Below are 238,853 nucleotides of genomic sequence, written 5' to 3'. Positions count from 1 at the left end.
CTGCTTGTGTCTGTATATGTGTGGATGGATATGTGTGTGTGTGCGAGTGTATTCCCGCGTGGAATGTTTCCCTCTATTATACTGATATCATTAATTTGAACCCAACAATTACGCTTGTATACATTTAAGTATTTATGTTTCTGTATTGTGTACATTTATGTATTGACAATATCCATGCAATTCATGTTCTTTGGATGAATAAATAAATAAATAAAAATGAATATCATGTATTGTAAATTTGTAAAGGACTACAATATTTGTAGTGGAAAGATTTAGAAGCTGGTGCCATTACTGACTGGATATGGAACTTTTCTTTTTGTCTTGTACCACGTTCATGGATATTGAAGTTTTTATTTATAACAGTAATGGGAATTCCTGGATGGAGCTATACTTTCATTTTTATTTAAGCCGTTTAAAGTCTTCCTCACTTATTAACAAGCTTCGAGTATACATAGCTACAGAAGAGCAGGCGGTTTGAAGGCTTTAGAAACAGGGGCTTTCTATAATATTTCTTGAGCATGTTGACTGCTTTTGCAGTTTTTTTTTTTTTAATTTTTTTTTTCTTCCGCACAGTTGAGATGATGACTGTGCTAGTTAACATGTTTGGACAGCACAAAAATTTGTTTTATCAGAAAAAACTGTAAGCTGTAAGGTATTTTATTCAGTGTTGCATTTGTTTTGCATGAATGTGTATGTCATTTGAAACAATTTTGTTTCAGTGTTTGTCAAGAAATTATTCCCTTCAAACCAGCTACTTAGTTTGAGCTGCTTATAATTGCTTCAGCATGTTTTCTGTAAGAGAACAATGTTCTTCCTGCAGTGGTAATGCGGATTCCCATCAGCTCACCAAAGTTAAGCATTGTCAGGATTGGCTAGCACTTGGGTGAGGATCATCCAGGTCTGTTTCTGCTGTTGGCAAGCAGAGTGCACTTAGCCCTTGTTAGGACAACTGAGGAGCTATTTGATTGAAACATAGCAGCCCCAGTCGCAAAGACTAACAACGACTGGGACTGCTGATCACATGTCCCGCCATATCTGTGTACGGTGATGCCTGTTGGCTGAGGATGACACGGCAGATGGTCGGTATTGCTGGGCCTTCCGAGGCCTTATTGGATGGCGTTTTTTAGTTTCCTTTAAGGATTCTGATGTGTGTAAATGAGGTATTTTTGTGTGACTCAGTATTTAACTCTTGTTCGTTTATACCAGGTGTCCCTCCTAAGAATCATCAGGCATTTTTTCTCTGATGTTTTGGCAGATATTTGCAATTTTATTGCTGAAACATGTAGCTGGAGATAGTGCAAACAAAATACTGCTCATCACATCTTTTGTGCAACTCCCAGCACTGACAGAAAGCGGCAGTTATTTTCCTGTTGCAAACAGAATGATTTTTAAAGTGGAATTTTATGAGCCCATGTGATAAAGCAGTGCTAAATTAGTCTAGTGCAATAGTCATTTTATCGATATGTATTAACAGGGACAGTAAAACGTGACAGTTCTGCAAAAGAAACTGAGTATGACCATTGCATGGCAGTAGCAGTCATCACAGGCCAGGGTGGTGCTGAAGCTGCTGAAGTACTGGTTATTCTTTGTGTTTTATTGTCACTTTTAATACATGTCAATAAAACAATTTCACTTTGAAATGTGTGAGTGATAGGAAACAAACTGACACTAGGCATCGCATGAAAGATGTGATGAGTAGTATTTGTTTGGGCTGAATCCAGTTACACATTTCTAAAACAAAATTGTCAAATATCTGCCAAAACATCAGAGAAAATATGCTTGACGACTCTCAGGAAAGACGACCTGCACAGGAGAAAAAAAAATCATTTGTCCATGAGTAAGTTTTTGTGGAAATCCTTCTTCTTCTTCTTCTAGATTTCCATATGTGAGAAACATCACTTAGTATTTTCTTTTGGCTCATGTGTTATTTATGTTTTCCATTTGAACATGTATGACTTGAACAACTTTAATGCAGTGCCTCTAATGCTACATGGAACTTCTCAAACATTATTTACTGTATGGGCAAATATGTCAGTTGCTTTACCTAAGTCTAAAAATGACAGTGGCATCATCTTTTTGTCCAATTTTCCTAGAGCATTGTGCAGAAAATCATAGATAATACTAGCTGTTGATTTATTTTTCCCAAAGTCATACTGGGTATCAGTAAAGATTTTGTTTTTGTCCAAAAAGTTACTGAACTGTTACATATTAAATTTATCTATAACTTTGCCAAAGCATGGTAATGGTCTATTTGCTTCATATCCCGTATTACCAATAGAGATCACTCTGACAATTTTTAGTCAATCAGGAAATTGCATACCCGGAAAAGATGAATTTACAATATCGGAAAGAGCTTCTAAAACGTTTGTAATGCATTGTTTTATAATCATATTGAAGTATCACCATTTCCTAAAGAAGCTTTCTTGAAAATTTCGTGCAACACGGGTGATTTCATCTGAAGTTGTTCGACATTTATAGATTGAGCAGGGACAAGAATTTCCTATGTTTTACTGTTTGTTAGGATTGCCTCTTTTCATCACTGTCTTAGAATATTTGAAAATATTTGGGGATTAGTAACACTAATGTTTTCGTGGTTCAGTGTAATATTTCAATTTTTAAGGGACACTTGCTGTTTTTGTTTATCTTTCCAAATTGCTTGGCTTTTATGTGGTGACTCTGATTCAAACTTATCATTGGCCATTCTTACTGCTTGGTGTACAATTGTTGTATATACATAAATCTTTGCTTGTAAACATATTTACCTTTGGGGACCCAGTCTACTCCTTACAAGACAAAGTGGCATGATTTTCACTGTACACACATTTAAGAGGAACATGATTTAATTAATTAAGGCAAATGTTGGGATGGTTCCTCTGAAAAGGACTCACTCATTTTCCTTCACAATCCTTGGGCTAATTAAGTTTGTACTCTGTCTCTAACAAACTTCTCAACAATTGAAGGCTGAATCCCAATTTTCCCTTTCCACAAATTCACAGCTTTTTTCTCTTTGGCAGTGTAACTTGCTAAGTGCCTCTCATTTTGGCCCTTGGAAAAAGTATTCTCTCCAAAGGTGCTGTACAGGTACCTTTATAAATTATGTCCTGGCAGAGCCAAACAACAAACTTTTATCTTATTGGTATACTGGTTTATGCTGTGAAGTGGTCATGACCTCTGATTGCATGGTCTATAAAATTTCAATTCAGAAACTAAAATGATATGACCTTGTTTCAGTCCTCCAAAAGGAAAGGATTCTTATTATCATCACAGAATACTGCCAATCAAACTGGTAGACTGCACAAAAAATGAAACTTAATCCAGAACAGGTTAACATAAAATACAGAGTCCTTACTAAGCTAAGTATTCTTTTGTAATCCACAGAACAGACTTTCCAGTGGCTTTAAATGGACTTTCCAGAAGCTGTAATTTTTGCTGGTGATTCAAGCATGTCGATCAAGAGCCCAAACTCGACTGCAGCAGACAAATCTGGTTCACATCAAACAGTTCAAATCTCACAAGAGTTCATACAGTGCAATTTCAAACAAATAGACATGACATATTTGTATTAGAAATAGACCTTAATGGTCTTGCATGTAAAGAAACACTATGTTGATGTGTTTAGAACCCATATACCAACCAGGGCAAGCAGGAACACTGAATGTGTACAAAGAAGGGCAGCACAAATGGTCACATCTTATCAGTCATAGCAGAGTACCATGGGAATACTGAAAAACTTCCTGACAGATGCTTGAAGATAGACATAAATTATATTGCAAAAACATACTTACAAATTTTTAAGCATCAATACTAAATAAGGTCTATAAGCATATACCGGGTAATAAAAAAGTCAGTATAAATTTGAAAACTGAATAAATCACGGAATAATGTAGATAGAGAGGTACAAATTGACACACATGCTTGGAATGACATGGGGTTTTATTAGAACCAAAAAAATACAAAAGTTCAAAAATTGTCCGACAGATGGGGCTTCATCTGATCAGAATAGCAATAATTAGCATAACAAAGTAAGACAAAGCAAAGATGATGTTCTTTACAGGAAATGCTCAATATGTTCACCATCATTCCTCAACAATAGCTGTAGTCCAGGAATAATGTTGTGAACAGCACTGTAAAGCATGTCCAGAGTTATGGTGAGGCACTGGCGTCGGATGTTGTCTTTCAGCATACCTAGAGATGTCGGTCGATCCTGATACACTTGTGACTTCAGGTAACCCCAAAGCCAATAATCGCATGGACTGAGGTCTGGGGACCTGGGTGGCCAAGCATGACGAAAGTGGTGGCTGAACACACGATCATCACCAAAAGACGCGCACAAGAGATCTCTCACACGTCTAGCAATATGGGGTGGAGCGCCATCCTGCATAAACATCATACATTCCAGCAGGTGTTTATCCACCAGGCTGGGGATGATGCGAGTCTGTAACATATCAGCCTACCTCTCACCCATCACGGTAGCTGTTACAAAACCAGAGTCACACATTTCCTCGAAGAAAAAAGGCCTGATAACAGTAGATGTGGTAAATCCAACCCATACCGTGACTTTCTCGTCATGCAATGGAATTTCCACGACAGTTCTAGGATTTTCGGTAGCCCAAATTCTGCAGTTGTCGGCATTGACAGACCCTCAGAGTGTGAAATGAGCTTCGTTGGTCCACCATCTCAACCAATCATCATCTCCCGCCATCTTTTGAAACGCCCACACCGCAAATGCCCTCCACTTCACTAAATCGCCAGGTAACAGTTCATGATGCTGATGGATTTTATATGGATAGCATCAGAGGGTACGTCTAAGTGCCACCAAAAGAGTAGTGTTATGCCTTGTACTCGGTCGGCCACTATGGGGTCTATTGTTTAAACAACCCGTGGCTTCGAAATTCGAAATCATTCTCACCACAGCTGCATTTGTCAATGGATCTTTACCCATTCTAATCCCCTTCCTATGGCGATAGGATCATAAAGCTGAACTAGCACATTCCTCATTCTGATAATACAGCTTCACTAAAAGCGCCTTTCAGGTAACGTCAACATGCTGCAACTGCTGGCGCATCTGATTCTCCCTCTCATTACAGCTCCTTTTATACACAATTTTCATGCGCAGTCACTGACATTTTGCTGTCCAGTGCCATCTGTCGGACATTTTGTGAACTTTTTTTTTTCTAATAAAACCCCATATTAAGTTTTCAAATTTATACTGAATTTTTTATCACCCGTGTGTGTGTGTGTGTGTGTGTGTGTGTGTGTGTGTGTGTGTGTGTGTGTGTGTGGATATAAAATTCATTGAAGCTCAGCTGGATAACATGTTAAAATTATGTAAACATGTATACAAACTAATTAAGAGACTGAGTTGTCATTAATGGAGTTCAAATTATTGAGAGATTTGTGTATTAGGAAACCTCTGATGCAATCACAAATTCTCACCCCCTGTTTATTATTTTGAATTTATCATTTTATTGTACATCTGAAAATGACACACAGTGGCTGAAACTGATAATTGTGAACTAAGTACCAAAAAATTGTGATTGTGCTGATGATTTCCTAGCAAACACTCTCTGTTGTCTTATGAGATTAACTTGTGGGACAATGCAGCTAAGATGAATACAAGTATACTGGGTAAAGTAGAGAAGTGCACATCTTACAAAGGTCTCTTCAAAGATCTGAGAACTCTTACATATTCCTCTCAATACATTTATCTAGATGGCATTGTTGCTTAATAATAAGAATCGGTTTCAATTGAGGGGCATTTTTTGAAAAGTGGATAAATGCTCAGTTGTTCAAAATTTAGATTTTTGTAGTTCCGAATCAAGCTTGTTACCATGCATGACCTATTGAAATGGTTTTGTCAGAACCAAATATTTGCTGTTGTTATAGTGTATTGAAACCTATGAGTTCTTGCAAAACCTGATATTTGCACTCAGCCAGTTAAAGCAAAAGTTGATAAATGGAAACTGCACTTTGCTCCTGAGAAACCTGAAGGAAGAACAACAATTTGGTATGTCATTGTCGATGATAATGCGAGAGAGTTTTCAAAAAAAAAAAGTACTGTAAGCAAGCACTTGTCACCAGAACCAACAATAGAAATAAATTAGTGGTTTATATTACAATATTAATTCCTGATTATTGCTCACTCTGAATCTGCTTTGTCATGGAGAATGAACATCAAGAAAGAAGCAAAAAGGAAGAATACTGCTTGAATAAAATGTAGCATAAAGAAGAGAGGTGGCCAGACAGTATCTGTCTGTGCCTCAACATTTAAAGCAACATCAGGCATGTCCAGAGACAGTCTCTCAAAAGGAATAAGATCTGGAGAAGAAGACTCAATTAATAACAAACCACAGGAATGGATAAAGACTACTGGAAAAAGCAAGGTACTCTTTCATGAATTGAATACTGTATAGTGCTGGAACTACATGGTATTGTCAAGATACTAAATAAAGATTGGGAAGCAAAGGAGCTCAGTCCAGGGCACTAAAAGCCCTATGATCTAAGGCACCTTTCAAAATAACTGCTCTGTGAGTGATGGCTTATGAAAAGTGTAAAAAGAAGATATTGTTGTCAGTACTGGACACTTATAACTGAAGTCCTGCAGAGGCTGAGGTACAGAAATTCAGAAAGGGGGGAGATGCGTCTATAATTAAAGACCATTTGCTTGTGTTCACTTTTATAAATGGATGCTACTTCCACATACTTTGGTCTGTCAGGTAATACACCTAATGTAGGGGGTGTAGGAAATGCTGTTAAGGTCCCTGACCAAATGATCTACACCTCCACATGGTAGAGAGGTGGCAAGGTCGTATTGTGTAATGGATGATGTAGACAGAGACCCAAGCAATGACCAGAATAAGTCTTCACCACCCCAGCATTTGCTAGGCAAGGCACCCTCTCGTCTTGGAAATGAGAAACCATTTCCAAAGGTGGAAGAGCCGGGGCATGCTCTTGTCCTGGAAATGAGAAACCATTTCCAAAGGTCAAAGACAAAGAGCCAACTGAAAGGCAATGTCATATGATGTGTAAGGGAAATGGAAACCACCACATTAGAGAGCCACAGATATCCCAAGCATCAGCTGTGAACCATGCCAGTATCTTTGTAAAATTTCCAGGAGATAAGATAGTTCCCCAATCAGATCTCCAAAAGAGGATTGCATAAGATAAGACAAGGTGAAGAAAAACAGCCCCAATTTTAAAATGACCTCTTGGAATATAAGAATACTGCTGAAGTGCAAACAAATTAGAATACCTAAACTTTCAATGGAATGGCTAGGAATCGGTGTACATTGTATAAAAGAGATGAAGTGGCCCCAATTAGAAGACATCTGGTCTGGAGAATAAAGGGTCATTCACAGCAGAACTGATCAAGACAGACCAGGAGTGGGAGGAGTTGTGGTAATTTTAAGAAAAAACACTAGATCATGCATCAAGGGATACATACAATACAGCTTTAGGATAACACTAATCAGACTTGAAACTAAAAAAAAGGACCCTGTGATAATACAAGTTTACATGCCAACATCCAAAGCAGAGGACACGGTATTTGATGAAATGTATGAAGAAATAAATAATGTGATAAGATATGTTAAAGGAGAAGAAAACCAGATTGACATGGGGGATCAGAATGCCAGTGTGGATAAGGAACCGGAAGAGGGAATGTGGGCAAGGAGCCCAGCAAATTGGGTTCTGTTCTGGGCACCAATTAGTTGTCGCAGATAAACTTTTCCAACATCACAAGTGAAGAAGATACACCTGGAAGGCATGAGAAGACTTAAGGGGACAACAGGTCAATTACATTTTCGTGAAATCACATTTTAGAAACTAAGTAAAAGACTGCTGGAGCTATCCATCTGCAGACATGGACAGTGACTAAAACCTGGTCCTGATGAAAAGTTCATTCATATTTAAATGTCTGAAGAAAAATACAATAAAACAGAAATGGGAAATAGAAAAACTGAAAACTGAGGGACTGGCAAAGCATTAAACACAGGAAACAGAGACATAGCAAAAAATTTTCAACATGGTGGAGTAAAAGAAGGCTGGGAACAAATTAAATCTGGTAGGTATTAAGCACCAGAAAAGATAATTGAGGAAACAAAATCCAAAAACAAGAGGAAATGGATTACAGCAGACGTTATTCAGCTCATCGAAAACAGAAGATTACGCAAAAATACAGCTGATTAACAAGGCTATGTATTAGTGCAAATGTGATTTAAAAAATTGTTTTTTAGTTTGTATAAATGTATTAGCATCCTTCTCTCATGTGGCATACATCTATAACTTTGTTTACTGTCTTTATGTCTGCAGGATGGTGTATTAATTGACGCATATTATTATTACTTGTTTCAGACCTCGTGATCTAGCTATAAAGCCTATGCCTGGAAATCATAGGATTACAGGATATTTTCACAATTTGACAACAGAAATTTTTGGTCTAGCTTTAATCTTATCCCCACTTCTACACAATGTGAGGAGTCTTCAGGAAAGATACATGATTTGGATCCTACGTTAAACTGTGGGACCCCTTTCCACTGGGCCACAAACAATGACAATTAAAGTTATTACTATTAATATTATTATTATTATCATTTAGTGCATGTTATTATTTTTACTTAAAATTTTTGTTTTCTCTGTGTTTTTAGGGTATCTGCAATGTCCAGTTATATTAGGGCCATGTGTTGACAAATTGCCTGTTGGTTTCTGTCTCAGATTCTTCGGCTTTCATCTGTTTCATAATTTTTCTGATATTTCACCAGCACGAGTGGCTGACATTGTCATAGCTTCATCCTTCATTATCAAAGCAGATGGTGGACATGGAAGTTCTTGCTGTAGCGAACTATTACACGTGCTTATTTAGGGATGCTGTAGATATACACAGACATGACAAAACGAGGTACATATAACCTGCAGCCATGATATCGACTCTAGTCCACCACCAGCAAAACTTTGACAATGCCAGCCACCCATGCTGACAAAATGTCAGAAAAATATCAAACAAACATCAGCTGAAGAACCCTCTAGTTGTATTGCTTATCTATTATCAATATTATTGCTTAAAATGTTGTTTTTTTCTGTATCAGTGGTAAATTTGTAAGCAATTTTGTTTGTTCTGTATAAAACCTGCAACATGACATGTCTAATATCATTATAAAAATGACCCACGGACAAAAATAAAGCAATATATATCAAACCACAAAAAAAAGAATACTAGAGATATTCAGACAAAGTCCTCCCTCAGAAGTAGAAGTCTCACACACTCAAACATCAACTAACTCATGCATGGCTATTGGGTGCTAAGATGTCGAGACAGTAGCTCCATGTGTGAGAGTTATTATGTGAATGTATAAAATTTCTACGGCTGAGGAAGAACTTTGTCCAGTGCCCAGAGACAGTAGCCATGCCCGTGTTACTTGATGTGTGAATGTCTTAGTTCTACTTCTGAGGAAGGACTTTGTCAATGAACTTAAATATTTCTAGTATTCTTTTTTTTATGTCTATCTATAAGCTAACATCTCCTCTATGTGGTGAGTAGCAGTCTATCCTTTCCACATTGATGTTATTCCATCTTGGAATGCTGTCACTTTAATTATCAAATCAAAATTTACAATTTTCCACTAGCTGTTCATTGTTGCTTAGTCATGTTGTGGACTTTGCTAGTCCCCAATGATCTTTCATTACTTTCCTTCTTTCTTGAGTTGAGCAGGAAGTCTCTAAGGAGTGTGATAATATTCTTAGTCAAATTCTTGGATAGTGTCCCCTCCAGGTCTTCCCAAAATACATCTACTTTCTTTGTGCCTATTCTGTTAGCCTCAATTGAGGGGTTCTCTGCATTGATCCTAGTGTATATTTCATTTGCTCCTTTAAAGGTGAGTGTGGAAAGCCTACTGTTCTTGGAGCTGAAGTCAGTGGTGGTTCCTATGGTTCAAATGGCTCTGAGCACTATGGGACTTAACATCTTAGGTCATAAGTCCCCTAGAACTTAGAACTACTTAAACCTAACGAACCTAAGGACATCACACACACCCATGCCCGAGGCAGGATTCGAACCTGCGACCGTAGCAGTCCCGCGGTTCCGGACTGCAGCGCCAGAACCGCATGGCCATCGCGGCCGGCGGTGGTTCCTATGATTTATTCTCTAGAAAATGTGTGCTGAGGCACATTCTCAATTACTCTGTTGCCTGGCTTCACTTTCAGGATGTGATGTACTTCTGATTTGAAAGCTGGTTCATCTGCCTATCAATTATGCCAAGAAAACCTGAGAGATCACATATTGTAAAGCTGTAACAATGTTTTTAATTTTTGTTGGGTTATGTGTGTCCTACATCATTCATAATGTGCTTCACGTATGACTTGGCCAAGATCTGATTACGTTCTTATATACTACTGTACCTTCTTTCTCATTAAAGCTGAGATTCAGATGATCACAGCTGTCTGAGTTAGTCTTGACTGTTGTGCAAACATCTTGCAGGTGTTTCAGTTCCCCATTTTTAAGGAATGGTGGCAAACTACGATACTATCTGACTTTCCAGTCGCTTGCATTTTGGGTAGAGCTCTCCAGAAACCACTGCTCAGTTCTGTCTTTGACAACTGTGGACTGGTTACTGCCAGTGGTAGTACTGCCTATGAGCAAATTTGCCATCAAGTGAACAATCTCTGTTGGGGGTCAACACACAGACATCAATAGGATTATAACTGAAATAGTTACTCCAAGAGGTGCCTTACGTCATTCCTGGAAAACTGAATTTTTTGTTCATAATTTAAATCAAACAATGGAAAGTCCAAGATGGAATAACAATAACATGGAAAGGAGAGACTGCTACTCACAATGTAGAGTAAATGTTGGTTCATAGATAGGCATAAAAAAAGAATACTAAAAATATTTAAATTCCTGGAAAAAGTTCTTCATCAGAAGTAGAACTAAGACAGTCACACATCATGTAACACAAACATGGATATTGTCTCTAAGTATTGGACAAAGTTCTTCCTCAGCGGTAGAGATCTCAAACATTCACATAATAACTCTTACATGTGGGGCCACTGTCCCCACACCTTAGCATCCAGAGACAGTGGTGGTGATGATGATGATGTTGTTTGGTTTGTGGGTCACTCAACAGCGCAGTCATCAGTGCCCGTACAAAGTCCCAATTTTTTCACAGTCCAATTTTGTACACACTCCAATCTATTCACTGTCATGAATGATGATGAAGATGATGATGATGGAATGATGAGGACAACACAAACACCCAGCCCCAGGCAGAGAAAATCCCTGACCCAGCCGGGAATCGAGGAATCGAACCTGGGACCCAGGGATTCAGAGACAGCAATGCTAGCCACTAGCACACGAGCTGTTGTCCCATGCATGTGTGAGTTGATGGGTGAATGTGTGAGGCTTCTACTTCTGAGGAAGGACTTTGTCTGAAAGCTTAAATATCTCTAGTATTCTTTTTTGTTTTTTTGTAGTTTAGTTTATAATGGTTTATTTTTGTCCATAGGTCATTTTTATAATGATGTAAGACATGTCATGTTGCAGGTTTTATAGAGAATAAACAAACTTGCTTGAAAATTTATCATTGATAGAGAAAAAACAGCATTTTAAGTAATAATATTGATAACAGATAAGCAATATAATTTGAGGGTTCTTTGGCCAATGTTTGTCTGATAATTTTTCTGACATTTCATCAGCATGAGTGGCTGGTTTTGTCAAAGCTTCACCCTACATTGATGGTGGTGGACTGGAGTCGAGCTCACGGCTGCAGATTATACGTACCTGGTGTGCCAATATCCAAGGGCTTTTTCGTGGTTGGTACCGCTGCAGTTCTCCCCTTGCTACTTGCAACGGTTATTCTCTGCAGCATGAGAATCCATGATCTATTCCTCTTGAGGCTTTCATCTTTCTTGTTACAGATGTTGTCATGTTTGCAAATTTCTATAGCTTCCCTGAATAAGAAAGTGTAATAGTTCTCCTCTACAGTGAGAACTTCCATGTCAGCAGCTGTGAGCTCGACTCCAGTCCACCACCAGCAACGGAGGGTGAAGTTTTGACAATGCCAGCCACTCGTGCTGGTGAAACACCAGAAAAATTATGAAGCAGATGGAAGCTGAACAACCTGAGACAGAAGCCAACAGGTAAGTTGTCAACACAGGGCCACGAAAGCCTTAACAATTTTGTAATATAACCAGATATTGAAGATACACTAAAAACACAGAAAAAACAAAAATTTTAAGTAATGGTAATGACGGGCAATAAATAATAATAATAATAATAATAACTTTGATCTTCATAGTATGTGGCTGAGGGGAAAGAGTTCTACAGTTTAACATAGAATCAAAATGTTCCTGATAACTTCTCACATGCTCTAGAAAGGAGACAAGATTAAAGCCAGACTAAAACTTTCTGTTATCCAATTTTGACAGGACCCTGCAACCCTATGGTTTCCATGCATGTGCTTCATTGCTAGACCACTAGGCCTGAAACAAGCACTAATAACCTGTATCAATTAATACACCATTCTACAGATCTAAAGACAGTAAAAAAAGTAATATATGTGTGCCATATGAGAGAAAGGTTGCTAATACATTTATACAAAGTGAAGAACGATGTTTTTAAAATCACATTTGCACTATTATATAGCATCAGATGCACTGTTCTCCACTTCAGCTGTATGTTTTCTATTTCAACATTTTGCTTGGGTTTCCTTTCTTCCCTCTTCAGAAAGTTGGTTTCCACATGAAGAAGGAATGTTTTACTCCATTCCCAATTTTAAATGTACCTTTTTTCTATGAGTTTGCCTGCAAGTATTGCTTCAGCTTATACCAACACTTATAAATGAGATGTTCCTTCAGTTTTCTTTGGAAGGCGATCAGTACCTCTGTGCTCTTTGTGTTAAGTGGCAGTCTGTTTTTCTAGGGTCTGCTTTACTAGTGTCCTCATCTCATCATTCTTAGCCTTTTGCTACAGATAAGGTAATTTTCTATAGTTCTTGTTTTGTGGTCATGAAAATATATGTTTAGAGATTTTTACTCATCTGATGAGATCGTAAAGAATTCTGTAATACTGGTTGTAGTGCCCCTTTAATCCTTTGTTAGAGCTAACCCTCTCCATTAATAAGGCTCTATTTCCCTCCCACCTCACTTTGACCACTTGTCAGCCACCCTTTCTCACATGTGCCACTGTAACTGTTCCTGTCCCATTGTAAAGGAAAACTGGATTTATGATGTTTTAAGAATATTTTAAGGAAATTTCTCATTTACTGGGTGACCTTGATAAATTTGTTTCCATTGTTCATCCTGTGAATTCTCTTTGAATAGTATAAGTGAATCAACATTTATGATTCAGTGAAACTATTGTCCCACATCTTAATTAAACCTGGCTGACAGGGATGCTTCAGTGATGTCATTTGACCATCATTATGAGATAAACAGTTTACTATAGGTCTTACATATGTTACATGAAAGATGTATTTTGTGCTTAAAAATAAATTATGAATTGGTGTTGCACAATGTGCCAAGTAAATGTAGCCTAGATATTTCAGCGACAGTGGTCCTGGACAGAGATATCCCTACCCGTGGCCTACATACAGGGTATTTGGAAATTCCCATTACAAACTTATAAGACCATAGAGGTGCGTGAATATATAATATTTTGAATAGGAACCCATGTCCAGAAATGTCATCTGATGACATTACAGACCGTCAAAGGTATAGGCACCGCATCTATAAATGTATGTAAATACAGGATGATTCTGTGATGATGTTATAACTTTCTAGGATGATGCAGAAGTATAAATGTATCAATTTGAGGTAGGGGTCCCTGTACAAGAAGCAAATGAGTCAAAAATTATAAGCGAAAACTGTTCTGATACCTCTGACAATGGAATACATGTACTGGTGCTGTTGTTGCTAACTTTGTAGGGTAGGCAGCTTTTAAAGGAAGTAATATGGACTGAAGCAAGATAAAAGTCCAGTAAACTAGTAAACATTTGCTCTAAAATGCATACCCGAGGAGCTATGAGCACTTTTTCATCTTTGTTAGAGTGAAACACACCTCCTCTAAGGAACAAGTGCTCATAGCTCTTAAGATATGCATTTTAGAGCCCATGTTTAATAGACATTTTTTCTTGTTTTGGTCCTTCTACCATCTCTGAAAGTTGCCTACCCTAAAATCTTAAGTAGCAACAGTACCAGTACATGTATTCCACTGTCAAAGGTATCAGAATTGTTTCTGCTTATAACTTTTGACTCATCTGTTTCCACTACTGAGGCCCTTACCTCAGATTGATACATTCACCCTTCTCCATCATTCTAGAAAGTCTGTAATATCACCTTGCAAACACCCAGTATGTACATACATTTACAGGCGACAGTGTCTGTAACTTTGATTGTCTGTAGCATTGTAGGATGACATTTCCAAACATTCAAAATATTCTGTACTCACTCTCCTCTACAAGTCTTAGAAGTCTGTAATGGGAATTTCTGAATGCCCTGTAGATAACTATAGTTTCATAATAAATACTGAGTAGTTGAGAAGGTAGAAATAGATGATATACAGCATAAATGACAAAGTATAAACTTTCTTCAAAGTAGCAACTCCCTTGTTAAGTTACTATGTAAAGTCTAGTTCAAGTAAACACAGAATATAGCATTTTAACACTTTATTAGTGTTCATCTTGACTCTTTCCCATTCCCTAAAGTTTGCTCCTTACCCCAGACATCTACAGAAACACAGTGAATGTACAAATGGGAGGATGCATGTGCAGTAATCACCAAATGAAATGAACAGACTATTCATTGATAAATCAAGACACAAAACAACATATAAAAATGAATTTTGACAAAAGAAAAAAAGCAAAGTTATTTTATTAATGGCTGTTGAGTGGAAAATTTCTTGCTGTAGTCTTGTTGATGACCTCTATATTAAATTATATACTATTGTAGCAGATTTATGTTTCTATACTCATAAATGGAAATTACAGCTTTTATGCTAATATCACTAAATTAACAGCTGTAAATTCTAGTATTATTTGCACAAACCAGACTAATTCTGTGGCACATAAATAACAAATGTTGTTATTCTTTTGTGTGAGACAAACCCATTTTAAAGTGCCTTTAATGCCCTGAAATAGATGGTGATCTTTATGAATTAAAAGTATCTTTAAAACTGACTGTATAGCCAAGTTTTAATTTGGGACGTTAAGTGGTTTTTATGTTTTACGACTAAGTAAGTAAATATGAACGGATCACAATGTTTAGAGGTTTTTTTCTCTCTGAATCGCTTTTTTTTTTTTTCCTCGGCCGAGTCTTTTAAAGGCTGTGTGTTACAACAAATTTTCCTGTGGAGAGTGTCGATGCGTTCAGCTTACGCGGTGTTTTTGTGGTTAGCAGTGTGGAGAACGCCCATCTTTGATGAAATATCATATTCCGGCGCTGGTATTGGTTGTTTTACGCTTGACGGCAATGATGGTGCGACTTTTATTTTTTATCGCCACTTAAAACGCTGTGCTCGAGAGCCCTGCGCTCAGTGCGAGTGTAGCTGTGAGTGAGGTGCATCATAATTATACCGTATAATTTTCAGAACAACAACTTAATCATTCAAGAGCATAGGCTTTCAACAACGAATTTCTAAATACTAACATTGTTCATAGTGACAGCTATTGAAGTGAATCACTCTGTTTCGCGTTCCGTCTTTCATCTGTTCGACGTTGAGCCTAGACGTAACTTCCGGCGCTGAAAGTGACGCATTTCTTACGTCAGTTGTAGTACTGCCTGTCCACCCCATGTGTATGAAACTTTAAGATGCTGATCAAGGAATAGTAAGTATTATGTAACAGAAACTATGTATTTTGATACTTTTGCGTGTTTGTAAATCCTTTACATAGTATTATGAACATAGTGCTTATTGCAAATAGCACGTAATGTATGTACTGTCATGAGAAAGCAGACATCTCAGACGCTCTGCGAGACTTGCTGAATCTTATTTGCATCTGGCTTTACTAGAAGCAATAATTTTCCAAAATGTCTCCTTATCAAGAAAGTATAAAATACAGTGTTTGTACCACATTAAGTTCGTATCATGTTCATAGTTCCAGCGCGAGAGTAAATACCCCGGCATTTATAGGTTAAGAAGTAATGTCAGTATCATTAAAATTTAAAGTGTAACTGTTTATTTCTTTTGTGAATAGTGTTCTTTGTTCATTGAAATAAAAGACTAAACATTTATCATTTACTTCCGTAATGTGGTGCAGCAACCGAACGGTTTATTGCATTTCTTTCACAAAGTAGCAGACCAATGTTTCTATGCGAGTGTAGATTGCGGAGTTCACTTTCAGTATTCCGTGTGAACCAAGTGAAATTACTATTCAACAGCAATGTTTTGTGTCAGTAGTTTTAGTTAATTCAATGGCAAGTGTTGTCTAGACCAGAAAGGTATTTTGTACAGATTTGCGTGGGTTCGATTCGACGAACTATTTACTCATTATCTTCGTTTTGTAAGGTGACCTATATGTCCAGTGACGTTCCTCTTCGATATGTTCAATAATTCGAAAATTTTATTTTCCTTGAGTCAGGCAATAACTCTTTTCTTGTGCTGTGATTTAATAGAACTGGCACCGAACTGATATTTCGTTCTTGTTTTATTTTTGCAGCCGTGTCACACTCCCTCTTACTGTTGAGGAGGTAAGTACATAAACATTCTTTCTGCTCTCTGTTTTGTGAATTACCCGTTTGTATCCCTTGTCTTATTTGTGTATGTAATTTTTGCAGTATCAAGTTGCGCAACTATATTCGGTAGCAGAGGCAAGTAAAAATGAAACAGGTGGTGGTGAAGGAATTGAGGTGCTAAAGAATGAACCATTTGATGACCATCCGCTACTAGGAGGAAAATATAGCAAAGGACAATACACCTACAAGATATACCACTTAGCAAGGTAAGAGAATTTGAACTCATTATTGTCAACTCCTCGAAAAGAAGTCATTGTCTGAGAATGCTGGTCATCCATTTCTCCCTCTGTGTAACTCATAAAAAAAGTAAACATGCGTAAATAAATAAAAATAACTCGTGAGTTTCAAGTTTTGATCTCGTTTTCAAACTAGACGTTATAAATTGTCTTCCGTTTTTGGCTGGTTTTATCAGGGGAAATATTGTGCTAGTATAAAATTTGAAGGGAGCCTTATAAAACAGTGGGTCATTGCAATGACTGGTGTAGGGTAAAGCTCTTGGATTTTCATTGTTTCTTTCTGATTCATCCAGAGCTCTAGTTCATCATAGAGAGTTTGTTAAATATACAGAATTTCTGTCATGTGGTTTAGGTTTCTTTGTTCCCTCTTTGGTAAGTGAGCTCTGGGTTTTGCTAAATATCATTTAGTTAAGTTGTGAAAAAAAAGTGAGGAAGTTTTCTGACTTGGCAGTGGCTTCTAACAATGTCTACTATTAAACATCTGTTCACAATAACTATGCTTCAATTATTATTATTGCACAACATGTAAAAGTATGTTAAATAAGGGTGTGGTAGTTACTTGTCTAGCATCCTGTGTTCTACATCTGCTTCTGGTTGGCACTTTAAGTGTATTTGTGTTGTCATTTTATTGGAATGAATAGGATTCGATCATTTAAAAATAAATCTTTATTTCAGTTTTCTGCCATTTCTTAACAAGTGTCGCATTATAATTGTGTGTGGCTGAAGACTTTATTATTGCCTCTGTACGTCCATCTTTTCAGAGATGTTTGCAGGACTTGGCAACTCAGTACAGAATGTCAAATCAAACCCCTTTCAGCTGTCTAATTTCTGAACTGTTATTTTACTGGACTACCAGTTTAGGTGATATATTATGCCATCCTGAAGCCCCTGACCGATGTGTAAGAAAATTCTGACTTCAGTTCCGGTCGAAATAGGGGCCAGCATTCAAAGACTGATGTCTGTAGATTTCTGCTTGATACAATGATCACTTCAAACATCATCTGCTCACTGTCAGCAGATGATGTTTGAAGTGATTGCTGTATCGAGCAGAAATCTACAGACACCAATCTTTGAATGCTGGTCCCTATTTCAACCAGAACTGAAGTCAGAATCTTCTTACATGTCATCATGGGGCCTGAAGTTGGCGTAATGTATCGCCAAACTGGTCGCCTAATAAATTGACAGTAAGGAACGTAGATGGCTAAAAGGGGTTTGATTTGACATACTGTACTTTATAATTGCTACTATAATTTCGCCAGAACTATTTTCTCATAATTTTTTTGGGTTGGGGCTTTATTTATTGTTTCTGTAATACAAAATTATATTTCTTAAGGAAGGAATAAATTTATTAGTAAAAGAATGCAATAAAAGGAAAATATGTTGATTGTTCAGAACATTTCAGGAAATGACCTTAGCACAGTGGAAGGTACTTGAATAGTGATCATAGTGCCTGAGCAAAAATTAATACATGTAATCTGGATTTTACTGGTACTGCAACACCTACATAATTCATTTTATTATTAGATTCATAGCTTTGCCTTAGAGTATTACCTCCACAGAGGTAGTATGTAATTACAATTTTAGCATAAAACTGTGGCAACCCATATCAGTCTACTACACTACACACATATGACTTATCAGATTATAGTGGTTTACTGTTACATTTCTTGAGCATACCAGTGCTGTGGCAGTGTTGTTAAGTTATGTAATTCAGTGCAAAACAGTGAGACAGCCACAAAGAATAATGGGGGGGATGAGCTGAGTTGTTGTTGTCTTTTATATTACCTTCTAGTTGGCAACATGATAGACTGAAATTACCGCATATAAAATTTTGCTATTACAGAAATACAGCTGTAGAAATATTGATGTAGGTTCCTGATGGTGTCTTATTTGGTTAATTTAGTTGTCTTCAAATGAGGCGTAATTTTTGATTGCATGTTATTGTAATTTATCACCACATTGTTTTGTTTATTTACCTGCCTATTACACTCACTATTATGAGAGATTTTGCATTGGTAAATAGTATTACTGTTGAGAAAATTGCCATAATTTTAGAACCAAGGCATTGGGTACTTCTGTCCTCCATATATGGACGTATATGGGAGAACATTTGTGCGTCTCTAAAAGTTTGGACCTGTAAATGTTGACACAAACTTTGTATTATATTCACTTGAAGAACAGTTATTGCCATAAACAAATTCTCCCACTTTCAGTGATGTAGTTTGTAACAAAATAAATGCTATTTCCTTTAAATTGTAAACTTGGGCTACTAATCAGCAAAGGGTTGGTCATGATGTTTGTTTAGTTCATAGAATTGTACTTAACTCCTCCATTATTATAAACGCAAACTGTTAAATCTTTATTTTGAAGGATCACACAATGGCATGTGTGTTACTGTGCTATCTTGACAATCTGAATGTCTAGTTTGCTGAGGTTGTATGTATTTTTTTGTACTTGAGGGAAAAATTAAAATCAGTTACTATATTTATTCTGTGGAACCTTTTAACAATCATCCATTAGAGTGGTATATCATGATGAATGGGAATTGGACTATTATACTGATTTTTCTGCGAGCCATATCAAACATTTATTAGATATGTTCATATCTAAAACTCATTAACAGAATTTTCATTTTTTTCAGAGTAGGTGTACTGTCTTTTTCACTTCATATTACAAAATACTGAGAATTTTCTGAGATCCATGTATCTTTCTTGAAATACTGAACAAACTTTTTTCCAAATTATAATTGTGGGGTCCTGTGGGGGTAGCTTGGCTCAGCCTAATACCCAGTAAATATAGGGTATCCTAAGTGCAGGGGAAGACTTAATTACAATGTCTTTTAAACAACAGACAAGAGCAAATTTTTTAATAATGGTTTACTGATTCCAATCTTTTAAGCTGTCTAACAATGAATCTGATTATCTGTAAACGGGTTATTACTGAGCAATCCATCTTTTGTCCCATTTTGTTCCTGCAGTTGATAATTTCACCCTTATTTTGTCATTCTCATGGCTTTTGTTTACGTCAAAACTGCTTTTCCGTTTGCTTGATTTCTTATTTTTTATGGATTCAGATGTTAACTCTCATATGCAGGAGGAAGATGTGTTACATTGTTACAGATATCTCATTCTTCAGTTGCATGCTGAATTTAATATTCATTCTAAATGTGAACAGTTATTGCTAAATTTTTTGGGAGAGTGGTAATTAGTCAGTCAAAATATGTCAGAAGTATTAAAAATCGCCTGATTTCCAAGTGTGTGTTGATGTAGACAGTGTCAAGAAATCAACCAAGAACACCTTGTTAAGTGATGAAAAGTTCTGCAATGAAACTGGTAGTAATAGTGGACTGGAAGCAGTGTGGTTAGATTTCTTCTTTACTGATAAGAAACTAAAAGTAACTTGAACTCAGTGGAGGGAGACAGAAAGTGCACAAATAAAGTGTAGGTGCAAAATAGTAGTAGATAGGAATTAGTTCACTTGGAGATTATTTTTTCTTCTTGTCAGTACCTAATATAGGTTTCAACATTCAAATAGTTGTGCCTATTTGAGATCAAAATATTGTATGTAGTTTCTGTTGTGGGTACATTCCTACAACACCACCACCACCACCACCACCACCACCACCACCACCACCACCACCACCACCTGTACTCTTAGAAAGTGCCGTACAATAGATTTACCACTATATTACGACCTCTCGGTTATGGTGGCATTGCAGCATAGATCCAACTGTGAATTAAATGTGAGAGAAGGGAAAGTTATAGTAGAAAGCTATAACATTTTGCAAGAGAATTGCTGGCTGGTACTTAACTTCTGGAGCTGAAATACACTCTGGCTATTAAAATATCAATATAATGAAGTTGCCTTGCAACAAACAACAAATTGGCAGAAAATAGAATACTGGTTTGGGTATGTGAAGTGTAATAGAACTCACATTCAAATAATCATTGTTCGCGAGAAGATGGTGTTATGGCTTCTGTAATAAGGTGAAACATTTACCGACTTGGTCACATTTGGCAGCTGCAGAACTATGGCCTATGGAGACTGGTTTGTCATACTGCTGCTCTTGTGTTTGTCAGGGTGTGACAATTATCTTGCAAATCTGAAATGGTTGGGTTCAGGAAGGCCATCCACAGTGTGTGACATGCAGTATCTCAATAACTCCTTTACAGCTAGGGCCTAAGAGGACAGATATATTGTTTACATGGCTCTGCAGGATTGTACAGCCACACCACATGCCTGGAATTAGGAAATGGTCTTGTTTACAGCAAAAAAAGGATCCATATAAACAGTGTGAAGACGTCTGGAATGCCATGGTCTCAGTGTGATGGCCATTATTGTGACTTTGCTTGGTGTGGTAGCAGTCAACTGTGGTGCATCCAGCAACACACTGAGCCCAAGTGCAGCAACATGTCATCTTTTCAAACAGGGCCCATTTGTGCTTACAGCATCATGATGGATGTATCCACCTGTGGAGGCTTTTAGGAGAATAGACATTGCCAGATGAGATTGGTCATCATAAAGTGTGATGGTATGGGGGGCATTGAGTATGCAACATGATCAGCTCTGATTCATATAACCAGTAATTCAGACTGCAGGCATTAAATTTCAGTCATCTTAAGGGCACTGGCTGTAAAATATCATCCAACAAGATAATGTAAGACCACATGTTACCAGTGCAGGTTTGACATGCTGTGATACAGAAGCTGTGAGAATATTGTCCTGGCCAGCACTTTCTGCAGAGGCCTATTGAAAACATTTCATCATGGATTGCTGAGATTCTGGCATGTCACTACTTACTGGCCACAAGGGTTTTACTCTGGCATATAGATCAAGCAGCTTAGAATGGCACACCCATATCAGTCCTCCAAGCTCAGTTCAACTGGATACCTAGCTTGGTTAGAACCATTGTTGCACATTGTCGCCCCCCAGATTGCCAACAAATTTAGTTACATATTTGTCATACTGTGTTGCACAGGGGTTGGACAAATTATGGAAACACTACAAGAAATTAGTGCTTGAACATAAATGCAGATACCAGCCAAACTTGCAAGTTATATTGTTACATGCCTTACATCCGAGCTAAGTGAGTTTAAATGTAGGCAAATTGTTGGTGCTCGAATCGTGGGTGCTTCCATAACCAATAACCCACAAAGTCGCAGCAATGATAAGTGTGTGTGTGTGTGTGTGTGTGTGTGGGATAGTGACTAAAATAAGAGTAATGCAGCTGCAAAAATCACTGCAGAACTGAATGTTGCACTCACAAGCCATTTCATCAGCAAAATAATAGGAAGGGAGCTGTGTAAGCTTATAAAATTGCAGAGTTAGCTGATATTCCAAAACCACACATCATTTATGCAAATACCTCTAACTGGAAAACATGGTGCCGAAAGCAAAAAACCTGGACTGTAGAGCTGTGGTTGCATGAGTGTGGTTTCACACAGTGTCCCTTTTCTGTGAGAGTTTTCACCTGGCGCACACTGTCCAAAGGCTGTGCTTGCTGCCAAGAGTGAAACATGGTGGGGGTTCAGTGCTGATTTGGGCAGAGTGGTCATTTTAAGACAATAGCGGCGCATTTCACACAGCTTTAATCGTTTAGGACTCATTCTTTGAGCACGACTGTGAGTTGTCACATCCTCCCTAGCCACCACATTCACCAGATCTATTTTTCGCGGACAGTTCATAGAGAGATGTCATCTATGAACCAGCATTGTCCTGTTCAAAACTGGCACTGTGATACCACTGCAAAAGAGGTACAGAGGATGTAGGATATCCATGATGTACTATTGTGTTGTCAGATTTCAATCACCACCAGATTTGACCTGAAGTCATACCTGATGGTTCCCCACATTATGATACCAGTAGTAACACCTCTGTCTCTCCAAAACTGTTGAGGAATAAGAATGGGACGTCTCTCCAGGCCGCCATCATACTTCCTAATTGTGGTCATTTGTGCTAGCGCAAAACTGCAATTCACCGTGGGATACAATGTGACACCTTTCCTCAGCAGTTCATGTATCCAATCACTGCACCACTCCCAATGCAGCTATTCGTATTGCGATGTTGACCTATGCACGGGACTATATTCTGGTAGTCCAGTGCTGCTAGTCATCAACACAAAATGTTCTCACATGGAAGGTGCAGATATGAAGGGGTTACAATGTGCTTGGAGCACAGTATGGCAATCTTCCAAAATGATGGTCAAATGTGGTTGATCAGAACTTTGATGACATTCCCAGGCAGTTCAGTGGAGGGGCACTATCATATCAGACTGACCCACACATCTGGATATTACCCGATTCGACTAGCCAGCAAAATACAGGTACTCCATGATGTATCTTTCAAATTGTCCTGTGCTGATAATGTTGTCACGCAAGTGCACACGCCATCCCCATATCCTCCAATGGTCACCCAATGTGTGACACTGTCCACACTCCTTATATAACCTGTCAGACCTGATAATGTCAAACTTGAAAGAAATGGCGCATTCTGATGGCCTTGTATCTGTCAGAGAATTGCAGCTGCAGTCATGTACATAACCGTTGATGGTGTATGTGTGCATGAAGTTACATTGACATCAGATCCTGTCTTTTTCATGCTTCACTTCTTTCGTCAGGCAGTGTATTTTGGGACTAATCACTGGCTTTCTCCTATCAGCAACACAGAATATAAATGTGTGACAATTGTGAATTCCTTCTCCATTATTTGTGAAGCATCTTCGTTGACTTCCAGTAAGTACTTCTATGTGAGATACTCAGAATTCTTGGTTCGGGAGATGTAGTGATCACAGGGTCAATTATGTCTGCCCAGGCTTCGGCTTTTTCTATTGGTAGGCATTGCAGTGGCTGTAATTGTGTGTTAGTGGCATGAAATGTGGAAAACATGTTCAAGTATAAAGTGATTACACCATAGAATATGAAAAATATGCGTAACAATTTCCTCCATGACGATTACCTAGATACTGATAGTATCACATTTTTTGACGTCTTTCATGTAACGTCTACCATTGTCGACAGCAGAGCGAGTCGACGAATCTCGCTCGCACGGCATAAACGTAACTGGGACAAATCGCGCAACTGTTCTTCGGACGATGTATATTTTCTATTCATGCTGTTGCTGACAATGCCGTATTAGACTCAGTAGGACGAGTATTTAAATGGCAACTTATTCTTTACATGAATTAACCTTCCTTTTAGCGAATCTGGTGCATCTACAACTAGGTTTTGAAACGCTTTTTATAACCACTGAAAATTGTGTGCCAGTCTGGGGATGTCTAGAGCTTTACCCGTGAGGACGCGTCATGGACGACGGAGTGTTACGGTGGCTTGAAGTGTGTCGATCCGCTCAGGTGGTAGAGCGTTGCTAGCGAAAGGTGCAGTAAGAGTTCTTGTTGTCGGTCTTTTGGTCCGTTTTGATTTGTGACGAGTGCAACGTGGGACAGTGCTGCTGCAGTGGAAAGATGTTGGTCGGAATGGAAGAGTATGAAAAATCTGCTTTCAACAGTTATCAGAAGCCATATGAGAAGATTAATTCTGTTTTGTTAAGAAAGATAAGTTCCCAACTTTGCTAGTGTGTAACTCTGTGTATACAGGAAAAAGCGGTAGCCGGATGTATAGATTGCGAAAATGTTTTGTATAAAGGATAGGAAGCAAAAAGATAATTTCCTTGCGACGTGTTACGGACCTGCCGGACAAAGCATCAGTCGCATGTTGGAAAATGTATGAATGAAAATTTCAATGAGTGTTTTGCAGATGTGGAACCTAAGCAGGTTAGACGGTTTTCAGCCGCTGGGAAATCAGCTGTTGACTGTAAACGGGAATATTTGTCACGGATGTCATTCCAATAATCGGCAAGATTGCTGAATTATAACTACGGGTAAAATTACTTTTTTGTTAAAAAGTTGTCCCAACGCCTCTTCAAATACCTGGTGGATTTTAAGTCGAAACATACATGTTGTTATTGTCGTGGTTCCCTCCCCCTCTCCCTTTCCATCGTCTTCCGCTTTGTGTTACACAGGGCATACAGTAAAAAACTGGATGCCGTATTTGAGGGGGTGGAGGTTCGCAATTATACACCCTTCATCTATGTCTATTCTCCTCAAGCCACTATACGGTGTGTAGCGGAGGGTACTGAGAGTACCAATGCCACCCCCGCTCTTCCACTTGTCTCGGATTGTGCACGGGAAGAACGATGCTCGTTACCTTCCATGTGGGCTGAATGTGTCTAATCTTTGCCTTGAAGCCCCTTTCGTGAGATATGCTGGGATTGGACAAAAATGAGAGAACACCGCTAGAAATATATGCTTCAACATAAATCCAGATGCAAGCCAAGCCTGCAGGTGGCTGTGCTATTTGGCGACGAACAGCACCTGTGCAATGCCCTCAATATGCTGAAAGTGTCAGTCGAGTTCAGTAGTGTGTTATGCGTAGTTGTGAGTGCATAATATCGGAGGTAAGTGAATTTGAACGTGGGGTGTGTTGTTGCTGCACGTATGATGGGTGCTTCCGTAACGAAGCTAGCCAAAGTGTTTGTTGTTTCTGGAGGCACCGTATCAAAGATTTGTACCGCATACAAGGAAAGTAGAAAATCATCCGCTGGTCACAAAACGGACGAAAGTGCGCGTGTTGAGTGTTCATGACGGACGGTCATTGAAGAGAGTTGTGACGAAAAATAAGAGGGCACCAGTTGCAAAAGTCACTGCAGAACATAATATTGCACTCGCGAATCTTGTCAGCACCAAAACAACACGAGCGGAACCCCATAAGGTTAGAATTCAGGGCTAGCTTGAATTCCAAAAACTCGTAATTGACGCTGATTCCCGTGACAGTAAAAGTGGTACCGAAGCCATAAAACCTGGTATATGGTGCAATGGAAGAATGTCAATGAGTCTTGTTTCACACTGTTTCAACAACAAGAGTGAAACTTTGCGGAGGTTCGGTGATTATTTGGGCAGCCATGTCGTGGCATTGCATGGTTCCCATAGTTACTCTGTAATGCATTACTGCCGAGGATTATGTGACCATTTTGCCTGATCAGGTCCATTCCATAGTACATTGTTCTTTCCCCATGTCGATTCCGTGTTCCACTATGTCATGTCCCCAGTTGACATAGCTCGCATCGTCCAGGACTGGTTTTGTGAGCATGAAGATGAATGGTTGCATCTCCTCGGGGCACCACGGACGTCATATCTCAGTATTATTGAGCGTTTTTGGTCTACTTTGGAGAGGGGGATGTTTGATCGCTATCAGTTGAACTAGCCACGATTCTGCGAGAATAATGGTATATGGAAACCAAACGGGACTCGTCTTTATCGATTCCGAGAAGACTGGAAGCTGTTTTGAATGCCAACGGTTTTCCTTTACCGTATTAGGCACGATAGTGTGTTGCGTTTTTAGTGTTTTCATATATTTGTTCACCCATGTATGTAGGAGGAAACAGTATATTATTTGACTCTTCTAGGAAATTTAACAGTAAGCACACAGTGATGCACGACGCCGGCCTCTTGACCCGTCAGCCACTGGGGTTAAATGAACATCTCCACGGTAATGCGCCTCTCTTTTTTGAATCTTTCGTATTTCGTTTGTCAGTGCTTTGAGGTACGGGTCCCAAACTGATGAGCAGTATTAAAGTCTCCGGCGAATGAGGATTTTGTAACCCAATAAGCTTCGTGGGTGGGCTACGCCTTCTAAGGATTCTTACAGTGAACGTGTCTGGCGTATGCCTATGCTATGCTATGATTTGTTTTGTGTGATCGTTCCACTCTGTGTGCCTACTCAGATATTTAATGGATGCGTCTGATTTCAGTTCGGCTATGGTGTACTTGTACGATAGCTGCTCTTGCCGCGTATTTATGCACAATATGTTGAATTTATGTTAAGGGTCAGCTGCCAGTCCTTGCACCAAGCGTCGATACTCTGCAGACCTTCCTGTACTTCGCAGCAATTTTCTAATGTTGCGACTTCCCTGTATACACTATTATCAGCGGAGAGCCTCATAGAGATTGAGACGGTACCTCTAGCTGAAAAGGACCACCTTCCCGCCATTTTTATTTTTGAATTGAAAAAAAAAAGCAGTTGATCATAGCGCCTGACGTGTTCAAAGTATATTCTAGAGATGGGCAAACTCGTTCATCCTTGGGAACTAATTCACCGGTGATCGCTCTTTTTTGGGAACTAATCATTTTTATTCGTTCACCACTCAGATGTGCATGGTATATGGTTCTTATGACAAATTGAAAATTAGTAGCATAGGTGACTGAAGATGGAAGGTGCCAAGAGGGGCATTTGCCTCACCTCTGGAGTACAGAGTTTTTATTCATTACAGAATTCTCACACACTTGTAGAAGTAATTTTCGTGATTCTGCAAAACCTCTCGTTTAGCCAACTGTCGCGTTATGTGGCTGATCGCAGTGAAATAATATAAGGTGGCACGAAAAAGCGGCCGCGAGTACCGACTGCTCGCCAATTACGCACGATTTGTTGACCGGTACGAGCAGAATAGATAAACATGTACTAACTAGGCAGTAAAGAAATAACAAATAAGCTAATACAACCAACTACTTCGAAACAATAGATGTCGATTGGTGGGCGACAGTGAGCAGTCTAATACTCGGGGCAGATTTTTCGTGCGCCACCCTGTACCACTGAAATAATATTGTAGAACTTATCGTATTCTCTTTACAAAATGTCAGCAGACACTCGATTACGGAGGGCGGACTTCATTCGGTTGTAAGTCGTTCTGCCTTCTATGACAATGAACATGCCCTTTTACCTTGAATAAAAAAAAGACGGAAAAGGCCAATTGTGTGTACCGTGCCGACTTCCTCTGCATGTGTAATAACAAAAATCTTGCCTTTCTATAAGTATGTCTTCTGCTGTTTATCGAAAAAGTGAAGAAAGCTGATATGCCCTTTTGTTACCTGAAAAGATGTATGTTTTACATACCAAGTAATTCTTATGCAATTTATGTAACTAAAAAAAAGAAATACATGCCGGCCGCGGTGGTCTAGCGGTTCAGGCGCTCAGTCCGGAACCGCACGACTGCTACGGTTGCAGGGTCGAATCCTGCCTCGGGCATGGATGTGTGTGATGTCCTTAGGTTAGTTAGGTTTAAGTAGTTCTAAGTTCTAGGGGACTGATGACCACAGATGTTAAGTCCCATAGTGCTCAGAGCCATTTGCACCATTTTTAAAAAATACATTTTAATTGCCGGTCGTGGACGATGAATAGAATACGAAAAGAACCAGAAGTCCAGATTTCAAAAAAGGTTTGAAGCAGATCTAGAATGGGCGTGCGCAGCGAACGAAACGACCAACTCGATACTGAACTAAGTAGGAGCAGTAAGCAGTGGAACTGCGACGAGTGGCCACGCGGAGTCCGGCAGACCGAGGCTGGAACGAGACTGCCCGACGTGCCGTTGCGGGAACGAGATTCCTAGAATCCGTTCCTCGCCCCCTTCCATTCATCTTGATGAACCGTTCCTTTGGACCCGTTCGTTCACGAACGACCCATCTGTAGTATATTACTGTAAACTACATTTGGTGTTTTGTTTCGGGTGCAAAGTCGAGTAAGTTTAACACGCTAAGTGAAGTTGTCCGTGCGAGAAACCATATCTTTTTGAAAAATGAAATGATCGTATGGCATATATTGGCCGGGATAGCCCCTTCGGTGTTGTCACTCAACAATAGTGGAATGTTTGCACTTGCTTAATTGATAGTAAACTTATCGGAAATTGGAGCATCTTAAAGCTGAATGGCAAAGTAGTTGAAATGCGCGGAACTTATCCGATTAATATTTCTGCTTCTGGGATGTTTAGAAGTTAAATTTTTCTTCCCCTGGGATATTCTGTATAGACTGATTCGTTTGTTGGACAACGTCATTTTTCGTTGCTACAATTGTTGGCTCACACAGCCATTCTTCACTTAACATAATTTCTCTCTCTAAGAGGACAGACTTAATCCATTAGTTGTTCCTCTATGCCGGCCGGAGTGGCCGAGCGTTTTTAGGCGCTATAGTCTGGAACCGCGCGACCGCTACGGTCGCAGGTTCGAATCCTGCCTCGGGCATGGATGTTGGTGATGTCCTTAGGTTTGTTAGGTTTAAGTAGTTCTAAGTTCTAGGGGACTGATGACCTCAGAAGTTAAGTCCCATAGTGCTCAGAGCCATTTGAACCATTTTTTTGTTCCTATATGTTTACTGCATTGCGCAACTCATAGGTTAAGACTTTTCTGCGCGAGTGCGAAACAATGCAATATGTGCCGTTTCCAAATTGTTTTTTAGAACTTTTTGGAATAGTCTAGAGCATTCTATAACATCCATAAAAGATCGAGAACGTTATAGAACAACTTCGAATTTTTTTTCGTGAAGAATACATTGATTCGAGAGACAGATGTCCTGCTTCCTTTTCAGACACTTAAGTCTCCACGAGCACAGAAGCTACCATCTGACAACCATTATAGTGCACCCGGGAACCAAGTGTGTGTGTGTGTGTGTGTGTGTGTGTGTGTGTGTGTGTTTTAGGAGATAGAGAGAGAGAGAGAGAGAGAGAGAGAGAATTTATTCTTTGAGTGTCATCGCCCCCTGACAACTGGAAAAAGAGCAACTGGCGTTGTCAGATTTTGCGGACAAATTACGAAACTTGTCTGTGGGTCTGTTCTGCAAGTGAACAGCTGTGCGGTGAGGTGAGGGATGCGCAGTCGCTGCCAAATCCGGACGCTTCACGATTCAGCCGCTTTCTGGACTGCGCGCAGTAAAGACTGCCGGCAGTAAACTAGGGCCATCGGTTCACGTAAAGCGCCGGTCGGTCCTCTCAGGCTCCCCCTTAAATCTCTTCTCGCCAGGCTCTATTGATCCGTGTGTAAAAGGAGTGTTCTTTTATAGAAATCCGTAGCTTTGCTGGCCACTCATGTTGACTAGTTGGCCGTTTCCGGTTAAGACTGCACGTTTTGCGTACAGAAAGGTACGCGGCCCACTTTTTTAAAGACCTAAAGTGCACGGGTTAGACGTCTTGGCGAATATAAAAAATAGCTGCTGTTCCTCTGTAAGTGCCCGATGTAATTACACCCCAAATAAACGATTTTATGTTGCTGACTGTTTCTCTCTGTGGTAGTCGTCGTATCTTGAAAATCAGTTGTACCTCAGTTGTTACTGTGACGATAAGTTCACTACAGTTTTACTAAAAACCAACTAACATCTTGTAACAAAGGAATTAAAATTAAAAAAAGGATTGATCGAATGTTTTGGGAGGATTAGAGACGATATAGATCATGATGCTTTTTAAGAAACAGTCCCGTCCATCGCCCCCCAATAACGTTGTTGATGTGACTATAAATTCGTTCTAGAGCTGGGAAACTCTCACATGGTGATATGCCAGTAAAGGTCTCTGATTTTCAGCATAAATCAGTGTAATCTAATGGGCATAATTAGACGATTATGGTATGATGGATCGTCGGTCGTAACCGTAAACCATCCGAGAGTATGAAGAGTGATTCAAGATAGTAAGAGGACTTATATCGTGCCGAGGGAAAGACTGATACCAAACTGAAATTTATTGGGCGTATTCCAATGAAATGTAATTCTTCCACAATGGTCACACACAAAAACTCGCTAGCTTTAATAAAGGTCGTCCGCGTGGACTAGAAGCGACTTCGGAAAACGTAGTAGGTTCAGAAAATTGAAGTGCTGTGGGTTGTGACGGATGTGCTTAGTCAGCGCGAGGGAGCCGCAGAATGAAGTATCCAATGGGAAACGATACAAGAAAGGCATTGCGCTGAGGGAAGAATCTTACTGTCGATTGCCCCCCAAGATTGCGTTCCAGTACGAATCAGCTAACGCATTACTTGCCCAACATTTCATCTCACACAACTAGGACTACTTTAAAAATCAGACAAGCTCATGCTTTTCCAGGGATGCAACAAAAAATTGTCTCCCGTCGTAATCTCCTGCGAACGGGGAGTAAAGATGCGGAAATTCTTCTAATGCCCTGTACACCATACGCCACGCACTGTACGATGGCTTGCGTATTGCGAATACAGGTGTAGACGTTGTGTGTTAACCACTGTTACACGTCGTTGTTACACGTCGTTAGATCACAGAAAACGTCGTTGTATCGGTGGGACTTATTAATCATCATAGGCGATAATGACTGAGGGAATGCTAAATTGTTCGGCGAGATGTATGTGCGCGCATTGAAACGAAGCAACCCGTAGAGTTTATCGTAATATGCATCCTACTTCGTTATAGGGCAAATTAGATTTACGTACTACGTTACTGCTTTCCTTGCGCTGTTGCATAGGTAAGAAGAGATGCTGAAAAAGAAACCATGCTGATTTCGGCGCTCCACTATAGTAAGACTCACTGCAGAAAATTCCGAGTGAGTTCGACTCAGTAGCTCCACTTTAGTTATCCGATTTACCCATCTGCAGCGTCTTCTGTAACACCAAAGCTTCTGTTCTCATTTTGTCCGAAGAGCTTATCGTCCACGTTTCATTTATGTTTAAGGCTAAACTCCACACAAACAAGTTCAGAAAAGACTTCCCAACTGCACAGCGAAATTTGTTGAGAAAACCAATGTTGGTGGATAGATAATCATTCCCTAGAAGTAGTCACCGACGTCGTGAGAACCCATAGCTGTATTCTCTCATTATTCGTCAGCTGTACTCGTGCGCTTGTAACTCACTTCGCCGGCACGCTCTGCAGAAATTTGCGGCGACGTCAGTCGTAGAACGTTGCTGAGGCGAGCAAATTGCGCAGCACGCGAAGCGTCTGAGCTGCGACTCGCAGCAAGCAGCGCTGGTTGCAACTAGGCGACTTGTTATTTCTCTGGCCTTGTCAAATTTGACGTTGTATTCCACGCTGTCTCTTCTGTCACTGGCCACTGGTTACTGGTGACGCTGTTGTGAATGACTGGAAATACTTCTGCCTCACTGTTACTAATCCTCACGACCCCATAAAAAGCTGTGCATCTGAAAGGCTTCCGAACAACATCCCTCGCCTTCTGCATAGCAGTGAAGAGGCTACAGTGTTACCCTGGCACGCCTCTAGCGTTAAACGTATGTTTAATTCTGGATCGTTCCTGACGGCTTAATGTCCCACTCGCATCCAGGTAATTACTAAGGGAGCAAAACCAGACGAGGGCATCAGGGGAATTTGTAGCTAAAGATGATCAGTATCAGGCTGACCGTACCGAAACTGTCAACTTTTTCGAAGATTAGTAACTTAAGCAATACAACGCGTGCTAAGTGTTAGCAAAGTGGAAAGGTCATTGTGACTGGCTGTTTGTCAACGTCTTTTGAGCTGTGCACGGCGGCGCCCAACATAGCCCCCATCCATTGGAGTGGTCTCGAAGCGATTTGTTGCCAAATAAACTGGAATTCAGTTTCTCATTAAGGCTGTCATTTGTCGTTGCTAACAAGGCAAACGAATTAGATCCTTGTACGTCTCTTATTCACGCTGGCTGTGGCAAGTGTGTTTCAGCCTTGATATAAGGCATGCATGTTCGCAGAAATGTTGGAGTGGCCATTCATGATGGCCAACTGATGTCACCATCGAAAGGTAGTAATGTTCTGCTGGAGACTTGTGACCTGCGTATATTCGTCTTTAGAGACCTGATTATGACTTTGGTCAAAGATATTGTCTGTCTATGCCTCATTTGAAGAACAGTTCAACGATATCAACTTCTGTGAGACAGCTTACGTTTCCTGAAGGGAGAACACGTCTGTGGGGAAAGCAATGCAAGTTTCGGCCAGTGTGGTATTATTAGAACATATCATGCTTACATATAGATCTGCCTCGAATCTTGATTTTGGCTTACCTTTGTACCATACGTTCGCTTAGTGATTCAGCAAGACCACGCCAAAATCAATATTTTATTTTCTCGCATTTTTACCGTTATATTGTTAATGTAGTAAGAACAGCATTGCTAGTACCATTTTTCTACTGATCTGTTAGAATTCTTAGCACCCAGTGTGCACAAATTTTGTGTCAATACAGACGTCCTGTCACAGTTTCGTAAACAATAATCTACACTTACCGGCTCTGATATATTTGTCACGTGCGGTGGTTCTGTATAATAGGGATACCATTTTTTCCGGTGTTTCATACTAAAGGAACGTCTTCTGAACCTGTCATTGTCAATGGTATCAGTTTGTCCATTCCCAATAATTAACTCGTAATAGTGACACGATACACCACAATAGTCTGATGAATGTGAAATTGTACCATTTTCTAAATTTAAACATTTTCACAGCAAGTGTACGGTGGTTGCCCTGTGGTTTGAGTGGGGGAAAGAGGCAGTTGCTGTCTCGTATCATTTTGCGCTCCTTTCTTTCCTTCATTCTCGCAATTCCTGAATGGCGCGCTGGAAGAAAGTGTCTGCAGGGTTTAATGTAAGGCGTAATAATTGGGCATTTCTGCGACTCTTTTCGCGCCGACGAAACAAACCAGTGCCGAAACACGCAGGCTATAGTTGATTTTCACATATTTCGTTGGTACAACTCTGTAAGCGTCACATATTCACCGTCGCCGTTCGGGTGGCGGTCTGCTTCGTGAATGAATTAAACTTCAGATTTTTTTTCTAGTACTAGATTAAATCGCTCCAAACGGTTAACTGTAGATAAGTAATGTGTAATTGATTCAAGTGACTGATCAAAGTATGTAGCCAAGAAAGTGTATTTCTGCCTACTTATGGATTTGTTTGTATTACGAAAAATGTCCAGTTATCGCAGCAGATGCCTACTATCTGCATGTGTTCCTGCACTTAGCATTGTCTGATGCGATATTTTTGTATAGTTGCCCCGAGCGAGATGAGTCGATTCGTTATCGAGAGGACTGTGGTTCAAACACCCGTCCGGCCATTGAGATTTATACTTGCCTTGGTTTCCCAAAATCGCTTAAGGCAAATGTTGAGACACTTCCTTTAACCGGTTTCTTTCCCTAACCTCAACTTGTGCTTCCTGTGTAATGGAACTCCTTTCATTCTTGCTTTTTTTTCCGAAAGCTTTCACAACTCGCGTTTCGAGGACTTTATGCATCGCAGGCATAATTTTTACAAGTAACGGTAAACACGTGAATACGCACGCAATTGTCTTCACGTTATGGAACAGTATATTAATGACCACTATGAAGCAGTGTAGTGTGTACATGCAGATGTTTTTTACTTTCTATCTGGCTCTCGAAGATTAAGATGATAGTTCTAAACTGACACCACAGTGAAGGGTATATAAGAACTACATATTTGGCAATCACTGCAGTACGCGTCTGCGCACCAAATGTTGGTACATGTCGGGGTAATCGGTTGTTCCAGTGACTTAAAACCGTCGGTCATCAAGCCATTGTTTCAGGTGCAACAAGAAGTAATAGACGCAGGGAGGATAGTCTAAAACCGCCAACGGAAGTGTTTAATATCATTTGTGGTAGCGTTATGTGGACTCGGATTGTGGAGGACTATACCGGTCGACAATTTTTCACGGCACCGACTTTGGATGACACGTCTTAACTCCAACACGAAGAAATTTACAAGTAAATCGCAAATTATGGGTGAGCAGAACGCAGTGTTTGGTCTACTTGTTACACAATTACGATGCCTGCCACTGCACTATTCGTCACGCACATTCGTACGACTGATCCTAAAAGTCACAATGCGGTTGTCTAGCCATTCCGTCGTTCATTACTTTGGGCCGAACTCCCGAAGAATTTGAGCAGCTGTATGTCTTTTTACACATATAAAACGAATTGAAGCATGCAGTATGCAATTAGCGGTAGCGACGATTTTGCGAATCCATTGTTTTTTCACAGGCAATCCAAACAGTGATTTGCGTAGCTCTGTTTACGACAGTTGGCGCTCCATTCGTACATCCTTGTTCTGAGCTGCAAACTCTCGAATATAATCAAACGGCCCTTACTTTCGAATACGTTTCATATTTACAAGGGTCATTGCGAAACTAGCTACTCCTGTGTTTTTTTTTGTTTTGACTTTGTGTCGTTATCGGACTATGTTCGTGTAGTACTAATTTTTGAATCTTCTGCGGATGACCTATTGATTTCATTGTGCTCCGACATAATTTTATGATAGTGGAAGGGGGACGTACAAACATGGCGTCATACGTCAAGGTTCTTACAAAACGGAAATGAGTCATCGAAGTTCTCACCGCTGAACAAATACCGCCAGTTAAAATCTGTCGTCGCTTACTAAAGGTTAATTGACAGCACCGGCGGCGTCAATGTGATCTATTGGTTACTGCGTTCCAGTATTGGTGGGAAGGATACGCACAGGAAAGCGAGGCACCTGTCCATCATACTCAGTTGTCATCCTTCATAATGAAGCCCACCTAGATCAAGTAATGCATGAAGACCGGCGGGTTACGACCAAGGAAATGTTTGCCCAGGTGAATGTCTGCTGTGATGCTATAGGCAAGGTGTTAAGCAACCACTTTCATCACAAAGTTTGTGCGATATGGGTCGCGCTAGTGTTTACACGAGATCAAAAAATCCGTCGAATGGTAATTTGTCACGACCTGCTAGACGAATATGAGACTGAATGTGACAGTTTTCTGAACACAGTCGTCGTCGAGGAGACATGGTGTCACCACGGCGACCCAGAATCAAAGTGTTTCCGTGGACTGGCGACATGTAAATTCTCCAAAATAAAAGTTCAGAACACATTCATCCCAGGCAGTGATGTTTATAAGTAAGGCAAGGTGTGCTGCTTTTGCGTGTCTTGGAGGCTAAAGCAACTGAATATTCACAACACTACCAAACGACAGTGATAGGGCTGAAAGGCCGAATTTCCAGGGTCAGCCCTGGAACGCTAGGCCCCACAACAGTTTTGCGACTGTGGACCACATTGCCAAGCTTGGTTGAACTGTGCTCCATACTCACTGTACAGTCGTGATTTAGCACCATAGACTTACATCCCTTGGGCCTATGAAAGATGGACAACGTGGCCAATATTTTCCAGCCTTGCACGTTGTCGTCAAAGCTTTAAGACTGGCTAGCATCAATTGGGTCAGCTTTTTACGATCGTTGCATGCAGCCTGTGGTTCTTTGTCGGCAAAGGTGAATAACGAGTGGTGGTGACTATGTGGAAAAATAGCAGTGTCTAGCTGAAACCTTGTATTAAATCGCGTTGCTGTTCCGAATCTGGTTGTTTCCATGTAAATAAATGTTGAGAATGGCCATTGTATTAAACGGTTACTGAACACATCAGTACTTCCGAACTGCGAAACTTTTAAACTGATCGTGACGTTGGATATAGTCTGCGCCCGCGCGTTGTTCGTTTCGACGTGGCCCAAAGGTATACAGAGTACACGCCGGCAACTGGCGGAGCGGTAGCGGTTATCAGCGAGCTGGGGTGAAGTGTGGGCGACAATGGGACAGCGGTGAGGGGTGGGGTACAGCTGCTGGCCCGCATTGTGCCCGGGGCTGCAGTCATTCAGCGGCGCGCTTCCACTGACGTCACCTGTCCGTACAGCTCAGTTCAGATTGTACCGGGCGAGGTTACACCGGAGAGTTCGTCGTACGGCCTTCCTGCTTTCCATTCACTTCTCGTTGCTTTACTTGGCGCCCTAATAGATATAGAGCTTGGTTGCCAGCGTAGAGATAGAATGTTCGTTACAAATTCCATAAATCATTCGAATGATTCTTTCATCGAAATGATGTGGGTCATGCAAGTTAACAGCGTATGCATATATGATAGGTGTTAACATTAATGAACTTGTTATTTTTAGTCCTAGTCATGCAACTACAGTTTATTTACTTATTGGCTACCAGTTTTTAAACAGAAATTCATCATTGAATAGGAGGAGTTGTGAAGGAGAAATGATTTTAATCGGATTTAAAACTTGCTTCGCGACATGTCGGACATTTTATGTTATTTGGCACATGATCAAAATTTTTTGTTGTTGCATATTGAACTCCTTTCTGAGCTAGTGGTAGCTTAACAATGGGTAATAAAGGTTAATTTTTCCCCTTTCGTGTTGTAGGTATGGACGTCACTGCTCTCAAATTGTGATGGATTATTAATGACGGATTTAATTAGCGAATACGTGTGTTATGATGGCGCTGTTGACACTCATAGTTTCTTGAAAAGGTACCGACATGTCCTCCATGGGTGAACACCACATATTATTCTTCCTTCGCACTTTTGTGCAATCAATACTTCATTTGTAAGTGCTGAGTTACTCCATCAAATTATTCAGCAAGATATTACTCAGAGGAAATATGCAAAATATGTCGAGAGGTTGATATGTTTGTTTTCAAGATTAGCTGTTATATGAAGAGGAAAAGTAGCTGAACTTGTTTGAAAAGCATCTTCCAGTTAAAGTTTTCATCAATAAGTACATCCAAAAATTTGGAGCATTCTACCCTATTACTGACTCCTGCCCATGTGCTGCATCAGTTGTTGGTGTGACCCTATTTGTTTTAGAGTATTGAATATAGTGTGTTATCTCAAAATTTATGGAGAATTTTATTTCAGATAACCACTTAGTAATTCTTTGAAAAATGTGAGCAACAGTGTCTCGTTTTGCTTTCTTTCTAGTGAGATTTATTAAAACACTAGTATCATCTGCAAAAAGTACCAATTCTGCATGTTGAGTGTGTGGTGGAAGGTCTTTTATATATAATACGAATGGACCTAAAATTCAATCCTGTGGGACTTCCTTTGTGATTTTTTTTTTTTTCTCCAGTCACTAAAATTTTCCACCTTTCATACCATCTGAATTATTTAGTACAATTTTTTGCCTTCTGTTTAAGTACGATTCAAACCAGTTCTGCGTAAAGCCGTCAGTTCCATAAAACTTCAGTTTTTCTAAGATAGTAACGTGTTCTACACAGTCAAACTCCCTGGAAAGATCACAGAATGTGGTGGTGGTAGACATTAGATGCACAACAGTAATTCTTTAGCGCTTATTCTATAATTTTTTGACATGAGTTTGCAGATACGTGTGCGGTGTTACATCTCACCTGCCGACATCTTACGCTAACAACTGAAACCCAGCACAGTTGATGCCATACATGTGGTCTTGGAAGCGTCTGACTCGATTGCACTTGCGGGTGCGAATAGGGAGTCCACTTGAACTTCAATTACTCAGAGCTAATCAAGGAGCTGTAGATGAACAGGAAGGGCATTACCACCATCATAATAGCGGGAAGGGCCCAGATTATACTCCTTAATTTCGATAAACTCTGCATTTAAGATTTACGAGGACTGTCCGAAAAGCAAGTATAGTTCTGTTCTACCGCCACCGCAGCGCTAGTGTGATTTACACTAGTGCACATTCGCACTTGTCTCTCTGGTTCATTGTCTTTCCACTTAGGCCTTTGCAGCCGGATTGTGTTTTCATTTGCTAGTGACGGTTCAAAATGTTTCAGGCAACCTGTGAGCCCACAAACTGTGAAGTGCGTTCTGTAATATTGTATTTGAACGCAAAAAATACTAAGCCAGCTGAAGTTCGTCAACTTGTAAGAGATTCATGAAGAAAATGTAATGACTGATGGAATAGTGAGGAAGTGGGTGAAACAATTCAGTGGGGGACGAACCAGTGTTCATGACGAAGCACGGAGTGGGTGACCTTTTGTTGTCCGTGATGGTTTGGTTGAGAAAGTGAACGAGAAAATTCGAGAAAACAGACTGTTCACATACGAAAACTTTGTGATGAGAGTTTCCACAGACTTCAAAAGCTGTTTGACCTGAGATCGTGACAAATGGTTAAATTTTCGCAAATTGTGTTTTCGTTGGATTCCGAAAAGTTTACGGATATCCACAGAACGAAGAGACTTCCCAGTACTTTGACGGTTATTATTCGGTACTGTAATGAGGGAGATGAATTCTTAAACAGTATTGTGATGAAACTTGGGTTTGTCATGTCACTCAAGAATCAAAACAGTCGATGGATTCGAGGCATTCAAGTTACCACAAAAAAGACAAATTCAAAACAACGTTGTCAGCACAAAAAATCATGTGCAGTGTTCTGGGACAGACAGAGAATTCAGCTTGTTGAGTTCCTTGCCAGAGGTCAAACCATGTGTAAGGTACGATACTGTGAAACACTGAGAGAATTTCGACGCGCAATTCAAAACAAAAGGCATGGAACACTTAGTGAAGGCATCGTGTTGCATCATGAGAACGCATGTCCCCATTCTGGTGGTGAACCGAGCGAGATGGCTCAGTGGTTAGCACACTGGGCTCGCACTCGGGACGACGACGGTTCAAACCCGCGTCCGGCCATCCTGTTTTAGGTGTTCCGTGATTTCCTTAAGTCGCTTCAGGCAAATGCCGGGATGGTTCCTTTGAAAGGGCACGGTCGATTTACTTCCCCACCCTTCTATAATCCGATGGCATCGATGACCTCGCTGGTTGATCCCTACCCCAAGTCAACCGACCAGCGGGTGCCACTTGAACATCCAGTAATTCGATTGGGAACAGTTCGATCACCCACCTTCTGACTGCCGCTTGTTTGTGAATTTGAAGCGTGATTTTCTAGGAAGGCGCTTCGACAGCGATGACGACGCAAAAAAAAAATAAGTTCAGCAGCGGTTGTCTTCACCGGCAGCATCTTTCCATGAATAGGACATAGAAAAGTTGTTTCCCGACTATGACAAATGCTTGAACAATGGTGGCAGCTTTGTAGAAAATAGTTAAGAATGCTGTTTCTTCTAAAAATAAATTTTTGTTTGAAAAAATTCTTCAGAGTTTGTTTTCCAAGACGATACTTACTTTCCGGACATGCCACGTACAAAGCAACAGAAAACGGGAGGAGAGAGTGTAACTAGTGTTCAATATTATGTTCACATGTTATCAAGCATCAAATGAAATGTTACAAAATTGTAATCAATGAAGTCACTATGGGTTGAGACGAGCGAGAGGGAAAAATGCTAGCAGCGAGGAACAACAGTGGATCAGGACGGCGCGTTGCGCAGCCTATAGTGCGTAGCATCCCGTCGTGTTGTACCGACGGCGGCTGGTGGTTGTCCGTAAAGTACTGTTGTAAACGTGGACGCTACAAATTGACTAGTCGAGGACACCGACAAAAGCGATGCTGAATGACCCTGCTGCCTGTTGGATCCTTTTTAAAAACTAGGTCCCAGCAATAAAACGGCAGATTATCAGCAGAGGCACAATTGCCCATTGTCATACTGAACGTCTCGTTCTGCAAAAAGGAACGCCATCTTACCAGCGAGTTGTAAGGGACCTGTTAGCTTGCCCTTAACAGGCTGGTACTAACCGCTAACTAACTTCCAGGAATGTCGCTCTAAGCGCCGCGCGTCCCTTTTCAAACGGAGGAGCTTAGAAACGACCACCGCCATCTTGGTGACCACTAATAATATTTATAGCTTGAATGATGTTCCATTAAAATTAACCTGATCCAGAACTCCTGTACATAGGCAATACTGTTAAATAAGTTCCACGTTAGTTTATTTGCTGATACGCTCAGAAAACCTGGAGGTAAATTTTTTAATATATTGTTCGGATCCGAATTAACACAAAATTTTAAGCTTTGGCACGCTCATCTTGCCGTTTCCTAAAATAAAGCGCACATCCCCAGCGTAAATTTGGTTCTGCCCTCTCATTGCAGTGTAAAATACACCCATTTAAAATACGACATTGATTCGTACTTTGTCAACCTCTCGCTGAAGGACGAAACCATGCGTCTGGGGACAGTGTCCTGAGTCTAAGACGGGTCAGGGTTACTTCGTCCCACCGGAGTGACCCGTGTGAAGTACGCCTTGGTTGGATAATCTGCTTCACCGACCACAGTTCGTCGCTTGGGGCATATAGATACTTACCTCAGAATGACTTAGCTGTAAACGAAGGCAACCAGTCTTATCATCGTACACGGAAAAAAGAGCGGTAAGGAGATAAAAGTTGTGCACTCAGCAGATATATTGTAACAATCATAGCTCAACTAGTTAGTGATTTAATAATTTCAACATCGGAATATTTTTAAACAGAAGCTCAAGCTGGCTCCTTCGATAATAAACTGGCTGACAGGAAAACAGCGAAGGACCCGAAAGACATGGTCGGATGTCAATGTAACACCATACATTTTTGTCATCGACGGGTTGCCATTCTTTGTGATGGATAGAACCACCACCAGACTGCATCAGTATTTTTAATGTTTAGTATTGTTAGCAGGCCTGGTAGGGTGTGTGAAGAGCGTCAGATGTTCAGTGGTCGGTGTGAATAACACGGAGATGCCGCAAGAGACAGTTATCAGCACCTGCAAACTTTGAAAGGGATCTCATTGGGGGTCCCTATTTGTCCGGCTTGTAGAGGCGTGCAATATATGGATTAATCGGGCATTCGGATGTGACAGAGGTCCGATGTTTGACTGCCTGGGAACGTGGGGAAGATCACCTCGTCAAGGTTCAAGTCGACCGCGTATGACCACAAGAAGATATGATCGGCGTATTGTGTACCAGGCACATAGTAACATTTGCGTCGGCCATCCAAGAACAATTAATGACTCCCTGCAACATTGTGTGTCTACCTACAGCATTTTGTGCGAAAGCAGCTGGAATAGGGAATTAACGCTTGGTGTAAGGAGCGTGAACATTGGACGATTGAACAACGGAAGAACGTTGTGTGAATTGAAGAATCATGGTACACAATGTAATGATCCGATGACATTGGTGGGTATGGCGAATGCCCGGTGAACGTCATCTGCCAGCGTGTGTAGTGCCAACAGTAAAATTCGGAGGCGGTGGTGTTACGGTGTTGTCGTGTTTTTCATGGAGGTGGCTTGCACCCCTTGTTTTGCGTGGCACCGTGTTACAGCACGGGCCTACATTGATGTTTTAAACACGTTCTTGCTTCCTACTGTTGAAGAGCGATTCGGGGATGGCGATTGCATCTTTCACACGATCGAGCACCTGTTCATAATGCACGGCCTGTGGCGAAGTGGTTACACGACAATAACATCCATGTAATGGACTAGCCTGCACAGTCGTGACCTGAATCCTATAGAACATCTTTGGGATGTTTGGGAACGCCGACTTGGTGCCAGGCCTCACCGACTGATATCGATACCTCTCCTCAGTGGAGCACTCCGTGAAGAATGGGATGCCATTCCCAAAGAAACCTTCCAGCACCTGATTGAACGTATGTTTGCGAGAGTGGAAGCTGTCATCAAGGCGGACCTTATTGAATTCCAGCATTACCTATGGAGAACGCCACGAACTTGTCATTTTCAGGCAGGTGTCCGGATACTTTTGATCACATAATGTTTTTTTAAGACTTGTTTGATTTTCTTTTTAATGTATTGAGTATATATTATGTAGTCTTATTAAAATCCCCTGATATTAATGTACTTCTCTTCAAACCTTACAGATTAATTTACGCAAATAACTAGAAGTGTGATTCTTTGTGCGGATTTGTATTGTTAAGATGCGAAGATGAAGTTGTGTTAAGACTCGTAGCATTGATGAAACAAAATCGAAGGGATTTAGAGAAGAGCCCGTCGGTAGATTTCCAAAAAATTGTCGGTATTTAGAATTCTTTAAACAACTATTTTTATCTTTCGTTAATAACAAAACAACTTCTGAACAGAAAAAGATACTCAACCGTTAATTGTGTTAACCTGTGCACGTACGGTCATTTTTCGTATACGCTTTCCTTCTTTTTCGTCGTACGTAGAAAGATGCTTTATTACATGTAATATCATTCTAATGCCGTTGAATTGCTAATTTTTCTCCCATAACTTTGCTGAGCGAAGCCGTCAAGTTTCAATAGAACCCAAGGAATAACCTCAATTGCGAGCGTATTACGTTGGGTTGTTAATCTCGTATAATTCGCTGTCATTTAGGGGCTGTGACGCAGTTTTTAAATACTGTTGACACATCGTACCCTAGGCTAGTTGGTCTCCGCTTTTCAGGGTACTGTTCGAGGAACGAACTTAATTTGTTCTCTAGTGATATTTGTTAATGAGGAAGCTGCTGTGTCGCAATGAGTCTGAAATGCCTTTTAAATTATGTACGGATCATGGGAAGGGATCAGTAGCTTTGTTGGTACTGCCCTTCAGATTTGTGACCTGCTCTTTAAGCGTTCCGGGTACGTAACGTAGCTGCGTAACGGCATAGAGGCGCGTACTGCGTCTGGTAAAGTGGTATCTACAGGGATCTGATCGACTTCCTGAAACCACCTATACTGTGGTGTAGGTTGGGGTCCCAGGTATCATACTCTGCAGCCATTTACCCTGGGGTACCCTAATTAGCGAGTTATAGAGAAAGGAGCGTTTCATAATTTATTACGCTTTAAAAATAAGATTGTTTACAAAACGGCTGTCGCCTAGCCGTTAAGTTTCCAGAATGAGATTTTCACTCTGCAGCGGAGTGTGCGCTGATATGGAAACATCCCCCAGGCTGTGGCTAAGCCATGTCTCCGCAATATCCTTTCTTTCAGGAGTGCTAGTTCTGCAAGGTTCGCAGGAGAGCTTCTGTAAAGTTTGGAAGGTAGGAGACGAGATACTGGCAGAAGTAAAGCTGTGAGTACCGGGCGTGAGTCGTGCTTCGGTAGCTCAGATGGTAGAGCACTTGCCCGCGAAAGGCAAAGGTCCCGAGTTCGAGTCCCGGTCGGGCACACAGTTTTAATCTGCCAGGAAGTTTCAGCCGTTAAGTTATTTGAGTTGTGCGGTGAAGGTTGTGGATTCGAATCCCGACTTGAGGTCTACTCTTTTAGATCCTTATCGAAATGGCTGTGATGATTGTTGTCATTCAGTTAACAGATTTAAGTTTTATTATTTCATTTCTTGTCCTTTGCCTCGTCGTTTTGTTCAGCATATTAACTTTATTTACCTTCATTGTTTGCTTCGTTTTTTTTCTTTCTTCATTGGGAATCTTCGTCGGTGTGATTTCAGCTATTTCTATTTAACCATCGTAATATTCAGAAGTTTAAAAATAACGGCATATCGATTAAAAACAAAAGACGAAACAATCCGTTTATATTGACTGTGCAGCGATGTGAAAAATTTTTCGTTACGACATGTACATATTTTTAGATGGTGGTCGTCATACAAACATTTAAAACATAAATTGTCGTACCATGGACCAAATAATACAGACTTTAAAGAAATATGGGTTAGTAAATAAACCAAAATTTATCCAAAATGGGTAATATAAATAATGAAGTCAATAAATAACATGGCCAAAAATATGAAATGGTGGAAATGAAGAAATTAAATCGACGTAAATACATAAAAGTAATTAAAACCAAACGGCAAAATTTTTAAATGAAAAAGAAAAATCGAAGGAACAAGAAAAGAGAGCAAATATGAAAGTTAATACTATGTTTAAATTGACGCAACAAATAATTAGAAAAGAAATCTGTACTGAAAGCAACTGAATAAAACAATTATCGCAGTCGTTTCGATAAGAATATAAAAAAAAGCTGATTGGAGATAACAGAATTCGAACCCACAACCTTCAGCAAACAAGCCGAATAACTGTTAGGCTACGGCGTCGTTTTATAATTGATGGTATTTTTAAGGCTATTGTGAATCATAAGAACTTCTGAAATTTCTTTTTGTCGATTACTCATAAAAATGGGCCACCAGGGTGTGCAGGATGTAAAACCTGGAATTCTGACCTAGGCCACCGTGGTTTCAGAAAGTCGAACTAGGAACCTCTCCATGTGAAAGGCACTTAACTGCGTTTGTCCATGTTGTATATCAAGCAAAAGAATTTTAGCGGACAAAAAACGCGCCCTCTTTGTAGCGAGCGTTGTAACTTTTTGTTATTTGAAGTATAATTGAGAACTGCCCATTTTGGAAATTGTCATTGTAGATACTCACGAGCGGAGACCATGACGTTCGAATCACAGATGTACTTCAAACATAGTACAATTTTAGTAGTCCATTAGGGCAACGTAAAGTGCAATAATAAGGCATACTATGTAGACGATTTCGAGAAAATCACAAGAGATGATTTACGCGTCACTGACGTACCAGTGCGTTGCTTTCCTGAGCAAGAGGCGGCGGCGATCACGAATTTAGCTGTGAAGCTCCGTTCTAGTTGGATTGCTGTATCGAGTCCCCCTTACGTTTTTTGATTTCATACATGTTACATTTGAAACGTAGTATGATGAAAAGACACCTGTATTTGCATGAAATTTTATTGAATTTTCCTTGTTATTTGGCTGTTTGGTAATTTTTATTATAACTATAAATATTATATATATATATATATATAACCATCGACATGTAAACGATCAAACGCATAAAGTTGTCGTGAAAATTTATATCTGCCCTGATTTCCGAATTCCTTTTACCTTCAATCGGGTAAAGTAGCGAGAATTGCTTTGCATCTAGATGCTTTGGTGTGCAGACGTAGGTTTCAAGGACGATGGACAGGCTCGGAAATCCCAAGTCAAACATCGATAAATAAACGTGTCAGTAACTTCATTCAGTAATATAATGCGTTAAAGTACGACAGAATGAGGGTAATGTGCGATTAATCGTCGATGTGTTTTCGATATAAGTTGCAGGATGATGATTTTCATACAGACACAAAAATATAAAACATCTACTACATCAAAAGAATGCAATTTTTCCCACATGCAGAACAAATCTTGAGAGTTAAAGAAGAATAAAGGTCGTTGATACTCTTGAAAAATTTCTTTCTTCCAACAATTTGGATGCAAGCCATGCGTAAAGGAACATTTTCGTAAACATCGGTGCCGAAAATTAACGATGTACGGTTGAATGTGTTTTAATAGCATCTTCACGAGAAGCAGTTTCTCGTTCGTTGTCAATTTCGAAGGGCGCTTGATGAAGTTTTTAATTTGGTTATAGAAATTACAGTCGCCTATTATTTGCCGTAATAATAAAAAAGTAGTAAACTGCCAAATACCTTTGGAAATTCAATAAAAGCTCATGCAAATACATGTCTTTACATCATATTACTTTTGAAATATAATATGTATGAAATGACTAGTACTGAAAAAATGTAAATTAAAAAAAAGTGCGGGTCCCGATCCATAGATTACAGAGCTGGAACGCCAACCACATGACGGCCGACATATCGTACTCGGGTCGCTGCGCAGCGGTACATCATTTATACGTAAAATTTCGCTTGCGATTTTCTCGAAATTGCCTAGGCCTTGCCGGGGTAAACTGATAACATTCTTCTTGGGTCTGCAGCAGAATCATGAGATCTTGACACGATGTTTCCACGGTCCACCTGGCTGCTATCTTCAGGTGAGTAAGGTGTTGCACAAACTCGCCCGAACTATTGTCAGTACGCCTTACTACTTGCACATTATGTTGTCCTTATGGATTATTAAAAGTGCGAAGTAAATCCGTGATCCGAACGTCGTGGCCTCCTGTTGTCAGTTATAATACGAACCAATCTGTGGCACGGAAGAATGCGAACGGCTGCTATTGGGGCGACTAAGTTAGGGTTACGCGCTAAGCTTACGTAAGAGCCTCTCGTAACGACCGTGCCATCGACTCGCTTCTCTATTGTCGCACGAAAAACAGTACAGCGGCTAAGTACTGCGACAGACTTCAATTACGTCTTCAGCTCACGTTTTCCAAAATTTTTACCGGTTAGCTCTAGATTATCCCCATACAAGAAGAGCAGTTAATTTCACGAATTAGTTGGGAAAACAGCTCAGATAAGTTTTCTTCAATCCCGTCAACGTCGCATTTGACTGCGTGTTCTAAAGTGATAAAATTTGCTGAAGATGTCATTAGTTGCTCCCTAGGCTTCTGTATACTTGATACATCCTGATCTTATCAGACTTGAACGCTCTTGATCTTCTGACTCGAGGTTACCTGGTAGTTGTTTACTTTAACTTGCTGATTAGATTACCTGCTGGGCTGCTTTAAGTTCCACTATTGAAGGCTGATAGAACGATCATAGGAAACCAAATCGTGCTAATTATTTTTGCGTTATGGTCTCTTGGGTGGGCAACACGACATAAGAACTACAATACAGTAAACTGTCAATCAAGTTAGTAAATACAGAACTCACTGTTTAACATAATATTAATTTAAAGGAACAAGCCGTCTAATAAATACTATCGGCTGTGGCTGTATTCACTACTGCCTAAAAAAAGTTAAGGTTGTAAGGGAGTTGTAAATAAGTTGATTCATTACAAATATTGCAACTGTATGGCTGCACAGCTGTGTTTTGACCATATGCACAGTGAAGTTCGTGCTTTAGAAAATGATTGCTCTCACAGCAGTATTATTATGTGTTCCTTTTGTTCGATACGTGGATGACGTAAGGTTGAGACTGGTGCTTTGGTCATAGTGAATTTTCCGGAGTCTGTGTTTTTGCGCCACGTAACTGTGACTGTAATAGCGCTGGTTGTACCAGGAAGCGTGGATCGAGCTGACATGTCTATTTTCGTCAATGTTTCGATGTATGTGAATGCAAAAAATTATCATATTAGTTTGTACTTCACAAGAGTTTAAAATCCAATTCACTATCATGCATTTGGACGTTTTATTACATCACTTCAAAGTAGCGGTAGAAGTTGATTTTTCCCGACATCTTGCTTCCATTATAAAGCTCACTGTTAGAATTGATGCCTTTACCTTTGCTAAACCCAAACTGATCGAAATCCAGCATCATTTTTCTTTTCGATTCCTGTGTATTATTTTTGCCTGTAGCTTAGATACGTAAAATGTTAAACTGATTTTACGATAATTCTTGCACTCAGCTGCCCTTGTTTTCTTTGGGATATCCGAATTCTTTTTTTGAAAGTTTGTTGATATGCCCATAGGTTCTACAAATCAGTTTGAATAGTGGTTTGGTTGCAACTTACCCCAGTGATTTTAGAATTTCCGAGGGAATACGCGGCAAATATTCAGGAGTGGCCGGCTTCTTGTTTCCCTTAGGCTTTGCAAATATAGTCGTTCAGTATTTTCTGTCAGCTCTGTTTAATATCATATTTGCTCCTTCAACAAGTCATCTCTATCCAGTCTGAGAGGACGCCTTTCTCTAATTTCTCCTATGTTGGTAGACGTTGTGCCTAAACTTTCCGTTTCGAATGCTGCTGCTTTGAAACGCTTCTTTTCACACAGTATTGTATTAAGTTACACAGTGGAACATTAATACAACGCACGTGGCTGAAATCTAAGCGTTCGTAGGCTGCAGCGTTATACGTACTGTAAAAATTGTTCGTCAGTCCGACCTAGTAGGGACCTTGTTGCCGTTGAAATACTTTGCAAGAAGCTCCTTTAGTATATTTTCTGTTCGTTTTGTGGATAGTTCTGAGATTTCTCTTGGCTTATGTAACGCTTCGGTTCATATCTCTTTATATCGGGTATATATATGAAGTGGGCGTTTCCAGTGGACTTTTGTTAGATGGTCGAAAAGGTCACGTTCAACGCTTATGAAATTAGAAAGGTGTATTTATTTTTATTCATGAGGAGCCATCCATATACCGAACTTCTGAGAGCGTTTCGGGCAGGGTATTTGACCTGTTTGTTTCCGCTTCCGTTAAAATATGCTTTCATCTTCAGGAATAACTTTGTGGACTCACCCTGCTTTTCAGGCATAATGGCTTTCACAGACCAATTACGCTACTGAGCGTCGTGGTGAAGTTCTGAGATGTTGGGCTTTTAACGCGGAGAATGGGATCGATATCTGTAGGCTGACTCTTATTTGTTTTTGCGTTATTTCACAAATATAGGATCGTAGCCTTCCTGAGCTGTTATACGATGCCCCACGGGCTGGAACAATCCCGGTCTTTCATACTGCGTACAGGAGATATTGATAATTTTGCCGATCTAGCTCATGATCTGTTGCGTACTGCTCTAAAGTTCTTCCTCTTACACCTGTCGACGGTGAGCTAACCCATTAATAAAAGTAACATATTGGTGTTATTACGGTTGGGCATGACCAAAAAGACTACAAACGATGAGAGACTCAGGCTTGATAATGACTCATAGGCGTCTTCGTAAGTCTTCGTCCTCTTGGTAATGTCTTGTTGGATAAACTGAGCCAAGTCCTGATTTATGCGCATTACCCTGCGTGATGTTGCGGCATAGACTACTTATAGAGGTGCAATGCACGCACACATTCGCAGGTACCTTCTATTGGAGCTGGGTGAGATGTACACACCCACCTCATGATCGTTTGTCATACAAATCAGACTGCGTCGTCTTTGTGACTTATGCACACACATCCTGAATGGATTTTTTATGGCATTACTCGCACCAAAATTTCCAGTTCCGCGAGAGATATAGCTGAGATAACGAACCGTTACTTATTTTTCCAGTGTGTCATAATTTTTCCGTGATAATAAAATATCGCTATTGTACTGGCCAAGAAGAACTTTATTTCATCGCCATGTATATCTTTCTCGGACATTACAAGCAGTCTTCGTGGTGTAATTATCGTCATAAATGATGCAACCACCTGCCCGGAAGTACTAAACGAACGCGGCGGTTTAATTTGGTCTTCAGGCTTCACTTGATGGCGTTCAGTCTGACAAATTGTGTGAAAATTAAAATACAACAGTTGAATCACTTGCAGAATCAACTCTCCATGTTTTCACAAATGGAAGAAAACAGTGCGGTCTGAACACTGCGGTATTTTCAAGTCGTATACATATTTCGCTGGTGGGAAAGATGTAAAATTTGACTCGTCGGAGAGCATGTCCCCATTGGTTAGTTTTCCCGGGTATGTTCTCTTTGCAGATCTGAATCCCTCCCCTGCATCCACCTCAGTTTCAGATTTTTCAGTAGAAACTCCACGGTCAGCGTTTTGCCGTTGCACTTCCTACCACAATTTTCGTTAGCACTATGTTCTCTTATTTTCAATGCCCTCCACCCCCTTTCTGTGCGTTATTTTATATTTTTTTCTTCTGATATGTTTAGTAGCAGAAATTCTCTTGATAACTCAGTATGATTTCCAGACGTTTGATACAATATAAGTTGATACCCGTCGATGGCTTAAGACAGCTGTCACAGATAAGTAGACACCCGACACTTTCAAAGACGGCAAAGATAGTGTGGCCAGGCACGATGGTACATAAAAGCCACAGTGATCACAAATAAATATATTACAGCACAAAAGGAAACGAAGTCGATGGTAGTGAATTACTTGTGAGAAAACAAGCAGTGACAATTGAAGTGCGCGGCCAGAATGTAGCGAGCCTATCTCATCGCCCGAACAGACTTCGGACGACAATCGGTGAAATTAAAATCAGTTTTTTTTTTCCTTGGCTGACACAACACGAAACGTGGACTGCGAGAAATTAATAAGAGAGGGAATGGGTTGCATCCTGAGGACGAAAATACCATAGTCTGGATATAGTTTGGGACCTACGGACTGAAATCGCAGGTTTATTGGACACTACACGTAAAACAATATGTTTATCGGAAACCTTAGGCGCAACTTTCAACCGCAAAAAGTAATTTGTTCAGATGAGAAGGATGGTATGCCTTTACCTTAAAGTTGTTACAGAGTACGTGAGCCATCAAAAAGTGTCAGCGTGCGAACTGTTCAATGAAACATCGTCGATATGGGCTTCCGGAGCCGAAGGCCCACTCGCGTACCATTGATGACTGCACGACACGAAGCTTTACGCCTCGCCTGGGTCCGTCAACATCGACATTGGTCTGATGACTGGAAACATGTTGCCTCGTCGGACGAGCCTCTTTCCAGATTGTATCGAGCGGGTGGACGTGTACGGTTATGGAGACAACCTCATGAATCCATGGATCCTGCATGTCATCAGGGGACTATTCAAGCTGGTGGAGGATCTGTAATGGTGTTGGGTGTGTGCAGTTGGAGTGACGTGGGACCGCTGATACGTCTAGATAAGACTCTGACAGGTGACATGTACGTAAGCATCCTGTCTGATCACCTTCATCCATTCATGTCCATTGTGCATACCGACGGACTTCGGTAATTCCAGCAGGACAATGCGACACCCCCACACTTCCAGAATTGCTGCTGAGTTTCGCCAGGAACACTCTTGTGAGTTTGAACATTTCCGCTGGCCACCACTTCCCAGACATGAACATTATTGAGCATATCTGAAATGCCATGCAACGTGTTTGTTCAGAAGAGGTCTCAATCCCGTCGTACTCTTACGGATTTATGGACAGCCCTGCAGGATTCATGGTGTCAGTTGTTGCGGCACTCCTGCGTGCTCGCGGTGGCCATACACAATGTTACGCAGGTGTACCAGGTATCTTGACTCTTCAGTGTATTTCGAGTTTAAACGAAGTGGATTGCAAATATGGTGTTGGTGTTTCCACTTCCAGCGCTTTAGGTGTGCAGAGTACCTCAGTCCAAACTTCGTTTGTCATGCTTGATGACAATCGCTGAAGGATAATTTACGTATGTCAACACAAGTTCAAATAAATTCAGCAAAACAGAGTGTTATTAATCGTGCTTTTCAGCGTCGCTCTCAATCGTCTCGTTTATGTGACTGAACGTTTCTGCCTACAACTCGTATTTTCTAAAAACTTTTCCGGTAATTCGAATAACTAAATACAGTGTACGGTACCCGCCATGTTTGATACATGTAGCACATTCATTTGCATTCGATATCTTTTAAAGAGAAAAAGCCGCATTGTAGCGCTCGTCTCCATGCACCATGGCGTAGTATTATCCAATGTATCCATCCCAACCTTGGCGGATAAAGCTTACCGTACTTCAGGCATAGAAAAGATTCTGCCCTAACATAACCAACGTGACCCAATCAGAAACTGACGGAGGGGGTCAGACACATTGTGACCAAGCTGTCGGCCGATTTTATTGGGTGGCGTCTAGTGACTGTGTCTGACGACCTTCGTCGCTGCCACTGTGAACACAGCCTTATCGCCACTATACGACGCACGCATCACCATCAACAGTTTCAAAGGGCCATTATGGAGAGGTTTTTGAATTTAATGCAGGACGTTTGCGCAGAGATGTGATCAGGGACCTAGGACCATCACCCCTCCTGTCTACTTTGCCGTGAAGGCAAAGGGGAAACTGCCAACAGCGCGCGGCGTAGCCGGACGGCTACCCATCCAAATACTGGCCAAGCTCGACAGTGCTAGTCGGTGATCTAATGGGAACCTATGTTTCCACCGCGATACGTTCTTTGGCTGAAATAAATAGCAACAGTTTTGGAAATGATTATATTGTTTCGTAACATAAATCTCCACAAACAATTGTAAATAAATATCAAGGATAATTGCTCAGCAGAATATAAGATTTTTGTCTTAAATCTCTCTACACAAAATCGGTAATTATTGGTGCAGAACAATAGTTTGCATCTTTCTAGGATTACTGCTCAAATTTTAATAATCAATGTCTTCCTCATTGAGGTCGAAGTCGACGAGCCAAAGTACATGGCGGACGAAATAAAACGGGCCCGGAAAATGTTTTATGCACATTAAGACGTGCAACTCAAATGGAACCTGGATTAAATGATGTTAATTGAGTTGCCTATCATAAGGTGTAACAAATTTTTTTCGTGCCAGTTTTATTTCGCCCATGCAGCAATTTATGTGGGACGATACAGATTTAAATTGCCCGCGCTGCTTCTCTGGCGTATAGACAGTGTTGTCTCTACTTCCTGGATGTAGAATTCTGGTGTCTGAGAATGATTACAGTCGTCTGCGCCGTCCACCATATTGTAGTTAGCCAAAACGTTTTCTTCGATCCTTACGTAATAAAGAATTACTTGATTCTGGTTGTAAATCTCATGTTCTTTACTGTTACGGTGGCCGAAGCATTGAACTATCTGACCATCAGAAAGCTGCAATATTTCGTTAGAAAACGCACTACTTTCCAGAGTAATTCGCTCCTTCACATAATTAATTTCACAGTCTCTCTTGTAGTTTTGTGCCAGAAAGTGGTGGCAGAAAATTGTATTCTAAAAATAATTCGCGTGCTTTTTATCTTAGCTGTGTGTATCCTACAGGAAACAGACAAGCATTTGCAACTTTATTGCAGAAATCCACTTTGTGTCATCCTGTACATGTCTGTGTTGTGAAAGTAGAAGACCACGTGTACTGCAAGGAAGTTAAGATACTTTTCCTGAAAATTCGTACATTTAATGTGCTATTCAGAGAAATAAACTATCGCATGTGTAGTACGTGCCTTCAGGACTTAGTGACAGTAAAATGCTGGTAGACGAAGCGTCCCATCAGATGCTAAGGGTGTAAAAATATATTTCGGTCCACGTCCAGAAGTAGTTAAGTTCGCACATTTTAGTGTCAGTTAAGGAGTAATTTCTTAATTGGTGATTTTTTAGTATTCATAATTGCTTGTCAGAGTAAACACTCTGTATTTAGTTAGAGATATCTCCACTGTTTCAGTCGTATAAAGAATCCAGCACTAGGCCGGAGACATAATTTTCTTTGTCTTAAAGCTTCGTACTACTAACCGACCATCCCGGAAATGACTCCAGTTGTAGGTTGGCTATCCAACGGCATACAGGGGCAACAAAAATTTGACTTCAGTATTTCCCGTAGTTATTGGCCGAATGTAAAAATTTAAAATGCTATCATCCATTCAGTAAGATCTTAGTTAAATGTTTAACACAATAAAACCGGCTCTACAGTTAAATGTCTTTAAAAAATGGAAATTCGTGTGGCTAGGGCCTCCCGTCGGGTAGACCGTTCGCCTGGTGCAGGTCTTTCGATTTGACGCCACTTCGGCGACCTGCGCGTCGATGGGGATGAAATGATGATTAGGACAACACAACACCCAGTCCCTGAGCGGAGAAAATCTCCGACCCAGCCGGGAATCGAACCCGGGCCCTTAGGATTGACATTCTGTCACGCTGACCACTCATCTACCGGGGCGGACAGTTAAATGTCTCGAGGCATCGTAAGTGACGGCGCTCAAATGCACGGAGTTTATTCGTCCAGTGTTTGAGAATGAGAGCAGTCAGCGACTTCCAGCAAGCTTTACACAATTTCAAACCCCTAGGAAACTCATTCTACATGTCACTGTTCGTGCTTACTACATTTTTGCCGTTCCTGCGGTTTCGCCCATCCGTGGCCGATGTCGTTAACGCACTCTTGTGCTGTGGCGTTCGACCGGAGGCTAAGCTGGTTAGAGTTCTCTTCGTGCAAAATTTTCACTGCCAGAATATGGACGGCAATGGGAGGAGAGGTCGTGGCGTAAAGTCGCTGATACCAGACTTCGCCCCAATGTCTGGATTTAAACACCAGACCTCCCCTCAGTGTCCCATGAAGTGAGGAGTGGATTATGTGCCGGCACCGGGTTTTACCCTCTGTTACAACATCATCATCATCATCATCCAACACATTATGCTACACCCCCTCGTACCCATATCCACAATACATACATGTAGTAAACAAATGTTGCAGTGGAGCATGTTGTAAATAATTAAACTCTTCAGGCAATTAAACTTCAGCATCAGCCATGGCCGACTCTATTCCCAACACAGTTTGCAGACAGTATCCATATGTACCACTGAATGACGTTCAAAATTATCTCATTGTGCGACACAGTTCATAAGGTAACGTCATGAATATTGAGATGCGTGGAAACTTACTTTTGCTTCAAACGGAAAGCAAATTACCTGGCCAATATTCATCCAGTGTTCCATAATGACAGCACTTAGCGACTTCGAACGAACTTTAAGTATAATGTGAAACGTTTTCTGGTCTTTTTCTCGCTTAGATGCTTAATGTCAAATATTTAACATATTAACTCATTTGTAATCAGACGTTTGAAGCTATTTTATACGTGGAAGTGCGATTCTTTGAACACTCGGGTGTTTACTGGTTATTTGACACACTAAACACTAAAAATGACCCTTCCTCCTAATGTAAAGTTGTCGCGGTGTTCTGCACAGAGAACGGTAACATCTGTGTAAGCGGAAACATCCAGTGAGAACCAGTAGTGGCGGATAAAGGCTGCCGCTTGAGCAATTCTGATCGAGCCGCCGCCATCACCCTCGCCCTCACAGAAACCGTGACAATCGCGTGACGCGGGGGCGGCGCCTGTGGCCGATGCAGACGGCCGCACGACACGCCACGACACCGCGCCGCGCCCCTAATGTGCCTACCAATGCTCCGTCCCTTCCATTGCGTGCGCCGTGTTTTCCTTGGTCTTCAACCAGGCGGTGCTACAGGGTGGAGGAATTTGTGACATGATTGCTTGTTCATTGGGAGTTCGAGAATCTCTTTCGAAACTTCCTGGCAGATGAAAAGTCCACCGGACCGAGACTCGAACATAGAACCTTGCGTTATACTTGTACAGTTCCCAATCAAAAGTATCGGACACCGCTACATAGTGCTGGGAAACTACCAGTAGTCACGAGAGGCGGACCCTCCAGTATACAATGTGCAGACAGTAGGCATGGTGTGGCGGTATGCACATATACTGATGTCGGCAGTACCGCGTACGAAACGTATATAAAAGGGCAGGCCATTGGCAGAACTGTCATATGTACTCGGGTGAGTATGGCCGTGATTATGGCCGTACGACGGGAGTTGAGACTTCGAACCCGGAATGGTAGTTAGAGCTAGGCTCATGGGACGTCCCATTTCGGAAATAATTAGGAAATTAAGTATTCTGAGATCCACAGTGTCAAGATACTGCGAATACCAAATTTTACGCGTTACTTATAACCACGGACAACGCAGTGGCCAACGGCCACCGCTTAACGACAAAGAGCAGCGGCGTTCGCATAGTTGTCAGTGGTAACATAGAAGCAACAGTGCGTGAAATAACCACAGAAATCAATGTGGGACGCAAGACGAACTTGTCCGTTAGCGCTGTGCGACTTTAATGGGCTATGACAGCGGAGACCGACGCGAGAGCCTGGTCTCGAGATAATATCTGTTGGACCCTAGACGGCTGCAGAACTCGTGATGTGGTTTGAGAGTCCTGGACTGCAAGTGTTCTGAGCTGATTATAGGGTTAGTATGGTACAGACCCCACGAAGCCATGGACCCAAGTTGTCAACAAGGCAGTGTGCAACCTGTTGGTGGCGCTATAATGGTGTGGGCTATGTTTACAAGGAACGGACTGGATCATCTGGTCCAACTGATCTGATAGTTTTCTGGAAACGAACATTTGCAGCTATTGAGAGACTTCATTCTTATGAATGACAATGTGTTATGTCATCGCGCCACAGTTGTTTGCGATTGGTTTGAAGAGAACATTCTGGACAATTCAAGCGAATGATTTGGCCACGCAGAGGCCGACATGAATTCCGTAGAACATTTATGGGACGTAACCGAGAGGTCAGTTCGTACAAAATCCTGTACTGGTTGCCCTTTCGCGATTATGGACAGTTGTAGAGGTAGTGTGACTCAATATTTCTGGAGGGGACGTCCAACGACTTGTTGAGTCCGTGCCACACGGAGTTGCTGAACTGTCGGACCAAAGGTGGTTCGACAAGATATTAGAAGATATCCCATGACTTCGTCAGCTCAGTATAAAAGGAGGCGGGGGCACTGTTTTGTCAGTTAAGAAACACTAACAACAGAGTGGGTCGATCAGCTGAGCTCAGTCACTTCGAACGTGGATTAGTCATTGGATGCCACCGGAGTAACAAATCTATCAGAGACATTTCAAAGCTTCTAAAGCTGCACAAGTCTAATGTTAGCATGCTGCTAAAATCGAAGAACAAAGTGGGCATTAACTTCCCATTTTACCGAACTTGTCGAGCTTTTTTCGGTCTTGGCGATCCAGAATTCTACCGCTCCGACGATTGAACCTTGTTGTATTAGCAAGACTATCACTGATCATCTGTTATGACACTTTTTAATAGTTCTGCGTTATTGTTGATTTCATCTATTCAATCCTGATCAATTTAGCGTTCGCCACTGATTTCCTTCGAAATTCGCTAATTTTGGAACGAATGCTGCCTCCACGTTTCGTACCCAAAAATATGAAAAAATATCATAGCACGAGCCAACTGGTATGCGTACATTTTATCATCTTCTCAGATTAGACATTCATTCATGATAATTTCTTTCACTTTTTCCACGATTGCATTGGTTGATGAAGTGTTAGAGCGTCCAGGTCGCATGCCATTTTCGACGTCTTCACTGCTTTCTTCGAAGCGCTTATACAGGCGGGCGCAGATAGAAGTAGCCTGTCTAAGCATAAAAAGGAAATGCAGTGAAATTACAGAAACGACAAGCCGAAATGGACTTAACATTTATTTACAGTGAAAAATACTACGAAAGATAAATTTACAGATATTGAAAATGACTCCCTGCAACATAAACAAAAGTTCGGATATCGGTGGCGGCAACTTGACGACTGATGTTATCATTTAGTTTCTATATTGTATGGGGATTTGTTTCCTAGACTTCGCTCTTCAAGTGTCCCCACTGGAAATAATCACTTGATGTTAGATCCGGCGAATGTGATGGCCGTAAATGTTTTCTGACAGTTCGTTCCGGCGATAACTTAGACGTATGGCATGTTGCCAAGCATTGTCTTCATTATTCATTGAGTTGAGCACAAAATGTATCACAAATTTCAATTTATGCAGCTATCTTGAAGAAGTTGGTGAAGGTGTTAGGGTTTTCCGTTGCTCAGTACCTCATGTTCTATGAGTTAACAAGACTGGGAAATTGACACCATGCTTCATCGCTCGTGATGTAATGTAAAGGGTCTAACAAATCACCATTTATGTTAATCAAAAGCCACGTGCAGTAATATACATGTTCCTGACTGTCATAACCGTCGCACGATATGGCTTCAGATTAGGACTCAATATCCTCTTGCAACTCCACCTACTTACATGCCACTTTACTTGCAGACTTCTTTGGAATCTGAATAATTCTTCAGCGAATGTGACATAACTTCTGGTGAGCGAAGTGAAGAAATTCTTTGCCGTAGGTGTGCCGATTTCATACACTCTGTATTGCTCTGTTTGCTATTAGTTCTCTGGCCGGACATTTGACTCAGAAAATTTAGCGAGTTTCGTTAATATAACCTATTTTCATAATTTTAATTCGTTCTTCTGTCAAGAAAGTCATTTTGCAGACTGCTTAGAGAAACGTCTAGTTTCACTGATGAAACAGACTGAAATGCTAACAACCGGTCATTGCACGAAACTCTCCATCGTTGTAGCTGTTTGTTTACTCTATTTCAGAAGTCGAAATGTTGCATTCGGGTTCAGAGGGGAGGCGGGCCACTCTTCTGCGCCACCCTTTACTATTCGGACATCCACGTTTCACTTGTAGCAGACCCACTTCTGAAAATTTGCCACACTTCATACTCCTTTTTTATGCAAAATTTTATACAAATTCTCTGAATCTGTTTTTATGCAAAATAATCGCCGATACTACGAGGACACAAGTACCTTTTTTGACACCTGGCATCAGACTAAATATCGGATGTGGCTAAGACTGCACGGGTGTTTCACAGATATGTTTACCAACACAAAACGTAAAAATCACGCGAAAAACACGCGAAATTACAAAATTCCCGCTACTTTTGGAACACATCACATACGTAATTGTTCGGCCTTCAGAAAAGCCATTATACGCGTACACAAATGTATGTTCCTTAACTCTGCAAGAAATGTGTGTCAGCGAAATAGGTCTGTAGTTCTGTTGGATATTTCTTACAAATTGTTTCATGCCACGTGAGACGCTCTGTTTTTCCAACGACTACGGTTAAGTGATGCTGAAAGAGGGAGTAGTTCGAGCGCGTTTTCAATGTAGACTCAATGGCCATCACATTAGGCCTTGCAGCATTTCCTCTGTCGAGCTATTTATATTATTTTCCATTCCGCGGTCACTGATTTATATATATTTTCCTACTCATCAGATGATCAAACGAAGGGTTTTGCGTTGTGCTCCTCGTTGTTAAAGCAGTGTCAGAAGATAGAAATTAGTATTTCGGCCTTTATTCTATCGTCTTCGATTCCGGTGTCGTCATGGTCGACGAGCGTTTAGGTAGCCGACGTCCTTGGGCTTTCACGTCTTCAGTGGTGCAACATGCTCCCCGAAGTACAAGGTTTTGACTGTCTCGGCAAGCCACACATTTTCAAATAGTCAGTAAGTTCCTACCACGAAATAGTAATGTATATGCAGACTTAAGACAGAGTTAGTGAATTATGGAAAATTTTTGTCTTGTGTGAGAGAAACCGATGTACGTGTGGTGATAACGATTTTTAAGGATTCCCTGGTCGGATGTCCTTCCTTCAACCAGTCGGTCAACAGTAAATACGTTGGCATCTAGGCGATAGTTTTGGTAGCAGGAGTCGGATACGCTACTGCGCACATTTTTAGTCTGGATCATATTACTTATGAATCCAGTTTCTGTATACTTTGAAATTTGATCGTAATACTGATGCGTGACTATCTTCCGTTAAAAAAAGTATATCATATGTCCACTATCTAATCTTCGTCGACTTTGCCCTGTTACCTTGGACATTAAACGATTTCCTACAAGGCGCATAGTCCAGATTGCTATCGCATTTGTGACAGTTTTAATTCGGGTAGTCATCCTGCCTCGGGCATGGATGTGTGTGATGGCCTTAGGTTAGTTAGGTTTAAGTAGTTCTAAGTTCTAGGGGACTGATGACCTCAAAAGTTAAGTTCCATAGTGCTCAGAACAATTTGAACCAATTCGGGTAAACATGGACTGTGGGAAAACAGGAACAGAAGGGAATTGAATTCTACATCCGTTTGCATGTTTCTAAATGTAGCGTATTTGGCAGCAGTCTGATCTAGCTAGACTTTTGGTGCTCATCAAAACTGGCCCTTTGTCCAGTTATTAAGGTGTTTCTGCGCATCAGCTGCGCTTTCCCTGTCTCTCGTTGTACAGGGTAATGCCTGTTCAACCTGGTGTTGTATCATTTGATGCGATAGGTTTTGCGTGTAGTTCACAGCTTACACAGTCAAACTTGAAGAGCACTCTCTTTAGAAGTCACCGGCAGCCTTTGGTAGTGCCTTAATGTCGTCCTGTTGTTCTGTGTTTCGTTTATATTGTAGTAGATTGGTATGGCGTTACAAAGAAATACGGGATACTCTTAATAGAAAGAACTTTCTTCATATGCGATATGTTGTTGAACTTTTCCCAATTCATTGCGGTATGATACAGCAACCGGTGACAAATGTTTTGAAGAGAGAAACAGTCTTGGCTGCAGGCTTTATTATTTTATATTTTGCTAATATCGCGTATCACTTAGTTTAAGGCAAACTTTTCTTAAAAAAAGACATGACATCGATTTAGTAAAACTTTGGACTACCAAGGAAAATACTAAAACCAACTTGCTGGTACAACAGGTGTTAAAGATATAGGCAGTTGTCCAGGCAAATGCCCAAGCAGGTGAACGTTGTCAGTATTTTAAGAACATTGCGTGGTGCCCCGTTAAAATAAAAATAAATGGAATGCAATAGCTGAAAGTATGTCGTTGGACATGTTCTGGGCGCGCAAATAATACACGATACTGAACTGCCCTGCTGTGAGCAGCGCACACTAGCTATACGTCTTTTTTAGTCCAATATCCAGTATTATTTGCGCGGAAGAACATGTACAACGACATTTCTTACAGGTTTACATTTTGTGATGCCTTTCTGTAGGCCTGATTCTGTTTTCGGTGTCTTTCGGACCGCTCTATATACTCTACAAGGTAATGTACTGCCTCTTTATTTTGCAGTACGTAGCTTAAAGGAATAAGATCATCACTGTGTTGAATGCTGTTCTGTCTATCCTTTGGTCCAGTTTATTTTAATGAGGTACTGTGCGAAGCCTCTTAAAACTCGACGAGGGACTTAATGTATATTCAACGTGACTTCCCGTATGCTCAACACTATTGTATGTCAGTAAGTTGTTTTTAAGAGGTTCGAGTCCTCCTTCGGGTATGGGTGATTGTATTTGTCCCTAGGATAATTTAGGTTAAGTAGTGTGTAAGCTTAGGGACTGATGACCGTAGCAGTTAAGTCCCATAAGATTTCACACACATTTGAACATTTTTGTTTTTAAGAAAAATTCTGTTGTGTGTATTGGTGTCTTTGATGGACAAATCAGTTGCTGGCGTCTAAATACTTTTGGCTATTACATTCCATTTATTTTTATTTTAAAGGGGCATCACGCACCGTTTCTAAAATACTGACAGAGGCATTTGCCTGCTAATACATTTGTATGCACTGCAGCCTCTGTGTTTAACAAGTGTTGTGCCAGTAAGTTGGTTTTAATATTTTCCTTGGTATTTCAAATTTTTACTAAATCGAGATTATGCCGTTTTAGAAAAGTTGGTATTTTTTTTGTAGGCTAACCTGAAGGTGCCTTAAACAAGGCGAAACGTGTTATTGGCAAAATATAAAATAATAAAACTTGCTTCGCACTGAAGACCGTTTATCTCTTCAATATATTGTCGCTTCCTGCGCTCTCCCAAAACCATGCCGGCCGAATAGCCGGGTAGTTCTTTGGACAAAGCCGCATCGGATTCCTCAGCAACTATTGACACAGCTAAGTATTGAAGCTCATTTGCTACTGGATGGTTCAGCACAAATTCTAACGGTGTGGCTATCAAAAAGTGGTGCTGGATCGAGGTTTGCTAGTTACTGACGACGCAACATGTATCTCGGCTGGCAAATCATCGACAATATGAGTGCCGCAGGGAAGTAGGTTGGGATCCTTGTTGTTCATGTTGTGTGTTAGTGATCCAGCAAACTCCATTAATAGTAACCTCAGACTTATCGTAGATGGTGCAGTTATCTGTAATGAAGTATCTCTGAAAAAAAGGTGTACAAATAGGTCAGATTTTGATGTCAAAGTGGTGCAAAATCCAAAAGAATTAGACTTTTGTAGATAGGTGCAAATTATTCTGTGAAAACCTACATAAAAACCTTAGGAAACCTGTATTACGTGATAAATTTCTAGATATGTTCTTCAGCCTCCTACGTATCGCCCCCGTAGAGATCGTGAAGGCAAGGTTAGAGTAATTACAGCACCAGCAGACACATTCAGATTTCGCGTGCTCTATGGGCGTCTTGAACGGAAGAAACGCTAAGATTTTATTGCACGCTAAGCGATATCTGCTATCCACTCTAGTAGTTGGCAGACAATGTATGTAATTTAAAAAAGCGATTTGTCCTCGCGACTAACAGCTCAGTATTCCTTGAGCTTCAGTAGATTCAAGAGTGCACACTTACGTAGACAGCCTACGAGCATGCACCTCACATGTTTGCATGGTTTGCCTGAGAGAGGTAGTGCAGTCGTTTAGAGAAGTTTTTAGGGTTAATGATCACAACCTACTGCTGACCTTGATATTGCGTCGACGTTAAGCGATGCCAGTAGAATAAAATTCAGTTGGAACGTTGCATACAAACTGTCGATAGGGGCCTTCGGCGTTGCCAACAGTGAACAGTTGCAATCGATGACACCGGGCGCGCTGGTCGCAGGTCCACCACAACCTGTAGTCCTCTAGATTACACAGTAGGAAATATTGCAACCAGCCACAAGTTTTCTTGTAATGATTTCGTTATACCATTTCTAGTTTCGCGCCTGAGCTTGTCTCAGATGGTAGCGTTTACTTCTTTTCAAGTTTTACATTTGTGTTCTCCTGAAAGAAAATCAAATCACTGTCTCTATATTATATAGAGGGCCTCTCAGAAAGACACAGATGGGCTCAGGTTGGAAACTTGTAATAGTATAATTAAATCACTTCAACAGAACTTCTGGGTGGTTGCATTATTTCCTACAGCGTAATTTACGGAAACAGCTTCGACGTTCTCCAACCAAAATGGATAAAATACTGTAGTCCTGTACTGCCGGGTAATAGACGCGATGGCTAGTGCCGTCAGGGAAATAATAGCGGCTTGATAGTAATCTGTGCCAAGGAGTTCTCAAACTTTTCGTCTGACGGAACACTTTGAAAACACCGCTACTCTGATGGAACACCTTGTTTATTTTGAAAGTTAACGAAATTTTTAAAAATGAGAAAAACTTGTTCATTCGGTGAGCAGTTTTATTTGATAACACAGAAACTATAATAAAATTAAAAAAATAATCAATGTCTTTCAAATGTCGAAAAAACACTGTGTTAATATCTTCTCGTGGAACACTCCCTTTGTTCCCGCAGCAGAGAGAGATTTTATTCAAATTGGCAGGGGAAACCCGCAGCTTCGTGAATGATAGAATTTTGAGTTGTTTTTAGGTTGCGCCAATATCCTTTCCCATACAGGACATGTATAGAAAATACATGCGCTTTTCAGTTTTTGTTGACGAGGGCATTTAAAAATGGAATGTATATGCAGAACCTATCCAGTACTAGAGTAATAAAATATTGACGGCGCTTAAAGATAATCCAAATATATATTTTACGTAAGTATGTATTAGCTACAGGGCATGATGTCTAGAAAAATTGGCGATCAGCTACTCGTACGTCTGAATATATACCTCGTTAGCCAATGTATAGTGGAAGGCGGATGGTACTTCTTTCCGATGCCAGCGATTTTTTTATCCTGTTTAGTGCGCCTTTTGAGCGAGGGTCAAAGCCTAAGCGCTTTGTCCACATCAATACGCGCACTTGAGATACACGATGGAGGGTGCAAAACGATTACGGGTTCCTTAAATTTAGGATTTTGCGAGAACGTCGACTTTCTTTCAAAGATTCCCATTTGTTAAGTACGCCGAGAATCTGTATCAAACTTTCATATAAGGACATGTTACTGTCTGACTATTGTGGCTCTGAATTTATTTCCCTTAGGGTCCACTTGCTAAAGATTTCGTGTACTGTCGCAGTGTGCTAAAATGTCATTCTAACGTCTTGTATGCGATCTGTTTATACATCCCCTTTTCCTGGAACGCTCCAAGTAAATCTAATTATTCCTATCAATTCCTATACAACTGTTTCCTATGTTCGTTCCATTTCACATCGCTTCTTTGTATTACCTTCAAATATTTAAGCGATGTGACGAACCCTACACGTTAACCACAGATCTTGTAGTCGTATAGTTCTCGTTCTTTGTTTTTGGTGTGGACATCATCTTGCATTTCTCTGCGTTTAGAGATAGTTGTCTTCAGTACACCAAGTGCTGACTAGACTGGTCTAAGCTAATCTTTCTGGTGGCAGATTGCATTTTGTGTCTCTTGCAGAGTAGCTGTACCGTAACCTTCCTTTTAGAAAAGTTTGGTGCACAGAACGTCCTGTATTCTAGAACTAGCACTTTCTCTGAAAAATAAAAATTACGCTATTTTCAAATTTTGGTTTTGGCCAGATCTAGTTTTCCATTATGAATGCACAATTTGTTTGCGGTTGTTTTAGTGGTGAGAAATTTTCTAGTAAAAGAGAGAACGTATAGAAAATTAAGTCTTTTTGTCGATTGCTTTACTAATGGATGTAGCGAGTAAGAGAGAGAATCTGAACTAATTGAAAAGATATCTATCATTATTATTTGTTGTTACAGAAAAACAAAATTCTGAAATAGGAAACATTCACTCTGGTATTACTGATGCAAAATCAGTGTGGTACAATAACGCCTCAGATTGCTCAAAGTGCACAGTGGATATTTATAATTTGAAGTATCTCCAGACAAATTATATCAACGTCTTTCCAGAAGTGTGCCACATCTGGATATTTCGAGATCATTTAACGCAGTTAATGTAGAACACAGTACATTTCATGTTGTAACTTTCCGTTAATTAAAGGAGGAACTTCGGCTTTTTTTTAGAGGACAGTGGCCATTTCGTAATTCAGAGTGATGGTGTAGGACACCACATTACTTACTTACTTCATTTTCTATCCAAGCTTGCGACGTTTGTCAATTTCTGCGATTTGACCGTAATTACATGCTGTTATTCGGTTAAACAGCATGCCACGGTAGTCGTATAACATAGCGTCTGAATCTCATTTGGGGCAAGACACTCCAACGACTTAACCTTTCTTTCAGTGATAATACCATCTGCGCTTATCAGTGGTCAGCAAGTTTTCATTCTAAAAGATTACCTTCACTATAACGACAGCGTTTAAGACTTGTCAATTTTTGAAATCCGAAAGAATGTTGATAGCGTTTCTGGTATTTAGTGGTTCGATTTAATCCGTTGTCAGTGTGATGCTATAACTGCTTCCAGATATTTTAAGAAAACATTTAGTCTTTTGTAAAGTCAGCGCTTTGCACCATCGTCTTTTGTTTAAAATTCTCAGCCTAAGCCACTCTAATTTTCGCTTTGTTTCCACAATTTTGTATCAACCAACATTTAGAGAAGCTTTGGTTTTGTTGTTTTTTATAACCTGTTCAGAAATTACCCAGCCTGTCACATTTTAGCATAGTAGACATGGTAATTTCAGATTTTAGAACTAGTGATTTTTGACCCAACGGTATCCATAAAAAATTCTGTTTATAGGAGATCACAAATTGTTGTAAATGCTGGTAACTTGCAACAAATATGCTCGACGCGACGCTGAAATTATTTCGGAATTAGAAATACCTTTGTTGAGGAACAGCGCAGTGCGCTTCTGTGCTGGCGGTTATCTGGCCGCTGCCGCGAGGACAGTTTCACCATTGCCGGATTTGGTCACATCGCGGTGGAGCAGATAACTACTTGTCATCGCGGTTAGAGACAGGCGTGCTGTGAAACACCCCACAAAAACTTACGTCCATTTTTTCATCGTTCTGGCCGCAAGGCACTTCCAGACATACGTACTGGTACATCTGTACTTTGAAAACTTTATTATATGTGGCGGAGGGTACTTTGTGTGCGACTGTTACACCCTCCCCCATCCTTTCCTGTCCCAGTCGCGATTGATCCGCGTAAAGAATGATTATTGGTAAGTCTCTGTGTGAGCTCATATCTCTCTTAATTCTACCTTAACGGTCGTTTCGTTAGGTATAAGGAAGAAGAACGAATATATTTGTTGACTTGTCTGGAGACGTACTTTCTCGGGGTTTTTAACATACTGCCGTCCGGCGACACTACAGTGGCGTCGTGCGCGAAATAGCGGCCAACGGCCGGCGACACCACAGTGGCATCGTGAGCATAGTATTGCGCAGTGGTCGGCGACAGCACTTTAGTGTCCTTTGGATTCTGTTGGTGTGTTGTGTAGGTAACAATAAGTTACACAGGTCAGCAAGATTCCTGTACTTATAAAAGTACTTGTGCCCTTTCATCATGGCAGACGAAAGAGACGATACGATTATTTACGATGAAGACGCCGAGCAAGTCTTGGAGGTTGCCACTACATCACGTACGTCTCATCATGATCCGGTTGACAGACTTTCCGGTCACATAAAACGACACCAACTCCGAAACGAAGAAACTGCCATGTATGTTCCAAAAACAAAAACAAAACCAACAAATTAATGTGCAAGTCTTGTGGAGTTGCGTTACATCTTGGAGACTGTTTTGCTACATATCATATGAAAGAGAAATACTAAGTACCAAAGACAATGCAAATAAACAAGCATATGAAACAATTTTTTATTTATTTAAATATGTATATCTTCGAAATTTCATGACAGTAGGGGAACAGAGTTGAGAACTTAGGAGAACTAACGATGAGATTAGTAGAACTTAACAGTTTATAATCTCCAGATGTCAAGAACGGCCGGCGACAAGCCAAGTAATCCGAATTAGCGCTGCCGGCGCCAAGCGAATAAATTTGTACGAGACGTGCGGACGGCAAAGTGTTAACAATAGACCACATCGTGATGCACAACATCTCTTGCATCGTTTGTCATTAAAGTTGTCGGAGCATCTCCATGACGCTTCTGCATACACTAAATGAACCTGTAACGCAACGTACTTTCTGTACTTTGTCAAGCATATCTGGCACTGATCCCAAACTGACGAACAGTATTCAGTATTGGTCGAAAGCCTCTTTAGTGGATGGACTACACTCCGTGAGGATTCTTACGATGAATCTGTCTAGCAACGCCTTACCTGGGATTAATTTGATGTGGTCGTTCCACTTCAGATCGCTCCGTACGCATACTCACAGATATGTAATGGATGTGACTGCTTCGGCAGTCATGTAAAACATATAATAATGAGTCTTTCTGTCTCTGTGTGAGCAGCACGTTGCATTTTTTGTGTTTAGGGTCAACTGCCAAGCGCTTCACTGTGAAGCTAAGGAACGCGGTACATAGCTGCGCGCCTATATCCTCTGCTTTCTGGGTCTCGTGGACGAACAGAGCGACCTGGGTTTCCCATGATCGTTGTTATCAGAATCCATGTTGATTCCACAGAAGAAACGTCTTCGGCGTGCTGAATTTTTTCTGGTAAGCAGGAACGTTTTGCTGTCCAGTTACCTACGGTACGCTGCGGTTATAAGAGCAACAAATTCTGTCGCACACTACTTGTAGGATCGTATAGATACATCAGGTCGAGTGACCTTTCCGCTATTCAACAATTTCATTTGAATTTCTATTTCTATATGTATTCTGACGTTCATGCAACTATTTAGACGAACAACCCCGATGTAAGACCGACATTTTTTGGAGCTTTTTGCCATATCTTGAGAGAGAATTTTACTTTCGAAACTGTTGATCGTTTCATGTATGGTTCTAATTTTGACTTCTTTCATTTCACTGCTATTCTACATCTGATTTTTAGAGGGAACTTGATCTTCGTTTCTCGCTTTCCAGGAGACTTTACATTTGAAGTATTGAAGTCATTCAAATGTAGATCTGCCCTCACTTTTACTGTGCCGTCATATTTTAAGCAGATACGTGACGGCTAATTGTTTTGGTTGGTGTTTTCGAAGAGTTTTTTTCTTGTAACATGTTGATGCCGTCGTTCCAAGTACGCATCACATCGAGAGTTTCATGCGATATGTAGATAAAGCGGCCCGAGATTAGTATGGTGCAATGTCTAATTGACAGTGGTGGCAAAACACGATAAGTAATCTCTACCTTGTACGGCATTTATCAACCGATGTGGTGAGGTAGTTAGCCTCTGAACTTGGGTTCAAATTCTCATCGGCCGTAGAGCTTGAGGCGTTCCGTGGTTTCCTTAAATGGGTTAAGGCGCATACCGATATGGTTATTTTGATAAGACCACTGCCAGTTTACTCCACCATTCCTGTCAAATCTCTGTGCGCGCGCCCGCACCGCCTCGAATGACACCGACGGGTCGTCAGCCCTTACCTTCTTTCCTCGCATCCAGTAAAATGGCTATCGGCAGCACGGCACACCATGCGCACGGAAAAAAGCAACCCTACTTTGTCGCGGCTGGAAATGAATGTTCTTTCTGTTTGTTAACGACGTCGACAGATAGCTTTTAACTTCGTATCGCAACAGACTTGTTAGACTACTATACCGACTGTTGTTATCTCTCCCCTCCTTCCTTCTGTCATATATTGTCTTCTTAGACTACTATACCGACTGTTGTTATCTCTCCCCTCCTTCCTTCTGTCATATATTGTCTACTTTAAACGATGTTCAGTCCAAGTAATTAATAAGCAAAGTCCTTTATGAAGATTTGAGACGAGCGATAATTACAATAAACTTTCTAATTTACTTAGCTTGTCATGTTGAGATGGCTCCAGTTCTTCTTGTCAAGGGGTCTGATTCTTGAAGCTAAAAATCTTACAATCAGGTCTTCACGGTTGGTTTGAACTAAATAAATCTGAATATTGTCGTTGCAGCATTTTTTTTTACGTAAATATATTAACATAGCCGAAGTTACATTGTTTGCACAAAAATGCAAAAATGCGTCCGATCACACCAGAAGCAAGCTTACGACTCCCACACTCAGCGGAAATAACAATATTCGGAAGGGTTTACAGTTTTTCTTAACAAATAAATTTCTACTAGTTTCTGTTACATCATTATTTCGATTATTATTTCATAAACGAATCCAGAGTTAAACATACACTCCTGGAAATGGAAAAAAGAACACATTGACACCGGTGTGTCTGACCCACCATACTTGCTCCGGACACTGCGAGAGGGCTGTACAAGCAATGATCACACGCACGGCACAGCGGACACACCAGGAACCGCGGTGTTGGCCGTCGAATGGCGCTAGCTGCGCAGCATTTGTGCACCGCCGCCGTCAGTGTCAGCCAGTTTGCTGTGGCATACGGAGCTCCATCGCAGTCTTTAACACTGGTAGCATGCCGCGACAGCGTGGACGTGAACCGTATGTGCAGTTGACGGACTTAGAGCGAGGGCGTATAGTGGGCATGCGGGAGGCCGGGTGGACGTACCGCCGAATTGCTCAACACGTGGGGCGTGAGGTCTCCACAGTACATCGATGTTGTCGCTAGTGGTCGGCGGAAGGTGCACGTGCCCGTCGACCTGGGACCGGACCGCAGCGACGCACGGATGCACACCAAGACCGTAGGATCCTACGCAGTGCCGTAGGGGACCGCACCACCACTTCCCAGTAAATTAGGGACACTGTTGCTCCTGGGGTATCGGCGAGGACCATTCGCAACCGTCTCCATGAAGCTGGGCTACGGTCCCGCACACCGTTAGGCCGTCCTCCGCTCACGCCCCAACATCGTGCAGCCCGCCTCCAGTGGTGTCGCGACAGGCGTGAATGGAGGGACGAATGGAGACGTGTCGTCTTCAGCGATGAGAGTCGCTTCTGCCTTGGTGCCAATGATGGTCGCATGGGTGTTTGGCGCCGTGCAGGTGATCGCCACAATCAGGACTGCATACGACCGAGGCACACAGGGCCAACACCCGGCATCATGGTGTGGGGAGCGATCTCCTACACTGGCCGTACACCACTGGTGATCGTCGAGGGGACACTGAATAGTGCACGGTACATCCAAACCGTCATCGAACCCATGGTTCTACCATTCCTAGACCGGCAAGGGAACTTGCTGTTCCAACAGGACAATGCACGTCCGCATGTATCCCGTGCCACCCAACGTGCTCTAGAAGGTGTAAGTCAACTACCCTGGCCAGCAAGATCTCCGGATCTGTCCCCCATTGAGCATGTTTGGGACTGGATGAAGCGTCGTCTCACGCGGTCTGCACGCCCAGCACGAACGCTGGTCCAACTGAGGCGCCAGGTGGAAATGGCATGGCAAGCCGTTCCACAGGACTACATCCAGCGTCTCTACGATCGTCTCCATGGGAGAATAGCAGCCTGCATTGCTGCGAAAGGTGGATATACACTGTACTAGTGCCGACATTGTGCATGCTCTGTTGCCTGTGTCTATGTGCCTGTGGTTCTGTCAGTGTGATCATGTGATGTATCTGACCCCAGGAATGTGTCAATAAAGTTTCCCCTTCCTGGGACAATGAATTCACGGTGTTCTTATTTCAATTTCCAGGAGTGTAGTTGACGGTACAGGATTCCGTAATTATAGAAATTTTTAAATATGGCAATAATTCGTAATTTCAAATGTTTCTAAAAAAAGAATTTTAACTGTACATTCAGAACTACATCAGAATTAAAACATCGAAACTAAAATATTTTATAAAATAATTCATTTTCATAATTTTTAGCTTGGAATATAACATATTGCGTATAAAATTGTGTGAAAGTTTTGAGAAAATCAACTGAGATAATATTGACCTGTCCGAAATTCGAAAATATTACTAGTATCGACAACTACTGTTGAGGAAAAGTAATGTTAGAGTAGGATGTCCCGTTACGCTGTGCACATAAAATTATACATAAAATAAGGACAGTGGTTTATCATTTGCATTATGAGTTAGTACTATTACGATGTCTCCCTTGACTTCCATGATGTCACACAGTGCGCTGCCAAGAAGTCCATTGTAATGCGTCCACAGCAATGGTGCGTCTGAGGAAGTGCTCACAGTAATAGCAGTACAATTAATTCACCAACTCTCCCCCAATGCCCCCAACCCGCTCTACCCCCGCCTCCCCGCCATTGGTCCATTTCCACGTACCTCATAGGAAAACCTCTGGCGATGGATTTCGAAAATCAAAAGTTGAACATCAGTGATTCAGGTTCGATTCCCGGTCTGCCACAAATTTTCAGTTGCTATTAGGGACTCGTAAGATATATCTCCTCTCGAGTGCCGACTTTGTATCATTACTTGAATGGGATACTTTCCTGATTTTGGAAATGTCTTTCGAAATCACTCTATCGCGCTTAGCTGTTTTGGAGAAGCGAGATGACTCCTCTCCTTCCGGTCGACTGATGTATCGCTGTCGAGGGAACAGTAGCCCGTATGGACCATGAGTTTCTTTATTTTCGTGTCGCCGACCTCCCGTCTCTCGTTGAACTTCAAAGATTTTGATGTGGTATTTTACTTGCGAACAGCGAAGGAACCTAGGTTGCACTGTACTGGGCGTCGGAGTGATCGAGGAGAGTTACGATGAGCGTGCTCGCGCGAGTCTGTTGGAAGTATTATTGGAGAGAGGAAGTATGGTGTTACGAGGAAGGTAGGCAGTAGTGGGGCAGTCGGCATGAGCCAGGAGTGTGGCCGACAATAGAAGCCCGGAAGGACCGGTAAGGAGAGGAGACGGCAGGGGAGGCGATGAAGGCCGTTCCGTCGGCTGTGGGTCAAGGTCGCCGTTGCGTAGACGGCACAGTTGCGTTGAGGCTGCGTTACGCCCACCGACGGAGCAATGTACGGGTACGTTTCACTGCAACTTTTTCAGCACAGCGAAGTGAATGTTGGGGGACAAGGTGCTACCACGTCAATACGCGTACTAAGTCTCATTAATACGACCTCAAAGTTTGCAGTGTGAGGCCAAAGATGTTACAACAGTTTCGCAGTTTACTTGGTTAGACCTACACGCATACGTGTGCGTGCGCACTCGCTGTACACAGATCTCTAGCTCCTGTTTGACAGAACTCTGGTAAAACTTCAAGTGAGGCCGTTGGTAAAACATGTCGCGAGGAGCCATGGGAAGCTACGATATCGGAACAGCTGGTCTGTATTGCCCAGTGACGTAAAGGCGTTTCCATTTCGATCGCGGGATAAATATTAAGCAGGCTGGTTAGCAGAACAGTGTTAATATATTAGTTGCTACAGAGAGTAACCAAATCTTTGGACACACACACACACACACACACACACACACACACACACACACACACACAATAATTATTTAAAATTGAGTCTGCTTTTGCCGCATCTTAGCCGGCCGAAGTGGCCGTGCGGTTAAAGGCGCTGCAGTCTGGAACCGCAAGACCGCTACGGTCGCAGGTTCGAATCCTGCCTCGGGCATGGATGTTTGTGGTGTCTTTAGGTTAGTTAGGTTTAACTAGTTCTAAGTTCTAGGGGACTAATGACCTCAGCAGTTGAGTCCCATAGTGCTCAGAGCCATTTGAACCATTTTGCCGCATCTTAATGTCTGTGCTACATGACTCTGGGTGCAAGTAAGCAGAAATTAACAGGAAATTAAACTACCAGCTTCCAAATTAACATAAATATCCGCCTACTTTATAAGCGAGTCCTTTACCATAACGCAGATTCCGCCTTTAAGACGAAGTCATGAATTATATTTCAAAACGCACGGTCGGTCTCTCTCTCTCTCTCTCTCTCTCTCTCTGCTGTATATAGCAGTAAAAGAAATTCCTGTAAGGGGCAAAGCAGAAATTAACAGCCGACCGTCCGACTCGAAACGTTAATGTCAACTACTCGGGTGAAATCAACATTTCCACATAAAAGGTGCAAAATTGCTGTAGATATGTGTGTATAAATTAACATAAACATCAATATGCAGCAAAAGGATACGCGGTCCACAAAATGAGATCAATTCGTAAGCTAACGGCGCCTAGTAGTATCCGTTCAACAGCTCATTAGTTTCCACATACTAAGCCTCCTATTGACCGCATCCAACTTGAATTAGAGATAGGTGAGAGCAATATCTAATCCGTACCGTGAACATAGGCAGCGCGTGAGCGGCCTTCTGTAGAGTTTAACCATAACTCATCACTCCGTATAGAGACGTGTAGCAATGAAAGAAATCAAAGATTACTTTTTCCGTAATTTTTGTAGGGTTGACGGTAGGTTCGAGTGTAAATGAAACGCCTCAAGTTTTCTGAGGAGCTACCCACTGTCAGAGGTGTAAACTCAGCGCCAAGGACACGCCTCGCTATGGGCAGACTTCCTCCGTGTCTGGAGAGATTGTTGCTGTACATTTATCATTTACTTTTTAACAATATTGCGGCAACTAACCTGTTAGCCTTTGTCAAACGGTACGAGCCATGCTCAGTCAGGTTAAGAGACATCACCCACACCATTAATAAAATAAAAGACCATTAGGTACTCCACCTTGAGTACTGTGAACAAAATGTGGAATCGTCTAGTGTAGTAGACGTATCGAATTGTCTTCTGTGATTCCGGGAAAACCTTGGGAAGAACTTCGTTTATCTTTGACACGCCTGTAGCTTGAAATCATAATATAAAATGTCAGGAAATCAACGCTTGAAATATTTTGTGCTGTTTGTATTTTCAAATTTAGTCGCTTAGGTTGAGCACGATACGGTGACACGCCGTCGGCTGAAAACTTAGTCTGGTGTGGCTGTTTCTATCTGACATATTTAAACATCGACTTGCTACGTTGGCAACCAAATGCTTGTTTCCGTAGTGATTAATTGCCAATAAACACGTAAAACTTGAACTGTTCTAGCGAAACGTGGCACGTTGTGCGAACAAGCAATAGTTATCTAGACTTAGTCATAGTAACGAATGCGCGTAGAATGAGTGACTAAATGACGTAGAAGAAGTAGAAACGGGAAATTGATATCAGAATTACAGTGTGTTGGTACGTAACTAGACCATCAGTCGAAATCAGTTGGCTTCCGACGAGATCGTATGGGAAACAATGTTCAAAATCTTACAGGTAAGATTTTGATTCTTTTATTTTAATTGTACGTGCTTTTGCTATACTGGATAACATGCCTTTCATATTTCTCAAACATTCTCTCGCAGATTTATTATGTTCCCTGGTAGGCATTTTCTTCATGATCCTTGTGCCTTTACTGATTCGACATACCATTTTGTCAGTGTCGACTACTCCGATGTGCGTGGCATAAAAGATTTGAGCTATTGCCCACTTAGTTGAGACGACCCTTCCCAAGAACAAAACTGATTATAAAGAAAGAAAAAAAAATTTGCGTCAGTATTAATGAGACATAGTCTTCCTTTCAGTTAACTGCAAACCAGACTTGGTTTTCTGGTAGGAAATCCATTTTCGAATTCCGTCATAGATACGAACGACGTCTTCGAAACCACGTGTTAGTTGCAATGGAGCCGTCTGCTGTGTCGTAGGCGCGCGACCACGTCGTCGGCTGTAATCACACAGCGCTCTCCACTTAACGCGTTACATCATCCTAAGGCGTCCTCGAGTTCACGCCTCATTGTGTCGCCAGGCTGGATGAGTCTCGCATTCGTTGATTTGGAACGTCGCTCTATAGCTGCTCAGCGCTGCTGTTCGAGAACATTAGGATTCGCACGAATTAATAGAATCGCTGAGCGGCGATCGTGTTGTTTGAAACTTCTTGGCAGATTAAAACTGTGCCCGACCGAGACTCGAACTCGGGACCTTTGCCTTTCGCGGGCAAGTGCTCTACCGACTGAGCTACCCAAGCACGACTCACGCCCCGTCCTCACAGCTTTAATTCCGCCAGTACCTCGCCTCCTACCTTCCAAACTTCACAGAAGCTATCCTGCGAACCATGCAGAACTAGCACTCCTGGAAGAAAGGATATTGCGGAGACATGGCTTAGCCACTCCGCTGTAGAATGAAAATTTCATTCTAGAAACATCCCCCAGGCTGTGGCTAAGCCATGTCTCCGCAGTATCCTTTCTTCCAGGAGTGCTGGTTCTGCATGGTTCGCAGGAGAGCTTTTGTGAAGTTTGGAAGGTAGGAGACAAGGTACTGGCGGAATTAAAGCTGTGAGGACGGGGCGTGAATCGTGCTTGGGTAGCTCAGTCGGTAGAGCACTTGCCCTCGAAAGGCAAAGATCCCTAGTTCGAGTCTCTGTCCGGCATGCAGTTTTAATCTGCCCGGATGTTTCATATCAGCGCACACTCCGCTGTAGAGTGAAAGTTTCATTCTATCGTGTTGTTTATTGGTCAGTGATCAGCCCGAGCGTTATTACTTTTCGGACACTATTGTTCACCTCAGTGTTCAAACTGTTACGGACGTAGACAATGTTTTAAGCGGCGGCGGTTGTTCAGAGTTCTGCTGAATATTCTCTTTCAAAGACTAATGTTTTACTCAGTGTATGATGAACCATAATGTCTAGTCTTAAGTCTGCCAACAGAATTAGAAACTGGAGTGCAGTTGTCAGTGGTGGTCGGAAATAATTGAGACGAACTGGAAAAATGTTTGTACAGCAGTATGAAAGTCAACAGACTTCACAACATTTCACAACAAAAGTTCTTCGGTTTTGGTGCAATATGTGACACTGCGATCTAAGGAAAAATAGCGTGGAGTCTAAGCCACACTGCGTAGGTGGCTTGGAATAAGTCCGGCCTGTTACACCACCGTGCCCTAGATATAAGACCACAAATCGAAATACTCACAGATCTCGCTTCATTTCTTGCATTTGACCCGAGAATACTGTGTGTATGTAGGAAAGTTGTTTTCCATTGTGCTTGTGATTTCCGGGTAAATTGTGAGGATTTGGCGACAACGTTCTCAGGCTCTTCCACCACACCCTGAACGCACTCTGAGCCCAACCATTCTGTTGTGTATCGCCTTTGTCGAATCTTCAAGCATATTTTCCGATGGTAGAGAACGTTCGGAGTAGCTGATTTAGAGACCTGTTTTACTCCAACCATTATTGATGGAGGCACTTCCATGATGTTTTTAGAAATGGTGTGACGGAATCTTACTACCGATGCTGTTACTTCTGATGGAGAAATTACTGCTAGTTTAAAATATGGGATCAAATGCTTTTCGTACTACAGAAATTACAGAAGCAATATTTCCAAACTGATAGATCAGTACGCACAAGCGGTTGCAGTTTTGTAGTCATGGTCTGAAGATGATCCCAGTGTAAACTGATTTGCACGATCAATCAGCCTGGTTACTAGAGCGCCAATGTGGTTTGAATCGAATATTATAGTAAGAGCAGATTTTGTTCTAATTATTGTTTCTCACATTCTGCCATACAAACGAGAACAAACTTGGTGTAATGTCAAGAGAAATTGTAAATCTGTTGGTTAACGAAAGGTGTGAGGCAGTGGCGAGTCACCATCTTATTATACATATTGTTACGTAAAGGCTTTCCATTATTTGTTTTTGGGAATCGGTTAAATTTCTGGTAGACAAAATAGGCCCCTTACCACCTCATTAGATGGTATTTTCATTTAGTACGTTTCCTTGTGCTTGTAAATTGATGCTAATGGGACGTAAAGTTGAATAAATTGCATTTCCCTGTGAACTTAACTGTGTCCCAAAAAATCACACGATGTCCAGGGATCTTGGGAGACAGAGGCCCCTTCTGACAAGTCTGCCTTCGGGGAACACATTGGTGATGTGAGCCACAATTTGGTTGGATTTGTGAGCGATTGCTCCATCTTATTGGAATACTGCATACAGCTTCTCATCATCTGCTAATTGTGCATAGAAAATGTTTAAAGAGTAATAGAAAAATATGGGGCCAATAATGCTGATGCCGGCCAATGCACACCAAACACATTTATTGTCTGAGTGGAGACTTTCTTCATGCAGAATGTGTGTTGTTCTGTGACCAGTATCTACAATTCGATATTTTGCATCGCTTGATAAATGAAACCGGGCCTCATCTGACTTGAAGTAAAGCAAAGGGTCCAAGTGACTATTAGCAATTGATGTTAACAGCCAGTTACACTAAGAAATCTTTTTTTCCTGATCTTCAAATCTTAGCTCTTGCAACGCACTCACACGATAGGCTTTTGATTTCATATCTTTTAGTGCGCGATGTACGAGATACACAAGTCTGCTGTGGTATCTTCCTTACCGACTTGCGGGGATTTCTCGTAAACCTCAAGCGAATTCCGTCTGTAGTTTTTCCCACTGAGTCGTACCGATTTGATGTGGAACACCCTATATCAAGACATTTCGTCTTCTGGCACATTTCGCGGTCACTTGATCACAGGTCGACCATAATTTTATATTAGTGTTCTGAAGCGAACTGCTCTTACTTCAGTATCCGACCGTCACTGGGATACTGTTTCACGTGCTGTTGGTTTGTCAAGTGAAAGCCGTGCTTAAGTGTCGTTTCATCACATGACGATTACGAGTGTTTACATTCTTTCAAGGCACCTGGTTACCTTTTTGATAAAGGAAAGATATGATTAACGTTTATAGGTGTAAAAAGCTGAGCTGTATAATAAAGCTAAAAGATAAGGAAGAACATAGTTGGGAGTAAATGAATAGTGGTGGAATAGACAAGCTGTGTTTTTTTTCCCTCCAGTATCACAGTTTTACGGTCACGGTATCGTATTAATGTTCGACAAAAACGAAACTGCGTATCTTAATCATGGAGAAGAGTATGGCTTCATTCGGAAGACTGGTTTAATGCAACTTTCCACGCTAGTTCATATCGTGTAAGCCTTGTGATCTCTGCAGAACTACGCAACATACAACATTGGGAACCTGCTTATTGTATACAAACATTGGTCACCCTGTACAATTTTTACCGTCGCCCTAAGCTTTCTTCAGTTATCAAACTGACAATTCATTGATGCCGTAGGACATGTTCTGCGAACCGATGCCGTCTTTTAGTCAAGTTGCGTTGCAAGTACTCCTCCTCCTAAAGTTCGATTCACTACATCTTCATTAGGTATCCCTGCTGCACCACGTTTCACTTCCGTTTAACGCTAAGCTTCGTATAAATACATTCAAAAAAATGTGTAGCACATTTATATTTTATACTAAAAGTTTATTTTTCTCAGAAAACCTTTTCTTACTATTGCCAGTCTGCATGTTGTATCGTTTTACTCACAAACTGTATGCATCTTCGTTCATTCTGCTTCTCGAGTAGCAAAACTTGACTATAAGACAAAAATATTTGTTTTGTTACAATTTGTAGTTTTTGGAGTGACAGTTATTCGCAGAAATATTAAATTCTTCTTGCACCATGAACATTATATGGTCAGTTTTCCGCAGCGACATTAGTTTTCAATAAATGCGAGTGGAAACTTAGACTATTAACATGTTGCAATATAGGTTTTTCGTGTTACTTTGCAGCTAAAAACCAGCGACTAACTAATTCAGCGGGCTTCTCGCTTTTGTCTATCATATACACCAGCGCATTTTTCGCCGACTAAAATTAAATGAAGATGAAGAAGAAGAAGAAGAAGAAGAAGAAGATTCTTCTTCATCATCATCGCGCAGTTAGCGTCGAACAGGATTCCTGAACCATGCCTGAGTTCTAAACCATAAAAGCTTGAGTGTTAACAATGGCAGTACACTGTCTGTTTTAATGGATTACACGACTATTGGTTTCGGAGGATGATTTTTTCTGTACGAAGATTACCAGTGTGAATGGCGTTGTTGTCAAGTAGCCGCATTTTTAAACTAGAACATACAGCCCGTACTCAATCACCAACCTCAACCCCGCGTCGTCCCATTGTAAGAAACATTTTTTTGTATACAAAACGTATTTTGAAAAGGCGCCAGAAGAAACGACGTATTTATTATTTATGGAAGAAACGGTAGTTTCCGAATAGACTGACTACATTAAAGTCTTACGCAAATATGAGTTAACGGAATAAACGTAGCCAGTGGTTTACATAGACGAAACGCAGATTTCTATTGACATATTACACTGCGGAGAATATTGTGTAGCTGATGGACCAGTCATTATTTCATGGTTGGGCAACGCAGGGCCGGCCGGCCGGAGTGGCTGAGCGGTTCTAAGCGCTACAGTCAGGAACCGCGCGACCGCTGCGGTCACAGGTTCGAATCCTGCTTCGGGCATGGATGTGTGTCATGTCCTTAGGTTAGTTAGGTTTAAGTAGTTCTGAGTTCTAGGGGACTGGTGACCTCAGAAGTCCCATAGTGCTCAGAGCCATTTGAACGCAGGGCGGAGGCAGACACGTAGCCTGTAGCAAAGCTCCACATGTATGAGTGCTTGAAATGTATTCTACGTTGTCAATATGGACCAGCATCAGCTGTATAATGAAATGACAATGAAAATTTTCGCCCGATCGGTATTCGAGAACCCGGATTTCCCTCTTATCGCGAGCGGTCGCCTTACCATTAGGCCATCGGAGTATATGATTCACGGCCAGACCCAAACTTCCATAAATCGTCAACCATGTGTCAACAATCTGTACTCGTACATCCATTATGTATATTCCCGTACAGGCGAGTCATTGTACTGGAAAGTCGCTTGCTCGATGCCGGCGGATAAATATGATGCATTGCCTGTGTTATTCTGAATTACGATGAAATGTTCCTTTGGACAAAATGCGGGAATATACATAACGGATGTACGAGTGTATGTTGGAGACACATGGTTGACGACATATGGAGGTTTGGATCTGGCCGTGAGTCGTAGTCATATAACCTAATGGTAAGGCGACCGCTCGCGATAAGAGGGAAATCAGGGTTCTCGAGTGCCGATCTGGTGAAAATTTTCATTGTCAATATAGAGCTGATGCTGGTCCTTATTGGCAACTTAGAATACATTTCATGTATTTCATAACGGCTGTAGTCGCCGCAATGCTTGTTGCTTCGGAGATGTAGGCACTGCAATATCGTACGTATGAATACTGGTTTGTACGCTGTTACTACCTCCGCTGTCTGATTCTCGGTCGTAATCACGACTATGCTAGAACACTGGCCAAATCTGCAGTTCGCTTTGCCTGGTAATACTCGCGCCTTCTTCCAAACTGAAGAGAAATATTGATTCAGCGCTCAGGGCTACTTGACTTGGCACTCCAGCGCTGTCGGCGTGAGCGAGAGGGTGTGTGTGTGTGTGTGTGTGTGTGTGTGTGTGTGTGTGTGTGTGTGTGTGTGTGTGAGAGAGAGAGAGAGAGGAGAGAGAGAGAGAGAGAGAAAGCATTTACAGACAAGACATAGATACAGCACGGCCTTGCGGAACATTCTCCACCATCGGTTGTTGCTGTTCGAGGTAGGTGCCGAGTAGTTCCTACCATCAGTATTGCCGCGTATTGCAGCCACGTTGCAGCGATGTTGATGGCAACACTATTGCAGTCACCTGTTGCCGTAAACTGTCCCGTGTAAACGCACCTTCCGTTACAGCTGTGATCCTATGCGTCTGGAGGTACGGCCGGACCAAGGCGTCCGCCGATTGCGTGAGGCAGGCAGTTGGCCGTTGAGTTGGCACGGTAAACAAGAGTCGGGAACGGAACAGGTTGCCAGCTGTTCGGCGGCGTGGCCTATTACGCCTAGAGCTGCGTCCCTACAGCTGCAGCCAACTCCGCGTGCTGGCAGACACGTGCCACCAGTCAGCCATCCCCTCCCGCTATGCACAGCCGATGACTTGCAACTACTCACGCAATTCACTGTTTAAAATAAAGAGGACTGTCAAACGTGAGCAGTGCAACAGAAGTGAGCTACAAACCACATGGTTGTGTAAGTAAGAGCTTATTCAATTGACCGAGAAAGTTGTCATTCTGTACGCAAACCTTTGTCAGTATTTACGCGAAATTGACTAGGCCATCTCGAGAAACTCTTCATAGATTCCCATGCCTTACAAGGCTGTAGCCGATGCCCTATGATGTTCAGTCCGTATATTGGCCAAGCTGTGAAGCAGATAAAATGGAATTGGAATTAAAGTTCAGGTAGAACAAATTAAGTGTGAGGTATGTCAGTGACTGTCTAATTCTGTCAGGTGGTAGACAACTTGTATGACCAGTCGAATGGGATGGACAGTCTTCAATCGAGTTTATATCAACATAAAAAAAGTAATGGACTGTAGTCGAATTAAACCAGGCGTTACTGAGGGAATTAGATTGAGAGTAAGACAATGTAATCCATTACGTATATGCAGACTGCCAGGAGCAAGGAAAGCTTTTCAGAAAAACAAATTTGTGAACATTGGTTATAAATTTAAGTGTTGAGTCTTTTCTTTAGTACTTGCCTGGACAGTAGTCTTCAGCTGAAGTGAAATGTGGACGACAAATAGTGCAGACAAGAAGAGAATTGAAGCTTTTCAGATGTGACAAAAGAATACTGGAGCTTAGATGGGTAGCTCGACTAACTAATAAGGAGATATGGAATCCGGGGAAAAAGAAATTTATGGCATAGTATGACTAAATGGAGGGACTGATTGATAAGACACATTCTCTGACATCAAGGAATAGTGAATTTGGAAATGGAGGGGAAGGAGGTTGGGAAAAACTGTAGAGGGGAGGACGTGGGAATGAGTACAGAATGTAGGTTCATATGTGTGTGTATGATGCAGCAGTTCTGCAAACATGAAGATTGTACAGTGTAGACTGTAATGGAGAGCTGCATAAAGCAGTTTTCGGATTTAAGAGAACTACAGCTCTGGCAATACTTTCCATAAATACGTAATTAAAATAAGCTTCTAGCTACTAACGAGATTCGAACCGGCGAGTTTGCGATTGCAAAAGTTTGACACTACAGCAGTATGTTAATAAGCTGAGTGAACACTGTGTGACGGGATTTAAGGTCTGTTGCTGGCCGCCTTCTCGCCTCCCGCTCTCCCTTTTATCGCAGGGCCGTAGGCCACGGCGGAGGGCGCCCACTCTCGAGCGCTGCCGGCCGGACTTTTTATTCGCGAGCTGGCCCCGCCCCCTCCAGCCTGTGTTAATTGCACGCCGTCGCAGGCCCACTCCGGCTAACAGCGGAAGTTCTCCACCTGCGCCCGTCTGCTAACCACAACACTGCAACACCGCCGCGCCGGCACAATCCCCTAGTCGCCTCTTCCCAGCTTGTATTCTTTTTCGTTCGCCCCCCTTGCGGAACTGTCGTTGAACCGTTCTGTTTCAGACAATGTAATGTATTACTTTAAGGGGGCGATGATTTATACATCTTTTAAAATTTTAAACAGCTACGCCAAAAATGGGTAGCAACACAATTTGCAATGATTTATTCATAAAAGTTGTGGAGTTCTGAACTAGATTATGAAAATGGTATGTGGAAATACTTCCACCGATCTTTCTTTAAACCTGGTGTAGTCCTATATCCAGTGAACGATGGATAAAATCTCTTCCATAATGTTAGTTGGTTCTTACTCTTGATTACAGTAGCTGAGACATATTCCTGAGATACCGAGTGGTTATAATTAAAGTGCAGCTACTTACGGATGGCCAGAGTGGGCCGCAATTAATATATTGCAGCGAAACTTGGTAGAGATTTTAATGCGTTAATGCAGAACCTAGGCACAATGGACAACAATTTGTTCTAGTTTTGGCCTCCAGTCGCAAATCTGGCGCTGCACACAGTTTGTATGGCGGTGTGACATCCAGGCCGTCATTTGACATATCGTAACATGGGTGAACAGTATGGTTATCGAGAACAGAGACCGTGCGCTGTTAGTGAAATTATTTTGTGTGTACGACAGCAATTACAGTGCTGCATTGGGAGAGTATCGCCAACTGAAGGATCTGATGCCAGTATACACACACACATTGCTCACATTCCATCGGAATTTCTGCGTTTTACGGATGCAGCATCTCGTCGACGTCTCCAGTGCTCATATTGAACAAACTGTGTAGGCGGTGGTTAATAATAAAATCAACGTCATGCATTCCTCACTTCTTTGACTTTTCTGCCAACCTCGTTTTCATAATCAGTTACGTATGGAAACGTGACTATACGTCTTTTTCGCATTCACAGCGCCAGTATTGCACGTGGTGGCTAGAATTGGAACTAATTTTTTCCGTTGTGAAACGTATGCACATTAATGCATTAGAATATCTACAATAATTACAGACTACACTGAAATTCTGTGATCAGCTGCACTATAGTTATAACAACCCTGTACTATCTTGGGGTACTCACATTCACGTTTGTTGGACAGTGTCCACGTGGGAACTATTTGTGTGATGTCTGTCGAGGACGTAGTACAGTCATTGGCGAGTGCGGCCTCTTATGGAGCCTGCCTAACGTACGAGGTGCATTCAAGTTCTAAGGCCTCCGATTTCTTTTCTCCGGACTGGAAATAGAGAGAAACATGCGCATTGTTTTAAAATGAGGCCGCGTTCATTGTCAATACGCCCCAGAGATGGCAGCGCCATACGGCAGATGGAATTTTACCGCCAGTGGCGAGAATGAGAACTGTTTTAAATACTTAAAATGGCGACGTTTTCCTTACTTGAACAGCGTGCAATCATTCGTTTTCTGAATTTGCGTGGTGTGAAACCAACTGAAATTCATCGACAGTTGAAGGAGACATGTGGTGATGGAGTTATGGATGTGTCGAAAGTGCGTTCGTGGGTGTGACAGTTTAATGAAGGCAGAACAACATGTGACAACAAACCGAAACAACCTCGGGCTCGCACAAGCCGGTCTGACGACATGATCGAGAAAGTGGAGAGAATTGTTTTGGGGGATCGCCGAATGACTGTTGAACAGATCGCCTCCAGAGTTGGCATTTTTGTGGGTTTTGTGCACACAATCCTGCATGACGACCTGAAAATGCGAAAAGTGTCATCCAGGTGGGTGCCACGAATGCTGACGGATGACCACATGGCTGCCCGTGTGGCATGTTGGCAAGCAATGTTGACGCGCAACGACAGCATGAATGGGACTTTCTTTTCGTCGGTTGTGGCAATGGATCAGACGTGGATGCCATTTTTCAATCCAGAAACAAAGCGCCAGTCAGCTCAATGGAAGCACACATATTCAGCGCCACCAAAAAACTTTCGGGTAACCGTCAGTGCTGAAAAAATGGTGTCCATGTTCTGGGACAGCGAGGGTGTAATCCTTACCCATTGTGTTCCAAAGAGCACTACGGTAACAGGTGCATCCTACGAAAATGTTTTGAAGAACAAATTCCTTCCTGCACTGCAACAAAAACGTCCGGGAAGGGCTGCGCATGTGCTGTTTCACCAAGACAACGCACCCACACATCGAGCTAACGTTACGCAACAGTTTCTTCGTGATAACAACTTTGAAGTGATTCCTCATGCTCCCTACTCACGTGACCTGGCTCCTAGTGACTTTTGGCTTTTTCCAACAATGAAAGACACTCTCCGTGGCCGCACATTCACCAGGCGTGCTGCTATTGCCTCAGCAATTTTCCAGTGGTCAAAACAGACTCCTAAAGAAGCCTTCGCCACTGCCATGGAATCATGGCGTCAGCGTTGTGAAAAATGTGTACGTCTGCAGGGCGATTACGTCGAGAAGTAACGCCAGTTTCATCGATTTCGGGTGAGTAGTTAATTAGAAAAAAAATCGGAGGCCTTAGAACTTGAATGCATCTCATGTATTGCACCTGAGTCGTAGGTCTTTAGCGCTCTTATGTGTAGGCTGTGCCCCGTGTTTTGTGGAGTACACAGTCGACAACAGCTGTCTCTCACTTTATTAAAATTGCCTGTTTCGGTCAAACTAATGTCTATACGTAGTTAAAGAAGACAGTTAGTGGGCAAAATGATCGCAAAACAAAAGAATCAAGTATCCATAAACTATTTGACAACAACCTATTCTCAGAACGACGATGTTGATTATAGGGCCACTGTTTAATCCTGATATTATCTAACTAGATGAAGGTTACACATTGACTGCACCAAATTAGAGAGTGCTGGGAGGTACTCATATGTACACATTAGTCAGTATGTTAACAGGTGAGACTTAAGAGGCATATTCTTACGTCGCAGGAACACAATCAGAAGTTGAGGACGCTCTATATGGATAAATCAATATTTATGCAATTTTGTATATCTGGTGTCAACCAAACGCCCTAGAAGTAGAATGTAAAAATCTACATCTGATATACTCCGAAAGCAATCTTACGGTGTATGGCGGTGCATACTTTGGGGACCACTGTCCTCCCCCACACACACATCTCCCCGTCCTCCCTCCCTCATCCTTCCCATGTTCCAACGCACATGGCTTTCAGGGAGAGTGAATGCCGGCAGACCTCCGCATGAACATTAATTTCTCTAAATTTTCTCGTCATGCTCGTTTCACGAGGAGGAAGCAATGTGTTCTCCGAGTCTTCCGGTAAATGTTCTCTCGGAATTTCGGTAGTAAACCTCTAGGTAACGCTCTCGTCCCGGCCAAACGATCGTGTAACAAAATGCACTGCTCTTCATTGGATCTTTTCGTTCTCTTCTATTAATCCAACATGGTAAGCGTCTCAAACTAATGAGCAGTACTCGGAAATTGCCATTGTAAGTGTTTTGTAGGTAACTTCATTCGTGGATGAATTCCATTTTGTTAAGAATTTTACCCTGGAATCTGCTGTTCCTACAGTTTGTGTTGTCATTCCGTTTCAGTTCGCACAGGATGACTATCCCATAGCGATTTTACGGTAGTTACTGTTTCCAGAATGAGATTTTTACTCAGCAGCGGAGTGTGCACTGATATGAAACTTCCTGGCAGATTAAAACTGTGTGCCGGACCGAGACCCGAACTAGGGACCTTTGCCTTTCGCGGGCAAGTGCTCTGCCATCTGAGCTACCCAAGCACGACTGACGCCCCGTCCTCACAGCTTCGCTTCTGCCAGTACCTCCTGTCCTCTCTTCCAAACTTAATAGAAGCTCTCCTGCGAACCTTGCAGAACTAGCACTCCTGTTTTGTTTGCCGCTAATAATATAAACGACCAGTAGTGTTTTCTTCGCGTGTTTATGTTCAGTACGTTCCTTCAAGATCAACTGCCACTCCTTCAGGGTCAAGTGTCAGTCATTGCACCATTCATCGATCCTTTGCAGAGCATCTTGCATTTAATAAGTCTTCGGGCATCGCAACATTCCTAAGCATAATAGTTTTATACAGTTACACATGAGTTTGTAATATTGTGTAATTCCATATCTCTTTCCATATTATACTTCTCGAATTTTTCTTGGTACTATACGTACATGAGTGTTCATTTATCCATGTACAGCACTTCAAGAATGACTTCAACAACATTTGTCAGTGCTTTTGTGATACAAGAGGACATGCCACTTATATCTGACCTTCGCTGTGTTCACAAACTCCCTGATGCATACATTGGGTACATTTTTGCAGTGTATGATTTTGGTAAGTAAGTTAACGCGAACGTTGATTTAGATGCGGATGATAATGAGAGGACGGATAGCCTGTAATACCCCTCCTATTTCTTTAAATTAATAGGTTATATGAGGAATGTGTTATGTAGATACCATTTTATTTTTGTTTGTTTTCTACGTGCTCAGTTATGGTTTTTTCATTGCATATAGATACTTGAGGATGGTCCTTTCTTTGACTGAAATTCGCTGTTTCACTAAAGCGACACTCAACAATTATGCCAATCCATGATTTTTCACCAGCAACGTAAATTCGCGAACGTAGACCCTCGTTTCCGGAACTCATCTTTCGTGTTACAAGTATCCAATACTCCTTCGTTGTTTGTATTGTACAGTATCTTTGCGAGAAGTACTAATAGTTACATCGATACCAAAGGTGATACCGAACCACATTAGGAACGTGGCATGACATTTTGTCTAAAATCTGTCTTTTCATGACCCTGAGTACTGTGAAGACAATACACGTAGGTGCACTCCACAAAAAAGCTCATTCCACTGTGGATGTTCAGCACGGAGGACGCTATTCTGGTAGCTGCTAAGAGACCAGTCAGGTGCAGCCTTACTGTCGGGCCGCCGGCCGAGGTGGCCGAGCGGTTGTAGGCGCTCGAGCGGTTTTAGGCGCTTAGCCCTGAACCGCGCGACTGCTACGGTCGCAGGTTCGAATCCTGCCTCGGGCATGGATGTGTGTGATGTCCTTAGGTTAGTTAGTTTTAAGTAGTTCTAAGTTCTAGGGGATTGATGACCACAGATGTTAAGTCCCATAGTGCTCAGAGCCATTTGAACTATTTTTTACTGTCGGGCCAACGAGTTCACACAAAAATGGGAAATGCATTTATCTCAGGTTTTGCGGAAACTTCCCGTACCGGCACTTCAATCTTCTAACACCACTGGCTGCTGTACGACGGCAGCTCCGCGGTATCCTCGCAGCTAGCGTTGTGGGCAGACAGGAATAGTCGGGAATGCCTTAGTGCTGTCCCAAGACGTTTACAGCGCTGTGTATTTCTGAGACTCAGCGTGTACAGGACACCGTCGTTGGAGGCTTCGCTGCTGATTCTTAGATTTCCAGTCGAGGCAACAGCAGGCACGGAGCAGTGTTTGGAATTCCAGTATCAGTAATAATTTGTCCAGAGATCATTTTATGATACAGGGTCTGCCAATTTAATACAAGGAAAACATGCGTTTAATGAGGAGAGAATAGAACAGGACAAGCAGTCGGCCGTGGCCTTTTGAAGGAGCCACCCGGCATTTGCCTGCAATGATTATGGAAAACTAATTCAACATGCCCGGATAGAATGACCCTCCATCCTCCCGAATTTGGGACCGTGTGTTAAAAGGTACTACCTCAGGCGGTTGTACCTAATGTATAGTTCCCCTAAATTTTTATATGCTCGCAACAAGTTAGCTTAACAGCATAAAAACAGTTATTTCTGGTTTATTTAGTTTTTTCTCTGAACATAACCCAAGACACGTGCAGTTGATTCCAGAAGTACTGCTGTCCTGTCACGGCTTTACCAAATCCCCTTGGCTCTCTTTCTGCCTGTCAGAAAAACTGTATCAGCTTCTAGCTTCCCCTCACTAGTGAGATGTAAAAGGCGGAAAAACAGTGAGACATTGCTAATATACACTAGCAGTCACCTTTTTCAAATTGCAAACCCTACTGTGAATTCTCTATGTAATCATTAACTGTGTAGTTACTCCAGTCAGTCATCATGAATTCCATTGTAAAAAAAAAGATCGTGGAAATAATTCAAATTTTGTTAATTTCATAAATTTCGTCGTTGCATGCAACTGTGACTAATGGTTCTCCTGATGAAGGCGTGTAGTAACTAGATATTTCTTAAGCTGCCAGTTCGTTAGCAGAGCATCTCAATATTAACTAAAGCGTGCAAGTGAAATTTTCTCAGGTAAACGATGCAATGACTGTCAAATCGGAGAATTTTGTTTGACGTACTGAAACATACTCTACAAACAGGACCTTCCTCTGCAGAATATTTTTTCGAACAAAAGTATTGATGACCTGCTTCACTTGACGTAAGGAAATTTACGTGAAATGGATAAACGAGCGAGCTAACTGGGAAGTAACTTACTGGACTCCATTGCTGAAAACGTTAACTTCGATGCAAACTCAAAAACTTGGAGATCATAACTATACTTCGCTTCGACAGGATCTAATACAAATGTTACGGGGACTAATACAATTTCGTATTAAATGATTTCGCTGAAGAGATTAATAGGCTGCTGTACAAATATTCCTTACTTGACCCTTTTCTCTCTTCTGAAATATTAGTGTGTAATCACTACTGACGTAGCTGTTAGTCGAACATGGAAAGGAAATAAATGCGAAATAATTTATCTGTCGGTCTGAGAAGACGCACGATGAAGATGAACTTTTGAAACATGTTTTATTTCCTGTGCTTATTTGTTGTAATGATAAGTAGTACAGAAAATGCGGTTCGCAGCTTAGACATGCCACGTATCTCACTAATACGTTATAACAAAATTACCATTACGCGACTGATAAATCAGAAGAAAACCCTTTGAAAAACGGCGCTCCAAGGTGACCATCTTGCCCATCATAGCTGGGGGACAATCGTACGTATAAAGGCTAAATCGATGTATGCATTATATGTACCTAAAATTCAGGGGCAATAACCGTAGCTATCACTTCTTAACTCAGTCGGATGAGTTTGCGCCCTGAAACAGAAGACCGCCGGCTTGAGGGGCATTGGCCGGCAGTTCGATGTAATAGAACCAGCGTTCGCCGATACCTCAGCAGTGCTAGATATAGTGTTCCTCGCGCGCCTGCTTGTCTGAATGTCATGTGGCGAGGCAGATTACATGGGAGGCGGCCTGACTGGCCAATCAGCAGCGAGTGGAAGCGTTTAGCCGCCGCCCGCCAAATGACTGCGGATTATTTCGAGTACCGCCAGTAAACTGATTAGGCTGCGTGCGAGGCTCGTAGCAAGCAATTGTCTGGTTCTCTACTCGCGCTGCCCGCTGGCGCGAGAAATTACCAGGGCAGGGAACATGGTACACTCGTATCCTGTGAACTCCGCAAAAGCAGCTATTCTCCGGCGAGTACGATCTGTTCGTAACGTCTCCAAAGTGGCAGTGAGACTCGCTGTAGCCAATTAGTTCACTTGCGAGAAACACACTTCTCTTTATTCACTTCGATATCTTAAAATTACGGTATCCAATGAAAAGTATTAGTGGACGTTAATATGGGCTCTGTTCACATTTCTCCTTTGTGACGGATTGGACTTTGCTGAGAACACCTACCGTGAGGTGTCTGAATAATAGCAACGCATTTTTCTTCAAGAGCCGAACCCAGAGAAAGTAATGAGGCTGAACGCTGGATTCTGGAGCGAAGTCGATGTTCTGACTCATCCCAAAGATGCTCCATTGAGTTCAGGTCGGCACTCTGGGCTGGATGCTCCATATCAGAAATATTATTGTCCACACACCATTGCCTCACAGAACCTGCTTTGTAAAATGTGTCCATTTTCTTACACATTTTGTTTTCGTGAGCACAATAAAGGGGATAAATTCTGACAACAAAATATACCCCATGTCGTAACATAATCATCTCCGTACTTCACCGTTGGCACCAGACACGTTGGAAGATAACGTTCTCCAGGCTTTCACCAAATCCAAATCGTTGTCGGATTGCCACAGGGTATATCGTGATTCAGCGCTCCAAATCGCTCGTTTCCAATCACCCACTGTCTAGTGACGTCGCTCTTTATACCACAGCCAAGTGTTGCTTACAGCATTGACTACAGAAATTGATGGCTTACGAGGGGAGCTGCTCGACCGTTGTACCCCATTAATTTTAAATCCTTACGTACGGTCATTGTGCTAGTCCGACTGTTGGTAGCACTTTGAAACGCTAGAGTGATTCCGTCCTCCGATTTTCAGCAACTTTCTACGACCACTCACCGCAATGCTTGACGGTCACTATCCGTCAGTACGAGAGATCTTCCTGTTAATTGGTTTCGATTTGTGTGTGTTCCTTAGCGTTCCACTTCACACTCGCATCATCATCAACAAAACAATCGACTGGGACAGCTTTATAAGGATTGAAATGCCGCTGACGGATTTCTTACACAAGTGGCATCCAGTGCCTAGTCCACGTTAGAAGTCGCTGAGCTCTCCTGGCAGACCCACACTGCTGTTACTGCTTCTCTACTGACAACACAGTAGTCCCCGCCGCCTGTTAAGGTGGCGGGTCCGTCTGTCGCGACGTCTAGTAGTCAGTTCCATATTACGTAGAGGTGTGCGGATGCTTTTGATGAGTTAGAGTAGATAAGATACCAGTGGACAGGTTCATACAGCTTTGTTAGCTTTCCGAAATTTCGTTCGACATTGTCCTTCCTACGCTGCCCACCAGTAACAGAGATGCGACCATGTGGAATGTCTCCACAGGCGTGGTATTGGCCCCCAATAATGTTTCAGAAATAGAATCCAGCGCATTGGACTAAATTTCCAATTAGTGTAGACCTACTCAGTAACACTTCTTACAAACTGGATGTATGCATGATAATGTGCATAACAAAGAGGAGGAAACCAGATAGTTCCCGGTTATAAGATTTGTGCCAAATATTTGGAACGGGTCACATCATATAACAAAAAAATATTCAGAGGAAACACTACTAAGAAGCTAAACGAAATGTGACGAACATGCCATCTGCAGTAGGGAAGCCAAACGACGATTAGTTGGATGGGTTCTGGGACAGTGCAGTATATAAAAAGAAAGCCTCATATAAGTTTTTAGTACTACCATATTCTGACTACTGCTCTAGCCTTTGGAGTCCCTATGAAGTACGCATGAAAACAGAGTTCTAACGAATTCGGAGAAGTGCTGCTATGTTTGTTACAGGCCACTCCAGCCTGTTTCGCGTAACAGTGTTGCATAAATAAACGAGTGTTTAAGAAAGAGTGCGGGACAATTCTGCTGCATTCATCCTATATATTTCGTTGGGATCGTTAGAATAAGACGAAAAGAGATTGCGACACGTGTTGGGTCGTGTAATACTTTTTCCATCGTTCCATATATGAGTGACATGGAACAGACTTGCTTGTATTGGTTACATTAATATGTTCCAATATTATATACACTGAAAAGCCAAAGAAACTGGTTCATCCGCCTAGTATTGTGAAACGCCCCTGCGAGTAAGCAGAAGCGCCGCAACACGATATGGCATGGAATCGAGTTATGTCTGAAGTAGTGCTGGAGGGAACTGACACCATGAATCCTGCAGAGCTGTCCATAAATCCGTAAGGATACGAGGGGGCGGAGATCTCTTCCGAACACCACATTGTAAGGCATTCCAGATATGCTCAATAATATTCATGTCTGGGGAGTTTTGTGACCAGCAGATGTGTTTAAACTAGGAAGTGTATTCCTAGAGCCACTCTTTAGCAATTCTGGACGTTTGGGGTGTCGCGTTGTTTTGCTGTAATTGTCAAAGTTCATCGGAATGCACAATGGATATGAATTGATGCAGGTGATTAGACAGGATGCTTACGAACGTTTCACCTGTCAGAGTCGTATCTAGACGTATCAGAGTCCCATATCACTCCAAGCTGGTTGAGGTTCTGTAATGATGTGGGACGTCTGCAGTTGAACAGTCCCCTGCTGACATGCAGGGTCCATGGAGTCATGAGGTTGTCTCCATATCCGTACACGTCCATCTGCTCGGTACAATTTAAATCTAGGCTCGTCCGACCGGCAACACGTTTCCAGTCATCAACAGTGCAATGTCGGTGTTGACTGGCCCAGGCGAGGCGTAAAGCTTTTTTTGTCGTGTAGTCATAAAGAGCTCCGGAAGCCCATATCGATGGTCTTTCGTTGAATGCTTCGCGCGGATCCTTGTTGATGGCCCGCCATTGAAATGTGCAGCAATTTGCGGAAGGCTTGCAATTGCGTCACTTTGAATGATTCTCTTCAGTCGTCGTTGGCCTCGTTCTTGCAGGATCTTTTTCCGGCCGCAGCGATGTCGAGGATTTGATGTTTTACCGGATGCCTGGTATTCATGGTACACTCTTGAAATGGTCGTATGGGAAAATCCCCTCTTCATCGCTACCTCGGAGATGCTGTGTCCCATTGCTCGTGCGCCTACCACAACAACATATTAAAACTCACTTAAATCTTGATATCCTGCCATTGCAGCAGCAGTAACCGATCTAAGAACTGCGCCAGACACTTATATTGACGTTGCCGACCGCAGCGCCGTATTCTGCCTGTTTATATATCTCCGTATTTGAATACGCATGCCTATATCAGTTTCTTTGGTGCTTCAGTGTATATTAATCACAATCCAATGTTGGTAACAAGTGTTCCCGGTTGTGCACTGTGCACCGGCTCCTTGTAGGTGTAGAGTATATATGCTCTTAACTGATTCTGGAGTAATTTTCCGCTCGGCGCTCCGTTCCAAAATGTCGTTAACATTTTTTCAGGAGACCTCTCAAACTCCGTTTTTCCACTGTGTCATCTAGTGTGGTATCAGTAGCGTTCGACCTCCCACTGTTTGTACACGTTTATGTAACTGATGGTATTTCTGGTGAAATTTCTGTGTGCCCATTGCATGGCGACTAGTTTTGGGTCCATTTGTGATGTGTTAATTCTTATGCGCTTCTTATACGTGGTTCTCGTCTAACCTATTGGCTGCATTACCATTTGAAACGTTGATTGCAATGACTTCTGCATTAAAAATACTTATTTCTGGTGGGAGCTTGACTTCTTGTAGCTATAAATCTCAAGAATACAACATCGTCTTCACCTTCTCTTCAGAGTTTTCTGCTCGTGGATCAGTGGCAGAACTAACCATTTTACTAACTACAAACGAAACTGTGTTAAATAGTAAATTTATATGAAATAATAACAGTTGCAGCCAGAAAGAAACGCATAGTTCAGACAACAGGATTAATAAATGTAGGTGTTAGCAGATGACAGGACCTTACTTCCGCCTTCTACAATTAACACACTCATGGCCCAGTGGTATTCTAATTTTGTATGCCATCGTAGAGCAGTTTTTGTTTCAATGCCAATAGATACTTCTCCAAAATTGTTAAGACCTTCGTTTAATGAACATTGCTATCCACCAGTAATAATTTTCAAGTGTGGGAATAGGAATAAATAACTTACTATTAAACTGAAAAGTTGAAGTGGACCGCGAAGGAATTAGTCTCTGTCAAACACTCCAGTATAATACCACACATTAGAGGCCAATCACGGTTGTGCTCTGGCCCCACGGCCATGTATCTCCGGAAACTTATTGTGAAGTACGTCTGCACATAAGCAGATTCTACTTACAAATTTTCTTCCTCGTCCATTTAACCACTGGAGACTCGCCCATTTCTCCAAAAATACCTCTCACAAGTGCGCTGTACTTTCATGAAAATTACCTAAAGTTTCAGCGCTGTCGTAAACATTTTCTGAGAGACCATTTAGAACTTGCTTAACTGTCGTGGGATTAAATTATTTTAAAGATACTCTGTCAGTGAAATGAGAGCAGATGTAAGAGTTGCTACATTTCAACAAAAGAATTTCTGAGTATAATTTTATCATAAGTCAGGTAACATTAGGTCATTCTTTCATGCTGTTCACCTTCGTTAAACGTTTAAGTTGAATGTACAGTGTGAACGGAAAGTTTCTCCCTGAAGTCCTAATAGAATGTTTTTATTTCGTAGAACTTTTTTTTACAAAAACTCATTCTACATTTTAATGGATGATTTGGGCAGTCATCTGTACAATTTTTCAGTATTTTGTACGTCGTTCCAGATTATGAAGACATTCTTAAACTTGCCTACGAAAAACTCTCTGCGAGCACTGATGTCTCTTCAGGAGTGACAGAGTTCCACTCCTGCACACGAGCTGCACATAAGCTGGTCTTTCCGTTGCATGGGCAGGGTTTCTTGAACACTACATCCTGTAGACTGGCCCAAGGAGCTTAGCCGGATTTAGGTCTGAAATTCCCTTCAGCTTTGAAATCGTAGAAACCACCACACATTATTTTTTGACAAAATGCGTGAAGATCAACAACAGTTTTTTTTTCTGACTGCATGGTTGGTAATAAGCATGCTGTTCCCCAGGAGTGTGTATGAACAAAGTCTTTCACAGTTGTCCTACCGATAATATTCTGCCTTTGCTGGAAGCTCTCTGAGAAATGCAGACGTTTGACAACTGTCCTACAAACTATGCCCATTTTATCCTTAACGATATGTGTAATTTTGTTTCTAGCGCTCGGTGAGAGGTTTGTTGGTTGGCCAACTCCGTTACTAGCATTACCATCGTCTCCATTAACACAAAGTATAACGGTTCTCGGATGAGCATCCAATGTCTGAGCAACTTTGGTGTTTGACATGCCAATGGCATGGAGGCCTTGAATTTGGGAATGAACAGGTTCACGTTTTGGCCCCAATTGTTAATGATTATTTCCTTAGAAAGATAAAAATCACGACCACAGAACGGTATACAGACAAAGATAAAAATTTAAATAAGCAACTTATAAATCCATTAAATTGAAGAAAATTAAAGTTTTATAGCATTATCTTTGTTTTGCCTGCATAATTTAAATTTAGTGACAAGATTTTTTTCTGTCTTTCATTAGGTGAAAATATAAGCATAACTAAAAAGATTACTGAAAGACAAATTGTCATTGACTTACGAGCTACAGGTGCGTTAAATTTTAGAAAATGATCTATTTACAGGTAGTGAACCGTCACATCACTGCTTATCAGCAGCAGTCAACTTTGGGAATATGTTCAAAATGATTCAGTAAGTAATTTAGACAGCCATAAACTTCATGTGGCCAGCAGCATATGTTGGTCTAGAGTGGCACGATCTTTACAAAGCATCAAACTTCGCTGTATCTGTCGATAAAAAAGAGAGAAACTTTCCGTCCACCCAAGATATTGTTCGATCAACTACCTGTTCCGTGTTGATGCATTAACTGAATGAAATCTGGCGTGGATCGCACTACGCATACAGCGAGCTTAAAATATCATTTTACGAGCCCTTGCCTGCATTTGTCGAGCGTGTGCCATGGCATATAATTATCTCGCATTGCAGCTTGAACTACACAAGATTTCGCAATAAAATTTCCTTACATATTCTGTTCGTTTAAAAGTAAAAGTAAACGTTAATCGCCAGCCACTCGGAGACGAATTACCTATAAAGTCTAACCGTTAAAGAGACTAGGTTTATCTGTTTTGTTTCCAATATAGCATCAGCAGGAAAGGTTGGGTAGACCATGAGAAATCGAAATGGACGTGCTAGGCATATTGGCGTTAAGAAACAGACTGATAGCTTATGTCGATAGCTGCAGCCGCTAAATGTAACACGGGTGGTGCTGTTTCACATTTGAGTTCTTGATTGTGCCTGCAGCCTCCTGCGTTTGGCGGAGGCGGACACGGCCACTCACTTAGCCTTGGCCAACTGTTACAAGGACCCGGACTAAGCTTAGCCGGCGCCGCGGACTGTGCCCGACAGTCCCGGTATTTCGTGCGTGCTACGTCAGAGACCGCAGTTCCTCTAACGCGGCTCGTCTGTGCGTGGTAGGCTTGCAGGTAGACTGGGCGGCTGTGACGTATCGTTGCCTTGACGGGAGCGGAATACATAGCAGTGCCGAGTCACAAACCGGCCGCAACCTGTGGCGAGGCGCCCCTTACCATGACGTCACCCAGAACAGGCCAACAGCTGAGTCACGTGGGCGGCGGGCGAGCAGCTGCTCGCAGGACACCACTCTAGTCCGCCAGTTACTATGACTTCACCGCGCATCTGTGTTATTACACACCTGTACTGCTGACCTTTCACTAGCCTGATCGCTATTGTACAGGCGTTTGCTCTCCGCCAATTCAATGCGTGACGTGTACCTACTTAATACGATACTGACGTCATGTGCCGACCTTCCTCTCGCAAGTGTGTGTGAAAAGTGGCAGCAGGGAAAACTTCATCTCCAGAACTTGATCTCAGGTGCAGACTCTCCGGAGGCGGTTGTTGTTGTTGTTGTTGTTGTTCTGGTCGTCAAACCGAAAACTGATTTGATACGCTTATCTCGCAAGTGTATCCTATACAAGCCTCTTTACATCTGTACAACTGCTAAAAACTACGTTCATTTTAACATCCTTACCGTTGTCAATTCTTCGTCTCCCTCTGCAGTTATTATCCCAACTCATGTCCCTTCATTATCAAATTGACGATTTCTTCATATCTCGGGAAGGTAAATAGATTTACGGAAGAGAGGGCCTACACTACGCTTGTTTGTCCTCTTTTGGAGTATTGCTGCTTGGTGTGAGATCCTTACCAGATAGAATTAACGGAGTACATCGAGAAAGTTCAAAGCAGAGCAGCATGTTTTGTATTATTGAGAAACTGGGGGGAGAGAGTCACTGACATGATACAGGATTTGGGGTGGACATGATTAAAAAAAAAGGCGTTTCTCGTTGCGGCGGTATCATCTCACGAAATTTCAATTGTCAACTTTCTTCTCCGAATGCGAAAATATTTTACGGAGAGATACAGTTGTTCGTTTTTTCCTCACGCTATTAAGATGCTGGAATAACAGGGAATTGTTATGAACGTGGTTTGATGAACCCTGTGCCAGGCACTTACCTGTAATTTGCGGGGTAGCCATGAAGATGTAGGTGTTGTATCAAACGATCCTTTCTTTTAGTGAAGTTGTATCTTTTTTTCCCCAATTTGATTCAGTAGTCTCTCATCTCCTCTCTGATCTACCCATCTAATCTTAAGCATTCATCTGTAGCACCACATTACAATAGCTTGTATTCTCTTCTTGTCGAACTGTTTATCGTTCATATTCCACTGTCATACGAGGCTACTCTAAAGACAGGTAGTTCCATAAAAGACTTCTAATAAACAAATTTATTTTCGCTATTACCAAATTTCTCTTTTTTGGAGATGGGAAATGTTAAACAGACAAACTTATTAAGAATTTGTCTTCCATTAAAGAACGCCATTGACCAGAGATCTTCATAACTAGTTCCTGTGACGAAGCATCGGCTTGCGTTGTTACTCATGGTGACGTCTTCGCTTGGAATTGGTGTCATTGGGGCTAGTGATGTCGATTGATAAGTTAGTAACGGCGACACGCAGTTTATTGAACTACTGTCTGGAAGACCGCAATTTCTCGACCTTTCAGTCGTAAGGCTAACCTTGAATGACCCTTTTGATGTAAACTATCGTTTTGAAAGAGAGAAGAAGTCGTTAGCTGAAAGAACCACGCCGTAATAGCAAGAGTGTAAAAGGGAAGCCAAGAAAGAAAGGCGTCAACCATGCTATATGTTGGCCTCGCTTCAGAGCATGCAAGTGCTTCGCAAATGAGATGTGTAATTTTGTTCTGGAGTTCCTCAGTCAGAACGTATTATCCAGAACAGCTGCTGAGAACCAGAAGGCAGTATCAGCGGACAACCGATTAGAGAGTGCATTTATGTTTACAGCTGTCCAACATTTGCCCTCTCCTTGTCCAACAATGATTCTTACATGGAATTCGTGGCATCCTATGTTTGTCTTCTATACAACATATTTAGCAAGGTCCCACGATTAGAAAATTTGGGCGTCATCAGATGAAATTTTGCCTACAAATAGGATACCTATTGATATGTCTTTTACTGCAATACCAGCTCAGTCATGAGAATGATGTGCAACATGGTGTGGGGCTCCATACTTGATCACATGCCTTCGACAAACTGCTATAGGAAAATATTAAAATAACTAGAGATTCTAGCACTGCACCACTTTAGTGCTGTGAAGGAATATACGAGTCTGCATAAATAATAGCTTAATATTTTCCCTTTAGAATTCAGTACAAATGTTTGTTGGTGGCTTCTTACTACTGCCGGAATTGTATTTACGTTAACCTACACGTGACTGCTGACTTTTCTGTGTCCCGTCATTAGTGGAACAAGCCTCGTCAATGAATCTGTATATAGACACCAAATGAAGAGTCGATGACACCTTACTGCGGTTTCCGGCTAAAGATGACGCGAAATTCCTAGTTAGCATCTTTCAAAGCGTGGCCTTGGCGTTTGTGATAAGGGCTCAGCTGATGGTCTTATAACAGTTGCTGGATGGTATTGTTGCCTATACCGATTGTACGGGCTTGTTGATGAATGTTCTTCCACCATGTCAGTGGCTCTTCAAACTCGATAGTTCTTATGTTTCTTACGTCTGTTTCAGTGTGTTTTGGCAACTACACTTCTGTATAGGAGTCGTGCGCGAGAAATGATGCAATTTCGATGTATTCTGTGTGCATATTTATGAAAAACTGAAGAAATTGAGATGCTGAAAGTTGTCTAATCAGTGTCCGACTCTAATACATTTGGCGGATCATAGTGTGCCACAGTTCTAAATACGTTACACAGACTGCTACCTCCTCGCGCTGCATGCACAGTCTGGCCTTTGTAAGTAAACTGCACGGAACGCAGATCATTGCGGCGAATGGTTTTCACCGCCTTGACTTCATCACTCCGGTTGTTCAGAGATAACAGTAGCTACTGCATGTCGTGACCAAGGTTAATTTTCTGTATACCATTTTTGTGTCATTATGTTTTCGCATGAGGGAACAACCCGAATAGAAAGTTGCATTTAAGTTTAACTCTCTGTTGACGAAGAGTTTGTTAGAGACGAAGCGCAAGCTCTGATTCTAGAAGAAGGAGGGAAGTCGGTCGTGCTTTTTGCAAGGGTGTTTATCCCAGCTTTCACGTTAAGTAATTTAGAGTGGTCACGGAAAACCTAAGTAAAGCTGGAGGGCCGGACGGCGATATGACCCGCCGCCTTCTCGAATACAAGCACAGTGACTTTTTTTACAACTGGAAGCTACCGTTCACAGAATTCTATTAACTCCTGTTCTTACGACATACCGATGCAAAAGAGGGCACAGCCAGCTGTAGAATCAGCACGATGCTTCCGCATAGAAGAGCGGTGTAGCAGTGGTGGTGTTTTCTGTAAGATAATTTTTTCAGAAGCCACTCTCCGTTCCGGTGAGAGAGAGCGAGAGCAAGAGCAAGTGCAAGTTTTTTTCGTTTTAGTAAACCCTTTAACGCAACTGAAATCGTATATTTGTTGTAAGGGAGAAGCGAAGTAGTATTTCAATAAGTAATACTTTCGAAAGAGGAGCTGGTAAAAACGAGAGTTACACGTAATAGCTGGACTGAGACAGTTAAGGGTGCACTTAAAACCTAAAATCATAGTGTAGCTGCGAAATTTTAGTTTGTTTTAAAATGTTACCAATCTGATTCAAGCGGTGTCAGGTAGTCATTAAACGTGAGGACTAGTTTTCTGTATTGTAAAATTTCTTTAGCATACATATGCCAGAAACCAGATGGCAGTTATAAGAGTCGAGGGGCGTGAAAGGGAAGCAGTGGTTGGGAAGGGAGTGAGACAGGGTTGTAGCCTCTCCCTGATGTTATTTAATCTGTATATTGAGCAAGCAGTAAAGGAAACAAAAGAAAAATTCGGTGTAGGTATTGAAGTCCATGGAGAAGAAATAAAAACTTTGAGGTTCGCCGATGACATTGTAATTCTGTCAGAGACAGCAAAGGACTTGGAAGAGCAGTTGAATGAAATGGACAGTGTCTTGAAAGGAGGATATAAGATGAACATCAACAAAAGCAAAACGAGGATAATGGAATGTAGTCGAATTAAGTCGGGTGATGCTGAGGGAATTAGATTAGGAAATGAGACACTTAAAGTATTAAAGGAGATTTGCTGTTTGGGGAGCAAAATAACTGATGATGGTCGAAGTAGAGAGGATATAAAATGTAGACTGGCAACGGCAAGGAAAGCGTTTCTGAAGAGGAATTTGTTAACATCAAGTATTGATTTAAGTGTCAGGAAGTCGTTTCTGAAAGTATTTGTATGGAGTTTAGCCATGTATGGAAGTGAAACATGGACGATAACTAGTCTGGACAAGAAGAGAATAGAAGCTTTCGAAATGTGGTGCTACAGAAGAATGCAACAACACAACAACAACATATGCCATGTGAAGCCTGAATCAGCTTATTTTTGTAAAAAATCTACTTTCTGGCAGTAGTTTCGCCAACGTCATGTTGATTCATATTATAAATGTCATCCTTTATACAAGCGAATGCTGTGGAAGTAATGATCATGTGTTTTACATGGTAGTGTTTGTTTTTTTCATCTTATTCTCCTGTCCCCTCACTGTCCAGTTACACATAAACGCATTGGGCTATATTCGTACCCGTCGCTGCTGTACAAATATTGGAGGAAGCCAGGTCACACCACCTCCAAATACTACCATACCTTGTAAAGCAGTGTGGTGATCAAACGAAGCTTCAAGTTGACGACAGTTTTTCCTATGTCTTCATTCACTCTAACTCGCAATTTCCTCTTGAAAATGGCTGTAGTCCGAATTGGAATCGTCGTGACTCAAAATAAAGCTGACAATAAATGGCATCCAAACATATTACATGACTGTAAATCCACTGCAGGAAAAAATACCCAGTTCCAAGAGAATTATTTTTTTGTGATGGCAAAGTCGAAACGTTTGTCAGATGACAGTTGAGCGGTTCGGCAGAAGAAATTGCTGACCGTAAACATAATGAGGATTTTCGAATTCACCGCATGCTGACAAGTTTTTCTGTATGTACCGCTGCCTAATTCTTTTGTTTTCTTGTCACATTATTTAACCATACATATGGAAACAGCAGCTCAAAGCGCGCTTGTGGGTTGGCACTTTATTCCGTCAGCCCCTTCAGTTCTAGTGTGACAGAAAACAGTCTACTAATTTCGCCAATGGCTGTATTTAATAGTCGTCGTCTTCTTAGTGATGGTCGCGCCACTTTCATGGAACAAGACTGTCAAGTGTGCAAATAGTGAGACACATACGCCCTGTCTATAGCAAGACTACTGCATGTGTGCCTCCCCGATGACGTGGAGACGTCGCCTGTGTCCAGGAGAAAAGGAATCGTGGCAGCTGGTGGATGCCGCAACTAGGCCGGGTGAGGGCCACGGGTCGGCCACCTGTGGATCATGGCCGTCGGCTCCCAGGGCATAAGCTCAGCTCTCGCTGGTGGGGTCAGCTTTGGCTCAAGGCACAGTCGCTCCTGTCATGCAGTCTACCTTGTGTGCCAGAATTCTCGATGTCTTAACAATTTAGGGACCGTGTGGACCCATTCACGCGTGCGCGAGTGCGCGATTGAAACGTCATTGTCTTACATTCTTGTCAACTATCGCTTATATGCCGACTAAATCCGGCTGTATCCAAATACAGCCGTTAAGAGCAGGGGTGAAATGTGGCATTCCTTCGTCACAGTCGGTACAAAGCCAGGGTTTAAAACTAAACCCGAAGGCGTTACAGATAATCCTAATATCGCACCGAATATTGATCAGCGAATATTTTCATCATAAATTTCCTCCCCCATTCCCTGTTATTACCCAGTTCTGCTGTCAAAAAACAATGAAAAAGGAATTGTCACCCATACTGGACAAAATTAGTCACTGCTTTGAAGGGCTGCGTCAGTGAGTGGAGCAGTGCAACGGGAACGATGGTACTCACAGTGGAGTAGCGGGTGTTGGTTGTGGAAAGTTACATGACAATATAGTAATTGAAACGATGTGGTCAGCTGTTTACTGAGGAGTTTGAAAGTGTTAAAGTGCCAGCAAAGAGTGCCATGCAGCGCTTAGTCCGAAAATGGCGTCACAGGATCTGTTTTGAACAAGTCAGAAAACATTCCGAAACGTGCCCGCATACCAGAAAACGTGGCTGCAGTTCACTAGAAAATGCTTCAAAGTCCTATCAAATCAAACCGAAGTCTGTGTTTCTTTTGCGCCGAGGAACTCTGTTCTCTGCCCCACCCTGTACGTGCAATGGACGTTCGGTGTTGTGTACCTCACAAAAGGGCATTTCTGACAGCGGAACATAAGCTGCACGGCCTCAGTGGGCGAAATTACACATCAGCTGGACAGTATTAGATCGGAGGCTATATTGTGATCCGAATCCTTTTTTCAAATGATGGAAGGCGTGGAGTGCAGCGATGACCTAATCAGGCGTTTAAACCGTAGTACGTAGAGCGTGTAGTTCAGGATGGAGGTGAATCTGTGCCATAAAGCAAGCCCATTTATTCAGGTAATCGTGTAAAAGAACCAGGACGTTTATTTTATCTCTTGGTGAGGTGACAGTGTCGTCCTTCCTTCCACATCTCCGTAATGAATACGCTTTAACCGTGTTCACTGGGCTGCACGCATAGGTTTTTGGTTTGACGAACATTTAGACAGCGTATCGCAACCTCGAATGGACCATCAAAGCACCTGATTTTGGTTCTATACAAAATTTCTGGGACTATTCGGGTGAAGCTTAGCAATAAACACCCGCAATTTTGTAGCTCTGTAGGATCTGATCATTAATGATGGGCTTCAGCTGGATATTCCACACCTGCTGAAATTTTTGGACTCTGTTCGTTGTGAATTGAGGTTATTATTCGACTAGAGGCGGTGTTACACGGTACAAACCTGCAGCCTTGTGGGGATGACAATTTTTGGGTCCTGTTTTCATATCTCTCTCTTCTGCACATTCAGTGAGAATGTATAAAAAAAATCCTCCCAAAATAAAACTTACTAGTCCATTAGTTAGTTTTTCCAGGTCTACACTTTTATAATGCCGTTCAGCACGGCACAAACAGCGAAAATTCCAGATCTTGCGAGCAACTCAGTAAGCTTGCACAAGGCATAAATGTAACGTTGCGTTGCTTGACCACATCAGTTCTTCCTGTTCTTGGTTTGATACGACCGTATAGTCGACGTGTTTTTTTCACGTGCTCCGTTTTCTTTGCTATATTCGTAGCTACTGGTGTCCTTAGGACCTATGCGCACTCGTCAATTATCTGCCAGCGTTCCGTAGTAACAGTGCAGGCTCTGACAATTCCATTTTAGCTGTATCCGTGCATAAATCTTTAATGTCGTCCTTCACTTCTACCGTGTGCAAGAAACTCCCAAAGAACCTTCACCTGAGCCGCACTGCATTCGAGTGTAGGTTAAAGCATTACCATTTATTATAAGTTCCATCCCTATCGACGTACTTGAATTTTATTCCTTCTGCCTGGCATCGAACTTGTCACATGGTCAGCTCCATCCCAGGTTTCCTTATTCTTATGTCCTTTTTTTACGCTTGTTAATGTTACTCTATTATTCGTCGCTTTACTCTGCACCAGTCAGAAGCTCCAGAAGTGATTCTTTCTAAAATGCTGTTACGCATTTCTTTATCGTTTTCCCATTCGACAGAAACTTTTCTCTATAAAAAACCTATTTAAAAAATGTTAATAATACCGAAATTACTGCAATACCATATATTCTGACTGTGTGTTATTATGTACAGCTCAGTATAGTGCAAACACTTCAACTTGGCATTTTTACGTGATAGTGTTTTTAATTACGATTGACATACCGGTACACGTGGAGACTATGCTACCGTGTTCATGACAGTGCCAACTCGGTAACAAATTGCATTTGCTTTGCGTTGTGCGTCGCCGGTTATTGTTTACCGTTCCGTACCTCTATCTGTGAAAAAAACGGAACCCTTGCAGGATCACTTCCTTGTCTGTTTTTGTGTGTGTCCGTCTGACTGCATATTAAGATGCCGTTTTATCAGGAACGTATAGACGTAACAAGTTGAAATTTATGGTACATACTAAGATGTAAAGTCACTTGGTGGTGAGAAAAATTTGATCTTCCAAATCAATGCAGCCAAAAGATAAAGCCAAATATGTCACATATTGTGATACTCGGAAACGCGCTCATGAAGACCTATTAATGAATTGTGTATAAGTAAGTGCGGGCAACGGTTGTCAAACTGTAAAGCACGTGCCTGGAAATCGAAGGTCGTGGGAGCGAATCAACGATTTTTCAGTCTTCTTTTTAACTTAGCCGTCACGTCTCAACGAAGTGAGTAGTCTCCAGAAAAACTCGTAGTTTGGATTCCACGTTTAATTCTAGGTCCCCTTTCCCCGATTGTATAATTGGGACACAAACCGAAGTGTCGTCCAGGCCATTGGGCCACACAAAATTATTAAGATTGTACGGAACTGTACAGCGCGTGCTCTACTCGCAGTTGTCAGTTTTTTTTAAATACTAACTAACCTGGTCCATTAAGGGCTTAGAGTACAACTTCCACGACGACAGGAAGGATTCGTGATACGTATAGCACAAATTGTGTATTTGTAGACCGTCAACCTTGCTAGAGAGAGGCGAGACACGTTCCTACTGCCGCCGCCCCCCCCCCCCCTCTCTCTCTCTCTCTCTCTCTCTCTCTCTCTCTCTCTCTCACACACACACACACACACACACACACACACACACACACACACACTCACACACACCACTTCAATACGACAGCTATCCATTTTTTGTTTCGTTCTCATTGCTGCTTTGGGTGTTTCTGGTAACTGAGATTAGCACGACTTTACAGTGAAGTAGAAAGTACCCTTTTGAACAACTCATTTTTTCCTGAGATACAGATCGAAATATGTGAAACACTCAATTCAAATTCGCACTGTCATTGTGTTTACGCATTGATGTATCGAGAGTTTTCTCCATCTAGTGGCCCAAAACACAAGCGTCTCCGTACCAGGGACAGGTAGTATTGCTCAACGCCGTACAATCCCAATATCCTAATAAATTTCCTTGTCCTTCCCATTATAGTGCTCCTCCTCCTCCTACTACTACTACTCTCCATTTTTCTTTTGCGTTCTTAATTATTATTTTTTTGTTTCTTAGAAAAATGCGATACGCCTGCCATGCCATAGTTACTCCCACTCTTAGGGAGGTGTGTGTGTGTGTGTGTGTGTGTGTGTGTGTGTGTGTGTGTGTGTGTGTGTAGAGAGAGAGAGAGCACTGTGACTTTAATGCCTCTTGAGTTTCTTATGTGCCGCACGGATTAGCCACGTGGTTAGAGGCGCCATGCCACTGACTGCGCGGCCCCTACCGCCGGAGGTTGGAGTCCTCCCTCGGGCGTGTGTGTGTGTGTGTGTGTGTGTGTGTGTGTGTGTGTGTGTGTGTGTAGTTATTAGCATAAGTTAAAGTAATGTGTACGTCTAGGAAACGACGACCTACGCAGTTTAGTCCCTTAAGAACTCACTCATTTGAACATTTTCTTATGTGAAAACTCGCAAAGCATTTTAAATAAAACAAACGTTACTAACATTGTCTGTATGCATGTCTATATACATTTTCAGTCCTCTGATGCTAGATGGTGAATTGTAGCGTGTAACATGGCAGTGTGTAACGTAACTGTGTCGGTGCGTACTGTAATAGTTTCGATTTCGAAAAGTTCGTCCACACATAGAGCATCCTCTCCTTCAGTATAACGCCAGACTACACACTAGCGCTGCGACATCTGTAATAATCTGACGCCTTCAGTTCACTGTCATCGAACGTCCTCAGCACAGTCCCGGCATCCGATTTCGTTCTGTTTCCAAAACTTAAGGAAAACCTTCGAGGACTTGACGTTGATAGTGATAAAGCGAGCAAGCAGACGTGAGGTTGTTGCTCTGTCTTCAAAGTCAAATGTTGAACAGCGACGGTCTCTCGTTGAGACAAGTGTGCGCGCCGCCAGCATGACTGCGTTGAGAAATAAATATGTATAATCGAAGAACAAAGATGTACAAAATTAATAACATTTTATTTAAAAGCTTTGCGGTTTCACGTAATAATTTTGGAGGCATTACTGTTTATCACGCCGTCGGAGTTACTGACACATCCCGGTTGCTTATGAAGTTCGATTCTCGCACGCTCGATTCATCTCAACATCGGGCAGTTGCATGTGGCAGTGCATCGAACCTTCAAGTTGATGGGGGTTACACATTGTGCAACTTTCAATAAATGCTTCATTCCTTGTTTCTTTGTCAATCGAACGGTGGGCCTAATCTGTCCAAATGTGTGTTATTTCTGTGGCGTTTTGAAATTAGTTGTTTCAGCGTTAATGGAATTTGGTATTTGTAATCTTCAGGTAATTTAGAAGGCAGTTACAATGGAGATGGCCCGCGCTGAACTGCTGTGTTTGGGTTTTTTAGCATCAGTTGCAGGTACGAAACTGTCTAGTTGTTGCCTGATCGCAGCCGTGCTGTCGGCTGACGAGCTAATGGAGGAACTGATCACAGCGCTTGCGTTTGCGAGAACTGTGGAACGGTAGCGGCTAAAGGTGCTAACTGTTTAATTATCTGGCTGACAGTTTAAACGAAACGAAATTACGACAGATATCTGGTACGTTACCTGGGGTCATTGATTTTTTAAAAGCTAACGACCGATCAGCCGTTATGCGTTTATAACTTCGTTGTTGCCTGTCATTGCCGTTAAAATCGGTACCGCGGAAAACTGGAGAGTAAGCTGTGCGCCGAGCGTGCTCAACTTGATTCACACAGTAGTGCTGATTGATGCCGCATTAATGTCCATAAGAGCATCCTTTCTTGTTCGCGTTATGCGTGTAACACAGGAAGTCATGGGTGAATTCTCGTATTACACGAGTGTGTCGTTTACATGTTGATTTATTACGTCGGGTGTATTTTTTGTTGTTGATTTGAATCAGCATCATCATCATCCTCCTCATTATTATTATTATTATTATTATTATTATTATTATTATTATTATTTCTTTACTTTCTCAGACGTTAAGTCTGGTTAAAAATGGAAAGTGACGCGGACCTTGATCAAGCATCACTTCCTTTTAACTGTACGGTATGTGTTATATTGCATTTAGGAACTTTCGGGTAATTGAACATGTATCAATTACAGATTTCTGTAGTTGTATATATAAGTTTCGATGTAGCTGTATTGCATTGATGTAGTGGTGGATATTGTGTGGTATGAGTCCTGTAGTTGATAGTATAATTGGTATAATGTCAACTTTATCCTGATGCCACATGCCCTTGACTTCCTCAGCCAGTTGGATGTATTTTTCAATTTTTTTTCCTGTTTTCTTTTGTACGAGGTGCATTCTAGTTCTAAGGCCTCCGATTTTTTTTCTAATTAACTACTCACCCGAAATCGATGAAACTGGCGTTACTTCTCGACGTAATCGCCCTGCAGACGTACACATTTTTCACAACGCTGACGCCATGATTCCATGGCAGCGGCGAAGGCTTCTTTAGGAGTCTGTTTTGACCACTGGAAAATTGCTGAGGCAATAGCAGCACGGCTGGTGAATGTGCGGCCACGGAGAGTGTCTTTCATTGTTGGAAAAAGCCAAGTCACTAGGAGCCAGGACAGGTGAGTAGGGAGCATGAGGAATCACTTCAAAGTGGTTATCACGAATAAACCGTTGCGTAACGTTAGCTCGATGTGCGGGTGCGTTGTCTTGGTGAAACAGCACATGCGCAGCCCTTCCCGGACGTTTTTGTTGCAGCGCAGGAAGGAATTTGTTCTTCAAAACATTTTCGTAGGATGCACCTGTTACCGTAGTGCCCTTTGGAACGCAGTGGGTAGGGATTACGCCCTCGCTGTCCCAGAACATGGACACCATTTTTTCAGCACTGGCGGTTAACCGAAATTTTTTTGGTGGCGGTGAATCTGTGTGCTTCCATTGAGCTGACTGGCGCTTTGTTTCTGGATTGAAAAATGGCATCCACGTCTGATCCATTGTCACAATCGACGAAAAGAAAGTCCCATTCATGCTGTCGTTGCGCGTCAACATTGCTTGGCAACATGCCACACGGGCAGCCATGTGGTCGTCCGTCAGCATTCGTGGCACCCACCTGGATGACACTTTTCGCATTTTCAGGTCGTCATGCAGGATTGTGTGCACAGAACCCACAGAAATGCCAACTCTGGAGGCGATCTGTTCAACAGTCATTCGGCGATCCCCCAAAACAATTCTCTCCACTTTCTCGATCATGTCGTCAGACCGGCTTGTGCGAGCCCGAGGTTGTTTCGGTTTGTTGTCACACGATGTTCTGCCTTCATTAAACTGTCGCACCCACGAATGCACTTTTGACACATCCATAACTCCATCACCACATGTCTCCTTCAACTGTCGATGAATTTCAATTTGTTTCACACCACGCAAATTCAGAAAACGAATGATTGCATGCTGTTCAAGTAAGGAAAACGTCGCCATTTTAAGTATTTAAAACAGTTCTCATTCTCGCCACTGGCGGTAAAATTCCATCTGCCGTACGGTGCTGCCATCTCTGGGATGTATTGACAATGAACACAGCCTCATTTTAAAACAATGTGCATGTTTCTATCTCTTTCCAGTCCAGAGACAAAAAATCGGAGGCCTTAGAACTTGAATGCACCTCGTATATTTGTTGTGTTGGGTGTGGATATTTCGATTAGTTGTGTTAATTTCTTCTTTTTATTGGTGAGTATGATGTCAGGTTTGTTATGTGGTGTTGTTTTATCTGTTATAATGGTTCTGTTCCAGTATAATTTGTATTCATCATTCTCCAGTACATTTTGTGTTGCATACTTGTATGTGGGAACGTGTTGTTTTATAAGTTTGTTGTAAGGCAAGCTGTTGATGTATCATTTTTGCTACATTGTCATTTCTTCTGGGGTATTCTGTATTTGCTAGTATTGTACATCCGCTTGTTGTGTGATCTACTGTTTCTATTTGTTGTTTGCAAAGTCTGCATTTATCTGTTGTGCTATTGGGATCTTTAATAATATGCTTGCTGTAATATGTGGTGATTATTGTTTGATCCTGTAGTGCAATCATAAATCCTTCTGTCTCACTATATATTGCCTTTTCTTAGCCACGTGTTGGATGCGTCTTTATCGATGTGTGGCTGTGTTAGATGGTACGGGTGCTTGCTATGTAGTGTTGTCTTTTTCCAATTTACTTTCTTCGTATCTGTTGATGTTATGTGATCTAGAGGATTGTAGAAGTGGTTATGAAGTTGCAGTTGCAGTTGAAGTTTTGGTTTGTGTTGAATGTTTGGTTTTGTATGTGTCATTAATTTCTGTGTAATGACTGAAGTTAATATTTTGTATATTGTTGGTAGACATGTTATGGGGCGATATTTAGCTGGGTTTGCTGTGTCTTCTTGATCTTCAGGTTTCAGATAAGTTATTCCATGTGTAAATGTATCAGGGAATGTGTATGGGTCTGCAATGTAACTGTTAAATAATTTATATTTAAAAACAAAGATGATGTGACTTACCATACGAAAGCGCTGGCAGGTCGATAGAAACACAAACACACATACATACACACAAAATTCTAGCTTTCGCAACCAATGGTTGCTTCGTCAGGAAAGAGGGAAGGAAAGGGAAAGACGAAGGGATGTGTGTTTTAAGGGAGAGGGTAAGGAGTGATTCCAATCCCAGGATCGGAAAGACTTACCTTAGGGGGAAAAAAGGACAGGTATACGCGCGCGCGCCCACACACACACACACACACACACACACACACACACACACACACACACACACACACATACATTTGTAAAGGCCTTTACAAATGTCTGCTTGTGTCTGTGTATGTGCGGATGGATGTGTGTGTGTGTGTGTGTGTGTGTGTGTGTGTGTGTGAGAGAGAGAGAGAGAGAGAGAGAGAGAGAGAGAGAGAGAGAGAGAGAGAGAGCGCGCGCGCGAGTGTATACCTGTCCTTTTTTCCCCCTAAGGTAAGTCTTTCCGCTCCCGGGATTGGAACGACTCCTTACCCTCTCCCTTAAAACACACATCCTTTCGTCTTCCCCTTTCCTTCCCTCTTTCCTGACGAAGCAACCATTGGTTGCGAAAGCTAGAATTTTGTGTGTATGCATGTGTGTTTCTATCGATCTGCCAGCACTTTCGTATGGTAAGTCACATCATCTTTGTTTTTAAATATATTTTTCCCGCGTGGAATGTTTCCCTCTATTATATTCATATCATTAATGTTAAATAATTTAGTTAGATGTGAATGTGTTGAGGTGAACTTCTTTTAGCCAGAAATTTGCTATTTTATCTTTTCCAGGGGCTTTCCAATTGTGAGCAGAATTAATTGCTTGGGTGACTTCATGTTGCAAAATTATCACTTCAGGCATTTGTGGTATCAACTTGTATGTGTCTGTTTCTGCTTGTATCCACCGTGCATGCCTGTTATGTTGTACCGGGTTTGACCATATGTTGCTCCAGAAGTGTTCCATTTCTGTTATGTTTGGTGGATTGTCTATTTTAGTGGGTGTGGTATCTATTGTCTGGTAAAATTTCTTTTGGTTTGTGTTGAATGTTTGGTTTTGTTTCCTTCTATTTTCACTTTTTTTGTATCTTCTAAGTCGTTTGGTCAATGCTTGTAATTTCTGCTTCTTTTCATCTAATTGCTCTATTGCTTCTTGTTGTGAGATTTTACCTAACCATTTTCGTTTTTTCTGACATTTCATTTCTTATAAATTGTGTTAGCTGTCCGTTGTCTTTTCTCAGTTTTTCTGTTCTGATCTGTAGCCTGTGTTGCCATGCTGGTTTTGTTGCCATGCTGGTTTTGTTGCCATGCTGGTTTTGTTGCCATGCTGGTTTTGTTGCCATGCTGGTTTTGTTGCCATGCTGGTTTTGTTGCCATGCTGGTTTTGTTGCCATGCTGGTTTTGTTGCCATGCTGGTTTTGTTGCCATGCTGGTTTTGTTGCCATGCTGGTTTTGTTGCCATGCTGGTTTTGTTGCCATGCTGGTTTTGTTGCCATGCTGGTTTTGTTGCCATGCTGGTTTTGTTGCCATGCTGGTTTTGTTGCCATGCTGGTTTTGTTGCCATGCTGGTTTTGATCTCTGCCTAGTGTGTATATTTAGTGTAGTGAGTGCTCCTATATAAACCAGTAGTTGTAATTCTTCCATAGTTGTTTTCATTTATTTTGTTGTGTATGATTGTGTTGATAGTTTTTATTGTTGTTTAGACTTGTGGGTTATTTGGCGGTCTATGCAAGAATGGTCTAATGTCTGTATTTGTGTCTTTGTATTCTATATATGTCAGCTGAAATTTTTCTTCTATATCTAACGTGTCACTTCGTGTTCTGTTTGTGTTTGTTATTATTATTATTATTATCATCATCATCATTATCATCAAGAGCATGACTGAGCTTTGCTACAACACATACTCGAAACACTATAAAGAGCTATAAGAGAAAGATTTATGTAGCAGACATGTGGGCCGAAAAGGCCATCAGAGTGTTTGACAAGTATGTGTTTTGATTTGCTGTTCAAAATACAGTGGTCTTTTAGTGTTGTTGCCGGCTTTGTGGCCGAGCGGTTCTAGGCGCGTCAGTCTGGAACCGCGCGACCGCTACGTCGCAGGTTCGAATCCTGCCTCGGGCATGGATGTGTGTGATGACCTTAGGTTAGTTAGGTTCAAGTAGTTCTAAAGTTCTGGGGGACTGATGACCTCAGATGTTAAGTCCCATAGTGCTCAGAGCCATTTGAACCGAGATCCTGTGCACAGTATTGGTGTTATGACGCGGGAGTCTGACATCGGTTAAATAAATATGGACCTAAAAATCGAAGTGGTATGAAGACAAGCTAAACCTCCAGTTGCGCCTGATGCCTGGTACTACTAAGAATTACAGGGAGAGAATCATTGCAGGGGAGGGTGTGTGTTGTGTATGTGGGGGGGGGGGGGGATGGGGAGGAGATGATGTGTATATCGTGCGAACAATTGCGGAGTACTGCCAGTGTGTTCACGATTAGGCTACCGCGAGGTAAGAATAAAGGTGAAAAGTTTCAGAAATTGATGCAAGGTGATACCATTGCAGCAGGTTAATTCTTTCGGGACAAGTGTCACAGATAGCGAGGGGGAGAGATTTTTGGGAACGCTTTTGGACAGTATTACGGAACTACTTTGTAAGAAGTGAGATTGGGGCAGTTCAGCAGCTTTACAAGCTATTTTCTGGAAGAATACGAGATTATTGCACATACGGAGGTATATAGTCAAGTCATTTTGTCCGCAAAGGTTCATGAGTGAAATATGGAGGAGAGGGGAAAAATTGACAAAATATGAGGCATCTCACAGTGGTTTGCCGAGTATGTACGTTGATAGGAGCAAAATATTGAAGTGCATCTCTTTAGCTGTTGCGAAGCAGGCGCTGCGAGGTAGCGGTAGAACTTTATAGCAACAGGTACAGAGGGGATTACGCAAGAGCGAGACGGACGTGTCATTAATTTTGCGTAATCTGTGGAGCAGCCCAGGAGAGCCAGCCAGCAGTCCAGGGTCGCCGAGTCCGCGACTGTGGCGTCAGCTCTGCCCTGTGGCGCCCGTCTAGGTACGCGTTCGCCGTCCTCAGGTAGATGTTCCGCGACCCTGCGCGGTCGAACCTGGTGCGTTTGCAACACAATACAAGCTGTTGAAGGAGATAGACACCGGATATCGCTACGGTGTTTGACGCGTCATCCTGGAGAGTCTCCCCGCTTGCCCTTTCATGCGAAGCTAGCGCGCTCTCTCTCTCTCTCTCTCTCTCTCTCTCTCTCTCTCCGTCTTATTTTCATCAGTCTGCTGGCTGTCACAGTGCTGCTCACCGAGAATTCCTCCCTTGTGCCAACCCTTGAGTCCCAGTGTCCTCAGTTATTTGTTGGATATATTTGTCTTCCCCCTTCATTTATTACCGTTTACGGTTCCCTTTAGTACCATGGAAGTTATTCCTTGATGTCTTAACATAGGTCCTATAATCCTGTCCATTCTATTTGTTAGTGTTTTTCCGTACGTTCTTTTTTTCGCGGATTCTGCAGAGAACCTTCATTCCTTATCTTACTTGTCCAATTAATTTTCGACATTGTTCCACAGATTACCTCAAACGCTTCAGTTCTCTTCTTTTCCGCGGTTCACACAGTCCGTGATCCACTACCATACACTGCTGTTTTCCATACATATATTCTTAAATGTTCCTTCCTCTTGTTAACGTCAATGTTTCATGCTAATAGACTTCTTTCATCCAGGAAATCCCTCTTTGTTGCGCTATCGTGAATTTATGTCGTCCTCGCTCCGTCCGCCATAAATTATTTTGTTTCCAATGCATCAGAATTCCTCCCGTCATGGTATAAAGTTTTGATGTCAAGTTTATCACTCAACTAGTTTCTCCTACTCATTACTTTCGTCTATCGGCAGTTTATTTTCAATTCATGTTCTGTGCTCTGTCGACTGTTCAGTCTATTCAACACGTCGTGTAATTCTTGATATCCTTTTGCCATAAATTTTAATCTTAATCCTGACCATTTCTTTTCTTTTCATCATTGCTTCTACGATGTATACATCGACAAGTTGGGCTGAAAGACTACGTACCTGTCTTAAACATTTTTTAATCAGAGAACTTCTTTCTTGGTCGTCTGTATTTTTCCGGCTCAGTTCTTGTTCATATTATTATCCGTCTTTCTGTATAGCTTAAACGTATTTTTCTGATAATTTCGAACATCTTTCACCATTTTATATTCCGAACGCTTTTTCCTAGATTCATAAACCCCATGAACGTGTCTTGATTAAGAATCACCTGTATGAGCAGTTCTCAGGTTGCAAACAAAGTGGAAGTCATACTTGTTTCTTTAAGTAGCCAGTTGTCTGGTCGCTCATTTACGCCGACCTTGTATCAGATACGGAAAGAAATGGTACCTGTGTATAAAGTCGAACTCCGTTCATTTACATGCTGTTAAAACTATTAATACAGTACATAGATTATAAACTAATATATTCTGCATATTTGTCGTAAAGAATAAATAATTAAGTGTACGTACTCTAGTGCAAGAAATATTTACCCGTGTTACAAAGAAAATCTGTCATTCAACACAGCATAATACAGTACCCCTGCGATTTACTCATCGCGATCGAGAAGCAAATTGCTTTGGAAGTTGCAGTTTCTTAGAGTTGAGGATATCTGTGCGAATAGGTTGTAGCTATGGGATAAAGACGGTTTCATCACGCCCCTTCGCTGTTAATGATTGTCGCATCAGTTCAGATGGCCGGAATCTTCTTTAAACACAATGCTGTAGCCACCTATGTACAAAGCACTAAGGCATTTTGGGTTATTTTCCTATCACCACATTCTAACCCCCAGGGGCGCTAGTCTTGTCTTACTCCAGTGCCTTTCCAGATAATTGATGTCTCTCCTAATTTTGGCAGAATTTTGTCCTTGGGTTCGAGCTATTATTAAATGTTAAGACTCACTCCACACCCATCTCCACAACCGAGCCTGCATGTCGTGCCTAACTTCCATAGTAATTGCGTGCTGTTAGCTACCCCGTTTAGGTTACTTCTGACGAATGAATTGATTTCACGAGTCGTTTCACCGGTTTGTAAGTTACTCTGAACTCACAAAGACAGTTCTCCAATCCATTTAGATTTAACTTTCACGCGATTAAACGAATTCCCATTGAAAAATTCAACAGTGCTTTTGGAGGAGTGTCATGACAATTCCCGGTGCTATATTTGGCGATGCCATCCTTTGCTATACAAAGAGCTAAAGGTTTACGCTTCACATCTCTCTGAAACTTTCGCTGAACTCTGACTTGAAGTGCCGTAATTTCTTGACAATTGGTCTAAATCCACCCCGCGTGCAGTACAGAAGATTCCAGGGAGATCCGCGATTTCACATCTTTCGCAAACCACACTTTGCAAGTCTTGGAGGCGGTCGTTCCGCCTAGTGTTTGATCGAGACGTGAAGCCATAAATATCTTCCGCTTCAGTGTCTCGGTACAGTTCAAGCAAAGTATGAGACTCAAGCTTCAGTACCAAATACGTATAAACAGTGACAGTTTCTGGGCAACTTGCAGCTATGGCAAAGAGTAAAACTGTAAAAGAGGGTTATTAGTCTGCCGCTGTGGATAACATGCATATTTTTGGAGACAGGTTTTTGAAGATCTGGGCTATCTCGTTGCACGTTTGCGTTTCGCACATCAGGAAGACACCAGAATAAATTTAATGTGATTCTCATATTGTCACCCAAGTCCATCAGTAGACTATACTAGCTAAGTTATATTAAGGGTGCACTGTGATACGCCTTACGCGGAGCCGTGAACAATAGGTGCTGATTATAGTCCACAAAATCTGTCGATAAGAAAACACTGGTAACTTGCAGAAATTTCGTAAACATAAACTTAGAATAAGTTCTCAGAGTATTTGCGAGCCGTTTATAGAAGGGTGCTTTAAGAAAGCTGCCACGAGAGAGGAGGAGGAGGAGGAACGCGTAAGGCTTTGGTGGTAGCAGGTTGTGAATATATTCACTTTCTCCCCGTATGGTTGGCGGCACATTAGCAACGCTAGGTTCTTGGAACGCTCGAGCTGGTTTATCGTCGCCGCCTTTGATAGAGTGATAGAGAGGGGGGGGGGGGGGGAGGGGGGCGGCGGCGACAGCTATTTCTTGGGTTGTCTTCAGGCAGAGCTGATAACGGGCGAAGCTAATCTCTGTAGCGGAAGATGTAGGCCGGCGGCACATCACGAGAGCTTAAGGTAGCGCCTCGTTTATCTGCTCGACTGTAGACGCCGGCAGCGAGGCTAACTTGACAGAGCGTCTGGTTATCCGGCAAAGAATTTGTGCTCTCTGCCCATCCTATCACATACGGGAAGCAGCTGCACTTGGCTTCTGATTGTAATTATTATGGGATTATGTTGCATCACCACATGAAATAGAATCTGTCATCCGTCCACTTTGTCTTTCTTGGTTCCCTAGTCCTGCATGAGACGTCAAGACGTGACGTATTGCTTGCGATTTTCGCACCAACTCGGGAGGAGCGGGGTTCAGATCTCAGTTTAACTGCTGTGGAACAGGTTTCCTGTGGCATGTATAATTCATTCAACAGAATGCCAAACTATTCTTTAAAAAAGGCGGCTGTCGATTTTCCGTCCGATACTTGTCCAAACTGTTTCTGATGATTTAATTTCTCTTGGACGTTAAACAGTGTCCTCCTTTCTCTTTCGCGACCAAGCAATATGTCAATTCAATTACAACCTAGGGTCATTGTTGACCCTCCGTATTTCTGTCATTTTATGAAAACTGATGCATTGCGACACTATACACTGTTATGTTTATGATGATCACTTGTCATATAAGGTCTCATATTAGGTTTACAAAGTCAGGGTATCTACATTCTTGTAAGAGACTTCTTATGCTCGTATTTTTAGTATCATTCATCAATATAGGAGTATGCCGAAGCACTTTCGTAAATCAAAAAACCTACCGATCCGTTGGGCTCAAGATTTTCGGTGTATGGTGTGTGTGCGTGTGGGGGGGGGGGGGGGTGCAAACTATAAAGTAGTTGTATGTACATGGTTTCATGTCCTCGTGTACGTCCGTTTAGATGCTAGGTTTGAGGACACATGATATAGACCGTGTTGTGGAAATTGGTTTATAACGCTGAATAAAGGATGTTAGTCGTATAAAAGACTGCCGCCGAGGAACCGTTTATTCGTTGTGTGATGGACCCAAGTGTAAGTGTAACTGGGGGGAGCGGAGGGGAGGGAGAGCTGTAAAATTTAGGAAACTGCAGGAAGCTTTACAGTCTGCCGCAAATGTCAAAGTTCGTCTCGTTTAAAGGCTGTGAGGACGAAACTACGGGAGCTCGGAACATTGCAGAGATACACTGGCAATAATTTTTCCCTCACTGCATTTGCGAGTAGAGGAGGAAAGGGAATCACTGGCAGTGGGGCGAAGTGTTTTCAGCCATGCTCTGTACATTGACGTGCGGATATTGTACTCAAAGTGATCAAAAGTACCCGAATATCATCAAGTAATTCAGAATTGACCACTAGACGTCACGAGAGGCCGACTCGCCAGTACAAAAGGAACCGGCGAGTATTGTGTTGTCAGTAGAGAAGCAGTAACAGCAAAATGTGTCTGTCGGGAGAACTCACTGACTTCGAACGTGTAGTAGTCAGTGGATGCCACCTAACTTGCAAATCCATCAGGGACATTTGAATTGTTTTAAGGGGATACGGAATCGGATTTTGGGTTAAAAAATCGAATTTTTTTTTATTGGCGTATTATATTCTGCCATGTTTCCTCTTTAAAATGACGTATCATACATAGCTCTACTACAATTATAACTATTTTATTTTTATATATTTGTGAGATCGGGTATTGCGCTTTAGTTATACACGTCTCTCGTGGCTGACCATGAACTTTTTGGCAGTACCTTTAAAGTGACATGAATTCAAATATCCCGGTTTCCAGCGACTATTTATACACTAGTTGCCCGAAAATGTTTCTCTCTGGTTTCCTCAAGTTACTCTTTGACTTTGTGGCGGGACTGTTTTGTAAACAGTGTGATATAAGAAAGTAGTTGTTGTTGAGTTATTTCGTATTTAGTGCTTCATTTTTCGCAGTGAAAATGCCTAGAGCTAAAGCAAAAGTATTTAAAAAGCGTGTGAACTGGCAAAAGAAAAGAAATAATGATTCATTAGCAAAGCAAAGCAGTTCATCATCATCACTGTTGGAAAATGTGAATCCACTTATTACTGATTTGCCGAACGAACTTACACCAAATGAAAACAGTGCTTCTCATAAAAAACTAAGAGATTTGGAAGAGAAATATAATTTACTTGATAGAGGGAATGAAGTTTTTGAACTCATTGATACGAATATATTGTGTGAAGCTCTTGAAAACAGTTTGTGCTGCAAAAAATGTCATGGAAACGTTTCTCTGAAAGTAGAATCCCATGTTGGCCTGGCTGCCCAGTTTAATTTAATATGCAGTGTTTGTAAATACAGCTGTAAGTTTCCAAGTTCGGTTTCAGTAACTGTAAATAATGGATACAAGAAAACTGAACTTTATAGTGTAAATATTAGGTTAGTTTATGGATTGCGAGCAATTGGTAAGGGCAAAGCAGCTGGTGATATGCTATGTGGTGTTCTAAATCTTCCAAGTGCACCTTCAAAGTTTGAAGCTTACAATTATGTACTAGGATCTGCAGTTGAAGATGTAGCACAGAAGTCAATGCAGGTTGCTGTGGAAGAAGCAGTGGAAGAAAATGACGGCAGTCGTGACCTCACAGTGGCGTTTGATGGCACGTGGCAGAAAAGGGGCCACACCTCCAACAATGGTGTTGTAACAGCAACTAGTGTTGATACTGGCAAGGTTATTGATGTTGCAATAATGTCTAAATACTGTAGGTGCACAGGCAGGCTGAAAAATGAACACAGTGATGACTGTATTGCTAATTATTATGGTAGTAGTGGTGGCATGGAGGTTGCTGGGGTGAAGAAAATTTTTCATCGCTCTTCACAGTGGTATAATGTTCGCTATGTCAAATATCTGGGAGATGGTGACTCTAAAGCATTCAAAGAAGTTTTGGAAAGCAAACCATATGGGAACAGTGTAAATATAAGCAAACTTGAATGTATAGGACATGTGCAGAAGAGAATGGGTGCCAGGCTGAGAAGGTTAAAATCAGTTATGAAAGGGAAAAAACTAGATGATGGGAAAACCTTGGATGGCAGAGGAAGATTGACTGATTCCATAATAGACCACATTCAGAACTGCTATGGCCTTGCAATCAGGCAAAATACAGGCAATCTTGAAGAAATGAGGAGAGCTATATGGGCTTTATATTTCCACACCGCATCCACGGATGAGCATCCACAACATGGTTTGTGCCCCAAAGGTGAAAACAGCTGGTGTAAATACAATAGGGGACTAACAACAGGAGAGAAATGCATTCACCACCACAGTCTACCATCAGCCATCATGGCAGAAATAAAGCCCATTTTCAGAGATCTGGCTGACAGAAGTCTTCTGATGAAATGTCTTCACGGAAAAACGCAGAACCCCAACGAGTGCTTGAATAGTGTGATATGGCATCGTCTCCCAAAAACAGTGTTTGTCGGAATTAATACACTACATTTTGGTGTGTATGATGCTGTGGCAACCTTCAATCTTGGAAATATAACTAAATGCCAGGTCCTTCAAAAGTTGGGTATGTGTGTTGGTTCCCGTACGGTACGTGCTATGTTCTTTTTAGATCAGCACAGACTAAGGCATGCTGATAATATAATCAAGACATTAGTGAAAAAAGCAAGACAGGTGCAGAGGGGTGCCAAAAGAAGACTTGAAGATGATTATGAAGACTGTGAAGGGGGTATTAGCTACGGATCAGGAATGTTTTAATCTTCTTTCTCCGTTTCCCGTAAGTTTACTTTTTACTTCATCTAGGAACATTATCTCAGGTACTGGTCAACCTAGAAGTCTGAAATTTTTATGACGTAGTGACATAGGTCCCTATTACATACTGAAACAACGATTTTTTAATTACTTGATTTACAAAAGACTTAGGGGTGATAGTCTAGTAAAAAGCGATGGAAAAAATTTACTTAAAAATAAATGTACAATATCTCTGTAAGAAAATACTTTGACAATAAACTGTTGTTTCAGTATTGTTGTAACATATGAATGCACATACAGTAAAATTTTTACCTCTCTGTCTCCAGTTGTTTGTGAGAAAATGTTCCCTATAGTAGGCATATATTAACATTGCGGGGATAGGTGATTCCGTATCCCCTTAAAAGCTCCTCAAGTCTACTATTGGCGATGTGATTATGAAGTGGACTCACGAAGGAACAACCACGGCTAAACAAACACCACGCAGATCTCATGCGCTGGCGGACAGGGACCGTCGAGCATTGCGGAGGGTGGTTGTAAAAGACGCATGAAGTCAGCAGAATGAATCACTCACTCGTGAGTTCCGAAGGGCTATCGACAGTGCGGTTAGTACAGCGACTGTGCATAGGGAGTTGAAATCAGTGAGGTACAGTGGTCGAGCAGCCTCAAATTTTTGTAGTCGGTGCTAAGCGATGCATGAGATAGTGTAAAGAATGACGCTACTAGACAGCGGACGACCGAAAGCAAGTGATTCATGGAACATGCTATACACTGTGACAGTCCGATGAAAGTGTTTGATTTTGATGAATATCGGGAGAACAGAAGTCACGCGATAGCGATATCCACCTACACATGTAGACAAGATATAAAAGGGCAGTCGATTGGCGGTCATTTGTACTCAAGTGACTCATGTGAAAAGGTTTCAGACGTAATTATGGTCATACGACGGGAATTAACAGATTTTGAACGCGGTCTGGTAGTTGGAAGTAGATGTATGGTACATTCAGTTTCGGAAATAGTCAGGGAATTCAATATTCCGAGGTACACAGTATCAAGTGTGCGTCGAGAATACCAAATTTCAGCCAGTACCTCTCAACACGGACAACAGTGGCCGACGGCCTTCTCTTAGCGATAGAAAACATATGCGTTTGCGTAGTGTGGTCAGTACTAACAGACAAGCAACACTGCGTGAAATACCTGCAGAATCAATGTGGGACGTAGGACGAATGTATCAGTTAGGACAGTGCGACAAAATTTGTCGTTAATGGGCTGTGGCAGCAGACGACCGACATGAGTGCCTCTGCTAAAAGCATAACATCACCTGCAGCGCCTCTCCTGGTCTCGTGATAATATCGGTTCGACCGTAGACGACTGGAACACTGTGGTCTGGCTTGATCAGTTCGGATTTCAGTTGGTAAGAGCTGACGGTAGAGGTAGAATGTGACGCAGACCCCGCGAAGCCATGTATCCAAGTATATGGAGATGGTATCTGTTCTTTCGGGCATGTCCGAAAGAACAGATACCATCTCCATATAGTTAAGGCTAACCGGCCATTGGCCTCCTCCTGTGCGGATGAACACGTATTGCCCGAACTCTTACGGGAGTATAGTGGGAAGGGGCACTATGAATGTAGTATGTGGACATAGTTGGGAATGTGTGTCTCACGGGAAGCGTGCAGGGCATAAATCCCTGCAGTCGCACAATCCTCTGTGCCGTCGGTGGCTCAGGTGGATAGAGCGCCTGCCATGTAAGCAGGAGATCCCGGGTTCGAGTCCCGGGTGGGGCACACATTTTCATCTGTCCCCGTTGACGTATGTCAACGCCTGTCGACAGATTAGGGTAATGATTTAATTATAATTTCGTGTATCCAAGTAGGTAACGAGGCACTGCGCAAGCTGGTGGTGGCTCCATAATGGTGTGGGCTGTGTTTACGTGGAATGGACTGTGCCCGCTGGTCCCACTGAACAGATTATTGACTGGAAATGGTTATGTTCGGCTATTTGGAGACTATTTGCAGACATTCATGGATTTCATGTACCCAAACAACGATGGAATTTTTAGGGGGGGGACAGTCGTTCGCGTTTGCTTTGAACATCACTGTGGACAATTCGAATGAATGATTTGGCCATCCAGATCGTCAGACTTGAATCTCATCGAACATTTCTGGGACATAATCGAGAGATCAGTTCGTGCACAAAACGCTGCACCGGCAACACTTTGGCAATTATGGACGGCTATAGAGGCTGCATGGCCCAATATTTCTGCAGGGGACTTCCAACGACTTGGCTTTCGTCACGCCAGCGTATTGCGCTTAAGAAAACTCAAAATGCAGAAGGAGTGAATACATGTTACAGCATTGTGTACTGCATACAGTGGAGGAACAGTTCGGATGCAACGATTGTCTGTATCAGCGTACTCTATCATAAAGAACCATTTGTGGACCATTAAATTTCCGAAAAGGACGAGCCTACCGCGAGTCCCAACACTTACCCAGTGGAACGCCTTGGGGATGTTTTAGAACGTGGATTTTGTTCGAGAGACCTTCCGTGTTTTCTGGTTTGAGGTAGAAGCAGCTGCCATTTCTCCACAAACGCGCAGGCAATTCTTTGAAAATGTCTCTAGCGAAGTTGAAGCACCCAATATGAATGTCCACTAGAAAGTGCCCCATATGTTTAGTTACACAGCGTATGTGGACCTCCAGGAATACTAGCAGCGCGAGTGTGCGCTCTGCGCCGACGACAGCGCGGCTGGTGAGTGTAGCGCGCGCGGTCGGCTGACGTCGCATCCCGGGCCGCGCCGCGCGACGCCGCGCTCCACTCGGCGCGGGGTATCGATCTGGCGGGGCGGGAGGCAGCCGGCAGCTGGCGGTCGTCCCTGCGCCGGCCGGGGCCGCCAGCGAAGCCCGGCAAGTGCTCGCATCGACCGACACGCCGCCGCTCAAGCTGACGCTGCCGCTACCGCTGCTCATCAGCGCACCACACCACACCACACCACACCACACCACTGCCACCGTTCATTTCCTTGCGGCCATCTACACCGGCAAAGGGCACGGGTAGGACAGCACAGCAGTTCAGCCACACCGGCTGCTATGTGCATATGCAGAGTACAGGCAGGGAATACTTGACGTGGTACCATGCGATAGGGTTTCTTCCGCGTATGTACCGTGGGAAGAATGACTGCTTGCACGCGGGTTTGTTCGTTGTAGTTGAACTTGTTTTTTTCATCGCCCATCTTAGCCATGCCCAGTAGACTGAAGAATATCGCTAGATACTTCAGATAATACTAATTCTTCAAATTTTGTAAGCAGACTTGCGCGGAATAATTAGCGGATTTCTCCCAGAATCGGAGGTATTTGATAAGTCCAACAAAAAAAGGTAGAGAGAATTCACCGTGCTTCTTAATAAACCGCGGAATAATGTAGATAGAGAGGAAAAAATTGACGGAAATGCTTGGAATGACATGGGGTTTCATTAGAACAAAAAAAATATTGCTAGACGCGTGAAAGATCTCTTGCGCGCGTCGTTTGGTAGTGATCGTGTGCTCAGCCACCACTTTCGTCGTGCTTGGCCTCCCAGGTCCCCAGACCTCAGTCCGTGTGATTATTGACTTTGGGGTTACCTGAAATCGCAAGTGTATCGTGATCGATCGACATCTCTAGGGATGCTAAAAGACAACATCCGACGCCAATGCCTCACCATAACTCCGGACATGCTTTACAGTGCTGTTCACAACATTATTCCTCGACTACAGCTATTGTTGAGGAATGATGATTGACATATTGAGCATTTCCTGTAAAGAACATCATCTTGGCTTTGTCTTACTTTGTTATGCTAATTATTGCTATTATGATCAGATGAAGCGCCATCTGTCGGACATTTTTGAACGTTCGTATTTTTTTTGTTCTAATAAAACCCCATGTCATTCCAAGCATGTGTGTAAATTTGTACCTCTCTATCTACATTATTCCGTGATTTATTCAGTTTTCAAATTTATACTGACTTTTTGATCACCCGGTATATACTTGTTCAAGCGGTCCACCAGCTTTTTCATCCTATCGGAAAAATAGGTTCTGTCAAACTCTGCATTATACTCATTGGCTACAACAATCATTTCCTCATTTGATGAAAATTTCTTTTTAGGAAATCAAAGTTTCAAGGTAGGCACCAGGAAGAAGTCACTTTGGACTAAGTCTGGCGAACTGGACGGATGGGGAAGTTCAAAATCCTATGCACGCACTTTCGCCATTATTATCGCTAATGTGTGGGATGGTATATTATCTATTATCTTGGTGAAAGAGGACTTTTTAGCGTGCCTATCTTGTATTTCTTTTTTCTTTTCATCCAACGCAATTTACAAACGATCCAACAGTGAAGTATAATAGGGTGCAGTTATGGTTCCTCCTTTTTCCAAGTAATCTGTGAGCATTATACCTTGGGAATCCCAGAAAGGCAATGGCCATCTGCTTATCAGCTGACAAAATGGTCTTTGCCTTCTTCGGCGCCACTCTCACCAGCTTTCGTCCATTCTTTTAACTGCCGTCTCGACTCTGGTGTGTAATCGTGAATCCAGGTTTCATCAGCAGCCACAAATGGGCGCAAAAGTTTTGTGGATGGCGATAAAACATCGCCATATGTTGAAATGCTGTATGGATGGCCTTTTGGTCTCCTGTTAGCAATCGCGACATGTACCTCCCATACGGCTTATTCATAGTCAGTTCTTCGTGCAGGATATTATGCAGTCCTAAAGTTCAGATGCTTACTGTCAGCAGTCTCACGAATTATTAGTCGGCGGTCTTGCATTACCGTATCATGGATTTTATCAATGGTTTCCTTTGGGGTGGCCTCAATAAGACGACGGGAGCGCGCTTCGTATTCGGCGCTTGTCGGATCACATTTAAATTCATTAATCCAGAAATAAATGGTCTTCAGTGATGGTGCGGAGTCCGCGTGATATTTATCCATTTCTATTTTTGTTTATGGAGCAGTCGAACCCTTGGAATGAAAATGTTTAATGACAGCAGGAAACTCGGTTTTCTCCATTTTCAGTTGCAGTCGGCACACTAACCATTCACGCAGCTGTCAGCAGTGAACTGTACGCTCTTGAAATTATTTATGTAATTCTTGCAATAATTAAGCTTTCCAACCTTGAAGGGGCAGCAAAAATGTTCGATACTTTCACGAAAATTTACCGGACGTATCAAACAATTTTCATAGCGTGGTAGCACGTGTTAGGATTCCTTTCTCGTATGCGCCGTGTGAAGAATGACTTAGTGGATGCCAGTATGCGCACTGTAATTGGACTTGCTGTTCTTATGATAGTGACACACAGGGAACGAAAGAAAATATCTAGATACTTCAAGTAATACTTGTTCTCGAAATTTTGTAAGTAGTTTTATGTTGGATAATTTACATGTGTCTCCCCGAATATTTGAGTTCAGGTTTTTTCAGACTTTTCGTGGCGCACTTTTCTCACGACAACACACGTGTATAAAGCTTTCTCAGTTTACATGTCGCTTCAAGTCTGGGCGCAGTGTCCTATTTTCGAAGAAATCTTTGTCAGGAACAAATCACTGTCTTGGCTGCTGTTGTGGCCATTTGTAGCTCGTTGGCAGCATTTGATTGGTTGTCATACGTCGTCATTCCACCATGTTGTCAGAGATTGTGTCGAATGCCTGGTAGTGTCTACGCTGTCGCAGAAACTGTAACAATCCATCGCATTTCTGTTTCATCTCAACGTTGAGAGCTCGCATCTACGCACGGCTGTGATTATAGTCGCTGTCGCATTTGAAGTTGTTCCTGACATTTTAGTTTTTACTACTACTACTACTACTACTACTACTACTACAACTTTAACAACGGAATCACAGCAGATAGAAGCGTTGGACAATATTTGTTTTATCAGACATTTTCCTGTCTTTGAAAGATTGTAGGGATAGAACCCGTGGTCTAGGGGTGTCATCTTTGATTCATAATCAAAAAAACGTCTTCGGTCACGGGTTCGATCCCCGCCACTGCCTAAATTTTAATAAATAATCAGCATTGGCGGCCGAAGTCTTCCGGCATAAGAAGTCAGCCTCATTCTGCCAACGGCCTTGTCAAAGAGGGCGGAGGAGCGGATAGAGGTTCAGGGCACACTCTTGTCCTAGGGGTGGGAAATTGCCCCTAAAGGCGGAAGAATCAGCAATGATCAACGACATGAGGATGCAGAAGGCAATGGAAACCACTGCATTAAAGACACGTAACGTGTATCCACAGGACATGTGGCCTGTAATTGAAGAAGTGTCATGATGATATCTCCATTGGCAAAAGATTCCGGAATAGTCCCCCATTCGGATCTCCGGGAGGGGACTGCCAAGGGGGAGGTTACCATGAGAAAAAGATTGAATAATAAACGAAGGATAACGTTCCACGAGTCGGGGCGTGGAATGTCAGAAGCTTGAACGTGGTAGGGAAACTAGAAAATCTGAAAAGGGAAATGCAAAGGCTCAATCTAGATATAGTAGGGGTCAGTGAAGTGAAGGAAGACAAGGATTTCTGGTCAGATGAGTATCGGGTAATATCAACAGCAGCAGAAAATGGTATAACAGGTGTAGGATTCGTTATGAATAGGAAGGTAGGGCAGAGGGTGTGTTACTGTGAACAGTTCAGTGACCGGGTTGTTCTAATCAGAATCGACAGCAGACCATCACCGACAACGATAGTTCAGGTATACATGCCGACGTCGCGAGCTGAACAGATAGAGAAAGTGTATGAGGATATTGAAAGGGTAATGCAGTATCTAAAGGGGGACGAAAATCTAATAGTCATGGGCGACTGGAATGCAGTTGTAGGGGAAGGAGTAGAAGAAAAGGTTACAGGAGAATATGGGCTTGGGACAGGGAATGAAAGAGGAGAAAGACTAATTGAGTTCTGTAACAAGTTTCAGCTAGTAATAGCGAATACCCTGTTCAAGAATCACAAGAGGAGGAGGTATACTTGGAAAAGGCCGGGAGATACGGGAAGATTTCGATTAGATTACATCATGCTCAGACAGAGATTCCGAAATCAGATACTGGATTGTAAGGCGTACCCAGGAGCAGATATAGACTCAGATCACAATACAGTAGTGATGAAGAGTAGGCTGAAGTTCAAGACATTAGTCAGGAAGAATCAATACGCAAAGAAGTGGGATACGGAAGTACTAAGGAATGACGAGATACGTTTGAAGTTCTCTAACGCTATAGATACCGCAATAAGGAATAGCGCAGTATGCAGTACAGTTGAAGAGGGATGGACATCTCTAAAAAGGGCCATCACAGAAGTTGGCAAGGAAAACATGGTACAAAGAAGGTAGCTGCGAAGAAACCATGGGTAACAGAAGAAATACTTCAGTTGATTGATGAAAGGAGGAAGTACAAACATGTTCCGGGAAAATCAGGAATACAGAAATACAAGTCGCTGAGGAATGAAATAAATAGGAAGTGCAGGGAAGCTAAGAAGAAATGGCTGCAGGAAAAATGTGAAGACATCGAAAAAGATATGATCGTCGGAAGGACAGACTCAGCATACAGGAAAGTCAAAACAACCTTTGGTGACATTAAAAGCAACGGTGGTAACATTAAGAGTGCAACGGGAATTCCACTGTTAAATGCAGAGGAGAGAGCAGATGGGTGGAAAGAATACATTGAAAGTCTCTATGAGAGTGAAGATTTGTCTGATGTGATAGAAGAAGAAACAGGAGTCGATTTAGAAGAGATAGGGGAACCAGTATTAGAATCGGAATTTAAAAGAGCTTTGGAGGACTTAGGTCAAATAAGGCAGAAGGGATAGATAACATTCCATCAGAATTTCTAAAATAATTGGGGGAAGTGGCAACAAAACGACTATTCACGTTGGTGTGTAGAATATATGAGTCTGGCGATATACCATCTGACTTCCGGAAAAGCATCATCCATACAATTCCGAAGACGGCAAGAGCTGACAAGTGCGAGAATTATCGCACAATCAGCTTAACAGCTCATGCATCGAAGCTGCTTACAAGAATAATATACAGAAGAATGGAAAAGAAAATTGAGAATGCGCTAGGTGACGATCAGTTTGGCTTTAGGAAAAGTAAAGGGACGAGAGAGGCAATTCTGACATTATGGCTAATAATGGAAGCAAGGCTAAAGAAAAATCAAGACACTTTCATAGGATTTGTCAACCTGGAAAAAGCGTTCGACATTATAAAATGGTGCAAGCTGTTAGAGATTCTGAAAAAAGTAGGGGTAAGCTATAGGGAGAGACGGGTCATATACAATACGTACAACAACCAAGAGGGAATAATAAGAGTGGACGATCAAGAACGAAGTGCTCGTATTAAGAAGGGTGTAAGACAAGGCTGTAGCCTTTCGCCCCTACTCTTCAATCTGTACATCGAGGAAGCAATGACGGAAACAAATGAAAGGTTCAGGAGTGGAATTAAAATACAAGGTGAAAGGGTATCAATGATACGATTCGCTGATGACATGGCTATCCTGTGTGAAAGTGAAGAAGAATTAAATGATCTGCTGAACGGAATGAACAGTCTAATGAGTAAGCAGTATGGTTTGAGAGTAAATCGGAGAAAGACGAAGGTAATGAGAAGTAGTAGAAATGAGAACAGCGAGAAACTTAACATCAGGATTGATGGTCACGAAGTCAATGAAGTTAAGGAATTCTGCTACCTAGGCAGTAAAATAACCAATGACGGACGGAGCAAGGACGACATCAAAAGCAGACTCGCTATGGCAAAAAAGGCATTTCTGGCCAAGAGAAGTCTACTAATATCAAATACCGGCCTTAATTTGAGGAAGAAATTTCTGAGGATGTACTTATGGAGTACAGCATTGTATGGTAGTGAAACATGGACTGTGGGAAAACCAGAACAGAAGAGAATCGAAGCATTTGAGATGGGGTGCTATAGACGAATGTTGAAAATTAGGTGGACTGATAAGGTAAGGAATGAGGAGGTTCTACGCAGAATCGGAGAGGAAAGGAATATTTGGAAAACACTGATAAGGAGAGGGGACAGGATGATAGGACATTTGCTAAGACATGAGGGAATGACTTCCATGGTACTAGAGGGAGCTGTAGAGGGCAAAAACTGTAGAGGAAGACAGAGATTGGAATACGTCAAGCAAATAATTGAGGACGTAGGTTGCAAGTGCTACTCTGAGATGAAGAGGTTAGCGCAGGAAAGGAATTCGTGGCGGGCCGCATCAAACCAGTCAGAAGACCGATTAAAAAAAAAAAAACTCAGCAATAGCTGATTTCTCCAAGTTCTCGATGGTTACAGCAACAATAGCCACTGCAGTCAGCTGTTCCAGACGAAGACGTCGGTGGATTTCATAGAAAGCTCCAGATTTATCCCAGATCTGACGTGACAAGTAAAACGAGAATGTTTATACAAACCACCGGCCATTCGTGGCTCCCTGACTCCTATTACTTTAGCACTGCACAAGTGATTTGTGATCAGTTTCCTTGACAGTATTTTCCCACATTTCGGCCATGAAGTAAGTCTGCCACCTTCCTTACCTACGAGTTAGCCTACATGATCATTCCACTCTATTTTTCTACGAATTTTTACACCCGGGTATTTGTACCGATTGACAGATTCCAGCTTCAGTCAGATCTTGTAGCTATAGGCTACTACATTTCTTTTTTCTAAAATGAACAATTCCATATTTCAGAACATTTGCATCACCTTGAAGTCGTAACAAGATTTGCTCGGATATTTGACCAGCTTTCTTTTCAGATAGTACTTAATTACAGATGACGAAATCAGCTACAAGATCTGTGACGTTATCTGTAGTAGAGTACATCTGAAAAGAGAGCTTCTCAAATATCCAAACCGAACTTACGATTTCGAGGTGCTGCAAAGATTGGCAACGCGCTTTAAATGTACAGTAATGTAAAACTGTTCATTTCACAAAATGAAAAAAAAAAACATCGTAGCCTTGGCCACAATATCCTGGAGTCACTGTTGAAATCGGCCAGGCGATACAAATACCAGACTGTAACAGTTTATAGAAATATGGACTGGAATTATCATATAGGTAGGTGGTAGACTTCAGTTCATTAGCAGGAACTTCTTGTGGTCCACATTTGGCTTCTACACAAGGCTTCACGCCAGACAAATAGGTTGAGAAAACGCTTCGTAACGCTTAGATTTGTATTGAATGTTTTTAGCCATGCTACATTATATATCCTTTCTATGCTACGACCATTATCAGTTACTTTGCAATCAGTCGAAAATAGGACATATTCAAAGGATATGCGTGAGAGATAATTGCCGCTACTTTAATATGGATGATTTGGAATTTCATAGAAACTTGTTTTGCAAACTTGTGCGTCTTCTGACGTTAGTCTTCCTTTTGTTCCAGGTATGTACCGCAGCCAGTGTAGACGTGGCTGGTGATCTTGTCGGTGAGTCTCAGAGACCGCTGACTCTCGCTTCTAGTCGCGCGCTGCCTTATCTTTCCGTGTCGAGTGGAGCCGCTGTCGAGCGCCCGTCACACCTACGGCGTCCCCTCTGATCGCTTGACCCCAAACAGTAAGCCCTCGCCGTGCCATGTCGCTGTCATTAAGCTGTACGATCTTCGTCGGTAGGTTTCTCTGCCTCTGGGCTATAGTGTTTCCCTGCAATTACTGTCTCATATCTTACGGGTAGTTGTCCGAGGACTTGTTTCGTCACAATTGTCTGGAAATGTGAAACGGACTTCATTCGGCTCGCTCAACTGTGTCTGCTTGTGTACATGAACAGTCGTATTCCGTTTGAATAAAATCCTTTTGGGCATTGACCACGATTAAGACCGTCAGAAGATGGTCGAAACTTTATTTTTAAGTGTTTTTAATTTCAAAATAATACGATTTCTCAAATGGGTGCTATTGAAATTGCTACGGACCGTGTAAGTCTTCGCACTTGGGGAAATTATGTTCCATTTCACAGCATGGTATTAAAGAGAGCTGTGGAAGCCAAAAATTGTAGAAGACAGAGTTCGCGATGTATGCAGCAAATAATCAAAGACTGAGGACGTAAGTGATGCTTGGAGTAGAGAGATTACCATAGGAGAGGAAACTGTCGAACGCTGCATCGAACCAGTCACAAAATTGATACCTTGTGCCCCAGACACGAAAAGAAAGAAAAAAAAATTGAAGCTAGTAGTGCACCACACTAGACAGAGGGCAGGGAAATGGAATTATTCGACAATATATGTAATAAAATAATATTCATAGACTGTTCAACAGCGGCTACAAATTCATTGAATGTCGTGGTTATATCACTTAGCCGTTCAGACGAAATCTGTTTCAGTACGATATCCATCATCAGGCAACGTAAAGGTCTCACATACATTGGCGGGAAAAGAAATCGCAACAAAACAAAATGTTAATGTAGAGTAATGAAATTTTGGGAATACACATATGTAGGTAATATATTTAAGTGATTAACTTCGCAAGGTCACAGGTTAGTGTAAGCGCGAGATAAGTGTTTGCAATTGCGAAATGCTGGTACGTTAATAACAGGTGTAACTACCAGAATGTTGAATGCAAGCATGCGGACGTGCATGCATTATGTTGTACAGCTGCTAGATGTCAGTTTGTGTGGAACGGAGTTCCACGTATGTTGCACGTGGTATGTCAGTATAGGGACGGTTAATGCTGTACGTGGATGGCGCTGTAGTCGTCGTCGGATGTCCCATATGTGCTCGACCTGAGACAGATATAGTGACCTGTTGACACTCTGTAGAGTATGTTGGTTTATAACGGCGGTATGTGGGTGAGCGTTATCCTTTTGGAAGACCCGCCATATAATACCTTCATGAATGGCAGCACAACAGGTCGAATCACGAAATCGAACCCCAAAACTTATCTCCAAGTGTAGTTCAGCGTGTCTAGCATGCAGACAGATGGGTTACAGGTCCTCAACTGGCCTCCTCCTAATCAACAAACGGCCATCACTGACACCGAGGCAAGACCAGCTTTTATTAGAAAACGTGACAGACCTCCGCCCTGTCCTATGCTGAGCTCTCGCTCGACCCTGCTGAAATCGCAAATGGCGGTGGTTTGGAATAAGTGGAACACAGGCTAGAGGGCGTCTAGCTCCGACCTGGCCTTGAAGTTACGGATTTGTAACAGTTTTTTGTGTCACTGTCGTGCAAACTTCTGCTCAAATTGGTGCTGTATATGGAGTACGGAGCGCCGATGGTCTTTCCTCTCGGTAGTGCAAAGTGGCCCTCCGGAGCCTGGTCTTCTTACGACCGTATATTCCCGTGTCCACTGCTGTCAATAGTCATGTACAGTGGCTACATTCCTACCAAGTGTTTCTGCAGTTTCGCAGAAGGAAGATCCAGTTTTTCTTAGCCGTATTATACGATCACATTCAAACTCGACGAAATGTTGACAATAGCGTCTTCGTCGTCTGAAAGACATTCTTGACTAACATCAACTCACCACGTCCGATTTAAAAGTTAACTAACGCTCACGATCGCTACAGCGTGTATTTAAAACAGACGTGATTTGTACCCTCGTTTTGGCGCTGGTAGCGTCACTCGTACACGGCTGACACGACATTTGGAGACAGATCATCTTTCAGATGTAGAATCGCGTCGTTCAGCTTTAATTTATGTTGCACAACTCCCTTTTGGTGATGTTATTTTTCTTCTGTCTGTGTATTTCTCTGAGCTGTACAGGTTTAATGATAGTCTTTATAAGACCATTTTCATTCAAGCAACCGGTTTACCTCGTAAAGGAAGTAACGCTGACGGTGACCTTACGTAACAAATTCATGGTGGAATACCCTTTGATGTGTAGAAAAAGAAACACAGTTATCACATCAGTTTTCCCTTTTTAGACGTTGTGCTTACAACGAATGAGTACGGCGGAACACTTCCTTTTCACTTGTACAGGGTGTCTCACGAAAGACGCCCAGGAGGGGTACGCGGGTCGCGCGGCTTGGCCCCGACCACCGGTCGCCGCCACCGCAGCCACTAACTAACCTGTCAGAAGTCGGCAGCGCGTGCGCTTCCCTTAAGTTAAGCATAAACGACGTTGCCATCTGATTAACTTAGGCTTACCTTTATTTACAGTAGGTGCTCAAAGTGATGTCCCTCTGTGGTAACATCAGCCTGACGTCTCCTGAACACATTAGCAAACACTTGCCGAATTTGGACAGCGGAAATCTGGGAAATGTCTAGCCCAACCCTATCTTCCAACTCTTCTAGCGTGTGGGGGTTGGTTGCATACATTTTGTCCTTTAAGTTTCTCCAAAGATAAAAATCACACGGATTTAAATCTGGAGAACGAAGAGGCCAGTCAACTATCCTATCATCAAAAACGCGTCGTATTGCTGTCATATAAGCATTGACGATGTGCAGTCTTGCATTCCCCTGCATTGCCCTGCATGAAATAACCGTACATCTTTTCGTTAGGTATTGGTTCTCGAAAAAAATAAAAAAAAAATGCAGCGTATTGTTCACATACTGTCAGAACGTATTGTTTCGTGGCAAAAGATTGGTCCAGTAATTCGTCTTGCATTAATTGCACAGCACACTCGAGCTTTCACGTAATGCAGAAATTGGTGATGTAATAGATGAGGATTTTTCTGAGAATTTGCGTACCATGAAATATGCAGCCATGCTTAATCAGAAAAAAAGCATCTCAGGACCAACGTCCCCGTCTTACATCTGTTGTAACAGCCAGTTCATCAGTTGATGCACTACCGTTACATTCTATCGTTTTAATTTTTGTTTGTGCGCAGACGCTGTTCACATAAGTCTGAAGTGCCGAACGGTCCAGAGATTTTCTCGGACTTCTTCCCAAGGCCTCCCATGTCTCGTCTACTTTATTTTCGGTTAAAACACTAGGTTCTCTTGGCCTTCGTTTGTGTAAGACACTCTTGAAATTTTTTTATGTAGTAGAATCATTTCGAACATGCTCGCCGGAAAATTTTCGAATCAACATTCCTCATACGATTGTATTTTTGCATAGTTACACAAGAAACACTCATATATCCTTCATGTAGACCATACCGAATGGCAACTCGACAGGAAACTAAAAACAAGACACCCAAACACTGAGTGTCTCAGTACTGAAGACAAACGCGCTGTGTTTGTCTGAGGACCGAGCCCAACGACATACGCGGTCAGGGAAAGCCCCGGACTCGGCGCAGTTGCAATAATGACATCTAGCAACAATATTTGAAGCGATTAAACTTTACATAAAAACTCAAAAGAAAAGACCAGTAAACTCAATCGCACACTGTAGGAGGCACGCGCAAAGTATCGGTGCCTGAGAACTACGCATAGCGACAAACCGCAGACGCAGCGGCGACAGCCGGCAAACGCGCGGCGCGGTCCCCATACATCTCACGGGCGTCTTTCGCGAGACACCCAGTGAGAAGGGAGCTGTAGCTTAGTCGTTGAGATACTAAACTGATCGAGCTACTGATTTACAGGACTGTAGGGAAATATTAATTTTAATTGTGAAGGATACTTAACTGTTGGGATTATTTTTTACTTTTTCACTCTTCTCTGTACTGTCGTTCTCGTGTATTCCATGCAACAGTAACCCTTTTAGCGGTGGTTAGACATTTCCCATGTGGAACAAGAGCCTGAGAGCTTGCATTTCTCACACCTGCAGTTGCAACCCTTAGCAACTGTTGAGACCATCAGACCGACCTGCCTAGAGGTTTAAAATTATTTAATCTATCACTCACCCACTGCATAATTTTGAAAATGGTGTGGTTGCTGCCCCACACTGCGGTTTTCAAATTGAGCATTTCTTGTCAAAGATGACAGATGCTTATTGACAAATCGTCTCTCACGGAGTCCAGCTCCTCAAAGGCTACTGTCCAGACAGGTCTTTGCTGGGGACGTTGGGTAGCTCTCTGAGGCTTGACCGATCCATTTTCTCCCACGCTTCTATCCATAACGGTAAATTCTCTCCATTGAGGACGATACATATTGGGAGCATGTCTGTGCAAACTCCACCATAGACACACGATAGGTAAGGTGTGTGTGTGTGTGTGTGTGTGTGTGTGTGTGTGTGTGTGTGTGTGTGTGTTTAAAGTTAGCGCCAGCAATGCTGCAGACAGTTTATTATGAAACATGAACAGTTTGCAAATTCGTACACTACACCTGTTGCTTCAGGACTTCGTATCATCTGAAATATTCTCTTTGTACTCTAATTGGAATACCGCTTCTATTATTTAATACAAAAACCGTAACACTTTCTAAATATTACGCTGAGATCGGCGTGAGCAGCTTCAGTACGTGGTGCTTATTATATTTGTGCTAGTCTCTGACGTTAAAACACCATGGCTTCTTTGAGCTGCAGGGAAACGCTCTTGTTTCAAGATGCAGGTAGTTCGGCGCAGTTTGTCCGCATCAGCTAGTTTGGCAAATGAAGTTACGAGACTGTTAAAGGCTTCAGGCGCATTGTGGAGCGGGTGGGCGCCGCTAAGGCCCGTATTACGCTGGGAAACAACTTCTTCGAATAGGTTTCTTAGAAAAAGACTTTATAAAAAGTTGAAGTGGTTTTTAGACTTTACAAAACATTTTTCGGTGATCTTTGACTGTGAAATACGGACGTAATCGCAACACCGATGTTGGTCTCCACATCCTCGTGCGATGGCGGAAGGAAGCACTAGTCGCGCTCGCACCTCCCCCCCCCCTCCCCCCAACCCCACCACCCCCACTCAGACCCCACCGACATCCGCACGCCCCTGCGCGGCGCCCCGACCGTGCCCCTCCTCACCCTAAACCAGGAAACAGTCGGACCTTGGTCTTGTCACCAACTGGCTCAATGACGTGTACAGGTAGCCCTGGTACCTGTGGGTAACGCATGACATGTTCAGATGTCGAAACTTTGTTTTCGGTAAGGGGAAGTTCATCAGATATGGGTATTTTACTATTTGGTTAATTGTTGTATTAAAACATGTTGAAACAACTGTGGATTTCTTAAATTTTTAAGTAGTTTGCCCGGCAACATTTTTTCCAGAAATGACAATTGGGGTTGGTTAGTTTGGTAATAAATTTCGTAACCTCAAGATATAGCTACATAAGAACCTGTCGACAAAGTCATATAAATGTGGTGCTCGATGTGTTTGTGAGCTCTTCGAACTTTGTTTTGATAATGTTTCTATATACTATGTATATGAACAACAAAATAAAAATGAGGATGTTACTCTGGTCCTGATAGAGATTCAGCACGTCGTCCAGGCTTGCGAAAGAGGGGAAAATTATTTGTTGGTGCTACGTCCGTCAGATGGGCACAAATGGCTCTGAGCACTATGGGACTTAATTTCTGAGGACATCAGTCCCATAGAACTTAGAACTACTTAAACCTAACTAACCTAAGGACATCACACACATCCATGTCCGAGGCAGGATTCGAACCTGCGACCGTAGCGGTCGCACGGTCCCAGACTGTAGCGCCTAGAACCGCTCGGCCACCCTGGCCGGCGGGATGGGAACAGTTCAGAAACTTTTCCGACGTATGTTCTGAGCGCTGAGATTCACCCCCTGCAATCTCACATCTGTCTGCCATAACATTTTAATAGTATGTAGAAATTTGACGTAGTCCTAGTTCATAGCCTGTTTTTTAGGTTAGTAAAACAGGAAGCAGTGCGTTAGGGTGGAAATGTTGGTCACAGGGGAAAATTCTGCCCAGTGTTGACTGCACGTGCCACAGACCTACACATCCGTAGGGGCACGATGGGACACCTATGGTCTTAAGTAACATTGTAGTACTGAATAACTGTAAATATTTCAGATTACCTTCGCACACCCATGTCTGTCGTACACCTATGTTTGTCGGAGGAATGGGTCCAAGTACCAGTAGGTTATTATTGTAGTCTAGTGTTTGAAGTTGAAGTTTCAAGTACATCCTGACCTGTAGTCTGACTGTAAAACCTTCCGTAATCTGTCTTTGAGCGAAAAGTCCTTTGGAAAACAGGGTGTAGTGAAAGACAAGGACACTGGAAAATGACATGTCGTTCCAGGCGCGTGTCAAATGAAATACACTGCAAGTGGTCGTAATTACAGTGATCCATAATTTTTTTATTGCAGGGCGCCAGATGCCATGGTGTGGCATAAATAAATTTAGCGTCTCCTGAAATATCAGAACCTTGTTTCTCGCTGCATTATTTAGGCAAATGTTTGTCGAATTTGTCACGTCATACTTGATATCCATAATTAAAGTTCCAGTTCGAAAACTCTGTAGAAAGAGAACCACTGCTCAGAATAATATCAGATTTGAACAGCGTATTTTTGACACGGGGGGAACGTCATGGAACCAAAAAAAAATACTGATGACGATGTAAGCACCCCGTAAATGCCGTCGGCTACAAATAACAGATGAATCGCAATACGACTACTACGGCTTAAGTTGCGCATTACACCAGCCTTACTGCTCAGTGTTTACGACTGCACAAGTTGGCAGTCAGCAGTTATGACACTGTTAGATAAGGGCTTATCTAAGCTATCCAAAATGGAAACGTGTCCTATTGGATGGGAAAATTCGGTGTTTGTCCTGAGACCAGAAACTGCATGAAAATCAAAATGAAATGCGTTTCCTATTTTCGTGAGACTAGCTCAAGACATGGTCAGTATGCAGTCCAGTGTTTCCTGCCGCAAGTTGAAATAGTAAAACAGCATGTTCCACCACAGATCGGAGTTCCTTGGGATTAACGTTCAGAACGCATTGCGCAGTGCGTGCCTCCAATTCAGCTACTTTCATAATTGGAGCACTGAGCAGCACATCATCTTTCATAAAGCCTCACGGCCAGAAGTCACACGGATTAATATCAAGTGATCTGGACGGCAAGACGGTAAGGAAATGACGGCTGCTAATTCTAGCATTTCCGAAATACTTCTGCAGCGCCCGCTTCACTCGCTGTAAATGTGCGGAGGAGCGCACAAAAATGATACTACCCACACATCGACGCTATTGAAGGACTGGAATGAAATTGGTGCTCTGAAGAATCTCATCGCGTGCACCTGTAACGGTACAGATAACAGGAGCCGCAGGACTAATCTCGAAAAAATACGGCCCTACGATAAACTGTAATCAACTCACACTTGTCACTTTTGCAGAATAAAGCGGTACCGTTTGATGTGTTGAGATTCGTCTGGACAGAATTTTCCGTGGTCATCATTGTCCACTTCCATGTGGGCTAGAAGTTCTAGAGTGAACTTTCGCCTTGCTGGCAGGTCAGCACTTCAGAACGTAGGTGATTCTGTATGGGCAGAAATGCAAGATGTTCGTAACATTTCATACACCATGCTCGCAGCAATGTCTAAAGTTCGGGCAATTCCACCGAACTCCCTTGCAGCGCTGTGGCCACATCTTCGACAGACGTCAGATCAACTGCTCCACCAGATTGCACTTCAAAAGAACCTAACTTTTCGAAATTTGTAATAATTTTCTCCAGACGCATAACAAACATCGGACCAATGCCTTCTTGCATATCCTCGAGTGTCCGGAACTTTTTGGACCGAAGGCCCACTCATGTACCCTTGATGACCTGCAGTCATGGACTGTGCTGTTGGTCCCGGCGGAGGTTCGAGTCCTCCCTCGGGCGTGGTTGTGTGTGTGTGTGTGTGTGTGTGTTTGTCCTTAGGATAATTTAGGTTAAGTAGTGTGTAAGTTTAGGGACTGATGACCTTAGCAGTTGAGTCCCATAAGATTTCACACACATTTGAACATTTTTGAACCCTTGATGACTGCACGACACAAAGCATTACGACTCGCCTGGGTACGTCAACACCGACATTGGACAGTTGATGGCTGGAAACAGGTCGCATGGTCGCACGAGTCTCGTTTTAAATTGTATCGAGCGGATGGACGTGTACGGGTATGGGGTCAAACCTCATGAATCCATGGACCCTGCATGTGAGCAGGGGACTTTTCGGTCTGGTGGAGGGTCTGTAATGGTGTGGGGCGTGTGCAGTTGGAGTGATATGGGAGCGGTGATATGTCTAGATACGACTCTGACAGGTGACACTACGTAAGCATCCTGCCTGGTCACCTGCATTAATTCATATCCATTGTGCATTCCGACGGACTTGGGCAAATCCAGCAGAACAATGCGACACCGCACACGTCCAGAATTGCTGCAGAGTGGCTCCAGGAACACTCTTCCAAGTTTAAACACATCCGCCGGCCGCAAAACTCCCCAGACATGATCGTTATTGACCAAATGTGGGATGCCTTGCAATGTGCTGTTCGGAAAAGATCTACGCCCCTCGTATTCTTACGGATTTATGGACAGCCCTGTAGGATTCATGGTGTCAGTTACCTTCAGCGCTACTTCATACATTAGTTAAGTTCATGCTATGTTGTGTTGCGGCTCTTCTGCGTGCTCACGGGAGCCTTACATGATATTAGACAGGTGTACCAGTTTCTTTGGTGCTTCAGTGTGTAAACGCTTCTGTCTAAAGTACGCTGTCGACCATCTTCTACTAACTCAGCGCACGTCAGCGCACCCACATCCAGCGCACCCACGACCCGACCACTGTAATAAGTCATAACTGTTTTCAGAACGCAAAGATTGTTTGTTATTTCTTAGTCACTGCATTATTATTGATGCTCAGTATTTGGCGAAATCAAAAGTCAGTCTTAGAAAACGCAAAAAGTAAATATTACAACTTGTGTAGATATCCGATTCGGATAAATTGGATCCCACGTCCTCTTACATGTCATTTAGAATTTACGTGTTCGAATTATGCCGTGGAGTTAAGGAAATCAGTATTCCTGCAGAAATTATGTCACTGTAATGACGAGATCAGTGTGTGCAAGTACTGCAGTAACAGAGACAGCTCCTATAGCTGTGGTGGTGAATGGAAACCGTCGCTGAATGCTGAAAGGCTAGAAAGAAATGATCGGAGGTACCCACGATCCAGCGGAATCTGTGTCGTTACAAATGTTCCTTCATCATAGACATTGCCGTAATTTATGGACGTTTCGGGGCTTAGTTGATAACTCTTGACGATGACGACAGAGGAAGTCGTTTTAAGGTTGAGTTTACATACAGATCTGACGTGGCAAGAAATCCACGAGACCTTGATGCAATCTCCTGAAGTAAACATTTGGGAACACAGTGTAATGCTGGGAAGTGATTTAATTCAGTCGATCAGTAGAATTTTAGTTCGTTCTTATCATACAATAATTTAATGTCTTACAAAAACTGGGGTTCCCTCTCTAAGACCGATTTATGGGCGGCTAGACTCAAGGGCATTTTAAATTTACAGAGAGCTGTGTCTGCTGGGCTGTGCGTTGCAGTCACGTTGACGGAAGTTGGGATTTGCTCCCCACCACCTCGCATCCGATCAGTTTCCTTCGTCTTAACACGTTTCGTACCAGAATGTCTCTTTGTTCCGCTTCTCGAAATTGTCTCGTCTTCAGTGTCCCTATTACTAATGACCACGCCGTCGACGGAACGCAAGACTGTTAAACTCACTTCCTTCTTCGTTATCCTCCAAATGGAAGTGTCCCGTATTTTCTCGTCATTGTGCGTCATATTTGCCAGTTTTTAGCAGTAGTATGATTTTCCGAAGTCTTCCTCCCTTGGTTTTTCATAGTGCCGACTTCACACAAGGGCATCCAGAAATCATAACTTTTGCAGTTCTGTCCACTTTATTGTTATAGTTCACATGTTGCGCAGCAGCCAGTTCCTAATACTCTCCAGGGACTTTAACTCGTACACGGGGCTTTGTTTATGTTTATTAGATTAGATTTACTTTCATTCCAATTGATCCGTAGTGAGGAGGTCCTCCAGGATGTGGAACATGTCAGAAAAACAATACATGACAAATATTTACATCTAAAACAAATAAGCTAATGTACCATTCCATAGGTCCCAAGTGGAATGATCGTCATTTTTTAATGAACACTATATGAAAGTCATTTTACAAATACTAATGCACTGAATTTAAAATAAAGTTTTTTATTTATTTATAAGGTAATAAACATGTAATACAACTACTATAATACTTATTTACAATGAACACATTACTGCACTGAAATGGTGCAGAAGTTAAATTGTACTTACACACACACACACACACATATATATATATATTACTGCACCGACATTGTGCAGAAGTTATATTGTACTTATATGTATATACACAAATCAGTTGGTTTTACTGAGAAATTCATCAATAGAGTAGAAGGAGTTGGCCACCAATAAATCCTTTAGGCTTCTCTTAAACTGAATTTCATTGGTTGTTAAGCTTTTTATGGCTGCTGGCAAGTTATTGAAAATGTGTGTTCCTGAATAATGCACACCTTTTTGTACAAGACTAAGTGACTTTAAATCCTTGTGAAGATTATTCTTATTTCTAGTATTGATTCCATGAATTGAGCTGTTGGTTTGAAAAAGTGATATATTTTTAATGACAAATTTCATTAAGGAATAAATATATTGGGAAGCAGTAGTTAGTATCCCTAGTTCCCTAAACAGGCTTCTGCAGGATGTTCTTGAGTTCACACTACATATAACTCTGACTGCACGTTTTGGTGCCCGGAAAACTTTAGCTTGGCTTGATGAGTTACCCCAAAAAATAATCCCATATGACATTATGGAATGAAAGTAAGCGTAGTATGCCAGCTTTTTCATTTTTTATATCCCCTATGTCTGACAAAATTCACATTGCAAACAGATTTGTTAAGACGCTTCAGCAGTTCTGTGGTGTGCTCCTCACAGTTGAATTTATTATCAAGCTGTAATCCCAAGAATTTAACACCGTCCACTTCTTCTATCTTCTTGTCATTGTATGTTAGGCATATACTCGTGGGACACCCCTTACAAGTTCTGAACTGCATGTAGTGTGTTTTTTCAAAGTTTAGTGACAAAGAATTGGCTAGGAACCAGTGATTAATGTCCACAAATATTTTATTAGCTGATCTTTCTAAGACTACGCTTGATTTGCTATTTATTGCAATGTTTGTATCATCGGCAAACAAAACCAACTTGGCATCTGGTAATGTTACTGATGAAAGGTCATTGATATACACAAGAAAAAGTAAGGGCCCCAAAATGGAACCTTGTGGAACCCCACATGTAATTATTTCCCAGTTGGATGATGCTTGATAGCTTGATACATATCTCTTTCCTAATAACACCCTTTGTTTCCGACCAGAGATATAAGACTTGAACCATTTTGCAGCATTTCCTGTTACACTATAATACTCTAATTTACTTAAAAGGATATTGTGATTTACACAGTCAAATGCCTTTGACAAATCACAAAATATAACAGTTGCCTGCAATTTTTTGTCTAATGAATTAAGCACATTTTCACTGTAAGTGTAGATAGCCTTCTCAATATCAGAACCTTTTAGGAATCCAAACTGTGACTTTGACAGTATGTTATTTCAGACAAGATGGTTATAAAGCCGACTGTACATCATTTTTCGAAAATTTTTGAGAATGCTGGCAACAGTGAAATTGGACGGAAATTTGCTGCTATTGCTTTATCTCCCTTCTTAAACAGTGGTTTAACTACAGCATATTTCAGCCATTCAGGGAATATTCCACTGATAAACGACTGGTTACACAGATAGCTTAATATGTTACTTAGCTCAGAATCACATTCTTTAATTAACTTCACATTCTTTAATTATAGCATAGTTAGCCATGACGGCGAATCTCAGCTTTGTTACGTGGACACATCTCATGTAATATGTTGTCCAGAGTGCAGCGAATTCACTAGTGCAGGCGGCAACATCGCATGCGGCTTAAGCAACCCTCCTGCCCTCCGAGCTGTGTCGGGATTATCTGTATCACGCCCGCCAGGAGCCGTTTAACTGAGCACGAACAAGCCGGAAATGGTATCCGTTGATATATTCGTCCGATTTTCATTCAATTCCATCTCCTTTATCCCGCCCGCGTTATGTGCTCGCATCTACATCTATATTCTGTAAACAACTGTGAAGAGCACGTTGAGGATACATCCCAGTGAACCAGTTATTAGGGCTTTTTCGCGTACCATTCACGTATAGAGTTACAGACGTGTCTTAAATCCCGCTAAGCTTGTTATAATTACTCCTGTCCTCGCGGACAATTTGGGAGCGACACATGTAAGGTTGGAATGTTCTCACAGATCTATCATTTACTGTAGGTCATGAAGGGTTAGATTGCGTCCATCTTAAAGTGTGTGCCAGTTCATTCAGCATTTTCGTGACCCACTCCGTGGTTCGAACCAACCTGAGACCATTCATGGTATCCCTCACTGTATCCGTTCAGTATTCCCCGTTAGTCCTATTTCGTACTGGCCCCACATGCTTGAGCAATACTCTAGCATGGGTCAAGCCAGTGATTTGTAAACGACCTCCTTTGTACACTGTACCAGTGAACTGCAATCTGCCACCTGCTCTGCCTACCACTGAGCCAATGTAAGCATTCCATTTCAGATTCCTACAACGCAGTTATTTATGAGAGTTGATTTATTCCAACTGTGACTCAATGATACTGTAATCATAGGATTCTACGAGCTTTGGGTTTTTGAAGCGCGCAGGTTGCCATTTCTGAACATTTTAAGCAAGTTGCCATTATTTGCAGGACTTTGAAATCTCTTCAGTGTCTGACTGAATATTTGTACAGCTTCGTTCGGACAGTATTTAATTATGGATAACTACATCATCTGCGAAAAGTTAATATTGCCCGCAAGGTCATTAATGTATAACAGGAACTTCCCTGGGCACACCCGAAGTTACTTCATTTGTCGATGACTCTCCACCCAAGGCAATTTGCTGCGTCCTCCCTACCAAAAATCTTGAATTCAGTCAGAAATTTCAAGTTATACCCAATTCGATCGTACTTTTGATAACAGGCGTAGCTATGGTACTGATCAAATGCTTTTCGGAAAACGAGAAATACTGAATCTGCCTGGCTGCTTTGATCCATGGCTTTCACTACGCCATACGAGAAAAGTGCGAGTGGGATTGAGTAAATTTCCGGGTGTAGCGGGTCCTGGTATTCAAATCAGCGACTGTCGATTGCGTGTATAATCCCGCGAAAGGACACCACGGGGCAGGTGACGAGAGAGACTGTGAGGTTGATCCCGCGAGGGCGTGCTAGAAATCGGCATATGACACCATTAGCGACAGGGCGGGAAGTAAAGTATGGTAGGAGGAAGAACCTTGTCACCTAGGCCCGATTGCCAGATGATGGCGATGATAAAACGTATAGAGCGAACCCAGGTTGTAAGTACCCAGTACCATGCAGTCTGGTATTGTTCAGCTGAGCTGCTCAACGGAGTACAAACGCAGAGCTCGTTACTGTTTTGCTGGGACACACGGTCAGTGTTGATAGACCCTCGCTAGCGCGCGCGCGCGCACACACACACACACACACACACACACACACACACACACACAACCTCATTTGACATCATCACCAACGACTTGTGTGTGACCGGTTGTGACCAGCGCCGCATTTACTCGCAGACTATCTAGGCTGCAGCATGGCGCCCGCAATCCGTCTTCAGGCCACGAGTGGCCTGTCCGGACCATCCGACCGCCGTGTCAGCCTCAGTGGAGGATGCGGATAGGAGGGGCGTGTGGTTAGCACACCGCTCTCCCGGTCGTAAAGATGATATGCGTGAACGAAGCCGCTAGTAATCGGTCGAGTAGCTCCTCAATTGGCACCACGAGGCTGAGTGCACCCCGAAAAAATGGCAACAGCGCATGGCGGCCTGCATGATCACCCATCCAAGTGCCGACCACGCCTGACAACGCCTCGATGATCTCATGGGAACCGGTGTAACCACTGCGGCAAGGCCGTTAGAGGCGCCCGCGCCAAAATTTAAAATAGAGACACGTGTCTTGGTTTTCGGTTCTGACTCTCGTAAAAAAAAAAACGTAGGCATAACTTTCTTGTGGATTGTTTCAGCTGAATTTTTCATAAGACGGCATTCGACTTTCAAACCGTGCGCTCCCTCGCGTCAAATCGCCCGTGAAGCTCGACCAGACGCGTGACACTGGAGTTGTCACAATCGCTGGGACTTGTGAAACAGTAGTCAGCGGAAATCTGGCAGTTTGTAGGGAATTCAGTTTCTTGGTAAACATAGTTTTCGTTACCTCGTTTCATCCACACCAGAACCCAAATTTCTTATTTTTTTTATTTCCTTTGACCAGATGCAATTTCTTGAGCTCTTTATGCTGCTGAAAACATTTTTAGACAACTTTGTCCATTATCGAGATATTGTGGGAAAGTGTTCTGTTTGAAAGTAATGTAAGTAAAAACTGCTTTGTTGTTGCATTAATTTTGTTTTCTTTCATTTCTCTTCTAACAATCACATTTGCTTATAGTGAGAATGTTATTTTTAAAACGGAAATATTGATTTTTCGTTGATATAAATCTCAATTTTTTAAAATAGTTGTTGGTAACGATTCTAATAGTACCTGAATTATTTCATTTTTTTCTCATTTTAATTCCATCAGTTCATCAAATGATAAATTGTACAGTAGAATTTATAGGATAATCCTTAAATTCTGCTATACAGTTTTTGAATTCGAAAACTGGTCTAAAATGCTATTTTTACAGGTTAGTTACGACGGTTTCCCCTGGTAGGTCCTAAATTACTAATTTTCAAATGCGTGTGAATTTCTAAGGGACCAAATTGCTGAGGTCATCTGTCCATGGACTTACGCGGTACTTTAACTCACGCCCGAGGGAGGACTCGAACCTCCGGCGGGAGGGGCCGCGCATTTCGTGACATGGCGCCTATAACCGCGCGGCCCTTAAATTACAGTTTCAGCCTAGGGGTCTGTAAATCGTAAATATAGTCTTAGTTGTAGCAGTCCTACAGTTTGCATGAGGTGTCGCAGGTGGACTTACGCTCGCAAGAACGTGTCGCACATTCCTAATTAGCCCTTATGTGAATCTTCATGCGATGTTCCTTGTCGCCGTAATCAGCGCGTGGTCACCGGTTCTCAATCCACTGACATTTGGTGTTACGTTGATAGCTACGAAGAATATGCTAGACGATACATGGCAATGACTTACAGCGAACTATTTAGATGGCGAGACATATTGTTATTGGCCTAGAGTAGAAAAATAAAAATGAATATAACCGTTCACAGTGGCGATGTTTCATATTACACACGAGTTTGACAGCTCCACAAGAGAATTTTGTAGTACTGATCTACACAATATAAAACTACGCTGATGGGCCAAAACATTATGTCCACCTGCTTAATACTTACTGGGATCGCAATACAGCAGCGATTCTGCGTTGCAAGGGTTCGACAAGTCTCTAATAGTATATCGTAGGTGTTTGGCACCATATGTCTACGCACATGTCACTCAGTCACGGAGCATTATGGGTCGGAGGCTTGTCAGATCGAAGCTACCGCCTGATGTCGTTCCCGATGTGTTCCGCCCGCTTCGTACTAGACGAATTTGGTTGCCAAGACATCAGCGTGCGTTCACTGTCTTGCGCCACAATATACTGAGCACATTTGTAACCTTATGACACAGGCATCGTAAAATGCAGTCGTTGTCGGGCAGACATCAAAAGTAAGGAGTGCAGGTGGTACACAATAATGTTCACATAGTCTACATGTCATGGTGCCTTCGATTAATACCACAAGTCGCATAGAAATCCATCGCCTGAATGACGGACTGTCCGCATAAGAACGTAAAACTGGTATAAAAAGAAAAATTATTCATACGACCAGGCGAAGTGTTTCCATTCATCCACGGCCCAATCTCGATTATTCCTTGTCCACTGCAGGCGTTACTGACGATGTTGTCATGGGCAAACGTTGGGTCTCTTCTGCCGAGCTCCATGTTGAACATTGTACAGTGAATAGTATGTTCGGAAATGTTTCAGCCTGCACCAAGATTGTGCTCTGTCGTTCAGTCGGCCACAGATTGTCGCCTATCGTGCTTTACAGAGCACGCACGCTCTCTGACGGGTCATGAACGTGCGACAGCCCACAACTTCGCCATTTACGAAATGTTAGATCTGAAGTACTGGGCCATTACAATCTGCCCTTTAATTATGGTGCAGTTTCCGCAACTGTAGTAATTATTACGAATTAAATAACAATACCAGTTGGACTCGTTTTTTGGATTATGGCAACCGGTTTCATGTACCAAGGCTATCTTCCATTTGTTATTCGTCTGTGTAATCCCACGATGATAGATACGTAGGTCCGTGTGTGTACTCCCATGACAATACGTCTAGTGTACGACAGACTCATAACCACTGGAAAATGACCTTGGTGCCCGAAACCGGTCGCGGTGAGTGGAAGTAAAAGCTCAGTTCGCACTGTTGTTTGATTTCAGTCTGGCAATTATTAAGGGTCTTACGTTAGTGGGCTTCAACATGTGTCACCTGGACAGTCGCTATAATTCCCCGTTCGTCTCTGCTCCGTTTCAAACTGCGTGACGTGCTCGCAACGACACCAGGCGGCGTTCAGTCTCGCGGTGGTTGGTTGATTCTGGGGAGGGACCAAACAGCGAGGTCATCGGTCCCGTCCCGTCGAACGAGGGAAGGGTGGGGAAGGAAGTCGGCCGTGCCGTTTCAAAGGAACCATCCCGACATTTGCCTGAAGCGATTTAGGAAAATGACGGAAAACCAAAATCAGGATGGCCGGACGCGGGTTTGAACCGTCGTCCTCCCGAATGCGAGTCCAGGGTGCTAACCACTGAGCCACCTCGCTCGGTTCTCGCGGTGTGTAGTAGTCATAATTTTTTGGCTCATGAGTGTATTCACATTTATCTGCGAGCGCAGATGCGTTACAGCACCTGACGCGCCGACTCCGCACCACCCCCAAACCTGGTCTCCCCTTTTATGTTTCTACATCATAATAGCGGCTCTGTTGGTTCTCCCACAGCCAATCAGACTATAGGAGAGGCTACACTCCCTTGTACTGTGATGGAATGCCTTCATGGTCTAAGATCCACTATTGGAAGACGAGGAAACCTGATGTTTCCTAATACGGCAGTGTAACGTGTCTCACCAAGCTGCAAGCGCGCGACTGAACGCAAGCCGCTGCCCACAATACTGCCTCAGGTAGCCTTCCCCAGAAAAAGCTTTTTTGCTGTAATTGACGTGTAGAACTTATTAGCCACCAGTGTTACTGTGTGCCGGGCCAATTTGAAAGCACTCACCTCTTTGACTTACGTCGTACAGTAAGATTTTATATTCATCACCACTTGCCGGTTGCGAATGAGAGGTGGCAGTACAGGTGACGAACAGCACGTTGTTTCGTCCGGTGGGTGAAGAGTTGAACATCTCGAACCTGCTGATAACGTACGAGCTTTGTCCTAATTATTGCCTAGGCGCGTACTTCGGAAGCGTAACCGCGAGCTCGGAGTTTCAGAGCTGCCTAGTGCAGTGCGTTGCAGCGCAGCCTAGTTGAGTGCGCTGGCCGCCGGACGCGCGGATCAATAGGGAGGCGCTGCACCGCCTGTCCTCGACTGTCCCGGCGCGGACAGCTATCAGGAAACGGCGCATGGCGAACTGGTGTCCCCACTGCCGGACGAGATAGGCGGCACAGCTTACGGGGTCGCCGCGTGAGGTAAAGTCGGCCGGCTCTGTCCTGTCTGGCGCGCCAGCCGAGCGCGTGTGTGCATACATCCGCGCTCTTAGGTGGCCATGGGCCGCTGGAATTAAGGGCCCATTTGCACGTGCCTTATACCGCGTACTAAAGCAAACGGGAAAAGAGGAAATCAGCAGTTCTTGCCTTCTCTGTAGCAGCTGCTTTATAAACCGTCCAAAATGTTCAGATGTTGATTTTATTTCTGACGTTTATTTCTGACGTATAATAGACACTAGAGCAGTAACTACATTAGCAGCTCGAACTCAGTTACAAACAAAAGTACATTTGACCAGTCCGTTGAGAGCTGGCAGTGTTAAATTAGTGGATGTACGGCCGTAGTGCGTCAATGTTGTTATGTCACAAATCGCGCTGGAGCAACGTCTGCCATTAAAGTCTTGAAGATTTTGTTCAGGATGAAATTTTCACTCCGTAGCGGATGGTGCGCTGATATGTACCTTCCTGCCAGATTAAAACTGTCCGCACATTTCTTCGATTGTGCTTTTGCTCAACAGTGAGGTTTCTCGCCACCATTTTGACACAGACCTTTCACATGTGCCAAAATTTGGATCAAAATTTGATTTATGGTGAAATCGTTTAACAGGTCACCCGTCATCCTTATGAAGTCGGTCTAATCTCTCAAGAGCATGCACACATTCGTTTATTTTTGAATTTGAATGTCTCCGTGAGTGACGTTTATCTTCAGGGTATTCTTGGCCTTCCAAAAATGGTTTGTGCTAGCAAGAACTTTGTGCTCTTGATAAGGAATGTTCCCCACAGGCCTGTTTCAATCAGGTCACACTCGGGGATTCTGCAAGTTTAACATAATTGGATAGCATAGCATTGTTCTCACTGTTTCATTTTCGTAACACACGACAAAAATACAGCTTTACTGATGGCGCCTTAAAAAAATCACGTGATGCTCTACGGAACTGAAACTCGGAAACGATGATGGTGCCAGTTTACACAAATAGAAGACAGTGTTATCAGATCGCTCGGAGTGTTGTCAGTCTCGTTACTGCTGACACATATGACATCTCGAAAAGAACATGAAGATAAAATGAGAGGGATTGGAGATCATGCGGAAGCCACTTAAGTCGTTAAGAAGGAACTTGGATTGACCCATTCCCACACCAGAACTAGAAATACTCTACACCGAGTGGTACTGAATGCTGCTGCGTGTTATTGCGAATAATCTGCTTCTTCGCGCAGCAAAATGAACGTCCATGAGACTTAAAAAGGACGTATGAGTTACCGCGGCACTGGCGAGTCCACAAGTTCGGGCATTTCGTTAAATAATTCGCGTGGTTTACATGTTCCCTGATTAGCAAGCATTTGTCAAGTAGAGATGTCAAGGATGCGGGATGCGTTTAATGCAGTATGCGATATTAGCAGGTGACGCATGTGACTTGCCGTTTCTGCGCATGCGCGGAATTTCAGAATTCTACGCTCTCCACGATCAGTTGGTCGGTGACGTCGCCGACCCGCTCGCGACGTGGTTGGGTGCTACTTCACACGCTGCATGTGACGCGCGTTCGTCACGAGCACTCGATCTTGACAAAGTGCTCGTATAAAAGTGTCTTAACATATGACGCGTGATCACGATCGGCGCTGGCTGACAGCCGCAGCGCGACCGCTGTCCTCGGCTGACCGGAAGCACTGTGCGGCAGCGTGGCGGACAACCGGCTTCCTGTCACGTTCCATAGTGTGGCCCCCACACGTGGCCAAAGTCTGCGAGACCCACAAGTGGTAAAAAGATTGGTGCAACGCTAATTTCTCCTTTGTGATTTCCCGAGGGAAACGACAAGAAAGGAAACAATAAAATTTTGCAGAACTGTAGCGTTTCCGACTGTGCTATACAGAAGCGAAACGTTGACACTCCAAAATGCGGAGCATCGACGATGCAGTACATTGAAATAAGGCCCCTTAGAGCTGCAAAGTGTCGCTCTAGGAAAGACGTGGTCAGATATGAGGACATGTGCGGGAAATTGAACGCATACAGCGCCCAAAATAAAGTGAAAGCAAAGGCAAATCTCTACGGCCTGGTCGTGAAGCACTTTTCGAGACCGACCGACCGCCGTGTCATCTTTTGCTAATGGCGTCATCGAACGCGATATAGAGGGTCATTGTCGGCTTTCTTGACCTTGAAGCCTCCAATTCATATTCAAGTAGCTAAGTTGCTAGGCTGAGTGAGTGCACCGCACCTCAGTCCTCCCACGAAGGAAAAATCTCTAGCACTATCGGGAATCGAAGCTGGGGCTACGCATAGCAGCCTGACGTGCTGATTACCGAGCTATGGAGGCGGACGTACGAAATAAAGTAAGAGAGTATGTCGCCAGACTTGGAGATACCACTTAAGGCAGATGCTGGGAAGATTCCTCTGAGAATGGCACGGTGGATTTGTTTCTGTCCCAATCCAAACTTGTCCGCAGTTTCTGATGATCTCATCGCCGGCTGACATTAAACCCTCTTCTCCCTTCTTTCCTCTGTTGGGTACAATGGCTTACATGTATGTTTCTTTTGGATGTAGCCAGCCATCCAGCCACCTTACCTGTTTAACTTCGCTACAAATGAACATGACACTCGTTATGATAGGACACGGACGTGTTACACGGTATACATAAGCTGCTTAAAAGATGTTTCATCAAAAAGCACATAACAGACCTGTACACGCGCGCGCGCGCGTTAGTACGACTGTGCAGGCTGAGCCAAAATTCTATATATAAAGTTAATGTGGGTGATGGGCGTTTTCTAAATGGTATCCGCTGGCTCGTTGGAGTATTAATGCAATCTTGATTTATTCGATTTTGTTGTGCCAGTTACCTTCGTTTTTGTGAAACCTTCACAACAGTGAAAATGTCTGCAATACGAGTACTCAGTCATAGCATCTCATAGGCGCTTGTGCACAGATGCAAAAGTACTGTGACGTGGTTTACCGTCGCAGCGGATGAAGCTCAACATAGCGTCGTAGTACCGACCATACATTGCAGTCAGTGAATCCGTACAATAGGTTAACACCGACCAATTCTACATCACTAAACTTGTCCGTATTACTGTGTATCGCTATTAACGACAAGTAACACTGCGAAAAAGATATACCCGAGGCACGAGACAGTAGCGAGTTTGAGGGAGAAGAGTAAGTATTGTTTTGGCAGAACGCTGGAAGAGAGCCTTAGAAGCTCTGTGATTGCCGACAGTGCACTCTTTCGATGTGAGACAGTAAAGACTGAGAACACGCAGACTCGGGTCATAACGACCGGCGCAAGCACTCTCAATCCATCCTCACACAAGATGTTAACGTGAACGTGGAACTGACGTAATTTATGACGTCACAATGCCGAATATCGTATTCCAAAGCCTCCACGCGCGAGAAGAACGTATTAAGTCCCGTCTGTTTTTCGGAAATGTGCTTCGAACATAAAACAGTCGCCGCCAACATCGCTTTCTATGTTACAAGCAGAAGCGTGACTGGTTTTGGAAATTTTGTCTTTAATGCTCTACGTGATGTACATGTCTTCTTTGTTAATTTTTTAATAAGTCTCCCGCTTTAGTTTGATGACAAAATCTGTGAAACTTGCACTGAACAAACCTATAACTTCGTATAGCTCTCCTTTGTACATTTTTCTATCCTTTTCTTTCATCCGACTTGGCAAGGGACTCAGATCGACCAACAATACTCGGAATTGGTCGAACGAGAGTTTTGGAAGCGACCTCGCTAGCGCGAGAGTTACACTACTTCAGTATTCTTCAGGTACATTTGATTTACGTGATCCTTTCACGTTAAGTCACACCTGACAGACTGCTAGATACTTGGAAGTTGTGATTTACACCAGTGGCTCATGGCTTAGTTAATTTTTATCGCTTCTTTCCATGTATTAACACACGTCACATTACGCTTATTCACGTTTGGAATTAGCTGCCAGTCTTGGCACCAGGCACTGAGATCTGCACTTTGGTCGATACTTTGTACCAAGTATCTTCCTGCACAGACGTGCATCGTCTGTAAACAGCCTCATAGCGCCGTAGAAGGTATACACCAGAACAATTACACAGCCGTGCCATACGCTGGACAGTACCTTATCTTTTGACGATGCCTCTCCATTAAGAAAAGCATACTGGGTTTTCTGTTGTTAGGAAGTCTTCAATCCAGTCAAATGTCTGTTCGGTTATTCCATAAGCGCGTATTTTATTCAGAATTCCATGTATATTATATACAAAATTCTTTTCCATTGCCTCGCAGCATGTGCTACTAACAACACAAGTAAACTTGTTTCTGTCTCATTACCACGATTCAGTGCGGTAGGACGCTATCAAACGGATAAGAGGAGATCAGAATAACTTACAGAAATACAGGATGCTTCAAAAAGAATATACGTATTTCGAATGCATATATTTATTAAACTTTAAGACATACGAATATGAAACTTTACACACACATTTACGAACCTCTTAAATTCAGATTACAGGTGTTCAATATGTCCATCAGGACACGAACAATATCACATCGATACTCAAATTCCTTCCATACTCGGACAAGTTACTGATGTTATGGCAGTACAGATCCGGTTCTTCAACTCTTCCAGGTTCTGTGGGAGTGGTGGTACATAAACGTTGTCTTTAACGAAACCCCACAGGAAGAAGTCAGAGGGTGTCAATCCGGTGACCGTGAAGCCCAGCTGAGAAATGTTAAGTCGCCAGCTCCTTGACGACCAATCCAACGATTCAGTAGAGTTTCATTCAGATATTCACGCACTTGGCGACTCCAGTGAGGGTGTGGCCCGTCTTGTTGAAAAATGAAATTGTCTCCGTACAGCCTCGGAAAAAAGCAGTTATGTAACATAGCGAAACAATTTTGACCGTTAACCATATTTCCGTCAAAGAAGAATGGGCCGTAAACGGATGATCGGGATATTGTACAAAACACATTGATTTTTGGGCAAATCGCCTACAGGTTCAGTGGCTGCATATGGGTTCTTTAGGCCCCAAATTCGAACATTGTGTGTGTTTACCTGACCACTGACATGGAAAGTCGCTTTATTACTGAACACGATGTGTTGTGCGAAGTGTTATCATTGTCAGTAGCATCAAGAACTCGTTACAAAATGCCATACGTTTGCGTTTGTCATCAAGACCCAGAGCTTGTAACAGCTGTAACTTGTACGGATTCATAACAAATCGACGTCTCAAAACACGTCAAACTGTTGTTGTAAGAAGTTGTTACTCCCGATTAGCACGAAGAGTTGATTTTGAAGGACTACGTTGGAAAGCAGTTGTAATTCGTGCAACATTTTCTTCAGGAACGCGAGGGTGGCCAGAACTCGTTCCTTTACATACACATCCTGTACCGAGGAACCGTCGGCACCATCTGCGAATGTTCCACCCATTTGGAGGATCAATTTGGTACCACAACCTGAAACGTCTTTGCACTGTAATCACGAAATTGCACTTCGCAAAGGCGAGAACACAAGATGATTTCTGCTGCGGAGTAGGCATTTTAAACATATGATGGTTTCCTAGCAAAACAGAAGACAGCTGGCGTTTCACGGCTATTAATATAAACTATTTATTCGTTACTCCAATAGCCGAGCCGAGGCGCAGCGATCGATAGTTCGGACAACATAATACTTTGTAATACGTCTATTGTCTTTGAAACACACTATATTATTTAGTAACCCTGTTACTGTACAGTATAATTCGTATCTGTGAGATTACAAAAGTTCTTCAGAGTGTTACACGCCGTAGAACGTCGTTCACACTTAGTTCAAGGAATCTGCTGCCGCGCGTATTGGCAAATTGCGCATGCTCATCCCCACTAGTAAAGGAAATTTGTATGGCACGATAGATAGACTAGAGGTTTCTAGAGGGATGTTCAACTGGGTGTTAGCAAGTTCTTTCAGCTGGACGCCTCTTCGGCGACTTGCGCACCCTCAAGCTACCCCAGTATGGGACGTACAGTGAGGCGACGAAAGTAATGTGATAGCGATATGCACGTACGCAGATGGCGGTAGTATCGGATACAGAAGGTAAAAAGGGCAGTGCATTCACGAAGAAATCAGTTGCACTCTGCTGATTTATGTGAAAAGGTGATTATGGCCGCACGACGGAAACTGAACAACCTTTGAACGCAGAATGGTAGCTGGAGGAAGACGCAGGGACATTCCATGTCTGAAATCGCCAAGGAATTCAGTATTCCGAGACCCACAGTGTCAAGAGCGTGCCGAGGATGCCAAATGTCAGGCATTACCTCTCACGACGGACAACACAGTTGCTGACAGCCTTCACATAACGACCGAGAGCAGGGACGTTCGCGTAGAGTTATCAGTGCTAAAAGACAAGCAACAGTACGTAAAATAACCGCAGAAATCAGTGTGAAACTTACGACGAAAGTATCTGTTAGGACAGCGAGGCGCAACTGGGCGTTAATGGGCTACGCCAGCAGACAACCGACGCGAATGTCGTTGCAAACAGCACGACATCGCATGCAGTGCCTCTCATGGGCACATCGGTTGAAACCTATGCGACTCGAAAACCGTGGCGTGGTCAGCCGAGTCCCGATTTCAGTTGGTGATAGCTGATGGTAGGGATCGAGTGTGGCGCAGACCCCACGAAGCCATGGACCAAAGTTCCAAGACGCTGAGAGAACTGGTGTGGCTCCATAATAATGTGGTCTGTGTTTACATCGAATGTGTTCGGCTTCTTGGAGACCAGTTAAAGTTATTCATGAACTTTGTGTTCCCAAACAATAATGGAATTTTTGTGGTTGGCAATGCGCCATGTCTCTGTGCCATAGGTGTTCGCAATTGGTTTGAGGAACATTCTGGACAATTCGAGCGAATGGTTTGGCCACACAGATGGCCCGCCATGAATCCTATCGAACATTTGAGAGACATAAGCGAGAGCTCAATTCGTGCACAAAATCCTGCACCTGCAACAGCAACACTTTGGCAGTTGTGGACGGCTATGGACATAGCATGACTCAGTATTTCTTCAGGAGACTTCCAACAGTTCGTTGAGTACATGCCACGTGGAGTTGCTGTTTTATGACGGACAAAAGGGGATGTACTACGAATGTAGTGCGGAACAATACGTTGAGAATGTGGGTTTCGCGGGAGGCGTGTCAGAAATAAATCCCTGCAGTCGCTCTATCCTCTGTGTCCTCGGTGGCTCATATGGATAGAGCGTCTGCCATGTAAGCAGGAGATCCCGGGTTCGAGTCCCGGGTGGGGCACACATTTTCATCTGTCCCCGTTGACGTATGTCAACGCCTGTAAGCAGCTAAGGGTGTTCATTTCATTGTAATTTCAAAAGGAGATGCGACACGATATTAGGAAGTATCCCATGACTTTTATCACCTAAGTGTACAGTTAACGTAGTATTGGAATAACGTGTCGTTACTGGCAGAAGCAGATTGAAAAATCCGAAGCTAGATCGGGAATCGACTCTGCGACTTACGGTTTATATTGCTAGACCACCAAGACCGACGCTTCTGCAATGATGATATTTTTTTCAGTAGAGTTTGGATTCATCCTATAGAAATGGCGATGAAGAAGCATTGAAAGTAGAGGCTGGCTGTCGCCGACCGACGTTGCGCGCGATATCCCTGTTGTCTCGCCGTTACCAGATGCAGTGACATGACCAAATTACTGAACTTCATAACGACGGTGAACGATTGGCTTTAATCTTCATTGTGGCTTACAGTATCAATAAGGGCGCAGTACTGGAACACTGACGCGTGCGTAGCAGATGAGAACCGAGGAGCCGGGCGAGTTGTAGACCTGGCAGTGGCCTTCGAAATGTGACGTCAGCGTGGAATGAGAGGCACTAGCTAATTCTCGTGGCAGTGACGGACCACTGAGTTTTGAGTCTTGGCATAGCAGCAGCTGTCCACTTGTCTGTGCCTTCACAGCTGACTGATGAGTTTGCTGTGCCTCGAGCTGCCTGTTTGATAATGTATAATCTCTTGTTGCATCTACACACGTACTCCGCAAGCATCCATACGGTGCATGGCGAAGGATGCCTTGTATCACTACTAATCATTTTCTTTCCTGTTCCGCTTGCAAATGGAGCGAGAGAAAAACTAGTGTTGTCGCGGTCCGTACTAGGGACGTATGCTGGGGGCAATAGGATCGTTTTGCTGCCTGTTGGAGCTGTTGCTGACAAATCAGGAAGCAGGCCTAGGAATTGCTCCTGTGTTTTTCTTTATTTCCAAATAGTGGGAATTCCAAACACTCAAGCAGTACTCAAGAATGTTCGAAGTAGAGTCCTGTGTGCGGTCTCCCCTGTAGATGAGCTACATTTTCCAAGATTTCTTGCAATAAACAGAAGTCGACCGTCCAGCTTCTCTATTATCGACCTGATGTGCTCGTTCCATTACGTATTATCGCTTTGCAACGTTACGGGTAGATACTTTACATAACGCTGTCAAGCAACACGCCACTAATACTGTAATCGAACAATTCAGGACTGTGATTTCTATTCGCCTGCATTAACATTTTTCTATATTTGGAGGAAGCCGCCATTCCTCACACTAAATACACTAAATAGAAATTCTGTCTGTCGTACTGTATCACGCTACAATCACTCAGTGACAATACGTTCCCATATACTACGTAATCAGCAAACAGTGACAAATTGCTGCTTACCCTAGCCAACAAATTGTTTATGTATGTAGAGAACGACAGCGGTTCTTTCCACTTGGTGGACACTCCTGGCGGTACGCTTCTGCTCAGACTTTCGTCAAGTCTGCAGTGGGGGACTGCGTCAAAGGCTTTCTGCAAATTCAAGCGTGTGCAATATGTCTGATGCCCTTGATTCATGGTTCACAGGATATTATGTGAAAAAAGTGCAAGCTTAGTTTTGCACTGTCGATGATCTGTAAATCTGTGATATGTAGAGAGCAGCTTTTCTGCCTCTACCGATGTATATTATTCATTCTGCACTATACTGAAGCCAAGAGACGCGCAAAACGACACAGACGTGTCCCTGATCTTACAGTGGTGTGATATGAATGCGCAGTGGTCTTGCTGTTACTCGTAACTCCATGTGCTTCGAATTGCTGATACAGACAGCTGCATTCGAGGCGTAATCGAAAAGTAATTGCTTTTTGCTTATTTTTAAATGTCCGCAGCTTAGACCAAAGTTGAACAAATGCTGTACCGTGTGTTGTGTGGTTTAGAAGCCACAGAAATCATTACTTCGATACAGTAGTCGTTTGACCGTTGCTGGAAAAGTAGATTCGCAGATAGCTTCCGTCTGTTACGAAGTGGCTGTTGAAATTAGATTTTTGTGTGCCAAATAATCTACAGCTGCTTAAATTCATCAGTGTTGTCTAGCTTGCGGGCCTACTGTAATGAACTGCGGAAGAGTAGACAAGGGTGTCGAAAATTTCAGTTTCCGAACAAAGGTGTGCTGCGTAAGGGAGAGTGGAATGGCAGATCCAGTATCCATACATGAAACAGTGCAACAAATGAACAAAAATCTGTCAGCATATTGATGATTGATGCTCTCTCATCGCCACAATGAATTTACAGTGATACCCGCCGCCCCCTCCCCCCTCCACCTTGTTCTAACCTCATAATATTTTAATGCTACTTCTTACATAATTTCGCTTTTTTAAGTTTACGTAAGTTACTATAATGTTATACCGGATGTAATCCGTTACGCTCATGACATCCTGCCCTGACTTTCATGTCGTCGTAATAGTTAAAAGGTCATGTTTACATAATTTAGATTCGTAAAACTAGCGACCACTCCCATCTCAGTCTTCTTCCCCCTCTCCCAATCCCCCTCATTCCACTCTTTTCTCCCCCCTCCCTTCTTCTTCTTCACTTCTCTTTCTTTACCTCTGTCCCTCTCTTCCCGCCCTCCACAAGTTACCAGTTTTAAAGCGCTGTTGCCTATCTCAGTAATCTGATGTGTGATTCTAACACAGGTGCGACGGGTTGCTGACGCAACAGCATAGCTAAGTTTCGCGTTTATGTAAAATACTTTTCTACTATGTGTAAAATAAAGGCAGTACATACCTAGTTTTAATTTTCTTTTAGATCTCAAATTGTGTCGGGGAAATCGAAATTATTCGTGTATTAAAAATATGCAACTTGGACTGAAAAATAAAAAATACATAAAATTGTTTTTAAAAGTCAGTGAATCTCCTTAATCTAGTCGAAAATGGTGACGGCCGGTTTCTGGCACGCACAGGACGTTCGTTTGGTTGATGTGATGGATCTTGGGTCTACAGTTAGTGTGATCTTGGGTCTACAGTTAGTGTACTACTAAGTACTCACTGTACTGACAAGGGGACAATCAGACGTGTTAATAACTGATTTTTACGACACGTAGGTATGCTGCAGAGAGACCTGGCTAGAGTATTTCCATGCGACAGCCCATAGTTTTCGAGAAAATCGATATTGAAGTTTTATGCATACCTTCGTTACCTGTGAAGTTTAGCCATATTTGGCTAAGATTCGTGGACGGCACGTTAACGGTTGGCGCTCAAGTCCTGGCCATGTACTTCCTTTGTTCTTTTTTTTCGATTTCCTCTTGGAGAATATTACTAAACAGTGTATATCATGCAAAATTATTAAAAATGGTAATTTTAGCCGTAGTGCTTTCATTAATCAATAATTACAACAAATTCTCGTAAAAAATTTATTCGAAGACGATGGTTCAAACCCGCGTCCGGCCACCCAGATTTCGGTTTCCCGTGATTTCACTAAATCGCTCCAGGTAAATTACTGGATTGTTCTTTTGAAAGGACACGGCCAATTTCCTTCCCCATCCTTGTTGTTGACACCATCCGAGTTTTTGCTTCGTCTCTAATGACTTCGGTGCCGACGGGACGTTAAACCCAGTCTATCTTCCTTCAGATGTTTATTACGTTTGTTACAGAATAAATTACAGAATCGTCTTACTCGCTATCGCTCGCAGTTTTAAAGCAATTTCGGATGGTATTTGTCGCAGAAGCAACTGAAACACAAATTTGCAGGGCACCACACACGTTTAATGAAAGCTACTGCCTTGCAGGCCCCCAGATTTCTCAGAAGCGATACCGGAAAAAGCAATTCGTTGAAATTCAAAAGGATTGTTTTTTCGTCGGTCAACTTCGATGCGAGCCATACGTGAAAGAAGGTGCACAAAATTCAGACAAAATTAAAGAATGTGTTTTTATGGAATCTTGACCCGAATCGATATCTTCGTCTTTACCAAGTTGTGAGGCATTTCTGTTTTTTTTTTTCCTGAAAATTTTAACTGGTCTGTAAAAATAAACATCACAGGGCTGCCAAAGCAGAGTACGTTGGGTAGAAAGAATTTTTACGGTCCATGTGCATGCCTGTCTTTCATCTACAAAAACATTTTATCGTAAAGTATCCGATCAGTCTGTGACCTCCCAACGAATCAAGTGAATGTTGTCCAAATATTTGCCATTTTAAATACGAAGCGCAAACGGAATCCACATTTGAAGAAAGGTTGCTACAATGATTGATTTATTAATGAAATTACGACGGTAATAATGACTTCTTGAATAATTTTCCATGACAAACACTATTTAATATTCTGTACAATGAAATTGGGGAGAAGAAAGACACAGGCAGACTCTGAACCTATACCGCCAGCGTGTAGCCCTGAACTTCAGCTCCTGCCCTACTTCCGCGTTGTCAATATCCGTTTCACGTTCGCATAGAATTTAAACATCAATTTTCTCGGACACTAAGGGCCGTAGCGTGAAAACCGGCTAGCCTGGTACTTAGTATAGGTTCTTTTAAAACATATGTAAGTGCAATCAAAATCCATGATTAACAGCTCTGATGGTCCCTTTATTAGACGTGTCATCCCAATCGCCAGTAGGGAAAACTGTCTGGAATAGTGCTGCTCCTCGAAAACTTGAATCCGCTCCACACACCGATGCCCGTACCAACTATAAGATTCAGCTTTTCAGTTGTGAACAAGTAGACTCCGCCTCCTTACGGTACCGACCTCGAAAGTAGCGACAGTTACCTCTTCTTACCATTAAAACAATGGTTAGCATAATTTTCATATTTCGCCTTGTATTCTGAATACATACTTGTGTGTCAAAAGCTTAACAATAAGACAATCAGTACTTGCAATACTGTCGGCGTATCAATATTTTTGTTCGCTATTATCAAGGTACCGGCAAATTTTTTTGGTATTGGTTATTGATGCCAGATATTGTATCGTATCTGATATTGGAACTAAATTAGATAGGTTTTGCTAGTCACGCAGTATTTCGTTTTCCAGATAGTAAGTCATACGTGCGCAAAGTTTGTTTGAAATCGTTCCAAGCGTTCTAGTCATGTACCTTACGTTCCGCCCCTCTATACCTCTAATTTCCGCCTACAGGTTAGGCAGACATCGTCGTGACTATTATCTATCAGTGTAGCAGCAGCCCCATAAACAGTCATATACACTAATATAGTTTCAGATTATTTTTACATGCCAATCCTTTCTTACATTTACCTCATCTCCAAGGATACTATGGGTATTTTAACTCAAGAATATATATTTCAGATACAAAGTGCGTACGAAGTTTCGTTTAAATTGCTCGAGGTAGTTCAGAGCTATACTATTTCATGCCGCAAATGGTCCTAATCGTACTCAATGATATATCTTTGTATTAGCACAGCCACTGAGACCGCGAATATATCATAAAGGATGAAGATTCCTATGTTCCATCTCAGTTTGTTAATTAGTGACCTATAAAAATACAAATATAAAGTTTTTATCGAAGCTGTGACGGTTCATTATCATTTCTGTTAGCCGTGATGTACATTGGATATCCCAGAAGTCCACCGAGTGAAGGTAATCAGGGCTGTGATTGACGAAATATCGATAATTAACATCACGTGCCCAATCTCTTCTCACAAGGTCAGTTTGTCTCTTTCTGACTCTTCGGGCAAAAGTTCCATTACCAACCGCTACAGGGCGGAATGGTATGACGGTTTAAATTTCCTTCCTGTGTCGCATCTGCTATTAGCAAGCTTGTATTTAATTGTGTCACGCTAACGGTCCCGAAATTTTTTACTGCGTCTATTTACCGCATGTATTTGTGCAAGTATTGATGTGTGAGAGAGAAATGTGCAATTTGACTGCGCGCGACAAAAATTACGTCAATGTCTGTTTATCGAAGTAATCAAATTCACGCGATTAATTTCTCATTGTTTTGAACACACACAACTGTAGAACTCGGAGTGCAGTGTTGCCATTAGCGTAGTTTCCGCTTCAGTCACACAGTCCAGTAATTCCGTTTACGCGCAAGGTGAACAGAAAAGTGAATTATGGCTTGAAGAAATGAAGTACCGAATCAGAATGGACACTAAAGATTGGAATTTTGTTGCTAGAATGAAATTTCCGCCATTGATGCAAAACCTCGTAGTATTAATTGCAAACTTTTCAAATCGATCGGTAGACTTACCCGTTGTTAGTAGCAAAGCTAATATTCGTTTTCAATTCGAAGCAGAGACTGTTGTTTTTGATAAGATAACAGACCTAATCGAAGCTGCTCAGATAACTTTTCTGCACCGCTGTTCGTCGGTTGATGTGAATGTTTTTCAGAGCCAGTGTATACTCTTATACCATTTAGGATGGATATTGAATTGCTCGAGGATAAGCTGCGAAATAATATTTTTCTTGCTAAATACTGTTGCAAAGTCGCACTCGAGTTCGTTAATAACTACTTACTTGTTTTGTTTCGGGTACGTAAATTGGTCCAGACTAATTGTTAGGGCTGTTACGTGAGCGAGGTCACTGTTGATTGCTATGCCGTCTTTTAGCACTTTCCCTGACGATCTCGTTGTTTACGTTAAACTTTGCAGAGAAAAAGACGGGTATGATTTACATTCGTTGAATCCACTGACTCAAATGCCTGTTATGTCATTCTAGTTCACGCCGTTTCTCTTTTTAGATTTTAGTGATGTTTCAGGAGTGACAATTTTTTAATGCTTTTAGGTCAGACCTGCACACATGAAAGACGCTCTTGTTATTTGCGCATCATTAATCAATCTTAGCTTATTTAAGTTAAATTTGACAGTGAATGTCCCAAATTGTAAAATGCCGTAAAAGTCTGCTCGTGGGGCTGTTTGGATTTAAAATGCAGCATTTCGACAATGTTCGCAACTCCTATATTGATACAAATTTAAGCTTTTGGATAGGCGTACCACGTGCAGATTCATTTTTACCGGTATGTTCATACCCACAGAATAACAAGTTAGTTTTGTGCAGTAGATACTTTTAGACCTCTTTGAGATTATAATCTGTCCGCATCTGATCGAGATGATTTTTATTTTGTATTCAAAGTTAATTCCAGTTAATGAAGGATGTTAGAGTAGTATAATCAGAGGAGACGAAATTGTAAGAACGGTGCCAGAATCATCTGTGAATCTCGTATGGCAAATGTTCGGGAATGGTGTTCCCTTGTACCCTCGCAAACCGCAACACACGAGTGCGTTGCGGTTTGCCGCGTTCGTCGCGAGTCTTATTGGGGGAACCGAAATGTTCGCTGTGTATTGGTCAACTTAATCTCAAATGATCTCGAAAAGTCGCACATCCAAAGATTCTTACTGCTTGTGGTAGTTCACGTAGGCATAGTCTTGAATGATTTCCTCGATTTATATGCATTGTACGGTACCGAACGACAGAGGTCTCGATACATCCATTGGAGACGGTTTGTCGGGCGTAGTTTGTGTTATATATATTCTCATTATTAGTACAGCTGGACTTTTTCAGCTCCAGAGGGATCGTACACTGCTCACCGTTACAAAGGTTTTTGCAATATTCACGGCTGTGTCAGCCATTGGAAGAGTAGGTCATCGCTGACAGTAGGTACTGAAAGAAAACCAGATCTAGGTCGTCTTCGAGCAGGTAGAGCCAGATAAGATCGTCTATCTGTTGCTCAGTTCGTCAGAACCAGTACCCTCGGTTCTTTAAAGAATTGAACTCTCATATATAAATAATGTTATTATTTAACGTTGAGGAAAAGAAGTGCAGAAAAAGTGTGAAATTATGCTTAAACTTTTTTGAGTCACGAAGTGCTCTCATTATGAAACACTGGACGAAAATGAACTGGGTAATTTGCCCTTCATTTTAAGCGAAAGCTAATTTTGAAGTTTTAAATCTAATTTTTCACGCATCTCAATGTTGGACATCTCCTGGAGTATGATTTTGCAGCTAGCCTCATTGATACGTGTAGGTACTGTTAACAAAGTATGTTGCGAATGGAGTCGGCAGTAAAGAAGTAATAAGTGACGCAGTCGTGTCTGATGCTGAAGTCTGCATGAACAGCAAAAATGTAGTAAGAGATAAATATTTTTCCTTTCATTATTTGTGCGGGGGTGTCAGTGGGAAAGTTTCACAAATGTTTCAAATTATGTGTAAAGTTTTTTGAAAGTCGATGCTTTCTCTGGCTAACAAATACTGAATGAATAGTACTTGTTCTCATTGTGTTAAAAGTTTAATATAAGATTACGCTTCTCAATGAGTAAATTATGAAAACATTTTAAATTTTAATTTCGATCAGTGACTAGGGAAAGTTTTGAAAATGAAACTTTTGTTGCCCCTATGCTATAGCTGACACCGGGTTCCGGGAAAAATTTTTAGTAATATAGATAACTGACGGCATCTCGTGTGTATGTATTGTTGTAAATAAGAATAGAATACAAAATATCGGCTCAAACTCCCGCAGTATCACTCTTCAAGCCGGATTCTGTACACGTGTTCCCAAACCCTCTGCACTCCCATGACACTCCGCGATGTTGTTGGGCAGAAGAGCTTCTTAGCTGAGTGCATGCCAAGAGTCGTTCTGGTCTTTGATCAGTCGCCATTGTCATTTATTTTGCTACCGAATAACAAAACTCTTCTACTTCGAGTGTGCATTTGACTATACTCATTACTACTGTTCTACGTTTTTAATATTGATCTTTTAACCTGTTTTCAAAAAACTGTCCATTCCCGTCGACTGATTTTCCGTCTTTTGTCCCTGATGGAATTCACACGAGGGCGTGCTAAAAATGCTTCGGAATTTATGTGGAAGCTCGTAAAGCTTTTAAAATAAAACAGATTCTTAGCATTCTGCATATTTATTCTTCAAGTATACGTATTTATTTCTCGCTGTAGTCACCCTGACAACATTTCTCTCAATGAGGGGCCAGTTTGTTGATACCATCATTGTAGAGTATTCAACTTCGTTGACGGAGCCGCAACCTCACCTCTGCTTCCTCCTCATCGTCACCGTCAAAGTGGAGTTCTCGCAGGTATTCTTTAAGTTTTGGAACCAGATGAAAATCGGATGGGACCGACCCGGGACTGTAGGGAGGATGATCGATGAGAGTGAATCCAAGGCGTCAGATTGTTGCAGATATCACAGCGCTCGTGTGTGGTCTGGAATTGTCATGCCGGATGGAAGAGTGCTCCATTTGTGAACGAACTCTTCGAACTCGAAACTCGATTGCAGCATGCTGTTTCTCGCGCACCGATATAGTTACATTATACATGGCCTACAATTCTGAGTCCTATAGCGGCAGAGGGCTGCAAATATGTAGACTCGAAGAATGAAGATGTAGAATGTTAGTAACGTAGCCGCGCGGTATTAGCCGAGCGGTCTGAGGCGCTGCAGTCATCCCTCGGGCATGGGTGTGTGTGTGTGTGTGTGTGTGTGTGTGTGTGTGTTCGTCCTTAGGATAATTTAGGTTAAGTAGTGTGTAAGCTTAGGGACTGATGACCTTAGCAGTTAAGTCCCATAAGATTTCACACACACATTTGTTAGTAAAGTATGTTTGATTTGAAAAACTTTAAGCGTTTTCGCATAAGCAATTCGGAGGCGTTACTTTTCAGTATATCCTGGTACAGTGTCATCGGCAAACCTTAAAAGTTTTTATTTCTTCTCCGCTAACTGTAGTACCTTTTCCAATTTCCTGTCTGGTTTCCTTTGCTGCTTTCCCTGAATAAAATAGACTGCAACATTGTCCAATTACTTTCTCAGTTACTGCTTTCCTTCCATAGTTTTGTTTCATTTCATGCAGACGGCTAGTAATTACCCTCGCGTGTCAAGCTCATCGTCTCAGAGTAGCTGTTGCCTCCAACTTCCTTAATTATTTGTTGGATACTTTCCAATTTCTTGTCTTCCCATGCAGTTATTGCGTTGTACTGCTCCCTGAACTACAACGGAGTTAATTTTTGATAATGTCTCAATACTTGTTCCATCATTCTGTTCCTCCTTTTGTCAATTTTTCTCACATGTTCCTCTTCTACGCAGATTCTGCAGAGAACATTCCCATTCTTTATCGTATCAGTCCAATTAATTTTCAACATCCTTCCGCAGTACCACATGTTGAACGCTTCGATTCTCCTGTGTTTGCGGTTTTTCCTCAGTCCATGATTTACACTGCCATACAGTACTTACTTAAATTAAGTGCGATGTTTGATACTAATAGATTTTTGGCCAGGAACACCCTCATTGCCTGCGCTCATCTGACGTTTATGTCGTCCTCGCTTCGTCCGTCATTGTTCGTTTCAAAGGTAACAAAACTCCTTCATTTTGTCTGCTTCTTGGTGCCCAGTTTTGATAAGTTTATCGCTTAGTTATGATACTCCTCATTACTTTCCTCTTACCTCGATTTATTTATTCCCAGTCCCCAAGTGTGCTCGTTAGACTGCTCATTCTGTTCTACAGGAATTAAATTTTTCCACACTTTCACTGAGATTACACTGTCATCAGCGAATCTAATCATTGGTATCCTTTCTCTTGAATGTTTATCCTAATCTTGAACTTTATGCTATTATAATTGCAGTATGGTTTCAATATAGTTTGTAGATTGCTTTTGGCTCCTAATATTTTACCCCTGCTACTTCCAGTGTTTGAAAGAACGTATTCCAAGCAACATTGTTGAGAGCTTTTACCGAATACTTAAACTTATAGTTTGCCTTACCTCAACGTATCTTCTAAGGTAAGCCATGTAGAACTGTCCTACAGTTCATCCGGTTTGTATTTTGGAATCCTGCGTCCGAAGAATATGTACATTTTTTAAAACGTTTTGTTTTAGCAGTACTCGACGGCTACAAGGTATTTCTAAAAAAGTAATTTTATTCTACCAGGAGCATCTGAATTTATATGCTTGTTGTTGTAGAGCAAAGATTTCTGAGATTAAACAGCCATTTATGCACTTAGCGTCATCTTCATATCTGGTGACTATGTCCAGAATACATACAGTCCCTTCCCGGAATCGAAATTCAATGAAGTGCGGAATACGCCAATTGGCCAACAGACAAGTTAACTTATCGTCTCTCTCTCTCTCTCTCTCTCTCTCTCTCTCTCTCTCTCTCTCTCTGTGTGTGTGTGTGTGTGTGTGTGTGTGTGTGTGTGTGTGTGTGTGTGTGTGTGTGTGTCATATGAAGTAGTCTGGAACGTAGTTAACTTGACCTCGTGAGACCATCTGCTTGAATAAATGAGCAGCGACGTTGACATGCAAGGTGCACATATGCCGTCAGAGATAATGGAATGGATTGCACCACACTTGATATTGGCTACGTTGCTGCCCAGAGAGCAGAATGAGATTCTGCTAGTGCTGAACACAAGGAATTTTGTTTTCAAAACCTACAACCTTCTTAAATACTTCAGAAAGTATTCATTAAATGAAAACCATTTATACGATTTTTTAATTTTAGCTTTGTTGTTGACAGGAGAGTGGTCATATTCGCGTTAATTACTGATCTGTTCGTGACGGTATGTCTTCGAAATCTCTTAGTGAACCCTGACAAACTGTTGTTAATAATTGTAACTAGAAAATTACGCTGTAAGTCAAACACTGCCTTTCTGGACTTTCATAAAGCCTTGTACATTGTTCGACGTCGCCGATTTGAAACAAACTGCGTACAGAATTATAAGACGAAGCAAATGGTAAAGCTGAAGACTCAAGAGAAATGTCATTCGCAGTGGAAGAGTTTTTAGAAGTAGTAGCGTCGGGCATATCAAAAGGAGATATGATAGTGTCCATGCTGTTCAAATATACGCTGTCCAGTTACATTAATGGAACCATCTGTCAAAATCCTGAATAACAACCTTTTGCAGTGCGGAGCGCTGCGAGACATGCAAGAAGTCAGTGATGTTCTGGAAGATAGGGACAGGGATGTGAAGCCACTGCGATTGCCAGCTGCGCTGGATTTCTAGGTTGAGGATCCAAGACGCGAACTGCCTGATTGAGGTGGACCACAACTTCTCGATTGGTTTTATAGCCGGGGAGTTAGGTGGCCAGGGGAGTACGGTAAACACATTCTGGTGCTCTTCGAATCACGCACGTACACAGCGAGCTGCGTGACACGTTGAATTGTCCTGTTGGTTGATGTCGCCGTTCCAAGGAAAACCAAACTGCATGCAGGATGGACATGCATACTTGGGTTGATATGTTGTGCATTCCAGAAATAGGAAATCAGCCAGGGAATGCCATGAAAACATTTCCCAGAGCGTAACGCTCCCTCCGCCGGCCTGGACCCGTTGCTTTCAGACGTTTGATGCCATATATGCCAACGTCCATCTGTCGGTGGAGCAGAAAACGTGATTCATCTGGAAAGGCCACCCGTTACCATTCAGTGGACGTCCGTTGGCGGTACTGCCTTTATAATTCCAGCCATCGTCGCCGATGAACAGCAGCCAGCAAGGGTGCGGGAACCAGGTAACCCATAAGCAGCAACGTTCGCTGGCCGGTCGTTGAGGAGACGCTATTGGTAGCCCCTTGGTTCATCTGGGCGGTCAGTTGTTGGGCACTTGCAGGCCTGTTCTCCCGTACACATCTCCGCAGCCACCGTTCACCCCTGTCATCTATGGCCCGCGGTATACCACAGTTGCTTCGTTGCTGGTTTTGAATAGCGTCATTTTGTGATGTATGGTATACTTCAACCACGGCGACACGCAAACAGTTTACGAACTTAGCCGCCACGAAAATTCTTCAACCCTTGGCCGAAAGCCAATGATCATGCCCTTTTGTACGTCAGATAAATCGCTACTTTCCGCATTACGAAGACGACGACTGTTTCCTGCGCCCCCCCCCCTGCCCTGCTGGTGCTGCCACCTGCCGTCTGAGAGTGGTTATTGCATGTCGACGTCGAACATAGGCTGTGGCCACAGTGACTGGACCACATATGTTGTCATCCTGTCGTCATTACAGACATGTGTGGTTTTCAATACATGCTTGGCATAGTGGCATTAAGGAGAAGTTAGGCTAAATTTTAAAATACCGACAAATGCAGAAAGTTTGGGGGAAGCTATTCTCAACTTGAGGGTTGGTTTGAGAAATGTAATAAAGTGTTATTAGACTGCTAATCGCTGCTTTCTTCTTATGTTTGAACTGATCTACATACAGTTTCAAGTAAACTCCAATCGACGGTGCTTCTGAACATTTTTATATGTACAGATATTTATTACCAGAGGTGAAAGGAGCGATAAGTAGCTGAAAAAAATCAGCGACTTTGGATTCGTTGACTGACATTTACCAGCAAATCATACAATTTTGTGCTTGAAAATGTCGCAAGCATGAAATATTTAACATTTTTCTTCTGCAGCTATTTAAGGTAAAACGCCGAGACATCTAAACTTAAAGATGGAGGAGGCAGAGACCGTTTTGAAAATTATTGGAAAAGTCCTCGACAATTGAAATTAAATGACATAGGAGGCCGTTTACACTATTCTCTTCAAGCTGGTCAGTCATGGATCCGTACGCAGTCAATGTAACAGATAAATGTCATGAAATGCTCAACAAACTTAAATGGTATACATATTAAGAAAGGTGGCACGTCAAGGAAATTGGTATCCGCTTAAAATTTAAACAGCGGCAGTTGCAGAACGAGTTCTAATACATCGCGCGTAACGACGTTTAAGCGAAAATGGGACACAGTCTGGTTCACCTGACTGTTGCAGCTCAGGGCTTATTCTGGCGAACTATTCGTGATGAGTGAGTGGGACGGGAAAAAGACATTTACGCTCTACAAAAGATGATTAGAATTTGTCTTATCGACGAGTAGATCATTAGAGAGGGAGCACCAGCGCCTGTTGCGCAAAAGATGGAGAAGGGAATCAGCTGTGTCATTTTCAAAGGTACCGTACCTGCAGTTCATTAAGCTAGGGATAAGCAGCCCTTAGGACACGCAGGTCGCAGTGTCAAATCCTGAATATTGTTTGAGCAGAACAAATTTCCAACATAACAGTTTAAAGGTATTGAATAAAGACTAAGTTAAAATTCAACATCTGTTTCGTTCTGCTAGTAACATCACTAGAAATTAGCTTAAAGTAAAACATATATAAAAGTTTAGTGAAAGAGAAACATATTAAGTACGCTACTTTGAGTTTAATTGCAAAAGAGATAAATTAAGAGTAATAAACGCAATCCATAATATAATGTGCAGAAGACGTTGTTATTCCAAAGAAAGAAAAAACGAAGTATAATGGTTTGGAGAGAAAATGTGCTCTTGTTCTGCATCAGATTACTTATTGCTCTCAAATTCTGGAAATAGTTTTCCGATGTGGTGTTACCTAAGCCCATTGTAGCAAAGAAAGTCTATATACCTTGGCTGTGATGCTAAGTGTAGAAAAAAATACACTCCTGGAAATGGAAAAAAGAACACATTGACACCGGTGTGTCAGACCCACCATACTTGCTCCGGACACTGCGAGAGGGCTGTACTAGCAATGATCACACGCACGGCACAGCGGACACACCAGGAACCGCGGTGTTGGCCGTCGAATGGCGCCAGCTGCGCAGCATTTGTGCACCGCCGCCGTCAGTGTCAGCCAGTTTGCCGTGGCATACGGAGCTCCATCGCAGTCTTTAACACTGGTAGCATGCCGCGACAGCGTGGACGTGAACCGTATGCGCAGTTGACGGACTTTGAGCGAGGGCGTATAGTGGGCATGCGGGAGGCCGGGTGGACGTACCGCCGAATTGCTCAACACGTGGGGCGTGAGGTCTCCACAGTACATCGATGTTGTCACCAGTGGTCGGCGGAAGGTGCACGTGCCCGTCGACCTGGGACCGGACCGCAGCGACGCACGGATGCACGCCAAGACCGTAGGATCCTACGCAGTGCCGTAGGGGACCGCACCGCCACTTCCCAGCAAATTAGGGACACTGTTGCTCCTGGGGTATCGGCGAGGACCATTTGCAACCGTCTCCATGAAGCTGGGCTACGGTCCCGCACACCGTTAGGCCGTCTTCCGCTCACGCCCCAACATCGTGCAGCCCGCCTCCAGTGGTGTCGCGACAGGCGTGAATGGAGGGACGAATGGAGACGTGTCGTCTTCAGCGATGAGAGTCGCTTCTGCCTTGGTGCCAATGATGGTCGTATGCGTGTTTGGAGCCGTGCAGGTGAGCGCCACAATCAGGACTGCATACGACCGAGGCACACAGGGCCAACACCCGGCATCATGGTGTGGGGAGCGATCTCCTACACTGGCCGTACACCACTGGTGATCGTCGAGGGGACACTGAATAGTGCACGGTACATCCAAACCGTCATCGAACCCATCGTTCTACCATTCCTAGACCGGCAAGGGAACTTGCTGTTCCAACAGGACAATGCACGTCCGCATGTATCCCGTGCCACCCAACGTGCTCTAGAAGGTGTAAGTCCACTACCCTGGCCAGCAAGATCTCCGGATCTGTCCCCCATTGAGCATGTTTGGGACTGGATGAAGCGTCGTCTCACGCGGTCTGCACGTCCAGCACGAACGCTGGTCCAACTGAGGCGCCAGGTGGAAATGGCGTGGCAAGCCGTTCCACAGGACTACATCCAGCATCTCTACGATCGTCTCCATGGGAGAATAGCAGCCTGCGTTGCTGCGAAAGGTGGATATACACTGTACTAGTGCCGACATTGTGCATGCTCTGTTGCCTGTGTCTATGTGCCTGTGGTTCTGTCAGTGTGATCATGTGATGTATCTGACCCCAGGAATGTGTCAATAAAGTTTCCCCTTCCTGGGACAATGAATTCACGGTGTTCTTATTTCAATTTCCAGGAGTGTATATAGATGTTGAAATTTGCTTATAGAAAGAGATGTACGCAAGTCACGCTGCCGTAGTGGGTTGTGGTGTTTTTGAACATGATGCAATACCAGAAAATGCAGCACAAATCTGATTAAAACTTACTAACAGATTAAAACTGTGTTTCGGACCGGGTCTCGAACACGGGACGTTTGCCATTCACGGGTAAGTGCTTTATCGAATGAACTATTCAGGCACAACTTACGGCTAGTCCTCATAACTTTACTTTGCCAGTACCTCACCTGTGAGCTGCTTCAACAGGACAAACAGTACTAAAAATGACGCGTGTGGAGATACCTTTAACGCGGTGCATCACTAAAACTGCGTATAAATACGAAAACCGCAAATACGGAATTTTAGCTTCGTAGACACGGAAATCTACGTGTCAGCTGCTCAGTTATCTCGCGTTCGCTCCAATGCGAATGCCTATCCGCAGTTACAACTGTGGATGGTACGAACTATCGAATCCTCGCGCATTGTTCGCGCGAATGCGCATCCTCTCCTCTTCGCTGGTGATAGCTGTGGTGTAAAGGGGGATTAATAAAGTGTGACAGAAATGTTCGAGGAACTGAAATGGAAATCGTAAGAAAAACATCGTTCTCTCGAAACCCTGTTGGATAAACTTAGTGATGTTTTCGAGGAATACATTCTGCTGCTACCATCAATATAGATATCGGACAGGGACTAAGAGCTTAGAATGAAAGATTAGACGCGTGTAGAGGCATATAGTTACACATTTCGTTCTTGCTCATTGAATGAGTAGAATAGTCCAGAAAATGTTGGTATGAAGTAACATCTACCAGGCACTGTACTGTGTATTATGTACATGTGCACTTCTTTGGTTTTTAGTACCTGTTCTTCGGATTATCAGACTACTGCCCGGCGGTTTGTGTGTACACCATCTTCAGTTACACACTTATTCTTGCGACAGTTACGTAAAAGTGCAGCCTTCGATATTATCTTTTACAAGTACTTAACACTTAGCGTGTTGTTTGTAAGTTCCCATGAAAGTTAATCTTTGCCACTTCATCTATGTTGGATATATGATGTGACATAACGTCCGGGAAACAATCACTACGAGCACTAAAGAGGACCATCCTGTCGATATTTGCTGACTGTTATGTTGACGCACTCCTGCAGTCCAGATTTCTTTCGCAGTCTTAAGTTATGGATTTTAGAGCCCATGTCCACTAGACTTTCTGCTTCGAATGATCGTTCCTGAATACTGACCATTCCTTCTTGGAGATACTGTTTACTACTTAGCTAGATGATGGAAGACTGTAGCGAGACTGAAGGAGACAGCACAAGGGTAAGATCTACGCAGTAATTTGCCGGATAGCGCCAGTTTCCGCGAAATCTTATTCATACTTAGCTTCTAAGTGCCTGGCTTCTGTAACAGTTATAATCAACTTTAACCACTGGCGTTTTCGTATTCATCTACACAGGCTTAGCTTCGCGGAGAGTCTCTTTGGCTATCCTAAAACGACGTGAAATTTAACATTTCTCTGAAAGAAATTATGAAGCTTGGTGGCCGTACGTTGCTGACCTCTTGGGTAGCGCGGGTAAATAATCCAAAAGGTCTGTATTTTTCGTTATGTCGTTACGAAAAGACTTTCAAACTGGCTGTGTGTTTTCTACACTGTCCTTCGCCGCTTACAAGAGCCTGAAAACTAGTTTTGCGGTCAGTCAAAAAAGCGATGTAGAACATACCGATCATAATTTCCAGTCTGCAATTCCACATTACCCTTTGTATTCACGAAAGAAAATGTTCCTACTTACACTTTACTCAGCTGGACAAGGGACTATGGCTATAAATAAATTTTGAGTTCCACTTACAAGTATCTTTTGAAAGTTCGCACGCACAATATATAATAATATCCCTTACGGAAACAGCACTATTAACAGTTCAGAGGCGACTGCTAGGGAAGTTACTTGTAAAATGCTCTATCGCCGCGACTTTTAATCACCAAAAGTTAACTGCTCACATTAAAAGTGAAAAATAATCCCGCCGCTTGCCACGCGGTTTTGTCAACATTGCGGGCGGCATACAACAGTTACTTCCGTGAACTCAGCGATCAGTCCTCGCGCGCTCACTACCAGCTTGTACCGAAAACGCATTCAAGTCTATAAAAACCAGTGAAAAAAATGCCAAATATTTTGATTGCATTAAAGTCCGCTCAGCCCTTGACATCATCAGAGGCACAACGCACGTGGACGTTAAATTGTCGCTAACAGATTGGTATCTCGGTGCGAAGTATTTCTTCCCATTACCTCTCTAGCTATATTTATATAAGGGCCCAGGGGACCGCCAAACAGAACATCTATCAACCGCCACAGGCGAAGTTAGCAGTGTCTAATTGACCCCTTTCTCAGACACGTATTAGTAGTTCTGTCGTTTAACAATTTAAGAGTCTTCTTAATTTGTATATAAATTAAGTTTGCTGTAGTTACTGAAAAAGCTTTAGTTAGATTGCATATAACTTTGCCGGTTAGAATGTTTATAACAGAACCGACAGGAGTACACGACCTCTGAATTGCCTCTTCAAGATTGCGTGTAATCATTGTTATGTACAATACAGCCTTGAAACACGGGACAACTGTGTTATTGCATCAATGCAATTGAATGCTGTAATTACAACTTTCTATTAGAAATACAAATGATACTTGATCTAACATGAATAGGCAAGTTTTCAGTCCAAATTTGGTTTTTAATAAATAACATTAATATACACTAAGTTTGGAAAAGTTATTTTAATTTTACTGTTAACATACGGTGCAATCCATCGTACGGTAAGCACAGACGCATTATGATGGCGTGACGCTGCTACTAGTGAACTGGGGTAAGCCCCGATAGTCACTCACTGCTGCCTCTGGATCACAGCGTCTCGGGTTCGATTCCCAGCCGGGTTGGAGATTTGCTCTGTCCTAGGACTGGGTATTTGAGGTGTCGTCACATTTCATCATCATCGTCATCATTTGCGACAGTGGCTAGATGGACTGTGTAAAAATTGGACTGTGTAAAAATTGGACTGTGTAAAAATTGGACTGTGTAAAAATTGGACTGTGTAAAAATTGGACTGTGTAAAAATTGGACTGTGTAAAAATTGGACTGTGTAAAAATTGGACTGTGTAAAAATTGGACTGTGTAAAAATTGGACTGTGTAAAAATTGGACTGTGTAAAAATTGGACTGTGTAAAAATTGGACTGTGTAAAAATTGGACTGTGTAAAAATTGGACTGTGTAAAAATTGGACTGTGTAAAAATTGGACTGTGTAAAAATTGGACTGTGTAAAAATTGGACTGTGTACGGGCGCTGATGATCGCACGAGTTCCTCCACAAACCAGACATTATCACACTCGCTCGCCTCTGTACCTCCACAATGTTACAGCGCTTGTTCCTCCTCACTATGTGACGGTTTAACCATACTTTAACTCAAGTACAAAAAGAACCCATACTGTAGGTCGTAATCTGTAACAAATCAGTTTTCACTCTGTACATTGCTTCTGTACTCTTCGTTTTGCCGGCGATGTGGTAATTGTACCCGGAGACATGAAATATTCCAGTATCGTACTCGCTCATAGTGTCAGCAGCATTATCAGATAGTTAGCTGACGACGATTTTGTCTAAGGAGGGTGTCGTTGGAATTCATGAATACTTACGACCACATTTATAGACTGACGGAAAAAAAGTGCAAGCAAGGGAATTGTGCGACATAATCGAAAGTTCGAAGAAGTGTTTCTGCGTCTGAAAGATGTGTGTTGAAACTTTGCGTCAGTCGCATAAGGGTGGCGCTAGTAGTGCTAATATAGGGATGCAAATCAGGTTTGCCTTAACACATGCTGTAACGCTCGTGAGCATTAGTTACCTTTGAGGTTGGATATGGGGAGCTGGTTAATGCGACAAAGACACCTTTATCAACACCTCGCTGAGTTTGAACGAGATCGTGTAATGGGGCTACTAGAAGCTAGGTGTTCCTTCTGCGTTATTGCTGAAAGACTTGACAGAATGTAGCCACTAGACATGATTACTGGCAGCAGTGCTCACAGGAATATACGGTCACAATAAGACCGGGCTCTGAACAACCACGTCGCACTACCGAGAGGGAAGACATCGTGTTTGGCGTATGCCTCTGGCGCATCGTGCTGCATACGCAGCACCAAATTGAGCAGAAGTTCGCACCACAGTGACACAATGAACTGTTACAAATAGCTAACTTCAAGGACAGGTCCGAGCCAGACGCCCTGTAACATGTGTTCCACCGATCCCAAACCACCGCCATTTGCGACTTCAGTGGGGGTGGAGCGAGAGCTCATCGGAGGGCAGGGCGGAGGTCTGTTAAGTTTTCTAATAAAAGCTGGTCTTGCCTCGGTGCCAGTGATGGCCGTGTGTTGATAGGAGGCGGCCAGTTGAGAGCCTGCAACCTACTGTCTTCGGGCTAGACTGAACCTACACCTGGAGGTACGTTTTGCTGTGCGATTTCGTGTGAGAGCACGAGTACTCTCGTGGTTATCCCAAGTACCATGACTGCAAATTAGTACGTCAGTCGGACGATGCGACGTGTTGTGCTGCCATTCATGAACATTCCAAGGGGTGTTTTCCAATAGGATAACGCTCACCCACATACCGCTGTTGTAACCCAACATGCTCTACAGAGTGTAGACATGTTGCCTTGGCCTGCTTGATCACCAGAGCTGTGTCCAGCCGAGCACATATGATACAACATCGGACAACTCGATGGTCATCCGCAACCAGCATTAGCCGTCCCTCTACTGATCGACCACGTGCAACACGCATGGAACTCCACGACCCAAACGGACATACGGCACCTGTACAGCACAATGCATGCATGTGTGCATGCTTGCATTCAACATTCTGGTGGTTACACCGGTTATTAATGTACCAGCATTTCACAGTTGCAATGACTTACCTCGTGCTTACATTAACCTGTGATCTTACAATGTTAATCATTTAAATGTTATCTACAGTCTGCCCCCGGTAGCTGAATGGTCAGCGTGACGGATTCAGTCCTCTGGGCCCGGGTTCGATTCTCGGCTGGGTCGGGGAATTTTCTCCGCCCAGGGACTGGGTGTTGCGCTGTCATCATCATCATCCTTTCACCCTCATCGACTGCAGGTCGCCGAAGTAGCGTCAAATTGAAAGACCGGCACCAGGCGAACGGTCTGCCCGACGGGGCGCCCTAGCCATGCGATTAGATAATAATAAAAAAGTCTAGACAAATGTACCCCCGGAATCTCATTACTCTACATTATTTTATGGTGTTGCGATTTTTTCCGTCAGTGTACGTGTAGGTTATTGAATTTTATATTTAAATGACATCTATAATCTTGACTTTGAAACCAAGAGGCTTAAGTCTACTTTAAAGTACAGATGTAAAGCCCAACAAGAACCTTATTTGTGCAAAATCCTGTTGGTATTAGAGCGCGTTAATCTGAAACTAAAATCACTATTAAAACAGACAGCGGTTCTCTTCAGAGCCATGAAGAGGGTAGCTGCTGTGATTGTCGATACATCGGTTTCAGTAGTGATTTTAGTTCTACAGTGAGGCGCTCTTATGTCAAGAAAATGTCATTCGGATTGACAGTGGCCTTCCCATTTCAATCAATAGTCTAATTATCTCTAAGAAAATTGTTGTGTGCACTCGTATTTGCAGAGGGTAGGAGGTTTTCGGTGTTAAAAAAGAGGAGTCTGAAGAGATTTAACAAATTCAAAATGTTCTTCCGGAGCAAAATAACAGTATAACAGTGGCGTTTTATAGGATGGATATTATGCGTTAGCACTGAATTGTTGGTTATATAAGAATAAATAGGAAGGGGTAGACGCAGCCTAAACGAAATGTCTAGTTTGTTACGGTCAGAGAGGATGGAGAAAATTAGACAGCAGAAATAAGAATGGTATCCGCCAGAAAGAAGAAAGCGAGTTGTCGTCCTTAAGGACGTCCATGTTGCGATAGCCATACGGGAACTGCGGGAAGGGGATTTCAAAAGTGTATGGGGAAAGGTTGGGTGAGATTTGTCGGAGATAGTGAAGCGAGAAGTCATATCTGGCGATCTCGGAGGCCAAGAACTCAGGGCAGTGTTTTGGGGTCCGGTGGGCCCTATCCAGCGTTGAGCCAGTGTGTCATTGAGCAACTGACAGTGTAGTGGAGCTCCATCCTTTTAAAAAAATGAAGCCTCCTGAAGTTGTGGAAAAAGCCAGCTCTGCAGCGTTTGAAGCTAGCTCAACGCGCGGGATCCCGAGACACAGCCTTGCATTCTTGGTCTCAAAGATCGCCAGATACGACATCATGCGATATTTTTTTCCCCGTACAGAGATATGCTAATGAACGTGTTCATCTCTTGTCTACCTTGTGACATATAAGAAAGCAAGAACAGAATAACAACCCCCATAACTTCTGTAAAAGCAGGTTATTGTGTGAAGTTTATGACGAATTTAGCTATCGTCTAGATTTTGTTCGTGCTGTTGCTGATGGACACTTACAACATTTGTAATAGCGTAGCAAAAACTTGTAAGATTTTGTGTTTGGTAATTTGTCATATTTGTAGTAGGTTTTTTTATCAGTCAATTTGGAATTTTGAAGTCAAATCATTGTTTCTTAAACACACTGTGCTGTTCGCTGCGGTGTACGAAATAATTTGAAGAGCTGCCGAAGTGAGCGCGTTGTATGTGGGGGGCGGTGTGGGATACCGCCATCAGCACGCGCGGGATGACGTCAGAGGGCACTTCACGCGGCGCGGCGCAGCGCGGATCTGCTATCGCTGACGTCAGCCACGGCCAGGGGGCGGGGACAGCCTGGGATGAGCCCCGACCTGTGCCGGCGCCTTGCCCCTCTGCAGCTGAGCGCCAGCGTGCCGGCCAGGTGTGACGGCGGCGGCGTCAAGGCGCTGGACGAATTCTGGGGCGGCACGGCGCGACTCGGGCCATCGATTTGTGGCCTTATAAGGAAATAGGGTGCGTGGCATCCCCGGAGTACGTGAACCCGAGACTCAACTTGCCGCTGCACGGCCTATTGATTTAGCGCCCGGCCCGATTCGCCTCTGTCGGTTTTGTCGCCCGTTTATAGACATCTCACTTAATTCAGCTGACGGGAAGGGGCGGAGTGTGGGTATAGAGCTCTTTCTAATCTCAAAGTTAACCCTGTGGAACTTTGCCCCTTAGGACTTTTAGACTATTTCTCTGCAGGAAAAATGAACATCTAAATTTCTCTGTGGCCGCTCTGATTCCTCTTATTTTATCACAGTGATCATTTCTTTCTTTGTAAGGTGGGTGGGAGTCAGTATATTATTTTGGCATTCAGAGGAGAAAAGCTTTTGTTGTAATTGCGTGAAAAGATTTCGCCACAATGAAAAACGCTTTTGTTGTAATGATGGCCACCCAACTCACTTATCGTATTTGTGACACACACTACTGTACCACACAGTAATGAAAAGTGAGTTGCCCTCTTTAAACATCTGCGATGTCCACTGTGAATCCTATAGGGTAAGAATTCCATACTGCACACCAGTACTCCAGAAGACAGACGGATGGACAAAAACACTTTGTGTTTCTCTTTCCCACAGATTTTTCTACGTGGTGGTTCCAGTCGGTTTATGTTGTTCGTAGTTCTAACTGGTAAGCATTTAGCTGAAATGGCACACATTAAATTTGTGTTATCATCTAACTAAAATATGAAACTTTATAGTACAGCACTCATGTAGTGGACATACCATCTTTCATTGTTAAACGTGAGCTGCCACTTCTTGCAACATGCAGTATTGTCTTCCTAATTTTTATAATGCATTTTGGTCATTTGGTGAATTTACTCCTCAGTAAATCGTAGTACCATTTGCAAAAAGATCTGTTCAGATTGCCACCTAACTCATTTATATAAATTGCTCAAAAGAATTAGGGAAATACTGTTGAATCCTGCCTTGACGTCAAACATGTGTAGTCTAGGATGCCTGCCTTCTCAGATCATTAGACAACATTCAGATAAATCATATTAATGAGTTTTATTACTAAATGAACAATGACAATACTTAACTTCGTCAATAACACAGAAGTGCCGGAAGCAAAGGGTGATAAGCAGATCAGAAATCTCTTAAGTATATACAGTTCCTGATACAAGTGAAGTAATATATCTACATCTACATCCATACTCCACAAGCCACGTGACGATGTGTGGCGGAGGGTACCCTGAGTACCTCTGTCGGTTCTCACTTCTATTCCAGTCTTGTATTGTTCGTGGAAAGAAGGATTGTCTGTATGCTTCTCTGTGGGCTCTAATCTCTCTGATTTTATCCTCATGGTCTCTTCGCGAGATATACGTAGGAGGGAGCTATATACTGCTTGACTCCTCGGTGCAGGTATGTTCTCGAAACTTTAACAGAAGCCCGTACCGAGCTACTGAGCGTCTCTCCTGCAGAGTCTTCCACTGGAGTTTATCTATCATCTCCGTAATGCTTTCGCAATTACTTAATGATCCTGTAACGAAGTGCGCTGCTCTCCGTTGGATCTTCTCTATCTCTTCTATCAAGCGTATCTGGTACGGATCCCACACTGCTGAGCAGTATTCAAGCAGTGGGCGAACAAGAGTACTGTAACCTACTTCCTTTGTTTTCGGATTGCATTTCCTTAGGATTCTTCCAATGAATCTCAGTCTGGCATCTGCTTTACCGACGATCAACTTTATATGATCATTCCGTTTTAAATCACTCCTAATGCGTACTCCACGATAATTTATGGAATTAACTGCTTCCAGTTGCTGACCTGCTATTTTGTAGCTAAATGATAAGGGATCTATCTTTCTATGTTTTCGCAGCACATTACACTTGTCTACATTGAGATTAAATTGCCATTCCCTGCACCATGCGTCAATTCGCTGCAGATCCTCCTGCATTTCAGTACAATTTTCCATTGTTACAACCGCTCGATACACCACAGAATCATCTGCAAAAATCCTCAGTGAACTTCCGATGTCATCCACAAGGTCATTTATGTATATTGTGAATAGCAACGGTCCTATGACACTCCCCTGCAGCACACCTGAAATCACTCTTACTTCGGAAGACTTCTCTCCATTGAGAATGACATGCTGCGTTCTGTTATCTAGGAACTCTTCAATCCAATCACACAATTGGTCTCATAGTCAATATGCTCTTACTTTGTTCATTAAACGACTGTGAGGAACTGTATCGAACGCCTTGCGGAAGTCAAGAAACACGGCATCTACCTGTGAACCCGTGTCTATGGCCCTCTGAGTCTCGTGGATGAATAGTGCGAGCTGGGTTTCACACGACCGTCTTTTTCGAAACCCATGCTGACTCCTACAGAGTAGATTTCTAGTCTCCAGGAAAGTCATTATACTCGAACATAATACGTGTTCCAAAATTCTACAACTGATAGACGTTAGAGATATAGGTCTATAGTTCCGCACATCTGTTCGATGTCCCTTCTTGAAAACGGGGATGACCTGTGCCCTTTTCCAATCCTTTGGAAAGCTACGCTCTTCTAGAGACCTACGGTACACCACTGCAAGAAGGGGGGCAAGTTCCTTCACGTACTCTGTGTAAAATCGAACTGGTATCCCATCAGGTCCAGCAGCCTTTTCTCTTTTGAGCGATTTTAATTGTTTCTCTATCCCTCTGTTGTCTATTTCGATATCTACCATTTTGTCATCTGTGCGACAATCTAGAGAAGGAACTGCAGTGCAGTCTTCCTCTGTGAAACAGCTTTGGAAAAAGACATTTAGTATTTCGGCCAAGTGAAGTAATATAGGTGACTCTTCTATTCAGACCACTAACCGTGAAGCTTCTGTAGATCTGGGCCACGGCCAGTCGCGTGAAGTGCCTATGTTCTCTTTGCATAGAGGCTGCTGCTGTCGCTTTGTCATCCTGGGGAGGGTTCGGTCAGGGTGCAATTGGCTGATGGGTTCTTCACAGCCCTCTCTGCTCTCATGTTCCTGACTGGCGTGCCGGTGCTTGACTTTATGCCATAACAAATATGACTCTGAGTGTCTGCCCTAAATCCACTAAGCAATAATTGAGGACTGGGTAAGTTACCAGTTTGTATCTTTATCTTTCACAAATTAAGTGCACTACAAAACAACATTACCTCCTCAGTCACTTACATGCAAAGAATTGAAATGACTGACAAGTATCAAAAACATCCCATCATCGTGGATGCTTTTCTCTGGACTTTTGAGAGCTTCCGTAATGTGTATGCCATCTGTGAGCTCTGTACAAGTCTGTCGAGTTAACCCTGTAGTATAAGTTCCCAGCCTTCAGAGAGCCCATGCGTATGCTTGGAGAGTCTGAGGTGGAACAGGACGTCCACAAACACATCCGTCAAGCAGGCCTCACACATACAAGATGGGATTTAGGTCGGGACTCAGCTCTGGCCATTCCATTACCTCAATGTCCAGGCTTTGCAAGACATCCCTGCTGACACTCGCTACATGGCCACTACCAAATGCAGCAGCTGCCACATGGTTCAACAGGATCTGTTTGCTGTAGTGCCTGACAGTAAGGTGACTGTGGACAAGGAGATCCACATGGCTATCAGCACAGGATCTCCACAATGTAACAGAAACATAGACAACTCTATTTGCTGGACAACATTTGGCAGGTACTGCTCACCACGTACCTCTGCACATGAACACAGCTATCACCTTGCATTGAAGGTATCTTCACTCATCTGTGAATAACGTATTTCACCAATGAAGTAGCTGTCACTTAGTGTGAGAATGGCAGGTCTGAAGACAAGCTGCAAGATGATGTCATGTCCAGCAGAGTACTTAAACAGGATGCCTCTGCTTGAACAAGGTACCTCTGTTGTAAGGTCCTTTCTTGTAACCTGATCTTTACAGTCTTATTGGACACAGTGGCTCCTATGGCCCACCTGAGGTCATTTTGCAGTGCTGACAGTATCCGTATGATGCAGAGATAGCCAGACGTCAGTCATTACATGTAGTTGTAATACGTCGGCAACCTTGTCCAGCTTATCTTGTGTATTGGCATGCCTCCATGTAGTATGTTCACAACCTGTGGATGACGCCCAGAGTGTCATTTGCATCTGCAGTAACATGACAGAATGTCCATTCTTTTTAGATCAAACTGACTGCCCTTGTGCAACTTATCCTGAGTCAAGATGTCGCATTGCATATGCTTGGTTTAATACAATGCCCCCCCCCCCCCAATGCGGTTCCGGGCGTTAGAATAGGACCGAGGTATTCCTGCCCACCGTAAGAGGCAACAAAAAGGAGTCTCATATGTTTCAGCCTTGATGTGATGGTCCCCTGTAGGGTTTGACCTCCATTTTTCAAAATTTTCCCGAAGAGTGCCTTACATGGTGCATAGTGTCCATCATGTACTGAGATCTTTCACATCCTCCATCAATGTGGAACTTCACTTCCACTCATTCTCCAGCTGTAGGGTGAGGTCACCCTCCTGGGTGAGTTTTCCTCCATCATCTGTGCAGTATCGTTTTCTGTGCTGTCAACGATAATGGACTACTTAGCTCGTTTGCGCCAGATATCCAGCATGGTAGCCAGTCCATTGTGGTGTGGCCACCATGCACCCTGTTGGTTGTAGCCCCCTGACCACACAGAGATTGCTCTGCTGATGCCTGTGCCATTAAGTCCCCACGTATGCCAAGGAGTAGACGCCCATTACCCTGGGGCATTGGGACTCCCAGCAATTGCCATCCTGTCGGGTAGCCTTTGCTGCCGCTGGGTGGCGCCCGTGGGGAGGGCCCCTGATCAGAGTGTATGCCGTCAGGGCAGATGGCACACCATGAAGCATAGTAAATCATCTCTTGCTGGTGGTTAAACGCCAGAAGTCTCTAAGCGATCAAGGTCTAACTTCAGTGTTAAAAAATATGACCCTCCTCAGTTATAAGGGATATTACAGGAACTGTAGCAACAACAACAATGTGTCTGGTGGAGTTTGCATCTATGTCCTGAACTCAGTATGTAGTGAGCTTGTGCCCCTTCAAACCCCTCTTGAAGCTTTGGCTGGCAGGATAAGAACAATGCAGGAAATAACTGTCTGCAATGTATATCTTCTTCCAGATGACCTGAACATATTGGCTACACTGATTGATCAACTCCCTAAACCTTTCCCACTTCTGGGACATTTTAATGTGCAATAACTCCTAGTTTGGGTGGCGTCCTGCTTATAGGTTGAGGTAGGGAGGTCGAAAATTTACTATCACAACTCGACCTCTGTCTCTTAAATACAGGTTTACAGGTGCCCCCACACTTTCTGTTATGGCACATGGCCTATATTCAGCCATTGATCTCTTGGTTTGAGTCCTGGCCTTCTCCCATATTTCCACTGGAGAGCAAATGATGACCTGTGTGGTAGTGACGACTTCCCCACTTTCCTGTCACTCCTGGCGTCATGCCCACGGATGCCTACCCAGACGGGCTTTAAACAAGGCAGACTGGGAAGTCTTCTCTTCTGCTGCCACCACTGAATCTCCCCCACATGGAGCCATCGATTTTTTTCGTTGAGCAGGTCACTACAGCGATTGTTTCTGTGGCGGAAAATGCGATCCTTTGTTCTTTAGGGTGCCTCCGGCGAAAGACAGTCCCTTGGTGGCCAGCGGAAGTCGCTGAGGCAATTAAAGAGTGTCAGCAAGCTCTACAGCAACATAAGTGACACCCTTCCCTAGACCACTTAATAGCCATTAAGCGGCTCTGTGTTTGCGTTCGCCAGCTTATAAAACGACAGAAACAGGAGTGTTGGGAGAGGTAAATGTCGACCATTGGGTGCCATATATCACCTTCCCAAGTCTGGATGAAGATCAGATGTCTTTTTGGGCATTAACATTAATGATGTGTTACCTAGTGATGCAAATGCGATTGCCGAGCACTCTGCTTAGCACTATGCTCGAGCCTCTGCGTCAGAGAACTACCCCCCTAGCCTTTCACACCCTCAAATGGCGGATGGAAAGGAAAGTCCTCTTGTTCGCTACACGCCATGCCTATAACACCCCTTTTCCAAAGTGGGAGCTCCTCAGTGCCCATGCATATTGCCCCGACACAGCTCCTGGGCCAGATCGAATCCACAGACAATTGATTAAACATCTCTCATCTGACTACAAGCGACATCTCCTCGTCATCTTCAATCGGATCTGGTGGGGTGGTGTCTTTCCATTGCAGTGGTAGGAGAGCACCATCATTCTGGAGCTCAAACCTGGTCAAAACCCACTTTATGTTGATAGCTACCGGTCCCCACCACCTCACCAACTTTCTGTGTAAGCTGCTGGAACATATGGTGCATCAGTGGTTGGGTTGGGTCCTGGAGTAACGTGGCCTACTGGCTCCATGTCAGGGCATCTTCCATCAGGGTCGCTCTACCACTGATAATCTTGTTCCCCTCGAGTGTGCCATCTAAACAGACTTCTCCAGATGCCAACATCTGTTTGCCATCTTTTTTACTTACGTAATGCATACGACATGACCTGGTGACGTCATATCCTTGCCACATTGTATAAGTGGGGTCTCCGGGGCCCGCTCCCAATTTTCATTGAAAGCTTCCTGTCACTCTGTACTTTCCCTGTCCAAGTCAGTGCCTTCCATAGTTCCCCCTGTATTCAGTAGAATGGTGTTCCGCAAGGCTCCGTACTGAGTCTCTATTTTTAGTGGCTATTAATGGTCTAGCAGCAGTTGTAGGGCCATTGGTCTCACCTTCTCTGTATGCAGATGACTTCTGCATTTCGTACTGCTCCTCCAGTACTGATGTTGCTGAGTGGCGCCTGCAGGGAGCTCTAGACCATGGCTTAAAGTTTTCAGCCACGAAGTCATTGCATTTCAGTCGGTGTTGTGTCATTCATCCAGAATCAGAATTTTACCTTAATGACGATCCACTCACTGTACTGGAGAAATATCGATTCTTAGGACTGGTTTTTGACTACCAATTGACTTGGTTACTTCACCTTCGTTAGCTTCAGTGGCAGTGTTGGCAGCACCTCAATGCCCTCTGCTGCCTGAGCAGCACCAACTGGGGTACAGATCGCTCTACACTGCTGCTGCTCTACAGCTTGTTCAGTCTCGCATTGACCATGGGAGTCTAGTTTATGGTTCAGCTGCACCCTCAGCGTTGCATTTACTCAACCCAGTGCACCACTGTGGCATTTGCCTAGCGATGGGACCTTTTAGAACGAGTCCGGTGACCAGTGTCCTGCTGGAGGTCGGAGTCCCTCCATTGAAGGTTAGGCATGCACAACTGCTCGCCACTTATGTTGCACATGTTCATAGTTCTTCTGCGCATATGAATAGTCTCCTTTTCCCAACCATGGCAGTTCATCTCCTGCTTCAGCGGCTCGGGTCAGGGATTAAGATTGCAGTTCGCATCCGGTCCCTTTTGTCTGAACTGGAGTCCTTTCTGTTACCACCTCTCCTCGACGTCCATTCACGTACACCTCCGTGGTGGACACCTAGGCTGCAGATTCTTCTGGACCTTTCACATGGCCCTAAGGACTCCGTTAACCCTGCGGCTCTCTGCTATCACTTCCTCTCAATTCTTGACATGTACCAGGACCATGAAGTGGTTTACACTGATGGCTGATGGTCTCAAATGCTTTCCGTATGTTCGTGGAGGACATATTGAACAGCACTCCTTGCCATATGGCAGATGGCAGGCTGGCCAAAGAGGCTACGTGGAAACTGCTTCTGGAGATGGGCATCTCCGAAACTGACCTACGTTCTGTCATACACCACATGATTTTTCGGCTTTGGGAGACCTAATGGCATGACAGTACAAACAACAAACTGAGTGTCATTAAGGAGACTACAAACGTGTGGAAGTCTTCCATGTGGTCCTCTCACAGCGAATCAGTTGTCCTCTGCCGGCTCCACATTGGCCATATGTGGCTAACGCATGGTTACCTCTTCCATCGCGAGGACCCACCTCAGTGTCACTGTGGCTGACAAATGACAGTCATCGACCTCTTGTTGCACTGCCAACTTTTAGCCGCTCTGCGGCAGACTTTTAACTTTCCCAGCACCCTGCCTTCAATATTGGACGACAGTGCCTCAGCAGCAGCTTTCGTTTTCATTTTATTCGTGAGGGTGGGTTTTATCATTTGATCTAAGTTTTAGTGTATGTCCTTTGTCACTCTGTGCCCTCCACCCTAGTGCTTTTAGGGTGGAGGTTTTAATGTGTAGCAGAGTGGCTGGCTTCTCGCTTTTATTCTCACGGCCAGCCGGCCATGGTAATGTGCTCTCTTGTTTTGATTTCTGCTACATGTTTCTTGTGTCTCTCTGTGGTTTTCTTGTCCAATTTTGTCCATTTTAGTGTTTCTTGCACTTCTGTCATTCTTGTGGTTTTCTCCTTCCTTCTACGTGTGTTTTGTATGTCTCGATTATTTTGCTCCCACCCTTGTGGAATTATTTTAATCGGAACGAGGGACCAATGACCTAGCAGTTTGGTCCCTCCCTCCCTCTTTTAAACCAACCAACCAATACAATGTCCCCGAATAACTGCCACCTGTGTACTTTACTGGAAAATGCTGGGACACAGATATTCACTTTCTTAAGAGCCGCCTAACACTGGAATTCACAATGCAGCCAACAGATGACAGATGATTTTAATTGTTGTACATGGAAGTGCAGATCTCAGGCTATGCAATGAGACTACAGGTACTGCCTGTATCAAAATAGATTTAACACAGTGGACATCGATATATGTATTCCCCTAATAGTTTTGAACAGTAGGTTAAGAGCAGTAGAAGAACTTGAACATCTGGGTATCCAAGATATAACTTTGATTCCACTACATGATTTCCCTCAAATTATTACAAACCATCACCTTTCTGACTGAAAGAGACCCTCGGTGTGCCCTTTGTTAATACAGGGATCAAACTAAATATTATGAAAACCTTGATGCAAATGTCAGATTGTTTTTAGGCTTGTGTGTTCTATGCTGGTGTATTAGAACATCTCATATTTCTGATCTACAAAGTGGTGGCAAGTTGTTGGTGCCCTGTTTGTTGGTACATCTTTAGCAATAGCCTCAACTCTACTGGGTTGCCCACAAGTTTTGTAATGGTGCCAGGACAGCATGCAGACTACATGGGAAAACATGCCCCGGAAAGTTCAATTTTTCTTCCACAGTTGCAGCTATCAGATAGACAATTACCAAACAAAGAATACTGAGCTCAAACTATGTCTAAGGGAACAACATTAATAAACTCATTGCAGCCATAACTGTCTTATGAAATATGGGTGGTGGAGAGTAGTTAGCAGTTGATGCTACATTAACAATAATATCAACAGAGATGAAACAACAGCCCAGAATCTTGGCATTTGCCTAAACCACTTTTTGATGCAATTGTAAACCTACATCTGGATGGTAGAATGAGGATTTGAAATGTGCTCCTCTAGAATGGGATTCCAGTGTTGTAACAACTGTGTCACATCATGCACTCATTTGTGCTACAGCTGCTTTGTCAAATTTTCTGTAAAACCAGTGAATGCAAAACGAGTGTCCCCTGTGACAGGAGTGGCACAACACTGGGAATATCTATCAATGAAATCATGTAATGTAGGATACACACTTGGGGGTCAGAAGTTCCTGACTGTAAATAGTACATTATTATTTTCAAATATAGACGTATTTTTGTGGCATGGTTATATCAGCACCCTAAAGAAACCAGTGTTTTCATTCACAATGTTCTTTATTTTTGTATTGTTTGCAACACAGTCACATGAGAATTTCACAATGTTGTAGCCAGTTTCAACCTGCAAGTTGACTAACAGACTAAAGACACATGCTGTATGTGGTATCCATTGCATTATCACCAATAGTCAGTCCAACAGAAACTGCTTTTAGCATGTGCCTTTAGCGTGAAGATGAATGCTGGCTGGTTCAAACTGGTCACAACATGGTAAATAATATATTTTACTTTTTCCAAATTGAGAATATTTTCATCATTTCTTTGCACATTAATTCAGTGTGCCATTTTTCTGCTCTGTGAAGGAGTGTATTGGCTTTAGCAAAGAATATGTTCTCCTCACTTCAATTTAGCATAATTCGTGGACCAAAAGTCAGGTACAGTTTGGCTCAATGATTGTATTAATATTCTTAGACACACAGTGATTTTTATCCTGTAGTCTTCATGTTGGACTAATATTACCATCATGCTGAGTTCTCTTTTCTCTATTATCTAGCAGCAGTGGCAATGTAACTTCACATACAGGTATTCACATCTGTGAAAACAGCAGTTATCTCAGTAAATCCCCAACTCCTTTTTTGAAACTATCCTGTTTGTTATATTGGTCATTTGAAGGAAAGAAGCCACTACTATAACAATTATTAATATTTCACAGTTGAAACACAGGTGCTGCTCTGATTTCCCTTTATTTTTTTGTGACTTGACACATTATTAATTAAAATGGAAGCTCACAAGCAAAAGAGGAATAGCCCCTTGAACTGATTGACAAAAATGACAGTTCAGATACTTCATAGAAATGCTTATGTATTTTGGTGAAACTTTCTCTTTCTGAAAAATTGGTGCACTCACTGCTACAGCAAAACATTGGCTTTAGCCAGATCATGGATCATGGTGGTTGTAAACACCCCCCCCCCCCCCCCCCCCCAAAAAAATAAAAAAATTACACCTTGGAATTTATATAATGGCCTTCACAAACTTCAGAAGGCAACAAATTATATCAGAAAATTGAAAATATAAAGGAAATATTTATGGTTACAATCATTCACTCTGAAAACCCCAGTTTGATGCTGCTGCTACAATTACTATTATTATTACCATCATCATCAAGTTAACTACTGAACCTATGCTGTTCATTGATACACATCTGTTGTTGATAAAATTGTAAAATGCAAAACAGTTTACTAATTTGCAATAGAGTAATTGTTTTTTAGATCTGATGAACTTTTTGTGCACACATCTTGCTAATAGATTTATTTTATTTCTCTTCCAGTAAAGTTCCAGCCTTTATAAGGCTACTTGCACCAAAGGGCTCTCTAGAAATTCATGAAGAGGCATGGAATGCTTATCCTTATTGCAAAACAGTCATATCTGTAAGTATAAGATCTGTAGTCTCTTTCTGTGATATAATAGAATCTCTCTCTCTCTCTCTCTCTCTCTCTCTCTCTCTCTGTCTGTGTGTGTGTGTGTGTGTGTGTGTGTGTGTGTGTGTGTGTGTGTGTGTGTGTGTGTGTGAAGTGAAATTAGAAAAAAAGTAATTAGAAAAAAATTTAATTACTTTTTTTTCTTCCAGTGTTTCAGCTCAATTAGAATAGTCTGTGAGAAATGTATAGGTAGATAGTGAAAAGAGTAAGTTGCCATGAACAATTCACTTAAAGGATTATTCTCATCAGAATCTGCAGCAGGACAAACATCAACAACAGTAGTCGAGGTACACATACTGAAGCCACAAGCAGGAGATGAAGAGGTAGAGAAAGTATTTGAGGATGTGTAATGTGTAATGTGGTATGTAAAGGGAGATGACAATCTAATACCTGTGAGGAATATGAACACTGTTGTAGGTAACAGTGTTAAGAACATATTTAATAGAGAATACTATCTTGGCAGCATGTATGAGAAAGGAGAGAAGCTCCTTAAGTTCCGCAATAAATTGTGACTGGTGTAGCAAATGCACTGCTCAAGAATTAAGAGGTAGTGGTGTAGGCATAGTGTTCTGATTGGAAAAGATGTAAGGTGAGGATGCAGTCTTTCTGACATACATATTTAGTATGTCTACATCTACATCATACTTTGAGAGCTACCTAATGGTGTGTGTGATAGAGGGTACTTCTCATACCACTAATAGATCTCCCCCACCCCCTTCCCTGTTCCACTCCAGATGGGGCATGGGAGCAGTGATTGTCAGTAATCTTCTGTATTCTCGAATTTTTACATCATGTTCATTTCCTGAGGTGCATGTGGGAGGAAGTAATAAGTTTTCTGGCTCTTTCTAGAAAATACTCTCTCAAAATTACAATGTTAAACCTTTCTCCTTGATGCACAATGCTTCTCTTGTAGTGCGTGCCACTGGAGTTTGTTGAGCATCTTTCTGATACGCTCGTGCCGGCAAATGATCCCGTGGTGAAATGCTTCGCTCTTTGTTGGAGCTTCTCTATATCCTCTACCAGTCCTACCTGGTAAGAGTCCCAGGTTCACCAAAATGCTAAAGACTTGGTGGAACAATTGGCTTTAAAGCCACCTCCTTCATGGATGGAGTTAAATTTCTTTAGCAGTCTTAATGTAAATCTGCCTAGCATCTGCATTTCCTACTATTTGTTTTATGTGGTCATTCCATTTAAGGTTGCTCTGGACAGTTACGCCTAGATATTTTAAGTAGTTGTTGTTTCCAGCAGTTTCTCATCAATAGTGTAGATATACAGTAGTGAATTCCTTTTCCTATGTTTATGCAATATATTACATTTATTTACATTAAGGGTCAACTGCCAGAGCCTGCACTATTATCAGTCCTCTGCATGCCACTCCGAAAATCAGTACTGTCTTGTGGTGTTGTTACTTTCGTACAGACAACTGCATTGTCTGCGAGCAGTCTTAAAGAGCTTCTGATGTCTTATACTAGATCATTTACGTACATTGTAAACAGTAAAGGTCCTGTCACAATTGCACTTCCCTGGAGTATTCCCAAACTTACCTTTACATCTGTTGATTTTTTTTGTGTTAAAATGACTTGAGTTCTATCTGCAAGGAAGTTGTGAATCCAGTGGCAAATCTGGTCCAGTACTGAGTAAGCTCGTATTTATTTCACTGAAGGGCAGTGCACGATGGTGTCAAAATGCCTTCCTGAAGTCAAGGAACACAGCATCAGCTTGCGTTGTCTATGGCACTTCGGATGTCGTGGAGGAACAGTCAGCAGAGTTTTACAACATCCTTGTTTGTAGAATCCATGTTGATTTTTGCAGAGGAGTTTTTTGGTCTCCAAAAAGTCATAATTCTTCAGCATAATACATGTTCCATAATGCTACAGAAGATTGATGTTGCTGATACAGGCCTGTATTGTGTGCATGTGGCCTGCACTTTTCACTAGTCACTAGGCATCTTTTATTACTGCAGCAATCTAGGACAAACTGTTGCTAGAAGGAAAGCAAGTTCTTTAATATGATCTACATAGAATATTACAGGTATATCATCTGGTCCTGATGCCTTTCCACTGCTAAACTATTGTAGTTTCTCTTCAGTTTCATGATTGGCTATCTCAGTATCTTCCATTTCGACATTCATACAAGGATTGAAAGGAGAGACCATGTTCCAATCACCCAGTTGAAATAATTGTGAAAGAGTCAATTCAGTTCTTCAGACTTCTCTGTGCTATCTAACGTTCGATGCCAGTATGGTAACTGGATGAGTGAATAGATGATTTTGATCTATTCTCTGATTTTATATAAGACCAAAACCTCTTGGGATCCATTGAAAAAGTATTGAATGAAATGAAAGTTCAGGAGTGGGATTAAAATTCAGGGTGAAAGATGATCAACGATAAGTTATTGATGGCACTGCTCTGCTGTCCTCAGTGAAAATGAGAAAGAATTGCAGGACGTGTTGAATGGTATTAACAGTCCCATGAACACAGAGTATGGACTGAGAGTAAGTCAAAGAAAGATGGATATAATGAGGAGTAGGAGAAAGGAGATTGCTCATAAAATTTACGTCAAAATTAGAGATTACATAGTAGACAAAGTGGAGCAATTTTGCTCCCTCAGAGGTAAAACGATACATGAGAGCAAAACAAGCTGGATATGAGAAGCATTCTTGCACAGAAAAAGAGCATCCTCACTACAAGAAATAGTCATATCAACCAAAGGCCCTACTTTGAGAAATATGCAGCCTGGAGCACAGAATTATATGGAAGTTAATCGTGGGCAGTGAGAGACCAGGGAAAGAAGATAACGGAGGTGTTTGAGATATGGTGTTATGGAATGATGCTGAAAATGAAGTGAACTGATAATAAATGAAGTTCTTTGCAAAATTGGCAGGCATAGAATTGTGTGGGAAACACTGACTAGAAGAAAGTACAGGATGATAGGACATGTTAAGATATGGGGAATAATCTTCACAATACTAGAGGGAGCCATATTGGGCAAAAAGCTACAGGATGAAAGAGAGACTGGAAAATATCCAACAAGTGAGGAGAGAAGGTTCAAGTGCTACTCCTAGGTGAAGAGGTTGGGAAGGAAGGGGAGCTGTAGTAGGCTGAATCACATCAGTTGGTAGACTGAATATTTTTCTAAAGGATAACGTAATACATTTGAAGATGATTTTATGCTTGTTTATGGTGTCTGTCTATGCAGCTGTGGAGCACTCCTTCATATAAATATCAGAAATTTGGAATATTACATAGACTTCCATTCAGGATGCTTTGTTATTAGTAATTGAATGGGGAAAGTAGTAGTGCAATAAGTTTTAAAATGAAATATTAAATTTGTAATAGAGTATCTACATATGTTGATCACGTGGCAAGTAATTAGATATTGGTGTTGCAATACTTGGCATAATGACATGCTACTTTCCCCATGGCAGAAAAAGCAGTGGAACAAATAAAATACACTTAGTATGGCTTTACTTGGAAGAGCAGGACAGGGAATATAGTATTTTATTCTGTTGCAAGAAAGAAATATAGCATTATTTTCAGTATCCAGCAGGAGAAGCAGCTAGGATGTTTAAATTGATTTAGTGTTATATTTTCACTTATATAGAGTGAACAACTGTAAATAAGAAAGTTTTTATTGTGTGTCATTGAGAAAATGATGATATGGTTGATAAAAAACAAAATATGCTTTTGGTGACAGAAGGTTCACTTTCCCCTCTGTTTGCAGTCCTTGCTTTATTCCTCCCAGAATCAGTTGCAGAACTTCACTTACCTTGCCCTATTTTCTCCATGTTCTTCACCCCTCATCCTGTAGTCACTTTCACTTCACCTCTGAAGGAAGGAAATCTTGGAGGCCTGAAATCTGATACCATTTGTGTAAGCCATCTCATGTACACACCACTAAGACTTTTTAAAATTTGTTGTTCTTTCCTGGCTGCTTCTTCTGTCAGATAGAATGCTTTGAGATTTGTTTAAATTATGTCATTTTATTTTTCAAATTTCAGAATCCTCATTACATGAAAGAAAAGTTTCTCCTGGTAATTGAAACATTGCACGTGGGAGACAAAGGTGACCAACACAATGTGAGTGAAATGCTTTGTAGCAAGCTGTTTCTCTATTTTTGTGTGCTTCTTTTGTCCACAGGTTCTGAAGTTAAGAAGTCTGCTGTTCTTTCTCACCTGCATTCCCATTTTTCATGTTCCTTCAAATATATTTTCCCACTAATTGTGCCGTGGTGTTCTTTCTGTTTTTCATCATGCTTACTTCAAACTGCTGTTGGTGGTGGCAAACAGAATCCTGGCTACATGAAAGAGAATTTCATCATTGTTATAGAATCATTACATTTAGGAGACACAGGACATCAGAATAACGTAAGTTAGGGGCTGTTAATACATTGTAGACTTTCATTAGTTACCATGCATTGTAAACCATATTTTCCCCTTAACTTTAATGCATGACGGCTAGTGATGTAGAATGTGATGTAATAATATTTACTGTTTGTTGTGTTAATACTTACTAGAATTTGGTTGTAGGAAGTGGTTGTGGTTGTTACAGTAGAGGTACTACTCTTAATGAAACTTGGAACAATCTGTGCTTTTTGTACAACTTGACATGTAATTTTTACAGTAAAGTTATCTTCGCACTTACAGTATTAATTCTCTTGCACTTCTGTATTTTTCCACTCTTAGGAGAGACTGACTACTCAAAATAGCTTCAACCAATGTACAAAAATGCTAGGTAAAATAGTGAAAATTCTCTTGCTATGGTGTCTTATTTCCTTACCTTTTAATTATTTTAGAGACTTTGATTTTTTTGTTTTCCTCCCACATTTTTATGGTAACTGGATAGTGCTATTGTTAATAACAATTTTTGAGAGATATTTTTACTTCCCCATTACAACTTTGTCAGTTGCTAGTGTCATAGCAAGTGTCAGGAAAATCTGGTTAACCTGGGTGAGATCCTTTTGAAATAAATTCAGTCTTACCGCTTTGAAGGGTTCGTATACCAGCAGCAAGGCTGAGATTGCTTCCCATATGAATACTGAAGGCGTTGTTGTTAATGAAATGAAATGAGCGTATTGCATCGTTGGCCCGGAGGCCCCTATTCGGGAAGTTCGGTCGCCAAATGCAAGTCTTATTTCATTCGATGCCACATTAGGCGACTTTCGTGTCAGTGATGAGGATGAAATGATGATTAGGGCAACACAACACCCAGTCCCTGAGTGGAGAAAATCTCCAACCCGGCAGGGAATCGAACCTGGGCCCCGCTTGCATTGGGAGCAAGCAAGTTACCTCCCAGCTAATCAGGCAGACATTGTTGTTAATGAGAAGTACTCAGTGCCATAATGATGAAACATGGCTTTAATAATGAGGTGAGAGCAGTAGCTAATTTTGGAGAAAAACCGTATAGGGTTTACAATGAGTAGGAGTGTAAACATACACCTGTTGAAATGTGTGTATGTCATGGACTGCTGATAATGTGCTGAAAAGTAAAGATACATTATGATTTCAAGACATTCCTACTTCTAGATGCAGTTTTTCTGAGTAAGAAGCAACTGACTGTCGCTACCTTGTCAATTCTTGAAATGTGAGTGGCAATGTATTGTACAACTTCACATATAATTACGGGGATTTTCTGCAAATCGATTTTAATAAAAGCTACTGTAAGGAGAAAACATGTTAAAATATTTTATTAATGAAGGAATGAGTGCCTGCACACTTCCTCCCACTGCTATACTCTCACCCTCATCTGTGAACATTCTACAACTTCTTCTATAGATACTCTCTGTTCACTGGTCTCTCTCTCTCTCTCTCTCTCTAAATAATGTTAAGCATCAGAAATAAAGAATTAAATATGTGACTTAAAACTGTCCAAGGAAAAACACTTTGTATGGCCTATTTTAGATTTTTAGATAATATGCTGTAATTATGAAGAATAAATAAGTAAAAATAAAAGCTCATTGTTCCCTGGTTTCTGTAAGTCACAGCTTGTGACCAAACCCTATCTTCGTTTTGTTTGTTATACAACACAGAAAATCTTAACGTGTTAATCAATTACATTACCATACTGCACCCTCTGTGTACTTCGGCATTTTCAGTTCAGCTAAACTGGGCACTCCTGCCTCCCTCATTAACTTCTACAACTGTATAATTGTAAAAGTGTTCGCTAACTGCTTATGGTTTTAAACATTTGAGCTGTATGTTTTTTTTCAGGTTGCTATGCTTGTGGTTACATTCATATAACCTTCGCGTAATTTGAGACCAGTTTTTGGCAGATTACATTCAAAACGGGGCAAACAGTTGCCTGTTTCCTAACTGTGTTGTTGTAAAAGTGTACTAGTCTTTTGGTTGTCATCTTGAGATTGTCATAAAATTTGTGACATTTCGAGCTTATAGCTTTCACTGTAAAAGGAGAGCAAGTATCTGTTTTTTAATAATATTGTATCATCAAATTGTACTACTCTGATTTTTACTGTCAATACATTGTAGTGGAAGTATTTCTCTTAGTTTACTTCTTAATGTTCATCTGAAAGGGAGACTGAAGATACTACTTTCCATAAGCAGAATCATTGCATTTTCTGTATGAAGAAAAGCTTATCTATTTTTAATTGTTTTTTGTGTAATTTCAACCAACACAACCAAAGAAACACACTACAAATATCAGAACATGTCATTCAAATAAGTTATTACACCTACAGCTGTATACATACATCTTAAGCCACCATATGATGCCTAGCAGAGGGTACCGTGTACCACTATTCCTCACTTCCTTTCCCTCCACTGAGGGAAAAAACGACTACCTAGACGCCTCCATACAAGCCCTAATCTCTCTAATCTTACCTTCATAGTCCTTACATGAAATGTACATTGGCAGTAGTAGAATGGTTCTGCTGTCAGCTTCAAATGCTGATCATTGAAACTTGCTTAATAGTGTTTCACAGAAAGAATGTTGGCTTCCCTCTGGGAATTCCCACTTGAGTTCACAAAACACCTCTGTAATACTCGTATTAATTGAACCTGCCACTATCAAATTTAGCAGTATGCCCCCCCTCTCTCCCCCCCTCTCTCCCCCCCCTCTCCCCCCTCTTCCCCCCCCTCTCTCCCCCCCTCTCTCCCCCCCCTCTCTCCCCCCCTCTCTCCCCCCCCTCTCTCCCCCCCTTCCCCCCTCACCCCCCCCCCTCTCTCCCCCCTCTCTCTCCCCCCTCTCTCTCCCCCCCTCTCTCTCCCCCCCTCTCTCCCCCCCCTCTCTCTCCCCCCTCTCTCTCCCCCCTCTCTCTCCCCCCTCTCTCTCCCCCCTCTCTCTCCCCCCTCTCTCTCCCCCCCTCTCTCCTCTCCCCCCCTCCCCCTCTCTCCCCCCCTCTCTCCCCCCTCTCCTCTCCCCCCTCTCTCCCCCCCCTCTCTCTCCCCCTCTCTCTCCCCCCTCTCTCCTCTCCCCCCCTTCTCTCCCCCCCTCTCTCTCCCCCCTCTCTCTCCCCCCTCTCTCTCCCCCCCTCTCTCTCCCCCCTCTCGTCTCCCCCCCTCTCTCTCCCCCCTCCTCTCTCTCTCCCCCCTCTCCTCTCCCCCCTCGTCTCTCCCCCCCCCTCTCTCTCCCCCCCCTCTCTCTCCTCCCTCTCTCCCCCCCTCTCTCTCCTCCCCCCTCTCTCTCCCTCCCCCCTCTCTCTCTCCCCCCTCTCTCTCTCCCCCCCTCTCTCTCTCCCCCCCCCTCTCTCTCCCCCCCTCTCTCTCCCTCCTCCCCCCCTCTCTCTCTCCACCCCCCTCTCTCTCTCCCCCCCCTCTCTCTCCCCCCCCTCTCTCTCCTCTCCCCCCCCCCCTCTCTCTCCCCCCCCCTCTCTCTCCCCCCCTCGCTCCCCCCTCTCTCTCTCCCCCCCTCTCCCTCCCCCCCCTCTCTCTCCCCCCCCTCTCTCTCCCCCCCTCTCTCCCCCCCCTCTCTCTCCCCCCCTCTCTCTCCCCCCCCTCTCTCCCCCCCCCCTCTCTCTCCCCCCTCTCCTCTCCCCCCTCTCTCTCCCCCCTCTCCCCCCCTCTCTCTCTCCCCCCTCTCTCTCTCCCCCCTCTCTCTCTCTCCCCCCCTCTCCCCCCTCTCTCTCCCCCCCTCTCTCTCCCCCCCTCTCTCTCTCCCCCCCTCTCTCTCCCCCCCTCTCTCTCTCCCCCCCCTCTCTCTCTCCCCCCCCTCTCTCTCCCCCCCTCTCTCCCCCCCCTCTCTCCCCCCCTCTCTCTCTCCCCCCTCTCTCTCCTCCCCCCTCTCTCTCTCCCCCCTCTCTCTCTCCCCCCTCTCTCTCTCCCCCCCCCCTCTCTCTCTCCCCCCTCTCTCCCCCCCCTCTCTCTCTCCCCCCCTCTCTCTCTCCCCACCCTCTCTCTTCCCCCCCCCCTCTCCCCCCCTCTCTCCCCCCCCTCTTTCTTCAAATGATAGTTTTGCAATCATGATGGAATTGGGTGTCTGTAAAAAACATCCAGTAATTGAGTTCACCTAGACCTTTTAAAACGTATCCAGATAATTTTCACCATCTCGTCTCACTTTTGACTTTGATAGGCACAATATTTCTGCTGATTGCAATGTACACTACCTTCCTATGGTTAATCTGTCTTTGCGATTTATGTTCCATGCGTTGCAAAATATTTCAGAGCTTTCTACTTATAGTTTCAGCCAGCATGATAACTTCCATGGAGGTTGGTAAATTTGGAAACTCCATTACAAATGCTTCAACAATTTGCTGATTTTGACATTTTAAATATCTTTACTTTGTACACAATCTGATTTTGCTCTCTGCATATCGACTGACAAGTGTGTCCATCAGAGGACCTCAAACTATTTGTGTGTGTCAGCATGAGGAAAGAGGCATTGTGTGGACATACCTCTAGAGACAGTAGTCAGTGTTGATGGCACCAAGCGGGCATATGCATTACAGGACATTTGGTCATCCTCTGTTCAGAGTTTCACCTCTTTCTTAAAGATGAACTCGTTTATTACTGCTAAAGAGTTTGTGGAGGTCCATTCAGTGTAAGCTTCCACACCGGTACTGACATCATTTAAAACTTCCAGGCTAATAGACCGTGGTCGATGTATAAAACTTTCCCTAGTGTTTCCTCTCTGAATGCAGGGAGACATCTTCGGAGGCAAAGGGGTGAACTGCAACCAGAACTCCAAGGAGTGACGAATATATAGGCAGTGTAGAGGGCACACACAGTCTATCACGTGGTGCCGGCTATGAGATTATTTCTGTTAATCCCAACATTCTCTATGAGTTAGTGTAAGATTACTTTCAGGACGTGACTTAGAACTTAAGGAGTTGAAGTTGACACAGACCTCGGGCTGATGACGATTACGTGGTGAAATCTATGAAAATTGTTATTGGTAGTTTGTATTTTACTTTTGTGGTGTTATCCTGTGGAAAGTGGAACTTTGTTTTCTGAATTACCATCATAAATGCAAATGAGTGTTTGGCATCATTGGCCGGGAGGCCCCTTGCGGGATAGGTCCGGCCGCCTTGCTGCAGGTCTTATTACATTCAACGCCGCATTGGGTGACTTGCTCGCCGGATGGGGATGAAATGATGATGAAGACAGCACAACACCCAGTCCCTGAGCGGAGAAAATCCCCTCCCAGCCGGGAATCGAACCCAGGCCCGTAGGAGGCAATCTGTCACGCTGACCACTCAGCTATCGGGGTGGGCATTACCATCATAGAAACAACTGTACAGACCTATCTTAAAAGCTAGCGAAGCCCATTTTCAACATGCAAAAGGGGGTGAATTATTATTTTCATCGAAAAAGAAAGTTTTCACTTTCGTTTTGTGTGGCACTCTGTAGTGGTAATTGAAAAATAAATTTTGATAAGAGGAAATTAACTAGGGTGCCATTAATTAAAAGCAGCAGCCAGTTAAAAATGGCACTGACAAATTTACCACTATGAGAGAGAAAATTAATAATTCAAGATTTTGTCTAACCTGCTTTGATACCGATGGAGTGGACTAACCACGCAAATCATTTGTTGGACATATGCTGATCATTAATATTAAGCATTATGCACAGAAATGCTGCCTGGGAACTGCATTTACAGATCAGCTTAACAGATCTCAGGGTCACACTCAAGTGGCTGCTACAAGTTTGAACATCAATGATGTCAGCAGGGGCCAGGAAATGATGTCAGCAGACTTGCAGTTCTCCTAGCTGAAACATACAAATGTTAGCAGGCAAGGTTAACATTATTGAAATTTTGATAAACAATAACAATTATATTGACGATTATTTTACGTAGACGAGAGATATTTTCAAGGTGTGTAAAATATTCAAGTAAAAGAGTGGAGACATCAATAGAGAGCGGGCCTCAGGAGAGAGCGAAACAGATGCTGCTCGTGTTTATATATGACTAAACAACTGAAGGCAAATTTACTGTCACTTAACCTAAGTATCTTCCTGTTCTGAAGGCCTCTTGTGTGGAAAAATGTTTGAGAGACTTCGCTGCACTCCTTTCTGGTGTGGCTGACTGCATAAAATCTGATTGTTGACACTGCTTGCACTGCGACTGATGCATTAATTGGAAATTAAAAAATACAGTTGCTCTCCTTTGCTAGTTTTAACATCTGTATTCTGTCCCACATATAAGAAAAATTAATCACTGTTTTACATTCTAAGACAACTTAAAGACAATACACAGAATTAATACAAAAGTACAGCGTTTCTTACATAGGTTTGCATAAATTATTTTTGTTTTGGGGGCTTAAATTTATTTACACACAAAAAGAAACATTTCAGGGTCATCTACTGTATAGCCTCAAAGGAACAAAATTTGGATGCTGTAAATGAGCAACGCCTTCTGTTTTTTCAGGTGCATGAACTACCCCCAGAAAAACTGAAAATGAGGGAAATAGTTCATATAGATATTGCCAATGACCCAGTATCCAGCAATGATTACAAAGCAGATGAGGACCCCACGACATTCAAGAGCCAGAAGACAGGCAGAGGTCCCCTCACTGGGCAGTGGATGGACAAGGTGAGGCTGGAGTGTGCGTGCACACTCTTTTTCTTTTGTGTATACATACACACCATGTACATTTTATTAATATTTTGAACTTCTAATCACAGTATGCAGGAGCTTTGTGAATTCTAGATATGAAATTTTGTTTACAGTTTTGGAAACCTGTTATCTAGGCATAGGGTTTTTGACTAGTAATCAAAACATCCTGGGTCCCAGTTTCGAACCTCACCACTGCTTAAATATTGCATAAGAATCATTAGGAATGATGACTGAAGACTTCTGCCATAAGAAGTCACTATCTTTCTGCCAGTGGCCCTGTCAAAGAGGACAAAGGAGACAGAGATTCAGGGCACCCTCTTGCCCTTGGGATGGGAAACTGCCTCTAAAAGGTGAAAGGATCAGCAAAGACCAATGGTATGAAGATGCAGCAGGCAGTGGAAACCACTGCATTGAAGACACTTAATATATAGATATATTCACAGGACATGTGAAGTGTAATTGAAGATGTGTCATGGTGATCTCTCCATTGGCAAAAGATTCTGAACTAGTCCTCAATGTGGAACTCCGGTAGGGAACTGCCAACTGAGTGACCAAGAGAAAAAGGTGCAATAAGGAACAAAAGGGCAACATTCTAAGAGTTGGGGTGTGGAATGTCAGAAGTTTGAATGTGGAAGGGAAGGTAAAAAAATCTGGAAAAGGAAATGCTAAGCCTCAATCTAGATATAGTGAGAATCACTGCAGTGAAATAGAAAGAAGACAGGATTTTTGGTCCGATGATATATGTGCTGATGTCTTAAGACAAGATGAAGTAGTACACAAAGTGTAAGAGGAGACTGAGTGGGTAATTCAGTATGTAAAGTGAGATGATGATGATAAAAAATCAAATATTGGATTGTAAGGCATACCTATAAGCACATATAGGCTTGGATCACAATATAGTAATGATGAAGAGTAGACTGAAGTTGAAGTGAACAGTGAGGAAGAATCAGTGCACTAAGAAGTCAGATACGGAAATGCTTACGAATGAAGAGAGAGGCTGAAGTTCACTGAGGTTGCAGGTACTGCTATATACTGAAATACTGAATAACACAGCAGGCAGTTCAGTTAAAGAGTAGTGGGCACCCCTAAAAAGAGCAGTTGCAAATTTTGGGAAGACAAACATAGGTGTTAGGAAAGTAATGGAAAAACAGACCAGATACTTAAATTGATTGATGAAGGAAGCACTGAAATGTGCAGGAAAAGACAGGAATACAGCAATATAAATCCCTTAGGGATGAAAGAAATAGAGGCGCAGGAACCCAAATGAAATAGCTGCAGGAAAAATGTAAAGAAAGTCAAAAAGAAATAATAGTCAGGAGGACTGACTGAGCCCATAGAAAGTTCAAAATGGCCTTCACTGAAATTGAAATTGGAAATGTGCAATGGGATTTCTCCTGTTAGAGGTGAGAACAGATATATGGAAAGAATACATTGAAGGCCTCAGTGGGAGGGATAGAAGAATAAACTGAAGTCAGCGTAGTAGAGATAGGGGCTCAAGAATCAGTCAGAATTTGAGAGAGCTTTGGAAGACATAAGGTCAAATAAGGCAGAAGGAATAGACAACATTACTTCAGAATTTCTAAAATTGTTGCAGAAGTGGCCACCAAACAACGCTCAAGGTTGGTATGCAGAATCTAGGAGACTGCCAACATACTATCAGGCTTTCGAAAAAGAAATCATTGACAATTTTCTGAAGATTGCAAGGCAGATGAAGTGTGAAAACTATCACACAATCGGCTTAACAGCTGATGATGACCATTTTGGCATTAGGCAACGTAAAGGCACCAGAGAGACAGTCCTAACATTGCACTGGACAATTGGAAGCAAGCCCAAAGAAAAATACACACATTCACAGGATTTGTCTGCTTGAAAAAACAAAGATGAGTAAGAAATTGGGAATGATGAGTAATACGACAGTATGTACAGTACAAGAACCAAGAGGGGACAATAAAATATGAAGTTCAAAAACAAAGTGCTTGGATTAAAAAGGGTGTAAGACAGAATGCAGTCATTTGCCCTTATTGCTCAGTCTATGCATCAGAGAAGCAGTGGGGGGAATGAAAGAAATGTTCAAGAGTGAGATTAAAATTCAGGCTGAAGGGATATCGGTGATAAGATTCAGTGACGACATTGCTATTATTAGTGAGGGTGAAGATTTATTACAGGGTTTGCTGAATGGAATGGATATCCTGATGAGTACAGAATTTGGATTGAGAGTAAACTGAAGAGAGACAACAGAAATGAGACTTAACATCAAAATTGGTGATCACAAAGTAGATTAAGTTAAGGAACCCTGCTACCTTGGAAACAAAATAAAGTATGACATATGAAGCAAGGCGGACATCAAGACAGACTAGCACAGGCAAAGAGGGCATTCCTGCCTGGGGAAGTCTTGTAGTATCAAAAATGGGCCTTAATTTCAGGAAGAAATTTCTGAGAAGGTACATTTTGAGCACATCATTGTATGACAGAGAATCATGGACCATTGGGAAACTGGAAAAGAACAGAATTGAAGCAGTTCAAATTTGACTCTACAGAGGAATGTTGAAAATTAAATGGACTGATAAGGAATGAGATGGTCCTCTGCAGAATCAGTGAAGAAAGGAACATGTGGAACACACAACAAAAAGGGCGAGGATGATAAGATGTGTTAAGACATCAGAGAAAAACTTTCATGGTAGTAGAGGGTAAAATCTGTAGAGGAATACAGAAATCAGAATTCATACAAGAAATAGAGGGTGCAGGTTGCAGTTGCTACTCTGAGCTGAAGAGGTTGAGACAGAAGAGGAATTCATGGCTGGCCACATCACACCAGTCAGAAGACTGATGACTCGAAAAGGTATGGCCATTAAAAATTAGCCAGGGTCATGCACCTAATCTGATGTGAAAAAATACAAAAAAGTCAGCTATCACATCAAGTATTCCTGTTCTGGAAATATTTACAGAACATTAGTGTATGTATGCCATAAAATTTAAAATTTTAGATGATCATAAGTAATTAATGCCCTTTTTAATTTTGTGTGATTTGAATTGAAAGAAATCATTTTATTTTAAATATTTTTCTCTCTTGAATGTTGGTGTCATTCAGCTTTGCCTGGAACAATTTTATCAACAGTCTGGTTTTGTGAGTTGCAGGTAAATCCTGTGATGACATGTTACAAGCTAGTCACTGTAGAGTTCAAATGGTTTGGTCTACAGACACGGATAGAGAATTTCATACAGAAATCGGAGAGACGATTGTTCACCAACTTCCATAGGTACGTGAAGTGTACTATTTTAATTCAGCTGTGATTATGTTGTAAATATACAAATGAATTTAAGTCAGAATGAAATTTGCAGACAGGCAGTAAAATTGCAATTCCTACCCATTTACATGTAGTGTGACATGCATGTAACATGTGTTTCATGTTCTGTGTAGGCAAGTTTTCTGTTGGATGGATCGCTGGCACGGTCTAACGATGGAAGATATACGAGCCATAGAAGAAAAAACTAAAGAAGAATTAGATCGGGTAAGTATTCCTGATGTACCTATGCATCACGTGTGGTGATTGTTTTTCATTTTTTTCACCTTCTCGGTGGATCCACCAAAATAAATTAGCAAGATGCATTGAATTTAGAAAAGAGAATCCTTACTATCAGGTAAATATTTCCACACATCAAATCTCAAAGAAGACAGAATTTAGTTAGTTTTTACAAAGCTCATAAATTATCTATTAGTTTGATAGGAGGTTACTTCTGGCAGATGTGAAAATGCCACCTGCGTTATGAAAAATGTAGTACAGGAAAAAAAAAGCTTCCACACAGGTATACATATAATTAAGAAAGTTACACGACTGTAATTTCGGGTTGAATGTGGTGGTGGTGATATGAGTGTATGTTAACATAATTTCCGAAAGAAACTGTAAACTGTAAAATGTAAAAAACACAAAACGTGACCTACACGTACAGTGATGTAGTTATACATGAATACCACATCCTTCCCCCAGTTTTAATGAATAAATTGTAAAAGCATTATACTGACATGACACACAGGTCATCATCCATACTACTTCAGCCTATTTTCTCTGACATTACTTTCAGAATAATTAAAATACTCTAAAATTACAAATGATAAACAGTATTCTTAGCATTTGTGGCAGAAGAGGAGTGAGCTGAGAAGTTGATCTGTAAGGTTAAGTGGCGATAGAGGAGTATTCATTTACAAGAGAAAAAGAATAGAGCAAGAGGAGGAATACTAAATCAAATATTTATTTTATCTGAATAGGGAAGGAGGGAGAATATGATGGTGGTCTTTGAAAATAAAAAGGAAGGCTAGAGGTGCAAAGTGAATAAAAAACTGAGACAAGAAAAGGACAAATATTAGAAGCCAAGCAAAAAACAGGGAATATTTGGAGTTTACAGCCTAGAGAGGTTTCAAGAGTATACACTGAGGCGACAAGTCCTGGGATAGTGGCATACACATAAGCAAACGTCTGTAGTATTGCGTACACAAGTATAAGAGGACAGTGCATTGGTGGAGCTGTTATTTTTATTCTGGTGATTCATGTGAATGGGTTTCCATTGTGATTATAGCGGCACAATGGGAATTAACAGAGTTTGAATGTGGAATGGTTGTTGGAGCTAGACGCATGGAACATTCCTTTTTTGAAAATCATTAGGGAATTAAATATTCCGAGATCCACAGTGTCAAGAATGTGCTGAGAATACCAGATATTAGGCATTTCCTCTCGCCATGGAGAGTGCAGTAGCCAGTGGCCTTCCCATAACATGTAAGAGCAGTGGCCTTTGCATAGAGCAGTCATTGCTAACAGACAAGCAACGCTGCCTGAAATAACCACAGAAATCAATGTGGGACATACTACGAACATATCCATTAGTATAGTGTGCTGAAATTTGCCATTAGTGGGCTAGGACAGCAGACAGCAAATGCAGGTGCCTTTGATAACAGCATGACATCACCTGCAGTGCATGGCCTGGGATTGTGACCATAGTGGTTGGACTGTAGACAAATGGAAAACAATGGTGTGGTCAGATGAATCCCTATTTCAGTTAGTAAGAGTTGACGGTAGTGCTGGGTGTCTTGCAGAGCCCCGGAAGCCGTGGACCCGAGTTTGCAACAAGGTACTGGGTGAGCTGATGGTGGCTCCATTATGGTGTGGGCTGTGTTATGTGGATCATTGACCAAAAATGATTATGTTTGTCTACTTGAAGATCCTTTGTAACCATTCATGTTCCCAAACAATGATAGAATTTTTATGGTTGACAATGGGCTGTGTATCCGGGTGACAATTGCTTGCAATTGGTTTGAAGAGCATTCTAGACATTTTGAGTGAACGATTTGCCCATCCAGATTACCTGATACGAATCCCGTCGAACATTTATTGGACATAGTTGAGAGGTCAGTTCATGCACAAAATCCTGCACTGGCAGCACTTACACAATTATGGGTGGCAGTAGATGCAGTATGGTCCAATATTTGTGCGATATATTAGGAGATATCTCAGGGCTTTTGCCACCTCAGTGTAGAATATGCTTACAAGTACACTTTTTTTTTTTTTTTCAGTGTACTTCAGAGAAACTGATACCGGCAGAGGATCACTTTGACACAGCTTGTGAAGGCTGTCATATATACATCATTGTTAATGAATGTGCCTGTCATGTGCAGATCCTGATTTAATTTATAGTACTGACACTAATCTTCTGTTTGGGTAGGGTTGAAACAGAATGTCTCAATAAGGCCAAATAAGAAGCTACTTGCATGAGTAATAGTGGCTTAGAATTCTGGAAACCTGACAGTGGTCAAGAAAGCAATGTGATCACCCCATGCCCTCCCATACTGCAGAGAAATGACATCATATGGTAGAGGATGACAGGGTGTTCAGTCAGTATTGTGTGGCCCGTTTGATCTGATTACAATGTTACTTCACTTTGCATGTTCAGTACAAACAACTGCTCATGTAGTTAATTTAACAAAAGAGTAGCCTCTCCCATGCCCAGTCAATTTGCTATTGAGCTAGTGTTAATTCTCCAATGATACTAGAGGAAAGTAAATTATACTTTTTTCAATATACAGGGTGATTATAATTAAAGTTAAACTTTCAAACTGCTGTAGAAATAACACCACTGATCAGAATGATGCCAAATTGCAACCGAATATTGTCGGAGAAGGGGGAAAACGTATGGCAGAAGAAAATATATAGTTACAAGATGAAGCCATGGATGGCGCTGCAAGCATCATAATTTAATAGTGATTGACTAAAACTGACAAATGAATCATACAAAAATACCTAAGGTGTACATTTGACGTTAAAGAAATTGTACTACTAAATGTGCATGGGTGTACAGGTGTGTTACTGTTAGTTATGTGAACCCATCCACAAAGGCAAAGTCACATCGTATTGGATGGGAAAAACTGGTTTTTTAATTGTCCTGAGGCCAAAAACCGCATAAAAAGCATCAATCACATTGGTTTTTAATTCTCCTGAGGAGAAAAACCACATAAAAAGCATCAATCAGAAACAAATTGGATTATTAATTTCCATGTGACTGGAGCAAAACATGTTCAGTATGCTGTCCACCCTTTTCTGCAAAGAGTTGAAATCAGCAAACATCATGTTCCACAACCGATAGATATGTTTCCAGGATCATGTTCAGGATGTGTTGCACAATACGTGCCTTCAGTGCAGCTGAGTTTGCAATCTGAAAACTGAACACATCATCTTTCAGATGACTCCACAGCCAGAAGTCACACGGATTAAGGTCAGGTGAGCGGGATTGCCAGGCTGTAGGGAAATGGTGGCTGATAATCCTAGCATTTCCGAAATGGCGCTCCAGTAGCTGCTTAACTGGATTTACAATGTGCAGAGGTGCACCATCTTGCATAAAAATGATCACATCCACGCTATTGGAGAGCTGGAATGATGTGATTGTGCAAGAGATACTCACAGCACATGTCTCTTGGAAAAAATATGGCTCTATGATAAATGATGCTGTAAACCCGCACCACACAGCCACCTTTTTAGGACGAAGTGGTACTGGTTGATTTGCATGTGGATTTTCCATTGCCCATATTGGACAATTCTGTGCAATGACATGTGCTGTCAGATGGAAGTGGGCTTTATCTTGTCCACAAAACCTTCCACGGCCAGTCATTGTCCTCTTCTGTGCGAGCAAGAAATTCTAAAGCAAAGGTCTCTCTTGCTGGCAGGTCAACGGGAAGCAACTTGCGCACATGGGTAATTTTGAATGTATACAAAGGATGTTTCGTAGGATTGTATGCACCGAGCTCACGGGTATGTCCAATGTTCGGGCAATTCTCCATGCACTACACATTTGCACACCACCACTTGTCTCCTCCTGCATTGCTGTGGCCACTGCTTCCACTGATGTCAAATCAATTTGTTTCCTCCCTCTACCGGGTTGCATACCAAAAGAACCCATCTTTCTGAATTTCCTAATCTTTTCTCCAGACCCATGGCAGTCATCGGACCAACACCTTTATTAAACCCTTCAGCGTCCGGAACTTCTGCAGAGCAACGTGTGCACTGTCAACATTCTTGGAATACAGCTTTACAAGCAGTGTGTGATCCTGCATTGAGACAGTCATAGTGAATGTTGCACACCCAAAAGGAGGAAAAGCTGTGTATTCTGCGTGTTTATACAAACTTCAGTGGGTCGTGTGCATGACAGTTTTCATTTACGTATCCTGACACATACAGCTCCATCTATTGATCAGTTTTCACGCTATTGTTTTTTCTTCTGCCATATGTTTTCCCCCTTCTCCGATAATATTCCGTTGCAATTTGATGTCATTCTCATCAGTGGTGCTATTTCTACAGTGTTTTGAAAATTTAGCTTTAATTATTATCACTCTGTATATCATGCACTGTAACACAAGTGGTTACTGTAACAAAAGTGGTTACTGTAACAATTTCACAAAATCTTCTTCATTTGAACTGTTGTTCTTGCTACTGGCCAGCATTCTGTACTGATAAGGCTGTTTTTGTTTCAGCAACGTAATGTTGGGGAAGTCAGGGGAATGAAGGCAGAATCAGACTGAAGGGCGTCCAGGGAGTACTACATAGTCAAGAACTTGGAGAAAATTAAAGAGAAAATCATCTGCTACATTTCAGTAAATGTTGAATTAATTTGAATTATTAGATACGTCTTTGTGTAAAGTAAGATTTTTATATACAGCAATGTATCAGTTTTATATCTTCATGTGGTACATTGTTCGAAAGAAGAAAGTATTTTTTGTTCCTTAAAACAGTCTTATCAGCTTCACATTTGTAACATTTTGACAGATTGTTTTATTTATTTTTATATGATAGAAAATGTAAAATGCAGTTGTTGTATGCATTCTGTTTACTTCAATGAAATTCTGTTTTTAAAGTTGTTATCGGGTTTAATAGGCAGTGACCTTGTACTTCTATTGGAAGTACCATTGTAATGTGTAACTGCCCATGTTGCGTCCTCTTCCAGCACAAACAGAAAGAATAAGCAAAAATATGTTTCCTGATTACCTCCATTTAATGTTGTGATTTTCATGTATTTGGCTTTCAGTTAGAATGCTGCAGATGATGAGATCCTGCATATTTTTCTTGTACAGTTACTGCCAACTGCTATGTGTCATTGATTCAATGAGAGTTGTCCCTGATTTTAGTGATGTAGCTCCAAAAATGACTACTTAATAAAAGTATAGATTGGTGTTTAACTACTGAAAGGGAATTGTATAAAAGTGTTACTTCTCTTTCATGTTATAATGTAAAATCAAGTTGCATGCTACCAAAAACAAAAGAAATCATACAGATGTACTGTGTTAGAAATAGAAGTCATAGTTCAGTTTAAAAAAAGAATATATGTGATTGAACTGTTGCACAGGTAGCTGACGAAAAGATGTTTGTTGATGGTTATTTGGAGTAACAGGTTTTTAAGAAAGATTTAAAATAAAACTCGTACAATAAGTCAATCTATTGATGTTTAGCAAGTGCTGTTTGGAAACTGTTGACATTTTAAATGCCATGAGAATAAATTTTTCATTATAGACAAATAATCCTCACATCACCATCAGTTTTTCTCTCTTTTGTTGCCGTGTGTATTTAAAGACATTGTTAGATTTAATCATTCCATTATTCTTATGACACTGGATTTGTGGTCAGTATGAACTTTATTGATGTGCTTATATTCATACAACAGTGGAAAATGAATGTTCAGAGTCTCTTGGAAAATGGAAATATGTGTGGGATCACTTGCCTTTAAAGTCAGAACCTATGTATTTGTTGTGGAAGTGGCCAGTTTTAATTTCTGTGGGAAGACGGGTGATTGTAGACAGTAGAATTCAGAGAGCATGTGGCTTTTGAAACAAGGTGACAATATTCCACAGCACAACGAAACCTGGTTTCCTTTTTATGTATAAACATTTACGTTGTGTTCGTAATGTTCAGTTTTTGTGAGAAATGTGAACATGCCTCTTCCTCTGTCTATAACAGAGCTTTCCATGTCGTTTCTTTTAATTTGTGAAGCAAAATCTTCTTGAATAACTTCTATGTAAAGTAACACATTAGAGTAAAATAGATCATTTGATTGTGCTTTTAAGGTGGAAGATTTGTTACCAGTCATTGTGATTGTCATGAAAAATGCAGCATGAAAGTTTCACTTTGTTTGCTTAGTCATTCTTGAACTTGTGAAATCCTCAGTATTGAATACCACATTTGCTGGAAAATTACTTAGTGGTGTAGAAATTAGCTTGCAACAGTGCATCTCAGTAATTTTTTCAGCTTCAACTCGTGTAAATTACAGAAATGTGTAGGCATTTTTGTGTATGAGTAAGAATGCATTGTTCACAGTGTTAGAAATTTTGTGGAGCGTAAGCTTTCTTCCTGATGGTGTGTGAAAGTGAATGTGGTGAGCAAATGTTTATGAAAGCAAGCTCATTAAATGTCACTGTTTTGAATTGATGTAGAAATGTTGTGATGTAAATAACAAAATGAAAAACAAATATTGCCACTTTATTTAGAAGTGGACTCTTTCAGAAGGATGAATCTTAGTATTATGTATAAATTGAGAGTTCATCAGAAATGCATATTAGGAATGATTTTTTCTGTGAAAGTAAACTGCAGATTTTTAAAATGCATGCATGCTGTTTTTATTATTTCTGTAATAGATAGTATATTTACCTTCAAAATTGTGTTTAGAGAGAGAGAGAGAGAGAGAGAGAGAGAGAGAGAGAGAGATTCTTTAGTGCTAGTGGTTTCTGATACAGCAAATAACTCTTGTGTGTTTTCTGCACCTGTGAAACATCGGAATTTTGATTTCAGTGAAATTATTCCTTGTGCCATTTTTTATTTCTAAGCAGCTGTTGTACATTATTCCTCAAAAATCAGGCCAGGCACGCTGTTACACACATCATGTTCTGGTGTGGCCGGCAGCAGCCACAAAGGTGTCAACATGCTAAAAGTATTTGTGACTTACCGTGTTGTTCATCAACAATCCTTAAGTGATTAACAGCCATTGAGTTAAATAAAATCCAGCATACATAAAATAAGCTTTTTCCGGGGTATACAGGATGCAACAAAAAAATCTGATACTTTTTGGTTAATAACAACTTGAATATAGCGCACAGTTTTCAGTGTTGTGTACTGTCATTGTTTTTGTGGTACCATTTCAGTAGTCATGTGGTCTTGCGGGCACTGTGTATTTATTGTGGAAACTGTTTTCAAGTGTTGATTTCTACATTTGTGCTTGCTCTGTTCTGCCAAGAGTCTAGTGTGGGCCGAAAAGCAACTCTTCCACCCTGTAACAGAATTTGTTAGGAATGAAAAACCTTAGGCAAAAACTTCAAGCTCTAAAATGAATCGTAACTGGCCACACAGTGTTGGTTACTATACCAGCCAACTCAGAAACATTTATCTACTACAAATCTCTCTGTAAGCAAATACAGGGTGATTCAAAAAGAATACCACAACTTTAGGAATTTAAAACTCTGCAACAACAAAAGGCAGAGCTAAGCACTATCTGTCGGCGAATTAAGGGAGCTATAAACTTTCATTTAGTTGTACATTTGTTTGCTTGAGGCGCTGTTGACTAGGTGTCAGTGTCACCTTTCTTCGAAGGTGCTACTGTAACTGGACTACAGTATCTGGAGATGTTAGAGAATTGGCTGTTCCCTCAGCTCGAACAAGAAGCAGGATGGAGCGCCACCACATTGGCACTTATCTGTCCGTAACTACCTGAACGTCAACTACCCGAGGCGATGGATCGGCCGCCAGGCAGCCCGTGACAGAGCACTTCATCACTGGCCTCCAAGAAGCCCTGATCTTACCCCCCGTGATTTTTTCTTATGGGGGTATGTTAAGGATATGGTGTTTTGGCCACCTCTCCCAGCCACCATTGATGATTTGAAACGAGAAATAACAGCAGCTATCCAAACTGTTACGCCTGATATGCTACAGAGAGTGTGGAACGAGTTGGAGTATCGGGTTGATATTGCTCGAGTGTCTGGAGGGGGCCATATTGAACATCTCTGAACTTGTTTTTGAGTGAAAAAAAAACCTTTTTAAATACTCTTTGTAATGATGTATAACAGAAGGTTATATTATGGAATTATAACACGATAGTAGAAACAGATGAAATGAAATATAAAAAACATATTCAGGTGATAAGTCTTAAGTTTAAATAAAGAAAATCAACAATGTAACACTGGAATTTGCTTCATTTTTTAGCTCTTCCAGGAGCTCCTCGACAGAATAGGAGTAGTGAGCCATGAGGAAACTCTTCAGTTTAGACTTAAGAGTTTGGACTACTGCTAAGATTTTCGAGTTCTTGTGGTAGCTTATTGAAAATGGATGCAGCAGAATACTGCACTCCTTTCTGCACAAGAGTCAAGGAAGTGCATTCCACATGCAGATTTGATTTCTGCCTAGTATTAACTGAGTGAAAGCTGCTAACTCTTGGAAATAGGCTAATATTGCTAACACCAAACGACATTAAAGAAAATATATACTGTAAGGGTAATTAATGTCAGAATTCCCAGACTATTGAATAGGGGTCGACAAGAGGTTCTTGAACTTACACCACATATAGCTCGAACAGCCCGTTTTTGAGCCAAACATACCCTTTTTGAATCAAAAGAATTACCCCAAAAAATAATACCATACAACATAAGTGTATGAAAATATGCGAAGTAGACTACTTTTCGTTTTGAACTGTCACTTAATTTCATATACTGTTCTAATGGTAAATAAAGCAGCATTTAGTTTCTGAACAAGATCCTGGACGTGGGCTTTCCACAACAGCTTACTATCTATCCGAACGCCTAGGAACTTGAACTGTTCTGTCTCGCTTATAATATGCCGATTCTGTCTGATCAAAATATCAGTTCTTGTTGAATTGTGAGTTGTTGTTGTTGTTGTTGTTGTGGTTGTGGTCTTCAGTCCCGAGACTGGTTTGATGCAGCTCTCAAGTAAAGCTGCATGCCCTCGGGAAAAATTACGGCTGTAGTTTCCCCGTGCTTTCAGCCGTTCGCAGTACCAGCACAGCAAGGCCGTTTTGGTTAGGGTTACAAGGCCAGATCAGTCAATCATCCAGACTGTTGCCCCTGCAACTACTGAAAAGGCTGCTGCCCCTCTTCAGGAACCATACGTTTGTCTGGCCTCTCAACAGATACCCCTCCATTGTGGTTGCACCTATGGTACGGCCATCTGTATCGCTGAAGCACACAAGCCTCCCCACCAATGGCAAGGTCCATGGTTCATGGGTAAAAACTGAGTCTTACTGTGATTTAGCATCAAATTATTTTCCACAAGCCACGAACTTTTCATGAACTACATTATTTGATACTGTTTCAGTATTACACACAAGATCCTTCACTACCAAGCTGATGTCATCAGCAAACAGAAATATTTTTGAATCACCTGTAATAATAGAAGGCATATCATTTATATAAATAAGAAACAGCAGTGACCCCAGCACCGACCCTTGGGGAACGCCCCACTGAAGTGCCCAATTGGGGCTGAACATCACTACCACTCTCAATATTGCGGAGAATTACCTTCTGCTTTCTGTTCTTAAAGTAAGAGGCGAACCAATTGTAAGCTACTCCCCTTACTCCATAATGGTCCAACTTCTGCAGTAATATTTTGTGCTAGTCATGTTAGAAGTATTCTTAGTATTGTCAGCATAATCGTTTCAATACAATGCAATGAATACTTTAGAGGCAACATAAGTTTTGCTTGAGTTTAGGTTTAAAGATCAAATTTGTTACACTAAGTCCCACCAGATGTGAAACTGATTATTAGCTTGTTACAATTCTGTTGTGAAGAAAAGCAAATGAATTTTCACTAGTGTGCATTATTTTATGTGCCATCTTGTCACAGAGATTTGCATGCCAGTAATTAAGTTGTAAAACAGCCATTTGTTTTCCTGGTTTAATCAGTTAGCAAAATTTTGTTTTTTATCTTTTTCCCCTGTATGACCAATTCATGTTTATGTTCCACTTTCCTCTGTGTGCAAGGAACCATGTGTGCTCTCTTCGGAAAAACCAAAGACAGATACACACATTCACAGATGATGCCAGCAAATGATAGAAAAGTAGTTGACCATCTGCAGTCCAGTAGAGGCACAACACAATGACAAAAAAATGGAGAATAATATTTTCACTGTGTAATGAGTTCTGCAGGGCCGCTAAGTAATACACTGCATATGTTATAGCAGTTACAAACAGGTAGCAGGATGTACAGTGACTAACAAAAGAAGCATACAAATATCTCTCATGAAGATAATTTCATGGTCACAAATACAACACAGACATAAAGTAATAAGTGAAGAAAAGCATGCTTTTTTAGTACGCGTCTATTAAACCTTTCACTGCTACAGAGGTGCTCTCTGTGTTACATGTGGAGCGCGCGCGTTCCTGCTGCTATGAAATATTTACGTGATTTTAAGAAAACTATTTTCCGGAACAATTTCATTTGTGCACATCTTATAGTCTGGTATCTTTGCTTCATAAAGGACTGTGTTTCTTTTCGTAATTCATCATAGTTGTTGTGATGCATCAAATTAAGTAAAACATTGCACAAAATTTTAAAAAGTTTGCAGAGGTAAAAGCGCTTACATAAACTTTGTGAATGGTTGACTTTTAGCCCGTACATTGCAGTATATGAAAAGTAGGTAAGATATTGAAATTTTATTTAAAACTGAAAGCGAGATGATATCAGTCTTGAGTTACTGATTTTTATATCCGAAAGACAGTTGCGCGCGGTGAGCCTATTTCCATCCCTGTGCATTAGGAATTATGTGGTCATAACATCTGACAGATTTCACAAAGTGTTCAAGATACTGAAATGATATATATATATATATATATATATATATATATATATATATATATATATATATATATATATATATATATATATATATATATATATATATAATTTTTTTTTTTTTTTGCGAATGATAGCTCACAGAGGCACATATGTTGTACAGTACATACTAGAAACTCTTTATTTATCATTATATGGCAGTAACTCATCGACAGCAGTGAAAAGTCTGTGGCTGAGGACCTGTAGAGATGTCAATAGTACTGTAGGAAAACACAACCAGTGCATGTGTACACGTGCACAGCACCTTGGGAGCAGCAGAGCAGAACATGTGTATTTGTCCACAGTAGTGAAAGTGTTAATGTATGAAATGCATGGAAGTGTTACAGTTGGAGGTGGCCTACCACTTATGAAAAAGAAACTTCTGTTATTATCACTCTACAGTTGGTTTTTAATGTTTCATTAGTAGCATATTGGTGTTTTGAGTGAGATTAGTGGTCATCAGATGCATTGCTCATGTCAGATGACAGTCAGTAAGACTGCTCCTAAACTTCAATTCTGGCAGTTACATTGCTGGAAAAAAAAACACTTTCTCACACACACGTGTGGTTGCGAACACACTGCAGGCTCGAGCAACTATTCTAAATAACTGAGGGAACAATTCTCGAGGGAAGTGCTTGTAGAACATTCAGTATTTTGCACAGTGCATAACTTCTGCCTGTTACATGACTACATTGAAAGTCAATGAGCCCCCAACTGAATTTCAGGAGACACCCTTTCAACGTCCACTGGAAGGCACTAAGACTGCTATGAAAGTTTTCTAATAAACACTATAGCTCCATAACAGAATGATGGAAATGTTTGTTCTATAGGCTTCTTTCCATTTTTTCCCCACTCAGTTGCTGCTAGTGCAACATTCAATAAGTCTACAAGTGACCTTTCTGAAAATTCCTTTATTCACTGTATCAATTTTAAAAGTAAACCTAACTTACTTAGTTTGTCTGCCTTGCAAAGTTACACTCAAGACAGATACTTTGTAAGGTCAGTTGGAAATGCAAAATATGATACTGAGGCATCAAATCCACTTCCCGGTGTTCCTTTCATGTTCATGAATAATGCTATCTATTTGTACGTTGAACAGATTTTCTCAAACAGCTTGACTCAACCAGAAAATATAGTATATTGTCATAATCATACTCTAGCTCTGCCAGGAAGGATTTAAATGCCTATTCATGGAACTATGAAGCTCAGTTTATTAACTGTGTTTTATGATTACATCGCTGACACCACTTATTTTGGCACATTTTGCCAGCAGATTACTGTTATTTAGAACAGAGTGCATCACTAGTATTTCCTGCTGGATACGGACTACTTCCACCTTTTTTCCTCATTTGTTCATAGCAAATAAAGTATTTGGGGAAGCTATTGACGGCTTTGATAGGAGAATTGGAGAATGGGTAGTGGAAAGTAGACACAACATAGGTGATTCTATTTTCAAATTAAAAGACTTTGATCCACTGCTTGTTAAAATGTCATGTAGTAAAAAAGTTTTATTAATTAAAAAAGACCATCAGACCCTGTTTTTGCACCCTGTGTTTTATGCTGACATAAGTGGTTAAATTAAATTACACTCTTTCTTCTTCTCTTTCTGCCAAGAATAAGAATGTAATGTTTTACCATTTTAGCTACATTTGGCAGATAGTTTTATATTTCAGAGTTCCTGTGTTGGCGCACTTTTGGAATGAGTTGTCTGTCAAACATTTATTTTAAATTCACAAAGTGCGTAAATAAATCTCTCTTAACAATATATTTTAAGATGATGGTGCCCCACAGCTCATAATTATTTTAAGGAGGTCATGATCTAACGCTAAGAGCTGACAGTAAAATTTCTTTATTGAACAACTAGTTTTGGTCCATAGACCATCATCAGATTCATAAAAACACTTACATCATAATACTAAGTGGTACAATAAATGGTGTCGTATAATAAAACCCATGAATTCGCTGCTGTTGTCAAATAAAAAAAAACATCGTCAATCATATAAATATGCCAAGATGTCATATTAACCCTTTGACTGCTGGAGGCGACCCACCTGCTTGGCACATGAGGTGCTGTGGCCTGCGGTGTAATCTGACTACCTGTGCTAAGTGCCTGTTCCTTGAGCTGCTGTTGGAGCCGGAGTGGCCCACATTGCCGCAACTGGCCGGTGCTGAATATTTCTGGAGTGACCACGACTCCAGGTGAAGCTTTAAATTCACACGTTCTTTCTTGACGCACTTTCTGTTTCCAGCAAACAATGCAACTACACATTGGTGTACTTTTAATGCTCACGTGTTGTAATGTTTGTAAAATGTCTTTCCACGAATCTTAAGAGGATTATCATCAGAACACATTCCCCTGCCAGCTTTTCTGCACTCTGATGCGTACATTTCTGTATGTTCCCTTACCAGTGACAGATGAAACTCTTAATGACTTTTTACGACCTGTTGGTGGCTCGTATAGGACATGAGCAATTAAAACACAGATTGAGAAAGTGAAAAAAGAAGTTCTTTTATTACTTCATTGTTTTCCGTATACGTGTTACAGGATAAGCAGCATATCAGAACATCAACTGCTCCCACAGTCAAGCTATAATCCAGAATGCTTTGTGGTTTCTTAATTTTCTCTCCAGTATTCCTTTCAGTCTTTCCCATGTCAACCATTTATGTGGTGTTACATGTGGTAGACATCCACAATTCCTTTTTGTCAAACCACTTTATAACAAGCCCTGCATTAGTACACATAAATTGAGTATCTCCTTGTTTCATTTTCTTCCGAAGTTTTGGCATGTTGCATCTGTTTTTATGGACAGTACCACAATGCATTCATCCCACGACTGTGAAAACATGAAAACTGTAGAGGTAGAGGGTATGTCCACATTCTAAATAGGACTTCATAAGTGTAGCCAGTACATCACTACTTTTTTCCCAAATTGTGAAACTCACTTTCTGTTGATGTCCCTGTGTAAACATTGAAATTGAGGACAGAGCCAGTCTTAAAATCACATAACACAAATGTTTTTTATTTCGAATCTCCTCCGTTTTGATGGAATGGGTTGTCTGAAAGATAAGCATCCTTTGAATAATAAAAAATGAATGCAGAGTTTCTGATGTGGATTAAATGCAATTTGGAAAGCTGTAAACACTTTATCACCAATGTTCCTAATTTTGAATGTTGTCTCCTCCAGTCACTGTTGTCACTGAAGTGTAACATTCTCATAAGTAAGAAAAAGCATTCTCTCGACATAAGTTCCCTAAAAATTGGAATATTTAGAACAACATCTCTGGTCCACTGTTTGGTAATCTTCAGTTTCTTCACGTGAGGCATCAGAAGACAAACAGCTATGAAGCAATGCCTCTTTTCATATCCAATACCTTTCCACTTTGATATTCAAGAATCCACTAATTCTGGAATTTCTCCTTGGTGAATAAATTTGTTTAATCAGCTATATATTTCATCAGTCCTTCTGTAAAGAATAACATGAAAACTGACAGAATACTTGGCTCATTCCCTGTTTGTCACACCAATGTCCCGATAGCGTATCGTCAAATGTGTGATTAACTGGCTGAAAATCATTTTCTTTCCAGTCAAATTTATTGCTAAGAAGTGATTTCTTCATAGGCGTTGCACTACCACTTTCTGATTCAGATTCAGAATAGCTGACATCTCTTGTTGAAACATGAGATGGCATTGACACTCCTGTGTACGTAGATTCATCTCTTGACAATGCTAATTTCAGTGTGTACAACATCTGTATTATGTTTATTTGGAAGTAGCATCTTTTGTCTTTTATGAAAACAGTAGTCTCTTGTTGAAGAGAAAGAGGAGTAACTGTAAAGAAATTTGGTTAAAGCATACTTCTGTTGTTCACAATAAATTGATGAAGAAGTGATAAAGGACAATCTGAAAGTTAAATAGTGTATAGACAGTGATTAAAGAGACGGTGCTATTTAACTTGAATACATCACAGAAAAATCGTAGGTCTGTGAGAACTTTTCCAAAATATTTGGGTTCTTAATTTACTAGTGAAGTGATACACTGGAAAGGGGCGAAGGTGAGGTAATGGTGGAATTGCTACAGATGGTTAGTTATTACATGCATAGTTATTTCGTTTTTTGACTATATAGCAATATTTGTAGGGAGTTCGATGCTGTCATTTTTCTGCTTCACATTTATCTAGTGTTTATGGAAATAGTAATTATTCACAAATATCAGAATTTTGTGTTTTTATTTAGAGGTACTTTGTCTGCATGTTAATGCAGGGGTTAAATGAATCATCATTGTGATAACAGACAGGTCAATTGATAACAGTACACCCACCCATGTGCTTCCAGCACAGCTGTGTTGCAACATTTTATTAGGTCACCTCAAAAATCTGTGAAGTAGGGTGCATGTGAAAGCAGGGTAAGCCAATCAAGCTAATGACGAATTCTAAAGGCTGCAAAGTGGAAAATGTATATTCCAGGATCCCTGCAAGCTGTGAACGAGGACAATCTGGATCAAAGGATGGAGTACTGTGAATGGTTTGAAGGCATGCTTCCTGAGGATGAATGGCTTGCAGGGTTGGTTATCAGGTCTGATGAGGCAAAATAAAAACTGAACATACTGTAAACTGCCACAAATGTGTGTATTGGACTCCTGAAAATCCTCACATTCAGATGGACAAACATGTTAATCTGTCAGGTGTTAATATGTGCTGTGGTCTTCCATCGTGCGGTTTGAATGGTCCAATCTTCTCTGAAGAACTGTAACTGGTGAGGTGTCTTTATATGCCGCGAACATCAATTTTACCTGGCATCCACGAGGTGTTTGGAAATGAGAGCTTTTACATGCAACAAGACGTAGAGTAATAAATTTTTACCATATTGATGTTCAAACAATGTATTTTGGCCTGCAAATGTAGTTCCTTGTTATTTACTTCAGTTTCATAGTTTTTTCTGTGGGTCACTTAATACTGACATGGTGCCCGATTGGGGAAAGCCAAGGTGTTAATCCCAAGAAGAGTTAGTTGCTTGCTAAAAACACGCATAATACAGTAGATAAAACTGACTTCTAAGCTTTGTTATTTACAAAGCTATCATCCGTCTCTCTACCCCTTTCTGACAATTGTGAATTAAGTTATTGTATATTATTCAAAGCAATCTCTGGTCTATTTGGCTTAATACAAAAGGCTGATTGTAAAGTTTGCCACAAGAACTTGGTATTCTCTCAGATACTAGTTCATGATGATGCCTAGGAAATGTGCCCAGAAATCACAAAAATGAACATTGGTCCTTGTTGCTATTGCACTGGGCACATTATCCGCTTAGCTACAGAAAACTGGGCACTACATAAATCATCAGAAAAAGGAATGTAATTCCAGTATATTATTTTCTGTTGCACTTAAAAATATTTAATGTGATACCTTTCAATACATAGTGCAAAGTGTTGGTAAGCTTCTACCAGTGACCATGGTTTGGTGAAAATTGAATTTCTTTAAATGGCCACTTTACGCGTAGCCTCCTCATGTGGCCCAATGCAACATCCTACAGTGTTAATATTGCCTGTTAAACAAAAACGTTTGATGACCCCTGCTATATCCTATTGGCCTTGGTAGGGTCTTGGATGCATGACCTGCCTGTCATTCCCTTCAACACCTATTTCCAACTACCTCACTGAAAAATTTTCACTCAGCTGCAATGGCGCAGGGAAGTGGCAGGACAGAGTTTATTGTTGAACATATTTTATTTCACAAAAGTTTCACACATTAAAAAAAGGAAAACCAGTCATAAGAAAACTCAAGACAATAACAATAACTTATCGCTCATGAATCGTGCATGTAATTTCATGGCTGAGTGCTAAAGATGCATATGAAAACATTACTTCTCCAAAAAAATCATTTGACTATAAACTGATTTAAGGTGCACATTTTGTACATATCCAAAACAATTTAAGTAAAACACATTTAATCTTAATAGTCAGCAGCAGACCAGTAATTAATAAAATAAAGTAACTCTGTATTAATTTGGTAAAGCACTGACAAGAATTTAGGCTTAACAATGATTCATCTGTAATTATAACACAGAGAATTAAACAATAATATAACTAAAATATTGCTGGATACACAAATTATAACTTGCCACAGTTGAAGATTAAACACACCAAAATGATAATCAAATCAATTTAGCTTTATCAAATGGAATGATTGAACTAAAATTCTCAGGATAACAACCACAATGATTTCAGATAAAACATAACCACTGCGTATCCACTGGCTCAACCTAAAGCCACAGTCGAGACACACACTGTTCAATGATCTTAAACATTAAACAGAAAAATCTCTTAATTAACCAGCAGGGTTCACAATTATTTGGTAATTTGTGATGTTTACTAACCTTACAAGATATCCAGACAGTTCAGTCATCCCAGGATATGAAAAATAAGCCTCCCACAGGCCTCTGACATCACAATGTGACCTTCGAACCATTTTGCTCTCATGGGCACAGCTGACAATCTGGCGGAATACTTGTCTCACATTCAAAGGCATTGTTTTTCAGACACACTCTCAGATGTGGTCTATATTACTGTAGATTGCCTTGGCACAGTGTTTAAAGTGCTGTAGATGTGTGACATCTTGTAACAGCATGACCTAGAAGTCATATGACACAAAGGTCCAGGGAGGGAGAATCTGACTGAAATCTCACTCAGGCACGTTAATAATCATGTAATGATGATATATAATTCACAGGAAAGATGTCAAATAGAGAGCCACACTATTTAAATAATTTCTGACTGTATAAATAAATGTGATAATTTGTTTGACTTTGTTGATTATAGATTAATTACCATAGTTGATAATAGCTAGGGAAGTGCCTTGACTACTGCCACAGTTCCCCAGCTTACATGAGGGCGCCTATTTTATGTAATTTGCAATATTACACTACTGTGGGTTACTCTTGTCCTCTGGTTTATTAGACATCGGTAACAAGTATGCACAATCACTTTACCCAGGTACTAAATATGAGTCTTAATTTTAAACAAATTAGTGCTGTTAAGTACAAGGATAAACAAAAAAAGATTTCAGACACAAGCCCTCTAACGCACTCAAAAAGGCTACCATAGCTATCAGCTGCTTCTCTGGTAATAATCTACACTTTAACACTATTATTTAAATAATGTTCAGCACTCAAGGTGGATGTTACCATTGTGAACCCCCATAGCACATTTTACTTTCATTCAGGTGAAGCCTCCCTGAAATATGGTTTCATCTGGGAGATATGCATTGTAAAGATTTGCCTTTTCTTACCAACACTGTAATTGGTGTGATAAATTGGAATGTATGAAATATACATATGAAATTTGACAAAAGTTTGCCCATAACCTCATCTGTCCCCCCTACTTATAGCTCCATTTTTTATCTAACTATCTGGTCACCTGGCTTCAATGATGTGCGCCCTCTCCCCACAGTTTAACAATGTCATTGTTTTGTGACAAATTTTCAGATTCCGCTTTGTTTGTTTCCAGATCTTTTGAATTTACACAGGATCGATCTTTTCTGGCCATTAAGCATTCAGCGGTCATAGGTTGGAAAGGGGCGAGATGGTTTTAAATGAAAACACAAACTGGGCTGGAGTACTGTTCTGTGCCTCATGAATAGCCATGTTGAACATACAGCTTAGCTAAGAAATTGAATTATCTCACTTATTATGATGATTGTGGTAAAATGCATTGAGTGCTGCATTTAAGTTCCTGTTCATGTTCCCTACAGATGAGGAATTTGGGTAACATGGAGTTATGGTGGTAGAGTTATATCCATATTGTAACAAGGATACCTAAATTCAACCAACATGAAAGTTGCAGCATTGTCTGATATTAAGTTGTAAAAAGTTCCCTGTAAACACTGAATAGTCATTGGTGCAGTAACATTCTTTTTGGGGATTAACCAAAAAAAATGCTACTTGTGTCCACACAGACTAGCACAGATCAGCTTATCTTTTAGAAATGGAACAATGTAATCTATATATATTTTCTTCATCTGTGCTTGTGATGTTTGAGGCCATCAGTCCTGGTGGATGTTGAATGTAGGCTTACTTAAACAATACACCTTACAGGACTGTACTAGTTTCCTAATTGCTTCTTCCATATTGTTCCAAATATAAAGTTTTCACAAATCTTGATCCTTGTTTAGCAACTGCACAAGGGGCCATCTGTTGGGGCAAAGGGCATAGGTATAGATAAAAATAATGCAAAAATTGCACCTGAGGGCCAACATGTTACAATTATAATTAATCCAGATCATTCTTAAGTGTAAATTCTCGTCTCAATGATGTGCCAAATTAATACAGAGTTATTCTGTTTTATTAATTACCAGTCAGCATGATGAGCAAAAGCTGCCCTGAAAATTACTGAAACGACAGCCCTTGAGTGATCCTGACCTTACATGGCCACGTGAAATTATGTATACGCAGCTTAACCACCACATCACCCAACTACTGCATTTTACTTCAATTGGCCATTTTATATGCTGCTTCTCTCCTGGACAATGCTACAAATTTACAAATATCCTTATGCAATAATTCAAATCCTGATTGAATAAGATAATGGAACTACCCATATTGAGCAGTGCACATAGTGTTTCTATGTTATCACTTGCACATGTAAAAAAAACCTGGAATTGAGCACTGCAGTGGTCCTATAACACCCTGGCATTCGTTGCAGCATTTGTTTTCTGCACTGGCATTTATTGACATCCCTGTCTTTATCCTGATAGCTACTGGCTAAATTTCCATTATGGTGACACCAAAAACATCTAATAGAGCCAGTTTTATTCCCTAGCCTGGAGGCTGTCGATCCTTCTCCCATACCTGTGCCACATCCTTATTGTCACTTCCAATCCGATTCCCATATTGCCTTAACTTTTGAAATCAATTGCTCCAGTTGTACAAAATTCCCTGGGTGAGCATTAAAATGTTATTCATGTCCTATCAGTTAGGTAAATTCCTTCCAATATGTTGTTGGCAGTTTCTTCCTCTGCCAATTGAAAGGACAAACACTGTCCACCAATTTTAATTCTGTTAACATAGTCCTCCAATGGTTTACCAGAAAATTGCACCGCAAAGTAGTTTCTCTATTAATTCATGTCGAGCTCTGTTAGACAGATGTTTCTTACAAGTTAGCTCACAAAATTATGCAAAAGATAGTCTTTTCTCCATAGCTTCCCATAGTGTCTGCTCTGAAAGCCCATTAACTGAGACTAACAACTCATAATATTGAACATTTCTTAATCCAAACACCTCTCCCATACCTCAAGGTTCAAGGAGGAATTTTTATGTATGTTCAATGCCTTTGCTACTCCTAAGTTGCAGGACATTACCTTCACAACCATACCAAGAAGTTAGGACAGTTTAGTAAAGATGTCAGACATACCTGCAAGGAATCCAGAAACTACTGCTTCAGTTTGTCCTAGCTCATTCCTTGGAGAATTTTTGTTGTCCATAATACATTTTGTTATCCTATTCAAAAACTCCTGAGTATGTTCTTGCAAACTAATCACTTGATCCTGTAATAATATTATGGTTTTCTGGAATTTCTTTGGTCCTTGACACTGCACAAATCACCGAGTCTGTTCACATGATGTTAGAGACTCATGCCTGAATTCTATCGATCTGTGAATGTGGTGGTTCATTAACTTCTAAACTGCAGTTATGGAGGACAAACTCTGTTACGGGTGACTGCATATGGGAGAAGACTGCATTCACCTCTGCCAGCTGCAGGTCTAGCATGACCATGATACAGTCGACTATCTCATGCAGCCATTGAGCCAGCTTGGATGTATTGCCCCGGTATCAGTGCTACAAATTTCCACTCGTAGCACAATTAATTTTTTCTCTGATCCATCAGCCCTGTCACCTCCATTCTGGCCATACTGATACAAAACCAAAATAGAGTAATAAAGAAATTGTAAGCCTAAAACGTTGAGATAGTAAATACTCGTAATTTTTTTTTTATCACTCACGAAGCTCACTCCACTCTCTGCTCTAACTGTGCCCTGCTACAAATATGTGAAGGTACGGGGAAATGGTAAGGCTAGTTTGTAAGCCAGGAGTGAACTTTGTTCTTTAACATATTTTGTTTCATAAACAATTCTTATATTAAAAAAAAGAAATATCTATGATAAGAAGACTTCAGACAATAACAATAACTTATTGGCTGTGAATTATGCATATAATTTCATGGACAAGTGTTAAAAGTTTCATATGAAAACTTTACTATGCCAAAAATCATTAGAAATCATTTAAGATGCACATATTGCACACATACAGGACACTGTAAGTAAAACACATGTAACCAATCAATAATCATCAACTGACTGGTAATTAATAAAACAGAATAACTCTGTATTAATTTGGCACATCATTGAGACGAGAATTTACACTTAAGAATGATCTGGATTAATTATAATTGTAACATCAGTGTCATCAATAAAACTGTTGTTTGGTTACTCAAAGAAGACTCCTTCAGCTAATGTTTTAAACTTCTAGGATTAAACATTAATATAATTCAAATATTATTTGAAGAGCTTGTCTCAATTAAACGAAGATCAAATTGACTTAGCCTTATCTCATAGAATACCATAAGTGTAGAAATATTCTCTATGTAACCACCACAGTGATATTAGATAAAATGTCACCAGTGCCCAAATGGTGGCTGGACCTAAAGCCATGGTCCAGGCAGACCACTATTTGATACTCTTATACATTTAATAGAAATATCTCTCAATGAACCAGTGGAGTTCACAATTATTCAGTCACATATGACATATAACAACTTTATAATAAATCCAGATAATACATCAACTCCAGTGGTCAAAAGATCAGCCTCCTACAGGCTGTCAACACCACGTTGTTGACCCTTGAATGATTGTGCTCCCACAGGTGCAGCCGGCGATCTACCCTAACACTCACTGCATGTCCAAAAGGCTTGTTTTTCAGAGCACTCCCAGAGTCGAGGTCTATCGTGCGCATGGCCATACTCAGCGTCATACTTCTACAGCATATGGGACCCCATCATGGCATTTAAATTGTCATGGACATGTTACATTTTATGACAGCATTCCAACAAATGCAGGGGCACCTGTGAAAGCAGCCACATAATTATTTTCCTGGATGATTTGCTACAATCAAACCAATATAGTCTGTTTACAAACTGAAGAGCAAGTAAGTGTGTCACCACTCTCCCCATCCAACTATGTCACAAGGAGCAACTACAGATGGTTTAAAAAATTATATCTATTCTTATACAGCATGGTCTGAGTAGGTGTGACATGGTGCTCACAAAAAGCCAATGAAGGAAGTGGTTTGTATCTTTGACCACAAACCCCAGGTCTGGTTCAGTTCAGTGATGATACCTTCATGATCTGGACCAGGTTCAAGTCACCCTATCCTTGTACCTTCACAATCTCAACACCTTCTCTCCCATCCTCTTCACCTTATCCTCCTCGAGGGTCTGAATCAGAGGCTGAGACGGTTCTGCGACCGTGTGGGCTGCAGATTCCTCGACTTGCGCCATAGGGTGGTGGGGTTTCGGGTTCCGCTGGATAGGTCAGGAGTCCACTACACGCAGCAAGCGGCTATACGGGTAGCCGGGGTTGTGTGGCGTGAACTGGGCGGTTTTTTAGGTTAGATGGCCTCGGGCAAGTACAGAAAGGGCAGCAGCCTCAAAGGGTGCGGGGCAAAGTCAGGACATCCGGGGACCAAGCAGCAATCGGTATTGTAATTGTAAACTGTCGAAGCTGCATTGGTAAAGTACCGGAACTTCAAGTGCTGATAGAAAGCACCGAAACTGAAATCGTTATAGGTACAGAAAGCCGGCTGAAGCCAGAGATAAATTCTGCCGAAATTTTTACAAAGGCACAGATGGTGTTTAGAAAGGATGGATTGCATGCAACCGGTGGTGGCGTGTTTGTCGCTGTTAGCAGTAGTTTATCCTGTAGTGAAGGAGAAGTGGATAGTTCCTGTGAATTTAATAGTTGGCTCCTTTTACCGACCTCCCGACTCAGCAGCATTAGTGGCAGAACAACTGAGAGAAAATTTGGAATACATTTCACATAAATTTTGTCAGCATGTTATAGTCTTAGGTGGAGATTTCAATTTACCAGATATAGACTGGAACACTCAGATGTTTAGGACAGGTGGTAGGGACAGAGCATCGAGTGACATTATACTGAGTGCACTATCCGAAAATTACCTCGAGCAATTAAACAGAGAACTGACTCATGGAGATAACATCTTGGACCTACTGATAACAAACAGACCCGAAATTTTTGACTCTGTATGTGCAGAACAGGGAATCAGTGATCATAAGGCCGTTGCAGCATCCCTGAATATGGAAGTTAATAGGAATATAAAAAAAAGGGAGGAAGGTTTATCTGTTTAGCAAGAGTAATAGAAGGCAGATTTCAGACTACCTAACAGATCAAAACGGAAATTTCTGTTGTGACACTGACAATGTTGAGTGTTTATGGAAAAAGTTCAAGGCAATCGTAAAATGCGTTTTGGACAGGTACATGCCAAGTAAAACTGTGAGGGACGAGAAAAACCCACCGTGGTTCAACAACAAAGTTAGGAAACTACTGCGAAAGCAAAGAGAGCTTCACTCCAAGTGTAAACGCAGCCAAAACCTCTCCGACAAACAGAAGCTAAACGATGTCAAAGTTAGCGTAAGGAGGGCTATGCGTGAAGCATTCAGTGAATTCGAAAGTAAAATTCTATGTACCAACTTGACAGAAAACCCTAGGAAGTTCTGGTCTTATGTTAAATCAGTAAGTGGCTTGAAGCAGCATATCCAGACACTCCGGGATGATGATGGCATTGAAACAGAGGATGACACGCGTAAAGCTGAAATACTAAACACCTTTTTCCGAAGCTGTTTCACAGAGGAAGACTGCACTGCAGTTCCTCCTCTAAATCCTCGCACAAACGAAAAAATGGCTGACATCAAAATACATGTCCAAGGAATAGAAAAGCAATTGGAATCACTCAACAGAGGAAAGTCCACTGGACCTGACGGGGTACCAATTCGATTCTACACAGAGTACGCGAAAGAACTTGCCCCCCTTCTAACAACTGTGTACCACAAGTCTCTAGAGGAACAGAAAGTTCCAAATGATTGGAAAAGAGCACAGGTAGTCCCAGTCTTCAAGAAGGGTTGTCGAGCGGACGCGCAAAACTATAGACCTATATCTCTGACATCGATCTGTTGTAGAATTTTAGAACATGTTTTTTGCTTGTGTATCATGTCGTTTTTGGAAACCCAGAATCTACTCTGTAGGAATCAACATGGATTCCAGAAACAGCGATCGTGTGAGACCCAACTCGCTTTATTTGTTCATGAGACCCAGAAAATATTAGATACAGGCTCCCAGGTAGATGCTATTTTCCTTGACTTCCGGAAGGCGTTCGATACAGTTCCGCACTGTCGCCTGATAAACAAAGTAAGAGCCTACGGAATATCAGACCAGCTGTGTGGCTGGATTGAAAAGAGTTTTTAGCAAACAGAACACAGCATGTTGTTCTCAATGGAGAGACGTCTACAGATGTTAAAGTAACCTCTGGTGTGCCACAGGGGAGTGTTATGGGACCATTGCTTTTCACACTATATATAAATGACCTAGTAGATAGTGTCGGAAGTTCCATGCGGCTTTTTGCGGATGATGCTGTAGTATACAGAGAAGTTGCAGCATTAGAAAATTGTAGCGAAATGCAGGAAGATCTGCAGCGGATAGGCACTTGGTGCAGGGAGTGGCAACTGACCCTTAACATAGACAAATTTAATGTATTGCGAATACATAGGAAGAAGGATCCTTTATTGTATGAATATATGATAGTGGAACAAACACTGGTAGCAGTTACTTCTGTAAAATATCTGGGAGTATGCGTGCGGAACGATTTGAAGTGGAATGATCATATAAAATTAATTGTTGGTAAGGCGGGTACCAGGTTGAGATTCATTGGGAGAGTCCTTAGAAAATGTAGTCCATCAACAAAGAAGGTGGCTTACAAAACACTCGTTCGACCTATACTTGAGTATTGCTCATCAGTGTAGGATCCGTACCAGATCGAGTTGACGGAGGAGTTAGAGAAAATCCAAAGAAGAGCAGCTGTTTCGTCACAGGGTTATTTGGTAACCGTGATAGCGTTACGGAGATGTTTAGCAAACTCAAGTGGCAGACTCTGCAAGAGAGGCGCTCTGCATCGCGGTGTAGCTTGCTCGCCAGGTTTCAAGAGGGTGTGTTTCTGGATGAGGTATCGAATATATTGCTTCCCCCTACTTATACCTCCCGAGGAGATCACGAATGTAAAATTAGAGAGATTCGAGTGCGCATGGAGGCTTTCAGACAGTCATTCTTCCTGTGAACCATATGCGACTGGAACAGAAAAGGGAGGTAATGACAGTGGCACGTAAAGTGCCCTCCGCCACACACCGTTGGGTGGCTTGCGGAGTATAAATGTAGATGTAGAACCCAGTGGGGCACCTTCCTTGACGTTGACCACCTCTCTGATGGCTCCATCCACTCCTCTGTTCATATTAAAACCACAAACTACCAACAGAACCAGCATTTTGACAGCTGCCATCCTTTCCACACCAAAAAATCTCTCCAATACAGTCTAGCTACTCCAGAACAGCATATCTGACAAGAACGTCCTTGTCCAGTCTGCTGGAGGTGTCACAAAGGCTATCACAGACAGGCATTGTTCCCTACACCTGGTCTGCAGGCAGGTTTCCCATGCCATATCCCCAAACATCCTCAGTCCTCCCACCACCACTGAGAACCAGTTACAAAGGAGTACCACCTTTGTCACCCAATAACACCCCAGATTGGAACAACTGAACCACATCCTTTGGCAGGGGTTTGATTATTACCTATCATCATGCTCTGAGATGAGTCCAACTGGCCAACCAACTGCCACAGCATCCTGGTCCACCCCTAGGCTATTCCCAATGCAAGTCCCTTGCCACAGGGATCATATGCTGCAGCGATCATTGCACAGGAATTTGTATTTGTACTACTACCAACAAGCTGTCCATCCAGATGAATGGTGACTGCCAAACTGTGGCCAAGAGTAAAGTGGACCACCCTGTAGCACAACATGCAGCTGATCATATAATGCTTGACTTTAGTCCTGCTTCACAACCTGAGACATCTACATGCTCCCCTCTACCATCAGTTTTTATGAACCGTGCAAATGCCAACACTACTGTCCTCACACGCTCCATCCAACAGTTTCCAATTCCTCCATCATATCATCTCATCCCTGTTCCTATCCCCTCATCCTCATTGTGCAACTCTCTCTGTCAATGCACCTAAAGTCTTTTTCCCTTCCTGTACTGCTTTCCTTTACCACTTCCTGTCCCCGTCCCTCCACCTCTTACCTCATCCACTGTATCCCAACACTGTGACTGGCAGCCTTGTCCTGCTGCCATCTAGTTCAAGCACGCTCCACCAGACAGCACTCTTCGCTCCTCCCCCCCCCCCCCCCCCTCCCCCTGCGCTGCTATCCCTCTCCATTTCCACTCAGGCTTTCTGCTTTTGTTCACTGCGACACAGTTGCATGAGATGTTCTTGCTTGTGTGGATGTTTGTGTGCTTTCCTCTCTGAAGAAGGATTTGACAGAAATCTCAAATGTGTAACAGTCTTTTTGTTGTGCCTGTCTGCAACTCAGTGTGCCATCTTTATGGTGAGTAGCAGCCTATCCTATTCATAATATTGTTAATATTCCATCTTGGACTTTCCATTGTTTAAAATTAGTTGGATACCTTGTATAAAATATACTCTCCTTCCTGATGTTTGCTCACAATAGCAGTAGACACTCAAGGGTGAATGAAAGAAACATCTCAGTTATGGTAAGCTTCATTTTGGAGATGCAGTGGGGCTAAAGTTATTTTGGTTCACCTCACGTTAGAGCACTGCTATGTAGCATGAAATACCATTCTAACAAAAGGACTCTTTATTGTACAACCTTTGCTAACTGATAATTTCAACACATCAATGAAGCAAAAAAAAATTTTGCGTGTAGGAAGAAAAGAAAGATTGCATATTTGGTACGGGTTTTGTTGTAAATAAGACAAAAACATGTTAATGTGGACTTCCAGGTGAAATCACACAAATTGTGCTGATGTAGAATAAGAGGCAAATTCTTTAACTGCAGTCCTATATGTGTTCATGGCCCAACTGAAGAGAAGAATCATGAAGAGAAGGATGCATTTTATGAATGTATGAGAGGAGACTATAACATAGTTTTCATAAATATGAATGCCAAAATAGAAAAAGAAGATAAGTGTGACTCTTGTATTCAAAAATACAGTCTACATGATAACTCTAATAATAATAGGTTCAGACTGGTACACACTGCTTCCTAAAATCACAAAGATATACATAAAATGATGTGGAAATCTCCAGATGAAAATACTTTGAAGTAAATTGGCCATCTCCTAATAGGTGCAAGACATCTGTCCAACCTAATGGACATTAGAAGCCTTAAGGCTGCTGATGTTGACTCTCACCATTACCTTGTAATGGCAACAATCAGAAGCTTAACATCTAATGTAGAGATGGATATGGTCCTGAAGGATGGACACATACATTCTGCTTTTGCAAATGATGAGATCACTCAGAGAATATCACAAAAACATTCCCCAGATCATAACATTCACTCCTCCAGCCTGTGCCCTTCTGAAGTTTGTCGCGGGGCCATCCATGCCAACAGACATCTGTCCAATAGAGCATAAAATGTGATTAATCTGAAATGGGTATCCATTGCCACCAAGTGGATGTTCAGTTGCGGTGCTGGTGTGCAAGTTCCAGCCTTCATTGCAGATGGACAGCAGTCAGCATGGATGTGTGAACCAGGTGCCTACTGCGGAGGTCCATACACACCAACATTCACTGAACGTTCATTAAGGAGATACTGTTGGTAGCCCCTTGGTTCATCAGGATGATATGTTGCTCAACAGTTATACATCTATTTGCCCATACATATCACTGCAGTCATCATTCACCCCTGTCATCTATGGCCTGTGTTGTGCCACAGTTGCCTCAGTGCCAGTTTTAGATAGCACAATTTTGTGATGCACAGTATACTTTACCACAATGGCACGTCAACAGTTTACAAATTTAGCCATTTTGGAAATGCTTCCCCCATTGGCCTGAAAGCCAATGAACATGCCCTTTAGGATGTCAGATAAATATCTCTGTTTCCGCATTACAACAACAACTGCACTATTTTCCATGTCTGCCCAACATGCTTTATATACTGTCCACTACTAGATCTGCTATCTGTTGTCTGCGAGTGTTTATTGCTTGTTGACATCGCACGTAGGTGGTGGTCAATTAATGTGACTGGACCATGTGGAGCTGCAAGAATTTCCAGCCTTAGACAATTTTTTTGTAGAAATACAGATGGCTCAATTTTGAATATGGATGGAGCAGTATGTGAAAGGTGGACTTAACACTTTGATGACCTGATGAATGAGGGTTTGCCTGAGAATGAAGGGATCTTATCCTCTGTAAACACAAGGAACCAGCACCAACTGCTGAGGAAGTAGAGGCAGCCATGAAGCTGGGGTCTTATTCTTCTTCAATAATATGGCCCCAGGGATAGATACAATACAACGGGAACTGATTAAAAAATGCAAGAAAGTAATTTCTCAACCATTTCCACAAACTTGTAATTAAGATTTTGACAGATGGAAATATACCCAATGAATGGAACATAAGTATCATTCGCCCGATGCAGAAGAAAGACAATGTAATGTTGTGCTCTAGCTATAGGGAAATTTACCTATTACTTTCTGCATTAAAATATTTTCCAACTACTAGCAACTTTAACTGAAAATGCTGTTGGTGACTATCAGTGTGGAATTCATCAGGGAAGGTCTGCTGTTGATCAGACGTACATGGTATGGCAAATACTAGAAAAATGCAAACAGTTTGGGGCTATTACATGTCACTTCTTTATAGACTTCCAATAAGTCTATGACAGTATAGACAAAAGGGAGCTGTATATAGAAATGGAAGTGCTACAGATCCCTAATAAAATAACTGTCTTTGTGAAAGATATTAAGCACCCAGAGTCAAGTTGAGGTACAGAATATGTTATTAAGTGCTATGATCACAAAAAATTGAGTAAGGCAGACAGAGTCATTATCTTGCCTTCTGTTTAATATAGCCTTGGAAAAGATGATAAGAGATTTGGTTGTCAAAACAAATGGCAAACTATCCTGAATAAATCAGGTCAGGTGATGGCTTATGCAAATGATACTGATATAATCGCAAGAACAATGAAAGAAATATTCACACCTCTCAAAAGAACTACTACAGAGATGAACATACAGATAAATGAAAGGAAAACTAAGAATACACCTGCAACTAAGAAAGATTATTCTAATGATCCCCTGTTCACAGAAAGTGATTCATATAAGTTTGATGGTGTGTTGTCTTTCAGTTACCTAAGCTCAAAAGTAAACTGGAAGAACAATGCCAGCTCTGAAATCAAGAAATGAAAACCTCAATTATGATCTATAAATCTAGGATGAGGCTGGTACTAATGTACACTGCGTTCGTCAGGATAGATGTCAGGACTGGAAAATTGTGGGCGTTGCAATAATTAAAAGCAATTAAGCTGGAATGGACCCTATTTACTTGTGTAAAGATGGGACATGGGTGCCTATGTAGGGTTGAGCAGCCCCAAGAGGGGTTGCCATATGTTTATCAGGAGGTTTGAGGCGAGAGGCAGACGCTAGAGGAGCGACTACTCGGGGCCGAGGTCTGATGCTAAGAGAGCGCGGAGCTGTATCCAAGCCGCCCTCACCGCTCCCGGCTGCATCCCCACGTGATCACACAACTAGTCTTTGGTTGGAGGGTTGATTCTGCCAACGCACCTTGCTAGTAGCGTACCCTCGTCAGCGCAACCAACCCGTGGGACTAGAGCCTGACCAAGGAGCATGTGGCAGGAATGTGCTGACCACGGTCTCCTGGCCAGCACCTTCCACCACAGTATGCCCAAGCCGGCTACGGCCATACATTATGAATGGAAAAAATTATTTAATAAAATTTTATCAGCAATGATCCCTCATGGGGGGTCTCCTCCCTGCACATCCTTTCCCCTTCCGAAGAATGCTCTCTGGATGAAAATGAATGAGCTTATTCTAATTGATTATTACATTTAAAAAAAATATATGATCATTATGAAGGGTCACAGAAATTAACATCCGTAACATAGTGATATCAATATGTGCAAAAGTTACAAAGTGGCCTGAAGGGCCTGGAGGAAGGCTCTTGAATAACAAACTTGTGAAGTTGGGGCAACGGCAGTAGGGGCGGCACCATGGTGTGAGTGTGTGTGTCAGTGGTATCAGTGGTGGTGGGTACCCAGGCGATGATGAGGGACACCGGAGCACAGCACACTTGTTCAAGTGCACCATAGTGCCGTGTTAATTTGTCGGCTACAACTTGTATTTGTCTAGTTGTGGCTAACAGGTTATTCTCAAGATGTGTCAGGCGCACCTGTTGATGTACCAACGCTTCGTGATTAACTTGTGTTTCTGAAAGCGCTTGCTGTGTGTCCAAATCCCAGCGTTTTGCGTCTGTTTTGTCAGGAGTCCCAAAGACAGTTTTTAATAATGTACCTCCAACGGGCAACCAGGCTCGTTTGAAACGAGGCCATGGTACTGCATCCCTAGTACTGTTCAATTGACTTCGAAGGGTTGAAATAATTTTAGTCACTTCCCACAAAGATTGGAGATACTCGTGTTCCCTCGTCTGTGTCAAAAAGGTTTCATATTTTGACAATTGCTGAGCTGTATCATATAAAGCACAGTCTTCCTCTTCTAATACTGTTAAGTTAACATCAGCTAACACAATTGCATAATGTGGAGTATGCATCAGATTATGATGACGTTCAAAAAGCACGCCAGATGTGGGAGGGTAGACGTGAAATGGAGGTGCCTTAATGGCAATGACGACTACCATTGAGATTAACATGTATCCCATTGCTGATGATAAATTGACAGCCATTTGAATGGAGGTTGCTTTCAGCTTCCAATGTTGATAACGGTCGACTGTGAGAGAAAGTAGTAGTGACCCTACAAGTAAAAATTTCTTGGCTTACTTGATGAGTAATTCAGAGATAACAGAGGGGGTACAACGTTGAAGCAATAGTTACCTGGCAAGTAGCAACGATGGACCAGTTCAGTCACACTTACTGATGAAGAAGGCCACGAAGTAGAATCACGGCAGACAGCCAACAGTTTGGCAGCCGTGGGGTAGCAAGGCGGCAAGACAATGGTGTAATTCAACACTGAGTATCCGCTGATCAATCACGCGTCAGCAAAAAGACGCTGAGCACGGAGGCAGTACTATGCAGTGCAGACAAAGTGTAACTCGGTGGAAAAAAATTTTCAACCTGCTATGGCATAAAGGCCAAGTGTCGTTAATTAATTTGAGATTTTGTACGAAGACAGTTATTAGAAATGAATAAAAATGAAAAGGAAGCCTGTGATCATGGTGTAAACCTGTACGGCCTAGGCACCTCCCACACATTGGTCACTACGCAGGGGCACCCACCCCACTAAGGCTCGACACAGCAAGACATGTGAAGTAATTCATAAATTTCAGAAATAATATTGAGTGGTTTTCAGCTGTAGAAAACCCGAATGAGGGTAGGACACCTCAAGTTAACTCAATAATCATAGGGTCTTTACTTACAGGAGTGGTCAATATAGAGATTAACTATACTGATGTCAGAAATGAATGTTAGCAAGAGCAAGTCTGTTGCTCATGGGGCGTGAAGCCATCCATGGAGGCAGCGCAGCTTTATCAGCACTGAGCCGGCAGAGTGCTGAGCTCAGATAACAGCATCAGAGAATGCTAGAGGCTCTGCGTCCGAGGCTAAGACATTGTAAGTGCAACTTAAAAGTAACCGTTATTGCAGAGCAATAATAAACGAATAGCTGATGTCACAAAGACGTTTGATTTCACATTAACAGAACAACTTAAGTGTTCAACAGATAAATTGATATTGTATATTCAATGTTGTTGATTAAAAGAAACTGCTACTGAATGCAGTGTATCTCTCTTGCAAAATATCGTGCAAGACGTATCACCTTGGCACGGATACTACGCGGAATGAAGTGATCTTAGAGGAAGCGGAGTACCGTCAATTGATGTATTTATCAGAGGGGTTAACCCTCGCATAGGGGTTCAGGTTAAAGTTGTTTAAAAGAAACTGCTACTGAACATAACGTACATACGTACCTACTTCCCTTTCCCCTTCCAAAGAGCAGAGGGCATAAAAAATAAAAGCCTTGTTCATGTACTTAGCATATGACAATAGAGGTCTGGTAACATCAACAAGTTACACCAAGGTAGTGTGAATATGAACAGTGGGAGTGTGTTGTAAGTGTGTTATTGTGCATATGAAGTGTTGTGTAAATGTGTGACTAATGGTAGCTGATGGCGGATATGAATTGAAGGCCAACAGGTGCTATAGGAGATACATTCAGTCAAGAAAACAATGAAAATTAAAAGGGAATACCAAATATGACACAAAAATAACCCATAATCATAAAGTGTACTAGACATGAATCATAACTATAAATTGATGATAACAAAATATGAAACTGAAGTAGTAATAATTGACAAGAAATAAAATCAAGGGAATATTTCCCGAACATAAACTTCCGAATCAGATATGAAATCCGTCAGGGAATGTTGTTTTTTTAGTTGGTTGATGAAGTGCATAAGGGACTATGTCAGTAGAATCTGACAGAGTGTGTGTACATAACAACAGTGGCATTGTATAAAATGTAATAAAAGAGCGTCTGGGGCTCAGTTCATTTGTGGTCGAGTGCCAAAGGTGTAGTGCTAGCGAAAATTGTCTCATGGTAATTGATGTATGAATTGTTTTATGGTCAACCGAGGAGCCTAGGATTCGGTGATGTGTAAGTACAAGTTCGCAGTGCGAATGAGCTACTTGCGAGTGACTCGACTAATAAGTTCAGCAGTGCATTAGTGCAATCTGCAGACTTGAATTGATGGTTACATAATTTGCAGGGCAATGGAGCAACCTGCAGACAGTGCGAAGGCAATCTGTCTAATAATTGATGGGTAGGCAGTGCATTGGAGCTATCTGCGATACCGTGATTCAGCAGGCCTAAGGGCGTCTGTCTGGCTTAACAAGAATTAGTGCAGGCACATGGGTCTCCAGCGATACATGGAATAAAAGTATCAGCGACGTTATTAGTGACCTGCTGTACTAGGAAAATGTTGACTGTTCAAGCAATAAAAATAGCTCTGAAGCTAGAATAGCATGCATGCATAAATAGCATCACTTTTTGTGTGTGCAGTACATAACAATACATAAAATGAAAATCATGAACTATAATCACTAGCACTAGCATAATGACATAATTAAACACAATGACATATATTGACAGGAAAATAAAAACACAATGATGTATAATAATAATGCTGTAAGTAGTCAGAATAGATATTATGAATGGCTCTCTCAGCCTGAGACTGCTCAACGTTAACATGTAACACTGGCCATCTGGGGCTGGCTGCTAGGCTGTGTGTGTGTTTGTTTTTGTAACTACTCAGACATGCCACGTGTCAAGACGCCGGAGGCAGCAGCGCACGTGGTGATAAGATACGTCATCATGCGGAGCGCTGTTACTGGCTGAGAAACAATGATGGCCGCTGGCCAGTTCTTGGTCAGGAGAGGGGAAATGAGGTGCAAGGAGGAGACAGCGCTGAAGAGAGGAGGGGAGGTGACAGCTGATGTGTTGCCCCACCAACAGCTGGTCCCGTAAGCAAAGTGTACGAGGTGTATGCATTTCAAGTCCTGGCTTTTTCTGTTCCGATTACTTACGGTTAGCTGCAGCAAATACATAACTACGACGTATAGTACAATACACTAGACATCAATGTAACAAGTATTAAGAAAAACTCAGAGTAAAAACACTCCACATGTACTGGTTTGCCCAATAGATGGCAATAGATGACACTGAAGAATATTATTCAGAGTTAGCAGCCGCGGTATGCCAACACCAAGTGTAATGGTTGCATTTGAAGCAAGTCAGTTGCATGACGTTTAATGTGTGGCATTGCTTGCAAAACACAAAACATAATCATACATATAAAAATGAGCAAAAATACATGACAAGACTTGAAATTGACAATTGAGAATGGCTGGGAATTCCATGGTGGCCAGGCATGTCTTGCTTCCAAGTCCCTGGAGAAAATGACTTAAACTAAGCTGCAATAAAACATAACATAAAACACTAATTAGGTGTGATTAATCACATGATCTCAAAGCATAAGTGTGTCGATTCTGCAAAGCTTATCTAGGACTAGGACAACCCTGTGGAGGTAATCTCCTCCGTTTTTTCTTTTGTCTTTGTTCCACTTGACCATTGGCTTGAGAGGAAAGATATTACTGAAAAATCGAATTTCGCAGCCCATCTGGTAGCAACTGGTCATACAACTCCAGATTTGACATCGCAATTGAAATTGTTGCAAAAGGGTAAAAAAGATCGCCTTCTCGACCTTATGGAAGAGATGGAGATCTTTTGTCATAATAAAGCTCCAGATATCGCGCTGCTTAATGAGCAAACGATATCGAGAAGCACACATTTTTGGGAATGCTTCTCCGATTTACTATGAAATAAAGTCAACTTGTGGTCATTTATCACAATTTGCAATTCATAGCCAGCTGCTTGTTATCCCTTATATACAACGCCTCAGTCATAGTCACTACGAGAACATGTATAATGGCCGCTATTTCAACTATCTCAACACATTGACACATATGTTTTCAGTTTGTTTTAATAACTTTACTAATTTCGGTTTTTTAAAAGATGCTTCTTTCTTTTTTGTTCTGTAATTTGCAGAACTTATGGACGCCTACTGAACATAATTTTACGACAGTTGACATCTCGTAGGCGTTGACACAAAGTAATACAAACCGGTTATCACTTTACGTAATTATTTTTAATGTATGTTAACAATTCCTTTGCTATTTGAATAAGTGCTGGATATCGTGCGTAGTCTATGTTTAATTTCTCTAAAGTACGATGTACATTTTGGTATAAGTGACACTATTACTTGTCCTTCCTCATGATGGTTTCTCGATGATTGATGTATACTACTTGTTCGCACCTTATATTTGCACGGCATTTTAATTATTAAGTAACGGCAGTTTCGTACTGTGATTATTTTTTATATATTTGACTCCTTGGTATTAACGTTATTATTTTTATATATTTGACTCCTTGGTATTAACGTTTGTTACATAAATTACGAACGTTGTACTTTTGACTTCCCACACCAGATGGTGGGTGTTACGTTTTTTAAGAAAGACCTGTGTTGCGCCTCTTTTTATGTTGTTCATTTATTATTCTTTGGCATTATCTTTTGCTTTTTATATGTTCTGCACTCTAACAACTTATCATCGATCTATTTTATGTTTTATAGTTTATAAAAAACAATATGCCAATGTATTTTAGATATTCTCCTGCGTCTGCTATGTGTTGTACGTACATTTTAAATTTGAATTACTACACCATTCACAAAAGTACAAGAGTTATTTAGTGTTAATAATTCGCAAAACCAATAATACTATGTCTTCACGTGACACATGTCACATAGAGGGCGTGTCAAGCCCCGTCACACCGAGGTCTGCTGAACAAGTGCAGGTAAACAGCGACCTCAGTCTATGTGATTGCCGTAAGCTTAGTGACAACAGTGCATCCCAATTTAAGTTATACAATATAGGTTTGTTTCTAACAAGTGTTATGTTCATATGCAGATGTAATTGTGATTTTCTATGTTGTACTCTCTGATTGTAATGTGAAAAAATTTTAAC

The 238,853-nt window shown here is 42.0% G+C and overlaps 1 protein-coding gene and 1 non-coding gene across 3 annotated transcripts; both read left to right on the top strand.

The window, feature by feature from the left end:
• Positions 1–15,429: 15,429 nt before the first annotated feature.
• Positions 15,430–209,725, top strand: LOC124711422 (phosphatidylinositol transfer protein alpha isoform). Of its 2 annotated transcripts, none has more exons than XM_047241488.1 (9): positions 15,430–15,812; positions 16,644–16,674; positions 16,762–16,925; positions 188,437–188,536; positions 192,876–192,953; positions 199,405–199,569; positions 202,729–202,850; positions 203,012–203,102; positions 207,605–209,725. In XM_047241488.1, exons 1-9 carry the CDS (start codon positions 15,796–15,798, stop codon positions 207,650–207,652), a joined length of 816 nt encoding a protein of 271 aa, XP_047097444.1. In that variant the 5' UTR covers positions 15,430–15,795; the 3' UTR covers positions 207,653–209,725. The 2 variants fall into 2 exon arrangements, with proteins under 2 accessions (XP_047097444.1, XP_047097443.1); XM_047241487.1 differs by lacking the exon at positions 192,876–192,953 and adding an exon at positions 192,588–192,665 and having other exon boundaries at positions 15,445–15,812.
• Trnat-ugu lies at positions 120,610–120,684 on the top strand. The gene has a single exon. It is a non-coding gene; the product is annotated as a tRNA-Thr (tRNA).
• Positions 209,726–238,853: the final 29,128 nt, after the last annotated feature.

The sequence above is a fragment of the Schistocerca piceifrons genome, chromosome 8 (assembly GCF_021461385.2).
Source record: "Schistocerca piceifrons isolate TAMUIC-IGC-003096 chromosome 8, iqSchPice1.1, whole genome shotgun sequence".
NCBI lineage: Eukaryota > Metazoa > Arthropoda > Insecta > Orthoptera > Acrididae > Schistocerca > Schistocerca piceifrons.
The sequence above is the reverse complement of the archived record's forward strand: the minus strand, read 5'-3'. Positions and strand labels throughout refer to the sequence as shown.

Coding starts and splice junctions, on each gene's coding strand:
- LOC124711422 (XM_047241488.1), top strand. Junction 16,675..16,761: donor TCCCTCTTACTGTTGAGGAG/GTAAGTACATAA, acceptor TAATTTTTGCAG/TATCAAGTTGCGCAACTATA. Junction 192,954..199,404: donor ACACAGGACATCAGAATAAC/GTAAGTTAGGGG, acceptor CTGTTTTTTCAG/GTGCATGAACTACCCCCAGA.